Raw genomic sequence first — 270370 nt, 5'->3', positions numbered from 1 at the left:
ATGGTGGTTTGCCACCGGTCCTATACACATGCCGAGAACCCAGAGTCTGAACCCAGGCGGGTTCGAACCCATGCCGTACCGCAGTCGGAGCCCAAAGAACAGCGCCTTAAACCGCACTGCCAAGGAGGACGACTGAGAATAAAAATAGCCGCCCAAAAATAAAATAAACTTTTTATGAAACTACAACAACTAATTATGCGCTATTCTTGAAATTCTGAACAATATTTATACTCACTCCATTACCCACTGGAACTGTCCCTTTAATCCCAGACTATAGACAAAACAAGACACCTTGGCAGTGTCGAATCTACAATTATGAACAACTACATCGATTGCTTGATTGATTTCCTTACACTCATAAGCATCCATGCCCAGACCTGGATTCGAACCCGGGATCCCTGGTGTCGTAGAGTGACGTGCTAACCACTCCCCCACGAGGGGCAGGTTTTAAAAAAACTACAGTTCGCGGCACATGCTACTTGGCTCCTCACCAACGGATAGAGATGTTATGTTTGAAAAAAGAAACGCGTCCCTTAATCCACTCGGTTTTCGATTAAGAAGTCGCCCCCCTTTCATTGGCTCGAAAGATGTTTCTCTTCAAAAGTAGACGTTCGCTTTTCGTCAAACGAATCAAAAATTATGTGGGCTGTCTATGCATTGTCGGCCGCTAGCCATAAAGCTATACCCATTCTACCGGCGCCGAGAGAACCTTCAAGGTCTCCTCTCTTGCCCAAGAAACGAGAGAATGCCGACACCCGCTATTATAAACCTATCCTAGCAAGTCCCATCTCTAGGAAGGTATCAATTGAGGGCAAGCCCCGGCACCTACCGACCTGTTGGGTGAGAATGAGTCAAAGCAAGGACTTTTTAAAGCCCGCTTTATATGGAAACACATTCTTCAACATTCTTGCTAGCATAAATGCTACTACGTAAATGCTTCCAAAAATCTTCTAGCAGATAGCACTTTACACGGAAGCATTTCATGTAACATTTCGGTAAGTTTTTGCGATTACAATGTATAATCAGTGGCGGCGATTGGATTCCAATACTGGGAGGGCAAGGTGCAAAAAGTGGGAGGGGGGGACGACAGTTTACTTTCTCTTGGAAGATAAAGTTAGCATAGTGCGACAGCAAAAGTGGCAAAAATTGGGGTGCAACTTCCCCCTTTCATCTCCCTAACCGTCGCCACTGTGTATAACATATATACAGCACAAAAGGCACCTCTAATTACACCATGGTGTATGCAATTGAAAGATCTAAAATATTCTTCCGTATGTGTAGAGTAAACGTATTAAAGTATGTATATTAGCAGGGCCACTTTTAATCTTTTAATAGGGCCGGCCCCGGGCGGAATGGTTAGCACATCGCGCTACTACGCAACATGAATATAATATTTTCATATTAAATAATACAAAAAAAATTTGTGATTAGAATATAAAAATTAAAACTGATTCATCTCTGGCGAAGATGACGAAGGCGCCAAACACAACTGCATATATATATCTTCCTCTGGCGAAGATGAAGAAGGCTCCCAACACAACTGGATATATATCTTTCTCTGGCGAAGATGAAGAAGGCGCCCAACACAACTGGGTATATATATTTTCTGGCGAAGATGAAGAATGCGCCAAACACAACTGGGTATATATCTTTCTCTGGCGATGATGAAGGTGTCCAACACAACCGGGTATATATCTTTCTCTGGCGATGATGAAGGTGTCCAACACAACCGGGTATATATCTTTCTCTGGCGAAGATGAGGAAGACGCCAAACACAACTGGGTATATATCTTTCTCTGGCGATGATGAAGAAGGTGTCCAACACAACTGGGTATATATCTTTCTCTGGCGATGATGAAGGTGTCCATCACAACCGGGTATATATCTTTCTCTGGCGAAGATGAGGAAGACGCCAAACACAACTGGGTATATATCTTTCTCTGGCGATGATGAAGAAGGTGTCCAACACAACTGGGAATATATCTTTCTCTGGCGATGATGATGAAGGTGTCAAACACAATCGGGCATATATCTTTCTCTGGCAAAGTAGAGGAAGGCGCCCAACACAACCGGGTATATATATATCTTTCTCTGGCGAAGATGAAGAAGGCGCCAAACACAACTGGGTATATATCTTTTCTGGCGAAGATGAAGAAGACCCCAGACACAACTAAATATATATCTTTCTCTGGCGAAGATGAAGAAGGCGCCAGACACAGCTGGGTGGGTATATATATTTCTCTGTCGAAGATGAAGAACGCGTCAAACACAACTGGGTATATATATTTCTTTGGCGAATATGAAGAAAGCGCCCAAAACAACTGAGCATGGTAGGTCCCTATAAGAGTACGCGGTCTTGAAAGACTACGCTGTCTTGAAAGAGTACACGGTGCCAATTTCCAAAGTTGGCAGCATTGTGGGATGGTAGCTTCTACACGTTAGCAAGCAGCACTACGGAAGGTTGTGTATGAGCATGAAGGAAGTAACAAGCTGCTGGCAGGGACTGAGTAAGTAGCAGGTAAGTACTTCACTGCCATATCAGTGTAATATTACGCTTGTAGAATATAACGTCTGCCCAATAACGCTAAAACGGGAAGACAATGACCTGTATATAGTAAATATTTGTGCACGCCTTGAGAATACATTGGTGTGTATTTCACATGTCTAGTCTGATTGATTCTGCCATCTGGTGACCAAACATGAAATGTGGCATTGTCCTCAAAAATGAAGGCATTGAACAGGACCGAAAGATTTCGCATGCGTACTCCTGAGGGACAGGGCAGTTTCTACGTAGTAAAATTCTTTCAATCTGTGATATTTTTTAAAAGATGTCTGAGGTTACAATTTTTCAATAATTTTCTGTAAAATTAGAAGAATTTTCATAGATTGAATCACAAGTAAAATGAAAGTTCAGTATCCTATGTGCATAAATTCATACATAAAAGACAAACTTTGTGACAATAGTTATTATTTCATCTACAAGAAAGATGTAAGGCTACAAAAGGAAAATATACAGTAAATTGGTGTTCACGGAGGAAGTATTGAATGACTGCTACAGGCGATTACCACTGGGAGAAAGCAAAAGGAAAATTGCGCATCGCTGGGAGTAAATGAGTACACACTCCGGAAAAGAATGAAGCTGTAAGTCCGTTTTCCTACAAGAATCTCATCTTTTTAAAAAAATCTTTGGCATGATACAAAAAATTAACTAGCCTATTCTTTCCAATCATGGAGGCATAATGACATCATCACCATATCGAACAACATTGGAGTGTGCATCATCCAAAAGTACGGAGCCAAGTAAAGCAGGCAAGCGTTGCAAAGGGAAAAAGGGCTTGAAATTTGATACTGCTGTACCTTCCACATCTACAGACCTTCAAGAAGTTGTCAACTGCCCAGAATGTCACGAAATCTACGGGGAACCAATTACAGAAGACTGGATTCAATGTGGAGGTTGCAAGCAATAGTGGCATGAATCATGCTCTTCATATGAAGGATAGGGTGGATTTCAGTGTGACGTGTGTTACAGGTTTTATTTCCATCATCTCCACGACACTTGCAAGTGCGTACTTTTAGAGGACGGGTTGCGTACTCTTTAAGGACTAGTCCCATAAGAGAACTATTATTTTGCATCCATTTAAAAAGATAATTGTATATCCTATATTTCGTTTCCATTTATTTCATCTTTAGATCCATACGAAAGTCAAGATATAACTTAAGAAGTAGGTGCAGTTCTTTGTGTTTCTGTTTGTTTACGTTCCGGTAATTTTACTTTAAACACTAAGTGCGTACTCTTATAGGAACCTACCCTACATATCACTCTCTGGCGAAAATGAAGAAGGCTCCCAACACAACTGGGTAAAAATATATTTCCCTGGCGAAGAGAAAGAAGGCACCGAACACAACTGGGTATATATATATATATATATATATATATATATATATCTTTCTCTGGCGAATATGAAGAAGATGCTAAACACAATTGGGTATATATATATATATATATATATATATATATATATATATATATATATATATATATATATATATTCTCTGGCGAAGATGAAGAAGATGCTAAACACAACTGGGTATATATATTTCTCTGGCGAAGATGAAGAATGTGCCCAACACAACTGGGTATATATTATTCTCTGGCGAAGATGAAGAAGGCGTCAACACAACTGGGTTTATATTTTTCTCTGGCAAAGATGAAAAAGGCACCCAGCACAGCTTGCTATATATCTTTCTATGGGAAAGATGTATACGGCGCCAAACACAACTGGGTATATATATTTTCTGGCGAAGATGAAGAAGGCGCCCAACACAAATGGGTATATATCCTTCGCTGGTGAAGATAAAGAAGGCGCCCAACAACAACTGGGTATACATATTTCTCTGGCAAAGATGAAGATGGCGCCCAACACAACCGGGTATATATCACTTCTGGAGAAAATGAAGTAGGCGCCAAACACAACTGGGTGTATATATATTTCTCTCGCGAAGATGAAAAAGGGCGCCCAACACAACAGGTTTATATCTTTTCGGGCGAAGAGGAAGAAGGCGCCAAACACAACATGGTACATATCGTTCTTGGCAAAGAGAATTAGGCTCAAAACACAACAGGGTATGTATCTTTTTGCTCCCGTCACATTATACAGGGACCAGCCCCTTACCATTACAAATAACAACTCTAACGTTGCATAACTAAAAAATTTAAAATGTTCTGACTTCTGTTAAAAGCCGAGGCTGTAAACGGGCACCCAGCACACACAAGGACAAAAGAACAGGACAGTACAAACAAAATTATACTGGCCATAGGCCAGTCGCCAGAGCCTCGTTAGTCTTCAGTCCAGGGTGTACTAACGTGGAAGTGAGGTTGACATTTGGGTGTACTACGTGGAAGTTCACCCCTTACACCCCTGGCGAAGATAAAGAAGGTGCCAAACGCAAATGGGTATATATCTTTCTATGGAGAAGGTGCCAAACACCACTGTGTATAAATCTCTCTCTGGCGAAGATGAAGAAGGCACCTAACACAACTGGGTATATATCATTTCTGGCGAAGGTTGATTGATTGAGTTAAAATTTATGGGTGCGTCGGCACTTAAGGCCATTTCGCACCCTTCTGTGTATACGGGGAAATGTCCCCTTATCTAAAATTCTGACTGAGATTTAAAAAAGGGGTGTAGATAGCCCCTTGGGAAAAACTAAAAGTGCAAGGTTGTAAAGAGACCTGCACGAGACAAACACGACACATTAAAAAGTCAGAACAAACTAAAAACCTCCTTACAGACGGTGGAAGAGTCCAGCTCTTCGCAAGAAACTAAAAACACGTGATAAAATACTGCTGTCATCACCCAAGAGGGATGACAAACAGCCGGAAAGGTTAAAAGTCTGCCGGAGGTAAGCAAGATCGACACATTCAACGAGAATGTGTCGGATGCTTAAAATAACATTATAAGTACGACACAACGGAGGGTCCAGCCCTTGCAGTAGGTGACCATGCGTGAGACGGCTGTGTCCTATACGCAGGCGGGTAAGAATAACGTCTTCTCGCCGAGAGGGACGAGACGAGGAACGCCAAACACCTATGGTGGGCTTAACAGCGTGAAGCTTGTTCCCCGTTTCCACATCCCACTCGGTCTGCCAAGTGTCAAGAAGGCGGGAACGGAACACATTCTGCAGGTCGCTAGCTGGCAAAAGGTGGACGAGAACGTCGCCATCTGCATCAGCAGACTTGGCGGCAGCATCAGCTGCTTCGTTCCCCTGGATGCCGACGTGGCTAGGGACCCAACAGAAGTGTACATCTGTGCTGGCAGATAAGGACACAAGCCGTCTGAATATGCGTTGCGCTACTGGATGCCGGGAATACGGCGAATCCAGAGACTGCAACACGCTGGTGGAATCACAGCACACAAGGACTTTCTTCAGACCATTGACGTCTGCAAAGTCCAGTGCCTTTAGAATGGCGTACAACTCTGCCGTATAGTTGGAACAGGCAGGATGTAGCAAGTAACTGGAACTTTGAGAGTCTAGGACGAAGGCGCAACCAACTGATTCGAATGTCTTGGACCCATCCGTGTAAAACACATTAAAATTGGGGTGCTTCGCACGAAGTTCTAAAAACCGTTGCTGGTATACAACCATTGGTGTCTCTGACTTTGGAAGAGCAGTCAGAGAAAAATCGATAGAAGGTGCAGGAAACTCCCAGGTAGGGAGAGGCGAAATGAGTGGAGAGACGCCAGGAAGATCACTGTCAACACCAAGTGCTGACAGGATCTCGTCTGCACGAACACCAAATGGTCTAGTGACACTAGGGTGGAGCCGATACTTTGCCATCCTACCCTCGTCTGAGATGGTGTGGAATGAAGGATGTGAAGGCATCGAGCGAAGATGGAGGAAGTAGTTAACTACCAGCCGCTGTCTTCGCAGAGACAACGACGGCTCAGATGCCTCTACATACAAACTGGCGACTGGACTGGTCCGAAAAGCACCAGTGCACACACGTATACCAGCATGGTGGACAGTGTCTAGGATGCGAAGTCTAGATGGGCGAGCAGAAGAATACACAACACATCCATAATCTAGCTTCGACCTGATGAGTGCACGGTATAGGCGAAGCAATACCGTCCTATCAGCACCCCAAGAAGTATGAGATAAAACGCGTAAAAGGTTGAGAACTCGAAGACAAGAGAACTTTAACTGGCGAAGGTGAGGTAGCCATGTTAATTTCTTATCGAAAATGAGGCCCAGGAAGCGGACCTCATTCACGAAGCACAGGGGAGATTTCCCCATGTACAGGTCAGGATCGAAATAACATGTACGTTGACGACAAAAGTGAACACACACGGATTTCTCGGATGAGAAGGTGAAACCTGTTTGGGAGGACCACTCAACCAAACGGTTTATCGTCAGTTGGAGTTGACGAGAAGCTGACGCGAGATTCCGTGAGCGACAAAAGATCGTGAGGTCGTCTACATACAGAAGACCATGTACAGGGGCAACAATGCTCGCCATAACACTGTTCACTGCTATGGCAAACAGAGTCACACTTAATACGCTGCCCTGCGGGACACCGTTCTCTTGTTCGTGAAGATCAGAAAAGGAGTTCCCAACACGTACGCGGAAAAAACGATCAGATAAAAAGTTTTTAATAAAGTACGCCATATGGCCACGGACGCCCCAAGAATGGAGCTGCTTTAGGATGCCAAAACGCCACGTTGTGTCATATGCTTTTTGGAGGTCAAAGAAAACTGCAACTAAATGTTCCTTGTTGAGGAATGCATCCTGAATGTGTGTTTCCAGCTGAACCAGATGGTCCAGTGTGGAACGGTTGGAGCGAAAACCACATTGAAAATTACTTATCAAGCAGTTTTCCTCCAAAAACCAGGTGAGACGCTTGTTGATCATGCGTTCCATCAACTTGCACACACAGCTAGTTAAGGCAATAGGCCTGTAACTCGAGGCTGCGGTGCGTTGTTTACCTGGTTTCAGGATGGGAACAATAATAGCTTCTTTCCAGGAAGTGGGGAAAGAGTCCTCCAACCAAAGCCTGTTGAATACCGCCAAAAGGAAATTTCTTGCTCCAATGGGCAGATGACGAAGCATCTCATAGTGGATCTTGTCCACTCCAGGAGCTGTGTTCTTAGAATCTCGAAGTGCCTGATCGAACTCCCGTTCAGTGAATGGAGAGTTGTATGGCTCGGTGTTATGACTTCGAAAAACGAGAGGGCGTCGTTCCTGACGGTCCTTCTCACGGCGGAAACGTGGTTCATAATTTACAGAGCTAGATGCATCAGAAAACTGCGTGGCCAAGATATTAGCTATGTCTCCGGAATCAGTGTACAACGTCCCATCGTGCTCCAGAGCGCTCAGAGGAGTAGATGCACCCCCCTGGATGCGACGTACTTTGGTCCAAACGGCTTTCGACGAAGCCTGCTTCGTCAGAGAAGACACGTATTGGACCCAGCACGCCTGCTTACTGGCTCGAATGAGCTGACGGGCACGGGCACGTTTAATGCGGAACTGCTCGAGGTTTGCGGCAGTGTGGTTCCTATTAAATCGATCGAGAGCATGATTGCGGTCCTTGATGGCTGCACCGATCTCCGCAGCCCACCAGGGGACTGGGCGTCGCCTCGCAGGTCCACTGGGATGTGGAATGGAGGTACGTGCAGCATCATGCACTCCTGACACAAAGACATCTAAGGCGTCGATTGGTGGTAAAGTCCACGCAAGATCGACTTCAAGGTCCACTGCACGCTCGAAGGCTTCCCAGTCGGCCCGACTGAGATTCCAGTGAGGGTGTTGTTGACGTGATTGCTGAAGATGACCGAAGGTAAGAATGAGAGGGAAGTGATCACTCCCACAGAGATCAGGATGAACGCTCCAAGATGTGGTAGGAGCAAGGCTGGGACTGCAAAAGGACAAGTCCAACGCAGAATATGTGCCAGAGGAAGGACTGAAATATGTGGGAGTCACATCATTCAGCAACGTTAAATCTGATGCCTCACGGAATTGATTTACAATTTGACCCCGGGGCTCTGTACGAACGGAGCCCCACAAACGATGGTAGGAATTAAAATCGCCCAAAAGAACTACAGGAGACGGAAGTTCTTCGAATATAGAAAGGAGGTCCTCAAGAGAGAATCGCTCCTCCCTTGTGATGTAGACACAGCACACAGATATTGGCTGTGGTAGATGGATCCGCACGGCGACAGCTTGGAGGGGGGTGGTGAGAAAGATTGGCATTGAGTGGATGTTATCTCGAACACCGATTGCAACACCACCGTGTGCACGACGACCCTCAGGAAGCTTGTCGGTGCGGTAAAGCGTGTATCCGTTTAGAATCACTGATTCATTTGGACGAAAATGTGTCTCTTGGAGACATATAATGGCAGGGTCAAATTCAGATATTAGAATTTGCAGTTCCTCGAGATGTGTACGGAAACCGTTAAGTTTCCATTGGAGACAATAAGCCATAGCTGGAGGTAGTATAGTTACCTTTTAAGGCGTACTCTATTTCTAGGCCCTGTCACCTTGATAAATTCTTCATCCGCGGCTTCGTCCTGTATCATGTCCTCGGGTAAGGACACAGAGGGCGAAGGGGATGAAGGAGGAGGAGTGGGGGCGGGTGCTTTGAGCGCCCGCCGGGCAGCTTTCAGCTGCGCCTTAAGTTTCAGGGTGGTGGCTGCCACCCTGACTGGAGAGCTACTGGTCTTCAGGAAGTATTCTTTTGTGTGAACCTGCTTCAACTTCTTCTCTGTGGAGCGAGGAGTGGTTGCTGGTTTCCTCGAAGCAGGACGAGCTACTACGGGAAGCGTTGTTGTTTGCGTGGACACGTCGCTGGTTTGTACACCTACAGTGCGACGGCTAAGAGCAGCTGCAGCAACTGTAGCGAATGGCACAGGTAAACTGGTGCGTATGCTGTCACGGAGACGTTGTTTTGCTTCACCAGCAGAGATTTTCTCTGTGACGACCAACTCTCTGATTTTCTTCTCTTGTTGGAAAGAGGGGCAGTCACGATGCCAGACTGGGTGCTCGCCTTGGCAGTTAATGCATTTGGGACCTGAAGAACAAGGTTCGGTCCCATGATCAGGCTTACTACACTTACCACAAAGGGCGGTAGTGGCCTTGCAGGAAGGCTGAGTGTGCCCAAAGTGCTGGCATTTGAAACAACGCATCGGGTTAGGGATGTACGGACGGACTTTGAGTCTCAAATATCCAGCCCGTACAATAGCTGGGAGAGTGGTCGTTTGAAACGTCACTATGAGTGAAGCAGTTGGTACTAGTTCTCCGGACTTACGAGTCTTTATTCGCTGCACTGCGGTCACATGTTGGTCTGAGAGTGCTTCAAGAATCTCTTCCTCCTCAGCATTTAGCAGATCCCAGTGGCGAATCACACCTCTACTACTGTTAAGTTGACGGTGAGGTTCAACATTAACAGGGAAGTTGCCCAAAGATCTTAGCTTTAAAAGGTTGTTTGTCTGGCGATCTGTGCTGGTCTGGATGAGTAGACTCCCGTTTCGCAGCTTTTTTATTTCTGGTACATCTGAACCAGCGGCGTAGTCTAGCTGTTTCTTGATCAGAAATGGTAGAAGGTGTAGAAGGCGCCAAACACAACTCGGGATACATCTCTCTCTCTGGCGAAGATGAAGATGGCGACCAACACAATTTGGTATATATATTTCTCTAGAGAAGATGAAGAAGGAGCCCAACACACCTTGGTATATATCTTTCTCTGGTTGAAGATGAAATAGACGCCCTACACAAATGGGTATATATCTTTCTCTGGCGAAGAAGAAGAAGGCTCTAAACCCAACTGGGTATATATCCTTCTCTGGCAAAGATGAAGAAGGCGCCGAAGACAACTGGGTATATATCGTTCTGTGGCAAATATGATGAAGGTGTCCTATATAAATGGGTTTATATATATATCTTTATCTGGCGAAGATGATTAAAGTGCCCAACACAACAGGTTATATATGTTTTCGGGCGAAGAAGAAGAAGGCGCCAAACACAAATGGGTATATATCCTTCGCTGGTGAAGATAATGAAGGCGCCCAACACAACTGGGTATATATATTTCTCTGGCGAAGATGAAGATGGCGTCCAACACAACCGGGTATATATCACTTCTGGAGAAAATGAAGTAGGCGCCAAACACAACTGGGTATATATATTTCTCTTGCGAAGATGAAAAAGGCGCCCAACACAACTGCGTTTTATCTTTCTCTGACGAAGATGAAGAAGGCGCCTAGCACAACTTGGTACATATAGTTTTGTCAAAGATGAATGAGGCTCCAAACACAACAGGGTATGTATCTTTCACTGGCAAAGATGAAGAAGGTGCCAAACACAACTGGAGATACATATATATATTTCTCTGGCAAAGTTGAACATAGCCCCAAACAGAAATGGGCATATATCTTTTTTGTGGCAAAGATGAAGAAGTTGCCCAACACACCCTGGTATATATCTTTCTCTGGCGAAGATGAAGAAGGTGCCAAACGCAACTGGGTATATATCTTTCTATGGAGAAGGTACCAAACACCACTGTGTATATATCTCTCTCTGGCGAAGATGAAGAAGGCACCTAACACAACTGGGTATATATCATTTCTGGCGAAGGTGTAGAAGGCGCCAAACACAACTTGGTATATATATATCTTTCTCTTGCAAAGATGAAGATGGCGCCCAACACAATTTGGTATATATACTTCTCAGGCGAAGATGAAGAAGGCGCCCAACACACCTGGGTATATATCTCTCTCTGGTTGAAGATGAAGAAGGCACCAAACACTACTGGGTATATATCTTTCTCTGGCGAATATGATGAAGGTGCCCAACACAAGTGGGTATATATATATATATATATATATATATATTTCTCTGGTAAAGATGATGAAAGTGCCCAACAGAACTGGATATATATATTTTCTGGCGAAGATGAAGAAGACGCCAAACACCACTGGGTATATACATTTATCTGGCGAAGCTGAAGAGAGTGCCCAACACAACTGAGTATATTTTGAATTTTGTTTCTCCACAAAGTTGCCCCTGATTGAGATCACATAAGTTATCCGTCTGTACAATTTCTACCAAATTGAAGAATATTTAGGGGTCTCTAGGATTGATTACTTTTAGGAGTAAGGTGGAGAGTAAGAAAAGGTCTGTTTTTGGTGTTAATGTATGAAAGAGAGTAAAACAGATGAAAATGTATGAACTGAAATTGTCTATGTTCTGCATTGTTCAGTGGGTTTTAATCTCCCAAAGTCATTGTCATCACATTAGATTTCCAAGCAACAGGAATTTGTTTTCTATGTAGATCAATCAGCTGGTTGAGCTATTGTTTTTGTTTCTCATCCTTCGTAAGACTAGAGTTGAATTTTTGAGTGAGAGCAATTCAACGCTTTGCACAAAAGTTAACAACCTTCAGTTGACGAACCTGTTCTTGCATTTTATTATAAACTTCATCTGTAGGCCACTCTGTAGGATCCTTTAGAAAAGACGATGCTGCCTTTTCCCGTCCATCATTGAGTAACAAATCGAAAATAACAGGTCAGCTCACTGTAATAAAAGACTGGAATGGATGGTGATGATTGCAAGTTTTTCCGTCAAGTCTGTGCAAAGCTTTTACTTTCGATGGTCGCTGAAGATTTTTCACCATTTCCGGTTTACACTCCTCTCTAAGTCCCAAATAAAAAAAAAAAGGAAGTACAGCTAAATGTTCGGATAAATACTAGAGGTGGGGACGAAATGCTGGTGATGGAGCAGTTACAATCTTACGATTAGGGTAATCTTTAATCTTTTAAAGGAGATTGGCGTCGTTCAAGGGGGCTCTTTCAGCTATGGGAGCTTCGTTCCAGTAACGACCATAGACGAGACTTACAAATAGGCATACTTCTGTGACACCGTTTTTCTCTGCTGTGTTATGAATGAACTGTTCCTGGAACATGTAAATTTTAAGGCAATAGATTGCCTTTGCCATCCAAGGAGCTTGATGAAATGCACCTGGCACACGAAACTTAACTTCAGTTGTATCTGGCTTTCCGAAAAATACGTATCTGACACAGGCTTAGCAGTTCGAGACAGTCTCTAGGCTGTTGCATTTTCATAGCATCGGTGTAGTAGTTATGCATTTCATGACGGAGTTTAAGGAGGTTCTCAGTATTAAACAAGTTGTCACATCCTGTAGTAAAATTCTTCTTGTCAAAACCCGACCATTGTTTCTGGAAATGTTTGAAAAATTCTCATCTGGTCCCCCACTTGGTCCATGTGACAATTTCTTAGTTTATTTTACTTACAAATCCTAGCGTCCTCTAAATATGCTTCGAATGGGCTAATTTTTGGCATACACGCTTCCTTTTGATAAAGGAACAAAAACAAGCTTGTCGAAATTATGTGCTAAAACTTGTTTTTTTACCCATAAGAAATGGACCACCATAGTGCCCAACACAAATGCGTATATTTCTTTCTCTGACGAAGATGATGAAGGTGCCCAACACAAATGGGTATATATGTTTCTCTGGCGAAGATGAAGAAGGCGCCCAGCACAACTGGCCGTATATATCTGTCCCTGGCAAAGATGAAGAAGGAGTCAAGCGCAACTGGGTATATATTGTTGTAATCCCTCTTTTACCAGGGATCTGTGGTCACAGGGATTTTTCAATAACACATTTAGGTAGAGCGTACTTGTGAGTTGAACCTGCTCCGACTAAGATAAAGGAGATATGGATGATTGAATTTAGGTTATTCACGCTCGTTCATACCTGGTAGATGAATGATGTTCTTGTCCAAATGCTTCTTGCTGACCGAATTGTGACTGGTGCCAAGGTTCGATACTGCGATCTTTGGCTCACTATTCCGAGTAAACCCGCACGAATGGCTGCAGGCTTATGCAGCTGTAAACTTCGTACACCGTCGTTGTAGTTTAGTTCGTTGTAATGTGTATGAGTAAAATAAGAGAAATGAGAGCGAGCTCTGGGATGAGCTTGCTTTTATAATTTTTTGCCTCGAAAGGTTATTATTACACCTTTCGAACACGCTGGATCATGTTAGATCCACGTATTTACCTCTCAGTCAATAGCTCTGAGGAAATATCGAAGCTTGCACATTCTTGATATTGCTCGGTGGTCGGACAATTCCAGTGAATGAACAAGCATAAAATAATCTCTTGACAAGGTTTTCTCGTACTTTTAATCACCATATCTCTACAATATATTTCTCTGGCGATGATAAAGAAGGTGCCCAACACAATTAGGTATAATGGGTGCTCATAAGTTTATAGCGTATACTGACACAGGTGAAAGTAAACGATAATAGAAGCAAAAAAGTCTCAGTCAACATGGGTCTGCAAACTATGCATTTTCAAGATAATGGCAAATGTGTGATTACAAGCCGCCACTGACTTCGTTGTTTATAACCATCGTCCTAGTTGGTAAAATGCTAATAATGTGTGCGTATGTGTGGTTACAAGCCGTCATTGAGTGCATTTTGTAAACACAGAGTGCTTTACACCTTGCGCGGTCCCAGGATTACTCTTTGTTTACAAAACAGGACATTTCCGAGAGGTGGCGTTGTAATTAAACAGAACATTTCCGAGAGGTAACGTTGTATGGATACAATCAGTCACGTCAATTGTGCTGGACTGCGTAGTGAAAATGGAACCTTACAGCAACGAAGAGTAAGCGGATTTGCATTTTGTGTATGGTTTGGCTAACGGCAATGCACGGGAGGCTGCACGCTTGTACGTACCAAGAAAAATACTCGGCTCGAAGGCACCCCGAGAGTCGCACATTTACTAAGGTACATCAGCGACTCAAAGAACATGGGAGCTTCGAACATGGTAGGAGAGCAGGTAGAAATGCACGCATTACGAATGAAGTTGAGGATATGGTGTTGGAAGCAGTAGAACACTCTCCAGGAACCTCGACGAGGAGAATTGCCGCACAAAAGTCAATAAGCCGCAGCAGTGTATGGAGAATTTTACATCGCAATTCACTCTACCCTTACCACCTCCAACGAGTTCAGTGTCTCAGTGATACGGACTCTGTTCCTAGAGTGATGTTTTGTCAGTGAAAATTGAGGATTTTATAGGTATGCACTTATTTTCGGTGCTATCTTTATCAGAATTATGGTACATGAAGCTGTCTGCATTATATTATGGCCAATACATTTTAACTCTTGTAATGTATTAATGCATAATACAGTATGTACATCTCTCTACGAGCCTCATGCTGACATACGGTGAATATAACATTATTAGGCTCTCATACAGGGGTCGAGTAAATAAAACATGTGGTGTGGGGTAAGAGGGTCCACCTAGAATCTTAGACGGTCGTACTTGCCCCATGTTGATTGACTTACTAGGATGCTACTTCACGTTGCCTTACTACCGTCAGGTTAATTTCGACGACAATGCCTCTATGTGCACTGAGCAGGATGCGTGTTAAACTTTTTGTTCTGATTTCTTTTGCCATGGTTAGTTTTGTTGTTGGAAGGACTCCCCGGCATACCCTCCCTTAAATTCACATCCTGTTTTAGGGTTTCATTATATTGTAATGAAAATCCAATATCATAGTATTCATAGTTGCCGTGAGGTTAAAATCTTATATCCCTGTGCCTTCATTCAGCACCATCACTTAAGAATTTCTTTCATGTTTTCATAAGTTTCCTTAATGTCAACTACATGGACCACAGAAATTGAAGTTACAACATTACCTTAATTACTCTAAATTGAGTCAATGACTGTGTACCACTAAAACGCATCAAGGTACTTAAATAGCCTGTGTGGTTCAATGGTGACATTATTAGGAAAATGAAGTCAATATTATATTATTACAAAAAGTGGAAAAAGGTAATTGCAACGCAGAGTATCATGAAGAGAAATACAAGAATCTAAAAAAAAAATAAAAAAAAGGCCTGTAGTATTATATGGATGCGAAACTTGGTCCCTTACATTGAAAGAGGAACATAAATTGAAAGTGTTTGAGAAATAAGATCCTTAGGAAAATATTTGGACCTAAAAGGAATGAGGAGACAGGTGAGTAGAGAAGGTTAAATAATTTAGAACTACATAATTTGTATTCATGTCCAGATAATATTAGAATGATTAAATCAAGAAGACTTAGGTGGGCATGTCATGTGGCACGAATGGGAGAGGAAAGAAGAGTTTACAGGATTCTTGTTGGGAAACCTTATGGCAAGAGACCTGTAGGAAGACCAAGACAAAGATGGAGGGGTAATGTTGAGATGGACCTAAAGGAAATTGGTAGGGATGGAAAAGAGTATATAGATCTTGCTCAGGATAGGGACAGATGGAAGGCCTATGTTGCTGCAGCCATGAACCTTCGGGTTTAAGAAGGCTTGAGAGTTAGTTAGTTAGTTAGTTAGAGATAAAGTGGGGCCATACCGCCCCCTCGAGCCATGAAATAATTTAAGGCGATCCTATAAAAACCTACAGAAATAACATTGACGACTTTTAAGATATTGCAAGAATTTCGATTTTCTTCTTTCATGATGAATGCGTTGTTTCTGGAGAGAGAAGTTTAGTAATTTAGTAATCATGGCTGTTCAGTGGTGCTAGTGTAAGAAAATTGAAAGCATCGTTAATTTTGGAATGCTCTATTATTCGAATACTTTTGAGAACGGAATGTAAATAATAAGCACCAAGTTGTACGCTATGACAGTCTTTCTCTGTAAGCGACTGTATTGTTGATTGCCGGGTCAGGGAGAGAGAGAGGGGGGGCGCTATTGCTGAGTGGAATTGTTTCCCGTTACTTTGGTCCATAATATTTCAACACTACAACTGTACGTCCAGCTTCAATATTACCATAGCGTTGGTGGTCACATCCAGGGTACGAATTCCAATGGCGGAAGGGGGCCACCAACGATCTTGTTCTATTAAAATAGAACAATAGATGGCTTCAACAAAGGCTAGATGATCAGGAAGATAGAAGTCGTCGGGATAACCTAGTTGTTTTACGGTGTCGATGAAGACTCCCCGGGAGAAGACTGGGCAGAATCCGAGTCCAAAGTGCGTCGAATTATGCAAGACAAGCTGAGCATAAATCTGCAAGAGGATGACATTCAGCGAGCTCATAGGATAAACACCAACAGCATGCGAGGCACACGCCCAATCGTTTGCCGCTTTTTACGGAACAAAAAAAAGGAAGAAATTCTCAGGTGCCGCAACAAACTAAAAGGTACAAAAATATATGTTGAACATGACTTCTGATACTCCACTCGGAAAGAGCGCCAGGGACTCCTGGAACATATGCACAGTGCCCGGAATGCTGGTCATAGAGCCTATATTAGTTACCGCTACATCGTTGTTGACAATGTCAAGTGTTTCCTTGAGTGATCTCCAACTTGACCCAGCCACCTAATCTGAGCCCCAAACTGCTGGCGCCAACCCGTCTCCAAGTGAAAGTGCAGTTCAACTTCCCCCAGCCTCTATCCACCCTGGAAGTTCAGGAATGCAGTACGATCGGCGAAGCAAGTGGTCCCGCGGAAATGGCCACGCCCATCGCAACCTGACAGGTAAGAAGGACATCCCCTCAGGACCCACTGGTCTATTAGTGGAAACAGCTGACAATATCGAACCTGGCGGAATGAGTATTGAAAAGCTAATCGGGACTGGACCTACGGTTTAAAGTGGGATCCGAACCACTATGTGCCTCCACCGGGTATCGAACCCGGGACCCCTTAATTACAAGGCGACTACCACTGCGCCATCAGGGAAGCCTAGCGGAATGAGTACAAATGTAACTAGTGCACACTCCGTTTCTGACAACTCGCCAGAGAGTGTTCTTTCAGCAGTAGCGTGCGGTGACCATTTAGATAGCCAAAGCACTGAATGTATATTTTTTAAATACAGAATAGCACATCAAGGGGCAGGCTTGCCTTGATAAAAACACCACATGCCACTGCTTTGCGGCATTTTAGGCTCCGCAAAAATGCCTCTCGACACTTTCTGGGAGTCTAATTATCCTGGAGTTAAGCAAAATTCGAATTGCATACAGAAGCAGTGCTTCGGTAGCTTACCTTGTATGCACGCCACTGTCATTCAGTCAAAACCGTTCATGAGAATCAAACAAATCGAGTCCCCATGAGCATTACTTATCAAAATTTAAGAGGTATACGCACGAAAACGAATCAGTTTTTTCTCAGCATTTTGGCGAATAACTATGATGTGGTCTTGTGCGCTGAAACTTGGCTCAACACCTCAATATCCAGCTCGGAAATATTTTCAGAACAATACAGTGTTTTTAGATCGGACCGCAACCCACGAGAAAAAGGGAAAACCCTAGGCGGTGGTGTTCTTATTGGTGTAAAGAAAGAACATTGCCCTGAACTGGTGCATTTACCGTTAACTGAACAAACATAGACTGTGTAATTATAAAATTAAAACCGGAACATGCACATACCATCTATATTTCTGTAATATACATCCAGCCGTCATCACCCCTACCGGTATATGAAACTTTGTTCTCCCACATAACCGCACATTGTCCTCTAGGGACCCCATTGCTCATTGTTGGTGACTTTAATATCCCTGACATAACTCATCCTACAAACGACATCCTCACCTTAGGTTCCCACTATCGTGAATTGAAGTACTTTATTATTTTAATGATCTAAAAAACTTGAATACTATACAAAATGCCAACGGTAAAACCCTAGATTTAGTCATAAAAAATATAGAGAATGTAACGATACTCCGGCAGGATGCACTGGTGCCGGAAGATACTCACCACCCACCACTAGGAATAAATATATTACGCCCCCAGCCTAAGCGTAAAACTTCAAGGTCGAGTATTAAGCGATACAATTTTAAGAAAGCTGATTTCGTCAGTATGTTTCACAAATTTAAATCAGGTAACTGGGAACAATTACATAAATACAGTGACATCGATCTTGCAGTGGACAAATTTTACGAAATAATTAAGTGTATATTTGATGAATGCGTCCCATACTCCCGCTCAACTTATACTAATCAGTACACACTTTGGTTCACGCGAGACATTATCCAAGGTATAACGGTCAAGTCACACCACCATAAAAAAATGGACACAAAAACAAGGGAATGTAGGATATCACGAATCTAACTTTAAAGCCCTAAGATTTTGATTTGATTTGATTTGAATTTAAAATTTTGGGTGCGTCAGCACTAAGGCTACTTTGCACCCGTCACATGATACGGAGTCCAGCCCCTTATCGTTACACATAACAACTCTAACGTTGCATAACTAAAATCATAAAATATTCTGACTTTCGTGAAAATCTGAGGCTGTAAAGGAGCACTCAGCACAAATAAGGACAAAACACTGGACAACACAAACAAAATTATATTGGCCATGGGGCTAGTCGCCAGAGCCTTGTTAGTCTGCAGTCCAGGGTGTACTACGTGGAAGTGAGGTTGACTATTGGGTGCACTACGTGGAAGGAGCACCCCTTACACCCCTAAAGCCCTAAGAACGAAATTAAAAGCGGAAATAAACAAAGTTTACCAAAACTACCTTAACAGCTGCGATGCTAATCTGACTCGCGACCCAAATCTATTTTTGTCTTTAGTTTAGAATCAAAGGAAGAATCCACCAGCCCAACCAAACAAACTCAATGGTGAACCTATTAGTAACAATAATATCCAGAATCTTTATGCTACATATTTCGAATCTGTGTTTTCCGCGGAACCATCCTCTTACGAAACCACACATACGAACGCGCTCCCGAAATCCCAACTTAGTCTCTTAAGCATCCCAGAAATCTCCCTAAAAGAAATCGAACAAGCCATCAAAAAACTCAAACCGAAAAGAGTAGCTGGACCGGACCTCATCCCCCCTCCCCTACGTTATTAAAGGTTGCTCAGAGACGCTCAAGTTCCCTCTCCACACCCTCTTTAATTCAATCTTGGAAACAGAAAAATTCGCCACAAGTTGGAAAACGACGGAGATTTGTCCAATCCCCAAAGCAGCAGATAAGACAGACACAAGTAACTATAGACCAATCGCGAAACTGTTAGCTCCAGCTAAACTCTCTGAGCAAGTAATTTATAATCACATTTACTCGCATGTCAAACCTACCCTTTCTCCACACCACCATGGATTTGTACAAAACCGTTCAACTGTGACTAATCTCGTCCAATTAACAAATCACATTGCGCCAACTATTGACGATAAAGGACAAGTCGATGTAATATACACGAACTTCTCAAAGGGCTTCGATACGGTACACCACGATAATTTAATTCAGAAACTAGCCTACACTTGCCTCTCCCCGCAACTTATAAAAGTACTTGCTTCATATTTACAGAATAGACGACAATATGTCATGAACCAAGGACTAAAGTCCTCCTATTACAAAGCCAGCTCCGGTGTCCCACAAGGTTCGAACCTAGGCTCCCTGCTGTACTTGATTTTCATTAATGATTTACCCGACGCACTAAAAAAAAATTCCGAAAAGTTAATCTTTGCTGACGATGTCAAAATTTTCAAACACATTAAAAGCGATCACGACTGCACGAAATTACAAGACGAACTTAACGAAGTACTCGATTGATGCAAGAACAACAAGGTTAATCTCAATCTCAAGAAATGCAAAGTAGTATCATTCACACGTAACAAACATCCCATCCAATACTCGCATAACATTTCCGACGTAGAAATCCTAAGAGAGAATACTGTAACCTACCTTGGAGTCACATTTGATAAAGCTTTAAATTTCCAGACACACACTGCGCGAATCTTCAGTGAAGCACACAGGAACCTAGGATTTGTGATGAGAATGGGTAGCCAGTTTAAGAAAAAAGAAACATTTTTGCTACTTTACTATACGTTTGAATATGCCTCAGTCGTTTGGGACCCGTTATTTAAAAAGGAAATCGAGAAAATAGAGAAACTTCAAAATAAATTCTTAAGGTATTTAGTATATAAATAGCATTTATCCAAATTTCACTTCGGGTGACATCTTACGCAACATGCTGAGTCCCTTGAAAACAGAAGACAGATGCACCAGTTAACCTTCCTTTCCAAACTTGGCAATGGAAAAACAGACTCCTCCGCACTTCTCGCAAAAATAAACTTTTATGTTCCAAACTCAAAATTAAGACCCAGAAATGTCCTCTTCCAAATTTCACTCGGTAGAACCAGGATGGCCGAAACGGATCCCATGAGGAGGATGTGCGTGTTGTACAATATAGTCTCCAATAATACCCCTGACATTGATCTATTTAGACCTAAAAGCAAACATATTAATTATGTGAATCCCGTAAAATAGCATTGTAACCAAATATGTTGTATACTTTATGATATATCACCCTTGTATTATATACTGTTGTTATGTAACGATCATTCTGTTCCATCTTATAGTTTTTTTTCTCTCATTGTTTTTGTCTTCTATTTCCAATTCTTAATTACTTTTGTTTTGTCAAAATGTATGTGAACTTAACTCAGAATTTAACCTCAAAGCACAGTAACTGGGGATTTGCCAGTAGTGTTTAATAAATAAATAAATTTCTCCTCCATTTCTCACCTCCTTTCATCGGAAATAAAACATAGCACTTACATGTAAATTTAATATGAAACTAATGTCTTCTTAAAGTCTCTTATTTTTTGTCCCTCCACCTAGTCATATTTTAGTTTATTGCAATGGAATTTGCAGATTTGAACAGATTCACACTGCTTGAATGAAGATGATATGGGATACACAACCGAACTGACTGCCCTTCTATTAGCCACATTTCTTGAATGTTAAGTTTCCTTTTCATCGAATTCAATGGAAAAGAGTAGCTGTATAATATTTCTTCAATGTCTAAATATTCCAGCTTTTTCTAGGCAGGGGGTGGGGGTGCGAAAATCTATTCTCCTTCTGGACGCTGAAACCTCTTGGTGCAGCTCTGGTAAGAAAATATTTCCTTTTGAGAGACGATTAACAGATCTATAACATTATAGAAACATAACACAATAAATGTTTGAAATTTTATTGATCATTATTAATAGAAAGCAATAATTAAATAAAATCTAACACTTATTAAAAACATTTCACCTATCTTCTAATTTCTTGACATTTTGAACCAGTTGTTAAAGGAATTTGCAAATTAATTTGTTTCTATAAGTTTAATCATATTAATTAATTATTTAATAATTTACAAACATATATTTCACCACGGTTTCGGACTTGGCCCTCTACTCAAAAAAAATCCTGGAGACGGGCCTGGAAAGAGGTAACTGCAGCGTACAAAGTGTACATCCGTGAGACGGAGAAAAACATAAGGATAGATGTAAATAATGTATGGACTTAGGCCTATAGAGTAATACTCTTGAATACAACAATGAAATCTTACACAATGGGCACGATAGTAGATGGTATCCCAGCCAGTGGCAATTAGTGCACGTGTTTTAATTAATTTGTATGTACTTATAACTAATTTGCACGTACTTATAACTAATTTGCACGTACTTAGAATTTATTTGCAAGTACTTAGAATACTTTACATTTATGTATTTGCATGTTTATAACTTTTTCATGAATATATAATTATTTATTTTATGAAAAATATGGATATAGAAAGTAATTAGAGGTACTAAACGCTATGCATATGGTTTTATATTCATTACTGCAAAGTACGTAATGTATAAATCGATAATATTAATGTTTATAGTATTGAAAATAAGTTTTCTATGGTTTATGAACCGCTATGAAAGGTGGTAATGGGTGTAGGTACAGGTCCAATTACGATTTAGGACGGTCCCGGTACTCGAACCCGCGATATGTAACGGTAATAAATATAGTGCACTATGTAATAATGTTATATGGCATGTAATATATTGAGCGGAGACGAACTATGTATAACGTGTGAGCTGAGTCTGATGCCAGACAGACAAGGGTGAACTCCGCGCAGGTAGAGGAGAAAGGAATTTGGGGGAAGTGCGGTCAAGGTCAAATGACGTCTCAACGTCAGAACAAAGAGAGAACCCGATTGACCAATCAGAGAACGCGTCGGTAGGTTATCAGAACCGGTTTTTCCAAGGTTAACCAGTACGCAATAACAGGGGAAAGCTATGCAATACTGTAGGGCAGGGGAGGGATTCAACCAGACAACAAAGGATGTCTGGAATGCGCAGCAAGGGTCAAATCTCTGAAGCTATGCGTCGCTTGTACAACTGGTTTCCGCCGCCAATTAATATTCCGCTCAGGGTTGCCCCAAGGCACAGGACGCTTTAGCGCAGGGTTTTTTTTTATCTGTACTATGAAGAAGGGAGAGCTATCAAGGACGGGGCCTACAGTTTTCACCATTTGCTTTTATCACGGGGTAACGAACCTAGGACCCTTTGATTATTGATTTAGGTAGTAAATGTATGTTACTGTGTGCTATTTAACTTAATTTTGAATTTATTTTTTACCAAACTTTGACTTTGTCAAACATTTTCACAGCTTATCCTTATTTTTACAAAAATAACACTATTTGTACTATTCAGGCAACATTTTTTATTAAATTTTGGACTCGCAAAGACATTTTCTCAACTTTTAATTTATTATTTTACAATTTTATGTTAATTTTTTACCAAAATAACACTATTTGTACTATTCATGAAAGACTTTTAGTTACATTTTCGACACACTAAGTGTGTGTTCTCAACTTCTATCTGTTTATTAGGCTTATTATTACTCAAATAACACAATTTCAGCTGTTCAGGCAACATTTTTTATTAAATTTTGGACTCACAAAGATATTTTTACAACTTTTTAACTTATTATTTTACAATTTTATACCTATTTTTAACCTAAATAACACTATTTGTACTATTCAGGCAACATTTTTTATTAAATTTTGGACTCACAAAGACATTTTTTCAACTATTAACTTATTACTTTACAACTTGATATTAATTTTTTACAAAAATAACACTATTTGTACTATTCATGAAAGACTTTTAGTTACATTTTCGACACACTAAGTGTGTGTTCTCAACTTCTATCTGTTTATTAGGCTTATTATTACTCAAATAACACAATTTCAGCTGTTCAGGCAACATTTTTTATTAAATTTGGACTCACAAAAAGACATTTTCTAAACTTTTAACTTATTATTTTACAACTTTATGTTAATTTTTTACCAAAATAACACTATTTATACTATTCAGGCAACATTTTTTATTAAATTTTGGACTCACAAAGATATTTTTACAACTTTTTAACTTATTATTTTACAATTTTATACCTATTTTTACCAAAATAACACAATTCAATCTGTTCAGGAAAGACTTTTAGTTACATTTTCGACACACTAAGTGTGTGTTCTCAACTTCTATCTGTTTATTAGGCTTATTATTACTCAAATAACACAATTTCAGCTGTTCAGGCAACATTTTTTATTAAATTTTGGACTCACAAAAAGACATTTTCTAAACTTTTAACTTATTATTTTACAACTTGATATTAATTTTTTACAAAAATAACACTATTTGTACTATTCATGAAAGACTTTTAGTTACATTTTCGACACACTAAGTGTGTGTTCTCAACTTCTATCTGTTTATTAGGCTTATTATTACTCAAATAACACAATTTCAGCTGTTCAGGCAACATTTTTTATTAAATTTTGGACTCACAAAAAGACATTTTCTAAACTTTTAACTTATTATTTTACAACTTTATGTTAATTTTTTACCAAAATAACACTATTTGTACTATTCAGGCAACATTTTTTATTACATTTTGGACTCACAAAGATATTTTTACAACTTTTTAACTTATTATTTTACAATTTTATACCAATTTTTACCAAAATAACACAATTCAATCTGTTCAGGAAAGACTTTTAGTTACATTTTCGACACACTAAGTGTGTGTTCTCAACTTCTATCTGTTTATTAGGCTTATTATTACTCAAATAACACAATTTCAGCTGTTCAGGCAACATTTTTTATTAAATTTTGGACTCACAAAAAGACATTTCTAAACTTTTAACTTATTATTTTACAACTTTATGTTAATTTTTTACCAAAATAACACTATTTATACTATTCAGGAAAGATTTTTTATTAAATTTTGGACTCACAAAGTGTGTGTTCTCAACTTTTATCTGTTTATTTCACAAGTTTATTCTAATATTTACTCAAATACCACGATTTGAACGTGTTTTTATTACATTTTGGACACACACACACACTTACACACACACACACACCCACACACACACACATACACATACACATACACACACACACACACAGATATATTTTCCAAGTTTACAGGATTATTCTCTAAGTTTACTCAAATAACACAATTCAAATGTGTTTTGAATTAAATTTTGTACACACGAAGTGTGTTTCGTCAAGTTTTACCCTTTATTTTTCAATTTTATGCTTATTTTACCAAAGTAAGACGTCTTAGTCTATTCAAGAAAGAGTTTTCAATTATATTTTGGATGCAAAAGTATGTTTTGGCAAGTTCTACCCTTTTATTTTACAAGTTTAGGCTTATTATTACTCAAATAACAACGAAAGTTTGTTTATTTTAGAGTTTGCTGAGTATTTTGTTACTGTTGTTCTAGGTAAAGTTTTCTAAATATATCAGGTAGGGCTCCATCCATATACTTTTGTTTTTGCTGTTTGGAGATGATGCGATCAGCATCACTCTTCATCTGCTTTTTATTTTATGTACCCAATATTATTTTGAGGCTTAGTGAATTCTAGAGCCTATTTATGCAGGAGAGAGGGCTTGAAAATTTTGATCTCAGATAACCCACAACTATTTGTCAGAGTATTTTAAAGGATATTTTATATTTATTATGTGACACTAGAATATCAAAGCTTGCTTAATTTTTATGTCTGTAACGCTGTTATTGTATTTCTAGCTAAGGTTTACTGGATAAAGTACACGAAATGTTTATTATTGCGACTATTTGCCAAATTTTTAGTGTAACGAAAATTATTGTGTGTCTATAAAGACTGAAATCCCTTTACCGATGGGTCCATAACTGGACGCTTACCAACATTGTTTCTTTTTTTAAAAAATATATATATAACCATTTATCAATATATTCTCAATTCACAGGACAAGACGAAGTTCACAGACGACTGACTATATGGACCATAGGTCCACTTGCTAAACTTTTTTCTATGCTAGAAGAATAATTTAGCCTTATAGCCTTTTTCAAGGTATTTTTGAAGTATTTCTGGTTTTTGGGCGAATCAACACTTGGGTTATTTCCACTTGGTTTATTATACGAGGGTACAATCACTATCTGAACACTGAAATTCTCTGATTGAAACTAAAATCTTAGGCTGTAACTAGGGACTTAATATGTATATCGACAATTTATAGGACAACACGAACCTTACAAAGGATTGTAGGTGATGTAAGCCCACACGACAGAGCTTTGTTAATCTGCAAGAAGCATTTACAGCTAATATTACGAGGAAATGAGGTTGATTTTTTACTGTTTCACAAGAATGCTATTTTTTATACACCCAATATTTGCTTTTTCAAGTAACTACATGTACCAGAAGAACTTACAGGCCAACTCTAACTAGACTTCGACTTATTCTATATCAGGTGCTAAATTTATAAAGAACTATGATTGTGTATATTTCTGAGGAAGTACGCAAAAGCAGATTACCCGATTAAAGTATCTGAAAAACAGATTTTTCTATGCAAGTATATTTTTATTGACTGGATTATTTAACAGATCAAACAGGAAGACTGCAAAATTCATTAAATGTAGTTCTATAGTATAGGTGGTTTCAGAGATATAAAAAGAACAAATATAAGATTTCGCTTTCTTATTTGCTTCTGAGGCTAATCGCGACGCTAAGGGTAAATGGCCAGGAAATGTAACGGAGGAGAAACAATCCCAAAAGTTATGGGCTGCATGTAAGTTAATACCACAGAGATATTACAGTAGGTGTAGGTTCTACCACCAGAACATTTCTATTATAATGATACTGGTTATGCTGTACTGTTAGCTAAAGATGCTGATGTTTGAGAAACTTAAAAGCTTATTTGCAAAATTTTAGATAAATAATAATCTGTTAGACTGTAAACATATTTTATATCCATTCTGCAAACGATCCGATGACAAAATTTAAAAATTGTTATCGCCCAGACAGGGACTCGAACCCTGGACAGATAGGTTAAAAGCCTAACGCTATACCAACTAAGCTATCTGGGCACAAGGTATTCTTTTTTTGAAAAGTTAGTTATGTTAAGAATTTTTACAGACTGGGTGTATTTTTCCACTATAGAGGCCTTCACTATATGTAATTCGAAACGCTAAAGTTCAGCTAGCTTCCAAAATTGAGGTAAAGATTGTGTTTGGCGAGATTAACAAGTTACAATTATATCCAGTTACGGACAAATAAAGCCAAAACTCTTAGATTTACTGTACTAGCCAAGTTTTAGTAACATTTTCTTCACTTTAGTACAAATACCAAAGAAATAGGTATATTTTATTTATAATTTGACAAAATGTACTAGTATTTAATTCACAAAGTTAGGAAAAAAGCAGTATTTTTTAAAAATATTGTTACTGCCTTCAAATTTTATGTTATTTAGCCACTAACAACTGGTTTACACTGTTTGGCATCCTTTAAATAGGAAAAGAAGGAATTATTTGTTTAGTATTTTTACTATATATTTATTTAAGAAAACAATTCTACAGTTTAACTTAATTTTTAACAAATTGTTACTAATTTATATATCAAAGTTATGTTATTTAGAGTGTATGAAGGCGTATAAAGTTAATATTTGTACTTATCAGTTCAACTAACAATTATATTTTACACACAAAAGATAATGTTTACAGTTAAATTACTTGAATCAGAGAATAATATTTTACAGTAATTGATTCATTCAGCACTAGTCAGTACTTTTATGCATCAGAAAGTTTTCTTAATTTTCTATTACGCATGCTATTTTGGGCTATTCTTAAAATGTATTTCTAGGGCAAACTGGATTAATTTTCTGCTTATAATGCACAATGCTTTGTACATTTGTTATATTCTCTACTTACAATCCAAATATTTTGCTTATTTAATGTATAACTAACTAACTCTCTAGCCTTCTTAAACCAGAATGTTCATGGCTGCAGCAACACATGCCTTTCATCTGTCCCTGTCCTGAGCAAGATCTATATACTCCTTTCCTTCCCTACCAATTTCCTTTAGGTCCATCTCTATATTATCCCTCCATCTTTGTTTTGATCTTCCTATTGGTCTTTTACCGTCAGGTTTCCCAACAAGAATCCTGTATACTCTTCTTTCCTCTCCCATTCGTACCACATGATCTACACACCTAAGTCTTCTTGATTTAATCATTCTAATAATATCTGGGTATGAATACAAATTATGTACTTCCAAATTATGTAACCTTCTCCACTCATCTGTCTCCTCATCTGTTTTAGGCCCAAATATTTTCCTAAGGATTTTATTTTCAAATACTCTCAATTTATGTTCTTTTTTCAATGTAAGGGACCAAGTTCATTTACTGTATTTAACTTTTATTTTTTGTAATTAACAAAAATTAAAAGCGTATACTGTAGTTATTATATTTTTTTCTATCAGCTTATTTTGAAATTAATATTATTAGGTATAGTCTTTGATTTATAACTATATTGCTTTTTTTATCAATTTATCTAAGAGTACGCGTAGACAAACACATGTGTACACATTTTTATGTACATAGATATGCCCTTTTTTTTCAATATTTTAGTATGAAGATTGCACTTTAGCTATTCAAGCAAGGGTAGGAAAGGTAGGATTTCTGAGAATTTGTTGCAGGATTTTGTTGTCCATGTATAGATGAGAACCGAGCTGGGAGAGTGTTTTGAACTTTTTCATGAGAGTTTGCATGTGAATTGTATGCAAATTGAGCACTATTGACTGTGCATGCTTCTAAGTTTTGCTGTTATTTCACATCAACTTTGTGAGACTGTAGACAGTTTTCCCATTTCAAGTAGTTTTTATTGATTGTATTTGTATATGTTTTGGGGATTTAACAGTTTTATGTTATGAGGCAGTTTGTTGTAGAATATTTTTACCTGATTGTTTTGAGATATTGAGTGTCTGCTGTTTTACTTGTAATTATTTTCCTTCGTGTGTTGTGTATTTGACTATATTTTGTCCAAGTTCGTAGTATTTAGAATAATTGTTATTGACTTGTAGATGTAGGGAGTAATAATCCCTTGCAAGATGCCCTATACTTTAGTCTGAACATTATTCTTAGTGTTCACTTTTGAAGCCTTAGTATTCTGGTAGTATTATTAATGTAGAGATAAATTATACTCACTTAGTTGTTTCAGCAGGTAGAAGTTGCATGATGGTTTACTGCTGATGATGTTAATTTGCTCTTTTTATGTACTACGTATAATGTAGCTTACTTGAGTAATTGGAATTTTCTACTGAAAAAAGGATTGCTTGTCTATTTTATTCCTACGTTGTGGTCGAGGGTCCTTGCCAAACCCACATTGATATTTTCCTATAACCTCCTCAAAATTCATATAATTTTGCCATCGTTTTCATTGATTTGTGACACGGTGCATTGTCTTGATGAAACAGCACTTTTTTCTTCTTCAAATGGGGCCGTTTTTTCGTGATTTCATCCTTTAAACGCTCCAACAACGCTATGTAATAATCGCTGTTGATGGTCTGGCCCTTTTTGAGGTAATCGATGAATATAATACCATGCGCATCCCAGAATACTGATGCATAACCTTGCCAGCCGACTGTTGCGTCTTTCCACGCTTTGGATTCGGTTCATCACGTGCAGTCCACTCGGCTGACTGTCGATTGGACTCTGGAGTGTAGTTATGGAGCCATGTTTCATCCATTGTAATATATCGACGGAAAAATTCGTGTTTATCACGGTTGAATATCGCTAAACATTGCTCCGAATCATCAAAACGTTGTTGCTTTTGATCGATTGTGAGCACGCGCGGCACCCATTTTGCACACAGCTTTCGCATGTTCAAATATTCATGCACAACATGTCCAACACGTTCCTTTGATATTTTTAAAGTCTCAGCTATCTCGATCAACTTCACTTTACGATCATTTAAAATTATTTTGTGAACTTTTTTGATGTTTTCGTCGGTAACAGCCTCTTTGGGGCGTCCACTGCGTGCATCGTCTTCGATGCTCATTTCGCCTCGTTTAAATTTAGCAAACCACTTCTCAACGGTTGATTTTCCTGGTGCAGAGTCCGAATAATGTTTATCAAGCCAAGCCTTGGCTTCAACAGTATTTTTTTTCGCCAAAAAGCAAATGCTTTATTAACACACGAAATTCTTTTTTATCCATTTTTTCACAATAACAAAGCTGCTTCACTCACAATGCTATATCTCACGAACTAATTATCCGGCAGCTGTGAAATTTATACACGTATCTTTTGAAGGTTAGTACTAAGTAAAAATCACATGGATTTAATTCTAGTAACGCCATCTATGAGTCAGCCTACGAACTTTTCAGCCCACCCTGTATGAATTAAACGAAAGGAGACAGGTAGATGTATTCTATGCTGACCTGACCAAGGTGTTCGATTCGGTAAATCATGACATTTTACTTCAGAAGCTATCGTATTTTAATATTTCTAAAAACATAATTATGCTGCTAAAATCTTACCTAATGGACCGAAAGCAATTTGTCAATTACAGGGGATACATATCTCGGGAATACCCTATGCCTTCTGGAGTGCCACAGGGACCGAATTTGGGCCCACTCCTTTGGGGATCCAATTTGGGCAGACGTAAATAGATTACGCATGGAACGCAAATATTAGACTTTCATTTAATGATAAGTGTCAAGTAATGTCTATAACAAACGCTCAAACAATAAGAAACTTCCAGTATCAGATGGGAGGAAAAGAAATAACTAGGGTCACTAAATCACGGATCTTGGTGTCACATATGACGCAAATCTATGTTTTAAAGAGCATATGCATCATATCGTTAACCAAGCGTATAAGAAATTAGGATTCATAAAAGGATGTGTGGAAGATATGAAAAGTACATCAATATTAATAACTTTGTATGTCTCCCTAGTATGCTCACTCGTAGAGTATGCATCGGTAATATGGCAGCCTTTGGACAAAAACATATTATGGAAATAGAGATGATTCAGTCTAAATTCTTGAGGTACGTACATAAAGGACAAGGAAGACAAAGTGTACCCTAAATTCACTACGTACTCTGAGCTTGTATCGCTGTTTAACATCGAAAAAATTGAAGAAATGTTTGATCTAAATTTGATGAGCACGCTATATAAAATTGCAAATAACAAAATAGACTCTACGGGGTTAGTATCTGCATTACAATATCGTGAACCTCAAATGAGAACCAGACCGAAACCCGGGTTGTTTCATGTACCAAAATCTAAAACGAATTATGTAATGATATCTCCGATGTGGAAAATGGGTAAAACTTATAATGAAGTGGTAGCAAATGATCCGAGCGTTGATATAAATAGTCTGTCACTTCAATCATTCAAAGGAGCTCTACTGGCTCAGTGGAGAAAAGAGTGAGGGGTTCGTCTGTATAGTAATTAGTGAAACAATTTGTTATGCACAAATATATGTAATGCACAAATATAATGCACAAATATATATATATAACAATTATTTAAAAATGCAATTTTGTTACTAATCTTGAAGTTATGAAGTTGTCTTTATCCCAGAAAAGATAATGTTTCCAAATTTTCCTAAAAACCCGCCCCGACCATTTTTAGGCCCCCAATAAGAGGTTTTGTCTGGGTAAAAGAGGACGTCAGTAGTATAAAAGTATATAGGATAAACCCAACTTACAAGTGTAGAAAAGGCGAGGCTATTTGATTGAACAATCAGATTTGCTTACACTTAAAACAATGCCAAGATGGGGCCTGTACCCCAATTCTTCAGGTGTGATATGCTCTGATTTTTAAGAAATTCTGAATTTCTAGTGTAGAAAAGGCGAGGGCTCAACAGATAGATTTACCCATACTTAAGACAATGGCAAGAGGGGCTTATACCCTAATTTTTCAGGTGTGGAGGTTCGGGTTTAAGTCCTCATAAAATATGAAGCCTCCCCTGATGGCAAAATGATAATATTGTTGCCTTGTAAACAAAAGGCTCGGGGTTCGAGTCCTGATAAAATATTTAAGATTGAAATACATGTGGCAAAATAATATGTCCACAAGTGAGATTTTGAGAATAATTACTGCTAGTTGATAGCCCCCAAATCTGAAACCCTGGTAAAACAATGTTTTACAACAATATATTGTACAAAAACTGAATTTCTCAATTTTCTTATTTTCTCATGTTTTATAACCACTTGCTCAATACAATAGAAGAATAGTGGGTAGGCATAATTAATTGCCTCCATGTCCTGCCGGCACGCAAGAGATAAAATCTACATGCTAGAAGGGAGCATTAATGATTTTTCTGTACGATTCACTGAAGGGGGCATTAATCTTTCTGTGCGACAGGGGGAAAAAGTGTAACATGCTGCAGACATGTAAAAGTGTAACAAAGATTATTGAGATAAAAATACATATTTTCACACAGTGGCAATGAACTGCACCCCCATCATGCTGAAAGCAATTCTATTCTGATAATATGAGCCTAGGCAAAGACTTAGAAAATATTATGGCAGTTCAAAATCCAATTTTGTCTGTATAAGGGTCTCAGAACCCAGTAAAATGTGGGCATATTCCATATTGAGAAGTGTTAATATTGTTGCATTGTAATCAGGGGCTTTGGGTTCGAGTCCTGATAAAAGATTGAAATATATACAACTGCCCACACATAAGATATTCACTGCTAGCTGATAATACAGTTGAGGTTTCAAAGCTGGTAGAGTGTCTGGGGCCTCTCTGACAGCAAAGTGTTGGTATTATTGCTTTGTAATCAAGGGGCTTCTGTGTTTGAATCGGACCTCTAGAATTGCTCCGTGACTCTCTCATTTCTTACATCATAAACATATGATTTTTCCCCTATGAGAATGACGCTACATATGGTGTCATCTGGTAAAGCCTCGTGGAATTCACAGATAATTTTAATGTTTGTCCTGTCATTCACCACAACTTGTTTCCTTTTTGAAGTGTTGATTACAAACATGGGTCTCTGTGTTTTGAATTCATCTGGTGAGTAATACATATCAGTACTGCCAGTAGTGACACGCTTGAAAGCCGAAAAAGCCTCATATAATTTAAGAAAATCATCCTTGGACATGTCTAAATTATAATTTTCTCTAGGGAATACCTCATTTCTGCCATTTTTAAGATATATATTCTTGATGTTGCAGCTATCAAATTTACTTGAATTTTTTTCCTGATTATTGTGTCTTCCAGTCTGAAACAATACCACCACAAAATCAGGCATGTCAAATTGAATGCTGGAGAATGAGTTTGTAGCATCAAACTCATAATATGTGCCAGATGCGGGCTTCTGTACGCATTGATATGTGTAAAATTGCAGAGGAATCTGTGGATTTTTTACTATATCAGCTTTGTATTTAAGAGCATAACTGGCCTCATATTCAACAACTGGGATTCTTAGCTCCATAGTCTGAATAATGCATTTGCCTTCATCAGGTAGGGTATTGGGCAGAGCTTCCCCTGTAGAGTTTATTGCACTGTACCTCATCAAAGCATTATTATCATTGGCAGCTCTTCTAAATGTAATTCTTAACCCGCCTTTCCACATAATTTCTTTGTAATCCGAGAAGAATCCTGGCAATAGGCGCATGGGGAACAGCACTGTGTGATTTTTAGATAATATCTTATCACCAGCCTCAAATCCACCGATTCTGTAGTAAGAAGCCTCGGTTTTGGATAATTTTAGTGTGGCCAAAGCTGTGGAGGTAATGCCGGGATAATCCACTCTGTTTATAACAACGCCATGCTTTCTGATCTCAATTTCAGAGAACAGATGCGGCACAAAATTGTCTACCAATCTTATATTTGAATTTGCCGGATAATCTGTTCCATCGAGCTTTACAACATCAAATTTGATGTATAGATCTGCTCTGTGGGGGTGTATAAATCCATCCCCTACATCAAGATCAACCTCAATCTCTGTGTTGGGTTGATTTAAATTTGCAAATGTCCTCCTGTTTGGGGGGAATGATTGTAGCTCATAACTCTCAATATTTTCCATTGTATGTATTTTTATTTAAATGTTAATCTCTATGATTGCAGTTGTTGTGGCTCCAGCAAAATCAACTAATTCTTCTTTTTCATTAGTGACCATCAATTCAATGTTATCTATTCTATTATGGCACACAGGAAAATATAATGTTGGGGATGGATTGTAGATGATGGGCTCCATGAATTCGGACTTAGGTTTGAATGTTGCAATGATGCCGGTTTGTTTGTGAGTGCCTATGCCATTTGATTTGGTGATCATACCCTCCGCCACATTACAGTGAATATTCAGAGTCTCTATGGCTAAGAATTTAGGTATATTCATAGCAGTGTGTTTGATGGCCGCTTCAAGTTTTGTGTTGTTCTCAAATCCTAACAGCTCTCCTATAGTACCCAGATCCACTGTTTCTGTAGCAGATACAATCTCTACTCTGTGAGTGACAGAATTTTGACTTAACACTACACCTCTGGGTAATTGAGCATTTAGAGTGGACAGATTATATTGCCCTGGAGTGATGACAATTTTTTGATCCCCTACTGCAATTTTGTTGTTGTGGTGTGTAATATTAGGGATCAAGTACATGCCGTAAAATGCTCTGAGAGCTATTGTTTTGGGATACACAATGTCATCATGCAATTTGAGTTTCAATATTGAATTTTGGCTGGTGAGATGGAATACCCCCATGATGTTTTAAATACCACAAGGCCTTTTGAAAATCTTCAATTGATGGTTTATTTATTTGAGACATATATCTGAGAACAGATAAACACAAATGTCCGCAATTAACATCTTTAAAGTTTTGAACACGGGCATTATTGTAATAAAGATTAGCTGATTTTAGATATTTTATTAAATTTTCAGGTGGAACACCTCCAAATGAATCAAACACAAATGCCTCATCGTTTAAATATTTATAACAGATCCAGTGAGTGCCCTGATTTTTGTACTCATCCAAATTAACAATGCCACACTCTTTGTTGAGTGGTTGTTCCGGTAAAGAATCAGACATGTACACACCTCTAAAATTTTTGATGCCCAGTGGCTTGATTAAAGCTTCAATATCTTGGTTTGTAAGCGGCTCTTGTTTTTTTTAAACTTATTCATGGCTCTCTTAACACCTTTGCCTTTTTTCTCCATGGCCAGGTTATGGCGCTTCTGCTCATCTAATTCTGCCCTATTTTTCTTGGCATCTATTACTGTTTTTGCTATGGCAGCTGATCCCCCAGCCAAGCTCCCAACAGCCCCGAGTGCTGCTAAGATGGCAGGGATGGTAAATATAAACCCCCCCACATGTGATTTTTTTCTTGATTGCTGTAATTTTTTTAATTGGGGGGTACTAAGTAACAATTTCATACCATGTCCCTTTGCAATACAAGAGCTTTTTTTCTTGCGCTGCTTTTTGGTCAAAAGACTGTCAATAGTTTTAAGAGATTTAAGACCTGCATAAGGTATTTGATACATAACACCCTTGGCCTTCATTGTAGGTTTATTATATATATATTCACAGCCCCCACCCCAGTTTTTGTTTGGTGCTCATAGCTATGGTGGTCCCCAATGCTGCTATTTTTTCACTCAAAGAAGCATCTTTGCTTACAAATCTACCAAATGCAGCCTCTTCTAATTTCTTGTCTGCAACATGTCTCTTGTCAAGATCAGAATGTGTGTTGTATGCTATGTCATGGTCTCTACAAGCAGCATCTAAAGGATTAACACCAGGATCCCCTCTGTTTAATATATGATCCAATTTTGTACCGGGACCACAATACTGATAGCCTGGAATATGTAGTTCAAATGGCAGCTTGTTTATAATGTCATTAACTAGGCCCCGACCCTCAGAAATATTCCAAAATTTGGGGGGTAGAGTATTAATAATTTTTATGAGATATCCAATCCCCTTAGGGTCATTCACTATAAAATTAGACAATTTTGTGCTTATCATGTCCATAATTCCAACCTTTTCATTGTAAAAATTGTGGTTGCCAGCATTTTCCTCCCCAGCTATCACCAACAACCTATCTACAAGTTTCCTGACATCATCAACCCACACAAATTCTTTGGGCAGGGTGTTGTATTGTTTGATTCCACTGCCAGTCTTGATCTGTGACCATATGGGCTTGATTAAATTATTGTATTTTGCTCCACTGCTCGACTTGACTCTTTTTTGTGTGGGATCATTGTTCTGGTATAGAGCATCTGATTTTATTAATATTTCTTTGTAATGTTCATAATCTTGATCTGTATAGCTGCCAGGCCTTTTCCTAGTCATCAGTTCCCACAATCCAGGTGTGCCGGGATATTTAACAAAACCACCTCTTTGTCCAAGATGAGATTCTGAATATACAATTATATCATCTCCCATAAATGTTACTCTGAAATTGCCAATTCTATGAATGATGCTGCCGTCAAGCTCTGTATCGGCATATAAGCCAAAAACCTCATCTTTGTTGTCTTTAGGTGTGGTTAAATATTTTTGAGCAAGAAGACCCAATTCAATAGGATCCTGAGTAGCTTCAATTCTTCGAGGAGCAACAGGACTAGGTGTATGAATACTGGAAAGTGGGGTGAATGGATAATCTAATATGTTCCTTGCAGCTACAGGTACAAGTTCCGTGATCAAATCTTGATTTTGCTCTGTAACAGTTTTGATATTCTTACCTAAATTATTAATAGCATCAATTACAGGCTGTTCTGTTTGTTTGTGTTTTTCATAAATTCCCCGGTTCTCTGATTTCCATCCCTTGAATCTTTTTACAAGATAATCTCTTAACTTAAGATCATCAATGATTGGTCGTTTCATGTTTATTTATATACGTCTCAACGTCTAGAAAATCGTTGATTTTACTTCTGTATTTGCCGCTACTGGGTGTTCTTGTCATATCAATTGTGACAAACCCATAACTGTCCTGATTCCAGCACCTGCTGCAAAATTTAGAAAAATCATTGTAGCTCAAGTCCCCACCTACATATTCATCATGTATGTGTTTGAGGTTGGTATGATCTTGATGAAACACACATATAAAATTGCTGTTGTCTCGGATCAGCTGCTTTGGAATTTTAGAAAAAGTCTGTGCCAGGTAGAAGCAATCAATGTTTTTGTGTCGGCCCTGTGTAAAGAAATTTCTAACCTTGTTTTGATTATCCAGTATAATGTCATCAAACACAACAACAGAATTATCGAGACATTCATGAAGTGGCTTAACATCTGGTTCAAAAGTGGCAATATCTAATCCATCATATAGCTTCATCAGCTGCTGATATTTTAATTGTTCCAAGCTCTTAGAGAAGACATACAAGTGCCTGTTTTTCCAGTCTAACCAGTTGGGTGCCAATAAAAAATTATCAACCATTAGTGTAGTTTTACCACAAGCAGATGGCCCAACAATAAGACACCTAATATTATCAGGCAGCAAGTTGCCATTTCTCTTATTCTGTTGTTCAGGTTCTGGCAGCCTTTTTATAACATCCCAGGTGTTCATATTATCACTTTGTCTGCATCGATCCAGCTGTTTTCCGGATGACCCAGCCATTTGACAAATAACTTGTTGCCTTTTCTGCGGATGATTTTTTCTATGAGATATGTGTCAGGCTGTTTAGTTTTGCTGAGCTCTTGTTCATAAAACCTGCCTTTGAGAATTTCTCCTCGGTGATCTTTTATTATATATGTATTAAGGGTCCCGGGTTTAACTTGAACCACTGTAAATAATTCGGTGCTCCAGTTTCTTGTAAAGCCTCTTTTGAATAAGTGCTTATATTTGCTGATTCTTACTTGATCACCCACCCTGTATTTGGCCCTTCTTGTTGTTGGCTGGTATCTAGGATAATAAACAGTCCTGATCAAATTTTGCTCATCAGATGAAGTTACTTCAGAGGGTTTCATGTTGATTGTGGAATGGACAGAGTTGTTATATTTATGTAGAAGTTCTGGAAGAATATTAATCCATTTATAATTACCTTGAAGTGTAAATTGTTTATACATAAGATTTTTTAGAGTTCTGTTGAATCTCTCTACAATTGAGGCCTTGAGATCACTGTAACTCGAGTAATGTTTTATTGCCTGGCTTTTAATAAATTGTTGAAACACTGAATTATAAAATTCTTTGCCATTATCTGTTTGCAAATAGCGTGGTGATCTTCCTGAATGATTGATGATTGTCCTGAGGGCTTCTGTAACACATTTTCCAGTCTTGGATTTGAGTGGCACAGCCCAGGCAAATTTTGAAAATGTATCTATTACAGTGAGTAGATACTTGTAGCCCTTGTTGATTTTGTCTAAGTTTTTCAACTGTCCACTTGACAACTCAATCAAGTCGCTTTGCCATAAATCATCTATGCCCTTTGTGACTACTGGGAGTCTCTTAAAATTATGCCTGGCTTGTCTGTGTAATTCATCAACTATAATTTCTCTAGACATAATATGTAAACAAGAATATTGCAACTATGGGGTATTCAGCAGCTGATACTGCAGGATTTTCTAAATATAATTTGTCTCCTATTTGTATATTAAATTCCAGAGAGCCATCATCTTCAGCATAGGCTGTTTCTAATGTATTGGGGTCTGTAAAATCCTCTAACTCTACACTGGTGACCTTTGCTTTGTTCTCAGCATTTGTTATTGATAAGGTAGGGTAGTGGTGTGCCTGTGGCTGATGCCAATATTTGATCTTGATTGGTCTCAATGTGCCCCCAACAAAGAATATGATTCACCATTTACACCAGGTGGCAAAATATATATGCTGTCCCCTGTACAATTTTATTACCAGTTTTTTGTTGGGGGCACATTGAGACCAATCAAGATCAAATATTGGCATCAGCCACAGGCACACCACTACCCTACCTTATCAATAACAAATGCTGAGAACAAAGCAAAGGTCACCAGTGTAGAGTTAGAGGATTTTACAGACCCCAATACATTAGAAACAGCCTATGCTGAAGATGATGGCTCTCTGGAATTTAATATACAAATAGGAGACAAATTATATTTAGAAAATCCTGCAGTATCAGCTGCTGAATACCCCATAGTTGCAATATTCTTGTTTACATATTATGTCTAGAGAAATTATAGTTGATGAATTACACAGACAAGCCAGGCATAATTTTAAGAGACTCCCAGTAGTCACAAAGGGCATAGATGATTTATGGCAAAGCGACTTGATTGAGTTGTCAAGTGGACAGTTGAAAAACTTAGACAAAATCAACAAGGGCTACAAGTATCTACTCACTGTAATAGATACATTTTCAAAATTTGCCTGGGCTGTGCCACTCAAATCCAAGACTGGAAAATGTGTTACAGAAGCCCTCAGGACAATCATCAATCATTCAGGAAGATCACCACGCTATTTGCAAACAGATAATGGCAAAGAATTTTATAATTCAGTGTTTCAACAATTTATTAAAAGCCAGGCAATAAAACATTACTCGAGTTACAGTGATCTCAAGGCCTCAATTGTAGAGAGATTCAACAGAACTCTAAAAAATCTTATGTATAAACAATTTACACTGCAGGGTAATTATAAATGGATTAATATTCTTCCAGAACTTCTACATAAATATAACAACTCGGTCCATTCCACAATCAACATGAAACCCTCTGAAGTAACTTCATCTGATGAGCAAAAATTGATCAGCACTGTTTATTATCCTAAATACCAGCCAACAACAAGAAAGGCCAAATACAGGGTGGGTGATCAAGTAAGAATCAGCAAATATAAGCACTTATTCAAAAGAGGCTTTACAAGAAACTGGAGCACCGAATTATTTACAGTGGTTCAAGTTAAACCTGGGACCCTTAACACATATATAATAAAAGATCACCGAGGAGAAATTCTCAAAGGCAGGTTTTATGAACAAGAGCTCAGCAAAACTAAACAGCCTGACACATATCTCATAGAAAAAATCATCCGCAGAAAAGGCAACAAGTTATTTGTCAAATGGCTGGGTCATCCGGAAAACAGCTGGATCGATGCAGACAAAGTGATAATATGAACACCTGGGATGTTATAAAAAGGCTGCCAGAACCTGAACAACAGAATAAGAGAAATGGCAACTTGCTGCCTGATAATATTAGGAGTCTTATTGTTGGGCCATCTGCTTGTGGCAAAACTACACTAATGGTTGATAATTTTTTATTGGCACCCAACTGGTTAGACTGGAAAAACAGGCACTTGTATGTCTTCTCTAAGAGCTTGGAACAATTAAAATATCAGCAGCTGATGAAGCTATATGATGGATTAGATATTGCTACTTTTGAACCAGATGTTAAGCCACTTCATGAATGTCTCGATAATTCTGTTGTTGTGTTTGATGACATTATACTGGATAATCAAAACAAGGTTAGAAATTTCTTTACACAGGGCCGGCACAAAAACATTGATTGCTTCTACCTGGCACAGACTTTTTCTAAAATTCCAAAGCAGCTGATCCGAGACAACAGCAATTTTATATGTGTGTTTCATCAAGATCATACCAACCTCAAACACATACATGATGAATATGTAGGTGGGGACTTGAGCTACAATGATTTTTCCAAGTTTTGCAGTAGGTGCTGGAACCAGGACAGTTATGGGTTTGTCACAATTGATATGACAAGAACACCCAGTAGCGGCAAATACAGAAGTAAAATCAACGATTTTCTAGACGTTGAGACGTATATAAATAACCATGAAAAGGCCAATCATTGATGATCTTAAGTTAAGAGATTATCTTGTAAAAAGATTCAAGGGATGGAAATCAGAGAACCGAGGAATTTATGAAAAACACAAACAAACAGAACAGCCTGTAATTGATGCTATTAATAATTTAGGTAAGAATATCAAAACTGTTACAGAGCAAAATCAAGATTTGATCACAGAGCTTGTACCTGTAGCTGCAAGGAACATATTAGATTATCCATTCACCCCACTTTCCAGTATTCATACACCTAGTCCTATTGCTCCTCGAAGAATTGAAGCTACACAGGATCCTATTGAATTGGGTCTTCTTGCTCAAAAATATTTAACCACACCTAAAGACAACAAAGATGAGGTTTTTGGCTTATATGCCGATACAGAGCTTGACGGCAGCATCATTCATAGAATTGGCAATTTCAGAGTAACATTTATGGGAGATGATATAATTGTATATTCAGAATCTCATCTTGGACAAAGAGGTGGTTTTGTTAAATATCCCGGCACACCTGGATTGTGGGAACTGATGACTAGGAAAAGGCCTGGCAGCTATACAGATCAAGATTATGAACATTACAAAGAAATATTAATAAAATCAGATGCTCTATACCAGAACAATGATCCCACACAAAAAAGAGTCAAGTCGAGCAGTGGAGCAAAATACAATAATTTAATCAAGCCCATATGGTCACAGATCAAGACTGGCAGTGGAATCAAACAATACAACACCCTGCCCAAAGAATTTGTGTGGGTTGATGATGTCAGGAAACTTGTAGATAGGTTGTTGGTGATAGCTGGGGAGGAAAATGCTGGCAACCACAATTTTTACAATGAAAAGGTTGGAATTATGGACATGATAAGCACAAAATTGTCTAATTTTATAGTGAATGACCCTAAGGGGATTGGATATCTCATAAAAATTATTAATACTCTACCCCCCAAATTTTGGAATATTTCTGAGGGTCGGGGCCTAGTTAATGACATTATAAACAAGCTGCCATTTGAACTACATATTCCAGGCTATCAGTATTGTGGTCCCGGTACAAAATTGGATCATATATTAAACAGAGGGGATCCTGGTGTTAATCCTTTAGATGCTGCTTGTAGAGACCATGACATAGCATACAACACACATTCTGATCTTGACAAGAGACATGTTGCAGACAAGAAATTAGAAGAGGCTGCATTTGGTAGATTTGTAAGCAAAGATGCTTCTTTGAGTGAAAAAATAGCAGCATTGGGGACCACCATAGCTATGAGCACCAAACAAAAACTGGGGTGGGGGCTGTGAATATATATATAATAAACCTACAATGAAGGCCAAGGGTGTTATGTATCAAATACCTTATGCAGGTCTTAAATCTCTTAAAACTATTGACAGTCTTTTGACCAAAAAGCAGCGCAAGAAAAAAAGCTCTTGTATTGCAAAGGGACATGGTATGAAATTGTTACTTAGTACCCCCCAATTAAAAAAATTACAGCAATCAAGAAAAAAATCACATGTGGGGGGGTTTATATTTACCATCCCTGCCATCTTAGCAGCACTCGGGGCTGTTGGGAGCTTGGCTGGGGGATCAGCTGCCATAGCAAAAACAGTAATAGATGCCAAGAAAAATAGGGCAGAATTAGATGAGCAGAAGCGCCATAACCTGGCCATGGAGAAAAAAGGCAAAGGTGTTAAGAGAGCCATGAATAAGTTTAAAAAAAACAAGAGCCGCTTACAAACCAAGATATTGAAGCTTTAATCAAGCCACTGGGCATCAAAAATTTTAGAGGTGTGTACATGTCTGATACTTTACCGGAACAACCACTCAACAAAGAGTGTGGCATTGTTAATTTGGATGAGTACAAAAATCAGGGCACTCACTGGATCTGTTATAAATATTTAAACGATGAGGCATTTGTGTTTGATTCATTTGGAAGTGTTCCACCTGAAAATTTAATAAAATATCTAAAATCAGCTAATCTTTATTACAATAATGCCCGTGTTCAAAATTTCAAAGATGTTAATTGCGGACATTTGTGTTTATCTGTTCTTAGATATATGTCTCAAATAAATAAACCATCAATTGAAAATTTTCAAAAGGCCTTGTGGTATCTGAAACATCATGGGGGTATTCCATCTCACCAGCCAAAATTCAATATTGAAACTCAAATTGCATGATGACATTGTGTATCCCAAAACAATAGCTCTCAGAGCATTTTACGGCATGTACCTGATCCCTAATATTACACACCACAACAACACAATTGCAGTAGGGGATCAAAAAATTGTCATCACTCCAGGGCAATATAATCTGTCCACTCTAAATGCTCAATTACCCAGAGGTGTAGTGTTAAGTCAAAATTCTGTCACTCACAGAGTAGAGATTGTATCTGCTACAGAAACAGTGGATCTGGGTACTATAGGAGAGCTGTTAGGATTTGAGAACAACACAGAACTTGAACCGGCCATCAAACACACTGCTATGAATATACCCAAATTCTTAGCCTAAGAGACTCTGAATATTCATTGTAATGTGGCCGAGGGTATGATCACCAAATCAAATGGCATAGGCACTCACAAACAAACTGGCATCATTGCAACATTCAAACCTAATTCTGAATTCATGGAGCCCATCATCTACAATCCATCCCCAACATTATATTTTCCTGTGTGCCATAATAGAATAGATAACATTGAATTGATGGTCACTAATGAAAAAGAAGAATTAGTTGATTTTGCTGGAGCCACAACAACTGCTATCATAGAGATTAACATTTAAATAAAAATACATACAATGGAAAATATTGAGAGTTATGAGCTACAATCATTCCCCCCAAACAGGAGGACATTTGCAAATTTAAATCAACCCAACACAGAGATTGAGGTTGATCTTGATGTAGGGGATGGATTTATACACCCCCACAGAGCAGATCTATACATCAAATTTGATGTTGTAAAGCTCGATGGAACAGATTATCCGGCAAATTCAAATATAAGATTGGTGGACAATTTTGTGCCGCATCTGTTCTCTGAAATTGAGATCAGAAAACATGGCGTTGTTATAAACAGAGTGGATTATCCCGGCATTACCTCCACAGCTTTGGCCACACTAAAATTATCCAAAACCGAGGCTTCTTACTACAAAATAGGTGGATTTGAGGCTGGTGATAAAATTATATCTAAGAGCCACACAGTGCTGTTCCCTATGCGCCTGTTGCCAGGATTCTTCTCAGATTACAAAGATATTATGTGGAAGGGTGGTTTAAGAATCACATTTAGAAGAGCTGCCAATGATAATAATGCTTTGATGAGGTACAGCACATTAAACCCTACAGGAGAAGCTCTGCCCAATACCCTACCTGATGAAGGCAAATGCATTATTCAGACTATGGAGCTAAGAATCCCAGTTGTTGAATATGAGGCCAGTTACGCTCTTAAACACAAAGCAGATATAGTAAAAAATCCACAGATTCCTCTGCAATTTTACACATATCAATGCGTACAGAAGCCCGCATCTGGCACATATTATGAGTTTGATGCTACAAACTCATTCTCCAGCATTCAATTTGACATGCCTGATTTTGTGGTGGTATTGTTTCAGACTGGAAGACACAATAATCAGGAAAAAAATTCAAGTAAATTTGATAGCTGCAACATCAAGAATATATATCTTAAAAATGGCAGAAATGAGGTATTCCCTAGAGAAAATTATAATTTAGACATGTCCAAGGATGATTTTCTTAAATTATATGAGGCTTTTTCGGCTTTCAAGCGTGTCACTACTGGCAGTACTGATATGTATTACTCACCAGATGAATTCAAAACACAGAGACCCATGTTTGTAATCAACACTTCAAAAAGGAAACAAGTTGTGGTGAATGACAGGACAAACATTAAAATTATCTGTGAATTCCACGAGGCTTTACCAGATGACACCATATGTAGCGTCATTCTCATAGGGGAAAAATCATATGTTTATGATGTAAGAAATGAGAGAGTCACGGAGCAATTCTAGAGGTCCGATTCAAACACAGAAGCCCCTTGATTACAAAGCAATAATACCAACACTTTGCTGTCAGAGAGGCCCCAGACACTCTACCAGCTTTGAAACCTCAACTGTATTATCAGCTAGCAGTGAATATCTTATGTGTGGGCAGTTGTATATATTTCAATCTTTTATCAGGACTCGAACCCAAAGCCCCTGATTACAATGCAACAATATTAACACTTCTCAATATGGAATATGCCCACATTTTACTGGGTTCTGAGACCCTTATACAGACAAAATTGGATTTTGAACTGCCATAATATTTTCTAAGTCTTTGCCTAGGCTCATATTATCAGAATAGAATTGCTTTCAGCATGAAGGGGGTGCAGTTCATTGCCACTGTGTGAAAATATGTATTTTTATCTCAATAATCTTTGTTACACTTTTACATGTCTGCAACATGTTACACTTTTTCCCCCTGTCGCACAGAAAGATTAATGCCCCCTTCAGTGAATCGTACAGAAAAATCATTAATGCTCCCTTCTAGCATGTAGATTTTATCTCTTGCGTGCCGGCAGGACATGGAGGCAATTAATTATGCCTACCCACTATTCTTCTATTGTATTGAGCAAGTGGTTATAAAACATGAGAAAATAAGAAAATTGAGAAATTCAGTTTTTGTACAATATATTGTTGTAAAACATTGTTTTACCAGGGTTTCAGATTTGGGGGCTATCAACTAGCAGTAATTATTCTCAAAATCTCACTTGTGGACATATTATTTTGCCACATGTATTTCAATCTTAAATATTTTATCAGGACTCGAACCCCGAGCCTTTTGTTTACAAGGCAACAATATTATCATTTTGCCATCAGGGGAGGCTTCATATTTTATGAGGACTTAAACCCGAACCTCCACACCTGAAAAATTAGGGTATAAGCCCCTCTTGCCATTGTCTTAAGTATGGGTAAATCTATCTGTTGAGCCCTCGCCTTTTCTACACTAGAAATTCAGAATTTCTTAAAAATCAGAGCATATCACACCTGAAGAATTGGGGTACAGGCCCCATCTTGGCATTGTTTTAAGTGTAAGCAAATCTGATTGTTCAATCAAATAGCCTCGCCTTTTCTACACTTGTAAGTTGGGTTTATCCTATATACTTTTATACTACTGACGTCGGTAACCCTAAATGACTTGCGTCGCTGCACCGGTTAAAAGGAGCCCACGTGTGTTTCTCGCTCAGAAAATGAAAAGCCCCGCCCCCAAAGGGGCGTTAGTGGTGCCCGACCTGTGTCAACTGGCAACAACCTCTTTCCAGCTTCTAACCTCGCCTAGTGCCTCAACTTTGCCTCGTATCGTAAGGCTGATTGAGGCGGCCGGGTTTGGTTGCAGCCAGAGGGTACCCCTCCTCTGAGAGTCAAATCCAGGTTTAACTGGATGTGGCCCCTTTGAGGAGACCTCCATTCATGCAGGCATGCACTAGTAGCTAACTACCTACAGATGTCGGATATCATGCTTCCTGGTTTGTAGTCTTGTTAAAGAAGACTTTTACCAAGTGTCAAAATTAGAATAGAAGTTTAAAAAAACTAGAAGAGAAAGAGAAGGGAAGCTCCGAGGATAAAAGCCGGCGAGCCGGCAAAAACCTCGGCTGCGTCTGAATTGCATTAGCTTCATCTAGATTCTGATGTATGAAAAACTGTTGAAGGCAAGGGAAAAAACACACATCCTAACGGTTCCTAGCCTTATGAGGCCGCAAGCGGCAGAGGGGATAATGAGAGGAAGGTTTTTGGGTCTTTTGGCCTTGCGGCCCATCAATTCTATTGTTAGTAGGACCTACTCATGCGTACCTATTTCCTTCTTGTGGATCTGAAAAAGAGGCAAAACGGCCCTACTTCACTTCCGTTGGGGATAATCTCCTGACCGGTGAGCTGTACAAGTGTATTAAATGTTTGATATATTTAGTGGAACAAAATATTTTTTTAAATTAATGAATCAAGGGAATAACAAGTATTGTCTGAGGCGAAAACTAGCAAATTGGTACCCAGATCAGCGCGAACTAGGACATTCGTACTGGAAATACAGGTCCATGTGATTCGGCCATAACTGAACGCACACAATGGATGTATCTGACATTGGAATTAGCACACCCAACAGCAAAAGATTGATTGATTGATTTTGTGTTTTAAGTCCACTTTATGCACAGTAAGGTTAATCGAGACTGGACCTACAGTTTAAAGTGGGATCCGTTCATCACCGTTCTTATTCAGTCTGTTTTCTACAATATGATGATCACGTAAAAATGTAAAAAAGTGGAGGACAATATATGCTTCACATCAACAGAATTCCATTCCTTAAAACAACACATGATGCGGAATTTTAAAAAATTGAAAATAGGACGGACGATTTGCCAAACACTTATTTTACTCTAGGCTTTCCAACAACACTTTTCTTCTTCTTCTGTCTAACCTAACCTCACATTGTTTGTGCTGACTCGCCGCATCCATCCTTGGGAAGTCAGAGCTGACAGACGTCCATGTCCACTCCGGCAACCCAGGGATAGCAGCAGAATGCCGAAAACGATCTATGACAAAAGCCAGTTCCTGAAGCAGCAGCAGCAGCGGACTACTGCGTGCCAAAGCAGAAATAACACAAAACTTCCAGATAAGGTAGTTCCCAGCCAGGAACGACCTACCTACAACGATCCTAAAAGACAAGCCAACTTCGAAGAACTTCGCGACTTCGTACAGAAGTTCCTCGCCCCAGCCAAAGAAGAACGAAATTAATGTTGCACGAGCAGCAGCAGACCAAGCGTAATGGCACTACCATCCCGCCAATGCAGAAACATGAAGGAGCGCAGAGGAATGTCCCTCCAGGCCATCAAGAAGTCCAATTGTCCAAAAAAGAAGAGGAATGCAAGCTAGTGATAGAGAACATCACACGGCCAGTTCAGCAGATAAAAGCCGTCCCAGAGGATACTGCCTATCGGAAAAGAGACCATCCTGATCAGTCATCAGAAGTAGAAATGGAAGAAGATGGCCAATTCATCTTGGCTAAGAAAACAGCACCCCAAAAGTACACAGATGGATTACCAACACCGTCCATCGAAACAAAAAACAGATATCAGAGCCTCAGTGAAGAGGAAGAAGAGATAGAAGCCACACCCGCACCAACCAAGCAGCCCAAACCACCGGCAGTTTTCGTCTACGGCGTGAAACACCAATACAACGTCACCTCTACAATAGCCAGAGCAGGAAAGGAGACGCCCATAGTCAAAAAAATTAAAGACGGACTAAAAATACAGTTCCAAACCAACCATGGGTTTCAACAACTCGTCAACTACGTATTACCAACAACAACAGTACGACTACGCAGTTGAAACTTCGCGTCGAGAAAGACCACTAAGAGTCTTTATAAGGAAGCTATCCATAGACACACCTACAGAAGAAATCCAAGAAGAATTGGCAGAAAACTTCAACCTAAACATCACCGACGTCAAGCAGATGTCTAGAAGGTCCAGAAATTCCAACGAGAGAGTACCAATGCCACTCTATCTGGTGGCCGAGACATATATGATGTAAAATACCTACTTCATTATCGCGTCCAAGTTGAACCCTACAGGTCACCAGGGGTTATTACAATGCCACAGATTCCAGCGCCTAGCCAACTCGCATCTTCAATGCCAAGCACGACCCAGATGTGTTATATGTGCAGGAGACCACTTGACAACAGACTGCGGTAAGAGAGACCAGTTACAGAAGCTGCAAAGCCTTTGAAGCCAGCAAAACCCCAACCAACCAAGAAAATAAGCAACCACTACCACCGGCAACTTCAACAGCAGACAAGCTCAAGCGGCAGATCCAGAACGACCAGCAGTACGTCGTACTCCAAAGCCACGCCAAGATGATGAAAGAGAAGATGACGGACAAACGTTCTTCGCCTTTATGAAGAAACTCCGCACCAACCACATTATAGATCATGTGAAATCTGCAAGCCGCAGACTGACACAAGCCACCGACCACAATACCAAAACAATAATTGTTTTAGATACAGTTATCCACATCATCGCTGATGGCGACTTCTAGAAGACCAAGATAGTACCTTCAAAATCATATAGATTGTCGGTCCTTCTTAGGACCACAATCTGGTAAGCTCTACCACAATCAACACAAAGCAGATCGAACTTCTAGCGACAGTTGCAGGAGTTATAGAAGATACATTAAGCAATTGAAGTCCAATAGTTAACTCCGCACAACACCAATAGAAGCCAGGCTATATTGCGACACTTCACGAACCACCAGCCAAATAAACATGATGATGACAAGTGAAGCCACACAGGAGGTCTCCGTGTACGGCAAGAACCCTTTGGCTGTAGGCGCTGTAGCCGCAATTATGGTTATTCCTTGCACTGCATATAACTGCATAACCCTGGGATAGCCACGGTCGGATGTTTCCTTTCATAGATAGGTATTTATTAATTGTGTACCTACATTTCTACTATGAAATACGTAACTATTTTATGTATATGTTACTAGAAATGTGAGAATGCGTGAAAGGGCACCAGTTCGTGTTTCGCTCACAATATTTTTGTACTTTTATATTATTTGTGGGACAAATATAGGCACTGACTTAGGAGGGTGAGGCACTTTCTACCCCTCAATTCCTCAAGAAGTATATACATTATGCGTAAAAAAATATTGCCAATGTTGCCCTCTTTCACAAATATTTATATGAAGTTGAGTCTTCTGGGGACAAACCACGTATCAGTGTTTGGAAGTAACTAGTTACAAGTAACAGTTACTTTTTTGAAGAAATGTAACTGTAAGTAGTAACTTTTAAAATCAAGTAACTGTAACAGTAACAGAGTTACTTTTTACCAATAGAAGTAACGTTTCAACAGTTACTTTTACAGTTACTTCATGACACTTAAGTTGCTATATAAGTGTCATAAAGTATTTGTAATTTAGGACATTAAGTGAACCGGAACCATCGATAAACTATGAAGAGGAAAATAGAAAGTTGTTGAACTAAATTTGTCCCCTGTCGGTGGCCAGTCAGTAGGCTCTGGGTGACATCTTTATCTCATGTTTCATCTTTCATTTGGTAGTCTTCAGTTCTAAAGCGATATGCATACCTCGGATTGGGGGGGGGGGGGAGATTTCCTAGAAGCAGGAAAGTGAGATTTGGAGGAGAATTCTTTCCTATTGTTGACAATTTGCCATTGTCAGTTGTGTGCTGTGAAGTGTCTCTTTTTTCTGTAGTTTATTCATCTGTGGCCTTATAATTTCCCCCCTTGTGTAAGCAGCATTCGTTAGTTTGTTTCTTTGCTAGAATACTGGATTAAACTGAAAAGGGACATATTGCAATATTTCAGCGTTTTTACAAAAAAAAAAAGAAAAAAAATCGACGGTACTGGTACTATGAACGAACTGATGAAGTCGAGAGCTATCAAGTGCGCATAAATAAATAATGTAATTGCTTCTACGTCATTTAATTAATCTCAATTCCTGGTAATTTAAAAATGGAAGTAAAAATATTTCCGGTTAGAATTCGCTAATTTACGATTATTCAGCATTTCTGTAATTTTTTTAAAAAATAATATATTTTTGTAAGTGCTATTCGTATAAGATGTAAATGAGCAGTAAATTTGATTAAATGACAGACGTGACAGATTTTTACTTTGGATTCAATAATAATAAACGGCATTGTGATTGATACAACAGTGAATCCACAAATCAGGACGACCCCTAGCCATCATTCTCATTTGTTTATGTAATCGTTTTGTATGAAGCTTCGTTTGAAGATAAGTGACTCGTAAAACGGAAATGTGGTTCGACCTCCGAAAATTGTTGAGATACCTGCACCCCCCCCCCCGCATCCCTCTAGCGGACACTAAAACACACACACAAATACATAAGCGAGTGAGAGAAATTGGTATGTTAGATGGTATAAAATCATGTTATTTGTATACAGTTTCTAAAATTCCTCCCCAATGGAATTTCCTTAAATACAACAACGACAATAAATATAAATATGTTTAGACTTATATTATTTACCAGTAACATAAGTAATACATGTGTAAGTCTTCACAAATTATTTTATTACAATTGAAGAGCTCGGGTGTAAAACGTGGTAAGTGACATTTTATTAATTTTTGAGTTACAAAGTAAAATGTGCCATCCTTCAATTTTCGAGTCATATTGCCATGCTATACAATTTGCATTGGACTCAGTGAAGCCTTGTAAAATTGGTAAACACAACACGAAAACAATGTATCTGCAGTATAGCTTCTAATAACTTTTTTCCTTAATAAACTCAGAAATGACCAAAATGTCACTTATCATGATTGATTGATAGATTTGATGTTTTAAGTCCACTTTTTGCACAGTAAGGCTAATCGGGACATGGACCTACAGTTTAAAGTGGGATCCGAACCACTATGTGCCTCCACCGGGAATCGAATGTCACTTATCATGTTTTACACCCGATCCCTTCAATTCATGATCGATTTTTGTAATTTGATTGAAAGAAAATTTCCAGTAGAAAGTAGTAAATGTAACTGTAACTGAGTTACTTTTAAAAATGAGTAACTGTAACCGTAACTCTGTTACTTTTTAAAGCAACTAATTGTAACTGTAACTAGTTACCTTTTAAAAAGTAACTTTGCAAACACTGCCACGTATATGTTATGCAGGTATTAATATTTCCCAACACACTACACTTGAGATCGAGGGTTTTCTCAACACAGTTTGAAAACTTCTTATAAAAAAAGGCAAGGAACACAAATATTTCTTTTTAATTCATGGCATGGCATTTTTTCATGGCTAGATATTTCATTTGTAAATACTACGCGGTTTCACAGCCCCTTGATTAGTCGGTTAACTTGTCAAATAAAATGCAACTTAGGTAATTATTTATTTTTTAAGATGAATAAATGTGGCAACATTTTTCATAGCTGCTGGGCAGTTTGAAAAACTCCTGGAATTGTCCGTTAAAACTTCTTTAAAAAAGGCAAGGGAAGTTATTTTCTTTGGAAAATGTCCAATTAACATGTTTTTTTTTTTTGCAGTTTCCAAGAATTTTAGATGTACAAATATACATATATACATCATTGGCCTAACCTAACCACCACAGATTATTTACTACCCCAAAAAGCTACCAGCCAATGGGAATGCTTGAAACAGTTGTAGCAGCAATCACTTCCAATCTAAGAAACTCTCTAGATAAGTCTCCGCGGCGTATCTCGCAGGAGTGAAGAAGTAGAATCCTAATCCTATCCTAATTAGTAGGGGTGTGTGTGATCCCGAAAAGTCAGGACCAGGATCGGGAAAAAAAAATTCCCGTCCCGATCCCGACTTCGGGAAATGACTTCCCGACTTTTCGGAATCCCGAGCAGTCGGGAAAAACCGAATGGTCATTTTAAAAAGTCGTTAATTCTCAACATTTTTTGCATTACAAGTGTCTGGAACTTATCGAAAATTGTTGGTTTTTATTCCACAAATGCAAAAACAATCACTTAAGATGAAAATGACGTGTATAATTGGAGATTTACAGAGCTTTGGGAAATTTCGCACAATTCCCGTCCCGACCCAAAAAATTCTGTCCCGCACACCCCTACTAAATAGCTCAAAACTGAAACAAAATACTACAAGGATTAAGGTGATCGGAATAATAAACTGGCCAGAAGTTCGCCAGAACAAGGCGAAAGGCCAAACACGCATGCAAACAGAATAAGAAGAAGAAAAAGAAAGAGGATGTAATCTGTGCATTAGGCTTTAGGAAAGAGCACAGAATACTACCTGCAAAGAGCAAGAGCAAAATAAAAGTCGAAAATGGGTCTGGAAAGTACTATGATATGGTAAGTTCTAATGAGTTTCTTTACGGTGAAGGAGAATATAGTGGTTTTACTAATTAAATGTGCACTGTATATTGTATGTTAAAGATACAACTCAATACTCTAAATGAAAGTTTCATAATTTGTCGCGTACTACTTGCTTTGTCATCATTGGCCCCTGTCATTTATGGCGTCGATCGCAGCAGTTTTTGGAAAATAAAATCGGTAAAAGTGTGATAGATGACAAAAAAAATATTCATACAATCCCTTGAAACACTGGATTTTTCACCTGCATCTAGGGAGGACGGTTTTTAGATAGCCTATATTAGACCTAATTATTTACATTTGTAGTTACCTGTTATGTATAGCGGAACATTTTTGAACGTGGAATTTTGCTTTTTTCGCTGAAAAAAGCGTAATTTTTCACATTACCAGTATTTATTGTTCGTTGCTAATTCGCTTTCGTTACACACAATATGGCGGGCAAATCATGACTCACGTTGTCTATCGTCAGCTGATATGCAGTTTTTCCAAGCTTATTAACCGAAAAATGCCGCACAAACTATTCACGGAAGGTTAGCGAAAATTGATCCACAAACCATTCACGGAAGGTTAGGGTAAGAACACAGTGAAGCACATCGCTAATTGCCTGAAACTCGCAGGGACAAGTTTCCGGTAATTCAAAACCATGGAGTTAAATGGGGAAAAACATAGTGGAGTCTCGCTCATCGCAAGATGTTCCCAGGATCAAACACGGTTTGATTTTGGGTCCCTTTTTTCAAGTGGAAGGTTCTGTGATTGGTCTACTCAATGTCACTTCTCCCCTTCGTGGAAGACACCCTCCACTTTTCCCAGTTTCTTTTGACAGAGTTCCTCTCAACGGAAAGAATGGGGACCAGATTGAGTGGGAGAGGCTTGTTCGAGGTGCTTGTCCAACATCTGGTTCATTCATTATATCCTGACATTTTTATGGCTTGACCGGGCTCCTTTCGATTAGCAAGGGTTCTTGTGCCGCACTGTGTTTTTGGCTCGGGTACCCTTTTCTACACCCTCGATTTTTCGCACATTTCAAATGTTCTCGTTACGAAAATTAGTTCTTCATAATAAACGATGTTTTTAAATAGCGCGGAATGTAATTTTTTTTAGATCTACGTGCTAGGAAACTTACGTTTTTCAATATTTAGATTCCTTACGTAACGTCGAAACGGTTTTGCAGGGATTTGATCATGGCGCATGTTGGATTCATGTCACAGGCGCACGTCTGAACATTTTCTTTTTCTTCTTATCTTTGACTTGTGTAATGGGATAATTTGCAATTTTTTCTTGTTATGAATGACTTGTGCAATGGGATAATTTGCGATTTCAATATATTATTTATGTAATTTATTGGCGGATTGGATATTTAAGACATTGCAATTGTTTTGTGCGACTTTATACATTGGAATTGATTTGTGTGACATTGAATTAAGACAAAAGGACAAAATATGAGATTGACACACGTTCAACGGATGAAGGACATAGAGGACCTTGTTCGACGAGACATACGGGACATTGTACTTGACTTACAGGGAGATGGTCTGCTGCCCCACGAACCATTGGCGCTAGGCCCACGAACCATTGGCGCTAGGCCCACGAACCATTGGCGCTAGGCCCACGAACCATTGGCGCTAGGCCCACGAACCATTGGCGCTAGCCCCACGAACCATTGGCGCTAGCCCCACGAACCATTGGTGCTAACCCCACGAACCATTGGCGTTAGCCCCACGAACCATTGGTGCTAGCCCCACGAACCATTGGCGCTAGCACCACGAACCATTGGCGCTAGCACCACGAACCATTGGCGCTAGCACCACGAACCATTGGCGCTAGCCCCACGAACCATTGACGCTAGCCCCACGAACCATTGGCGCTAGCCCCACGAACCATTGGCACGTGGATAGGTTAGTTCAGTTAGGTTGAGATCGATAGTTAAAATTTGGTGTCGTGTTAGTATCACGATCTAGAAATTGGAAATAATTGCGAACCATTTCAAACGACAAAATTTCAACTTTAAACGGCTGTACAGTCGTAAATACTTCTTTCCGCGCTCCATTTTTTTTTTATTCACAAATAGGATCAAATAATGTTCATAATGAAAAAAAAATAATTTCAAAATTCGAGGGTGTAGAATAGGGTACCCGACCCGTGTTTTTACCCTTAGGTTAGGCAAACAGAAAATTAAATTAAAAAAAAAAAGCCACTCTCTCACACGTCATCTTGTAACCACTACCGCGTGGTTGCTACATTAACAGGGGGTTACATAATCGAACGCAAGGAACATTTGATTCACGTAGTCGACGGTAATGGTGGCAAGAGCTATCGTGCATCGGAGATACATTAATGTCGTAAAATACATGATTTACCGGCCGAATAAGTTGAACGAAGGGAGAAATCACTTCCACGAGCTTCCAAAGTCTACAGAAACTCAGTTCCGTAAGTAGTTTCTCTTGTAAATTTGAAGAAATGTGTTTTCACTATACCATACTGTTACCATAATTTGTCCCTTACAGTGTCATTTTCATGTTTCACACATTAAGTGTACCATAATACACTTACAGTGACGTACTTGCTTTGAATGATTCTAATCCAATTTAGAATCCATGGTCCCATGTTGCATGCACACGCTTTGTATATAAATCTGATTCATACATGGCTATTAGCACACACAGAAGAGCAATACTAATTATAATGTATGTGTGATGCAGAAGGAATTTTCATCCCATATAGCCAACTTTAAATGTTGTTTCTCAGGAAGCGGCAATTATTATGGACTCCCAACTTCCATTTAAAATACATTCATATTTGATGCAAAGTGATTTGCCAGATGTTTTTATGCATAAATAAAGCGTGCTCACTTTTTCATTTTATGTGTACAATGTTACTTCAATCGCAATCTTTTCCAATATGTCCACATGGGTAGGTTAGGTGATCACATACGGCACTGTTGGCTTATTAGGCCACTTGGAATTTGCAGTTTTAGTGTCTTCTGAGCAGGGGAGAATGGTTAGATTTGAATGCTTTAGTATTCCCACACTTCTCTTCATTTCCTACATGTACATACAATGTTTTATATGAAAAAAATTGGGGGGGGGGACTATCGAGGAGCTGGTAACTAAATTTACTTATTTCAAGATGCAGAAACTGTAAATAACTAAGAAGAACACTGGTCACACTTTGGTGCTAAATATCTCGGTGGTTTCTGTATTTTGAAACAAACTTTGTATTAAATAAACTCTGAAATATGTCTATTAAGTTTGAAAAGTCAAAATTTGCTAGCGTGTATCAAGCAGTCACCAATTCCTGAAGCTATGCAATAAGCTCAAGAGATGTATGGCTTTTTTAAATTTTTTGTAGTGCCAGCAATGTATTCCTCCCAACATAAACTTTCATTTGAATATTACGCCTGATACTTTATTTCATTAGCAGATATGGATTAAGCTGCCTTTAACAAGATCTTTTTAAAGGCAATATAGGGTTGCTATATTTCTTAAGTGAAAATCTGGGATGCTGGTTACTGAGAGGCTGGTACACCATATTTTTTATATACAGTCCCATTATAATATTCTTGAAACTTCTTAATAAAAAAAAACAGAAATTCACTTCGGTGACTATCATTAAACTTGCAATTCCTCTTTGTTGCCATAATTATCTAATCTGCTATAGCACAATGTCAAAACTTTTTTTGAAAACTGTGGAGTGAATAGATAAAACAACCAAGCACTAACTGTTTGCAGTAAGCAGCTAACTGAACAATTAACTGACATTTAGCGCTTCAGGCAGACTGAAATAATGGTAACATTATTACTAACTGTTGTCTGCAAGTGCATTGAGATGCGTAAAGATCTCTGCAGCCCTTCAATGTACAGTTAGATTCTTTGGTAAAAATTTACTATCCACAAACACGTGTAACTTCTTTCTTTCGTCATTTTTAACATTCGTACTTACGTATCTGCTTCGCGGAACATTCTTTAAGGTGTATTCAAGTTTTTTTCAAAGTAATATCAATTTTTCACATTACGAGTGCTTCTTTCTTTTCGTTTTTTCGCTTCGGTAAGACACAATATGGCGCGTACACCTTAGAAGATTATTGCGCGTCGTGCTTGTGTTTTGTCCATTTTCATTGGGTATGCAGTGTTTCCAACCTTCTTAACCAAAAAAATACAAACATAGTTAAAATGCGTTGAACCATTGACAATAGCCCCCAAGACACATTATGTAAAGTTAGGTTAGGCATACATAGTTAAAATTTGTTTAACTATGTTTGTATTTTTGATTGGAAACACTGCATACCCAATGAACATCGACAAAACACAAGCACGACATGCCATGATGTACGAAGGTGTACCTGCCGAAGGCTATTGTGCATCGGAGAATTAATTTTCAACAAAAATAATGAATTTCCGCTATGACACATTCCCACATGGCAGAAAACACCTTCCAGATGTTCAACAATGCTAGAGGAACTAATTTCTGTAAGTAGTTTCTTCTGTAGAAATCTGTTTGTGTATAGTAAACATTTACCGATTCTTTAAATTAGGCACACACAGGAGATGTACTTCGTAGAAATTTCAGCAAAAAATGGGGGCTCGGTCAGGATTCAAACCTTAGTCTCTGACATACCGTGCTGTTCCTCTAACCACTGAGTTACCAAGCCAGCCTAGCTTTGCCTGTTTTTTCACTGCCACTGTTTTACCTGTGCGGAATCGTCTCTGCTAGCAGATCTGTCGCCTTTGAAACACTGCAGACATTGACGTTGGCTGGTTCAAGTCCTGGTCGAGTGCATTTTTCGCTGAAAATTCTACAAAGTGTATCTGCTATGGATGCCTAATTTAAAGAATTAACATCTCTACGCTGGGAGGAACCGAGCAACATTGACGTCTGCAAAGTCTCAAAGGCAACACATCCCATTGCGGTAGCACTAGCGGAGACGATTCCACAACAGGCAAAGCCAGGGTGGCTCGGTAGCTCAGTGGTAAGAGCAACGGCACCGTATGCCAGAGACCCGGGTTCAAGTCCAGGCCAAGCCTTCATTTTCGCTGAGAATTCTATGAAGAACAGTTCGTGAAAGTTCGGCCCCCTATCCCTCGTTTCTATCTGACCCTCTGGATTACTTCCTGCCTTAATCCTTTAAATCTCTCCTTTCACCTCACCCTGGGTGCCAAGCGAGCAGATTATATTAGCGCTGGAATTACGAAAGGGGGGGTTTCACATTAAATTTTATATTTGTAGTCCCTGGTTCGTTTACACATGTACAGCAAGTAAATATACAGCTGGTTTTAAATGGACAGTACCGTAGTTCTCGGAATCATAACGTTCTAGTAGGATATATTGGTTTATTATACGTAGTTATATACAGGTTATTGGTAATTCGACCTATTCCTGGAAAGGGGTAATGCTAGAGCACATTTGCAACAAATTTGACCCTATGCACCTGGGGTCGGAAATCAATGGGTTTCGAGTTATTGTAGTTTGTAGATTTTCGTGACATATTCCGACTTGCGACCAAAAAACTACTACACTCTGGGCACTTAATCGACATGTTGCTAACAGCTGACGAATGAGTGACTTCTGGGAAAAAAATTAATTCCCATACCCACAGAAAGAAACAGTTATTGGAGCACACGTCATGAAGAAATTTGGAAATTATCGTCTAAATCGAAGAGGATTACTCAAGAAATGGTAACACAGCTTAAAAATTACGGAAAAAACTTCCTAGTTTCATAAGCTCTCCAAAACGATACAAATGTTGTCAACTGGCACATGGGTTGGGGGGAAAATCTGAATAAAAAGCAGAGAATGCACGTTGTAGACCTCTTTGTAAAGTGAAAAGAAGTTGTTGGTTGTGAGAAATAAAGGAACGAAAATGAGTGAAATAATAATGTTATTTACCATTCTCATGATTCCAGGTTGTCAGAATAAACTGTTATGAAAACTACAAATCCTGTTCAAATTGCCTCCCCGGTTACATATGCAAGCACGCAGCCTGCGGCCTAATTCAGACACAGTCACTCGCGTTGACACTCAGTCTCTTATGTATTGGGCGGCTGTCACAATTCTCTCTCTCAACTCTTCTTGGGAATCCACTGGTGTACTGTAGACTAACTCTTTCATGTGACCCCAAATGTAAAAGTCGCATGGCATCAAATCCGGACTCCTTGCCGGCCAGGGGGTCGGGCAGCCTCGACCAATCCATCGCATGGGATAATTTTCGTCCAGCTACTGTCGCACACCCCAAAAATAGTGGGCTGGGCAGCCATCATGTTGGTAAATCATACCCCCTTTTTTTGGAGAGCGGCACATGCTCCAGCAGCGTCGTCAAATCTTCCCTTAGTTTTTGTAGGTAATGTCGTTTAGGTTTTGTGGCAGATAGAATGGCCCGATCACATGATTGTGGATGATTCTCATTTAGCGAGAATTTTCTCTAGTGAGCCTTTGCTTTAGATTTTCTTGGGTTATGACCCTTAGGGGACCAAAAATGCGCACTATGAAAATTCGTAATACCATCGCGGTCGAATTTGGATTCGTCCGTCCACAGAATTCTCGTCAGATGATGCGGGTATACAACGTGCCTTCTCTGTTAACATTTCTTTGGGTAATCCTCTTCGATATAAACGATAATTTCCAAATTTCTTCATGACGTGTGCTCCAATGACTGTTTCTTTCTATGGGTATGGGAATTTTGGGCTTTAATTTTTTTCCCAGTAGTCACTCATTCGTCAGCTGTTAGCAACATGTCAATTAAGTGCCCAGAGTGTAGTAGTTTTTTCACTATTAGTAGTTTTTTGGTCGCAAGTCGGAATATGTCACGAAAATCTACAAACTGCAATAACTCGAAACCCATTGATTTCCGACCCCCGGTGCATAGGGTCAAATTTGTTGCAAATGTGCTCTAGTATTACCCCTTTCCAGGAATAGGTTGAATTACCAATCACCCTGTATATACATATTTTACATAGCGTGTCCATGTGTGTCTTGCATAGACCAAATTAACAAATCTCTAAATCAACATAATTGAGCACCTATGGCTTTACCATCGGCACTTCCTTTACCGCAGAGTTAGCATAACTATCTCTGCGGGCCTACCCTCAGCTTAAATGATATTCCGTTCATTACAAATGCATTTCCTTACATTTCCACTCCTTCTTTTGGGCATCAATTATTCAATACGGAAATATCCACATATTCAAAGCTTTTTCTAAGAGGGGACTTGGGACAGCAACAGGGGTTGGCTTAACCAAATGCTACATTATTATAACCAGTCTAGCCACCATAAGTGGACTAAACTTGAGGAGACATTCCTCTTTCGTCGATCAATGGGGAAACACTGTTTTTTTGCTAAAGCCCACTGGCCTTTTTTATAGCCGGGGTAAACGTCCGTGGACGTGTACCCTGTAGCGTTGGAAAATAAAAATTCCACTGCAACGGTCTTTTGAAAGACAGCTAGCTCCCCCAACCGGGGAGGTAAAAAACAGGGGAATCTAATATCCAGCAAACACAATCCAATAAGCATATACACTTACATGCAATAATAACATAAAAGTACACTCATGGAAACATATTACTTAACCCTACACCTTGTAGCTGGCCAGCAATTAATTAATACAATATACCAAAACCAGTAATGGTCAATCCGACCATTACAAGTTGGATTGTTTTGCAAAATCAGCATTTTAAAATAACATCCATGCATTTAAATATAAATAATGTTCATGAAAGTATAGTCATAATAATTTCTTTTCCCACCCGATTCCGGGATATTTGGGCATTCCAAAGAAACAACTATTCAGTACACCGGGACAAATTATACCATTCCGGGACTGTCCTAGAAAATTCAGGATGTATAGCAATCCTAAGGAAACAATATATTTTTCTGCATTTTATTTCTGCTTCCAAGTTAAACAACGGGTAGAAAGTACCAACCACGCTTAGTGAAGATTTCGTTGAAGATTTTACCACAGATTAATAAGATCGCTTACTTCCTATCTCTCCTTTGTAATCTGTGCGTATACTAAACCGGGCATGTGGAGCCACCCTAAGACTGTTTCGAAACGTAAAGCGTTGTCATAGCAACCTCTCCGCCAATCATATCTTACTCTTGGCAGTGACAGTTGAATGCGTCTCAGCGCAATGATCCGCTCACCCCACCCTTCCATTCCTGCTTTTATTTTCTGCTAATAATTCGGGACATATCTTGTAAAGTCGAATTAATTATTTTATTTAAGTGCATAAAAATGTTCTACAAGAATAAATACCATTGTTCAGTTAATGTATGTTACATTTGAATGATTTCTACATCTAAGTTACGAGATATACAGAATTAGTAGCCCAGAAGCACAACATACGAAAATAATTTCAAGTTCCTGAAATTCCAGCACGTAAATCATTCCGTTGTGCATGAAAAATGGTCCCTGTATTATCTGTGGTAATAAGTATTTTTATTTCGTATTCTCCCTATTATGCGTTGCTTTTCTGACATTTTGGCAAATCGCTATTTTATCTTGTGTAAACTCTATGGCGATTACTTTGTTCATAAATTAATGTATTTTACCCCTCCCTCGTCGGTTTATTTAGCGTCGCATTTTTCCAATTTTAGGCTAATCGTGACGATGCTATGAAAAATTGATGACACAAAGAAAGCTCTAACAGGGATTCGAACCCAGGTCCCCTGCATTAACTGGTATTAATGGTATTTACCCTTGTAGAACATTTTTATGCACTTAAATAAAATAAATACTACGACCTTACGAGATATGTCCAAATTATTAGCAGAAAATAAAAGCAGGAATGGAAGGGGGGGGGGGGGTGAGCGGATCATTGCGCTACCCAAAGTGTTCTAAAGGGCACTCGAGCCATGTTGCAACATTTCCCAAATTGTCTCTTTCTCTTCATAACAATTGCTGCACAGTTTAACGTGTGTGGCAATTTGCAGGATACAGCACACTTAATATCAGCAACTGTTTCTAGTGCCGTCACTGTAATTTTCTCCCTTGTGTAGGCCTACCGTATTCAATAGCAAGATGTAGACACTTCTGATTTACCAACGTAGAAAATTCCATTCATCTGTCTATGGCCTCATAAAACGAAAGACAAATGCATCCACTTTCTCTGCAATTGATACCAGTGGAGTACCCTGAGAGGGGAGAGATTTGATGCTGAAAATGCCAGGGAAACAAAAGACAGGATTCGAAGGTTTTGTCCCAGGAAATAAGAATAAATCATAAAACTTATATTAAAAACGACTGATGAAACATTAGCGCCATTCATCTAACGAAACCATTACAAATCGGCTGGCGGCTTGTAGGTATGAAATATACTGGAATAAAAGATATATACATATAGTCAATACTTGTTTTCCAAACTTAACCACCATCCTAAGAAAATTGGGGGACCTACAAGTGAGTAGCGTAACCCAGTCTGGGAAATCTCCTATAACAGCTGAGGGTTCGATGTGCTGACCCTACGTCACCCCATTACTGGTTGAAGATCTCCACACCTCTAGGTAGGGTTGTGGGAGGCAGACTGGCAGTCAGTTGATAGGCCAAGGCCCTTCCAGGGCTGTAGAGCAGTGGATCTCAACCTTTTTCAGTCGGGGACCCACCTTGAAGGATATTACACTTCATGGGACCCATAAGATGGGAACCAGCAGAATTACTTTGTACGGGTGTGCACCTAGTCTATAATCATATATTTTCTCTTTTACAACAATACGGCCTGAATTTAAATTGTTAAAACAATATAAGTAATTTAAGGTAATAGGTTTTTAAGACCCAGTTAACGAAGTTTCGAGCCCAACTTCCCGACCCACCAAATGTCCCCTCAGGACCCAGGAGTTGGTCGCACCCTATAGGTTGAGAAACTATTCTGTAGAACCATGGGTTATGTTATGCTGTACATGAAAGTAAATATTTTACACTACAGTTAATTTCTATCACAACTTACATTCAGTGTTCTGTGGATGAAATAATATTTTGAAAAATACAATACTGTCTCTGAGGAAGTTCGTAGTTTTGTGTATATCCTTTGCAAGTCTTTATAACATTTCACTTTCAACCTTTCTCAAGGGGCTCTTCACACCCATTTTTTGACTCAGGTATGGCCCAATATGGTCATATATGCCTACAAGTCCCAAAATTTATTTCAAGCATCTTACTTCCAATTACATATATAAATTATATTGTTAGCATTAAACATATGGAATATAGAGTAAAAGACTATAAGAAATCCTTAAAACCCTACATCAAATTCCATTAGACAAACCATTGATAGTCATACTGATAGGTTTGTTGGTCGAACACTCACTATGGTGACATGTTATACTTCACCAAGAATGAATTTACATGTTGAAATACTCCAGAAGAAGAGAACAGTTTCAGAGTAAGTACATTACTCTTAATGATTTAGTACTCATACTGTGGAAATGTAAAACATTATATTCTATTGCTAATAACAAATGTAAGGGAAAATAAACAAACACATTGTTATTCAGGTATATATATATTTATTGAATCACTAGTAATTAATATATTTTGCATAAGGTATGATAATCTCTTTGAGGTCCTACAGACTTTCACTGGAATAAAAGTTACTGAAATTATTAAAGCATCATTAACACACTCAACACACATTTCCATAGTAGGTTCACATATGTACAGTCTCAAACAGAAAAATATGTGCATTTTATTTCCTTTAATCAAACTCTTCAAATATTTTACAGGACTGTTTAGCTGAAAATCATATCTTTTTTATCCACCCTGCTTGGAATATTTAGTGAAACATTAAATACATTTGTTTCTAACATCCTCAAGCAATGTATTGTGTTGTTAGGTGTTATGTACTTTAAGCAAAATTTATCTCTAAAGCATATATTTTTTTAATGCAGAAAAGGGAAAATACAATTTCTTATGCATGAGCCACATAATTGATGACAATGTTATTCCATAAGAAATGCAATATACTTACTTGGTTCTACATCTGGGTATGCATCATGCACTAACTTATTTCTATTAGAATTCATAAACATTTTCTCTGAAAAATTGTCTCCACAAACTCTGTAACTTTTGTATGTTTTGTGCCTCAAGACCTTTCGCCATATTTTCTCCAACCATATCTCAGTTCTACGAGAAAAATAAAAGATGAAAAATTATTTTAGAAATATATAACTATGCAAGACAAAGCATTCTGCATTTTATGTCACTCAAAAAAGATAAATTCCATGATGCAAGAATTGTTTGTGAGCTAAGGTCAAAGCGTGTCAACACAAAGAAAAGTTACTGAAAATGAATATGCATTAGATCACTATCTGTATCTGTTGAATAAAGTAGTGTCAAATGTATAAGGATCCATTCTATGAGAGCTCCTTCAACTATTGCGGAAAATCTTATGAGCTTGTCACCATTCAATTGATTTATTTTTACTCAATTTTCACATTATTTCTCATCGTAACTAATTCTTATGGCACCATACAGTGTGTGGCAATGCAAATAAAAAAATATTATAGATATTGCACTAAACTTCCTAACATATGAAGCAAAGTTTTACCACATTATCTTTTTGAAAGAGTCCCTGAAGCTTACTGCCTAACCTACAACTGGCTAACAATGCAATTTTTGTCATTGAATGGATCATGAAATCTACTCCCGGGAGTGCTTTCAAGAAAAATGTTATGACACAACATATTTCTGAAGAAGATACCAGGACCGGAAATATGTCAACAAATCAAAATCACCCATACCATCTAGTAGATCAAAGCCCATGACCAGCAACAAGAGCTATTACAGCAATAATATTAACTACAGGTATAATTAGATGATTCCATCAACAAAATATAATTCTGTAGGGTTGGATTAAAGCACATAGATTAAAATGCGATTTGAAACACAAAATCTTCCTCCCGTGGCACCAGTGAGAAAGGATTGTTCTTTACAGTAACACATGTGTAAATGTTCGTAAAATATTTTGCATATATTTCACATGTAGGTTAGTTACACTCATTTCGTTTCCAAAACTAGTGATTACTTATGATTTGGTTCAATGTATGCTTTCGTAGTTAGGTTAGGCAGGCCAGGTTTGGTTCTCTTAGCATTATAAGTAAATTCCCTAAATTCATTTTACTAAGGTTCCGATTTATTTCTACATTAATTCCCACTAGTCTACGATACTTACAGTCCCTTGTCAATGGAAAATACATTGTCCTTGGGAAGCGTGCAAGCTTGCGTAAGGTAATTTTAAGTTGTTTTTTCAACATAAATATCTTTTTTAAAAAAATCCAAAGAGTGCTAATTACTTTAAGAAAGGTTCAAATTTCGTCTGACAATGATTGCTAAAATTCTACGATAATTAGTCTTCCTGCTAAGATAATTTTTTAAAAAAATCATAGAATGATAGGAACCGTTACCTTAGGTTTCATCGCTTTAATATTTACACGCTTTTTTTATCTCCTGTACATGTTGACAAAGTTTTATATGCTAGAAGAAAGGTAACGGTAGTATAAGCCGGAGACGGATTTCTTAAAATTTACAGGTAAAAAGACGAGAAAGTACTTACGGAATTGCGTTCTTGAGGACTTTCTGAAGCCGGGGAAATTGTTTTATAGAATCGTACAACGTATTTTGCCTGTAAATAAGGTATTTTTCGTCAATCATGCATCTCCCTTGTACGATAGCTCGTGCCGCCATTACCGTCGACTACGTGAATCAAATGTTCCGTGCATTCGGTTATGTAACCCCCTCACAGTGTAGCAACCATGCGGAAGTTTGACAAGATGACGTGTGAGCGTTTTTTTTTTTTTTTTTTTCCAATGTAAGGTAAGACTCTAGTTTACGTCCCTTTCATAAGGAATACGTGTCATATATCGTTGGAAAGCTTATTTTATAAGGAATTCAACAACGTAAATCCCAAAGCGAGCAAAAATTTCCTGAAGGAGTAAATCGAGAAAAACCGATGTTGTCCGGATATGTGCAATTGAACGTACTGAGGATTTTTTTAGATGATGAAGCACATTTAGGGGTGAAATGAGTGCTAATGGAACCTAACCTAACAGGCCTAACCTAACCTCATAGGCATACCTCGACCCCGTGAATGGATAGTGGGGCTATCGTGAACAGAAAGTGTAAAAAGGAAAAGGTACTTACCTGAAGAGATGCCGGGTGCCGCACCACGATCGCGCACCTCGAACGCAAAGAAGCAATCACCATGCAGATAAGGACGTAAAGTAGAGTCTAGCCTCAATTTTCGCTTAAAAACCTTTTGTGAATAGTTTGTGCGGCATTTATCGGTTCATAAGTTTTGAAACACTGCACATCAGCTTATGATGCTGCATATCAGCTGACAATAGGCAACGTGAGTCAAAATTTGCCTGACGAATTAGCAACGACCAATAAATGATTATAATGTTAAAAATAACGCTTTTTACATGGAAAAAAAATTGATCGCCAGCTTGAAAAATTTTCCGCTATGCATATGAGGTAAGTAGCAATGATTTTTATTTGAAAACAAACGAGTTTAATGTGTCTCCGGCTTATACTACTGTTACCAGAAGAAATAAACTTCATGCAGAAGCGAATAGGAGCGCGATAACTTGCAACTTTCTGCATTATAACATTCACAAATAAGCTTTTCTGAACTTCAAACAAACTTCAAGTCATTCCTACCATTCTCGGCTTCCTATCCTCCTGTGTAACTTATAAATAGCATTAAGTTACAAAATCGAACCTTTACCCTTTCAGACGTTTTTTTAAAACATGGCCTTTTACTTAAATGAAGCAAAATACAGAATACGAAGACATGCTAGGAATTTTTCTCCGTGGAAACTAACTTTATGGAAATTATTTTTACATAAAGAGCGAACAGAATTCATAAATAACTAACCTTTCAGGATATGACAGAAAACGAAAAAAGACAGCTCTGGATTCCTCTTCTGACAGTTTTTACAATAAAAATCTGCACAATAAGCCATTGTTTTTATTTTTTGTTCTTCTACATCCTTATTAAAATAGTTAGTGTATGTCCATGACAGATCATATGGAACAATGATTACGCCATGTAGAAATAGTGACTTTAAAAATACGATTTTTCTTATACATGTTTAAGAAGGAAAAGGCATTTAATAAAATACAAAATCACGTACAAGTGATCATCATTGATTAATAGATACATAAACTAAATTTGTAATGAGAAAATTAGGATTTAGCATCGATGGTGGTGCCAACTGGTAGCTGGTTAGTTCATGCACGGACAAATGAATTCTGAAATTTACGTTGTTCGGCTTTTTGCACCCGGTGCAGGGGGCCTGATTTTACAGTCATGTGCAAAGAGGAAAGGAGAAGCTGGTAGATGTATGTGGTTGACAAGGTGGTCAATAAATGCAAACAAATAAGACTAGTCCTAGAACATTAACTTGTGGAACCCCAAAGGAAACAGATGAAAAAGTAGATACAGTTTACCAATACATCATCAGAACCATGTCAGGGGTATTGTGTTATCAACATCCATGTGACTTGATGATATGATTACGCTACTGTGTGTTGCAAAATAATTAAAATTTGTAAATAATGGTTACATCTTTAAAACATATATAATGCTAAATATAGGAGTTATAGTTCCTGATATTTCTAATTTGTGCCTGAACCATTACCTTGGATGTTGTTTTAAGTCCATTTTATGCACAGAAAGGCTAATAGGCTGATATATTGGACCTACAGTTTAAATTGGGATCCGAACCACTGCCATGCACCTCCACCAGGTCTAACCTTGGATGCATACTTGATTGTTGAAGGATGAGGAAACAGGTCATTACGCATTGTAATGGCCATATTGGAGGTGATGTGATCAGCATCATGCTCGGACCATCTTTTCCCAGAGGTTAGGTGAGTCTCTTATGCGGGACATTGTCAGAAAAATTCCCACCTCACATCACTTACTGTGGGAATCAACCTGGGTCTCACGTTAAGGCCAGATACCCTACTGGCTGGACCACTAAGGCTCTTGGAGGGTAGAGGTAGCGTGACCATATGTCCCATTTTGACCAGGACAGTCCTGTTTCAGAGGTGTCCCATCCGTATTATTAAAAAGCCACTATTTGTCCCGTTTTATAAAAGTCTAGGAGTTAATATGAACACCCAAGTCTATTTTGAGACACATTCATCGTAAAAGAGATGTATAGTTTTGTGTCTTCCGTTATTTGTATAGTAGTGAATAAACATAGCCTACAGTTTCTTTACGGAATTGCAACAAAATTGTAAGTTCCTACACCTTGACACAAACTCAAAAGAAGAATTGTCCCAGGTTCGATACCCGGTGGAGGCACATAGTGGTTCGGATCCCACTTTAAACTGTAGGTCCAGTCCCAATTAGCCTTACTATGCATAAAGTGGACTTAAAATGCCAAATCAATCAATCAATCAAAAGAAGAATCTAGAGTTCTGTGTCTGATATATAAGGTAAGGTTTTCGGAGAGATTTATAAATGGTTGATGAAGAATAAAGCTGCTATCAAGAAGATTGGTAAATACTTCTGACATTACTTAACTTCAGTGTAGAACTAACATGAAAGGTTGATCAGAAAGGTCGAGAAAGTCATATGTCATTTATGTGACCATCCTTTAATAAATAATAATAATTTTAAAATTAGACCTAACCAATTTTTCAGGAGGTAGGGGGGGGGGGTCGTTAACTGGTGTCCTTGGGATGTCCCATTTTTGGGTCAAAATATCATGGTTATCCTAGGTAGAGGGCATTTAAATTTGTAGACGATACAAATCCCAGTTTTATAGGCCCTTGGTTTAATGCTGGTAGTGACAATTTTTTCTTCAACACTTAACCACATTAGAATATTTGGTTTCCTGTTTTGTTTCAAGCACTTACATTTAATCCTGACCTACATGCAATATGACATCACCATCCTTCCTGCTCAGAAAATATTTTTAATGCACTTACATTTCTTTCTTACAGTGTCGACAACAGTGATTTTATGAGGAATGGTGACTTTGTGCCAACAAGGTTACAAGCTCAGCAGGATGCGGTAAATCTTGTTTGCCACTCGAAGACACGAGCCAACCCAGAAAATAATGTCGGCCTTCTTACCTTGGCAAGGTAAGTTTCATGAAGATTCTATTCAAACTATGTTCATGTTTGAACGACATTCTAATTGCATCCATCACAGCATCATGTGTTCATTTCCTTAACCTCCAGCCAGGCCAACATTTATACAGGATTGTTAGAAAATGGCTGTTGATCCACTGTACCTCCTCGAGAATTATGTTGAATTTCTGTTTAATCTACAGATTTCAATGTTTTACTTAATATAAAATTGGTTTCAGCATTAGAAAAACACAAATAACGGAGATATTTGATCCCAAAGTATGGCCCGCGTGAGTAAAAACCTGCAATTTTAGAGTATGTTTGCCACTTTTTGTTAATAAAAAAATGTGTATGGAGACTAAAATAGCGAAAGAACATGTCGAAAATAACTATCATTATCAAACCTAACAATCCTAACCTAACCATGTAAAATTTTAGCTGCTGTTGTGGAAATTCGTTTTGGGTGCTATATTCACTTGTAAGCCTTCGAGCTGTTCTGCTTCACAGTAAAGTAGCATGCCAAGGTAACAGATGTACTTTACTTCACACTAACACATTCCCGAGAGCTAACTTTTGTAAATACCACCACTTTTGCATGAAACAAAATGTATTGTGATGCTTAGAGTGCAATTACTAGCTGATGACTACTGGACTTCGAACAGATGTATCCAGCACCACGTTCAAATTTGTCTCCAATCTGAATATTGAGGGATGAACAAATCGCCTACAAATTTAAATGTCCTCTACCTAGGATAACCATGATATTTTGACCCAAAGATGGGACATCCCAAGGAGACCAGTTAACGACCCCCCCCCCCCACCTCCTGAAAAATCTGTTAGGTCTAATTATAAAATTATTCCTATGTGTTTATCTATCATGTATCCCATTGTCATGAGTTTTAAATTGCAGTTTCAACACCCTGCTCCTATCTGTGCAACTGTACCATGGACTGCCACACTTTGCAACGGGATGCCAGATGGACACATTCACACAAGTGTCAAACATCGGGTCATTATGGACTGCTTTGTAACTTTCAGGAGAAAGCACAATTTAGCAATTAAATTCTACCAATCCGGTGCTAATTATAAAAGTTATAAATATTTTTCCAATCATCATGTATTGTCATGGACACTTCTGGGTTGTGACGATCCCATTGAAATTAAATGGGTTTATTACAACCGAGAAGTGTCTGTGACTGTACATGTGTAAGTCCGTTACATATGTACTTATCACTTTATCTTACATAGAGCTGTAAGTACCAGAAGTACTTTTGGTACTTTAACCCTCTATACCCCCCCCCAAATGAAATAATATGCATTGGTTATGAAGATTTTGTTCATGAACGTTTTCAATTATTTTTAGCTTGCCGAATGTGTTATTGTGAAGTAAAGTGCATCTGTTACCTTACTGTGAAGCAGAACAGCTGGAAAGCTTCATGCAAGTAAATATAGAACCCAACGTGGCATTCCACAACAGCAGCTATAACTTTTATGTCGTTAGGTTAGGGATTGATAGTTATTTTTGACATGTTCTTTCACTATTAATAATAAAAAGCAGCAAAAGTACTCCGAAATGGCAGGTGTTTACTTATGAGGGCCATACTTTGGGATCTAATATCTCCGTTGTGTTTTCTGGGTAATGGAACCAATTTTATACTACATAAAACATCAAAATCTGTCGATTAAAAAATCAACATAATTCTCAAGAGTGGGTGAACAGCCCTGTACTTTTTGACGGTGGAACAATTTGAAAATTTTCATCAGTGATTGATATGCTTCACTTCCATGATGAAATCTTCTTCTTGCTTGTGTTTGAAGTGGTAACATAAACCTTTTTCATTATGTGGGAGTACTTCCAACTGTGACATTATCATGATTAACCTTTAGCAGATGGCCACTCTTGGTGCAGGAAGTTTTCAAGTGTCCTCTTTTCAAATGTGCACAGCTAGAAAAAAAAATCGCAGAAGGAGAACTAATTGTCCTGCAGATATGAAATCATTCTTTTTTCTTGTTTTCCCCTTGAATGACAGAACTTAACAAAAGAAGAACAGAAAAGTTTGAAATTTTACAAGAAAAGCTTATGTGGAAGTTTTCTATGGTTACGACAATAAACCAAAGTGAATGAAAAAATCTCATAGAAACTCATGAGACGGAGTAATTGAAACACCAAATGAATTATGTAGTTACACATCAAAACTACGTTCAGCAAAAGGTTTTGTAACTCCAATTTCAAATGAGGAAATCTATGAAATCATCGGCAACAGTAGGGAATCTGCTCCAGGGATGGATGGAATTACTTATTCAATGATTATTCACCTGCCAGATGTAGCATTAACAGCAATGTGCACAATTTTTAATGAGTTCTTAGAGAATGGAGAAGTACCAGAAGTTCCAATTTTAAAAACAGTCAAAGACCCTCAAGTAGGTAAATCATATAGACTTATAGTTCTGACGTCAGTTATAGGAAAGATATTTGAGAGACTGATTCAAAAAAGAATAGAGTGGTTTTTAGAAAGCCAAAACATATTTCAGTTCGAACAAATAGGATTTAGAAAGGGATTGGGATGCCAGTACGGATTATTCATTCTTTCCTCTTATATTTTTGACTCACTGAAAAGAAACAGAATGTATTAGCTACATTTTTAGATGTAAGCGCAGCTTATGATAATGTAGATATTAATATCCTAATTAAAACAATACAACAGCTAAAAATACTTCACAACTATGTTTTGATGTTATGGAAGTTTCTTAGTAAAAGATCTGTATATTTCCACTTTTTCAGTGAAAAAGGGTTACCTCAGGGAAGTCCTTTTAAGTCTTTTGTCATTCAACATATATATGATTGGGATGAAAAGGAAGTTAATGCCAACAGTTAATTATCTTCAATATGCATATGATATCTGTATCTATATGTCCACTACACAAATTCATACTGATTTTCCTGTTTTAGAGAAACAAATTATGGAAGTGCAAAAGTGGCTTGAAAGTAAAAAACTCTCAATTTCAATGGAAAAATCTAATATTACAATTTTTAATAAAAAGGGAACACCTCCAATAGTCCACTCAATGTCTTGAAAAACAAGAATTCCCATTACATCCAGAGTAAAATATTTAGGTGTCATCTTGGATGAAAAACTAATGTGGAAGGATCAAATTAAAGTCATAAAAGTCAAATCAGAAAAAGGGTTTAATTTGTTCAAAGCCATAGCAAATACTCAGTGGGGATGTCATCCTCTAGTTATGCTTTTATTTTACAAGGATTATTTTCGGCCTATGATAGATTATTCTTTATTGGCAATATAGAAAAGGAAAGTTAAAAATTGTACTTACGTATGCGAGTATAGTGCTCTTATTGTAGAACGACATTTCAGAGATTGACTATCTCTTTCCTCAGGTTCGTATAAAAACTAAGTACTTGGCATAGTACTGCGTCAAAAAATGTAATATGAGGATTGTGGTTAAGGGTTGGTTAGGGTACATTTAAAATATTAAGTTTTTGCTATTAGAAGTACGTAAAAACCAAGCCGTTCCCTAATAAAACTTGTACAGTAAACCTATTCACATGTAAAAAAGTTAAAATTCTAAAAAACCTGCGTAAAACACAATGCAACCTGCAGGTTTGGCCTTTCCTACCCAACTGTGCTTATCTATCCACATGAAGGTCAATTCTCAACGAATATTTCCCCTCCCCTTAATTTTCTCGTTTCCCCTTATTACGTCACAAATCCAACGTGAATTCACGTTCCTCTCTTGCAGCTTGCATAACTTCCGGAGTGACATGGAAACCGATATTGGGTTCAATCTTCCAGGCTTTATCCCATTTTTTGAGGAAATTGATCCACCCTTCTTCCAAATTTCCTTCGTCCCTATTAAGATTATTCTTCCCCCCCCTACAAATACTCGCTGTTTCATACACGTTTCTTCCTAATTTCCTCCCCTCTTTTCTGATTACCTCTTTTTTTGCGATTCTATGCCCACTTTCTTAAATATGTTCTGAGAGACCCATTTTGGGAACTTTTTCCCTTATGTCCTTTTCATGCTCGCTCCATCCTATTCGATAAACCCCCTTCTGTTTTTCCGGTATTTCCCTAATTGTCTTTCCTTTCTTATAATCGGTGAAGTATTTTTCTACCTTCTTTGGTGCTTTCATCCCGCAAACGATTCCAAAATCTCTCGTTATTTTTCCGATTTTTTCCGATACGGATTGATGGTAAGGGATGCCAACGTACTTTACCCTCCTATTTTCGATTTTTTCCCCTTCTTTTTGATCCCCTTCTTTCCTAATAATTTTCCGTGCTCTCTCCGCTATCTTATCCATTTCTCTATTTGTGTATCCGTTTTTTAATCCTGTTTTTCTTATCCACCGAATTTCGTTGTCTTTTTCTTTTTCATTATTGCATAGTCTACCGGCCCTAATAAAAAAGTTAAGGAATACGTTTTTCTTTGTTATTTCGGGGTGCGCCGATTCCTTGTTAATATATAAGTTCCCCGATAGGGGTTTATGATGTACTCCTGTATTCGTATTCCTTAACTTTTTTATTAGGGCCGGTAGACTATGCAATAATGAAAAAGAAAAAGACAACGAAATTCGGTGGATAAGAAAAACAGGATTAAAAAACGGATACACAAATAGAGAAATGGATAAGATAGTGGGGAGAGCACGGAAAATTATTAGGAAAGAAGGGGAAAAAATCGAAAATAGGAGGGTAAAGTACGTTGGCATCCCTTACCATCAATCCAAATCGGAAAAATAACGAGAGATTTTGGAATCGTTTGCGGGATGAAAGCACCAAAGAAGGTAGAAAAATACTTCACCGATTATAAGAAAGGAAAGACAATTAGGGAAATACCGGAAAAACAGAAGGGGGTTTATCGAATAGAATGCCAATGCGGGAAGGAGTACATAGGACAGACGGGCCGAAATATGGGTAAAAGATGGAGCGAGCATGAAAAGGACATAAGGGAAAAAGTTCCCAAAACGGGTCTCTCAGAACATATTTTGGAAAGTGGGCATAGAATCGCAAAAAAAGAGGTAATCAGAAAAGAGGGGAGGAAATTAGGAAGAAACGTGTATGAGACAGCGAGTATTTGTAGGGGGGGGAAGAATAATCTTAATAGGGACGAAGGAAATTTGGAAGAAGGGTGGATCAATTTCCTCAAAAAATGGGATAAAGCCTGGAAGATTGAACCCAATATCGGTTTCCACGTCACTCCGGAAGTTATGCAAGCTGCAAGAGAGGAACGTGAATTCACGTTGGATTTGTGACGTAATAAGGGGAAACGAGAAAATTAAGGGGAGGGGAAATATTCGTTGAGAATTGACCTTCATGTGGATAGATAAGCACAGTTGGGTAGGAAAGGCCAAACCTGCAGGTTGCATTGTGTTTTATGCAGGTTTTTTAGAATTTTAACTTTTTTACCTGTGAATAGGTCTACTGTACAAGTTTTATTAGGGAACGGCTTGGTTTTTACGTACTTCTAATAGCAAAAACTTAATATTTTAAATGTACCCTAACCAACCCTTAACCACAATCCTCATATTACATTTTTTGACGCAGTACTATGCCAAGTACTTAGTTTTTATACGAACCTGAGGAAAGAGATAGTCAATCTCTGAAACGTCGTTCTACAATAAGAGCACTATACTCGCATACGTAAGTACAATTTTTAACTTTCCTTTTCTATATTCTGGATTTGTGAGTAACACGCGACAAACCTATAAAATGCTATTTATTGGCAATGTGTAACTTGACAGAAGGAAAATTTAATTCCATCGATGTGATACAAAGAAAATTCTTGAGATGATGTTTAGGCATTATGAACAGCACTCCAAGTGTAGTAGTATACATGGAAGCATGTGAATGTTGCATTTCATATAGACATAGGATGTTAGCAGCAAATATGCTCTGCAAAGTAAAAACATATTGTGAACATCCTTTCAACAATGTACTAAAAAATATGTTACACTTATATGAAATAGGAAAAATAACGAAAAGAAACAATACTATTCAAATACAATTATGCAACACGTTTTCTCAAGAGTAACAGGATGTTTTGCAGATGCGTTCACAACTTGTTTTTTCATTAGATTATGCTCAACAGCCTCTGGATAATATTCATTTCCCTCGTTATTCGCACATATCGGAATATTTTACTCAATGGGAAGGTTATTATTTTATGTACGCAGATGGATCTAAAAGTGAGTCAGGAGTTGGATGTGGAGTGTACGATCCACAACATAAAACAGACATATTATTTTGGCTTCCACAAGAATGCTCAATATTTACAGCAGAATTAATCTTAACACATTTTACCAAGCTTTAATATGTGTCCAAAAGTTAAATTTCCAAAAGTTCTTAATACTTACTGACTCACAAAGTGTTTTACAGGCACTTAAATCCTCTTACAAGAGTCTTTACAAATTGTCCCCTTACATTATAAATTGTATACAATTAGTCCAAACCATACACAAATCTGGAAAAAACATTTTTACTTGGGTTAAAGCACATAGTAATATTTCAGGCAATTCTCATGTAGATGAATGTGCAAAGAAAGCGGTGTGTCTTCCAAATATTACGAACATATCATTATACTATACGGATCTTCTCCCTAGAGTATAGAAGAAAATTTTGAATGAATGGGTTGATTGGTATCAAAATGAACTTACTGCAGTTGGAGAATCATACAGAACATTTGCTGAATTCAAAACACACAAAGCATGGATTCATCATGTAAGTGCTTCAAGAAATTTAATTGTATTAATTAATTGACTGAGATCGGGTCATTTGTGTACTAGGCAACATTTATCCAGAATTGGAATAACGATCAATAAGAAATGTGAATGTGGCTGGGAAAGTGCAGATGCACAACATATAATACTGGAATGCTCAAAACATAATAGAGGGAGAAATATCTTATATATTATCTCGGCTCTTAAAACAATAGAATTTATTAATGATAGGATATCATATGCAGTTTTACAGGGTAGGTGGTGTAAAATTATTTTAATAAACATACATGCACCAACGGAAGATAAAGATGATAATACTAAAGATGATTTTTATACAGAGTTAGAACAGGTCTTTGATAAATTTTCTCAGTATGATATGAAAATTCTTTTAGGTGACTGTAATGCACAGATTGGGAAAGAAGAGACATTTAAACCCACGATTGGTAAAGAAAGTCTTCATGAATTAAGTAATGATAATGGTATAAGATTGATTACTTTTGCAACCTCAAAGAATTTAATTGTGAAAAGTACCACTTTTAAACATAAAGATATCCATAAATATACCTGGTCTTCTCCAGATGGTAAAACTCATAATCAGATAGATCATATTCTCATTGATAAGAGAAGGCATACTAGTATAATTGACGTTCGTACACATAGAGGTGCTGACTGTGCCAGTGACCATTATTTAGTAATTGCTAAATTAAGAGAAAGACTCTCAGTGATAAATCATAAGCAACAAAATCTAAAAGTTCTAAAATTTGATACAGGAAAGTTTACTGATGAAAGAATTAAGAAAGATTACCAAATTAAACTGTCAAATAGATTTGATGTTTTGCAGGATTTAAATGATGATGAAAATATAAATGAAACAGACGTAAATAAGAATTGGGAGCACATACGTAATGCAATAGAATCAGCAGCTAAAGAAAGTATAGGATACCATAAACCGAGAAAAAGTAAGCCATGGTTTGATAATGAATGTCATAATCTAATAGAAATAAGAAATCAGGCTAGACTTAGGTGGTTAAATAACTCTGATGATACAAATCTAAACAATTATAATAGAATAAAGCGAGAAGTTAACCGCACGTTTAGAAGTAAAAAAAGAGATTACTTGAAAAGCAAAATTAACGAAATTGAAACAAACAGCAAAAATAAAAATATCAGAGATTTATATAAAGGTGTAAATGAGTTTAGAAAGGGGTGGCAACCTAAAGTAAACTTGATAAAAGATCAAGACGGTGATTTTCTAGCTGACCCAAGCGATATTCTAAATAGATGGAAGAACTACTTTAATGACCTTTTAAATGTCCATGTAGGAGATAAATCAGAAGTGAATGAAGTACACACAGCAGAACCTTTAGTCCCAGAACCTAACTTGACTGAAGTTAAAGATGCTATTAAAAGGCTAAAGAATAACAAAGCACCTGGCATTGATTTAATACCAGCTGAGTTAATTAAATATGGTGGAAATTCATTAATTTGTCAAATTCATAAATTAATTTGTTTAATATGGAATAAAGAAGAAATCCCTCAACAGTGGAAAGAATCCATAATTGTTCCTGTGTTTAAAAAAGGTGATAAAATGAACTGCAATAATTACCGTGGAATTTCTCTACTCTCAACAACATATAAAATATTATCTAACATTCTTTTAACAAGACTAACCCCATATGCTAATGAAATTATAGGTGATTATCAATGTGGATTTAAACGCAACAGATCAACTACAGATCAAATTTTTCACATCAGACAGACACTTGAAAAAAAGTGGGAATATAATCAAAATGTCCATCAGCTATTCATTGATTTCAAAAAAGCATATGATTCGGTCAAAAGAGATAAATTATATAATATATTAGTAGAGTTTGGAATACCTAAGAAGCTTGTTAGTATGATAAAAATATGCACCAGTGAAACAGAAAGTAAAATTCGTGTGGGTATTAATATGTCTGACAAATTTACAATTCATGATGGGTTAAAACAAGGAGATGCATTATCTCCATTGCTCTTTAATTTTGCCTTAGAATATGCTGTTAGGAAGGTAAACGAAACTAAAGAAGGACTAAAATTAAATGGTGTGACTCAGTTGTTAGCATATGCAGATGATGTAGACTTACTGGGGGATGATGTGAATACAATTAAGAATAATGCTAAAATATTTTTCAAAACTGCTAAAGAGATAGGTTTGGAAGTTAACAAAGAGAAAACTAAATATATGCTTACAGGCCGAAACCAAGTGTTAGGTAATAATCAAAATCTAATTATTGATAACAACTCGTTTGAACCAGTTTCCAAATTCAAATACTTAGGAGTAATATTAACAAATGAAAATGATATTAAAGAGGAAATAAAAAGTAGGCTTAATTCAGGAAATGCATGTTACTTCTCTCTTCATAAACTTTTGTCTTCTCGTTTAATATCTAAGAATCTAAAAGTTAAAATATACAAAACCGTAATTTTGCCTGTAGTGTTATATGGGTGTGAAACTTGGTCCCTTACATTGAAAGAGGAACATAAATTTAGAGTATTTGAAAATAGGATCCTTAGGAAAATATTTGGAAATAAAAGGGATGAGGAGACAGGTGAGTGGAGAAGGTTACATAATTTAGAACTACATAATTTGTATTCATGTCCAGACATTATTAGAATAATTAAATCAAGAAGACTTAGGTGGGCAGGCCATGTGGCACGAATGGGAGAGGAAAGAGGAGTTTTCAGGATTCTTGTTGGGAAACTGATGGTAAGAGACCAGTAGGAAGGCCAAGACGAAGATGGAGGGACAACGTCGAGATGGACCTAAGGGAAATCGGTAGGGATGGAAAAGAGTATATAGATCTTGCTCAAGATAGGGACAGATGGAAGGCCTGTGTTGCTGCAGCCATGAACCTTCGGGTTTAAGAAGGCTAGAGAGTTAGTTAGTTAGTTAGTATATCTTATATAAAACTTTATATAATCTAAAGGTTCAGTTTCCAACAAATTTTTTAAGTTTGGTTGTTAATCCAGATGTGCGGATTGGTTATAGTTCGTTATCATTTTTAAGGAAGTGTAACATACAAATGTAAAAGGCAAAGTGTTTTTTTTTAATATTCATTCATTCATTCATTGTTTTCTGCCTAATTGGCAGGTTTTTCACTGCAATCTCCAGCTTTCCCTGTTCTCTGCCTTACGCTTCGTAATAGCATACGACCCAGTTAATATAATATCATCCATAAGCTGATATCTCTTTCTTCCACGGACTTTTCTTCCTTCAACCATTCCCTCCAAGGCATCTCTTAGCAGGCAGTTTCTTCTTAGACAGTGTCCTAACCAGTTTCTTTTCCTCTTCTTGATGGTCTCCAGTATGGATCTTTTTTCACCAACTCTTTTCAGTACGGCTTCGTTTCTTACCTTGTCCGTCCATTTTACATGCTCCATTTTTCGCCATGTCCACATTTCAAAAGCTTCGAGTCGTTTCTCTTCATTTCTTCTCAACGTCCAGGTTTCTGCACCATATAGTGCTACACTCCACACAAAACATTTCACTAATCTCTTCCTTAGACCTATGTCCATGGGTCCATAAAAACATTTTTTCTTCTATTGAAAGCTAACTAACTAACTAACTCTCTAGCCTTCTTAAACCCGAAGGTTCATGGCTGCAGCAACACAGGCCTTCCATCTGTCCCTATCTTGTGCAAGATCTATATACTCTTTTCCATCCCTACCGATTTCCCTTAGGTCCATCTCGACGTTGTCCCTCCATCTTCGTCTTGGCCTTCCTACTGGTCTCTTACCATCAGGTTTCCCAACAAGAATCCTGTAAACTCCTCTTTCCTCTCCCATTCGTGCCACATGGCCTGCCCACCTAAGTCTTCTTGATTTAATTATTCTAATAATGTCTGGACATGAATATAAATTATGTAGTTCTAAATTATGTAACCTTCTCCACTCACCTGTCTCCTCATCCCTTTTATTTCCAAATATTTTCCTAAGGATCCTATTTTCAAATACTCTAAATTTATGTTCCTCTTTCAATGTAAGGGACCAAGTTTCACACCCATATAATACTACAGGCAAAATTACTGTTTTGTATATTTTAACTTTTATTTTGTTAGATATTAAATGAGAAGACAAAGGTTTATGAAGAGAGAAGTAACATGCATTTCCTGAATTAAGCCTACTTTTTATTTCCTCTTTAATATAATTTTCATTTGTTAATATTACTCCTAAGTATTTGAATTTGGAAACTGGTTCAAACGAGTTGTTATCAATAATTAGATTTTGATTATTACCTAACACTTGGTTTCGGCCTGTAAGCATATATTTAGTTTTCTCTTTGTTAACTTCCAAACCTATCTCTTTAGCAGTTTTGAAAAATATTTTAGCATTATTCTTAATTGTATTCACATCATCCCCCAGTAAGTCTACATCATCTGCATATGCTAACAACTAAGTCACACCATTTAATTTTAGTCCTTCTTTAGTTTCGTTTACCTTCCTAACAGCATATTCTAAGGCAAAATTAAAGAGCAATGAAGATAATGCATCTCCTTGTTTTAACCCATCATGAATTGTAAATTTGTCAGACATATTAATACCCACACGAATTTTACTTTCTGTTTCACTGGTGCATATTTTTATCATACTAACAAGCTTCTTAGGTATTCCAAACTCTACTAATATATTATATAATTTATCTCTTTTGACCGAATCATATGCTTTTTTGAAATCAATGAATAGCTGATGGACATTTTGATTATATTCCCACTTTTTTTCAAGTGTCTGTCTGATGTGAAAAATTTGATCTGTAGTTGATCTGTTGCGTTTAAATCCACATTGATAATCACCTATAATTTCATTAGCATATGGGGTTAGTCTTGTTAAAAGAATGTTAGATAATATTTTATATGTTGTTGAGAGTAGAGAAATTCCACGGTAATTATTGCAGTTCATTTTATCACCTTTTTTAAACACAGGAACAATTATGGATTCTTTCCACTGTTGAGGGATTTCTTCTTTATTCCATATTAAACAAATTAATTTATGAATTTGACATATTAATGAATTTCCACCATATTTAATTAACTCAGCTGGTATTAAATCAATGCCAGGTGCTTTGTTATTCTTTAGCCTTTTAATAGCATCTTTAACTTCAGTCAAGTTAGGTTCTGGAACTAAAGGTTCTGCTGTGTGGACTTCATTTACTTCTGATTTATCTCCTACATGGACATTTAAAAGGTCATTAAAGTAGTTCTTCCATCTATTTAGAATATCGCTTGGATCAGCTAGAAAATCACCGTCTTTATCTTTTATCAAGTTTACTTTAGGTTGCCACCCCTTTCTAAACTCATTTACACCTTTATATAAATCTCTGATATTTTTATTTTTGCTGTTTGTTTCAATTTCGTTAATTTTGCTTTTCAAGTAATCTCTTTTTTTACTTCTAAATGTGCGGTTAACTTCTCGCTTTATTCTATTATAATTGTTTAGATTTGTATCATCAGAGTTATTTAACCACCTAAGTCTAGCCTGATTTCTTATTTCTATTAGATTATGACATTCATTATCAAACCATGGCTTACTTTTTCTCGGTTTATGGTATCCTATACTTTCTATAGCAGCTGATTCTATTGCATTACGTATGTGCTCCCAATTCTTATTTACGTCTGTTTCATTTATATTTTCACCATCATTTAAATCCTGCAAAACATCAAATCTATTTGACAGTTTAATTTGGTAATCTTTCTTAATTCTTTCATCAGTAAACTTTCCTGTATCAAATTTTAGAACTTTTAGATTTTGTTGCTTATGATTTATCACTGAGAGTCTTTCTCTTAATTTAGCAATTACTAAATTATGGTCACTGGCACAGTCAGCACCTCTATGTGTACGAAAGCTTCTTTTGCTATTGCGATTCTCATTTTCACTTCTTGGTTGCAGCTCATGTCACTGCTTATAGTGCATCCGAGGTACTTGAAGCTATCCACTTGCTGGATTCTTTCACTGTTTGCTCTCACATTAATATTCCTTGGTTTCCATCCTATAACCATTGCCTTTGTCTTCTTTACATTAATCTTCATCCCATACTGCTCACAGCTGCTGTTTAACTCTTCTAACATACTATTTATGGTTATTTCATCCTCAGCGAATAATGCCATGTCATCAGCAAATCTTATGCAGTTTATTCTTCTTCCTCCTAATTTGACACCTCCTGTGCCCTGGAAACAAGTTTTCACTATATCTTCTAAATAAATATTAAACAAAGTAGGCGATAGGCAGCATCCTTGTCGTACTCCTCTTCCAATTTCACAGCCTTTTGTCATTTCGTCTCCTGTTCTCACTTTAACTCTTTGATTCATGTATAAGTTGCTTAGAAGTCTTCTCTCTTTCCAATCTACACCAATTTTCTTCAGAATTTCTAAAAGTTTAACCCAATTCACTCTATCAAAGGCTTTCTCCAGGTCTACAAATACTACAAACACCTCCTTTCCTTTCTCTAAATATCTTTCCCCAATGGTCCTCAGTAAACCAATTGCATCCCTTGTACCTCTTCCTTTCCTGAAACCAAACTGTTCTTCCTCTAACTCGCCACTGACCTTCGAGTATAGGCGTCTGTTCAGAATTCTTAGAAGAATTTTTGCCGAGTGAGATATCAAACTGATTGTCCTGTACTCAGAACATTTTCTGACATTGCTTTTCTTCTGCAGAGGTACCAAAACTGTCTCCGTGAAATCTTGTGGCCAATCCCCTTTCTCATAGATTTCATTGCATAAGTGCAGTATTTCTCTTTTTCCATCTCCCAGGCATTTGATAAGTTCAACAGGAATTTCATTTCATCAGTGCCCGTTGCTTTCCCATTCCTCATCTCTTTGAGTGCTTGCTCAAATTCTTCATTCAGGATATAGTATCCTTTCTCATCGTCAGGCACGTCGTCTTCATTTTCTACATTCAGACTGTCTGGGCGATTCTCTTTCTGGTAGAGCTCTTCAACGTACTTTTCCCACACATTCGATATTCCTTTTTTGTCTGTGATTTCACATCCTTCCTCGTCTTCTATCATCCACATTGTTTTCCATTTCTTCTTTTGGAAGCCCAAGCAGTTTACTTCACGATACATCAAGTCATACCTTCCTCTTTTTTCCAGTTCTTCAATTTCTTCACATTTTTGTTTCATCCATTGTTCTTTTGCCCTGTCAGTTTCTCTTCTTAGCTGGTTATTCAGTATCTTGTAATTATGTCTTCCCTCTTCTGTATTTACATTCTTCCATTTTCTCCGTTCCTCCATTTTTCCAGCATACTTTCAGTAATCCATGGTTTCTTTGCACTTTTCCTTTCCCTGTAGCCTATTGTTTCATCCACTGCCTTCTGTAAGCAGCTTTTTATTCCATCCCACATCTCATCCTTATTGTTACAACTAGCTTTAAACTTATTATAGTTTCCTTGGAAATGTTCTGCAAATTTTTGTCTTTCGTCTTCTTCCCTTAGCTTCTCTAAGTGGGGTTTCTTGCTCACCTGGTTTTGGGTTATCTTCTTCAATGTAAGATTGATTTCTCCTATTAGCAAGATGTGGTCTGAATTAATGTCAGCTCCTGGCAATGTCTTCGCATTTTTCAAACAATTTCGAAATCTTTCTTGTACCAGTATGTAATCTATCTGGTATCTTTTACAATCTCTTGGACATATCCAGGTGTACCTCCTTCTCTTATGTTGTTGGAACAGTGTGTTTCCAACAATTAGGGAGTTTCTTTTACAGAAATTTACCAGGCTTTCCCCTCTCTCATTTCTCTCGCCTAATCCATATCTTCCTACTGTACTTCCATCCTGCATTTCTCCTACTACAGCATTCCAATCACCCATTACGATAATGCAAGAACCCTTTCTCTCTTTTTCCATCAATTCCTCTATCTTCTCATAGTTTTCCTCCACTTCTTCTTCTGACAACCCACTATGTGGCATATACACTTGAATTAACACTAAGTCTTTCTTCTTTCCTTGAAGTTTCACCATTATAATCCTGTCATCCACATAACGCACTGCTATAACTTTATGTTTCACACGTGGTCCTAGCACTATTCCCACACCACGGTTTCCTTGTTGATCACCTCCAGAATAAAACATCTTGAACTCATCACTCACTATTTCACCATTTTGTTCCCACCTCACTTCTGATATTCCCATAACATCTACTTTGTTTCTTCTCATTTCTGCCTTTAAGTTTTCTAGCTTTCCCGACTGTAACAGGGTTCTGACATTCCACGTTCCAATCCTTAATCTTACCTTCTGTTTGCTTCTCTTTTCCCCATCAGTGTCCTTTGTCATAACGTGTCCTTCCCAGACATCCCCCTCCCGGACATCCGAATGGGGGCTAGTTTACGTCCGGAATATTTTGCCTTGGAATGACTCATCATGATTGCAGTTTTTCTAGGGAAAAGATATATGCGGTAGCTTCCCGTTGCTTTCCGCACACCACTCTCTCTTTCGCATCTTGAAAGATCCCAGGGGGCCCCAACGAGGAGGTGAGGAGAGTGGATTTGACTAAATGAGCCCTCCGGACTTCACCGAAATTCACTGCACCAAACGTATGGTGTTTGGATATAGGTTGCATATCAGTTCCATCAGGGTTTTTGACTCAAGGTCGAGAAATCCCATTTAGCCTTTGCCCCCCTTTTTAATATAATATCTGTAAAATAGGGGGGGGGCGAAACTGATAATTTTAATGTAAAACAATTATGTACATTTTATATATGTATTGTAATGGACAAAAAATGTCATAAAAGCTGTTAGGTTCAAAATAAAGGAATGTATGTTTCTACAATTGTGCAAGTCATGTTGAAAATAGTTCAACACTTGGGGTGTATTAGAAATTAATGTACCTATGGAAAAGCATTGTATCAAATTTTGGGGGAAAATTTGCTTCTTCCATCGTCACATCTTCTACATCATGGTGGCCCCTGTCCCAATAGGTGTGCCTATTAGGGCCTTGGTGGGATGCCCAAATTCCAGTATTTCTCAAAAATTGTGATTTATTTTAAAAAAAATACTAGGATGCGGGCTTACGTGACATCGAGTGTTTTTTTTTCTTTGTGGTGATTCCCTGCATATTTCAAGTTATTTGAATCCATATATCAAATGCATCAACCCATTTTTTAAAGTAAATTACCCCTTTCCTTCTTCTTCTAATTGCTTCTTCAGTTCCCTACAACAAGTAGTTCTCATTCTATGACTTTTTTTTAAAAAAAAACATTCCGTGCATTTGAAGCACATTTGACAAACTTCCAACACAGGTATTGCATTGAAATTTGACTATGTTATCTCTGATTTTCAAGGTGTGTGTTAAATGCTACCATGTGGCTCTGGGACATGTGTAATAGCAGCTCTCCACAAGGCATTTATGCACTTGAAACAACAATTTTTAAGTTCAAGATGATTTTACACTCAGGAGGCATTTGTAAAGTAAATTGTCTTGTTCACAATTTCTTTATTTTTATTTATTTTGCTATGTTTAAATACAATAAGGCAAACATGCATGTACTAGAATTTGGTCAGGTTGCTAACCTAGTTTAGCAACAGGATCCCACTTTAAATTGTAGGTCATCCCAATTAGCATCAAGATCATCCCTATGTGTCCATAAAGTGGACTTTAAACATTCAATTTGTGTCATTGCTGGATGGTGCATATTGGAGCAAAAATCTAATTTCACACAGAATGATTAGTCCAAAGAAGCTGCAGAGAGGAAGAAACGAGTACAAATCAATAGTTAGCCATAATTACTCCAGTAGTAGTCAGTTTCATGAAGAAATATTTTCAAGCTCATTTTATTTATAATTTTCTGTAACTATTGAATCATAAGGATTCCTTTATAGCCTAATATATACTAAACAAGATGAAGTGTGATCTGTAAATCTGCCATAAATAGTTTTTGATATTTAAAATTTTAGTTACAACAGTACATAACTTCAAATTTTGCACTAAATAAGTTCATACTAATGTACCGTATTTACATGTGTATAATGCACACCCTAGTTTTTAATGGGGAAAAGCGACAAACAATTATATCTTGTATATAAAGCACAGTACAATTCAGGTTAAGGAAATGGCTATATTAGTTGTAGGTTGTAAAGCTGTTGTTATGTCGATCAAGAGGAGGATCTCATTTTGTGTAAACACACCACACAAATCCACACCACTTCCCCCCCCCCCCCCCTCTTAGGACTTTTTATTTTGTGTGTGTGTGAATGAATTTTTATCCATTTTTTGCCATGAACGTTAGTTATTTTTATTCATTTCAGTGTGGAAGTTCTTGCTACACTCACAAGCGATGCAGGCAGAATCCTCTCCAAGCTGCACCAGGTACAGCCCCAAGGGAATATAAACCTTCTAACTGGAATTCGTATAGCTCATGTAAGTAATCTCTCTTCCGGTTTATTTTCTTGAGTTAAATATGATATGATATGAAATTATTTCATGTTTGATCTGCTTTTAAAGACAAGTTTTGATGTAGCTGAAGACTAATTTCTGTCACAATAGCCACCACCATGACAGAAGTGACTAGAGGACAAACCGAAAGAGTTTAGAAAAATTTGGGCCAGGGATCATTACTCAATTACAATTAGTCACCATCCAGAAATCCCATTTTGGGATTCATATTCAACTGAACACATACAGATGTTGGACAAAAAATGTAAACACAACGTTGTGGAAACATGTTGAATAGATGCACCCTTCTCTCCTGAAATTGGATGTGGTGTGACATGTGGGAATTTTCCTATATGGTAGGAACCAGGCACGTATATTCTAGGCTATCTGTGAAGACCATATTAAAATACTGGAAATAATCGACTAGCAAATGTGACTTGCTTCACTCTCACATAACGATACCAGGGAAAAGCACTATATGGCGTACACTTTTAGAAGGAACATGAGTTCAGCCAATACGCAGCCAGTGCTGTCGCCTATCCAACTACTAGTGGAAGGGAAACGGAGAATTCGTTGTGTAAAATATTCAACTTTTTATATATAATGCATGCACGTGATGTTTGAGTACAATGAAATATGTAGTGAAGAATGCTACACAGGATTACATCATATCACTGCAGCATATAAGAGCAACTCGTACCTGAAAGAAGTTTGAAGGTATTTATTATAGAGGAACAGCGAGGTTATCATCCTCGCTGTCGTTTCTGTTTTCTAGCATCTTTCCCAGATTTGAATAGGGGTTCACCGATTTCTGTGGTAGATACTTTACCCTGTTTTATAATACGCAACTCAGTATGCACCCATACAAAAAAGGTAAATGGTATAACGCCCCACACTTTCTTGATCCGGTCGTGAGTAGGTGTGATGTGACCAGCATCACGCCCCTGGCCACCTTTACCCCCCAGGGTTTCCCCCAGGTACTCATGTTATTCGATGCTGGTTGGGTGCTGGGCCCGCTAACTACGTTAGAAAATTTCCTGGATTTGAACCAGCCGGGGGATCGAACCCGGGACCTTTAGCATGGTAGTCAGACGCGTTACCGACTGAGCACCGCGGCCGTAAATTCTCGACTGTGAAATAAATTGTTTCAACATGCACTTCATCCCACGCTAATTCCTTGAATTAAGAATACACTTTAAAAATAAGATTTCTGTCTTGTGAAAGTAATATTTTACCCTTGGTGCCTGTACTAGGTTCCGAAAACCACATTATTGATTTGATTTATTTTGCTTTATTTTACTTTGCTTTTCTGTCACTTTTGGCTAATTGTGAAGATGGGAAGGAGTGATGTAATGAAATTGATGAATGGACTTTCATAAACATCCATGTCCAGGCCGGGATTCGAATCTGGGACCCCTGGCGTCGTAGCATGAAATGCTAACCACTCCACCATGGGACGGGTGTGACATTATTGAATAACACTCACTGAACACACACTATTGCACAGCTATCAAACATAAGTGCTGTATTGCACAGTGCACTATGACTCCAGGCGTCCTGGGTTAGAATCCCGGCCCAGGCATAGGTGTTTGTAAGTGTCCCTTCATTAAGTTCATCATATGATCACCCATCCTCATCTTCGCAATTTTTCATAAGTGGCAGAAAAGCGAAGTAAAATAAATCAAAAAGAGCTGTATTGATTCCTCTCACAACTGTTCTTCGTGGCATAAGAGTAAAATTATCTTACATCACCCTTTTTACGTAAACGCTGAACTCAAACTGAGTCGCAATGTTCCTGAACGCCCAAGACAATGAAGGGTCATCGTGCATATTCAGCCGAATTTAACACCCATAGCTTTACCAAGACACAACAACTCAGCGGGGTCAAAAAAAAAAAAACTGAAGGAAAACGAAAGGGTCACTGTGTGTAGGTAGAGACGTGTTGTTTCCCGTGTTTCTTTAAGAAACTATAACTCTGGCTGTAGGGACGGAAATTCATGGGACTTGGACAGTCAGGTTCAAAACTTCTTGCGTGCAAGAAAAATACAGAACACGGCATTTAACTTGCATGACGCAATTTCCTAACTGTACAACGTTGCACTCCTGTCATTGGCTGGTCACCAAGGACACGCTCTCCGTAGCTCCGCCCGATATCGCTTCTAAAAACGGGCATCGTATAGTGTATGGATGTCTTTACTTTAACCTATCACCAGTCTGCTTCTTCTGAAGAGTCTTTCAACCCATGTTGTATTTGTTGTGGCTTCCAGCCCCCAAGCACTGGACAGTAAAGGCTTTACGTTATCCCAGAGGTAGGTCCTCAGTGTTGCCAACAATGGAAATTCGAAATTCGCTAAATTGCTGGAACAAATTGTGTAAAAATGTAAAATATATTTAATTGATGGCAAAGTATATTTTCCATTTTGACAAAGAATTAGGACAGCAGTATCGGTTGAATTTTCTTAGCCGATATGAAAGATTTTGAGTGGCTAGAGCGGCCAAGAGAAAGAACTCATTTGTCGAGATTTGTTCTTTTCAAAGATCCGTTCACCCTTCCTTGTGACAGGTTAGGGTCTTGCACAGGAATTCCATGTAGATTTCCTGCAAATGATTCACTCTCCTGGGAAGCAGATGACAAGATCAAAGCCAGGACTTGTGAATTTTCTTCATGTGTTCTACCCTTCTGTGTGACTGCTGGTCAATACCGACACTGCAGTGACTTTTTTTTTAAAATTGCAAAAGACAGAGAATAATGGACAGCAGGGCATATACAGAACTGCCAAATGAGCATTAAGTATATCTGTATTTGTATATATTTTTACGTAGTTTTCCTCCCTCTCCAGATTAATCCAAACAATAAGAATATTGTTTACATTTGTCTTGTGCAAGCTGTACGCTATATTCACTACACACTATAACTTTCTCTCCCCTTAAATACATGTATAATGAAATTGGGGATCATGAAATGAAGCAGGGACACTTATAATAATCCACCAATTTTTCAGTGTAGCTGCAACACTTTTTGAAGTGTTATAATGCTTCATGAGAATGATTTGGGAGTAATTTAATGTCATTAATAGAAGTGATGTGATGAGTTTTATGACTGTAATTATACGGGTATTGGTTGGAATCTGAATCTGTAATGGCAAATGGTAGTATCAGCTCAGCCCTACAAAAAATTCATGTAAACATTTGTATGAGGAAAAATTTGCTTCATGACTAAATTATTTGATAACAACAAGCTGTATCATTTGCTGTACCCACTTAAAAGATATATATATATATATCTCTGTGCGATATTACTTGAAATCGACAGATAAGTTGCTAATGTATGCCCAAAGTATCCAAAAATTTAGTTGGTCACCAGTGTTTGGAGTATAAATTCCTAGCTGGGGGAATACTTGGTCAAGTTTAGGGGTAGGCCAGGGAATGTTTGTGTGAATCAACAATGCAGTAGGCAGGGGTGCCAAATCAAATTATCCAAGTTAGGGGAGGGGGATGCTTCATGAAAATTACATCACACCCCTCTCCATCTCTTCGAGCACTGTTCTTCTCTCTTCCAGTTCCATGAATTTCGTCACATGCAAGCATTATAAATCTGCCAAATTTAGTGATTTCCCCCTGAAGTTGCCACTCAGCTTCTCTTTGGAATTCCACTTCCAGTTTTGCTATTTGGGACATTTAGATGATGTCAGCCATGTATGCTTACTTCAGTTTAAAGTTACATTCTCGTGCATTTTTCCGAAGCCACCTGGATTTTGATCCGAAATTGCTGTCTTACATCGTCAAACATGTTTTAGGACAGTGAACAAAATGGTGTTCATTTCAACTTTGAACATACACAACAGCACACTCTGCACCGACCACTTTTGATACTTCACACATTGACATGGGCCCCAACTGACAATGCTCACCGTTTTATAGCACGTACACAGTGTTATTAACTCTTCCTGACACTATAGCCATTTTTAAATTTACAACCCACGTATATCTGCTGAAACCTGTGTGTCTACAAAAGAAGTGAAGAAGGAACTCCATAAGAACAATATTCATGGGTGAACTGCAGTTGCCAAACTTCTGGTAAATCAGGTGAATGCCAGAAAGAGGAAAGAGTGGTGTACACACACACACACGTTGTGGACTTCCAAACAATTGAACACACTTATCTGGTCTGAGAAATTATCTTTCACTTTGTTCCCAACCACAGGATGAGTTTACACCAAACCAAGCACATGACTGAGATTGTCTAATGCAAACAGCAAAGTTTATGCAAACTCCATTGTCATCTTGAAAGTGTCTGGTGAGGAGTATGTTCACATTTAGAGTGACCAGGTCCTTACCCTTGGTTCAAACATGGTTTCCTTTTACCAAGATGACAATGGCCCAATTCATACTGCTAGGAGTTCTCCTCGATGGTGTAGTGGTAGCTTTGTCACCTTGTAATCAATGAGTCCCAGGTTCGATACCTGGTGGAGGCACGCAGTGGTTCAGATCCCAGGGTAAACTGTAGGTCCAGTCCCGATTGGCCTTTCTGTGCATAAAGTGGACTTAAAATGCCAATTCACAATTCATACTGCTGGAGTTGTTTTATTTACTCTTAAATTTTCTTCATTTTAAGGCACACTACTTGTCATTATGAATAAGTTGAAATATTTTAAACTATGCATTAAGTACTTGTTGTGCCCTTTGGGACATTTTCATCCCACCAAAAGCCATCTGGACAATACTCCATTACATGACCCTATGATATTCATTATATCACTGTATAGATAGGCACGTAAAGTTGTTTTAACGATAACACCGAAAAGTTGAAGAAAGCAAAATGAAGCGTTTAAAATGTATCTGGGTAGGTAAAGGAGGCAAGTTTTCTGTGTCTTGGAATTGCGAAATAACGCAAATTAAGCCACCTGAAGCGCTATTAGATGTGTCATTTGTAGTCTAGCTGGTGGTAGTTCGATCCAAGAGAAATTGTGATGCTTCATTTATTGCAGTTTGGTGCAGTCATGACTGACAGTGTTTAACCTCATCCTGAAATAGAATTTCGCTTGGGGAGATTTTCCCTTAAGGGAAATTTCATAGGAATGGGAATTTTTTTAGGGAGAAGCACCTGTTGTGTTTTGGCCGGGAGTGAGGGTGGGGTACATAAAACAGTATTTTAAAACGTCGCAGAGATATATTTTGGCATTATTAGAGAAATATGATGTGTATGATTGTGTTCAAAGATTTGGGTGTTATATATGTAGGCCAAACAGAATGCACCATTGAACAGTGACGTAATGAACATCATCGCAACATCAGATTATTCCAATCAGAAAACTCAGGACTAGCAGAACACAGCATCACCTAGAATACGCTGAAGAGAGAATAAGAAGAATGCATTCAAAAGTTGTGCAGAAAGCTATTAAGAAATAAAACAATTTGTTTACAACTGCTTTTTACCCAGAAAAATATTGTGCAATAAAGACTAGTTTTACCTTCCAGCAATTATATTTTGTTCTCATAATTACTATTTTCAAGTTAATATTTGTTACATTGCAAATTTTTGTACAAAAATTGAAACTTTATCTTCATATAACATTTGTTTGGGTTGAGTAAAAAAATGTGTGAGGTCTGGCTGTGTTTTAATAAAATTCCAGTTATTCTTTTAACCCTTCGGGACGCACACTATTGTAAATTTTACAACAGCGTTGTTGTTTTCTTAATAACAGAGGCATTTGTTATCATTGTCAATTCTTTGCTTTGACTCCTCTACCACTTCCATAAGTTCAAGTAACTCTCCTAAAGGTTTGTCAGTGGCAAATAACATTTCGAACATTGAATGTCAGTGAATGTTGTACTTTTTACAAAACGCCTTCTCGTGTAGTATTTTATTTTTGGTTGTCGTTCTTGTTGCGAGCAATTTTGTTTTATTCGACATGTTACATGGATTAGATACAAGTGAAATGTAACGATATAGGTGTAATTAGTGATTTAGGTGACAGTGACCTGAGTGAAGAAAATATTGATCGTAACAGTCTCAAGAAGCAGCATGTCCAGAAAGAAAACATAAAATTACAGTATATGGATGGTAAATTCTTTTTTGTTCTTTGAAAAAAACCTTGTCGCCGATATAATATAATAAAATATAATATTAGAATTGGTGACCACTTTATGCACATATAGGCTAATTGGGACTGGACCTATAGTTTAAAGTGGGATCAGAACCACTGTGTACTGTGCCTCTAATATTAATAAAATAATCTCACCCAGCAAAATAAATTAAAACAATTTATAATAATAAAAATATAATATAAATGTAAAAACATTAAAGAACATAGTCAAGAAATACAAGATAAATTTAACTTGTAAAAGCAGGTAATTTGCATATGTTGTAAAAAGTACAACACACGACTGCTCGCAGAAGTGAAATTAGCGCCTGTCGCGGAAGGTTGAAATAATTGATCCCTAGGCTGCAATTAATTTTTTCAGTAATTAATTAGTATTTGATCCATTTTTTTTAGTTAAATGAGTAATTTTAACCTTTTGCTAGTTTCTACCACTGAAAATGTGCAATATGTAAATTATTATGTTGGTTTATTTTCTTGTAAATTAATTTCTGTAATTTTACTTTGAAGCTTGCCTTGAAGCATCGTCAGGGGAAAAATCACAAAATGAGGATTGTGGTTTTTGTTGGTAGCCCTGTTACATCAGACGAGAAAGAACTTACAAAGTTGGCCAAGCGGTTGAAGAAGGAGAAAGTTAATGTGGATATTGTGAGTTTTGGAGAAGAGGTAAGCTAAATTTTAGATCTTGTATGTGCAAATAATGTTGTATTTCAGAATTTCACTTGTAGCATTGGCCCTGTGGATGTGGGATAGACCATGAAGCATGACAAAATACCACTCTTTGAGGACACGCGATGCCCATCCTCCAATTTTGGAAAAGAAAGTAAAAAGAACAAAGTATCAACATTTTCAGGAAATTTGGAAAATAGGACATTTTCTGCTAGACCTCAATTGTTACACGTTGTAAACAGATCCTTTTGTTCTCATTATTTCATGTAAAGGAGAAATCTATACAGGGTGTTTCCAGGCTGATGATACAAACTTTCAGGGATGATGGGGAAGGGCACATGTATCAATTTGAGATAAGGAATCCTGGTCCAGAAACGACTTAGTCGAAAGTTATAAGCGAAAATCGGTGTATGAAGATGTAATACTTTTATACCTTCACGAGTTTCACAAGCTGCTACATTCACAACAGTTGTTCAAAGTGGTGTCCCCCCCAGCTTTGCTGCAGGCATGACATCCTCGCACAAGGTTCTGGCGTACCCGTTGGAACAACCCAGTTGTTGTTCGAACAATGTCACAGGCAGCGAGAATTCTTGCCAGGAGATCCTCTTCAGTCTACGGGTACGTGAGAACTTCGTATGACGTTGTCATGCCTGCAGCGAAGCTGGTATTTATTTATCCCAATCTTCTATCAGACAGGAAAATAATGAATTCTAACTATAGTTTAAATGTCATCGTGAATGTCACCAATTATCTTAGCAACTCCGAAACCTATGGATTCAACACTAATGTAGGTCATTTCTGAAATTTTATTTTTCACCCCCATGCCGATAGGTGATGAACTGGAGTTGAATGGCATTTGGAGTGTCACTATTCATCTTAGCGACCCAGAAAACTATGGATTCCACACTAATATCAGTAGTTTTAGATTATATTTACATGACACCCCCTTCCCACCCCACTCCCACCCCTAGGGGTGTCAGGGTGTCTTACCCCCACAGTATTTCTTTCCAAATTGCAGGTGATATGTATAACAAGTTTGGTTGAAATTGCTCCAGGTGTTCAAGAGTTATGCCAGAACAAACATACACACATATATCAATTTTTATATAGTTCAATAGATATCATCAAGAAAATATCGTCACAGATGATACAATATTTTTTCTGTGTAGTGATATCTGCAATATATCGTCTACATTATATATATCGCCAAAATTCTTGTAAAAACAAGGCCTTTTATTTTTGAATTCTGAAGATGTTCATTCATTCGATCATATAACTTCATCAATATTGGCGATGTCTCTGATTTAGGATCAATTGCTTCATACAGAGTACCAACAAAGCAAGTAACAGTATTTTTACCTTAAAGCATGTATCTTAGCACACAAGATATATGCGACATTCACCATGGAATGTTGAAGCAGCTGTAAACAATGTACAGGATATAGGATTGATTGATTGAGTTGGTGCGTTAAGTCCATTTTATGCACAGTAAGGCTAATTGTGACTGGAACTACAGTTTTAAGTGGGATGCAAACCATGTACCTCCACCAGGTATCGAACCTGGAGCCCCTTTATTACAAGGCGACGATGCTACCATTGTCCCATTGGGAAGGCCCTTAGGATACAGGAGTTTAGTCCTACACTGTTATCTGCAAATCTGCAATACCATTATGCAGAATTAAATATCATATAGTTGAATATATTTATGAGGCTTAAAATACCAAATCTTTTGTCCTTGAGATACTTTAAAAATAGTGTTGCAACCTTTTGAGAGAGTTTATGGAGACAGACATCACCTGCAGTGGAGTGACAACATAAGGGAGAGAAATGTCCCGTGCATCACATATTAAATGTCCCGTGCGTCATACAAGGAAAGAAAAAAAAGAAAAAATTGTTTTTTAAATATAAAAATTTGTTCATTACATATCGTAGTACGTAGTATTTAGCAAACTGTGTCTAAATGTGGTACCTTGAAACTTCTTCAAATCACAGAAATAATCAATTGAAAACAACTATGTGCTTCTCACACATTTTTCTGAGTCCCGTGCATCACACAGCTTTTTTTATTTAATTTTGCATTGTTAATTTGAGAAAGGATTTTATTTCTTGGCATATGGTAAGCAACCACCCAGTATTAAAAACAATGAATATGAATGGTCAGTGCAATATTAATTAACCAGCATACTAGACTCATTTAACCATGTGCGAATGCCCTGTGCATCACATAGAGAATCACCCAGAAGCAAAATTATCAGGTTTATCAATGTCGGAAATAAAAATTCCTTGTTGAATGAATGAATGAAATCATGAGAGGCATACTACAAAGTAATGATGAACAATTTTTCGTGAAATGACTTTTGGTTTTATTAAAGAAACACATACTACATCATAATCTACAAACTTTACTTTTCAACAAAGTCTCCATTTCTTCACATTCATTTTCCCCACCTTTCAGGAAGCTTGAAAATACCCTTATGGTAGAACTCTGTTCCAGCTGCTCGCAAACACTGACACATTGCTTTTTATGTTTTCTCCATTCTCTGGTAGCGTTAGCTTCATAACTGTTCCTTCACAAAACCAGACAGATGAATGTTGGAGGGTGCAATGCCGGGACTGTGTGGAGGGTGAGGCAGAAGTTCCCACCCCATTTTTCTCCCTGGTGAGCTGAGCATTATTGTGTTGAATGATGATTTTCTTTCCAGGACATTTATCCCGCAATTTTTCAGAAATCAGAAAGCAGAACTTGTGAAGTGTTTGGATATAACAGTGAGCATTTATGGTTTCCCCAGGTTAAAGAAATTCAACCAGAATGCTCCCCTCTGCATCCCAGAAGATTGTGCCCATAACTTTGCCAGCAGAGAGCGCTCACTGTCTTTGCTTTCTTTTTTGCCGTGATTCCATGTTTAGAATATTTTACCCATCTTCTAACACTGCTAGCACCCATGCATACATCTCCATATGTACTCTGAAGTATATTGTGAATTCCAGCAGCAGGAATTCAATCACAGCATGTTGTCGAAACAAAACATCACTGTCAGCCATTTTGAAACAACTGCCTGCGCTCATGTCATCGAAGCTCATGACGTCAAACTACCTCAACTCATTCCGGAAAGTCTGTATTTTGTGGTGATTTACTTCGTTTGTGTGGTGTATTGATGAATTACGAAAAAATCAATTTTTTAAAAAATTGTTGCTCATTACTTTTAGTATGCCCCTCGTATTATTTATGTGCAATTGCAAATAAAATGTATTGGATGTGTTAAAGAAATACTTATACTATGTTCTTAAAAAATTGCTTTCTAGAAAGAGAATGCCGAACGTTTGACTTCATTCGTTAGCGCACTGAATGGAAAGGATGGATCTGGAAGTCACTTAGTTGCAGTTCCTCCAGGCCCTCATTTGTCTGATGCGCTTAGATCTTCTCCAATTATTCAGGTATTTGTTGTATTTTTGTAGTGCACTAAGCATGATGTGAGCCACTCTAACAAATATAAAAGCTCAGTTTCATAACTTTAAATAGAACAAACTATTTAACAGTAAATTGTGCTAATTCGTACATCCATAATTTGTGGTAACAGTAACATGTTAGCTGGCTTGGTGGCCCAGCATGTTAAGTGGCTGACTTTTGATCTCACATTCATGGTTCCAGGTTCAGAACCTGACCTGGGCAAGGGTGTTCTTTGTGAATGTCTTGTATCAGTTTTATGTGATCATCACTGATCCTTAGAGGCACATATTTTTGGTAAATAAAAAAGCAAAATTTCGGTACAAAAACTGAGTCAATTTCGGGTTCAAAAGCGGTAAATAAAATAAAATATCGGTGTTATAGCGGTGAAAAATTAGATGAAAGGTGGTATATAAAAAGACATTTCGGTTTCAAAATTATGAATATAATCCTAAATTTGATTTAAAAACTACACTTATTCCACAGAATTAACATTTCACTTCTAATAGCACATTTATGTAGTTATCAGAGTATTAAGCTTATTTCTGTGTAAAGGAGTCCTTTTTTGTTTCTCCAATATTAACAGCACAATTAATCAATTTTCCGGGAATTGCATAACTCTCAGGATAATTCAGACCTCCGAAGGTGTCGCGTCGGTATATAAACGGTAAATTTCGTGTTTAAGAGTTAATTTCGCTTTTTGCAGTTCATTTCGCATTATTTCGTGACAAAACATGGTCACAAAATGCATCACACACCTTTCAAAAACATGAAAAATTAACACTACAACATGTTATTTCAAATTTCGTTTTTTCATCAAAAACGAAATATGCATGCCCCTACTGATCCTCATTGTTGTGATTAGCCAAAAGTGCCAGGAAAGTGATGTGAAATAAGAAAAATACAGTAACGTGTTGAATGTTTGTTTGTATTTTTAAACTAAGGTACTCTCCTTGTCACATCATGAGGTTGTAATACTAAATTTTGCCAAGTTCTCATGGTTTCTTCAGGGGTATATCTTTTTGAAACAGGAACACATGCATGTTGGAGACTGCAGCATTAAACAAAGTTCATGTGTTTATTCACTCCTTGTCCTCCCCCAATGATGCAGTGGTAGCGTCGTTGCCTTGTAATCAAGGGGTCGTGGGTTCGATACCCGGTGGAAACACATAGTGGTTCGGATCCCACTTTAAACTGTGGGACCAGTCCCAATTAGCCTTACTGTGCATAAAGTGGACTTAAACACCAACTCAATCAATCAATCAATTTATTCACTCCTTGTAAGAAGCCAATAACTGTTTCTCTACTAGTGTTAGATCTGTAAGATTTTATATAACACCCAAAAATATATGTTTATGGCATATTTCTTTTGTCCTCCTGAAAATGTCACACATTCTAATAAATGATAACTAGGGCTTTGAACTGATACCGATTCCCACCAATATTGATACCAATACTTAATTTGTTCAAAATATTGATCAATATTGGTATTTCAATATTCTTCTCCAAATATATACGTCAATTTACCAAGAAATTTGCTTTACAATATTCAAGAATTGCATCAGAATATTAAAATAGATGTTATGCAATCACAAAATATTGTTTTTGGTCAAAATTGCTGCAAAATGAAAATAAAGTTTGAATTTTGCATAATTTCTAGGATAATTAGACTGCAAAATTGTTGTGCGTAGTTTTTGCGAACCCTGTGAAAGACCAAAATACCTCAAAAGTATCGGCTGGTATCGGTAGATGAACTTCAACTGATACTTTACAATACCAATACCTCTGGTATCACCCTACTAATAACACACATTGAAATCAATTACATGTTGTCGTCGTTACCAGTTCTAAAGTATTAATGAGTACATCGGAATTGATAAAATTTTCTGCTTCGTCACATTACTAATAACTAGCTAAAGGCTCGGAAAACAAAACTGTTAATTTAGTATATATTTAGTTTCCATATAACTGCAGTCTTTCTTAATGGTACATATTGCTTGTTCTACTTATACTCCAAAACAATAAAGTCATATTAGATAATTATGCGCTATGTCTTGAATTAGCAATGTTTTCCAACTCTTCCATTGTATTTTTGTCATGCCATATAATTGAGACAGTGGAACATTGATTTTACGTTTTTCAGAGGACCAAGCTGAAATAAACTTAAAATGCGGAGAAATGTAAGATCGAGAAAAGTTTTATAGCATTTTGCTATGTTGGGATCATGAAGATTGAATGTATAATACAGGAAAATGTAAAATCTGGGAACGTAAAATCAAGGTTTCGCTGTATTTATGAGCCACGATGGTGAAGTTGGTAGGGTGTCTGATTGCAACGCTTGAGCCCTGGTTCTATTCCCAGGGTGGGTTATCTAAGGTTGGAATTTTTGTGTCTTTGTCCCTGCTTAACTCTTTTGCTGCGCTCGTCGCATTTATGCACAGCACGCCAGGTGCCTTGCTCCGCGGAAGTCGCATTATTGCGAGTCCATACTTCCACTCGCTGCGGGTGTCGCATTTCCGCAGTACGTCACTTTTAGTAGCCTTCAGACGTCTGTTGATACTATTTGGAACTATTTGAACTTGTAGTTTTGTTTATATCGATATGATGTCGCTAATTACGCCTTCGTTTACGAGCTTTGAGTGCTCTGACATGTCAGTTTCAAATGCATGTTCGAATGTAAACAACATGGCTTTGTCAAGTCGTCAACACTTGTCTGATAATGATGTTACTCAACTGTTGAATCAGAAGGTAAATTAAGTTGTGGTGATAATAGCGACAGTTTTTATGAGACTTCAAGTGGTGACAGTGATTGTGTAGTGTCTGATGAAGAATTTGTACTGCCGTCCGTAACATCATGGAGCAGAGTGCAAAGCAGCATTGATCTAGGTGCGGGAAGTTCGACACAGGCAAGTGCTAAGTTACTTGGTGACAGTACAGTATTTAGCACACTATTTTCTTGTTTTATCAAATATTTCCCCCGCTCAGTATTTGAACACACAGCAGAACAAACTGAAGTTTTCGCCACCCAGTATCTTGATACTACTTACGAATTTCCACGCCGCTCCACCACTCTGCGTCATCCCGTGTTTTGAGAAATACCATACCATCAGGGACTACAGAATGGTTTGCCAGTGCAAGGAATGACTTTTGTAATTTCTCTATAACATATTTTGCAATGTAATTTTTTTAAATTATTCTTTCTATTTTTTTTTTTATTTTTTTTTTTTTTCCAAATTTTCAAAATTTTTCAAATTATTATACCACCAGGGACTACAGAATGGTTTTCCAGTGCAAGGAATGAATTTTGTAAGTTCTCTCTCATATATAACGCAATTTAATTGTGAAAATTATTTGTTTGTAAAAAAATATTTTTTCAAATTTAATTACGCAGCCAAGGGATATTGTGTGCCAGAGAATTCCGCAGCAAAAGAGTTAAAGTGGCTCCGGATCTCACTCAGATCAAATAAACTTGCTGGGTTATACTGATCACATTTCCTCCTAAATGCCGAGTTTGGAGATTGTGGGGAACCATATTCCCCTGTTTATGATGGATTCAGATCACAAGTTGCTTAACTCCAGTCAAGACAGTTTTGAGAAAAAGGTACATTTATATAACTTACTAAAGCGAAAGCCATTAAACTAATTCAGTTGAGGTCACGCCACCCATCCACAGTGTTGCCAATAAGGAACAATTTCAACTTTCAATAATAATTTTTAAAAAAAATGTTAGAAAATAGTACTTAATGTAAAGATATAACTCCATTAAGCCTTGTTTCCATGATTATGAAAAACTAAATATGCTGACCAAGGCAGTAATTTATTTTATTAAAAACATAAACTAACGTAACGTTTCAACCTTCTAGCAAGGTCTTCTTCAGACTCTGTATCAAGTACAAAAGTAACCAGATACAACAAGAAGGGTAATATATATACACAAACATTACTCCCTCCAGACTATTTAGAAAGTTGTTTGGAACTTTCTAGCAGATGACTTTCACTTTCCAACTCTACTTTCACCTAAAAGGCTAAACACAATTACTTCCATATAGAATGTGGTTGGACTTTTTAATCTCACGCTCTTTTCCCTTCATTTTTCTTCCTTCTCCTCTCCTCTTTTTCTCTTGTCCTTTCCACTCTTTCCAACATCTTCTTCCATTCTTTGTTTAACTTCAGTCCCCCAACTAGTGAGAAAATGGAAGGAAGCCAAGGAAATAGAGAAGAAAGGCGAAGAAGACACAATGAACTGGAATGGGGGACTGAAGTTAAACAAAGAATGGAAGAAGATGTTGGAAAGAGTGGAAAGGACAAGAGAAAAAGAGGAGAGGAGAAGGAAGAAAAATGAAGGGAAAAGAGCGTGAGATTAAAAAGTCCAACCACATTCTATATGGAAGTAATTGTGTTTAGCCTTTTAGGTGAAAGTAGAGTTGGAAAGTGAAAGTCATCTGCTAGAAAGTTCCAAACAACTTTCTAAATAGTCTGGAGGGAGTAATGTTTGTGTATATATATTACCCTTCTTGTTGTATCTGGTTACTTTTGTACTTGATACAGAGTCTGAAGAAGACCTTGCTAGAAGGTTGAAACGTTACGTTAGTTTATGTTTTTAATAAAATAAATTACTGCCTTGGTCAGCATATTTAGTTTTTCTTAATGTAAAGAACATTAATTTCAATTTTCAATAATAATTCCGAAAAAAAATATGTTAGACTTAATGTACTTAACGTAAATAACATTACAAGGTATTTTGTAAACCGAAATATTTTCTTGCCCATTCCATAAAATTCACAAGGAATTTTTTTTTTTTACTTAAAACTAAAAAATAATTGAAACAGTGACACAACAGAGTTGGGAAAAATAGTGAAACATTCTTAATGTTCATAGATGCCTACAGTATATACGTGGGTTGTAAATAAAGTAGTAGCAACACTGTCAGGAAAAGGTAATGAGACCGTGCATGTGCTATCAGGCAGTGAGCAATGTCAGTTTAGGCCCATGTTGATGTGGAGTGCCAAAAGTGGTTGGTACAGCAAGTGCTGTGATGTATGTACGACGTTGAAATAAACACCATTTTCTGTACTGCTCTAAAACATGTCACAAAAAAAGAACAGTGATTGTGGATCAAAATCCAAGTTTGATCATGGCAAAACCAGACAAGAATGTGATCAAAACTTGCATGAAGCAACAATAACGAGCCTTACCTGATGGTTGCACATGATGCAATTTTCCTCATGTTGAGGTTGTTCTCATGAATGCATTGCAACCTCCTAAAGAAATTTACTTGCCCATTTTGTAACCATCAGATACAGCTAGGTATTGCTGCTACAGGCTTCATGCAAGTGTTGCTGATATTGTTGTGCACTTTTCCCACAGGCAACCTGGATTTTTATCCACAATCAATGTTCTACCTTTGTAAACATGTTTTAGAGCAGTACAGAAAATGGTGGTCATTTCAACCTCCTACATACACCACAGCATTTGCTGTACCGACCACTTTTGGCACTCCACACATCGACATGGGCCCAAACTGACATTGCTCATTGCCTGATAGCACGTGCACAGTGTTATCACCTTTTCCTGACAGTGTTGCCACTACTTACAACCCACATATTTTATACACAAAATGTATAAGCATGTGAAGTAAAAAAGTAAATTTTCCAAGATTTGCAAAACTTTTCAGGTTATGTTATGTAAGATATCATCACTGGCTAACTCCCTATAACAGTGGTGGCAGCAGGATTGATTAATCATATAAGGGTGCTGGCGAATGTAGAATCAAATTAAGGGGGTGCGATTTTGAAAATATAGAAAACATGAAGCAAACATTTTCTAATACCAATCAGCTTTTAGTAGGTTTCTATGAAAATAAGCCAATGAAAGTGAAGACTGCTATAGCAATTGACTTAATTTTTGTGTCTTTGTGTTATTTAGTACCACTTTTCTGTCACTTTTGATCAATCACGTTGATGAGAATGAATGATTGGATCACATTGATGAATGGACACTCACAAAGAACACAAGGCTTGGACTGCAACCAGTGAACTTCAGTGGCAAGAGCAAAATTCGTCACCGAGGAGGTGTTTCATTTTTGCAAGATCTTACCACAGCCAACAAACACATGTTTTGTAATTTGAAAGAAACCAAGCTTGTTCAAGGAAGGCCAATGGTATACAATATACAACATTATATATTGCATTCCAAGAAAATTGTTATAAAATGTAAAGCAAAAACTACAAACGGGCCAGCTGAATAAACAAGAGAGGAAAGAATTCTTAACAACAATGCTGGCAAAAGAGAGACAGCAGCTTCGTAGAGACCCCTGCTACTACATCAAAGCCTCTGCCAAAGTGAAAGATGCATTTCCTTGCTTCTTTGTAATAGGCAAGATTTCAGAAAAACTTGTAAACGTTTCCAATGATTATCTATTTATTTATTTTTTAATGTCCGTTCAGCAGGCACGAACACCACCATTACTTCCACCTACTAATGTACTGTATTACACGTAGGATGCTGTTCCTCAATGTCATTATAATGAATACAAAACCAAACTACCCTTACATAATACACCAGCGAAGCTGAAGTCAACCACAAATGTACAAAGTGCTGTGTGGATTGAGCAACTAAGAAGAAGTGCTGGCAACCCTGGAGGTGGAGGACAATGAGAAGCTCTGACCTTGACTTTAATATTTTCGTGGAGAGAGCAATACTTGTTTTAGTTTGGGATGCTAAATTTTACATTGCTTTATGTAACCATTATATTTGTTGTGATATCTGAGGCAAAAGAGGATAATTGATACTGTTGCTTTTCTATGTAAGTGTGGCAATACGTTGACTTAAACTATAAAATAATCCCATTTTTATGATAAATCATAATCAGAACTACATGGAAATGGTTGTTATTCTTGCGCAGTTTGGAAAAAACATACACTCTTTAAGTGTATTTATAATAATAATAATATCGTCTTTATTGAGAGGGCGTGTTTCGGCCTCGCGGGCCGTTCTTACAACAAACCCTTAAAAAAAAAAACACATATTACAATTGACACTTTAACACTTCTTGAAAATCATTGTTGCAGTAGAAAGAATAAAAGTAAAAAATAAAAATAAAACATTCATACCTATAATGTAAAACAATTAATGTACTGAAGGTACAGACTTAAATCTAAAACCACAATTAGAATAGAATTATTACAGCTAATACTAAAACCAATACCTAATTCCTATTCATTACAGAAAAGACAAATCCAGACACTATTGTTTGGACAGTAGATGCTTCTTTAGATTTAATTTGTGTGTTCTAGGGTGAAGCTCCCCTGAGGTCAGTGGTGGGGGGAGGTCATTCCATTCTTTTATTGTGGTGACTATGAAAGAGTTTCCATAGAATGTTGTTCTGTGTACAGGAATCGTGAATTGTGTTTTTTGACGAAGATTAATTTGTTTTCCTCTCTTCCTGTACGGAGCAATTTTATCATATAAATATCTTGGTTCCTTATTGTACAGGATCCTGTACAATAACGACAATGCCAAAAATGTTCTCCTATTCTTAACATTTAACCAATTAAGTTCCTGTAAGTACGGGGAAATATGTTCTCTTCTTTTGACATTCAGTATAAATCTTATGCAACTGTTTTGAAGTTTTTGTAGCTTGTAATTTAGGGCACTGTTGATATTCATAAATACGGGGGAAGCATAATCAATTTTTGGCATTACAAGTGTGTTGACTAGATGAGTTTTCGTTTCTTTGCTTAGCATATGTTTGAATGGAAAAAGTGATTTCAGTTTGGCTATCGAGTTTTTAATTGTGTGTGTGACATGAGGACCCCAATGTAGATTCTCGTCCAATGTTATGCCAAGGTTGCGTGCTGTTTCTACTTTCTGTATTTTGGAATTATTCAGTGTAGGGAGGGGGAGTTTTAATTGTTCCAACTTTTTGAGGTTACTCGTTGTGCCTAAAGTTAAAATGTAAGACTTGGATGCATTTAATTTGAGTACATTACGTTCCGACCATTTAGATATTGAATTGAGGTCCTGTTGCAATGCTTCTAGGGCCATTGCACTGTTTCTTAATGGTGTTTGTATATATATTTGTGTGTCATCCGCATACTGGTGGTATTTGCAGTGTTTTAGTGCATCATTAAAATCTTTGATGTATAGGGAAAATAGGATAGGTCCTAGAATACTTCCTTGTGGTACTCCTTGTTTGATATCAAGCCATTTAGACATGCACGATTTATTATCATGTACTAATTTTACACATTGTTGCCTGTTCGTTAGATAAGACCGAAACCATAACAATTCTTGATTTTTTATGCCAATAGATTTCAATTTCTCTGCCAAGAGGTTGTGATTTATGGAGTCAAATGCCTTGGTGTAATCAAGGAGTACCAGGAACGAAATTTTACCATTATCCATCCCCTTGGCTATGTCATCAACAACGCTAACTAAAGTCGTTACCGTACTGTGCTGTTTTCTGAAGCCTGATTGATGTGGAGAATAGTGGTCATGCAACATCAGATGGTCTACTAATTGTTCTTTTACTATGCGTTCTATTACTTTAGACATAATTGGCAGTACGCTTATTCGTCTTAGATCTTTAACATCAAGGGAAACAGTGGTTTTCGGTACGGGCGTCACTACGGCCTTTTTCCAATCTTCGGGAAATACCCCTTGCGATAGAGAGCAGTTTAAGATGTGAGTTAGGCTCTGTAGGCAATGTGGGATGCAGAGTCTCAACATTTTTAGACTGATGCCATCATGACCCTTGGCATTGGAATGTAGTTTTTTGACCTCTTTCAACACGGTAGCCTCATTAACCTTCTTCAGTTTGAAGGTTCCGCTTGTCTGCCGTGTTTTATATGACTCGATTAATTTCTCAATCTCGGTCGTGTTTGTTTGCTGACAAGCAGAATTTACAAAAAAGTAGTTTTTTGCATCCGCATTGAGTACACTTGAAGGTAATTTTTGGTTAAACTTATTAGTAACAACTCCCTCTCGTTTTAATGTCTGCCAAAATGCTCTAGCGTTTTTAACTTTTTCATTAAGAACTCTGTCATAATGGTAGAATTTTGCGTTTCTCACGGCTTTTTTCGCACGATTTTTAAAATATTTATAAGAGAGAAGCACGTCTTGATCTCCGGTATTAACATACTTCAGGTGAAAGTAATCGCGTATTTTCCAGAATTCTTTTACTTTTTCAGATATCCAAGGGGCAGGTGGTCTTGTTACTCGAAAAGTTTTTACTGGAAAGTGTTTGTCAGCCAACGCAATAATGTTGCTGTTCAAGAGAAAAACGGCTTCGTTTACGTCGTGTTTGCTGCATATTAAGTCCCAATTAATATTTCTCGCGTCTTTGTTAAACTCACTTTCGTTAAAGTTCTTAAAGCTTCTGACTTGAACCAATTTGTTATATTTTTTGGTGCAGTTGATTCCGAACACGGCGTATGTTAGGTGATGGTCTGATATACCGGACATTATATTCTGATCGACGTGGGTCACCTTCAGGTTATCAGAGCAGATGATAACGTCGATTAAAGTCCTTGACGTTGGCGTTACCCTCGTGGGCTTTGTGAGGATTTGCTTACCGTGAGCCTCGGCAATGATGTCGTTTAAGAATCGCGTGTTGGGTTCATTTTGTTTCAGCATATTTACGTTGAGATCACCAATCGCAATGTAATGAGCATAATTCAAATGAAAATATTGCACGATATCCCCAATATCGCTTAGATGTGTATACTTAACTTTAGGAGGTTTGTATGCGACTAATATCCCGACCTTCACCTTCTGTACGGTTACCTCGACAGCTAAGGCTTCGACGTCATTATATTTTTGAATAGGCAATTCGAGTGCTTTCCATTGTAATGATTTGTGTATATATAAACAAACGCCTCCTCGAGTCCTATCGCATCTGTCATTACGGATAATATCATAATTTTCTAATGCTACCGTGTTATTCGAAATATGTGGTTTAAGCCACGTTTCGGTAATTCCTATGATCTGAAAATTTAATTTGTTTATTATGTACTTAAATTCGTCAAAAGAATTTAGCAGACCTTCCGTGTTGAAGTGACACACTTTCAGTTCTTTGGGGAATGACTCGAGGCCGTTGCTTAGCTTCTGTTTGGGGAGCGGCGTTTGACAATAGCTGATTCGGGGATGAGGGGGTGAATGTGCCTGACGGAAATAACTGTCCCTGAAGCTAAAGGGAGGGGAGAGGACTCCACTGACCTCATCACGTGGGCTATTCACGGAGCCTGGTTTCTTTCCAGTTTAGCCGAACAATAAGCACCTGGAACGTCTTGTAATATACATTTAGTTTTCCTGGCAGAAACGAGGCATTGAGTCTTACAATATTGTAACAAGGTAAACAATATCTTGTCATCCAAAATGTAATTGTATGTGGCTTATTCATCATGCTTGGAACATATAAGTAATTATGAATATACGATTTTAAAAAGAAAATATTCTACTAATAAAAATGAGTAAGATAAAAAATATGAGTAGGATACAAGAATGCAGGAAATGATTACATAGATACCTATAAATAATGATACAAATAAGCAAAACGAGAAAATACACAAAAAACAAAGGGGTATATATACTATATATATGTTAATACGCTAGGGTTGCAAAATTTGGGCAACAATGTAGATTTCAACAATGTGTGTATATAAATGAAAGAAATAATTCAAAATACAAATATGCAAGATGCAATTTAAAAATATAGAAATAGGCAATTTGACAAAATGGAAAAAGTATATGTACGTTTAAAAATCTGTGAGGAAAAATGAGGTTTCAACGCTATTTTGTGGAAATAAACGGATGTGTATATAATGTCTTGAGAAGTGAATATGATGAAAGGTTAATGATCATGAACCAGAAAACTGTAAAGGATTGTCATTGTCCGTGTAGTTTCCAAGGCACAACAGGCACATTTTACTTCATGTTCCGCAGCTCTTCCTTTGTACAGATGAAGAATCTTTGATTGTCCCTTATGACGAGGATCTTCCCGTCTCTCGTAGTGGCAGCACCAAACTTTTCTCTTGCTTCATGCAAGAGCTGCAGCTGAGCTTTGCACAAATCTTCGTGAATGGAGATCCGGGTTCCCTTCAGTTTGCTTTTGTTCCTCATAACCAGCGATTTTGTCCTGTAACTGACAAACTTCACGATTACAGGACGTGGTCTGTTGGATTTTTGACCAGTCCTATGCGAACGACAAATATCACCGTTTTGAATTGTCAATCCAAGCTGATCCTCGAAAAGTTTTATCGCTATTTTGTCGGTATCTTCATTGTCCGTTTCAGGGAGACCAAATATTCTGATCGATTGGCGCCGTTGGTATTGCTCCAGTTCAGCAGTTTTTTCTTCCAATTGAGTGCTAAGATTGGCAATGTTTTTTTCGCACGACGCAATTTGCATTTGAAACTCGTGCACTTTTTCACTGTTGAAGTTGAGGCTATGCTGAAGCGCTTCAACTACAGCAGCTGTGACCCTCTCTACTATTAAGTCTGCTAAACTCTTTTGCACTACTTCGGAATTTATTTGCGTTTTCACGCAATGTTCTATCGTCTCAATGAGAGACTCCTTGCTTACCTCCTGGGATCCCTGCGCCTGGGTGGGCGACGGGTGGCCGCTGTTGTCCCCTCGGCCACCGCTCTTCCTGTTGCCCGATCCACTCGGCGTGGTGGACTCCTTTCGCTGTTTCCGAGTGTGCATCTTCTTTTGTCCACAAAATTCGACACAATATCACAAACGACAATAAAAGTCACGTAGAACTTGGACACCAGCTTATTATTGCCCCGAACAATAGTTTTAACTTTCCGACTTTACGCACCTGCGAGCACTTGGAACTAAAACACGGAGCTAAGCTAAGCCTAAGCTAGTCCATCCGCCATCTTAGCGTGGTTGTCAATAGAACATGTCAGAAAATCACTCTTGACACTTAATGACATATTAGTACTCCCATTTCCACCTGCCCATAGAAGATGAATTACCTGCTTGGGTTGTGGTATCTCAGCTTCTATTGAAACTGTTATTTTTATGTACTTGTTACAAAAGTAGTTTCAGTAGTGTAGTTTGTTTTGTGTGTATATGTAAATGTATTTCCACCACATGTGCCCATAAATAGTGCATATATTCTACTTTTGCATCTGATATTAGCCAGTGTCAGACAGCATGAAATTTTGTAAAATTTGTGAATTTCGCAGTATGGAAATCCTTGGTATCATATTGTGCACAAAGTTCATTTATTAATAGTTTCGCATGTACATTAAAAGCAGGACAAAGTCAATTTTCATAAATGTTTTTTTTCTTCAAAATTTGCACAAAAAAAGGGGTGCTATGACTTTTTTTCACTAAGTTATCCAAGAAGTAGATCTGAAAAATGAAACATATTATTTTCATGATTTTTGTTAATGAAATACTTTGTGTTATTCAAGGGTGAAGATGGATCTGGAGGTATAGGTCTTGGAGGATCAGGATTTGAATTTGGCGTAGATCCTAATGAAGATCCGGAATTAGCTTTGGTAAGTACAAATATTGTACATTGAAACATTTACATTAAAATGCTCATTTTTTCCTCACCATAGTTAAATGTTTCTCATTTCCCATTTTCTACCAGATTAAAGTATATAATCTTGGAGTATGTTCTGTAATGGTTTGATAAAGTTTTTACATATTTCCATTCACAAATAAACATGTAAAGTCATGATGCACAGTGATGTAAATTGTAATTAATAGGGCCAGGATTTTAATGGACAAGAAAATTCAATAATATCCTAAAGAAGTAAAAAAACTTTTACTGACAAACATAGGTGTTCATTTTACCAGTTCTGCATTGAAATGCTCTGCTAAAAACATATGTAGATTGTCAGTGACTGCCGATTATCACTTAAAGACCTGAACATTAAGAAACTATTAAGTTGTTGCACATGAAATGTCAGATTTGATAGTGAAACTTCAAACAATAGTAACTCGGTGGAAAGGAACTTTTATTAATTAAAATATGCACCATTTGATGGATGCTATATGTTTCAACCAACAAGAAACTGGTGCATTAATGCCACTTTCATAGAAGTTCAACATTCTGTTGCTGTTTTTGACAGCTGCTTCATTGGTGAACCTTTTCTACACCAAATAATGATCCAAATGCTTATAAAAGTGGTAGTCAGTTGGCGAGAGATATGGTGAGTATGGTGGATGCAAAAGAGTCTCAGTGCAAGCTTTGTAGTTTTTGCAGTTTTGTTCTTGCCACATGGGACCTCACTTTGTTTTGAAGCACTGAAATTTCATTTTTGTTGATCAATCTAGGCTCCAGCTGTTTGCAGTACTTCTCAGTATTCATTGTTTGATCAGTTTTCAAGAATAAATAGTGAAAAACTCAATATGCTGACCAAGGCAGAAATTTATTTTATTTTAAAACATAAACTAAAAGCAACCTTCTAGCAAGGTTTTCTTCAGACTGTAAAAGGTAAAGTGCTCCCCTGTGCTAAGCACCATGCCATGAAGGCATATGGGGGTAACGCCCCACACTTTCTTGATCCGGTCGAGAGGGGGGGGGTGATGTGATCAGCTTCACACCCCTGACCGCCTTTACCCCCCAGGTACCCATGTCATTCGATGCTGGGTGGGTGCCGGGGTCTTCAGACTCTGTACCAAGTACAAATTAAACAAAGTACGAAACAGGAAGATACAGATGGGGGACAAAATAATACGAACACCTGTGAAAACGTATGCCACATTTCACACCGGCAGTACAGCAGCACCACCTGGCACTGAAGTCTGCCACCTAGTGGCCGTGAAGGGGAAGGTATTAGTTCGCCAACAGCAGTCATTGGTGGTGCATTCGTCTATCATACGCTCTCAAGAGACACTGCAATGTCAGACCTGACAGAGTTCCAAAGAGGCATGATTGTTGGAGCACGTTCAGCTGGAGCCACGGTGACTGAAACCTCAAAGCTTGTTGGGTGTGCAAGGAGCACAGTATCAGCCGTTATGACAGCGTACACAACACAAGGTAATATGGCATCTTCAAAGCACAACAGTGGACGAAAGACAAAGCTTGCTGCTCGGGATAGGAGGGTGTTGAAGCGCATAGTGGCCCGAAAGCACAACCAATCGTTATCCGAGATAACATCTGGAATGAACAGGCATCTCCAGGACCCCATTTCAACCAAAACTGTCAAAAGGGAACTCCATGCTGCAAACATTCATGGCCGAGTGGCAATTCGTAAGCCATTGGTGACATCACGTAATGCTGTCAAGCGATGCCAATGGTGCAGACCTCACAGAAGTTGATCCCCACAGCAGTGGCAACAAGTCATCTGGTCTGATGAATCAACATTCACGTTATTTCAGACCACGGGGCACGTTTATGTGTGGAGAACGCCTCGAGATGCATTTCATCCTGACTGCTTCTTGCCGACTGTGAAGCATGGAGGTGGGTCCATTATGGTATGGGGCGCGATATCTTGGCATGGTGTGGGACCACTTGTTTTTCTGCATGGGAAGATCAATGCCAGTCACTATCGCAGCATTCTGGGGGATCATCTCCATCCTTTTGTCCAGACTTTATTTCCTGGGGACCGACCGCTTTTTCAAGACGACAACGCTCCTATCCACACTGCTGGGTCTGTCCAAACATGGTTTGAAGAACATGCCGATGAAGTAGGACATCTTGAATGGCCCTGACCTGACCTGAACATTATAGAACCTTTGTGGGGATATTTGGAGTCCAAACTTCGTGCTCGAAGTATGCCTCCAGCCACACTTTCGGAATTGGAGACTGCTCTGGAGGAAGAATGGCTCCATATTCCCTTAAACATTGTGCATGACCTCTATGCGTCCATCCAACGTCGCATACAAAGTGTACTTCAGTCACAGGGTGGTCCAACCCCCTATTAATAAAGATTTTCTCTACATTCACAGGTGTTCGTATTATTTTGTCCCCCATCTGTATATATATACACAAAAATCACCCCCCTACCCAGACAAAAGATTATTAAAAAGTTTTTTTTTTTTCTGGAACATTCCAGCAGGTGGCCTTCCCTTGTCAAGTGTACTTTCACCTGACAGGCGATTTAGCTTAACATTTCCTATCATCTGGAAAGTGGTTGGACTCTTTATCTCGCTCTCTTTTTCTTTTCTTTCTTCATTCCTCTTTCGCTCTCGTTCTTTCCACTCTAACACCTTCTTCCATTCTTTGTTTATCTTCAGTCCCCCATTCCAGTTCATTGTGTCTTCTTCTCCTTTCTTCTCTATTTCCTTGGCCTCCTCCTGGATTTTTGTGTATATATCTTCCTGTTTTGTATTTTGTTTAATTTGTATTTGGCACAGAGTCTGAAGAAGACCTTGCTAGAAGGTTGAAACATTACGTTTAGTTTATGTTTTAAAATAAAATAAAATTTCTGCCTTGGTCAGCATATTGAGTTTTTCATATGATGGAAACAAGGCTTAGCCTATCACCAAACACTCACCATTATCTTCCTCGGACGAAGGGTTGATTTTAGCATGTGTTTTGGGGATTCATCAGCTTCTAGCCATTGCATTGTACAGAGCATCAATGATTATCGTATACTATCAATTTCACTACTCTGTGCAAAAACTGAAAGTTTTAGTTCTTGGAGAGCAGAGAAAGGTGATGCGTCAGTGGGCTCATTGGCAACCCACTTATCCAGCTTCTTGACTCTTTCAAGTTCTTGCAAGTGGTGGGAAGCTGTGGAATAATGCACACCCAATGTCACTGCCATGTCCTTTACAGTTTGCGAGGGTCAGACTCCACTAGTGCTTGCAGTTTGCCCTTGTCGATGGCTGCTAATGCATGTCCACGTGGTTCACTTCTAGCATCATATCGCTGGGTCAGAATTTGTTGAACCATCGTTATTAGGTTCGTTCATTTATTGTGTCGGGTCCAACTGCTATCTTGATATTCCTGGCTGCCTCTGATGCGTCGTGGTCAAGTTTATACTCTTAAAGAAAAAGTAGGCATATTTGTCTTATGTCTCTGTTGTGTGTATATGATCACATGGTACACTAGCACCCAACTGATCCCTTGCTCAAGTGTAGGATAAGTAGCCATCATTTTTTGATACACTGGCAGCGTTTCGGAATATCCAACTTTTGTCATTCCAAAATCCGACATTTCATGTGCAACGACCTAATTGTTTCCACCTTTGCTGATGCTAGAGATGCATGCCTGAAGCAAGCTATGTCACTACGTGTAACTTCCCTTGTGTTTCTCCAGTGGAATTTTTTTTCATTTGGTAAAATATCAGCATTATAACATAGTATATCAAATCCTTCATTTTTGTTAAAAAACCAACAATAGTTTTTGGCTACTTTCTTTCTCACTGAAGTTGTTATTTGTAAACTTTCATACTGGCAAAATATAGTAAAGTAAACTGCTCTTCAGAAAAGAAAGAAAGAACCAAGAAATGCACCTTCTCTTGTAAAACCAAAAATGAAAAGCAAGATAATGTTTAAATATAAAATAAAATTAAAACTAACATGCTGCAAGAGATTTGTTTAGTTTCTTTTGGCGTGAAATACATTTATAACTATTATTGGACTTCTCAAAGAAATAGATGCAAATTCCTCAAAGTCCCTGCCCTATTAATACTCACCTCATAGAAATATATTTTTTTATTGTATAGTATGAAAGAGATGATCAACTTTCATAAATAATTATTTTAGTTATTACATAACTATAAATCTATTTTATTGTTGAATTTATTTTGAGAGTGATAATATTTAAAAACAAGAGAGAACTTGTTAATTCATACAGCATTGTGATAATTGCCTTTCTGTGTCAAGTATCTGAAAGAGTGGTTGTACGTACTTCCTTTCTTGAAGATTTTTGTTCATAAACTGACTACAAAATTCATTCAAATTATAACTGAATAGCACAGTTTGCCGAAAAGTGTGCTTAACTTCATCATAAGATTTTTCTTTGAATGGAAACTTCCAATCGTCAGAAGTATAAATATGCGAAGTAATAACTGATTTACTTTTTGGAGCAAGTGCAAATGAAAAAGAAAATTTCTATCATGTTTTCATCTGCAGTCGGACAAATAAACATCAAGATGATACTGAAATAACACTCTTTCAGACGTACTGGAACCCTCCATCACCATTGGTTATCTGTAAACATGGACCTCCAGTTGAGGCTATTACCAGAAACAAAAATAGCTGTTAACTTTTTTACATGCACAGAATTTGAAAAACTATGCGACCAGTTTGTAGTTTTGACAGGTGACCAGTTTATCTGTGCAGAACAGACTTAGAATGCAGAAGGGATCAAAAATGGCAACTTACCACTATTTTCTACTAGCTCTTCAATTAGCTATTCCATATCCTATGCATGCCAGTACCTATATCTAAGAAGTATCTCAAGTATAAATCTGTTAAAATTGCGTAGCAAGTTGCTTATTGAGATCTTAAATGTAAAGTGTAAAATCTTAGGGAAATTTTTTTATGCTCTTTGTAAGCAATCAAATTTTCCTGTAGGCTCTGAGAGTGTCCATGGAAGAGCAGAGACAGAGACAGGAAGAGGAGGCAAGAAGAGCTCAAGCAGAATCAGCAGCCCAGGCAGGAACCACCACTCCTGCACCAACTAAAGAAAGTAAGTACTTTGTAAAGCAGTAAATAAGCTCAGTAGATATACCTTCAGTCCTAACTTTTCATCCTTAAAAACTTGATTTCTGTTGTAAATTGTAGCTGGCATATTTTATTTTTATCCCATTTGCAAATCTACTTCTTTTGGTGTATTGTTTTTCACATGGTTGAATTTTTTTCTTAATTTACCCTTCTAAATGCACTATTTTGTTTACTGTCATATCTTTTTTGTAGGGTTGTGTTTACGAAGTCTGTACTCGCTTCTTTTCCTTTGCAATGGAGGAACCATGTTGCGATATGAAAGACTTAAATAATTTCAGTAGTAACGACAATGCTAGGGAATTCTGCATTGCAAGGAAATCAGTTTTATAGTTTACAGTACGATAGTATATATTTGTCATGGGTGTGTGCAAAAGTTTCATTTTTTTTTTACTTTACTTATAAAGGAAAGAATTATAAATATGTTTTTACAATAGCTTTCTTTTGTTGCATATTTGCCGTCATTATCTCCATGACCTCTGGCGATATATCTGATAGTACGGGGTCCTGCAGGGAAATCTTACGGTTTTAGTTTGGCAACAATGCCGGTAGGTGGAGTCAGACTTCACGTGGGAGCTGGGATTTTGCTAGACACGTGATGTAATTTTAGTCAGAATGGAGCAGTAGAATGCTGTACATCGTGCTTTTGTTGTGGAAACATTTTTTAAAAATTGTGAATCTGTATTTGGAACAAAACTAGCGTTTAGGTTGCAGTTCAGTGTCAGGCATCACAGAAGAGTTCCTTCTCGGAACACAATGTTGTTGTGGATACATAACTTTAGGACTACTGTCTCTGCATTCAATTTGTATTAAAGACATCGATGGCTGTTCTCAGACAAATGTTTCCCAGGCACATCATCTCTCAATGAGGCAACATGCCATGGCAACTTGGCTCACTGAACCTATCGCCATGCAATTCTTTTTTATGGGGTTACCTCAAAGGGAAACTTTTCATGAACAAACTCGCACTACAGAAGAACTGAAAGCCACAATTCATAGGGAAATAGAGGCAATTCCACAAGATATGATCCAACATGCTGTGCGGAATGTCCGTGACAGGTTGCGAGAGTGTGTTCGCAAGAATGGTTCTCATTTGCATGATGTCATTTTTAAAACGTAGACATTTCTTTATCCAGTTTTTTTTTTTTGTTATGATTCATATGTAAATAAAAAAAATGTTTTGTATCAAATTGCAACCTTGTACAAGGCACTTGCTGAAAGTCATGAGCCTTGTTCGATTACTCTCAGGCCTTGTCCATTTCCGTTGAAACCACATGTATGATAGGTACAGTTATCTGTTGTCTACTGCATGAACCACGTGCTGGCGCATGCACGTGCACTTTCACTGTCGGTGATATCGTTAGAAGAAAAATGTCGTCCACAGACAGTTCATTTCGTCAACGTGCTCTCATCTAATTTGTTGTTAGTGAAAACGTTGGATCTGCAGAAATTCATCAGCTTTACAGAACTTCTATAGAGGTGACTGCATGGGTTACAGTACAGTGAAATGGTGGGTGACATATTTTAGTGATGTTAACACAGACTTTAACACAACCTTGTAATGGCAGACTGAACACAGCTTCCACGTGCAACAACAGGGACCGGATTAACGAGCTTATCCAAAGTGATGGGATAATTGTACGAGAAATTGCACATTATCTGAACATTGGACACCATAAAGACTTCAGTTTATCACAAGCACAATGCCATTTTGCAACATGACAATGCTCGTCCCCATACAGCTGGGTGCACAAGACAATAAATTGAAAATATAAGCTGGGAACTACCCCACCCTCCTTACAACCCAGACCTAGCCCCATCCAACTTTCACTTGTTTGCTCCGTTAAAGAACAGCATTCGGGGTGCCACGTTTGACAACAATGACAAGGTGAAGGATGAAGTTCACTGGTGATTTCATCGTGCCGAAATTGACTTCTTCAAGAGTGGCATTTTCCAGGTGTCGTTAGGGTGGCACAAATGTGTTGACCAATCTGGATGTGGAAAAGTTACATCAAAGTCCAAATGATATATATTACTGTAGGTAGAAAAAAAAATAGTGGTCTCTTAACTTTGAGTAATAATACTTGGTTCAGTACTTTCAGTACATACCTTGTACTATGATTTCAAAAACCGTCAGATTTCCCTACCAGACACTGTAATTGTGTTTGGTGTTAAAATACAAACACAACTACTCCTCCTGTAATGCAGTTTTGGTACATTTTTCCTTCAAAGGTGTTTCAAAGAGATGAGGTATACATTGTTACTCCAAAGGTGGAAAGTGTGGAGAATACAGAAGGTGAGGTAACATATTATCCAATGCCCATTAATTTTCTCTGATTGAATCAAGCTGTGTGGGGCCTTGTGTTGTCATGTAGAAAGATAATCCCTTCAGATTAACTTTTAGCATAAAAAAAAATATTTGAAGGGCATCTAGTTACAGGGTGGCTATTCACCGGAATTCCTTGAATTCATGGGAATTATGTGTGAATTATTGGCTCCGTGAATTGGGCATGAATTCTGCTTGAATTTTTCTCCATAGACGTAAAAAATTGCAACTTTTATTAATCCAAATTCCACTGAATGTATGCATATTTATTAATGCCCCGAGTGAAGTTTTTCACAGTCTAGCTTTTACTTTTATTGGGGAAGGAAAAGAAAGCTGCCTGGAAAATGAAACAGAATTCTCTTAATCAGTGTGCTTTGTTAGTGTTCTTTTCAGAACAATCTGACAGATGGAAGATTGTTGGCTAGCAGTCTAAGGCATCATGCTTTGGGCTCCCGACTACAGGACGTGCACAGGTTCAAGTCTCCAGGGGGAAGTGTAACTGTGATTTCGGCTGTGTAAGGGACCTGTGACTACCCACAATTGTGAGAAAATTTGGGAGCTATGAATGAGTAGTGTAACCAGGTCATGAAAATCTACAAGAACAATGGGGGAGGGGGGTGGTGCGTATTGCTGACTACAGGACACCTTGTTACTAGTTACATACTCTCCCACCTTGGCAGTTCACAGTGAGACTGGCAGTTGGTTATGTAGGTCCTGGTCTTCACAGTTTGTTGCGCCATGCCACGTGTTAAGATATCTTGAAGTTGATTAGGTAAATTTGAAATTCTTAAAAAAGTAACAATTGTTTCTAGATTTCTATATCCCGTAACATTTGTGACTTGCGTTTGTAGATGTATTTCTAGTCTGAGTATGGGGAATTCCACACCTTAAATACCGGGTTGTTCAAAAAAATGTATATACACACTTTAATGTCATACATGTGATACGCTTCAGTTTGCGTTTGCTACGAGTTCAACGTGTAGTACTATTGTTCAGAAACAGCAACAGATAGCGTTCATTTTCAGCGATGCGATGCGCTGCGCAAGGTATATTCAACAAGATGGTGCCCTGCCGCACTTTCATTCATATGTGCGAGCCTACCTGCATAACACTGTACCAAAATGTTGTAGGCCCGATTGAGTACCTGCCCCGTTCCTCTGATTACCCCCTAGATTAAACTTGTGGGGGATCGTCAAGGGCGTAGTGTACAGTAAGAAGCTACAGTCACTAGTAGACCTACGCCATGAAATTGAAATGGCTTGTACAGCAATCACCGTGGCTACACTGGAACATGTCATCAGGAATGTACAACATTGTGTGCAAAGGTGTTTGCAGTTTCAGCACTTATTGTAATTGCACGCAGAAACTGTGTATGTATGTTGTAACTTTTTCCTTTGTATTGTTGCAATACTCACAATAATATAGCAGCTATTCCATTTTAAAGTGTGTATACATTTTTTTAAAACACCCTGGTGTGTATATATACCATTCAATTGAGTTGAATTAGAATTTTTGGATACTTGGAATCGCATAGACCCTTTATACTGTTAATATATTTGTGTGTGGGTGGTGAGAGGCAGTGATACGTAAGGTTGAAAAAGATAAAACAGCTGCTTGTACCCTTGAATTTTGAGAAATTTCGCCTTGAAAACCTGGAGTTATACTTGAATGTTATCATGGTCCTAGAGTGGCCAGCCTGTGTTAGGAAATCCTGGAAAAGTCTGGAAATTTACTTTTTGTGGCAATGTCAGGGAAATTTACTGTCATTCTGGAAAAATCAACATTTTTATATTTATTTGAATGTTAACATGTCATTTACTTTAGTTGGTGTAATGATGTTATCATATTTTCAGCACCAAGTGAAGAAGCTCTGCTGGAGAGGGCACTTGCAATGTCACTTGAAGGTGCAGACACTCAGCAAGTGGCACCAGTAATTCCAGACTTTGCTAACATGACTGAAGAGGAGCAGATTGCATTTGCGATGCAAATGTCTATGCAGGATGCCCGTATGTATGAGTGTCCTATTGTAATTAATAGAATTGAATAATCCATTTATTTACTAGGGAGGTTCAGCATTTGCCTGCTCTCCACCTATTAAGTATAATGTAAGCATTCTGAATTAAGATTAGATATTTTGGAATTAATTGTGTAGGATTCAACTTGTTCAAGCGGCTCCTGCCCCCACCCAGCATTGTATAAAGTGGGTACCTGGAGGAAACTCTGGGGCATGGTGCTGATCACATCACCCCCAACTCGGCCAAGATCAAGAAAGTGTGGGGCCCTAACTGCACACCCCCTATATGCCTACATGGCATGGTGCAATGCACATGGGAGCACTTTACTTACTTTTTTTATTGTGTAGATAGTTTATGTGTAGTGGAACACGATATCCTCTTCCCTATCAAATATATATATGATTGCATTGTTCATAAGCAGAACCATATATTTATGGTGAATAAGATGTGAAGATTTCTGTACAAAAACCGGGGCACATTTTGTGATCAAAAGTGTTACATAAAATTACATTTTGGTGTTAAAGTGGTGAATAAAACCCTAAATTTGATTTAAAACTATGCTTATTACTAACTAACTAACTAACTAACTAACTCTCTCTCTAGCCTTCTTAAACCCGAAGGTTCATGGCTGCAGCAACACAGGCCTTCCATCTGTCCCTATCTTGAGCAAGATCTATATACTCTTTCCCATCCCTACCGATTTCCCTTAGGTCCATCTCAACGTTGTCCCTCCATCTTCGTCTTGGCCTTCCTACAGGTCTCTTACCATCTGGTTTCCCAACAAGAATCCTGTAAACTCCTCTTTCCTCTCCCATTCGTGCCACATGGCCTGCCCACCTAAGTCTTCTTGATTTAATTATTCTAATAATATCTGGACACGAGTACAAATTATGTAGTTCTAAATTATGTAACCTTCTCCACTCACCTGTCTCCTCATCCCTTTTAGGTCCAAATATTTTCCTAAGGATCTTATTTTCAAATACTCTCAATTTATGTTCCTCTTTCAATGTAAGGGACCAAGTTTCACACCCATATAATACTACAGGCAAAATTACTGTTTTGTATATTTTAACTTTTAGTTTCTTAGATATTAAACAAGAAGACAAAAGTTTATGAAGAGAGAAGTAACATGCATTTCCTGAATTAAGTCTACTTTTTATTTCCTCTTTAATATAATTTTCATTTGTTAATATTACTCCTAAGTATTTGAATTTGGAAACTGGTTCAAACAAGTTGTTATCAATAATTAGATTTTGATTATTACCTAACACTTGGTTTCGGCCTGTAAGCATATATTTAGTTTTCTCTTTGTTAACTTCCAAACCTATCTCTTTAGCAGTTTTGAAAAATATTTTAGCATTATTCTTAATTGTATTCACATCATCCCCCAGTAAGTCTACATCATCTGCATATGCTAACAACTGAGTCACACCATTTAATTTTAGTCCTTCTTTAGTTTCTCTTACCTTCCTTACAGCATATTCTAAGGCAAAATTAAAGAGCAATGAAGATAATGCATCTCCTTGTTTTAACCCATCATGAATTGTAAATTTGTCAGACACATTATTACCCACACGAATTTTACTTTCTGTTTCACTGGTGCATATTTTTATCATACTAACAAGCTTCTTAGGTATTCCAAACTCTACTAATATATTATATAATTTATCTCTTTTGACCGAATCATATGCTTTTTTGAAATCAATGAATAGCTGATGGACATTTTGATTATATTCCCACTTTTTTTCAAGTGTCTGTCTGATGTGAAAAATTTGATCTGTAGTTGATCGGTTACGTTTAAATCCACATTGATAATCACCTATAATTTCATTAGCATATGGGGTTAGTCTTGTTAAAAGAATGTTAGACAATATTTTGTATGTTGTTGAGAGTAGAGAAATTCCACGGTAATTACTGCAGTTCATTTTATCACCTTTTTTAAACACAGGAACAATTATGGATTCTTTCCACTGTTGAGGGATTCTTCTTTATTCCATATTAAACAAATTAATTTATGAATTTGACATATTAATGAATTTCCACCATATTTAATTAACTCAGCTGGTATTAAATCAATGCCAGGTGCTTTGTTATTCTTTAGCCTTTTAATAGCATCTTTAACTTCAGTCAGGTTAGGTTCTGGAACTAAAGGTTCTGCTGTGTAGACTTCATTTACTTCTGATTTATCTCCTACAAGGACATTTAAAAGGTCATTAAAGTAGTTCTTCCATCTATTTAGAATATCGCTTGGGTCAGCTAGAAAATCACCGTCTTTATCTTTTATCAAGTTTACTTTAGGTTGCCACCCCTTTCTAAATTCATTTACACCTTTATATAAATCTCTGATATTTTTATTTTTGCTGTTTGTTTCAATTTCGTTAATTTTGCTTTTCAAGTAATCTCTTTTTTTTACTTCTAAACGTGCGGTTAACTTCTCGCTTTATTCTATTATAATTGCTTAGATTTGTATCATCAGAGTTATTTAACCACCTAAGTCTAGCCTGATTTCTTATTTCTATTAGATTATGACATTCATTATCAAACCATGGCTTACTTTTTCTTTTTCTTGGTTTATGGTATCCTATACTTTCTTTAGCTGCTGATTCTATTGCATTACGTATGTGCTCCCAATTCTTATTTACATCTGTTTCATTTATATTTTCATCATCATTTAAATCCTGCAAAACATCAAATCTATTTGACAGTTTAATTTGTACACAATCGACTTTTTAGGGGGTACATTGTGTCAAAAATTATATAACAACGGGCAAGAAGTATGATAATGAATATTACACAAAAACTTTTCCCTTCTAATAGCACATTTGTACAGTTGTAAAAGCATTATGTTTATTCCAGAGTACAGGAGTTCTCTTTTTTTTTGCTTCTGAGTCATTCCATGTAAAAATGGACATCATCATCCTTTGCAGTTTCCTGCACCTGGCTGGGTCGACATAGAAGTCAAGCCTCTCCATTTTTTCCTGGCCTTCCACCACTCCTTTCTTTCCACTGTGTTCTCCTAACACACTCCACTATCTGCCCTTTCCACCGACATCTTGGTCTCCCCTTTGGCCTTATTCCCACTCCTTGTGCATTGTAAGCTCTTACTGTTAGTCTTTCTGCATTCATCCTCTTCATGTGTCGGAACCATCTCATGTGTGCCTGATCTATCCTGTCCTGAAGCTTCACCACACACACTGTCTGTTGCAGCTCCTCATTCCTTATTCTATCCCTTCTAGTCTTCCCCAATATACTCCTTAAAAATTTCATCTCTGCCATCTATATAATTATTGGCACATAGTATGTGTTGTATATTACCTTCTTGCATTTCATAGGTTCCATTATAATCTTCGAACTCTTTGAAAGTGGACAAACAAGGTTAATTTTATTTTTATTCAAAGTATCACTTATTACACGTGAAATTCAAGTGAAAACTATGCAGAATTTCAATTATTAATACAAACATTAGTTTCATGCTTTTATATAACATATTGTTTCAAACCTTTTAAATTTTACAGTAGAAGTGGGATTTAATGTGTTGTCTCCACTTAATTTAGTTTCATTACCATAAGAAAACTAAATTAATTCTAATTTCTTTCTAATTGTCTTCATTGATTGTTCCTATATACAGTCAAACCCCGATTTTACTTTTTTCTGGGGCCTATAAATAAAAAACGTAAAATGCAGGAAACTTAAAAAGCGGGAAAGCATAAGACAGGGGTGAAACTCAAGTGTCAGTAAGAAAGGACTACACAATCGACTTTTTAGGGGGTACATTGTGTCAAAAATTATATAACAACGGGCAAGAAGTATGATAATGAATATCTAAGGAAAAAAAGCAAGACATGCTGTGAAAGTCAATGACGGATTAATGGGACCCACTTTTGAGGGTAGGGACGGTGGATGACTGCTTCTAACTTCCGCCTATTAGGTTCAGTTTATGCATCTGATTGTGTGAGATCTCCATTTACTCTGTAAACTGGTAATTAGTTGTTATTTTAGAAGTCCCGGGTAATTGGAGGGGGTTGGTCATTTATAGCTGGATGCCAAGCATCTTCATATAATGTAATCAAAGTGTCCTGAAGACATTCAGAATGCTTCAGATTCCACTTTGAGCTGCATACGTATCCAGTCCTGATCACCCCAACAGCATGAAGTGCCAAAACAAGCTTTGTCAAACTTACGCATGTTTAGACTAAATTATTGATGCGCGCAGGATTTTCATATACTTTTTATAGTAGTAAGTCCTCACTTTGCCATCTTTTTCTGCCTTTGCCTTTTTTTACCTTTTTTGGGGAGGAAATACTGGCCAGAGGGAGGGGCCTTATGACCCGCATCAACCCCCTTTGGGCACGCCACTGATTGTTATTTACATCCATGTTAATCGGCGATTTCTTATTGGATTTAGAAGTCTTGCGGAGGGCAATAGTTTCCCGTAAATAATAGGTTGTCCTTTCTTTTTAACTCCTCGCTTTGTATCTGGTGCTAGTGTTTCCTAATCCTCAATGCAAAACAACCTTCGGAGGCAAGATTCAAAACAATGCCACTTTTTTTCCTTCTGAGTCGATGAGTAGAGGCACGTATTTTTGGTAAATAAAAACGCAAAATTTCGGTATGAAAACTGAGTCAATTTCGGGTTCAAAAGCGGTAAATAAAATAAAATATTGGTGTTATAGCGGTGAAAAATTGGATCAAAAGTGGTATATAAAAAGACATTTTGGTTTTAAAATTGTGAATATAATCCTAAATTTCATTTTAAAACTACACTTATTCCACAGAATTAACATTTCACTTCTAATAGTCCATTTATATAGTTATCCGAGTATTAAGTTTAATTCTGTGTAAAGGAGTCAATTTTAGTTTCTCCAATATTAACGGCAGAGTTGATCAATTTTCCGGGAATTGCATAACTCTCAGGATAATTCAGACCTCAGAAGGTTCCGCGTCTGTGAATAAACCCTAAATTTCGTGTTTAAGAGTTAATTTCGCTTTTTGCAGTTCATTTCGCATTATTTCGTGACAAAACATGGTCACAAAATGCATCTCACACCTTTCAAAAACATGAAAAAATAACACTACAATGTGTTTTTCCAAATTTCGTTTTTTCGTCAAAAACGAAATATGCATGCCCCTATCGATGAGTCATAGCTCTGGAGCCTCGAGACAAAACATTGGCGCCCGTTGCCAGACGAAATTCCTACCTGGGTGTGAACTGGAGTATCAGTTTGTTGTCTATCCTTAAAATTCGTTACATACATGCAGGGGTAGAAAAATACATGATGCCTGCTTGCCAAGGTGCCTGAAAATTTTCACCAACTACCTGAATTTTCAAATTCAGTTTTTTTTATTAATGTTCTAAGTTCACTTAACGGAAATTTTCATTTCATTTTTTCTTTGAGTAGCTTGTACGGTATGCGTTTTTAATGTTTGTGAGTTTTCCGTGTTATGCATATCATTAAATCAGAATAATAAATTTGACGTTATACATTTTTGCAGTGTAGCTTGCCAAATTTTAAAATTGCACCGATATGGTAAGAGTCTGCCATATATTAGAATGTATTGCATAGTTTTTGATTCTACTACCGGTTGCAAGAAATAATTACTTTTAATCCAATATGTATTTATTAATAAATTGTTTAAGATCACATTTCATAGCTTATCTTAGTTGGATTCATGGTTCATTCCATGTCGAATCATCCAGAATTTTATGAAAATGTCACCCACTATCCCTGATTTTGATGAAATTCGGTATACTTATACAACTTTTAATGCTGATTACAAAAACGACATTTTTTTTAGATAGGTCAAGGGGTTCAGAAGTTAAGCGTTTTTTAAAATCTCTGTGTACGTGACTTGCAGCTTCACTTTGAATGACACGCATTGGGTTATAAATGATAGTATCTTTCCTCAGGTTTGCCGTAGAAACTTCAAGTTTGTTTTCTTTTGTTGAGAATAGTGTAAGCTTTCATTTAAATAAGGTTTCAGATGAGTGTATCATTAACCATGTATTTTTTAGACAAATAAATGGCTAACTTCAAGAGTGAATTTTGTGCACTGCCCCCCCCCTTTCAATTTCCCCTTAATTTTATGTGTAGGTAGCTCAGAGAGTGTACTAATGACTGATGGAAAAATTGGGATGGGCGGTTCAGAGACAGAGTGATAAAAAAATAATTTGCATCAAATAACATTAATAGTAAAATGCTTATGCATTTTGCACAAAGTCCTGAAGTACAATAGGTTTTAAGGTATAATATTAAAAATTCCTGTTCACTATGTATGAAGGTAAGTATAGACGTAACCTGGTGGGGGCAAAGTGAAGCATTTGCCCCCTCTCAAATTTATACATTAATTAAAATTTACAATAACAATTGCAGTGGAACCCTGATTTCGAGTTTCTCGATTTTACATTTTCCTGCATTTTAGATTCAATCTTGGTAGTCCCAACAAAGCAAATTGCTAAGAAATTTCTTCGGTTTTACATTTTCTTGCATTTTACGTTTTTCCAGCATGGTCCCCTGAATAACGTAAAATCAAGGATCCATTGTATCTAAGTTAGTTTCAACTGTCTTTAATTTTAAAAAAAAATGATAATCATCATTATTAGCATTCCTAAGTTTTTTTCAACCCATAGAAATAAGTGTCCAAGATTATTTGCTATATACATTTGAAATATTACAATTATTACTCTTTATTAGTTTTTTGTTGCTCAAGTACCAGGAGGTACACAAAATATATTTAACTTGTAAATTTTAATTAATGTATAAATGGGGGGGGGGATGTTTCACTTTGCCCCCACCAGGTTACGCATAAGCTTACCTTCGCACATAGGGAACAGAAATTTTGAATATTATACCTTAACCTTTTGGTGCCCAAGTATCTCGATCGAGATACCTTGTTATGCCCATAGTTTTTACGTTATAATGTCGCTATTTTCGGCTGGAATTGCGATTTTGTTCTTTCATATTATTGTTAATACATATATTAAACAATAATGACTATTGCACGTCTTGTTCTTCCGTAAAAAAGGGGGGGATGGCGGCTTCCTTTGACACTGATTCGGTGGCTCATAGGCATGTATTTTGGCGGTTACAAGTCATGTTCTATTGTTCATATCATAATAGTGCAATTATTTTCTTGTTCCAGACATGCCAGCGATCATTTCCATGTGGAAAGGGGAAGGGGAATTTTTCTTCAGAAATTTTGGAATTTTCCGGTTCCTTCCCTCCGCTAGCATTCATATATACACTCAATGTGCATAAATTGTATGTAGTCCGAATCTATGGTTCCTTCTGCGTATAACGGTACTTTATTCATCCGTCTAGGGCAATTAGCCTCCAATATACAGGCGTTTCAAGGTAACTCTGCAATTCGAGGCTTGAGTCAGTGGCACGCAGACATGTCGTTTGGGGAGGGGGGGGGCTACAAGTAGTGTTCTATTGCTCATGTGATAATAGTGCATTTTTTTCTTGTTCCAACAAGCCTGCGATCATTTTCATGTGTATCTTGACAGTGTCCTGTAATTTGTTGTCCAGGGGCTGATTGGGGGAAGTGGCATTTTTCTTCAGAAATTTTGGAATTTTTCGGTTCCTTCCCTCCCCCTGCATACATATATACACTCAATGTGTGGTTTATTCGTCATTTTAGGCCAATTAGCTTCGGACCTACAGTCGTTTCAAGGTAACTGCATTTTGCTGAATGGCTCAGTGGCATACAGACATATCGTTTTTCGGGGTACAAGTTGTGTTGTATTGTCATATCATAATAGTGCAATTATTTTCTTGTTCCTAACACTCCAGCGATCATTTCCATGTGTATTTTGACAATGTCCTGTAATTTTTGTCTGGTTGGGGGGGGGGGGCAAAACCCCAATTTAAAAAAAAAATTCTTGCTTTTTGCGGTTCCTCCCCTCTCCTCCCTCCATATATACGCCGAATGTGCATAAATTTTATATAGTCCGAATCTATGGTTCATTACGCGTATAACGATATATTATTCATCTGTCTGCAGCAATTAGGCTCCGATCTACAGTCATTTATATAAAACTGCATTTTGCTCAAAATTGGCCAGCGGTACCCAGGGCTTATCTGGCGAAAGAGGGTCGGGTACCAAAAGGTTAAAACCTATTGTACTTTAGGCTTTGTGCTAAATACATAAGCATTTTTAATAAGATTAACTTTTAATGTCAATTTGATGCAAATTATTTTTTTATCACTCTGTCCTTGAACCGCCCATCCCAATTTTTCCATCAGGCATTAGTTCACACACTGAGCTACCTACACATAAAAGTGGGGGCAAATTGAAGGGGACATTGCACAAAATTTTCTAAAAAAATACATGAAACTATAGATAAAAATACATGGTTATTGAAAGACTCTCCTGAAACCTTATTTAAATGAAAGCTTACACTGTTCTGAACAAAAGAAAACAAACTTGAAGTTTCTACGGCAAGCCTGAGGGAAGATACGTGGGTCGTTCAGTATATAAGTTTCCGTATGCTGTAAAGATATTTATTTTTAAGATACATTAGAAAACCATACATACATGTGTAGGAGGATCCTTCCTCACTTCTCCACTAATCCCCATAGAGATTCAGGCATTTCTCCCACCGTTGCACCAATTTGTCCATTCCCTTTGCAAGAAAATCAGGGCTCTGGCTATTGAGCACTATTCTCACATTACGCTTCACATCTTCATCTGTTTCGAAACGGTAACCTTGCAATTCAGACTTTAACACCGGAAAAAGATGGAAATTACTTGGCGCTAAATCGAGGCTGTATGGAGGGTGGGGCAGCCGTTCCCACCCCAATTCTTCAATTTTGTGTTGTGTTTGCACTGCTGAGTGGGGGTGAGCGTTATCGCCAAGAAGAATGACACCCTCTGACAGGAGACCTGGTCGCTTATGTTGAATTGCATTTTTCAGTTTATCCAATGTTTGACAATAACAGTCGGCATTAATTGTTCTTCCTCGTTCCAAAAAGTCCATAAGCAGAATGCCCTTAGCATCCCAGAAAACGGTCACAAGCACCTTCCCAGCTGATCGATCCGTCTTGAACTTCTTCACAGGAGACTGTTTGTGCTTCCACTCCATGGATGTTCTCTTGAATTCGGGAGTGTAATGATGGACAAATGTCTCATCCCCTGTCACAACACACGTGCACCATCCATGCTTCTGAACTCCTTATGACGCGAGCCCGCGTTTTCCGAACAAGCATTTACTTTTCGCCCTTGAGCGCATGCACCTTCACATCTGATAAAGAACCGATTGTTGTTCCTTGTAGACGAAGGATGGCGCTTGTCAACCATGTGCTTCTTTTTAATGGCATTGCTTTATACAATATTTTATAGCACAGGGAAACTTATATATTGAACGTCCCTAGTACTATCATTTCTAACCCAATGTGTGTCATTCAAAGTGGAGCCGCAAGTGGCGTACACGGAGATTTTAAAAAGCACGTAACTTCTGAACACCTTGACCAATCGAAAAAAAAATGTCATTTTTGTAATCAGCATTAAAAGTTCTATAAGCATACCTAATTTCATCAAAATCAGGGATGGTGGGTGACATGACCTGGATGAATTAACATGGAATGACCCTCATGGCTTCCTTAGCCCATTTTTTTAAAAAAATAGCTGTCTCCTGAGAATAATAGGCTGGTGCCTGAATTATTTTTAGTTTTGTCTAGCTCTGCACACACATATCATTCAAAATGCTATAAAATAACGTGTTATTTTTCAAACACCCTGTACGTTCTGATTTCTTTCTAATTGTATCTCGTAGCTAATTCAGCAAATTGTGTACTTATGACACAATTAATTCTATTACAGAGGATCAACCTGCTAAGGGTGCTGCGGCTGGCCAGGATGATGAGACTCCTATGGAGGTGGAAGGTGACGATCAACAAGATGATGATTATGAAGTGATGAGCGATCCAGCCTTTCTTCAGAGTGTCCTAGAAAATCTCCCTGGTGTTGATCCTCAGAGCGAAGCCATCAGAAGTGCAGTAGGTAGTATCAAGAAAGATATAAAGGATAAAGATAAGAAGGACTCGGGAAAGGATCAGGATAAGTCAAAGAAATAAGTGAGCAGAGTCCATTTCAAGTTGAAGCTTTCATTTGTTGCAATCATTTTGCAATATTGGTCTTGTGTATTCTCAGTTTTATACAATTACAGCTTCCTTGCATTAACATGTATTTGAAAGTAGGAAATAATGTCTTCTGGAGAGAACAAACCATTAGAATAATTTATTATTGCATCTTTTGAATTTGGTGTGAGGGGCAGACAATAAAAATTGGTTTCAGTTACAATGTTCAGTAAACTATCATTAAGTTATGAAAGTATGTATTTGTATTGAATCTTGACACTTTAAAAATAAACATTAAGAATAACATCATTTTTTATTTTGTATCTAACATGGGAGTCGGACATTTTGGTGCCAGGTAATATTACGTAGTACCACACACTAAGGCCCAGGACATTTGGTGCAAGCAACATGTAACTTTGTGTACAGAAAACATGAATGTTCTTTTCAATTGTTTGCTCTTTATTACGTTCCTTACATACAAGCAATGTTGCAACATCTTGTAAGTAGCGAACGATGTTTGTCCGATGTTTGTCCTATCATATGCAGTCACAAGTGTTTCAAGTTGAAAACTACAGTGTTTGTACTTCTTTCTCTGCCACTTGGCTTTTTCCGCTGATTAACTGTCCATAACGAGTTTCGCTGAGTGCTACTTCTCAATGCAGGACTTCTAGGAACCATGAAATCGTGAAATGGTCAGCGGAAACATTTTGTTCCAAAAGTTGTTGGCTGCTTTCTTGCGTTTTGCTGGCAATCGTTTTCATTTGACTGTATGGTAATCCTGCATTTAGTCCACAAATGTCTGGGGCATATGTATATTTGTTTACAAAATTCACAATTTTACCATTAACAGTGTGGACACGAACCTTGCACTGCTATTTCAGAGAGCTCTGCCAGCACACTTTATAATTTCTGGCCCTTTTTTTTTTTTTTTGTACGAAAATCCATTATGAATTAGTTTCTTCCCACCATGAGAGCTATTCACTAACGAAGCCATTTTCTAAGTGATGAGGAAGTAGCTCACATTCAGTATTTATGCTCACTGAAAACTGAAAGTGAATGCCAGAGGTTAGAAATGAAAGGATGTGTAAAGAGAAAGACACCAAAGTGTGTAGTACCAAAATTACCTAGCTCCAAACAACTGTCCTAGACCCATCTAACGGGTCAATAAAATATATCATATGCATTCCCACTTCCTAGATGGCAGGGTACATTTTGTGTAACTGCAAATAAACACATTCTGAAAGGAGAAGTTTTGGCTACCATCGTTGACTATTATGTTTGGTGCATATATGTACATGCATTGACATTCATCTAAATAGGTAAAAGTTGAATTTTGGCTGATATTACATCTGAAATTCAGATGCATGAGGTTCTTAAAAAAAGGTTGAAACCATTTTCACCTTCTATACCTCTATGAGAGTAACATTAGAGATTACATAGCCCAGGGGTTCCCAAATTCTTTCGTTTCACGGCACCCTTAATGCTTCAAGATTTTTCCACGGTGCCAAAGTCAGAATGTAGGCCCATCTAACACTTGCAATGCTCAGTTAGTGTGGTTAGGTTGCTTGCCTTAAGTTAAAAAATAAACACACATTTCAAATTTGGAAACATTTGATATGTAAATAATACAAGATAAGGACATATTCAGAATAAGTGTCATTTCAGTGAAAATATTAGAATATTCTGCAGCATCCCTATAAGCCAGCCACGACACCATAGGGTACTGCAGTGCACACTTTGGAAACCATGGACATAGCCAGCAAGTATATATTTACCTAGATTGTTTTTTCCAAACTTGATGAAATATTAGTTTTTCTTGTATGTACGCATTGCTTGCATTATAGAAATATTTTCCTGTAGTTTACAGTTATTACAAGCATAAGAAAATGCCACAGATGCATTACACAGATGGCTTATTGAGATGAAGGTTAACCCAGTAGAATCATGGGAAATGGTTCGATGGTTTACTGTATGTGCAAATTACAATTACTTTATATTTGATGGCAAAATGTATCAGCAAAGTAATGGTCTATCAATGGGAAACCCAGTATCCGGAATCATCTCCAGCATTTTCCTTCATTACATAGAATCTCCAATTGTTAATACGATAGGTGTGGATATCAAACTCTACATCAGATATGTAGATGATATGCTAATTATTGCTAAAAATGAGAACACCATCATGGATGTATTTAAATTGTTAAATGAATCACATCGTCGCATAAAATTCACTTGCGAACCCAACAATAACAATGTAATTTCTTTCCTTGATCTGCAAATTAAGACAACTGACTCAACAATTCAAACATCAGTCCATAGGAAAAAATTAGCGGGGGAAAAATACATCCATGCCAAATCAGAACATTCACGTATAACAATGGATAACATATTTTTAAATTTTTTCCTGAGAGCACAAAGACTATGTTCTAATAATGAGGATATCAAAAATGAAGAAGAAAGGCTCTTTAATATAGCAAAAGCAAATGGCTTTCACACTAACAGAATAAACCAAATCAAAAAACAAGTTGCAAGAAAACTAAAGGAAAAGAGAAATACAGACAAAGATGAAAAATCTGTTGAAAAGAAATTTGTGTGCATTCCATTCCACAAGGGATTCTCACATAAAATTGCAAAAATTTTTAGAAGTTTTAATTTCAAAATTGTTTTTAAATCACCAAGAAGTTTGGAATGTACATTTAATGAATTCAAAATGAGAAACTCTCTCCCAGATGTGGAAACCACAGGAATATATAATATAAGTTGTTCATGTTCAAAGGATTATGTGGGACAAACAGCAAGGAAAGTGGCAATAAGATGGCACGAACACGATTTGGACATTATAAATCTAAACCCAAGAACAGGTTTGTCAACTCATATCGTCGAAGAGAAGCATTTGATTAAAAAGAGAAGGGTTTTAAAAAGATTAACGGGAAACACAGAGTTGAATGTCTGGGAAGCTTCGTTCATTGCAGAAGAACACTGGAATAAATTAAATAATGAAAATGGTAACATAGATCCAGTATGGAGTTTTCTTTTTCACGAATGGAGTAAGCCACCATCTTTAAAATTTAATGTAACAGAAAACATCAAGAGACTTTGTGTGAAAACAATGATGAATTTGAATTACCTGATGATATTTGGGATTCATAATTTAAAAAATAATAATAATAATAATAATCTGAAATAAAAATAAAACAGACTGCTTTTTTCACAGTTAAGTTGCTATATTACAACAATGTAACATTGACAACATCCATTATATAACAGATTCTTTTTGTTTAAAAAAATACTAACCATTGTTATAACTGTATCTTTAGTCAAAATGAAAATAAATGTCTGATGAAAGGAGTGTGTGTTCTCCTGAAACGCCACAAAGAAAAACTGTTTTCTTATTCTTGTAATAACCGTAAACTACAGGAAAATAACTTGATGAAATAGTTTATATTACATGAACTGTTCATTAGGATAGGCATTTTTTTTAAAAAAAAAAACATTTATATCTAGCCTTGTATTGGGGTTGGAGTATGGACACACACACCCAGGGTATCATAAAACATTGACAAACTTTTCACAGCATATTGAAGAGAGACACACAAACAATTTTTCTAGTGATGCTATGTTTGTTGAAGTCTTTGTTTTGCAGTCGTGAAGCACAGATTCATGTTTGCCACTGGCTTCTTTTCTACTTTTTACTCATTCCACATGTCTGACTCACTCTCACTCACTCACTCATTCATTCATTCTGTATGTTTGAGTGTAAGTCCACCATGTTGTTACTTTTTCTCTTATTTGGAGAAAGTTTGAGGTCGTAAACTTTCCAGATGAAATAAGGGACTTGCTGCAAAAGGGGCATATCCCACTCCACAGTCAAAAGTGGTATAATGGTGACATCCAATTAGAAACACAATCTGTGATTGCAGGAAAGAACAAACAGAAACTGCCATCCTGCCATGCATGTTATTCTCCCCAGCTACCTTACCTAACCCCCAAGCTGGCCTCCCTAGAGAATGCTTGCATGGACTTAAAATGCATGCACTTGGAAGTGCAGGATCCCACCAGATTTCTTTCACTGTAAATGCCAAGTTTTGTATTCCCTCACATTGGCCTGCAAGCTTCACAGTTGCCATGGGAGAAAAATACAAAACCAACTTCCCAATGATCTGCAAGGAATGAAATATTTGCAATGAGGATAAATTGAAAACTTATATATAAATGTTAATGTCATGTCTGTTCACTTCTTGTTACACACGGCAGTGCAGCGTCTGTATCATTCTTATGAGTGGCTGCCACAGCTGGAAACAGCTCATGTCTGTTCTCTCATACCCAAATTTGCTACCATTTTTCCTCTTGTAGGACAATATATCCCCACTTTTATTGCTATTTTCCTCTTATGAGTCACTACGTATTTCTCTCACTTTTACTGCCAATTTCCATCTTCTAGGCAGGGACTGCAAACCGAATTTGAACTCAAACTGAAACATGCTCCAGTTCGACTTATAGTTCGCACCCAAACCTGAACTGAAATGTTTCGCTACATTCTGGTGCACCATAACTCTCCGTGTACTTTCAGTTTAAGTTTTGTTTCGGAATAAAACTTCGTAGTGAACAATGTTGGTATTTTGGGGGCTGCCAGATCCGAGAATTTGGAAATAGATAAGATCCGAAATGCCATTAAGGCAGTGTTTCTCAAACTTTTTGCCTGAGAGTCCCCCTTGACATAACTGAATATTTCTGTGTACACCCTGAATTCTCATTATTTTATATACCTAAAAATTGTATGAAATAAGTGTGAAAAATCACACCAAACACGAACTCATTGCTTCCAATACGCTACATAATAATATGGATACGTAGTTATTACTTCTGAGTGGCAATATGTTTGTAATTCGTATATTTTTGTCAGGTCTGGTGTAATTTTTCATATTTTATATCCCAGATTTCAATTATAACAAAATAAATGTAATATTGTTACAACATAAAAGAATAACATTGTTGATTCAAACAGTCAGTAGATGACTCACTAGTCACTACGTCCGTCCGGTCCAGTTGTAGGAAGGGAACAGGAAGTATGTAAGATTTTCCAACAGTGCCTTACATCGCATAGCATTCCCATTCCCAACCAATCACCTGGCCTCCTACCCGACTACCATGCCATCAAACTGTTTAAATCCAGGTACTATAAATAACCATGTTCATACAAGATATTAATCAAATCCACATTGGAATCGTGTTTTCCACCACATCTGCAGCGCAATTCAAGAAAGAATTCTCATATCGACATTGTCCAAGAGTGGTGGTCATTGGTTGTGCGGTCACGAAAGAAGTTTGATCGACACACTGTCGGCTTAAACCACAATACATTTTTTTCAATGGGGAACTGGGGAAGGCAAGTGTTCTCAATGGTGTAGAATTGACGGTAGACTCTCTTCTGACGTCACTGATCAAACTGGTAGCTGAAAATGGTCGTCCATTTTCCATAATCGATGATGCTGGGATGCAGGAAATAATTCAGCCCATTCTTAATGCAGTGCCACGAGACGAACGACGACCCATTACTTCACGTACTGTGAAGAATGAAGTTGTGAGGTGAGCACAAATAACAATAAATAACTTGTCATCAGAGTTCATGGGGAAGATACTCTCTTCAAAGGTCGATGCAGTATCACGGCTAGGAAGAGGATTTCTTGGAATTAACGTGCAATTTATTACAGATATGACAGTACAGCTAAGGACGCTCACCGTTAAAGAAATACTTGTATCTCACACAAATGAGAATATTAGAAGACTCATAAATTTTGTGTTACATGATTATCACATTGATGTGTCACAGATATACTCCCTCGCCTGTGATAATGGCAGTAATATGGTGAAAGCAGCCACCCTGCTCCATGATGATCAGTTGCAAGGAGGGGAAATAGTAAGGGAATTTGAAGAAGAAAATAACTCAAAGGGCCAAGACATAGATGAGGAAAACATCAACAATTGGTCAGTCCTTGACGAACATGAAACTCAGGAGGAAATCATTATGTCGGAATTGGAGGAATGTGCCACAACTGGCTTCGCCCTGAGTTGCATTCGTTGTGCTGCACATACGTTACATCTTGCTGTGGCTGACACCTTGAAATCAACCGACGTGTCAGTCCTAATACAAAAAATGAGGGTCCTCTGCAAACTACTGCAAACATAAAAAAATATCAAATTGGTTCACGCATACAAACTCAATATTCCTGCACTTGACTGCCCCACAAGATGGAACTGATGCATCTCAATGCTCGAGTATTTGCTGCCAGTGCAGAATTTTTGTCTGGACAACTGGAATCCACATGAGATAAACATATCCAAGGATGATTTCTGTGCCACCAAAACACTCGTTGACTCTTTACAGCCAGTCAAGGTGGCCATGGCTTCCTTACAGCGTGAACAGCTCCTCATAGGAGACCTTTTGGGAACTTGGGTACAATGCAAACTCCGTACAAAGCACGTTGGTTCCCAAATCGCCAAACAGCTTGTGCTGCACCTGGAAGAAAGGGAAGTCTGTTCCAGAATCCTGCTTTTGTGGCGTCTGTTTGTATGGACCCAAGATATCTCTGTCTTCGTTCCGAATCAGCCTGTCTTACTGCAGAAAAACAAATAATGAAATTGTGGCTGCAATTAGAGAAATGCAATACTAAAGGCAATACTCTAGAAGCTGATACTAGAGACACCAAAGATGTGACTGCAGATCTGGACGAGGAGGATGAACTGGAGTTTCTTTTAAAGAAAAAGATTTGAGTCGAATTATTGCAGACGGAGGTCAGTCGAAGAAGAATATTCTTCCCTTGTTGAAGGTTTTTCGAGCTACGACGCCATGATTGCCAAGAAACAACAACGTATTAGAATTCTGGGATAGAAGAAAGCATTCCATGCCAGAACTTTTTTCTGTTGCCATGGTGGTTTTGGCTGCACTAGCCACCCAGGTAAGCGTGGAGCGGTTGTTCTCAAGTGTGAAGTAGTGTCAGATTTGAGGTACAACCTTTCCTCTCCAACACTTGATGATCTCATGGTCTTGCGGACGAATGCTTTATTCCAAAAGCGTTCTGATCAGCACTTGCCAGCCTTAAACCAAGATGAAAATTCTTTCAGTTCCCCTATCAGCTCCAGTAGTGTTTACGAGTTCGTCGAGGAGGAAGGTAAATAGTCGTTGTCTTTCATGCTCACATGTTTGCTGTCGTTTTTCATAATTATCGTTTTGAAAGACATTTAAAAGATTAACATTGTAAGATTTATGTATTACCTAATTTCCTTTTTTTTTCCAAATTTAAATAATAGCTGTTAAAGTGCAAATACTATGTTACATACGAGGAGGAGGAACTCGTACTACAAAATTATGACATGTACCATTTTACAATCAACCAAAGTTTGTGAAGCATATTTTTAAGTGCTTTTTCTTTAATCCATGGTTCTTTGTAGGTGCGAAAATATCCATCGAGGATAGATGCTTATTGCGTCTTTCATAAATTAACAGTTCATACACTATTTTATTTTAATTTTCTATTTTTCAGGAATTTAGAAAACCAAACAAAATTATGTAATTACATACAAAAGAGAATGCCATTTTCCATGAATTGAATAATTTGCTGCCATAGGAAAATCTAATGTGTATTAATCTTATTGATGTTGTAGTTTTGCGGGAAAATGGACACACTAATGAAGCTAGCCACAGCTCACATAGAATTGTATCTGTTTTATTAACTACAATTTGGTTGCTTCACTGTGATGACATACGCTACTTTATAAAAAAGGAAAGTTAAAAATTTTTGTACTTACGTATGTGAGTATAGTGCTCTTATTGTAGAACGACGTTTCAGAGATTGACTATCTCTTTCCTCAGGTTCGTATAAAAACTAAGTACTTGGCATAGTACTGTGTCAAAAATGTAAAATGAGGATTGTGGTTAAGGGTTGGTTAGGGTACATTTAAAATATTAAGTTGTGGATGGATAAGCACAGTTGGGTAGGAAAGGCCAAACCTGCAGGTTGCATTGTGAATTATGCAGGTTTTTTAGATTTTTAACTTTTTTAACTTTTTTACCTGTGAATTGGTCTACTGTACAAGTTTTATTAGGGAACGGCTTGGTTTTTACGTACTTCTAATAGCAAAAACTTAATATTTTAAATGTACCCTAACCAACCCTTAACCACAATCCTCATTTTACATTTTTGACGCAGTACTATGCCAAGTACTTAGTTTTTATACGAACCTGAGGAAAGAGATAGTCAATCTCTGAAACGTCGTTCTACAATAAGAGCACTATACTCACATACGTAAGTACAAAAATTTTTAACTTTCCTTTTTTATATTCTGGATTTGTGAGTAACACGCGACAAACCTATAAAATGCTATACGCTACTTTCATAAATGTATTTGTTTAACTACAATTTGGTTACTGTACTGTGATGTCATACGCTACTTTCAGAAATATATGTTTGATTAACTACAATTTGGTTACTGTAATGAAGATACATAACTTTTTCACAGTTAATTTTCATTGTATTCTTTGATGGCATTTTGAACTGAATCAACTGCGGTAAAAGTGACATAGCGGATTCATATAAACTTTAAGTTTTCATTTCACAGATAATTACAAAAAAGTACAATTGTCAGTACAAAGTGAGATACAGTTCTTAAATGAAGAAAATGTACAAGTTACTCAGTATTTTTCTCGATCTCAAACATAGCAAAACACGCCCAGACCCTTAACATTTGGGTCTGGAAACGGTTTAAGTTAGAGAACTGAAAACTTTCATTCCGGGCCAAACTGGAAGTGAAAGTTCAGACCATCCAATTACAGTTCGGATAGATATACTCCGCTTTCGTTCCAATTTTAGTTCGAGAACTGAAAATGAACAGAAGGGTTTCATTCCGGGCCGAACTAGAAGTCCAACCTCAGATCATTCTAGTTACGGTTCGGAGAGATATGCTCCGGTTTCATTCCAGTTTCAGTTCGAGAACTGAAAATGAACCGAATGGTTTCATTCCGGGCCGAACTGGACGTAAAACATCAGATCATTCCAGTTCTGGTTGGGACATATATACTCCAGTTTCATTTCAGTTTCAGTTCGAAAACTGAAAGTGAACCGCAATGTTTCATTCCGGACCGAACTGAAACTGAAAGTAGGTTTCAACTGCAGTCCCTGCTTCTAGGGCACTATTTCTCCATTTTTACTGCCTCCCCCCCTTACAATGTCATTTACACCTTCTAGAACACAATTTCTCAATTTCCTCTTCTTTTTTAGTACTTAATTCCTTCCTATCCTCACCTGAAATATGTTTAGTGTCTGAATACATTGTATAGTCCCATGCAAATAAATTGGAACATGACAATAACAGCACATTTTATATATTTTTTGTATTTATGCACTTGTCCATCAGATCGATCATTCAAAAACAATCTATTCCATACCTATAATCTTTTTAAATAGCTAATTATGTTCTTTTTTAAATTGAAGAAAAATATTATGAATATCTCAAGAAAATCTGAATAGTAAAATACATGCAAATAAATGCATGTTTAAATTTAAGCAGTCATCACACGGAGTAGTTGGGTACTATTGAATCAATGAATAAATAATTCACAAAGAGCAAGGTATCTAAGAATAAGTAATGTGCAGTACACTGTTGCCAACCATTAGGAAAAGCACGAGAAACTGATCATCTTCCAATTAATTTGCACAGGACTGTGGTTATAATATAGAGCCTCCTTGCAATAATCTAATCAAGTCATATATTTCAATTTTAATATGAGTTGTGTTTCTTACACAAGAATGAAATTACGTAACTTCTCCAAGGAGCAGACCAATAAGAAAAGAAGATGCAAATGTTAATTTTTATCAAACAATGTACAGATGGGGAACAAAATAATACAAACACCTGGGAAATTAGAGAAAATCTTTATTAATATGGGGTTGGACCACCCTGTGACTGAAGTACACTTTGTATGTGACGTAGGATGGACACATAGAGGTCATGCACAATGTTTAAGGGAATATGGAGCCATTCTTCCTCCAGAGCAGTCTCCAATTCTGAAAGTGTGGCTGGAGGCAGACGTCGAGCATGCAGTTTGGACTCCAAATATCCCCACAAAATGTTCTATAATGTTCAAGTCAGGAGACTGTGGGGACCATCCAAGATGTCCTCCTATTTCATCATCATGTTCTTCGAACCATCTTTGGACAGACCCAGCAGTGTGGATAGGAGCGTTGTCATCTTGAAAAAGTGGCCCAGGAAATAAAGTCTGGGCAAAGGATGGAGATGATCTCCCAGAATGCTCTGATAGTGATTGACGTTGATCTTCCCATGCAGAAAAACAAGTGGTCCCACACCATGCCAAGATATTGCACCCCATACTATAATGGACCCACCACCATGCTTCAAAATCAGCAAGAGGCAGTCAGGATGAAACGCATCTCGGGGCGTTCTCCACACATAAACGTGCCCGGTGGTCTGCAATAACGTGAATGTTGATTCATCAGACCAGATGACTTGTTGCCACTGCTGTGGGGATCAACTTCTGCGAGCTCTGCACCATTGGCGTCACTTGACAGCATTACGTGATGTCACCAACGGCTTACGAATTGCCACTCTGCCATGAATGTTTTCAGCATGGAGTTCCCTTTTGACAGTTTTGGTTGGGGTTCTGGAGATGCCTTTCATTTCAGATGTTATCTCAGATAACGATTGCTTGTGCTTTCGGGCCACTATGCTCTTCAACACCCTCTTATCCCTAGCAGCAAGCTTTGTCTTTCATCCACTGTTGTCCTTTGAAGATGCCATCTTACCTTGTGTTGTGTACGCTGTCATAACGGCTGATACTGTACTCCTTGCACACCCCACCAGGTTTGTGGTTTCTGTCACCGTGGCTTCAACAATCATGCCTCTTTGGAACTCTCTCAGGTCTGACATTGCAGCGTCTCTTGAGAGCGTACGATAGACGAATGCACCACCAATGACTGCTGTTGACAGACTAATACCTTCCCTTCACGGCCACTAAGTGGCACACTTCAGTGCCAGGTGGTGCTGCTGTACTGCCAGTGTGATATGTGGCATACTTTTTCATGGGTGTTGTTTGTATTATTGTCCCCCATCTGTGAGACATTATCATTATCAAATTACATATTCTTAGAATTTCTTTTGGAGCATTCACACGAATCTTTGGGTGGTTTGCTTTCGTTGTTACGTAGATATTCTCAATAGAAAGGCTATTTGAACTATTGATAATATCTAAACAACAGGAAAGCAGCGCACCCGAATATTCACGTGAATGCTCTAGAAGGAATTCTAAGCATGTGTAATTTTTCAGATGTTGGAATAATATGGCAGTTTTTTGAAAAGAGAGGAACATTCAAAAACAGCTGCCCTGGTGTTGGCCAAAGGCCCTCGAACCTTAAGATTCTCCTGAGGGCGTGAAGAGGAATTACTTGCAATTTTTTTATTTATTTATTTATTTATTGTTATTTTTTTGTTCAGAATTTAGAATGCAAGGGTCCTGTTTTCACACAAAATGTGTTTGTACATTAATAAGGAGAAGAAATATTCTATTCCATTTATTTCTGGATTTCAATACAACATTTACATACTCTAAATTCCTGAAATAAATGAGCATGTAAAAATATTACATCTAAACTGTTGGTTCACTTTCATGTATAAAACATACATAACAACATTTATTACACATTTGGGTAACAGAATACTCTGAAACACTATACATTTGCATATTTTCTTGATTTTACACCAATAAATGTAAGTTTGCATTTTTAAGTATGCAGAATTGTGAACAATCTGATATTATATTATCGCATAGTTCACTTCCTTCAATGCACTTTCTTAAAATTAAAACCTACCCAAGTGTGTTTGGGTTATTGCTATGTCTTCACATAAAGTGTCATTATCATTTTGCCAATTTTCAGCAGCGAATAATTTTATTTAGTTATTATTCAAAATTAATAAAAAAAAATCTTTTTTTAAATTTAAAAGTATAGTTCTTTGTAATATGGAATATGTTGGCAATGTTCACTGTCCCTTTTAGGAAAAGAGAATTAAAAATATGTTGGTAAAAGAAGCATTCGTTTGTCGTCACAAGCTAATTCCTCTGTAGACTAACACACACGCCTCCATCACCACACTGTGAACACACAATAAAATATAAGGTACTGATAATTCTCTGAATGTAAGTGGCAATGGTTCTTTATTAGCATACAATGTTCAATTAACACCTTGATTTCTATACCTACTTTTAATTTATCTGCTTCCGGTTTCCATGGCGGAGTGGTCAGTGTAACACCCTACGAAGCCAAAAATTTCAGGTTTGAATCCTGGTTAACGCATGGATAAACCATTGTGGTTGTCCCATCACCCAGTCATCAGTTCATAATTCATCCTCGTGATTAACCCAAGAGGTAGAAAAGTGATGTAAAATTACCGAAATTGAAGGAAATTTTGTGTATTGGTTTTTATGTACAAGCCTCCACTTAAACAACAACATTACATTAAATACGGAGAAACTAGTATTCACTTTATCCACGAAACTGGTTTTTCTTCTATTAATTTCAGTGGCCACTACCACCATCCTCGGAACTTGCTGTACTGTTGCTTGGTGCAAGTCTTTTGTTTTTAGTTCTCCGGCTGCCAATAGGTGCGCACGTCAAATTCCATAGCCATAAAATTAAAAAAGTACAAGTCAAATACACTGCCCATACACTCGTAGACACCAAAATCAAGGGAACACATGCCATAATGCAGTTCCCGCACGAACTAAACATCGATAGCGGACAGGCACACCACACTTGGATTCCCATACTACAACAGTTAACACTGGGAAATAGCAGACGACACGGATGCAGACGTACAGTTAACAACAGCGCACCTAGCGTCAGCCGGAGAACTACAAACAAAAGATGCATGCCAAGCAACAGTACAGCAAGTTCCCAACAAGGATGGTGGCAGTAGCCACTGAAATGAATGGAACAAAGAAGAAAAACAGTTTTGCAGATAAAGTGAGTACTAGTTTCTCCGTATTTATATACTACCGCGTCTCTTTTCCCAATTATGCACATTACATTGTTTAAAATAAGAGTGTACAATGTTTAATCCCAAAAATAAAAGAAGAGGGGTACAGTCACTGGCAGTAACAATGGGATCTATATCCTGCACTGCAATGTGTTGTGTGTGTTGCCTAACTCTACAGTGGTGACAGAATTTGCCATTAAAAATTTTCTAGTTAAATCTTATCGCTGTAGATTTAAACAATACACATAATGCATTGCAGGGAAGCGAGTATTACAGGATCTAGGCATCTTATTTTTATTGCTGGTGACTGTACATTAGTATGTCCTTTTTTTTAGTTTCTGTGATGAAATAGCAATAACATCGAACAGAAGTGAAACTTTTTATTGCTGTTTCAGTTTAATGTTCTTTATATTAGGTTAGTTTTGTTCTTAGCTACTTACATCTGTTTAATGTTAACACACATGACTTGATGTTCATTCACACATCTACATGAACAAATACACACATCACACACACAATATTTAAGTGAACATACAACATGTTTACAACAATAATTTCACAAAAGCACCACCAATATTTGATAGCTCGTAACCATAACAGCTTACTTGTATAAAGAAAGACTGGATCTATCATTACAGAAATTATTACGGTACATAAATAGGATACAAAGTATTTCTGATATTATTTTATTAACAACAACATACTTCCATTTGTTCTAAAGTTTTCAATAAAAAAAACATTATTGTCTTTCTTGTGCCAATGTTCAAATTGGTTGTGCAAGTGTGGGTGTGTCATCCCTTGCAAAGCTTGTGGTTGCAATGAGGGTAGGGCTGAGATAATATCACATTGACCTTACTCCGATACCGATGCTGATGTTCTTACACATTGAACAGTTGGGAATTGAAACGATTTAATTATTTTATCACACAATCTATTTCTCCGCACAATGCTCTTGCCAAAGTAATGAAAATTGTGCATTATGCATAATTTCCAGGATATTCAAACTCTGTGAAAGTGTCGTACGGCATTTGAATGGGCCTTACAAAATTCCCCAAAAAACTATCGACTGGTATCAGTGATTAAATTTCATCCCATACTTTCTGATACCGATACCTCCGGTGGTATCGGCATATGTCGATACACTGGCATCAGTATCGGTTCAAACCTACTTAAGAGTTAAACTAGTGTCAAGACGATCTGAGGGTAGAAGTGAACTAAAAGCAAAGTAGTTCCAACTTCATTTTAATACCAACAACATCCTTTCATTTATAAAGGATGTTAAAAATTAACGTTAAAAACTGTACTTACGTATGCGAGTATGTTGTTCCTATTTTTCTTTAGAACTACAGAAAAGGCAGAACCTGCAAGTTGTATATAGTGATACACACAGGTTTTTTAGTTTTTTAACGTTTTTAACATGAGAACAGGTTAAGTGTGCAAGTTTTTAGTGAACTATGAGCTTTTTATATACATCTGAGGTGGGGGTATAATATCTTAAATGTATCCACACCAACCCTTGTTCACAATCCATTTTATTACATTTTGACGTGGTACTATGCTAAGTACCTAGTTTTTTCATACGAACCTGAAGAAGGGGATAGTTAATCTCCGAAACGTAGTTCTAAAGAAAAATAGGAACAACATACTCGCATACTTAAGTACAGTTTTTAACGTTAATTTTTAACGTCCTTTTATATTCTGAAATTGTTAGTAATATGCACCAAACATACAAAATGCTATCCTTTCATTTGTTCTAAAGTTTTTCGAAAAAAAATGTTTGAAGGTTTATTTTGTAGTGTAAGAGGAGTTTTTGTTTTCTATTTTTACGCATAAATTACATTTTTAGAACAGGCAGAAACATCGGGATGAGTGCATTACAATGAAAGATGACTTTTATTGACCAAAACAAAGAGTTTGATGACAAAAATATTATTCTTCATTGAATATGCATAATCATATTTTTATGGGATATTTACTAAGTGTTATCACAAACCAAAATTTTTGCTGGAATGAGAATTCTTTATAAAAAAAAGAAAAAACCTTTTACTAACAGAGCAAAATGTCTAGAAAATGGTATACAAAAGAGTGAATATAGTATGCGCTGCACAGACGTGAAATTTCTACTACCTGAAATTTACTTATTTGCTTGTATCAACACTTATGATTGTCAATCACACAAAAATAAATAATAACACTTTTGTCCAGCACCGAAGTGATGCATATTCCTTTTGTTGTGTCAGGAATTCCACCTCCGAGGTAATAGTATTGTACACATTCATGGTCATGTTTGTCACTATATATTAAAATGAAGTTTCATCACAAAAACGTTGCTGCAGGTACTGTAACGTGATATGTGACACGATGCTCACTTGGGTTCACGTCCTGTCATCTGTGAATATCTGCCGGAGGATTGAAATCTGACGAAATCGACGACAACCTGTAAGAGTCTATTTCTACGTAGCTCGCGTATCCCCACGGATCAATCTTTTCATAGTAGGAACCTGACGTGTAATTTGGTGGCGGACTATCCAGGGCTACCACGGATTCATAACTGGGAGGTAAGTCGTCTGTGAAAGTGTTCGGGATAGATGTGTCGGGTGGGTGGTAGATGTCGAGTGTCTGCAACTGTGGCCTCCTTGTGACTGCCTGAAACTGCAGATAGGAATTACCGGATGTAAATATTGCTGGTGGCTGCTGCCTGTGGTTTCCATAATTGTGAAGAACTCCCGAACTTGTGGCATTCTGATTGTAGTAGTTTCTTGATAATGCAGTCGGTTCATACACGGAGCCAATTGGAACCTGAAAAGAAATACTGAATTACTACTTGTTGTAAATTACAATTCTTTGTAATACACAATCATTTAGAAAATTTTGATTTGATATGCAAATTATTATTTTTACGTACATTTTAAATTCTAAAAAATGTGTTGCTCATGTCATACGCTAACATAACATCTTAAACATAATTCATGAAATTGTTAATTGACATGGACGTCCACAGGATTTTTTCCAGGGCAGGTCAAAGAAGACATACTTCCCCCCAAAGTAGTGTTGCCCCCTCAAAAAATACTTCTTCAGATTAACGTTAGTATGTAGCAACAACACCCTTCCAAAAAATTTCATAAATTACTGACAAGTGTAATGTATGTGTGTAATGTATAAATTTATAGTAACATCCATTTTCCATGGGGCACATAGTCCCCCCTTGCCCCACCCCCTTCCCGACGCCCATTATGTTGACAAAGTAGGACAGTTTTATCAAGTGAGTAAGAATAGCCCAGGCCAATAGTGGGCAGGTTAAACTTTTATAGTTTTTTCTTTTCTGGGGGTACCACATACATTGCTAATTCCAGATGTCTGTTACCAGTAAACATTTTTACATATGCATACATCAGCATGTTTTTAGAGGTAAATTAGAGATAAATGCATGTTGTTATTATGATTAAAAATAACTTGAAGAGAACATAAAAAAATATTATCGAAAATACACATTTATATCCAGGTTTAGATTTAAGGGGCTACAGTTTCATATGTCGATCTGAAAAGAGATTGTGGAGAAATGCTTTGAAAGGGACTGTGGAAAATACGAGATATTTTAAATGTAAAATATTAAGGAAGTATACTAACAATTTCGCATAACTTGGCGTAAAAGTTAAACTTAAAATTGTATGTAGGGGGCCTCACAATGTTGTTAGACCCAAGGCTTTGCATAGGGTGGGTAGCAGTGTGCCTTTCAGCAAAAATTGATATTTATAGAAGGTAAAGTATTTAATGTAACTTATTGCACTCAGTTGATCTTCCTCGGAAGAAATTTATTCCATATATGGCTACAGAACAAACATAGAGTAAAAAAGTACATGTAAAACTAATACGTAAAAAGAAGTGAACTTTAGTTTGTGATCCAATATAAGGAGGGTAGTGATCCAATATAAGGAGGATACTTATCACTGTCAAGGTCACAAGTAAACAAACGTCATCTGGTGCTACTCCAGCACATTCTAAGGGAGATTTCACACCGAAGTGACACATGTCACTTGGAAATGAACCAATTAACAGCAACGTTTCAAACCACAGTGGCATAATAGGCAGCACAAGTCCGTTTGATTGGTGAAATCCTCAAGCAATACATGTCTCGTGTCGCTTGTCACTTCGGTCTGAAAGCTCCCTACTTGTACCCAACCATTACTTTTACAACACTATAAGTCGAATTATCTCCAAAACTGTTGGGGCACTGGGATATGCTCAAAAGTACTAAATTGGTAATTTATTATCGTCTGGTAGAGCTGAAAGATTTGCTGCCACCGTTATTTATTATAGTAGGACGAACATGTGAGGGAGAGCACAATTATTACACGAGTCAAACGGAAACCTTAAGAGTCCATTAAAAATTGTAAGGCAGACAGTATACAGCTCAAATTTACATGAGGTACCAACTGTTATTTACCAAACGACCTCAAGGCTGCAACACTAATCAAGTGAACTTCAAAACGCCATTTTTGTAATTTTAAAGATGGCGCCTCCTCTACACACACACACTAGTAAATGAGTGGTGGTTTCTTGCCCTGTGTCAGACTAAAATTTAAAGAAATTTCTCGACAAATGAAAATGCAATATCTCTGTGCATGCTTACAACACCAGCAAGTTTACTAATGGAGGAGAAAGTTCGACAATGGCCTCAGTTCGCAAGCAGATTGGTGGAAATCCTTCTTAGTGGCACATAAGTGACTGCATGTGGACCCCAAAGACTTATTGTTCTTGAGATATACAGGCACTAACTCCCCAAATAACCACCACCGTTGGACCAACGTCAGTTTTTACATGGGAAAGGTTGGCTTTACGTTGGTCTCACGTTGGACCAATGGTGGTTGCCAACGTTTGCCCAACATGGAAACGTGAGTCAAAATCAGTTTTATAAACAACTTTTTAATGCTAAGACAACTTTCAGGAGAATGCTGAAAATTCTAGAGTGTAAAATAAATGACATTTGGTTTGAGTTGGTGTTTTAAGTCCACTTTATGCACAGTAAGGCTAATCGGGTCTGGACCTACGGTTTAAAGTGGTATCCGAACTACTGTGCCATGTGCCTCCACCGAAAATAAGTGACATGTAACAGTGTTTCTTTTCGAATATTTCAGTCACAACACATACTGGAAATATAATATATTTTTAATGAAAGTAGAAGCTATTTTTAACTTGCAGTCACTCACCAGTCCTTTGTCAGCCACCATGGATGAAAGCTGTGTTGAGAATTGCTTATTGTTTGTCTCTTTTGCTGTAGTAGAACAAGAACATTCTTACAGGTATTATTGTGAAGGTGGTTAAGCAATGTTATGTGCAGACTAAATTCCATGAAAGGTGTAAATCTAATTAACTCTAGAAAGTTTTTATGCTACCAGTTGAAGGTGGTACCGTGACTGAGAAAGTGCTGTGTATTTTTTTTATTTTCATATATAACTTGAACTATTGTTTAAATTTGGCCTCACAATAAATTATGCATATACCAGAAAACAAACCTATTCATTCTTTAGTTTTCGCTACATTGGCCCAACGTAGTAAAACCATACATTGGGCCAATGTAAAAAACACACGTTGGCGCAACGTTGGAACAATGGCCAAAATTACCGTTGGCCAACGGTATGCTTTTGCTGGGCCACCATTGGCCAACCATTTTCAGTACGGTTGGCCAACTAATTTTGGTTACCTACTTGGGTCAGACTTGAAAATATATGTGGATTAGAAATGGGTCTGTGATAAAGTGCAGCAAACCTACACACACAAATCTACTACATAAGAAGCCAAAACAAATGGAGGTTTTCAGTTGACTCTCTCTCCCTTGTAAAATATAGAAGACAAACACAGGGAGAAACCTCGTACATCACAACATGTATAGGGACAAGGCTGGTGCATTACCTGCCCAACCTTACCATATTCGCTTCGTCTTTCCTCTAGCTCATTCATCGTTCCTCGCCCCCCACAACCGTTTATCCCCTGAAATATTACACCTCCGTCAGCAGAATCGTTACAGCCTTAAGCAGAGGTCCGGGCGACGTTCGCAGGAGTGGGATCGGTTGCTTACGTCTACATTTTGGCTTAAATCTGCTTGAAACGACCTCTGTGCCAGGTTGGAAAAAGATATTCCTAAAGCATTTCTTCCAGGGTTCCTTACTACACTACAGACATTTTTTTTACCACCTGAACAACTGGTACAGTGGAGCTTCATTTTCCTGTCTTCTCCATTTATTGAACTTAATCTAGTTGCACAGAGAATTTTGCTTTTCGCCTAAATCGTTTTCACCAAGGATGGTTGATGAGTGTGTTGCTGAAATCTGGCACAGGCGACATCGACATATTCCACCGATAATAAAATCACTATGGCTTTCAAAGTACAATATGATATTCAACTGTATACACTTGTACAAGGTTTTCATGTAATGGAGCATTGCACGAAGAGTGGTCCTACTCAATTCTAAATAACAAGCTGAATTAATCTGAAAATTATTAATGTTTTTAGCAGTGCCGTGCGTGCCATTTAGACTAGGGTACGCAACATGGGCCAACCGAAATGGATTATGGGGGCCAGACCCCCCCCCCCCTCCCGGGCCATCATCATATTCAGAAAATAACTTCTTTCTACAATTTTATAATGGGAAATTTCTCATCCTTGTATCAATATCCAAATGTAACGAGGTAAAATATATTCTGATAGTAGCTATGTAGAGTCCAACAATTCAACTTCGATTATTTTCTTCATGCAGTGCGATGAACATTGAACGGGAAGGAAATGACATAATCATTTTCCGTCATTTCAAATTTCATGTAATAAATTTGATAAATTTCAGCATCCTGTACCAGTGGCGAAGGAACGTTTTTCATTTGGGGGGTACAAAATTCAGCCTCCTATATATATGTATATATATATATATATATATATATATATACATACACACACACACGTGCATATATATACTACGCATATACTACTTCAAAGGTATACTACTGTAGGTATAATGTGAAGGCATCGGAAATATTCCATTTTAGAACAGCACACGAATTTCCTGTTTTTTAAATTTAAAATTGGCATAAATAATTTTTATTTCTTTATTTTCCTTAGAATTTATGGTCATTTTAAAAACAGATTTTAACCAGATAACAATTCCGAAAAATATAAAGCTCTGGACCTTGTTCATGGGCTCATTTTGAATTAAACGAAACGGAAAATGTGAAAATTGCGAACAAAGATACATCTATTGGTTTTTAATGCAGGGTGATATTAAAGGGGGTGAGGAGGATTCCCCCCTCTCCAACCATCCCAACCAGGAATAATCGTCTCTCACTAACTGGATATAGAAACCATATTATTGAATATATCATACTTATAGAGTCCACATCAGTTCAGTTCATTTTAATTTTAAAGTCCCATAGCTAAGCATAAAAATACCTTTAAACAATTTATGGCAGATGTGTACCACATCCAATGCCTTTTAGAAGCCATGTATTCGGTATTTCCTCAGACATCTGTAGGGTGTTGTATTTTTTAAAAAAATATTGAGTTGAGATGGTTCCCGATCAACTCGTAAGAGGTGTAATTAAGTTTGGAATATTTGTAAAACATTTGACAAAACATTTATTTGTAACATAATTATTTGTACCTAACGACGTTCTTCAAGCACTGAAAGTACTATCATTACATATACAAAACCGAAATCCTTCAGATCTCAGAGCAAGCAAGGAAAGCCAAACGCTTGGAAATTGTTTTATTTCTCTTTTCAATCTTCGGTGGATAATGTGAAGAGCCCGCCAAGGTTTCTTTTCGTATTTAGTAGTATTAAATGCATGTACATGCATGTTTTAAGGTGACTTGTGAATTCCTCGTTTACGTGAAAAGGTGAACTTTAATGTAAGCAAAAGCATGTGCGCATGACAGTTATAGATTTTCGCATCTACAAAGAAAAACCAAAACCCACCTCGCCAGCTTCCGTGACGGAGGGGTTAGCATAGCGTTCTATGACGCCAGAGGTCCCCCGGTTCGAATCCTGGCCTGGGCATGGGTGTTATTTGTGAGTGTCCCTTCATCAATTTCATCATACCATCACTCATCCTCATCTTCGCGATTAGCCAGAAGTGGCAGAAATGCGAAGTAAAATTAACCAAATCACTCAATCAAACATTCCCATCTTGCTCAAAGACCTTGTGAATTCAATCCAAAATCTACCAATATCTACGATACCAGCCGAATGTGAAATGTCATAAACCTAATCTTAACTGATTACAAAAATAATTTATAAGTTATAAACATACTTTTACTTTCCTTATCAGTGCATTGCTTTCATGCAGAAACATTTGCAAAAAATTGAATGAAGTCTAGTTTAGATTAGATGTATATTCACTTCATGGGCTAATAGGGAAAGTAATATGTAAGTCTACTTCCAAAAAATAACTTACCTAATCTAACTAGAAAAGAATACATTTTAATCTTGTTCGTCACACACAGCAAGGAATCAAGAAAGAGATATTGTCACCCTGATTTTGCATATGTAGTAGCAATTTTCTCATTGTACAGAAAATGTAACCGAGTTTAAAATGTACTAATACCGAAATAAATTAAAGGATGTAGAATTTTACACACATGTGCATATGTCCATGTAAACTTTTAGAAACTGTGCATTAGCTCTATCTTTTAGTGCAAGGATTTAATGTGAGAATGTCAAAGTTACAAGACCGAAGCGTGCTTGTAACAATCGAGAAGAGAACGAGAGCACACCCTGAGAGACTTGCGAAGACGAGACCGGGAACGAGACAGACCACAGGGGGGGATAGGGGCATTGCCCATCCCCCAACCTTGGACGGAAACCAATTCTAGGGGGTGCAAACAGTGAAGTAAAGAAAAGCAAGGCTATAGCAGCGTCTAAGAGTAGTAGGACAAAATGATACTCAAGATGGAATTAGTTTTCATATATTTCTTGCATTTTTCTTCCAGACGGCCAAGAGCACCTGCGTTAGGGGGGGAGGCACAGAGGGGCAATTGCCCCCTTTCGATTTCCAATCCTGTGTAAATAATAATACGTTTCGCTTCGCTCGCAACGCCTGCTTTCTTTACAATCTTATCAAATTCAGAGCTGTGGGTAGGAGGCGGCAGGAGTCGTATTTGGACACCAAACGATGTAAATGAAAAAGGTTGTAAAAGAGAGAATGCCATGGCGCCCTGTGAAATTATTTGCACCCTATTAAATCAATATTGTTTTCAGTTTGCAAAAATTGGATCTAAAAGTGTTCTTGGTCGCGTCGCGTCTCGTCGCTCGCAATATCTTTGTTAACTGAAATGCATTGTATATTGCTAACGAGAAAAGTAAGACCAAATATGTACTTCAGACTGTTGCTGATAAATGTATGAACAATTGTTTTGAGGAAAAGGAGCATGCATATTTCAGAGACAATTTTCATCATTTTTGCTGTTGGTTTGTTATGATATGGATGGATTGATTATGTAATGTATTTAAATAATATATATACGTATTAAAGAAACATTGAATACGTGCAGAATTTAGTGTTAACATGTTGCACAAGTATTTTCTTATTTAACGTCGCTCCATGTTGCATATGTTCTACATGAAAGTTACACATGTCATATGTACAAAAAGAATCATATTTGTAATTTTTGTCGTTAAAAAATACAGTTTGTGTGCTTGTTGTTCATTATTAGCTAATGTGAAAATGAACGTGTTGAAAAAAATACCACGATAAAATGCCAATAATGATAATTATGACACTATTATTATTATTGGCACGTTTATCCTCCTGGTATCTGCCCCCCCCCCCAAACAAAAATTCGTGGTTGCGCCTCTGAGACAGTCTCCTAGACTCTCGGTCTCGTTGGAGACCTTGGTAGTAGTATGGTCTTGAAATATTTACGTAAACGAAACTAACTTCACAATGCGAACACTTCGGGTATACAAAGTGTATATCTACTGGATTATTTGTAGATAAATCATGTCTTTTGCCAACAATAATTGCAAAGTAAGTGGGTATTCCGAGCCTGTGCTACGTGGTTGCATACATATTCAGGATAAAATGCCGTTTTTCGAGCATTCCTTAGCGTCGAAACGAAACGTCAAACATAAAGAAGTTACTGAGAAATATTATTTACCTTAATTCCTCCATACGCTGCGGTGACCCGTTGTATATGTTCCTTATTCCATATATCTCGATACGAGAACGAGATGATGGCGTAGTGGTAACGTCGTCGCTTTGTAACCACTGGGTCCCGGGTTCAATACCTGGTGGAGGCACTTTAAACTGTAAGTCCAGTCCCGATTAGCGTATCTGGGCAAAATGTAAACTTCGGAAAAAAAAAATAGAATGAAACTGAATGTTTGGAAATCGAGACGAAACAGAGGAGTCACGCATTTACAAAATCGGAAATAGACCGAGACGGTGCCATGTTTCGTTTCGTCCAGATACCATCCCTGCTCTACGAATTTTTAAAGTAACTGTAATTGCTTTAGTATTTCATCAAAGTAACTGTAACTGAGTTAGTGTTTCATCAATGTAACTGAGTTACTTTTTCATCAAAGTAACCATACCAGAGTTACTTTTTCATCAAAGTAACGATGACGGAGTTACTTTTAATGAAAGTAACTGTAATTGAGTTACTTTTTCATCAAAGTAACCATGACGGAATTCAGAGGCGTCTCCTGAATGCATGCGGTGCATGCTGCGCATGCGTCAATTGTGGGGAAAACGACAGCTTGCTCTGTGACGACATTAATGAGCATATCTACATTCTAATTTCTTCATATAGGAGAAGTATTTATTTTACACGAGAGCGCTCAACTAAGCTTATATTACATTTCTTGGATCTGAAGTGACGCATGCGTCAATTGTGGGAAAATAATTATTACTTTCTTTCACTTCAGATCCAAGAAATGTAATATAATCTTAGTTGAGCGCTCTAGTGTAAAATAAATACTTCTCATATATGAAGAAATTAGAATGTAGAAATGATCATTAATGTCGTCGCAGAGCAAGCTGTCGTTTTTCCCACAATTGACGCATGCGCAGCATTCACCGCATGCGTTCAGGAGACGCCTCTGCCGGAGTTACTTTTCATCAAAGTAACTGTAATTGAGTTACTTTTTCATCAAAGCAACTGTATTGCAGTTACTTCTAAAAATACCTTGAAGACTGTTCAGAATTCACCCAATCCATGTAAAAATCTCTTCATCATTTGGCGTCACCACAGCTTCAAGGTGTAATGAAAAAAGAACGTCGTACAAAACGGGGATAATATTTAAAATTGAAGAGACGTTAGTCTGAAGTAAATGAAAATTGGTCAAACTCAAAACTTTCCAGATTGGATAAAAACTCTCAACCGAATATCGGCTTCCTTTCATCTCTGCAAGGCATTTAGCACACGCGTTGTACAACCCTCGTGTGCGTCCATGTAGAAAACCCAGGGGAGTTGCAATGCACCCCTGCAAGGGTTGACGCTCACTATTCACGCTCAATAGCTCCGAGTTTTCTCCCTCCCCACGGTACGCTCTCGTGCAACGGGGTAATTTGCATAATGGATGGAATGGCTGGGCCTCTGACGATTCTCGCTCCTCCGTTTCCCTCCCCTGTTAAAGTACCGCAACTCGGAGTGCATCTCTCCCCTAATTGGAGCGGAAGTTACGTCATAATTCTGCAGCGGGAAATATATATCCCTACACGTTTTGTCGCCATCAACAGCACCATTACATAAAGAATACTTACCACCATAGAAATATAATGCAATTAATTTGCGTGAGTGCGCAGGGAAAAATTAAAACAGGACCGTTAATTTTCAGGCAACTTGCCAGTCTATAACATACAGGATGCCTCCAAAGCCATAATGCAGAAACCTTCTGTATATTGCATGAAGAATCGCTTAAATTTTCTCTCGATATTAGTCTTTGGACAAAAGTGTAGGGTTGTTAAGGTTCCTGGACCGTCTTTAAATTGATCCGAAAAACAAGGTTCCTGGACCGTATTTATATTGATCCGGAAAATTGTTCCTGGACCGAATTAAAATACTTTTAACATACAAAGTTTCTTTACGGTCTAGGGTCTTTACGCTTGCTGATTTTCTTTCCTTCCTGGACCGGAAAATTGAATTTATTTAAAATTCTTGGACCTTTAACAACCCTGCAAAATTGTCATTGTGGAATTTTGTTTCCACAGCTTCGATTAAAGAACAAGTTCTTTCAATTTTGGTGTGAATGTACGTCATATGAATATTTGTGTCACTTGTTCCAACTTCTTCACTGTTTTCAACACAGAGATAACCACTTTCCACATTCTTAAGGAATGTCCATTGGAGTGGGGGGATTGTAGAAAGAGAAAGAGATATCACTCACGTAGAATATATTCTAAGAAGGAAGGTCTGTTTCACATAAAGGGCGTGTCAGAGAGAAATAAATTTTGTTGTATAATTTCAAGTGTTTATGAACCGGAAAATTATAAAAATTATAATGTGGTAGCCTATAATTGTGCGTTATCAATGAAGGTGAAAATGGCATTTTAAACTTACCCCTTCAGTTTTGTCTGAGAGGATTACATAAACATGCAAGAATGATGGCTAGGGGTTTCCTGATTCGTTAGTTTGCCACTTGAGTGTTGTAATTCACTGTTGTATCAATAATAATGGTGAGATCTGTCGTATCTGTTATTTCAAGAAAATGGGTTCTCATTTAAATCTTAAACGAATAGCACTTACCAAAATATATTACTTTTTCAAAATGTCCAGAAATGCTGAATAATCGTAAATAAGCGAATTCTAAGCGGAAATATTTTTACTTTCATTTTTAAATTATCAAGAACTGAGATAAATGAAATCACGTGGAAACAATTGGATTGTTTTCCATTCATATGCGCAATTGCTATCTCTCGCCTTCTTCAATTTCGTTCATACTATCAGCATCGTTGAATTCTTCCATGAAAACACTGAGATATTGCAGTACGTCCCTTTTCAGCTTAATCCGATATCATAGCAAAGGAAGAAACTATCGGATGCTGCTTACAGAAGGGGAAGTTATAAGGTCACTGAGGAACAAACTACAGAAACAAGAGACACTGAAAATGGCAAACTGTCAGCAATAGGAAGGAATTCTCCTCCTAGAAGCTTATTTTCCCGCTTCTGGGAAATCCACCCCTCTTCCAAGGTGTGTACATCGCTTTGGAATTCAGGTCTACCAAACGAAAGATGAAACATACGATAAACCTTGAAAATTCCTGGCACCTGGCTGGAGCCTACCGACTGACCACCGACAGGAGACACATTTACTACAACTACTTTCTCTTTTCCTCTTCATCTATTGTTTGCAAGAATTAATGTATCAAAGATGGGCTTTTATGTCACACCAGAAACTAAATTCCAGCTCACTTTGAGTCCTAAATCGCCAATAATTTATAACACTTACATAGCAATTTAAGTGTAACAAAGTAACTGTAGAAGTAACTGTTAAAACGTTACTTCTATCGTAAAAAAGTAACTCAGTTACAGTTACTCACTTTTAAAAGTAACTAGTTACACTTACATTTTCTCAAAAAAGTAACTGTTACTTGTAACTTAGTTACTTGTAACTAGTTACTTCCAAACACTGGGAAGTGTTGTGTATTCTTCCTTCTGTTTGCTACCTGAATGATTGAACGTTGACAATAATCAAGGATAGAGAATAAGAAAGAGGACGTTAATGTAGGTTTTGAGAAAGTAACTATTAACAATGTTAAAATTTTGTTCGAGAATGTCCTTACGCTATAGGTGTGTTTCATGTCACGTCAGGATGCGCACAGCCGCCATGTTTGCGGCCAATTTTATTTGTCGTTTGAAAGGAAATATTCACCACGTAGCGTTCGTTAAATCTGCACCAACTGCACGTATGTTTTAAATCACGAATGTCTGTTGTTAGTATCTTCCGCCCGCCCGCTTGAATTCCGTATACTTACAAAAACCGGCCTCAATCATGGCTGCTCAAAGCCACAATGCAACAGTTTGTGACGTAGGGGAAACACACCTATAGGCTGGACAATGCAGGATCTGTAATTATCTACACATTACAAAAGAAGCAGAAGTGAGGAAGTGAATGTTTCGTGAGGGAACACTTCCTCTTGTATCAAACAGCAACGGAGATTACTTGTTGCAACGCACAACAGTTGCCAAATAAGGATTGGTTCCACAACTGCATAGTATATACGTGGATGCACGAGAACAATGGATCATTCATTACCCCTTCCCAACATTAATATTAACGCCTTCACTTTCTATCTGTATTTGGATCTACAATAATGCAGTTCCTGATAAGTCAGCAGTAAATATGGCATGGGTTGCTGACCAAACCAGAAGCAAAGGTGGAGCCATCTTGTAGTTCTCAGAGATTGTCCTTTCTAACCTCAACGAAAGTTTTCCAACTTCTACACCCCTTGAAGTTTCTACTGAGCTACTGGTTCTGCTGACAGCCTGATGATTTCTAATCAATTTATTTTTGTCGGTGGTTGGGATCAAACCTATTGATCAACGGAAGACAATAGAAGATGTGCTCTCTTGAAACAGTGTTAACATATATATAATTAGAAGAAACGCTAGATAATGGATGATGTCAAATTAACATTGTATAATAAAGAACCTCTGTCACCAATATTCAGAGATATAGGCAATACCCGGGTTACAGCGCCTTGAATAACGTAGTGTGGAAAAGACCCAAGAAACTGGTTCCCCGAGACGATGACAAGTAGATGGCAGTGCGATCGACATAGGTGCTAATTTTGTTATGAAAGTAATGCGGCTTAGTTAGTTTTTGGAATATATTGTGTAGATTTGTTTCTCTAGAAAGGCGGTAAGTGAATTGATGGAAACAGTTATATTTGTGGAGTGATTTGCAGTCACGAAATGGCATTAATTTGGAAAGAAAAGTAAAATAAAATTAATAAATAAATAGCATGTGTAACACAATAAGAAACATCGCAATGTGATTCCGGACGTCAGGTCTTGGACTGTGTATTAGAGTTTATTTTTCTATGTTATTAGAATATAAATAGTATAATGAGAGATATTTCATACCGAGGCGACAAACCACAAATGTCGCTTGAAAGCGAGCAGTCTGTAATCAATGCAGTCTTTCGAACCGTAGGGACAACAGCTCTGACTGCACCGTTTCCTCAAGGAGATTTTACACCAAAGCGACACGCGACAAACGATACGAGGTTTTCACACCAAAGCGACACGGGTCATTCGGTCCAAGGCAACGTTCATACCGAAGTGACACATGTTGCTTGGAAAGGAGCCAATCAAGAGCAACATTTCACATCGTAGCGGCATGACGGGAAGCACAGGCCAGCGTTCGGTTGGTGAAATCCTCAAGCGATAAGTGTCGCGTGCCGCTTGTCGCTTTGGTGCGCAATCTCACTAAAGCAAGACACTGATTGCATCACGTATGCGCGAACAACAAACCACGGCAACATGTTGCGAGCTATTGAGGGAATGGCCCAGTTTGAGCGTCGCAGAAGCGACAAAGCGACACGTGTGGCTTATCGTGTCGCCTAGATCTGTTGTTGTAATGTGCCGTTTATCGTGTCGCCTATCTGTTGTTCGCAAGCAACGCTTGCTAATAGACTGAAGGCACCATGTCGCTTGTCACTTAGTTGGGAACTCCCCCTGTAGCGCGTCGCTTCGGTCTCAGCACCCTTCCTTTAAGGAGCTTTCCGACCGAAGTAACAAGTAGCACGCGAATACGCCATATGAACGTGTCTTTTGCTGTTTGGACCTTCATGTGCAATGAATGCTATTTTACAGTATGGAAGTGTGTGTCACTAGTGTGACAGTGTGAACATCCCGTGTCGCTTGTCCCATTGGTTTGAAAGTTTCCTTACACTCATTTCGATGGCACTAAGAAAGTTTTGTGGGGTTCCCCTTGTCGTTTCATGCAATCATCATTATCATCATCGCCGCGATTATTTTAAAGCGGAAGAAAAGAGACAGTAAATATCAAAAATACAAATGCTTCAGTGTGTATATCTTTAAAAGAAATGATGATGATGATAATAATAATGAACCTAATTCATACACAAAAATTTAGTTGCCAAGAACCTTCAACGTGTATTTTTTCTCCCGTATTATTAACGAAAGTATGACGATAACAGGACGTCGTCGACTGTCTAGAATGTTCGTTAATATCTTCGCGACCACTGTACCAAATATCATAGCAATTATCACATTCATAGAAATGCTTCATGTAAAAGAATCAGACGTTGCAGCGAAAACTCCATTTACTTCCATTATAAGCAGTCGAACACCAAACACCGGGGTAAACACCAGCGCCTCTAGCGGATCATTTTCGAGTGGAACCAGCCAGTGAGCGCAGAAGCATGCCGTTTTCCACACTACGTTATTCTAGGCGCTGTACCCGGGTTGAGGTATTAGGATGTACTTACTTTACCCCTCTACAGTTTTGACTTAAAATGAAACGTTAGTATGTACAAGCAAGATGATGCTAACGAAATGCTCACAAGAAGCCAAATCTCATTCACAAGGCGGATCTAGATTTTTTATGGGAGGAGCCCCGAATATGCCGTAAGTATATGATACGATGTAACACAAATATAATAAATATAATATAATAATGTTCCTAGATATCAAAACAACCTCATGCGTGTGTAAAATATTCACATCAAGACAATTGCAAGGTTTCGTTTTAGGTCCAATTCGTGGTCAGATAAACTAATTGGGAATGGACGTCAAAGTAAAATTATCCGAACCATTTTAGAATTATATACCTCCACTATGAAACGAATCCAGGACCATTTGATAATAATGTGATAAAAGTAGTAATTTATTTGTGTGTCTAATAGGAGAGGTTCTTGTTATCTGAATTTACATTGATTACAGAAGGCATCTCCTCAGACGAAACTGCCACAAACATGGAAAATATTTACCTAGAAGGTTTTGTCATCAAGTCCAGGATTCTATTTGCGATGTCGTTAATGTCCAGTAAATGTAATGCAGATTAGCGTATTTGTGCTCAACTTTGTTTTATTCCTTCATTGTCTGAAAACAGTTCTCTCGAACATTTCTTGTTTGTTGTAATATAATGCTATGCTATCAATACTTTTTACAATACTTAGCCACCGGTGCTCCTCCCGCCAAATCCACCGTCTCATTCTATGATATTGCTGCTTATGTTACTGTGAATCTCATGATATTAATAGTATTTCATACCAGACCTTTTTTCTACATGGGTTGAAGTATTGACCAAGAAGTCATAATAAAGGGAATATACAACAAGAACATGACTGAATACTTAATTAGGTAAATATTTTACCAGACACTTCGTACAAAAGATATTTTCATCGTTTATGTTTGTGTATATATACACACAGTGGTGAGGTGATAGATCTAATTTTAATGTGTGTTTGGCATAGATATCAGTATTGGAAATTTCACTACAAGTGAAGGAATGTTCCAAAGCGTTCCTGATGGGAGCATCCATTTCTTGATTCCGACTCACTGTAGAGCCAGTCTCGACTAACCTCTGTGTGAACTAAATTGTAACAAGATACTTCTACATGTTTGGTGTGAGATTCGTAACATCTTGATCCAAAAACAGCATCTGAAGTAACTCAAGAGCAGCTTATGATTCGTTGGCAAACATAAGATCCTGCATCTTTTTTTAATTTAGGAAAACGTTGCTCGCATTCTTTTTAGTCTGGAAAGCCTCGAAAAGCGGAGGCCTAGGGATAGAGCATCAACAGTTCTTAGCTTGTGGGCGGAGGAATTCCACTGCTCTTTGGAATGCAGAGAGCTTGCAACCACCAGCCTCGCCTCCTGCATTAATAACCAAAACTTCCTCTTTATCGGCGACGCAGAGAAGTTATTTCGCCATCCCTCTTTTGCCTGTAGCCAGTGCAAGCTATCTCTCTCGGGAGAAGGGCCACGGGTTGACCCCGACGAGATGCACTGTTGGAGCCTAATTCCTCGTTAGATCATCCATTTGTTGTATCAAAGAGAAACTACAGGAATGTTTTATTTTCATTTATTTAGTCTGACTCTTTTGATAAGGTTTACAACCCTCAACTCTCGCTATAGCTCAGAAAAATAAATACAAATGGTGCAAAATGCCTGCATCAGATACATTTTTCAAATAAAAACGTCTGAATCATATTCTTCCGATTTTAAATAACAATCAGGTTCTCACTATGGCAAACACTATCTCTGTTTTATCCGCGGTATATTAGCAGAAGGTAAACCACAGTATCTGTTCCAAAAAATGCATTCTCGTAGGGATATTGAATAGTTTCCTAGTTCCTGGGTGTGTGGTTTCGCGTATGTCAGTTTCACTCTGGTACAAATTAAACATATATATAGATTAACTTATACTTTAATAACATGAAGCACGTAAATAACACTAAATATAATGAAGGGTTCCACACAAATGTACAGGAATATGACGAGGCGTACAACACACGTACGTCGTCTCACGACTCGACTCGGACTCACACTGCGCATGCGCACACTGCATGGCAACAAGCTTAATAAGAATGACAATTCGTCTGAACATCACGGCCCCTCTTGGAAGATCAGCTTCCAAAATTAGTATACACAATAATTATTACCTTTTACAATATAACATATTACACTTGAATACATAGATTACAATAAACACAAATTTCCTTTCTGGTTACATATTTACACTTTCTCAATTGGTAGAGGTGCAAGCTTCATAATAGGCCTCTTTAGTTCACCGTCTTTAGTTTTAGCAGTTGCAACTCTTACCAAACCATCTTGTCCTTTGTGAGTTTCGATAACTCTACCTAATTTCCACTTCAATGTGGGTACGTTATCTTCCTTTATTAACACTAAATCATTGACTTGAAGGTTAGGCAATCTCTTCTGCCATTTCGGTCTACTTTGAAGTCCAGATATGTACTCCAAATGCCATCTTCTCCAAAAATGCTGCACGATTTGTTGACACCTTTGCCAACGCGTCAGACGGTTAATTTTGCTCTTGGTGAAATCATCTTCCGGAATGTTAGGTAGGTTGTCGCCAATCAGGAAATGCCCTGGCGTAAGTGCTGTCAGGTCATTGGGGTCACTTGACATGGCTGTGACTGGACGAGAGTTCAAACAACCTTCTATCTACACTAATACTGTGTTAAGCTCTTCAAAATTCAACACAGCATTGCCCACAACACGTTTCAAATGATATTTTATGCATTTTATGTTACTTTCCCAAATTCCGCCAAACCAAGGTGAGGAAGGGGGATTAAAATGCCACTTGATTCCTTCATTTGTCAGAAAGTTATGCACAGTTTCTCTATGGTTCGGTTTTCTCAAAAAATACAACATTTTATGCAATAGTTTGTCAGCTCCTACATACTGAGTACCACAATCAGATACAGGTTAGCAGGATTTCCTCTACGAAATATGAAACGTCTCAAACATGCAATAAACGTATTAGTAGTTGCTGAAGATACAACTTCAATGTGAACACACTTAGTAGAAAGACATATAAACAAAACAATGTAACCCTTGATTATTTTATGAGATTTCAAAAATCCAGACTTGATGGAAATGGGACCTGCAAAGTCAGTGCCTGTGTTTACAAAAGGTCTTGCTTCGTTTACTCTAGGAGGCGGTAAACTTCCCATCAATTGTTTAGCTGTAATAGCCTTGACACGTCTACAAATAACACATTTGTTCACTATGCTACGAACCATATCTCGAAGCCCAACTATCCAATATGTTTGTGTCACAATAGCTTGTAACAGTTGCGGATTTGTATGGAGATTTTTCACATGTTCATGTCTCAATAATAGTTCAGTAAACGGATGATTTTTGGGTAACACTATAGGATGTTTCTTATCTGAAGACACATCAGCATTATGTAAACGCCCACCTACTCATAACACACAATTATTGTCAATGAATGGACTCAACGAAAGAAGTTTACTGGATGAGGGGAGCTCCTGTTCTGTTTGTAAACAGTTAACCTCGCTCTCATATGCTTCACGTTGGGTGACCTTGACCCAAAACTCAGTCGCAGCTGATAACTCTTCAGGTTGTCAACGTCTGCTCGTTTCGCTGCATGGAAGGCGCTCTACAGTTGCTTATGAATCTAAACATCCAAGCAGTAACACATATCAATCTCAAGAATGATGAGAATCTCTGCAATAACTCCTTAGTGTCAAAGGTTGTAGTCAACAGCACACGAATCCTTGTTTTTCTTTCCTCCTTTTTTATTTCTTCACTTTCCACTGTATATGATTCATGCATAGGCAACTCAGGCAAATAAAGAAATGATGGACCATTCCACCATAAATGAGCTTCCCACAACTGTGTAGGGAAAGCACCACGAGAACCAATGTCTGCAGGGTTTTCTTTCGAACGCACATGAAACCACTGTTGACGATTCGTCAGTTCATGAATGAGTGAAACTCGGTTCGAAACAAATGTACTCCATCTTGATGGATCTGATTTAATCCAACATAAGGTGATCTGTGAATCAGACCAAAGGAAAATATCGTCTATATGCAATGACAATGATGACTGCACAACACTAATCAATTTCGCTAACAACACAGCAGCACATAACTCTAAACGTGGCAAAGTTACAGGTTTTAAGGGTGCAAGCTTTGTTTTCGAAACTAACAATCTGACTGTAACAGCGTTGTCATCATATACTGTTCGTAGATACACAATAGCACATGTACCTTTCTCACTGGCATCACAAAAACCAATCAGTTGACACAAAGTTGGTTCTCTACATTTTAAGCATCGCGGTAACTGTATGCTCTGTAATACATGTAATTCAGCACAATGTCTTTCCCATATTTCTCTTTTGTCACTAGGAATAGGTTCATCCCAATTTAACTGTCCCTTCCACAGTGATTGAATCAATATTTTAGCTAACATAGTGACTGGGGCTAGTAATCCGAGTGGATCAAATATGCGAGCTACCTCAGACAACAACAACCTTTTGGTTAATACAGGGTGTTCACTAGGTGGGTTAATGATGAAACTCAAATGATCAGTATCCGGGTGCCACACAAGGCCAAGAGTTCTTATGAATTCGCTGTTATGGATGGAAGATATTGTAGGTTTCTCTCGCAAATGCTCAGGAATACTGTTCAACACGTCAGTATGATTTGACGTCCACTTATGCAACTCAAATCCACCCTTTCTCAACAATTGTGTCAATTGTTGCTGCATCTCTATTGCTTCTGGAACACTGTCAGCTCCACTGCTCAAATCGTCCATATAAAACTGTTTCTTTAAGACTTCTGCTGCAATCGGGTAATTTTCACCTTCATCGTCTGCTAACTGACGTAACACTCTCATAGCAAGAAAAGCAGCTGGTGCCGTGCCATACGTGAGCGTATTTAAACGATAAACAATCACAGGTTGATTGGGGGATTCTCTCCACAAAATTAATTGGTAGTCTCTGTCCTGAAAATTCACCTTTATCTGGCGATATATCATCACATCACTCGTCAATGCAATAAGATGGCCACGAAAACGTAACAAAATGGATAGTAACTCTGGCTGTTGTTTACCTCCATTCATTAACACGTCATTCAAGGACACGCCTGTGCTAGTTTTACTCGATCCATTAAAAACTACTCTCAGTTTCGTACTTGTGCTTGTCTCCTTTGTTATAGAATGATGCGGAATGAAATAAGAACTAGCGGGGGTTCTGGGTGGTTCACAGTCCGCCACTGGTGTCATATGATTCAACGCAATGTACTCTTGCATGAATAACTTGTATTGTTCTAGTCTCTGGCTATCAACTCGAAGCCTACGTTCTTGACTAAGCAAACATTTCATCGCCTTATCCTTTGAATAACCTAACTCGTCGCGGTTGACCTTAAATGGTAAGCGTACGACGTACCGACCATCATCCTCGTGATAATGTGTTCGTACGAAATGTTCCTCGCACAATTGCTCTTCTTGACTCGGCACTCGTAAGTTAGGAATCTCCTCCGATTCAAAAAACTTATTCAGAGTTTCGTTCAGATCATTTTCTTGTACAACAATGTGATAAGAAGACAGAGATTGTTGAGGTCTTTGTTGAGGAGTTTTGCCACAAACAACCCATCCCAAGCGGGTTTGAATAGCCACGGGTTCCTTCATTCTCCCCTCTCTTCTTCCACTCATTAGTAACAATGGGAAAAGATCAGCCCTGATAAGCAACTGAATAGTGTCAGGTTTGTGATATGAAGGATCGGCAAGTTCAAGGTTTCGTAAATGTTTAAAACTCAGAGTGTTTGGTACACACGCTTGTGGCACTGTGTTGGATATTTTCTTCACAATTAAGGGCGAACAATGATAGGATCTGTCCCCGTTTTTAGAGAGTATGTTCAAATCAACAGTAGAGTGTGAATTGCCGGCATTTACACCCGAAATTCCAGTAACCGACACGAACACTTTTTTACGTTTCAAGCCTAATAATTGGGCTGCGTTCTCGCTCAAAAATGACTTTTCACTAGCACTATCCAAAAGTGCTCGCAGGGAGTGAAGCTGATTTTGTTTATCCTTTACTCTCACAACAGCAGTCGGTAACAAGACACGCGTTGCGTCACACTGCGTATCAGCTGTTATGTGCGACACCACTTGCGGCGTTGCCAAGTTTCCACTTACCTTAGCTCTTTGCGAAGTTTCACGATGGATAGACGTGTGGTGAGACTTACCACAAGACCTACACGAGCCTGCTTTACACCTATCCACAAAATGGGAATTATCAAGGCAGTTGAAACACAAGCCTTTCGATTTCACAAACACTTCCCTCTCTGGCACAGATAGACTCATATATTCTTCACATTTACTCAAAAAATGCGATTCTCGACACATAGGGCAAGAGGACGACACGTGAAATGAATTAGCACTTCTTCTAGCACTGGGTTCACTGTGGGGGGTGGGGGGTTTCCTTTGGGATCCTGGTTTCGGGTCCTTGGAAGATGCAGATGCTGCGAGCGCTCTCGCTCTGTTGTCCAGGAAGCCGCTCAGCTGTTCGAAAGTAGGAAGTTGCTCTGACGACACGCTCAGCTCCCATTGTTGCCTCGAAGTACTGTCCAATTTCTCCACTGTATGAAACACCAGGATAGCGTCCCAATGCTGCACTGGAATGTCCAACACACGTAAAACTCGAACACATTCTGTCGTCACGTCAACAAGCTTGCGTAAGCCGACAGCAGACTCAGTTTGTAATGAGGGTTGGGACACAAGCCGCTTAATTGTGTCGTTCACTAGCGCGTGTTTCTGTTCATATCTGTTAGTCAGAATGTCCCATGCTTCTTTGTAATTCGAATCGGTTATCGCTATAGACTGTAACAATAACGCGGGTTCACCACGGACGCTCGATTTCAAAAACTGCAGTTTTTGCGCGGGCGAAAGTGACGCGTTGTTGTGTACGGACGCCACGAACAAGTCTCTAAAAGAAAGCCACTGCTGCAGATTTCCTGTAAAAGTAGGCAAATCCAATCTTGGTAGACGCACATCACTCACTGTCTTTGTCTCGGTCACGGTCACGGTAGTTTGCTGTTTTTTCGCGATGTATAACTTGGCCAATGCTTCGTCGAGCCTGTCTTGCACTGAACCAATTTCCTCATCATATTGCTCAAACTGTTCGTCGGTGCACTTTTCAGAGATTTCACGGATCAGTTTTTGAGTGTCTTCTGTCAGTTGTAATGCTTTGTCTATGTACACTAAAACATTACCTTCGGTGAGATCATCTGCCGCCAATTTCTTCTCCAAACGTGTGACGTCACGTTTGAGAAGACGTTTGTTTGAAAATATTTGCTCCATATTTAAGTCTCAAAACACGTAAAGTACATACACGAAGATCACAGTCACACCCGGCAAGGATACGATGCACAGAATTGCTGGTAAGCACAAAACCACTGTCTCTCGAAGCTCAAACACAAAGCCGTTAATAAGGCGCACTTTCTCAGCGGGAACACAATGGATGACCGGGCCGTAACGAATCGAATCAACCATTTATCCGGGCACAGGAGGACCATGAATAGCTTCCTAGTTCCTGGGAGTGTGGTTTCGCGTATGTCAGTTTCACTCTGGTACAAATTAAACATATATATAGATTAACTTATACTTTAATAACATGAAGCACGTAAATAACACTAAATATAATGAAGGGTTCCACACAAATGTACAGGAATATGACGAGGCGTACAACACACGTACGTCGTCTCACGACTCGACTCGGACTCTCACTGCGCATGCGCACACTGCATGGCAACAAGCTTAATAAGAATGACAATTCGTCTGAACAGATATACATGAATATGCTACCCGCAAGCGGAACAATTTCGATATACCCCATCATTCTAGCACGGCCTAAAAATCATCTTTCTCCATTTCGGCTCCCAAAGCATGGAATGCATTGCCTGTGAACATTTCATGCATAAACAACCCCGTAAGTTTCAGAAGTAAAGTAAAAGATTTACTGTTAAAGGTACAATGGCAGCGTAGCTGTATATTCTGGAGGTATCAAGTCACTCTATGAATTGTATTATTATTATTATTATGTATTATTTTGTATTTTAAATGAACACTTATTGTGTTCATTTAATTTTGTATAGTGTTTTCTTGTAGCTTACTGCTCCACATGCAGTTCAATATATATGTAACATTACCTACATTGAGGTTAGGTGGCAGAGCAGCCTATAGGTTGAACCTCGCCAGCTTAATCAAGAAATGTATTATTATTATTTATGGAAATTATGTTGGAATCTGAGAAACACAATGGAACATTCGCTTATAACAATCATTATCGTGAACGGTGGAAACACAGTTTGCTGTAGAACATAGGTGTAGCCATGCGTGTGCACTCCGGTACAGCAAGGCCAGCAGTGCTGGCACACAGCGTAACTGTTACAAAATTACTTCTTGAACTTTTGGCTTTTCATTATTTCTTCAGTGTTGCCTCAACAGAATCAACCTGCAAGCCTCCAAGGTTCGTCCTTTTCCGATATGGGGCATCAACACCCTCTCGTGGCGTGTTGACAAAACATCTGCAACACATCACCCTGGCCAGCCTGTAGGCAGCCGACGCCAGCAAGGCCCCAAAATTCAACAGGCAACCTTGAAGGATCCAATGGAAGGATACGCTATGTGGAGGGAAATTTTGTTTTCCAACCGGTAAGGCTGAAAGAAAGCCAGAGTGCCATCGGTTCTGTCTGTTGATGTCCTCAGTGTTGCGAACTGCACGATTAAGTGTCCAAGTGTATTGTATACTGTCAGTGATGTAGCACGTCCACCAAGCTAGTTAAAATTTATATTCATAAATAAACAATAAAGTTTCAAAACACAGGAGAAACACAAAAATATGATGACATATTCTATGTGAAGATAACGTTTCAGAGCAGTCTGTCGATTAAGACAGCTAACATGTCCATTGTCCATGGGTACATCCGCCAAATAGAGTTGGTAAAACTCGCTGGCCGCAGTCGCACTTTTCATAAGAGCTTTGCGAGGTGAAAAGTATGTTTTTCTGGCAGGCGACTATCTATTTGTTTGCTTCAAAAACTTTAGTGTTGGCATTGTTTACTATTTACTACGGAAAGAACTACGTTGTGCCAAAGTGGAATTGTGAATATTGCAATGTGTGAAAGTCTTGAAAATTGTTTCAATCATCTGCGATCGTCTGTTGCATTAAATACGTTTGACAATAGATCAACTGAAATAAAAAAAAACGAACAACTGCACCAGAACATTCATATTTCCCCTTAGAGACGATATGGAAACAGTAATGAATTCTTGGTTTTCTTCATTTTTCGGGATCTGCTACCACAACGGAAAATGCCACCGCACGCCACTGGGTGTAGCTATGTGTCAAAAGATTTAGCTAGTGTAATGCCGGGGTGGCCATCCCCTCCAAGGCTACTGGCACCTTCCTCAAAACCCATACCATAATACACATGAAGTAATTAATGACGACAGCATGTCAACCAACTTCTACCCTATTATTGAACACTACTTGATCTACCGTCCTAAATTTTTCCTTTTCTTCACTAACGGATTAAATGTGGTGCATGTACTAGCAAAAGTGACTTGGAATCAGCTAAATTAAATGAATTAGTAAGTAAATATATTCTGACCCACCGGGCCTCATCGTGCATATTTACGGTTTCAAGTTGTAAACTTTTTGTTACATATATTTTTGAAAAATATATACATGTTGGATTTTATATTATTTTTATATATGTATATTTTAAGTATATTTTTAAATAGACAGTTTTGTGTAATATCGTATGGCAGGATTTTTTAAGTGGGGGAAGTGGGTGGCAGATCCGAAATTGTGGAACAAAATGAAGATACAGTTTCAATATTATGGTCCATAGGAACGGCAAAATTCCAACTCAATAATAGAACTCCCCCCCCCACTACCCTTCATGACCAGAGAAACAATGAGTAACACAGTCGTTTATAGACAAGGGCTGTCACACGGCGTACAGCTTGGAGCTTATTATTTACAATCAATTCACGGTAGTATTCCAATAGTACTTTATTCAGCAAATTAACACAGTTTTCAAATATTCTCTAATTTCATACGAGTTCCACTCATTTCATGAAAATGTTTAGATAATATTTCGTTTAGAACCATGCTTAGAAAAAAAAATATTTATAAATTACATGTTACGTATTAGCAATGATTCTTATGATGAACATGTCTGAATGCGAGTTAAAAGAACTGGGAGAATTTCATATCACGACTGCAGTTCGAAAAAGGTTGAGACAGGGGATAAAAAGAACGGACTGTCCTTACTAAATGGTAGCTTTGTTTCATTTTACTTCGCTTGTTGTGCCACTTTTGGCTAATTTTCGAAGATGGGGATGAGTGATGATATGATGAAATTGATGAATGGACGCTCACAAACATCCATGCCCGGGCCGGGATTCGAACCCGGGACCCCTGACGTCGAAGCGCGATATGCTAACCACTTCTTTTTTTTTTTTTAAAGGAAATACCCCCTACACGGAGGTATCCCCCACCATTCACTCTTTTTCTCACTTTTACACTTTTCAATTCTTACATTTTCTTTGTTTCTTATCAACTGGACGAACACAAATACCCATGCCTTACCCGGGACTCGAACCCAGAACCCCTGGCGTTGTAGCGCGCTCTGATAACCACTTCGCCACGGAGGTCGACACCACTCCGCCACGGGGACTGGCACTAAATGATAGTAACCTTCTATCAATTGTTATAAAACTAATTTGCCAAATATTTTAGACTGCAGGTTCTGGAACCTGCCTCTCTCCACAAACTAAGAGCATTCATTTATGCAAGACCAAAAATAGAAATTCTTGCAAAATCTGAAAAAATCGTCAATTTTTTTTCGTGAGTTTTAAAGGGTCATATCAAAATATCTGAGGGAGAGTCCCCTGCCCCAGGCGCGGGTCTGATATATGGAAATGAATTATGTCGATTGTAGAGAGATTTTCACTTATGTAGTCTTCTCTATAATAGAAGTAAAAGAAAAGAAAGAAAAAAAAAGGATAAATGTTCATTAGTAATAAAAAATTTCTGAAATTTTAAAATCAATAATTTGAATAGGAATTATACATTTTAAAATGTTAAAAAGTTATTAGTATTGTAGTGTGTGCCTAAAAAGCAGTGAGGCATGTTGCACCCTTTCTCCACATGAAAGGATCTACTTTGAGTGTTCAACATAAATCAGTATTTGAATTCGATTTCAAGATATATATATATATTATTTTTTAATTTTAAAAATACACATTGCTGCATTTTAATGATTTGAAAATATATTTTAAATACTTTTACTCAAATTTGTCAATAATTCATGAATAGGCATACGATACAATTGTACCACAATAAGGCACTCATCCGATGTATTGTTGCACTCTACGTTAAAAATGTCTGGGTTGAAAAATTCAAATATTTTTATTGTGACACATGAAGGGTTTAAAGCATATGGGAAATTCTAGTTCACATTTTAAAGTTTTCAAATGCGTATTTGGCTATTTTTCTGCGTACAATTCTTCGGCACTCTATTGATAAGAGATGTCGCTGGCAGAGTGCGCACGAGAAGTATCGCCTATTGAAAACTTACTCTGACGACCTACCGAAGCGATTGTGCATATTTCCGTCATATCCGAAGAAGACGCTCTGCGTTTTTCTTCCCGTAGATTCGCGAAGACGCTTCCATTTGTAGCACTTAACGTCATCAGCGTGCGAGGAGCACAATCAAGTTGAAAGCTTCGTTTCAGACGATGCTCGCTCCCCCTGGAAATCGATAGCCGAATCCCCTGTCGCCCCGCGGAGGGATCCCGTTGCCCCGCTTCACCTTCAAAAGCGGGAATTTCCACTGCAAATTGTGAAAGCGCCCGCCTGAGATTTTATGTATTTTTCCTGAGCAGGGAGAAATTGAACATAATTCGATAAAAAAAATCACTAAAATCGAAGCATCTGTAAATGACCTTACAATTTAGACGTGTTACATTCGGCATATTTAGTGAACCGTATTGCAATTACAGGGTGAGTCAAAAGTCAGGTTACATAGAAAGTTTCTGGCTGTGAGTAAAGGAAGATACTGACAAGAGGGTGGAGGTGATTTTCCTGAGTGGCCACCGCAGTCTCCAGACCTGACATCAATGGATTCTTTCCATTGGGACCACTTAAAGACGCTCTTCTATGCAGTTAAGATTCAGAACATCCAGCATCTGAAGGAACGCATTGTGTAATGTGCAGACATGATTATGCAGGACGTTTCTGCAAAAGGTTCTGGGGAACGTTAGGAAACGTCGTGCACAAATGCATTGAGGTTCAAGGTACACGCATTGAAGATATACTATACAACCCTATGCAACATGACTTTTGACTCACCCTGTATTTTGTTATAGTTAATAACATAACTCATCTTTTCAAAACTGTTCTTATTTTCCTCACTATCTGTCTAAATCTGGTAACTGAGACTGCTAGCATGCGAATTACGAAGGATTATTTTTCGGAGGGGCTGGAATTGTAAAGGTGGATATTACAGTTACAGTCTAGCGGTGGCGGGATACACTTATCATTTTTAACCTTTGTTTTAAAAGCCGTCCAAAGACAAAAAATGGTAATCTGAGATCATTTTAAGGCGAGTTTGCATTTAGCACTTTGGCATTTTCCGAGTACTTTATTCCATTCATTTTAAAATTTTGATTTTCTCAAAATTTCGGGAGGGGCTGTCACCTCATCAGCTCTCCCTCTTGCGTACGCCAGTAGTTTACCGTTTGCATATGACTGGCGCGCAGCTAGGGTTAACCTGAAGCCGGGGTGGGGATGGAAGGGACACTTATTTTTCAACAACTATGCGAGAATGCAATTATATGTATATATATATTACGTATGTACACGCATATACGTAATTCATAATATATATTTAAATATATTTATTTTTAACACTATATATAAACTCGTCTCCATTTACTTCAAGAACGAAGTTAATGTCAACAAACTAAGCGACTTCTGAGAAATAGTCCATATCCGATATCTTGGTTCTGGTGTTATTATTATAATAATTACTTGTAAAGAAAACAAAAACAAGATATTTATAATGCAACATACAGTATAAGAGTAGCATTTCTATAACTTAAAAACGTAATAGAAATACAACTGAACGTGTCAGAATTTTTTTATACTGTATTCAAACATCAGGATGTGGAACACAATAAGATTAAGCCATTTCCCAAACTTCTACCAAAAGTGTGTTGGCTAGTGTATTCGGCGTAGTATATCCTATGTGATATCTAGATGCCTACTAAAATATTATCCCTCTCCGCCTGCCCAATGGTTCTCTTCTGGTGCCTTTAAAACTTTCAAGGAAAGGAAGTCCATATGCAGAAATTTCAAGTCCTCCATGTCTAGATTGTGAAGGCAGGCAAACTGCAAGAATTTGCATGGGAATATAATTTAAAATGTTAATTTCGCTCGAGATAATAAAACTATAAGATGAATGATGAAACTGATGAAATAGATCTAAGAACAAACATACAATCCCTAAGATTTGAACCTAGCACGTCTCTTTAGGCACTCCACTGTCCCAGGGACTAGAAAATCGTTACAGCATACTGTGTGTCCCATTTCTAGGAAATTAATATGAAATAAACTGTTCCTGTGTAAAAAGATGTGCAGTATATCGAAATTTTTCATGGCAATATTTAAGACTATGAATTTAACAGTTGTTAATACAATAATTTTAACAGTTTTTCTATCTCGAGCGAAATTGACATTTTAAAATTATAGTTACATTTACTTGTTTGTGTGTAGAAAGAAGAACAGTTATCATATTTAAAATAAATTGAGCGTAAAATTTGAGCTCGTGAAATTTCCTGTTTTCCTCTTCACTTAATTTTGTACTTAAATTTCTCTGCACCGAAGGAAATACCCCTTCATGTGGTACAGTGCAGGAGCCATAAGTTGCGATATGAAATTTTGAATGTTACCACATGGGGCATTCCATGTAAAAATGCGCCTCAATCTCAATTTTCAAAATTAAATGCAATGCTGTAACTTTATTCTATCTTATGAGTGAACAACCTAAAATTGTCATTTGGATAAAATTTCAAGTATTTTAAATAATTACGTTAGAAGGTTGAAGGCATTTCACATATTTGTGCTTTATTTTAACTGTTTGATTTAGTTTGTTTTGTATTGTGTTCCACCGGTGGCACGAAGTAGCAATTCATTTCTCCTTTAACTGTTACATTTCTCCTTCAACCCCCATAATTTTAAAATTCAAAGAAAAGAAAATAAATTTCTTATTAAGTAAAGAGGCAGGGTTTCATCTGTCCTAACCGTGAGACAAAATTGTTCACTTATACCCTTAAATCTAGGAAAGTATTATAAGGGTAGTTATGTTTCATTAACAGTGTTAAGTTTCATATTTCATTGCACAGAAACTGTAAGAAAAATGTTGCTTAACTATCAGAAGAATAGTTACTTTTATGTAAAAAAAAAATGCAGTCTGTGTGTTCCACCCGTTACAATGGAATGCATCATTCAAAGTGTAACATTACGACATGGTCTTTCGTAATTTGTGTGACGAAAATTGATGAATATATTTTATATCTCACGAATAAAAGTGACGTAAGTGCTTCAATTCTTCCGTTACCTACGCGTATTTTTTATTATTTTGTGTACTCAGAAATCAGAACCAGCGATTTTCGACATGGCCTAGTGAAATTGATGCAAAATGACGGGGATATGTCACCCCCTTTTTTAGATCGAACCCAGAGACCATCCTCGAGACAACGTAACAAAAATTGTTGTTTTCAGAGACACAATAAACGAACCCCTCGATGTTTGCTGGAAGGCTGACGAGTATTTTTAAATCAGGTTGATTTAAATCGTGATTTAAATCAGGTGATTTAAAAAAAAAAACACTGATTTAAATCACTGGGAAAAATTATTTATAGAATAATATACATGAGGATATTGTAGATATCAGAATCACTTTTGGTGAAAGTATATTAATCTCTTAAGGCCGTACTAAAGGCAATTTTGTGGTAATTTTTCGCTAACAGATGGCAGCACAGTTTGCCATGGCAACCGAGGGACATGTTGCCAGATCTTCGCGTAATCAAGGTAGATACATACAGGTTGGTCGATTAGGGTACTCCTTGACGGGATATGACGTGACGTTGGTTAGCAGATTTTATTGAAAAATCTAAGTAGATGTGGAGCAACGTAATTGTTTTTCATGAGAATTGTATTGTATTATGTATTTCTTTTAATATTTCGAAAGCAGAAGAGAACATACAAAGATAGCTAGTTAATTCAAACACGAAATGCATAAAATAAGAAGAGTAATTGAAATAATGAAAACATTTTCCAATTACGTTTGAAGCGAATGCTGCATTGACTGTAAAATTCACTTTATATGACAGTACTTGAACATATTTATATCTTTTATCGGTGACGTTAGCAGATTTTCTTCATAAATTTGCAGAATTTCAGTGAACATCTTGTAAATATTTATAAATATTAGCGCTCTCTAACGATCTTCAATCTTTTATCCTTCAAGTGAATAAACATGTAATTCTGCACCCTTATTTTTACTGAGTTTTAATATCGCGATTTTGAAAGAAAAATGTCAGAAGAATCCTGGATACACAATAGAAGACATATTTGTTATTTTTATAATAGTTCAATATTAAATACAGTTTTGTAGCGCATCTAATTTATTTGCATGACATGTCACCACACAATGTCCTGTTTCATAGTTCTTTACGGATTTGGTCTATTCTGGTTTTCAGTTCTGCAGCTGATGTAGAATCTTTGGAAGTAAAGGTAAAAAAAAGGTAAAGTGCTCCCCTGTGCATAGCACCACGCCATGAAGGCGTATAGGGGGTGTGGGGGTAACGCCCCACACTTTCTTGATCCGGTCGTGAGTGGGGGTGATGTGATCAGCATCACGCCCCTGACCGCCTTTACCCCCCAGGGTTTCCCCCAGGTACCCATGTTATTCGACGCTGGGTAGGCGCCGGGGCCGCTTCCACCGTTAGAAAAGTTCCCGGATTTGGAAGTATCAGTAACATTTTCAAGTAACAGTAACTGTAAACTACTTACGTTATGAAATTAGTAATTGTAACTCAGTTATTTTTCCACCTAACTAGTAAGTAATTACTTTACTGCATGGAAAGAAATATTAAATTGAACCAAATGTTCTCCTCAAAGAATGGGTAAATTGACGATTATTAAAGCCGGCCCCCGTGGCGGAGTGGTTCACGACACTCCGCGACGAGGCGAGGTAGAGAGCAGACGTGTCTAGCGAGCGCTCCCGAACATTCGTCAAGTAGAGTATAATCAACACGCGGAATTTGTTTCCACAGACAGGTGAATATTATATTAACAGCAGAGCGAGCAGCTCAATACCAGTGACGTTAAGTGGACGTATGTAATTTCTCAGTCATGCCGGTCAAGAGGTTAAATACTTTGCAATTTTCCTTCGCCCGTATGCAGCAAAGACCGACCACGCTCGCCATACATGAATGGATGAGAGGTGTAGTGAAATTGCGCGTAGCGGACGTTTTGAGTATCGAAGTAGACTTTGTAAAACATCAAGTGTTTGTTAAAGTAAGCACCGAACAATTTTGCACGGAAATAATAGCACGTAGTAAAGGAACCTTCGTATTTACAGACGACACGGGAGAATATGATATACCAGTACATAGAGCAGACAAACCTGTCACAATCGTTCGTATTCATCTAGTGCCCATGGAATTACCAGACAGTGCCATAACAACTGAAATGTCCAAATACGGAATTGTACAAACAGTACGAGATGAAGTTTATTCCACCTCTCGACCCTACCCAGTCAGAACGGGCAGGAAAATAGTACGTATCATCTTACAAAAACCGGTGCCATCTTACATTACGTTAAATGAAGAGCGTTACTGGACCACTTATGAAGGGCAACCTAAACTCTGTTTTAGATGCAATGCGCAGGATCACCTACATCATCAGTGCCAGAATAGGTTGGCAAGGTCGACACGCACTGCTGGATACGCTGCAGCGGTGGTAAATACACTCCCCAGTTCTTCACACCCTCCTAGGGATTCAACTGCTCATGACCAGGACATCCGAACTATTTTACCAGTACCGGCATACCGACAGGCTACACCAGAGGACCACAAGGAACAACACGAGCAGATGGACGTCACTGAAGACAACGAGACAAGGTCAGTACTAAGATCTCCAAACCCCCACAGTTAAATCCGCAAGAAAATAATGCAAGTGATGGGAACAAGGAAAGTGTGCACGAAAGTGCAAGTGAAAGTGTAAGTGGGAACGAATCTATAGTTCCAATCAACCTATTCGACTTCCCGAATCAAGACCCCCAAATTCCAACAAGTTCGATGTTCACAGCAGCAGAATTTCCAGCACCTACCCCCAAAAAACCCCGCTCACGATCCGCCAGGGATGCGAGGAAAAATGCTACAGACCACATGACCTTACGTCCGAAGAAACAAAAGAAGGATGACGTGGTAAGTACAGCAGTAGAAGTACAGCTCAAGCCCAAGAGAGATAACCCTATTCAACCAAACCCTTTTTTAGGAAAAGAGGAAAAAAGCTTAGAACTAATAGGGGCAGGGACACATAAACCAAGTGATACAGAAATGCCTCCAGTTCATATCTCAGGTAGTGAAGAAGAGATATGAGTGAGTATGCCCAGCGTCAAAAGTGGAACAATTGCAGAGCATAAAGTACAAAAAATAATTAATGCTTTGCTTAAATAAGATCCTGTCAACCCTAATGTACACATTTACATTAGCAACGATTAACCTTAACAAATTACAAAGTCAGAATAAACTAATGGCGTTAAATGATTTTCTGTCACAGTCGGATATTGATATCGCCTTCCTACAAGAAGTAGGCATTGACAATTTTTCACCCCTGGCAAGGTACAAGGTTCATAATAATTTTACTGCCACATATCAAGGCACAGCAATAGCGGTGCATCAAAGACTTGATTTACATAATGTCACCTTCCACCCATCAGGAAGATTAATAAGTGCGGAATTAGGTCCCTTGTTTTTATGCAATGTATACGCGCCTTCAGGAAGTCATAATAAGCAAGAACGAGAACACTTCTTTTCGACAATCTTAAGTCCAGAATTGACATCCCATACACTGAAAGTGTTAGTGGCTGGCGATTTCAATTCCGTCCTAGACAGGCAAGATCAACAACCAGGTTATAATTTCTCCCGCGCACTCTATGAATTGACAAAAGGTTTACAGTTAACAGATACATGGAGTAGTAAAAATAGAGACCAACCAGGATTTACACATTTTACAACTCGAAGTTCCTCACGCATTGACCGATTTTATATAGCGAAGGGTTATAAAGGAAATGTACAAAGTGTAAGTGTGTTCCCTGTGTGCTTCAGTGATCATAGTGCCTTAATTTTAAAAATAAAATTGGAACAAAACAAATCACATATGAGAAGAGGATACTGGATGCTAAATTGTTCCGTATTGGCAGATAAAAATTATGAACTGTTAATAAAAGACACTTGGCAAGAGTTAGTTAGGCGTAGATCACCCAGTAAGACTTTGACAGATTGGTGGGAATTCATTGTAAAACCAAAATTTCGTTATATTAGTAAAATGTATAGTATAGACAAAAGTAGAGATTTTAACAACATGTATAATTTCTATTATGCCGTGTTACACGACTTACAAAGTCAAGCTTTACAAGGTCATGTAAATAAGCCTTAAATTAACGAGATGAAATCAAAATTACTTTCTTTACACCGAAAAAAGAGAAGTATCGTAAAAATCAAAAGCAAAAAGTTACCCTTGGATAATGACGAAGAGGCAAATTTATATCATATTTTACAAGAGCATAGACACGTTAAAAGTCACCTAATAACAGAGATAACAGACGCTACGGGACAGGACACAACTAATCCTAGAGTAATTCAGAACATATTTTTACAGTATTATTTAAACTTAATGGGTCAAGCTTACAATCCCTTAGAAACAGAGTGGGACTTCACAAACCAAGTGACAGAAAGACTAACAGAAGAAGAGCGAACGGAAATTAGTAAACCCTTTACGAATACCGAAGTAAGAAATGCAGTTTTCAAAGCGGCCAGAAATAAATCAACGGCAGAGGATGGCCTGCCCTCAGACTTTTACCAAACCTTTTAGAATCTCTTTGGAGATGTTTTCACGCAATGGGTTAATGAGGTATTACAGAGTGGGAAATTAGGGTCCTCAAGTCGAACAGGAATAATGGTTTTTATTCCAAAAAAACTGAAACCCAAAGTGGTTTCTGACTACCGCCCGATTACAATTCTAAGTAGTGACATTAAGATCATTAGCAGATGCTTAAATACCCGCCTATTTCCTTACATGCATAAACTAATAGGGGACACCCAATATGCATGTAATCCTCAAAGAACGATTCATCATTTATTACAAGCCATACGTGACGTAATCATTACAACACAAAACCAGCAAGCTAGCATCGCAATTTTATCAGTGGATTTCTCACAGGCTTATGATAGAGTTAGTCATAACTATATGTACAGTGTTTTAAAGGCTTTTGGTTTTGGAGACACCTTTATAAAATGGATACAAATTTTGTACGGAGACATTCAGTTAAAATTAAAAATTAATGGGTGTTTCACGAAAACTTTCCAAATGAAAAGAGGGGTTTTACAAGGAAGTCCACTTAGTAGTGCATTATATGTATTAACACTGGTTCCCTTACTTAAAAGAATAAAAGAAATAAATGAAGGCATTTCTGTCATGTCAACAACGATACAAGTTAGTAGTTTTATGGACGACATTACATTATTTTTAAATAGCGAAAGGGATTTGGAGAATGCCCAACAATACTTGAAATATTTCGAAAATGTCTCTGGCGCAAAGCTAAATGTAAACAAAACGTTTTTGTTACCTTTGGGAGTCAACAATTTGTTTAGTAATAACACTAGTGTACGTGTAGTACAGAAAGTAAAAATTCTAGGTATACAATTTTATGCAAATATTAGTGACACCATTGAGCATAATAGTCGGTTAGTAACCGAAAAAGTGATATATACTTTACGTGCAAATCAACTCAGGTTTCTTTGTTTGAAATCGAGAGTGAGATACGTAAATATTTACGCTCTATCGAAGCTTTGGTACCTATCCAAGACATTGACCTTGTCCGTGAAGCAAACAGCCAGGGTAAATCAACAGGTTGGTAAATTTCTCTGGCATGACTCAGTGTTCCGTGTGGCTATGAGTGAACTATACCTCCCGGAAAAGAGGGGAGGTATGAACCTAAAGAGTGTGGCGATACAATCAAAAGCTTTATTTATCCAAAGCGGTCTTTCAGCGATATTTTCTCCAACTGAATCCACCACGCAGCGCATAATAATTACAATGTTAAAAGAAGTACCATTAACAGCACCAATGGATATAAAAGTTATACCCAGAGAATTAGCGTTTTATACTGAGTACGTTATACATACATTTTACAAAACTGTGAAACAAACTTATGATTGTCCTTCTGTTAAACAGATTTACCGAGAGCAACTTAGCGCAAATATAACAACCGTTAGAATTGAAAGAGAAAATCCACAATGTAATTGGAAACAAATATGGAACAATGTAACGGCGAAACACCTAACGAACAAGGCATCATCTATTTGGTACAAAGTGATCCAACAAGTTATTGTAACGGCGGATAGATGTCACAAATATGGTTTTAGTAATTCTCCAAATTGCTATGATTGCCAAGCACCAGATTCGATTACCCATAAGATAACAGAATGTAAGAAAGCAGCCACAGCTTGGTCAAAATTAAGAACAATGCTAAGTAGAATTTGTCGTATTTCACCAAACCAGGTATCAGTTAAAGACATTATTTTACCAGAGTTCCACTTGTTTCCAAGCACAAAGCAACAATCAGTTCAGTGGCTTATAGCACAATACTTAATGTTTGTATTTCCTGTGGGGGAAAAATTATAATTACTTGGACTTTGGAGTAACTATAAGACAAGAATATCAACAAATGTCGTTAGGTTATAAGAAATTACACTATGCCAACTTTCTAAATGTAATACTTGAATAACATATCTGTAAGAATTGTAAAGAGTTACTGTAACTGTTGACTAAAATGGAATAAAAAAAAAAGAGTGGTTAGCACATCGCGCAACGACGCCAGGGGCCCCGGTTTCGAATCCTGGCCTGGGCATGCATGTTCGTGAGTGTCCATTCATCGATTTCATCATATCCACTCATCTCTATCATCGTAAACTAGCTAAAAGTGACTGACACAAAAAGCGAAGTAAAATAAAGCAAATCAATCAATCCATCAATTGATGATTATTAAAATCTCGAGACCATGAGGACAATTTTGTATTTTTTTTCGTCAAGAGCCAGGATGTATCCCAAGTTTATTTTTATTAGAACACATACCATATAAGACTACATACATAATCTCCAACAATCCTCATGGACAGTAATTTTATACGTAGTTCAACAAAAATTCTAAAAAATATTTGGTTTGCTCAACAAAATGAAATGAAATGTTAATCGTCATTGCTTTGTAACAGAAGTTTACTGTGAATTTTATTGCCTCAATGTTTGTACATGAAATGTAAGAAATAAGTTATAATTTCATGAAACTTAATGCTTAGCATTTAGTGGTCATCGGTGGTGATAAGGACATCGCGCTTGCAACTCATGATCCGAACAACGTCTTACGAGATGAAAGAAATCTAGAATAAAGTAACTGTAATAATAACTATGTCAAGTACTTTCTAAAGAACAGTAATAACAGTAATTATATGCGAATTACTTTCTCAAGTGATTAACTCGGAGTTACTTTTAAAGAGTAACTATTCAAACACTGCTGATATATCATCGAGTTCAGCAACATATTAGTATGAATTGCGAGGGAAGTTGAGCCTCCCCCTTGGCAAAGTGGTAACGTAATCGCCTTGTAATACAGGAGTCCCAGGTTCGATAGACGGTGAGTGTACAGTGATCGTCAAATAAAAATGGGACAACTAGATCCTGAAAGTCTCCCTTCTCTGCAATGCGTCTTGTGTGTTGTCTAAATCTACGGCGATGAGTGATGTAATGGCAAGTTCTGTCACTGCCGTTGAGTTAGGCAACACACATAACGCATTGCAGGGATGCAGGTATTCCAGAATATAGGTGTCCCATTTTTATTGCCGGTGACTGTATATAGTGGTTTGGATTCCACTTTAAACTGTAGGTCCAGTCCCAATTAGCCTTTCTGTGTATAAAGAAGATTTAAAAAACGTATTTCGAGGGAAGATACAATACAGTAATAAATACCATTAGAATAGAAGTTCAATAGCTTACAAAATAATTGTTTACAGGGAATACTAAAACTAGACTTTCGGGATATATAAAATCATATTTACGTTGTTGTTTCAATGCATATTTATTATTTTTCTTTATCGTACCTCTGCGTTCTCTGAGAGCAGTGTTGGCTATTGGGTTCCAAAACTTTAATTTCCACTGGTGGATGAGGTTTTGTATAGTATTGGGGTAAAAGTGGGGGCCATCTGCCCCTCCCCCTAATTGCCGCCACTGTTTGGGAGATATGCTTTTTGCAAATCATCATCGTATTCAGGAAGAAATTTATTTCCTTAGGATTTTTGAAAATACCTCTAAAAATTTAAACTTGCAAGAATATCAATGAATGCGTACCAATGCTTGACAGACAAGAGAAGACAAGTAAGTCACACCCCTGGCACTGTTTTTTTTTCCTCCTGTTTCCCCTAATATACAATTTACAATTGATGACCACTTGCTATCAGATATTATTAAGGCTTGAAACATAAATTCTTGAGCATATTTTGGACTCTTGATTTCTAGTAAATCATCACCATTCAATCAAGTGTCTACGCTAGCAAGCAAAAATGTATATACTCTTCCATGTAAAGTTCAAACAGTCCACTTTGTTGATTTACAGTACATTCCGTAGAAGCTTATACACCAACTGCCATGGTACGCAACTGCCATTGTCGGTCAAACCTATTGTCCTTTTGTACAAATTTCAATAGTGCTCTTTACTATTGGTAGAAGACACTTCGATTAGTTTCTCAAATGCTCATCTGCAAAAGGAACAAATAAAAATAGTTTTAACATCGTATATGAGACTATGAACTTACAAAACATGTTTAAAAAGTATTGATATTACATTGTTACAACCTTAGACAAGTTGAGTTAATAATGGAACTTACGGATGTTGAGTAAATGGATTTGAAAATAATGGATCCAATTTGCACTATAATGCTTAACGATATCGTCATATCGTCACGATATGAGCTCACTTCAATGATCTAACTTTATAATGAATGTTAAATATGATGAGCCTAAAACAGAAATTAGCAAAATAATTGTTAGAAATATTTTCATAGTAGAGTGATGATTGCAACGCTATATGGAGTGAGGTTCCTCCAGGTTCGAATCATGGTTTCATGTATGTATTTAATCATTATCTTTGTTCCAATCATCCATTTTATCAAATCATTATTCATCATCATTGTTCCAAGGAGCAGAAGTTGGAGGTAAATTAACAGAAATACATTATGAAATGCAAATTCAGTTCCTACTATATTTTTATTGAATTATTATAGTAGACCAGCCAAGAAGCAAAAAAGCTTAAAAAAACTTTTATCTGCATGGAATGTTAATAATAGGCATCCATGCAAAATCAATCAGTCATAGGTCTGAGAGAAAAACTAGTCAAGCTTCAAACTTACTGGTATTTGAAGTAAACTATTTAGTACAAACGGCTATTGAAATCCAATCTGATATTGAACCAAATATACGTAGCAAAATCAGGACAAATTATGATTTCTATGAAGCTCTGTGTCATTCACAATTAAATTATTGCCCTTGTACTTGCAAGTATGGGAACATTTATCTATACCGGTACTCATTTTGAAATTCTCAGTAAACATACAGACTTGTACTCGATAGACGGTAAGATTTTAGTCTCATAACTGTTCGGGTGTACTTTTACACTTTAAATATATACAGCATCAAGTTATTGGACGAAATGCACTCTCATTATGAGCCGTCCTAAATTATAAAAGGACAAGAAAACAGAAGAGCTTCATACAGTTTACAAAACCGGTTTTCTGACGTGTTTCTGTAAAGGAAGATAACAGAACTGTGTCCGAAACTTGCAACATTCAGGGATCTCACATTACATCTATTCGAATCAAACCTAACTTAGCCTGACCTACTTAATACATATGAATATTTGCGAGCTGCTTCAAAAATAAAAAGAGACAAACTCTTGTAGAATATAGGCCAGCAAGTACTCGTTTCAACCATGTACAAGGGAAAAGTACAAAACATTTAAACAAACTACTGATTTGTAATAAACATTCCGATGTTGTACATGTGAATAGCACGAGTTTCGTAGGTTTGGAAATTAACTTACAGGAATGAAAATAGAGCATTTTATGCAATATTGATTTAATGATATCAGATATAATCCATATTAAGCTACGTATATTTTATGCTATAGTAATGATCTGAAAACGGTAGTTATTAGGATTATGCCTAACGTAAAATATAACATCCTATTCTGATTTTACATTTACAAAGAATTATCAAATTCGTTTGGAAGTTAAAAAAGTCATGCAATGTCAAGCGATGTTCTCACCGATATTACATCAGAAGATATTTCTTCAACATGTAAATAAATTATTCATTTTGCCTATATTTCAAACATTTTGCCTTTGATGGATAATATTAAGCAACAAGCAATTAAATATTAAGACTTACCTTCGAGCTTGTTCAGATTTTTAACATCCTCCGTGGAATATTTGCTCCCTTGTTCTCGTATATGTACGGAATTCGATATCCTCTGGTAGCTTGGTTTCATTTTTACTCTTTCAATAACTTGCATTGATCATATCGTTAGACAACACGGAATGAAATATTGGCAACAGTGTATGCTAAATCTGCACCACGGAGTATATTGCGACGAAACGCCACTTCAAAAGTTTTAATGATAGGCACTACTCTCTGAAGGTACGAAATGTTTCCATTTTTTCACATAGTATTTCAGATGCTTGCGGGAAGAACATGTGATCTTTGTTTCACCACGAAATTTTCCATACTAGTTGTAAAAGAAAGAAAATGCACCGGTATTAACAAAACTCCCACTTCAGCGCCATCTGTACGGAGCAGTTTGAACATGACGGAGACCTTATATTTTCTGTTATTTACTTAAATCCCTTCAATCGTAACAGAATTATAAGGTTCACATGTTCTAGTGAATAAAACAATCTTTTATATCGGAAAATTTCTTCCTTACCGAATCTATATTAGTTGTACGGTTACCCTTAGAAATTTGGGTCTATGCTTTAGCATGGCTTTAGAACCCCCTTAATCATTTAATGGTGTTTATTAGGCTCTACGAAAGGAAAAGCAAGGAAGAAAAATATATGTATGAAAGGAAATGTAACATGTAATCCGTTAAACACCCTTAAATTTCTCTAATCACTCTAATCATGTTAAAGAGTAAATAGTGTCATTATCATTAAACTGTAAATAAACATGGCAACTGATATTTTGCAAATTATCATTTAAAAAATGCCAAAATTCAGCTACAAGACTACAAAAATACGTGTTTTAAGTTACAATTATATAGTACATCCAGAATGTTACCTTTTTCCTTTGTAATGCGCGGGTGTAACGAACAGCCTAAAATCTGCACGCCTCTGCGTTTTTCTCGGTAACTTTTTTCAACTTCACCTCGAATATTGAATTTCGCCTAGCATTCCGTCCCCTTTTACTCCTGCATGAGCGCATTTTAGAAACATAATCTCAAAACTTCTCTGTACTAACGCACTTCTTTTGTTTCCGTCTTTGCAGCTGCCACCATTCTTCCTACACTTCTTGACTAGGTTAGCCGGTTAGCGAGAACTTCGATCAGTCTTTTGTTTCCCCGCCAGACTGCGGGAAATGCTTGAGAAAGTCAAGGGAATGACATGGAAGTTCGCATTAGTGAACAGAAGATGAAAAGCACGCTGCTCGGCAATCTGGCATGGTGGACAAGCCTTGCTACAACACTTTTACATCCTCCAACGTGAAATTCGCAAGCCACGTTAACTTCTGGAACTTCTATAACAAGTAAGAACTTTGCAAGACCTTGATGATGGCTCCTGAATAATTCATTTTTAAGTTCTTGCTTAATTAACTTCGTCCCTACTATTATATAAATTTAACCATGGAATAATAATGACGTGCATGGCTAATTCTAAGAATAGTCTATAAGTTTTCACAAAACTGTATGGCGACAAAGCAAGTTTTTTTCTAATCTGTAGGCTTTACGAAAGTGACGAAGCATTTATTACAGTTAGTTTAGCTACAAAATTCTTACCAATGGTTACAGCTGTACCAAAATTCTAAATTTGTAGAAGTAGCTTAGGCACAAACATTTTGAATCTTGTAACTAAACATTCGCTGCATTTTGTTATTTCATTGTAAACCTGCTAGTATGTAAATTGATTGATTGACTGATTTGGTGTTTTAAGTCCACTTTATGCACAGTAAGGCTCATCGGAACTTGACCTACAGTTTAAAGTAGAATACGAACCACTAAGTGCCTCCACCGAGTATCGAACCCGGGACAAGGCGGCGACGGTTAGTATGTAAATATAATATATTTATAATATAATATAATGGGACATTATGAGTTTCTATATATTTTAAATCTTATTAGCAGTGGGGGCTTTTATGGGTGTGGTACAGTTATCCGGTAGTAGATCCACGCGACTGTTTTTAAGTGTGTAGAATATGCCAAAAGAGCTCTTGTTGACTTTGACGAAACTCTCCTTTGTATTTTGTTGTCTAAAGAAAAATTCTAGCATGAAACGTGGTCAGTGGTGTCTACTGGGATCAAAACCTGGATTATCTCACCATACCGTAGTGTTCGAGTAGACAAAAAAATTGGGGAGAGGAGCTTTATCGTTCACCTTTTTAGGATTTTGAAGTGATATGACATTGTGATTAAAAATACATATACCTCATAAATAAATATGCAACAGCAGCTAAGTAAGGAAGGAAAATACTTCGTGCTTATTTATAAAAAAAACTATCAAATATTTATGTGGCCTGCATGTGAAAATAAAATGGAACATTTTATAAAGTTTATTTGATCAGGTACTCCTTTCTTCTCTCATTTTAGGCAAATCTCAAGATTGCCAACTCCTAAGAAATCAGGATACCAACTCCTAAAATCAGGTTGCCAACTCCTGAAGTACTATCGCCTTCTTATTGAAAAGCACAGTTTCTATTCGATTTATCTTTTGTAGTTTGGTATCTGAGCCTAGGGCTTCGTAGATAGCCTAGGTCATGGACGTCCGCAGGATTTTTTCCAGGGAGGGGCAAGGAAGGTATTTTTTTCCAGGGGGGGCCAAACGAAGGCAAATATTCCCCAAGAATAGTGTTGTTCCCTAAAAAACATTGTTTAAATTTGAATTTATGGTGTTCATGCAATAATTAACACACATTATTGTGGCTAAAATGAAATTATATGTGTTAAATACATATCTTTTGGTTGACTTTCATGGCCCCCCCTTGCCCCCCCTTTCCGGACGCCCATGGCCTAGGTAGCCCTGAATATACGCCCCTTGTGGTCATACATGTATACGATTTAAGTAAGTGTGCAAGAAGATTAAGGGGAAAGTGGAGAACGCACAGTTAAATTAGTAATTCAATGGGCACTCGATGCAACATATTGTTTTCTTCGTGAAGCACCTACCTGTACAGGCTGTTGCATTGGCGGCTGGTAGGAGAATCCCCTGGCCTTCCTGTTGAAGCAGGTGCTGACCCTGTAGGTGCAGTAGAAGAAGGCGAGGAGGAAGGCGAACAGGAGTCCCATGACGAGGCAGATCATCTTCCAGTACTGCGCCTCCTGCCACGACGTCCGAAGTAGTAGCATGGCCAGCACCACGAGGCAGCCCACGGAGGCCATGATCACCAGATAGTCGAGGGTGTTCAGAGAGCATTGTCCTGTGCGCTGGGGCATCTGCAAGCAAAGAAACCGACTCGCTCAATTACAACTGTCAATTCAATTTCAGAAATGTGTGAAATATTTACAAAAAAAAAATGTTACGTCTGATATACGAAGGGCGTACAATAAGTTCCTGCCTTGACCCACTTCCAGAGGTGGTATCGAGAAATTTCTTCCATCGCTTTTCGACATGGTCCCCTGCAAGTGCCAAACACTTACGCCATCGTTTTTCTAACGCTGCAATTGCAGTTGAATAAAATGTTCTGTCTTGCTCCTGTAAACACCCTTAACAGCGTTCATGACATCAAAATCATTGTTAAATTGCTTACCAAGGAGCTCTTCCTTTAGTTTAGGAAACAGGTAGTAGTCCTTTGGGGCCAGATATGGGTAATAAGGTGGATATTGTAAGCTTTTGAAACCACAAGGTTGGATAGCCGCTGTGGTTACACCTGCCGTGTTTTTGAGCATCTGTCAACATTGGAGGCACCCAACGGAAACTTATATTTTCTAATCCGAAGTGGTCAGTTAAAATGGTATGAATGCTACGAAAGGATACATGAGTAATACTACAGAATTTGTTTCATCAGACATAACCAGAAGCGAGTCATGACACAAACCCATTGTACGCCCCTCGTACTACGAAAAACATAGTGATAATTCTTACACCGAGAGAACGCCAAACTTTTCACGTTTCTGTGAAGATATCCGCTCGCGTGTAGTAAATGTGGTTTGCAGGTCTGTCAATGAATAACTTGCCACAACTCGTAAAGTATGCAGAAGCTGCAATAATGGGGCGACGGCCACCACGTTCACCGGATTTAACCCAATGGGACATTTTGTTACCAGGGATTCGTGAAAGATACTGTCTTTGTGCGCCCATTCCCCTATAAACTCCCCAACTATATTAATACGGTTGTGGCACTGATTGAAAGTGATAGAGACCAGGGGCTAGCTGGGACAACGGATAGGGTGGTGGAATTTCATTAGTAAGGCGCATTGGTTAAAAAACACTGTCCCCTTACACCTTTACAAAAAAGGTTAGACCGATCGAGAGACTACACCAGAGTAAACAAAGTAAGTTTAAATTCCATCATTGAAGATACAAATATATTGCATATTTCCCTCTTCTATTGCCATGAACTCTGGTCAAGTGCAGGTAAGTGGTAATTTCTTTGAGAAATAATGAAGGAGTGTGTTATTAATACCTCTCATTCCACAATAACAGCAATTTTCATTATGAATATATGTGAAAGTTGTCCATTTGGAAGAGTTGAATTCAAATTGAAAATGATTATTACTATCAAATCAATCGTACATTGTATTTTTCTCATGTGGTTTAAAATGTAATTACTGTACTACAAAATGTAGAAAACAATGATCAACTATGTAGCTTTGTTTGTATTTTTTTCAATCAATAAACATCACGCAAACTGTGCTGTCATCTAGGAACAAAAAATAAAGCTTGATATTTTCGGAGTAATTTTATTGTCAATCAAGAAAAACTTGCATGTGATGAGTTTGAAATAATAATATGAACAATAGACTGTTTTACGGCAAGGGTGAACGGCGAAGATATCTTTATGCTCTTCTAAGGGAGAAAGAGCACAGTTTGATTTTACTCGATATCCCGTTGTGTTAATCCAGCCCTGATATAGGGAGCTACTGTATATGCAAAGGTGGGCCACATTGAGCATTTGTAACGTAGATAAAAAATGGAGAGTATACGTTCCATTCAGTATAATGAAGAATGGTGTCCCATAAATTATAGATGGTAATTTTTTTAAATATTCTAGCATTATGAGTAGGCCTGCAAGTCCATATTTACCACCATTACATTTAGAAGTGGTTTCGAGGTGGAGTTTCTGTGTTCTGAAGTAGGACCCTGCATAGATTAAAAATTAAGTGATGCCATATTTATGAGAGAGAGAGGGAAAGAGAGAGAGAGAGAGAGAGAGAGAGAAGAGCAGAAATCAACGAGTAAGTGAGAGAAAAATAATGAAAGAAACGAAACTTGGGAGAGAGAGAAAGAGATACAAGTAAAAACATAAATAGAGAGAAAAGACGCCCGAGAAAGAGATAAATAAAAGAAATAAGGGAGGGATAGAGAAACAAATTGAAATGAAATGAGAGAAAAACGAAATATTGGAAAATAGGAGATAGAGAGGGAAAAGCAGAGTTAGAGAGAGGGAAAAAGATTAAAGACGGCAACAAGATAGAGAAAGAGAAAGATCATTCAATGAGAGAGAGTAACCGATAGGAAATATATTCTAAGACATTCGAAACAAGTTAAAAATCTAGAAAAGGCAGAGCATCAAGCTATTAATTCCATTATTGTGGCCTCCCCGATGGCGCAGTGGTATCCTCGTCGCCCTGTAATCACAGGTCCCGGGTTCGATACTCGGTGGAGGCACATAGTGGTTCGGATCCCACTTTAAACTGTAGATCCAGTCCCGATTAACCTCACTGTGCATAAAGTGGACTTGAACACCAACTAAATCAATAAAGAAAAAACATTATTATTGTTTGAAGGCAGTGGCACAACCACAGGGGGACATTGCCCCCCCCCCCAAACCTTCGACGGGAGTCAATTCTAGGAAGGCAAACGTTGACGGCCAAGGGCACCTGCAGGGAGGCACAGAGGAGCAATTGCCTCCCTCAATTTCAAATTTTATGCAAATAATAATAGGCTACATTTCGTAAAACTTTCTTGCTCGCTTCGCTTGCAGTGCCTGCTTTTCTCAATATTGTCAAGTTCAGAGCCGTAGCTGGGGGCCATGGACGCCGAGCGATCTAAATTATAGAAGTGAAATTATTTGCGCCCTATTAAATCAATATTGTTTTCAGTTGCAAAAATTGGATCTAATAATTTTTGTTATATAAGTATTTGTTTTCTGTAATGTATTTAAATAATATGTGTTGTATATATGTATTGGATAAACTTTGAATATTATTATTATTATTAATCTAATTCAGCACAATGTATCGTATGACCCTTCACTGCCTTTTAATGTTTTAGATCTTCTACTTACTAACATTTCCACTTGTAACATTAGTTTTAATGAACATCCTTTATCTAAAATTGATAAGTTTCATCCACCGTTTTCATTTTATTTTGAATTGGATAGGTCTAAAAAAGACAATATAGATACAAGGGAAAATAATATTTATAGATGTCTTAATTTCCCCAGAGGTGATTATGTGAATGTTTATAATGAATTGTTGCATTTACCATATATGGTTGAAATATCTAATGATGTACAACAATCTGTTATGGAACTGACTAGAAATGTGTATGCAATATTAAAAAACAATATTCCTTCAAAAGTTAAAAGAACAAACAATCAACTGCCTTGGATGTCAAGGAAACTAAAGAGAATGATCAATAAAAAGAGAAGGTATCATGATAAATTTAAACTTACAAATAAGTGTGTATATTACACTACTTATTCCCAATTAAGGAAAGATGTTAAAAAGGAATATTCTAATGTAAAGGAGCAATACTACTCCTCCTTAGAAAACAATGTTAATGGTGACAAGAATGCTTTTTGGTTTCACTTTAATAGAAAGAAGAGAGAAAATACTATCACTGAAATTATTTATGATAATGATGTACTGTTCAATGAATATGATATTGCTAATGCTTTTAGTGAGCTTTTTCACAAATCTTTCTCAAAAAGAAGTCATGTAAATTTTAAAAATATTATTCTTCATTCATACACCAACTTAATTGATGTACCTGTTATATTGGAAAAGGATGTAAGTGATACAATTAACAAACTAAAAGGCAGGTCTTCAATAGGTCCTGATGGCATACCTAATTTTATTTTGAAAGCAAACAAAGATGTTTTTGTACCATTGTTAACTAAAATTTACAACATGTCACTTACTTCTGGAATATTTCCAGATATCTGGAAAAATGTGTTTATTGTACCTGTAACTAAAAACAAAGATGGGAAAGCCAATGATCTTAATAATTATAGACCAATTACTATATTAAATTCCATGGCAAAGGTTTTTGAACACATAATTGCTGACTATTTGTCTTTTTCTTTTAAACAATATATTGATGGAAATCAGCATGGATTTTTTAGAAAAAGGTCTACTATCACAAATTTATTGGTTTTAATAGACTCTCTTAAATCTAACATTAGGAAGCAATCCCAGACCGATATTTTATTTATTGACTTGGCTAAAGCCTTTGATAGTGTCAGCCATCAGTTATTAATTTACAAACTCGACCAAATGGGATTATCACCACGATTTCTGAAATGGTTTTCCAACTTTTTAGTAAATAGAAGTTTCTCTGTTAAGATTGGTGAAACAAATTCTTCTAAACAAGAAATACTTTGTGGAGTACCTCAAGGGTCGCCACTCGGCCCAATTCTGTTCGCTGTTTTTATCAATGATGTTACATTATGTTTTAAATCTAGCACATGTTTACTATATGCAGATGATATAAAAATTTTTAAGAGTATTTTAACAAATAATGATGTCGCTCAACTTCAGGCTGATCTCGATAGAATGACATATTGGTGCAAGATTAATGAAATGGAAATTAACTTGAAAAAGTGTAAAGTTTTAAGATGTACTAAGAAAGTTCATTATATAGTCTCCAACTATTTTATTTATGAAAATAAAATCCAAGTGTGTGACAGTCATAAAGACTTAGGAATAGTAATAGACTCCTCTCTCATATTTGATGAGCACATTTCAGAAATTTGCAAAAGAGCAAAGAGAATGCTTGGTTATATATTTTTCTCATGGAAAGTTTTTAAAAAGGAAGATACCTTAATATTCCTGTATAAAACGATAGTTCGTCCTATTCTTGAATATGCAAATGAATTATGGTTTCTGACTGCAACCAGTCACCTTCAAAAAGTTGAATCAGTTCAAAAACTTTTTATCAGGTTATTATGCACAAAGTTTAAAAAAAAATACTATGACCAACATTACTCTGAATGGTTATCACAGTTGAATATGTTTTCCTTAGAAGAAAGAAGAAAAATGAAAAGGTTAAATTTTGTAGAGAAGATATTAAATTTCCAAGTTGACAGTGAATACTTTTTGAAAAATATAGCTTATAAAATTCCCAGATATTCACATAGGTATATCTAAATTCTCACATGCCTAAACAAGGCAAGAGGTTTAGTAGCTGATCTTGTTGAAACCTACAATTTGAATTTATGTTGATCTATAAGATTGTAGGATCCACTGTTTTATTTCATAATAATGTATTCAATTTTTTAATTTTGTATAACATAATGGTTGTTTAATCGTTATCATGACTTCAATAAATATGATTATTATTATTATTAGAACAATACACAGTTAATTGCACAATATTATATAACAATAAACAATTATTAGTATCAGAGATATAATAGATCTCATTGAAAACTGTAACTTGAAGTGTAAATGTGCTAACTTGTTATGTTATTCTGCAGCTTATGTATTTTATTCGTGTAACTTTGTACTTTTGTATTTGACTTAGTGCTGTATTAGGTTTCATACTGTGCTCAACACTTAAAATAAACTATTATTATTATTATTGGTATTTTTTTTTTTTTTTTACTTGCCCCCAGTCAAAAATTTGTGGTTGCGCCTCTGTTTTGAAGGAAATACTGTATGGCTTAATTGTAATAATAATACAAAGAGAAAGATGAAAAAGGAATACAAATACAAGAAATGCAATTTTTCCGCCACCGACAAAGGTAAGTGTACCCAATTGTCTCTCACCATTTCCTTCAGTTTGTCTTTGGGATCATAAACAAGAACAGAATCGAAAATAGCAACAAAGCTGGGAAGAGCTTCTTAACAATCATCAGAAGAACCGACTTCGTACCTTAAAAGCAAACGACAGGAGAAAAGGGCAGTCAAGATAGAGGTGAACGGTTTGTCTCCACGTATCCTTCTGACCGTTTGTGCATTTTTTAACCATCATCAATAGGGCCCGGGACTTTATGTTATAACGTATTTTTCATTTGGCTTCGGATCTAATATTGGGGTGAGATCTTTACATATCTGATGAAAATCAGCTGAAATAGACAAACTTGACAAAGCATATTTTGACAAATTTCACCAATTTCGCGTTATTACAATATATTTCTTCAATTTTGTTGTAATAAGACATATTTCTGTATAATTTCGTACTTCTCTCGCACATATCGGTTTTCCATATTTTTTTCTTCGTAGCTTTAGCACAACGGATAGTTCATATTGTCGGAGGCAGGATATGGAAATTACGGAGAAAGAAAGGTGCCGTGTTTTCTTAGTACAGAAAAAATAATACCCCACTTTTTTATCCCGCCGACAATTGATAGCCATGCAAACATTATCGAGGAAAATGTTCTTTCTCATTGTTGCACGGGAAGTAAAGAAGTTTCGTTCTCATTTGTTTGCCTTTTTCGCTTTTCACAAAAATCAGTCAAAAGTAAAAATAGCATTCGGTACATTACAGCCCCAACTCTACTCTATCGGGTATGGGAGAAATTCGAGAGTACTGTTGGGAATATTTTTGACTTTACTGGGAATATTTCTGCATTTTTCTGACATATATGTAATTTTTCATGACATATTTTCCAATTTATATGACATAATTACATACATATTTTACAGTTTTATAGGACATAAAGTCCAGGGCCCTAATCATCAAAATTGAAGACGAACAAGAAAAAAAGCGGTATTAAATCCATGCTAAACGAGATGGATATCAAAGTTAATTTTTTTTAACCTCAAGTGTAATCAAGTGAAAGTTTTATCCACTGCATCCGGTTTAATATTCATTATTTGTGTTTACAATATATTGCCAGCGACTTCAGCTAAAAATGAGTGCAACAACCTCAAACAACGTGAATATCAAATTAACCTTGTAGACAAATATACGAGGCATTGGATTTATAATAATAATAATAATAATTACTTGTAAGAATTTTTAAAAAAACAATGTTTTTGAAATAATATTTACCATAATAGTAGACCAGCCAAGAAGCAAAAAGGCTTTAAAATAAACTTTTACCTGCATGGAATGACAGGCACCCATGCTAAATCAATAAGTCATATGTCAGACAGAAATACTAGGATGGATTTAGCTTGGGTGCCTGTCATTCCATGCAGGTAAAAGTTTATTGTGACCCAAAAAGGTCAAATCACAAGTTTTCCTAATATAGTCATGTAATATATCAAATGAAAGGTACGGACGAGTCAAACAGTTTCTGGTCTAACAAGAAGATATGCACATTTCCCAAAACCCACCCGATTTCTTGTTACATCATCCTGAACGTCTGCAAATAAAGCATATTTGTGTTGATTTTAGGAATAAACATACAACCTTCACTGCTTCAGTTAAAATATCCACACGCGAATACAAATCGAGATTGCTGACACTACATTGAAATTTCCTATCAGAGACATTTTCATGAACGTTTTCGTGACTGTAGCTTTCGCAGAGAAAGTCATAGAGTATAAGGAGAAATACACGAATCCATATAAAATATTCTCAAAGGCAATTGATTCTTAATGTGCAATAGAGTAGCAAAGCTGAACTTTCAAAAATGGTATTTCATAATTTGAATTTTGTTAAGTTTATAAACGAGATTATATCAATGCGGCTATTTATCCTCAACAGAATCTGCGGCATATAACGAAGAAAAGGTCGTTTTTTCGTCTGTAACTTTGAAACTCATGAATGATATTACGCTCAAGGGGTAAGTCCAGTCCTGGAAAGTGTCTATAGGCTGTAAAACGTTCAGCTGAAAATCTCTAAATTTAATACAGCGTATTCAACCACTCATTAAAGAGTAAAGTTTTGTAAACAGATTGTAGCCCCAGTTATTCCCTAGAAACTTTGCAAGTTTCGTTTTCTAAGCTAGACAGAGTTTCAAAAAGTAAGCCCCCCCCTCTCTCTCTCTCTTTCTCTCTCTCTCCCTCCCCCTCTCCCTATTCATCTCTATTTCTTTGTCCTGCTATATAGGCTTATACATCCAGTTACTGAGAGGTATAAGGGGTAACCCATCCACGTAGTACACTCAAATGTCAACCTCCCTCCCACGTAGTACATCCTGGACTGAATTTTGCAGACTAACGAGCTCTGGCGTCTGGACCTGCAGCCAGTAATTCTCTGTAGGACATGTATTGTGTGCTCAGTATATGTTTGTGATTGTCTTTTCTTCTATCTCATCACATCATCATTCATCGCCATGATCGCGATTAGCCAGAAATGTAAGAAAAGCGACGTGAAATAACTCAATTCAAACCCAGTTACTGAAAACAATTGACATGGACAATATTCTACCACAAGGATCTCCCCTTGATCTCGGGTGAATGGATCAATTACAAGTACTGTGCGATGAAGAAAGATTAACTTTAACAATTCTCTTTTAGATCATATATTGATATAATACTTTTAAATGTATCTATAGCGAACAAGACTACTTGCTGATTTGCCCAAGTGGCTCAAGAACTCACACTACACATGCGCTTTCATTTGCATAACATCCGCCAGGTTTAGCGAATTCTCGTTAAAGTTTGCAACTATGTAGCACAGACCTTTTCGAGTCCCCCTAGACATGCCTTGTATTTGTTGCACGCTGGTGTCGAATGTAAGAAGTATTGTCGCTTGCATCAGTGTTCGCACAGCGAAGTGAACATGGCCGCGTCCGAATCGGCAGCAGATGTCACCTAGACCACCGTTCCATCCGGGGACTCAGCCAACGTCCGTTGTCCGAATTCGCGGCAGACGTGGAGTCGGAGGGGAGAGCAGAGAGGCGCGACAGATGCACGCTTGAACTCACTGTGACCCTGCGCTTGGCAGCCATATTCCAACTTTCACTTTGTCCAGACAACATTTTCTGATTAGACGATGTAAAACTCAGTGATACTTTAACATTTTATCGATAATACTGAATGTAGAAAAATTGTAAATGATGAAATAGCATGTTACATTTTTAATATGAGTAGTAAATGGGTGGAAATCATTGTGATTTTTGTTTGGCGTCTCCCTTCTGCTTCCGTGCGGTGCGCCTGCGCCCCAGAGCGCGGTGGGTGAAGTTCGGGCTGACACCTGGCGGGAAAAGTGACAACCGTACTACAAGGGGACATGTAGATTCGGACGACTTGGACGTGACTTCGACGGCACGCTAGAGCAACGGGAGACAACGGGACGGAGCGCTTGCCAATCCGGACACGGCCCATCTTCGGGGTGTAGTGGCCAACAGCCTCTTAGCTGTCAGCTCTATGCAACACGCACAGCAATTGTGTTCAACGACCTCCGTGGAACACCGTAGGAGTCAGTGTTACCAACTATTTAGAAAAGTGATCAGACGTGAAAGAAGTCGTGTTAGAGTAAATTGTGTGTATATACTCGTACATCAAACATAGTATTTTTTTAAAATAAATATGTGTGTGTGTGTGTGTGTGCATTTAATATGCACGTAATTTAAGACATATATGAGAGTGTTCACGTGCTCATGCGAACATTATCTGGCGACGCGCCTGACAGAAACGACTTACATCAAAATTTAGCTTATTTAGTTCTGCGTTAAGCTATGATAATCTTTGTTAGACTATGCCTTTTTGTCATTTCGTGTTTTCCAAACGGCCGCTCTCTTTGAAGTTCTATAAATAAAAAACTTGTCATTCGATCGTCATGAAATTTAAATATAGTGTAGGTAAAGAGGTTTTAAATTCAATTCTTAATTAATCTTCAGATATTTAAAATTGGCCAAAAAAGTTCTTATCAATTTTTTCAAACAACATTAAGCTTCCTCGCTCGTGTAATGCCTGTACGTATAATGAAAAACAATTGCAAATGAACAAAAAGAAAAGTTACAAAATAATAATAAAAATCAGTTGCTCTAATATTACTTACGTAATGAATGGCCTAATTCAAATGTATTCTCCCTACTTCTTTAGTTAACCTCTCAGCACGGGCAAATTAAGATGCTTTTATTAAGGGGTTCCCAATTTCTGTGTAAAATTTCTCCAAAACTTTTGAATACCGCCTACGCTCCATTTTTATATCTGTTCTCCTTAGCGGTACAGCTTCAAAGAATATTGTTTGTCTGTAAGAAAAGCGACGAGAAATAACACAATTCAAACCCAGTTACTGAGAACAATTGACATGGACAGTGGCGCCGACTTGTCAAAATTATTGGGGGGGGGCTCTGATCACTGAAATAAATTAATGAATGACTCACTCCCTCCCTTTTTAAAAAATAAAAATTACGTCTTCGTATAGCAGTTTGTAAGCAGCTATTATATTCCTCATGCAAATGAAATGTAATATGAAAAACGTTTAGAAAATGTATCAAAGTCTTTTTATGTCTTTTGTGTTTGCTCATTTGTTTTTTAGATAACAATTAATTTTTTTATTGAAAAGTAGGCTATGTATTTAGGCCAACCTAACAGTTTTATGCCGGCCTCGGTAGCCGAGCGTGTTGGGTGGTCGACTCAACTCTCTTTGATCCGGAGGTGTCGGGTTCGAGTCCCGGCGAGGGCATGGGTCTGTTTTAACCCTCCGTCATCCGCGCCCTCATAGTAGCACAAATGTCCCGCGCGCGGAGCCGCCCTATCAAAACCAACTTTATTTAGATGAACTATTGATGCAAATTGATGTTGAATTACCCTAGCACTTACTGGAAATCAGACGATATATATATGAACGCAAACAGTCCATTTCGGACATTTTTATTATCTAAACTAAAACTATACATATAAGCTAAAAACATTAGAGGAAATGACACAGAAGTACACGCTTAGAGTCTTGAAGCAAATGCACCGAAATATTATTCCCAAAATACACGTAATTAAAATTTTGCCTTATAATAAAGGAACCAAAAAATGAACTCATCATTCACAAAATTTTCAACGTAGTTTTCAAAAACGTTCAACATACTTTTTCAAAACGAACTGAAATCATACAACTTATATGGGATTAGAAAGGAACAATTTGTTCCAAAATTCTCAGTCAAAATCTTGCTGATTCGCTGAAAAAGCAATCAAATTAGTAAAATACATGATATTAAAATTTTTAAATCTCAATATGTTTCTTCTTGTTTTACAAGATATACGTGCAAAGATATTGTCACTTTTCAATACATTTTGACAACTCCGACATTTCGTATGGGTACTGCACTGGTTTCTGCATGGAATTAATTTGTATTCCGAACAACGTACCGTCGTTTTATTTTTCCTATATCCGCCAAATTAATGGCTGGCATGCTATGATTTAAGATAGGAAACGTTCCAGCCCGCGGTACTGAGTGCCGCCTAAGGGGGACCGGTCACTTTTGAGGCATGTAAACAACTGAAAAACGCCAGAAAAAATGTTGGAACGCCTTTGTGTTTTCGTGGGAATAGTGTAGATAAGTTTCCTAGTACTTTCCAGACATTCTTGCACTGATAAGAAGAATAATTCAAAATTTTAGAAAAGGCAGCAGAGTGCCGACGCGTGGGTTACGGAGGGTTAATGTCCGCAACAGACTTGTAAAGAAAGGACATGGTGACAGTTGCAAATAACCTTAGTGTTGACGTACCCATAAAAATAACGAATATTTACAATATTTAACAGTTTTATTTAATTATTTACATACATGTTAACACAAATCGCAGGAAAATAGTTTTACTTTTTTGTTCTTGCTACAATATTTTACTTTTTTAATTTAATATTGCAATAATTCAAAAACGCATAGCACGCCGTGCTTTAGCAATAATGCATTTGATCATAGCCGTTCCCAGACTTTTCATAAGCTTTCCTTGCGTACTTTACTGCAAGCCAGTGTTAAATAAACTCAAAGACTTTAGAATTATTGTCCCCTTATTCTTTGGACTAGAGGAAGAGATTTCGAGGATAACTAAATATCGTACATATCAATATTGCCTGAAAGTCGTGTTTACGACCTCAAATTGTTCAGAACTCAATAAACAATATACTGGTATAATTGTCATATCACCTCGTTATTTTTAAACTCGTTTTAGTAAAAATGTTAACAATATTCATAATTATATACTTAGTATAGTAGTAAGTCATGTGTTTTGCTGTCTCCGGTCATAGCCCCCCCCCCAATGTTGATGGTTTAGCGGTCTCAGCCCTCCAAAGTTGATGGTCTAGAACATTTCAAATGTGTATTTAAAGTTAAGTTCATGTAGCACAATACAGAGTAAACTTTACAAGAGAAGCAAAATAATACATTAGATCCTCTTAAGCAAAATTATTTGTGGGTCTCTTCCCCAACATCATTACCATTGGGGGGGGGGCTCGAATCCTCCCCCCAAGCCCCATGGAGTCGGCGCCTATGGACATGGACAAGGGGTATTTATTGTCTTTCCACTTTAGCACAGGTTTCCTGTCATTGTGACAATATTTATAGTATTTAGAGAATGAAAGTTAACAATGGAAAATCGATATTGGTACAGAATAGCCAACTGTAACAACAGGTAACATCAGCTCAGTCCTCTCGATACAAATTAACTTCACATAATTACTATTTGCCGTTATTAAACCACTATTATTATCACTTTATAAATTTCACAGAGTTTCTCCATAAATCGATTTGCATTTGTTTGTTTTTTTGTGTGTTTCGGTATCGATTGCTACTGTAATCTTCTTGTTATGTAAATAAACAAATAAGCCTTGCTTATGCACACCAATGCTGTTGGAACCTATCAAATGCTGGTTTTCAAACGACCACCATCTTAATGAGAAATTTGTCACGTTCATGTTGGCCTTACAGACATCGACAACTCTGAAATGAGACACAACTTGAGGCGCCGCCCTATCTCCCGCGAGTAGAGGCGAGAGCAGGAACCGAATGGAATTTGCAACTTGTACCGTCGAAGCAAGCCTCTTCCCACGATCAACACACCACATGGTATTAGTTAGTTTACTACAAAATCATATTAGTTGGAAACTTGATAAATTCATTACCTTGCCACGTTACTGTGATTAATTACATCTAGCTCCTTCACTCAGAAGGATATACTCGCATCTACAAAGTTCGAAAACTTTCACTGGAGCGGGCCTTGGGAAGAGGCAACTCGGACACTAGACCGAGAACACACGCCAGATATTAATTAATTGTTTATCAAGACTTTATAGAACATAAGTAGCCTACTTGAGGTTTATCTTAAAAATTAATGAAAAAATATTGTTGGGTACAGTCTTCGCTATCACATAAGAATTACTGTTTAGTAGTTTTAACCTCCCTCCACTACGAATTGAAGTTACATTGTAGATCAATCTAATATTAAGTTGCCTTAGCATTATTTGAAATATAAAGATGACACGCAGAGGGATTCGAATCCTGGGCAAGGCATCATATATTTTCCTTACTGGTGTCGTTGCATCTATTTCATCAATTTATCATTGATCTTCATCGTCACAATTAACTAAAATATCGAATAAAGTAAAAGTAAAGTGCTCCCCTGTGCTTTGCCATGAAGGCATATAGGGAGTGCGGAGTTAGGGCCCCACACTTTCTTGATCACGGCCGAAGGTGGGGGTGATGTGATCAGCAGCACGCCCCTGACCGTCTTTACCCTCCAGAGTCTCCTCCAGGTACCCGACGCTGGGTGGGCACCGAAGCCGCTTGAACGGCTGGAAAAATTCTAGGTTCTCCCCTGCCGGGATCGAACCTGGGTCTCTCGCATGGTAGTCAAGACAACCTAACGACTGACACCCCGGCTCAAACATAGAATAAACGACGCAAAATAACTATATATATATGGGGGTGGAGTGGGGTGCGCCCGCGCGTATGTATGTTTTGTAAAAAGGAGAAGAAAGAAAGGTTTATGTACACCCCGTAAACTTGTATTCTTAACCATTTTGGTTAAAAAGGAAAGTTAGATACCGGAATCCACGTAGATATGGTAGTCTACACATAACTTTGTAGTTTTTCACCAAGAATCTTTCTTTGTTGTCTGTAGTAGCGAAATCAGGTAGCCTATGTTTGAAATGCACCGAAACATGGAATGTCCTGCTAGTACTTTGTAGTGTTGCCCACGGGACGAGACGGGACAGGCTTTTAAAAATTCGAGACGAGACGAGATTGACCATGTGCCATAAGACAAACGAATATTTTCGAGACGAGACAGCATTTCCACGGGACTCCACGAGACGAGACAGGCCAAAATCTCGTCTCGTGGGCAACACTAGTACTTTGCTGAAATGACACTTTGATGTTCTTGCCCACAGCGACTATAGGTAAATGCTGAGACACACGTCAATGGCATCTTTCCCACAACTACAGGAGAGGGAACAAAGCCCCCTCATACTGCGCTACTTCCATTCCAAAGTTGATGTTTGTTTGTTTAGCTTCCCCGGAGAAAATCTAGTCTTTGGACTGAATTGACCCTACGTACATCAACAACCATTACTTCACCCCACTGTTTTCGCTTGGTTTTATGTTAATGAGATTTGGTTACTAAACACTGACGTCATAGCATTTGGTGTTCAATTCTCACAATGGTCGTTGGGAGACAGGGTTAACGGGTGCAAATCCCTTTCTATGTGTGATACGCCTTGTTTATTTTGGCCATATGTAATGTTTTATTTGTTTTCTGTTAATTTTACAGAAATCTGTTTGATTTATTTATTTTCTGTAATATTGTGGTTTGTGTTATCAAATTTATAGTTTCTAGACTTATGTGTAATTAAAAGTGGCGGCGGAAGTCATTTCCGGTTTATAAACATTTGTAGAACTGTCCAATCTTTCATTGATTCCGTTGGTAGGACAACAGTGCGTAAAAAGGCGAAAAGTAAGTTGAGTTGCGTGAGATGTTAATTTTGTGGAAAACACTGTTATAAAGAAAAATCCGCAGCTTAATTGAAATGTGTTTGTATTTGTGAATATCGTTGTGTTATTATGCAGTGATTGTTTAAAGGTAAAATGTGTTATTAAACTTGTAAAATGGCAAGAAGCTATTTCTTTTCCTAATCGTACGTTCTGAGAATGCTCAGTGTAGCATAACATTAAGGAGAGTCTCATAACTCATCCGCACAAGGAGATTGGGTAGCTATCGAGACGTAGTGATCCAGTGGCGAACACCAAAGGAACGTCACATGTGATGTGTATTTATTCACTTGTATCGAAAGTTTAAAGTGAAATTCAAAAGGCTGAACGTATGCTTCCACCGGCAATTGAACCCGGGGTTCTATTACGCTACCTGGGAGGCTCTCAAATTATTTAGGAAACTATTATCTGGTAAATAATGAAATTTAGAAGAAAGTACCTAAATATGGAATACCAATCATCTATTTTGCAAAATGCAACTAACTATAGCGCATTTAAGTACTAACAAGAAGATATGTTACACTTGTATGTTTCTTAGAGTATCCATCATTCAGTTACCTCAGAACTAAAAAACGCAACAGAAAAGAACAATTGAAATCGATTTTTTTAAATCTATTCCTTAGAAAAAGTTCTTCAAATATGGAATAACACAAAAAATGTGCAAAAAAACTACTTATAATATAGAATACTAGTAAAAATCCACAACTCTGACATAAATCCAAGTAGGCTAACTAGGAGGTATCCCGTTTCTAAAAATTGGTGTTGAACCCCGAAAATTTTCGGAAGCACTTAAATTGTACTCCTTCACTGAAGAAATTTGGATGGAGTTATTTTCTTTGCCAGATGTAGTGGGTGTAGATAACATTGAAGCGATATCATGGTGGGCAGAGGTTGAAGTACAAACATCAGAGGTACGTAAATGAGAAAGGAGCGAGAGGTGTTTCAGAGGTACAATGCGAAAACTTTTTCTGCCCACAACAAGATACTGCACGAATTGTTCTTCCAACTCGAGTGGAAAAAAAAATGTTCCCATCCCAGCTTCCGCAATACTGTTTTTCTGTGATGTCTCGTTTGATGCAAACCAGTTTTGAGAAAGTTATGAAATTTTTACCGCTGTATACTTCCATTTTATTTTCTTACGTCTTGCAGCCATCTTATCTTCCCAACCGTTCGTTTCTTACTCATCTGTAAAGAGATAACAAAAATGTATGGAATATTAATCCATATTGCAACCCCCTATGGCAGTGGTATTCAAACATCATCTCTGGGGATGCGCCGAAGTTTCGCAGGGAAGGCCCGAGAACTTCCGAAAAATATTTATTTTTCTGAAAGTTTAAAATGTGTTAATAATAAAAAAATCTACATTATTGCAGTCACGTTGGTTGTCCATCGGTAATGTTTTTCAACTGGGACAGGAACTGTACTCATACATTGTAGAAGAAAACCGTATCAATGCTAAAACCTTCATTGATAGTGCCTCTGTGCAGAAATTGGCATACCTTTCTAACGTTTTCCACAAATTGATTGTTCTGAATGTATCTCTACAAGCTACAAGGGAATCGTGCAACTATTTGTGACTGTTCTATCTTACAGCACAAATTCATTTTACTTACTATGTTTGTTTGTAAATGTACAATTATAATTATCATCTATTTTTAACTTCAAATGTTAATGGTCAAGTTGCTGTTTAATAACGTTTGTTTTCTATTTATGTTAAATTGTACAACGTTAATGTATTTGGCAACATTGTCGTTGCTATAGTAACAGTGGTAAGAGTCAATAATTTGATGTAACAGTTGTGAAGTTTTGAGATAAAAAGTTTATATGAAAGAGTGATTCGCTGCGTTTCCATTTATGCTAATATTCAGGTAATTTAGATAGGTAATCAGCCCACAGAAGGTTTACTTCGCCTTCGCGAATTGTGAAAGATATTTTGCATTCAATAACAGTACACGAATCATCGACGACAACAGCACATATTAGACAAGATGTCAGCCTTCAAATGGAAGTTTCTGCTTTGTAAGAGGAAGTTTGAAGATGGAAGCATTGGTGATTGTTTTCGTACATTGAGCATGTTACAACAAGAAATAGGTCTACAATTAAATGTAGAAATCCAGACATTGCTGTATGACTGTTTTTAACATCTCTAATGGTCACATCACATGTATTTATATATTATATTATTGAGGGGAGGCGCTTGCTGATTTTGGCAGCGGGGAGGAGCCACGACAGCTAAAAGTTTGAAAACCTCTGCCCTATTTTACTCCATATTATGAACCCAGCCATCTTTGTTTTCATATCCACGACAACCGGACCGAACCAACGACAGAGTCATTGAAACCTCTCAATACCTACACTACAAAACTCCACCTTTATATCCAAATAGCCCTTTCATTACGTTTATATTACGTTATCAAAAACGACTCACCGCCGATAACCCACCAACTGCAAATTACACCAAGGAATATATTCCGCCTGTTCCGTAAGTTTCACAGCAGGCTGAATAGCTGTGCACATAATTTCACGCTCCTACCACTTATTAGTTACAGCGCTGCTATTCCGTATTACAAACTTATTCCATATTTAGGTATTTTCCTCTATTAATAATTGTTGCCAAAATTGGAACATTGCTTAGTCCAGGTCCAGAGCTAACAAAAGTCGACCAAATGTTGACGGAAACCACATGAAAAACTTCTTTTCTGGTAAGGATTAATTTAACAAAAAAAGTGCAAAATTCGTTTTCTTTACTGACAGTGCAACTTATAGGGATCGGGCCTACTGTTTAAAGTGCTTTCACGGCTAACTAAACACGGATACGCTTGATCACACGATAACAGCGTTAACTGACTATCATAAAAATATTTAATATCTTATATCTTTATTTCTCCCCTACAGGTATACATGTGTGGGCCGGTAAAATGCGTCCAGAGGCTTGAAGGAGAAATGCTTGTTTCAATTTGAGATAGAAGTTATATAATATTTCCTTATTTTTTATTTGGAAGATTTCCCCTTGATTTGAAAACGATACACAACAATCGTACACACAGTCAATAAACTTAATTGTTTTCCAGGTGGCTAACAATTAACAATATTTATTGTTTTAGCATACCTTCTTGCTCTTCTTAATTACAGTGTATTCCAACACAGTATAACAATTCTAAACGATATCATGAACAAAATAATGAATGTTTAAATGCCTCTTGGAGGTTGAACCTTGTAATATGTCGTTTCCTGAGACTCAAGCGAATAATTAGAGTGAAACACGCACTTTTCCTTTTTAATGTAGCATGTACACGTCGGCTCTTGTTATGATCACGTCAAATCCTTTCTCCGCCGAAAGTAAGCGTCGTTCTCGTTTGTTAACTCCAGATGCCACCTCGTTCAAGAGATTCTCAACTAATGTTCTCGTGGTCTGGTGGTCCCGCCTGCATGTTAATTATGCTCCTCAGGGTAGACAACTGGAGCATAGAAGAGGGCGAAGTTTTGGAACTACGTGTGCTCAGAGCATTTTCTCTTAAGGGAAACTTGTAATGAGAAGATACTGTAATAAATACGGTGCGTTCATTTCCGCTCGGGGCCGACATAGCGCGGGACTGCAGAACGGCGAGGCATGGCGCAGATGCCGGCATTTTCGTCCCGTAACGTCCCGCATATAATTATGTTTAGAATGCAGACAATTATATTTATGATGCACAACGAGTACTAACCTGTGTTATAAGAGTTGTTTAATGCGTTGGCCAAGTGCATATCTCTCTCTCTCTCCCACCTCTCCCTATTTTGTGTTAACTAATTAATACCGATATTCTACAGTATTTTCCTTTTGTATGCCCAAAAAATACAATTTGTTGCTTTGAAAGATTTATTTCGTCCATGCAACTTATTTTGCAAGTAGGGGAGACCGAGGCTAGTTGTTAGAATTTCAACTTCGGATTTTTTATGAGTTTCCTACTGCTCAATGGAATAGCTTTACATTATGAACTTGTAAACGTTACATTTTCGGAAGTCGGAAAATTGTAACAACTTGCCCCAAACATTTTAGCCACTTGTTACTTTTCCCTTACAACTTTTTGCGAATTGAAGAAACAAAAATAAAAAAAAACAATGAGATTTCAAATTCTGAACTGTACACTGTAGCCAGTCTTCTCCCTTTTTACTTTCGGAAAACGGATGAAAGCAAATAATACACAAACAGTCTTCATCTTCACTGAATTCATTTCATGCTGTACTTTTCCTATCCTCTGGTTTAGTTTACAATGTAACAACATGCCCCGTACACTATGTAACACCTTTCCCAGCGCGACGCCATTAATTTCAATGTAGTCCTGTCCTTGGACGAAGAAAAGAAAGTGATCGGTAACTGCGGGAAATCAATGTTAATAATTAGGAATTCAAACATAAAAAATAACGGGAACTTACCCTCACTTCTTCATGTAAAAATCACAACTGGAACGCAACCCTCAATAATCACTTTCAAACCAAAAAAAGTGAAAAAAACACTCGTAACGTCCACTCACTTACCACCACTGGCGCCAAACTACAACCGAGACGTCTTTGTCGAATAAGTCACGTGCTCTATGAGTAAGGAAGTGCTACCTCTAGCGGAAGTCACCGAAAACTCTATGTAACAACTTGCCCCTTGTACACAACTACCCCGGTCTCCCCAACGTACGTATATATTCTCAGTAACTCCAATTTATAAAATACACAACTAGTATGAACATCCGAGTGAGATCAATTACAACACGAGCGTGTTAACCACTAAATTATCAGGGAGGTGAATCTGTCGGAACGATTATGAGATAATAATCAAATAATTTCCGGGCTCCTGCTTTGTTGTAATAGTTCATAAGTGCCAGTTTTCCTTCATTGTGTCAATGAAGTAGTATAGTAAGCATATATCGTTGGTATTGATAGATGATGAGATGAAGACAGGATGATTGAGAAGTAATGATCTTTTGAATTCACTACATTTTCTATTAAAGCCCCGCACGCATTGCTTGCCTATACTGATATCGGACTCAACTGTCGGCTGAACTAATTTTTGTACATAGTTCTATCTGCCGACCAATCGTCTTTGAGGGCGTGTGAGTGTCAACAACCCCAGTTGCGAAGAAAAAGCTGCAGGGGTAACTTCGCTCTCCCGTTACAACGTTGCCAATCGTGCGTCTGTTTTTGTCAGTTGCTTTTATTAGTCTGTTTGTACAGTGTGTGTACAGGATGTGTTGAGTACTAATATTTCGTGCTTTGTGTACTATTGTAGTACAATGCGTTCGTTTTGGCTATGGGCCGAAATCGCGCGTGAGTAACTTTGAACAACTCTTATAACACAGGTTAGTACTCGTTATGCAATGCAAATACAATTGTTTACATGCTAAATATATGTGCGTAAATAAGCGAGACGTTACGGGACGAAAATGCCGGCATCTGCGCCATGTCACGCTCTATCTCGGCCCAGAGCCAGAACGAACAAACTGTGCAACTTTTATCCAGTAATGGCTCTAATCAACTCTCTCTCTACCCATTTTACAGTACATTTGGCAACATACTGTTTATCCGACGCTCATTTGTTTGGTCCCGCCAGGAACTTTCGGTGCCTTGTGACTCGAAAATGACCAATGTCAATCCAACAGAATTCAACTGATCGCTGATTCGTTGTTTGCCAGCTGGAAGTGCGATCAGTGTAGTGCCGATCCCGAGTTACCTATTTTAATATGGTGGCTATACCACAAGAGCTGCTCATCCTAACTTTTTGCCTAAGATTTTCTTTGCAACAAACTGCATGTACAATAATGGTGTGATCAATATGAGCAAAGTAAATCCATGACCTGATACCATAACAAAATTTGGTTACAGTAGAAGTGCGAAAGATACATTTCTATCTTTGGAAGAAAACAGAAGACTAGAGTAACGCTCGAAACTGGTCAGATATTCTATATCTCGTGCACATTGACACACTAGAACGCCACAACGTTTCTTATTTCGGAGTTGTGTCGCAGAACACATTAGACTAATGCGATCTCTGATCCATTAAAATGGAGACCTTGACGGTTGAATATACACGTGACTGATAGCTACAACCGCAGCACATCTATCATCCGTCGTATCTACGTCATTCACAAAATAGCAAGGCTGACATTTCAGAACCCTGAAAGATGGAAGTTGATGAAATGTCATATTTTTTCAGGGCTTTGAAGATGATCCCTAAACAGAATAGTTCTTTGTTTCTCTTTCAGTTAGGAGTTCAAAACAGTGATTTGCATTTTACCTTTTTTCTTTATTCTTTTTGGGCTATTCGTCATTTTAGAGTACTAATCAATAATGCTAAAAAAAAAAGTACCCTTTTATATCCGTCCTTCCGTCCATGTCAACTATCAGTATCTCAGAAGCTACCAGAGCTATGAATTTACCGGGCGATCCGTTTGAGATGTCAGAAAAGTAAACCTTTATACACAAAAGGTTAATGTACGTATCTGTGGGCAGTTTGTTGTAATATAAGCGGAAAGGATGTAAGTTTCGAGTGAGTGGAGGTTTACAGTCTTCAGCTGTGTGGCGGCAGTAGCATGCAGGTAATACCCGAAAATTTCTGATACCATACGACATACTGTGTGCACTGTTGCGACGTGATCACCATCTTTGTTACCATGCACATTGGCGCCGCCATGTGGCTGAAGTCGGTAAACCTCCACTCATTCGAAACTTACAATAAACTGCTCACAGATACGTACATTAACCTCTTGTGTATAAAGGTTTACTTTTCTGACATCTCAAACGGATCATCCGGTAAATTTTGGTTGACTGATTGACCTACCAAATTGTATCTTTACACAACACAAATTATTCGACCTGACTGTCCCTATTTCTGAAACTAACAAATGTGAATATTTTAAACTTTCTAGTACAGAATACTTAACAACATGAAAAATCTATCTGGTAACATCTTAATATCTTATGTAACATATTTCACTCAGCACGTCCGCCTGTCTGCGAGAGTCAAACAATTGAAAGTGATCAATAAACACACGTTCAAACTTCGATATCTCAGAATCAGCCAAAGATACCAACATGCAACTTATTGAGACACATATCGAACAACAACTTTATTCTGCCAAATATTCTCGACCAAACCGTTCACTGCCCTCTTAGTAAACAATCGAACCATTCAATATCTTTTGATAACTCATAAAATAGAACAGCTACATATACGAGGTATCTAGGTATTAAATTTCGTGGACTGAAGGAAGTGAGGGCACCCTCAGGGTAGGGGTCAGGGGGGCACTTGCCTTCTCTGAGATTTCCGGAAAGAGTTAACGTATTTCGAATGATGAAATTTTAGCGATATCATACTACACAACAAAAAATGTTGTTTTCTGTGACTTACAGGCAATGATGTGCCATAGACTATAAGTTTACGTCTACATGCGTTGTCTACACGTAATCTACGCGTAGATTACATTGGGTTGTAGTTTACATAGACTACGCAGACAATCTAAAGTGCATTAAAATTAATTTTTAACGCTTTCATGACAGGAAAGTGACATTTTCAACTATATTGGTTCCTAACGAAATGAAAATAATCCTATTTACAACAAAATTTCTCTTTTCTTCTATTATCAACTATGGAAGAAGATAAATAGTATGCAAAAAAACAACGACAGATGGCAGTCGTGAGGCTAGGGTGGTCTATTTACCATAAAACACTAGAATATTTCCTATATTAGGTTTCTTCCTAGGTGAGAAATTGTTCGAATTTGGAAGAAAGAGTATGAAAAGTTCTCTATACACATCAGCAACTGTAATTTTCTTTTAATTCCACGGCGCCCTTTGGTAAATTATCACCTTTCGCCATGTTGTTTACATAGATTACGTCATCTACATGTATAAAATAGTCTACGTGTAGAATGTATACTATCGTTGTTTACGCGTAGACGCACATCACTGCTTACAGGTCGTAAGTTGTAGCAACTATTATTATTATTTTTTACAGTAGTACCCTTAGGCACGTAAAAACATGTAGCAGAGGTACCATGAAGGACAGTAGAATAAATGGTCTCTAACTCTGATTGATATCCGTTCGCTGTGAAAAAGTACAAAAGACAAACTACTGTTTATCAACAAAGCGATAGCTGTTTATTAAAGGAAGAAAGGCGAATCCTTTTTCTATCTAAATACTAGACTCGAGTCTGAACTTGTATACAACGCCAAAGTATTTTCAATCCATTTTGAATTTTATGATTTGCAAAGTAGTAGTAGTAATTATAATAAAATTAATAAAAATAATAGCAATAATAATACCAGCAATAATCAATAAAAATAATGATAATAATAAGTTTCTATGTCCCTCCAGAGAAAAAATCCTGTGAACGCCCTTTGAAGGAAGAACCAAGTTTCTACAATGGATGCAATTTCTTGATCGATCTGTCTGCCTGTTTGCCAAAGGGGAAAACAAAATTGACAGCTAGAATCGATATAACATATTAATATAGAAATATGGTATTTGTGGCGTGAAATGCTGATAAACAGACGTTAGTTATCTGGATTTGTCTTTTTAGGACACTTCGAGAAATACACAAATATAAAAGTTTCTGCAAAAGAAATGTGATTCAAAATGCTAACGTATTAATCTTCAAGCTCTTTTCCAGCTTGGATAACAATTATATATTTATAATAATAACGTATTTATATATTAAAGTAGCTATATAAACTTTTATTATTTCGCTTACAATCTTAAAGAACGTTCTATGTCTAATATTTATCGTAAATCTAAACTAAATTCACAAGTTGTTAAAAATAACTGTTTGTTATTAACCAGATGGAAATAGCTACTTGGCGAGTCGAACTTGTATCATTGCTAGTTTTCTCCGCATGGGAATTTTCAAGTCATGTGGGTTTGAAGTCCTCAGAAAATAGCACAATATGACAATACCTTTTTTTCAATAAAGGTTCTACACATCAAAATAGGAGATGATTTGAAAACAAGGTTTGGTTACTTTCAACCAGAGTGTTTCTTTTTCTTTTTTTTTTAAAAAAAATCAATGTAACATAGCACTTGTCTTGAAAATAAGAATGTTCAGATTTAATGAGCGAAAAAAATGTGGAGTCAGGGTCTTACAAATATATTTGTTTCGCTCGAATAAAACTGAAATGGGTACTGATTTCGTGTATTTATACAATATATACTGTGGTTATAGTCAAAATGAACACCACGCACACACACACTTTGTAACCCCAAAACAGGCATGTTCCTGCACCACTGCTTAAAACAGACTGTAGAAGTGGACAGGAGGAAAGGAAACCTATAAAGTCACCTCCAGCTGATGATTTACAGCAGAGCATAGATCATACAGGAGATACATTTGAAACAAAAATTACTGTCTAAAACACACTAAACATTTTGAGTTGTAATAAAGCACGAAACCTATTGTGAACGACCGACACGCCAAGAAACCAAAACCGTCGCAAACGAAAACACAGACATTGGCCGGATGTATAGAATATAGGATGTTCAACATGGCTCAGGGGTGTCATTGAGCAATGGATATTTATATAATAGAAGCTCATCTACATCTTCGCACAAGAGTGTATACAGTAAGTAAAAAATCTGCAGGGGCGTGGTCCAGGTGGCTCGAGACTAATGCTCAGGACCGGTTTTAATTCTCGGGTAGGCATTCCGGCCGTTTCACTCAAGTGGCGAGTTAAAGGGAAGTGAACAGATCTCAATCGGGAGCTCATGGTTTCACTCCCAGTTTGATTTTCTTTAAGTCAACTTGCTGTGCCGAGCCGTGTCTTGCTGACCGTTCACACTGTGTTTCCTCCCAGATACATGCCACCGCTTTCCTGCGTGGCGGAGTGGTCAGAGTAACGAGCTACGAAGCCAGATGTCACAAAACCCGAAAGTTAGAAAAGCGTCTTAAAACAACCGAAATCGAAATAAAACAACAATTACGTGCTACTTTCTAAGAGTGACAGTTATTGATAGTGGAAATCATACATGCGGGAAATAGTAATGAGGATAACAATAACAGTAATTACAATTTTAAAAAACACGAACTGGCAATGAACTTGTTGATAAAGATATAGCATACCGGGACTCATGAAATTTACACGTGCACACTTATATAATAAAGGAATTTTCGAACATTCCCAGACCGATTGAGAAGATAGCGGCTTCCTTATATTCTTCCCACATAAATTCTGAAGGGAGCCGCTTCCTTTCTCAGGCATGCGATTGGAAGACATTCCACTCACATCACTACGTTATATCATTTGGCACTTAATATAATTTTATACATAATTGTTCATTGCATTCTATTTCTGTTCAATTTGTGATTTTAAGGTGCTTTTGACACAATGAGGAAGAGAAAGTGCATGAAAGAGAAAGCAAAGATTCGTAATTTCCACACACATTTCACATTTGAATTTTTTAGGATCATTTTACCACTACATAAGATGTCATAATTACACATCTGTACTGATATTAAGTTTTCAATATAACGCTACTCCTGAATTTAATGTCCTTCTCAAAAATTCATAATTCAAGTATTGGTCAAGAGAGATCACAAAAGTTTGAAAAAGCAGAACGGTTAGAGATTAAATATGTGTGTGATTTTAATAGGCTGTGTATAATTTCAGACGATACGTACGGTACAGCTCAGAAACTAATAAAAATCGTGGCATATGTCGTTCCAAAGGTTATAAGTAGGGCTAAGATTTTTATGACCTAAAGATCACAAAATATGCAAAATAAAACATGCTCTTATGACCTACAATTTTATAAAATATGCACTATAATTTGAAAAATATGCCCTTATAACTGCACTGTTTCAAACATCAATATCTAACTTATGCTGAAATATTTTCATATACATACTACGTATTTTTAGTTCACTTTATGAGCCCTGATGAGTTGAAATGCACAATGAATACTTTCTGTAAATTTTCAATTAAAAATGAAAAAAGATTTTGCTGCAGTCAAAAAAAGCCCTCCAGTGAACATGGGAGTAAGAACGAATCCATTTGGAGAATGACTGTATATTTCTTGAAAAGCGAAAATATGCTGAATATGACCGAAAATCCATCAAAATATGCTTTATCACGTAGAAATGGCCAAATATGCCAAAATATGCCCTTAAAAAGCACCTTAATTCAGTTAGTGTCTTCACAATATGAATTTCTATATGTTTAGGGAACACATCACCCTTATAAAAAAAAATATGCTAAGTCATGAAAATCCTAGCCCTAGTTATAAGAATTATGTCGCAATCAGAGACGTGCATTGACTATGAGTACCGTGAGGAGGGATAATTTGTAACAACTTTTCCTTGAATTCATTTTATAAAATTGCTTTCTCTTTATAATTTCATTCTTGAATTTTTTGAGCAATTATTTTTTTTTCATCTATTCCACAATTATATACACGTGGAGGAAATGTCAAGATAATATCCTATACACGACGAAATATTAAGGATTAAACAGGTCCATAAAATACAAAATGGTGGCCGTTTTTTAAATGGCGTAAAACCTGATACTGAATTTTAGATGACTTCTTTTTATACCAGGGTGAGTCAAAAGTTCGTTCGTTCTTGCACATGGTGTTTGAGACTGGAGGCACAAGGTGTAACATCGGACTTTTTCGGCAAAGTCTAGGCCATTCTGTTGTATGGTCTTCTGCCAGCCTTCCGTGAGAGCCACGATTCCAAGACGATAATATTCGGCTGGTTTTTGAGCCAAGAACTCAAGCACCCCTGTCTCCACAGCATCCTGAGCCAAGAACTCAAGCACCCCTATCTCCACAGCATCCAATGTTTTGAACTGTCGTCTTTGCAGGAAATGCGCGCGAGAGTGAAACAAATGGTCATCTGATTGCACGAGATCAGGTCTGTATGGGGGGTGAGGCAACACTTTAATTCCCTTCAAGTCCTGCAGTTTCTGTCCAACAAGGCTCTTTTGCGACGCATCAATGATGGGTACTTCTGGAACATAGCATTATGGACCCGCTGCAGTTGTACAACGTAAAGGTTCCCATCGACATCACGACCATCTGGTACACTTCGCAACATCTTATTTGACCGCCCCAAAAGAATTCTAAGTCCCGAAATCGTAAACTTAGCAACATAGCACTTCAGCTCCAGGTGAGAGTAGCCAACTTTGAGTAGGTCCTTCCACTAGACGATAAACGCTGCGGTGATAGGTTTTCAATTTAACACTTTCCATGAACTTAGAAACTATAAACCGCTATTATAATACACAGTCAAACAGATATAATAAATTGGAAAAATAACCTTGAGAGATATTTACGATTCTGCTTGCTCGACTTGAAAGTTGGGGGGTTTGAAACACTGAATAGAGTTTTTCTCCACCTGGAGGAAATTGCCATCAAGTTTGTGCAGAAAGAAGCAAATTTGTGAGGAGTTTATGCGACATTTTATTTACAATACCTTGCATAATATCGAACAGTTCTCAAAAACATATATTTTACACGACTTGTCGAGAAAATGTGCTTGAAACACAGGAAGGTGGGAGTTTTCATAAACGTCAACATGTTTTTAAGAGTATAACGTCATTAAGTTAACGTAGAGCAGTTGGTTAGGCGCTGCTATTTTTAATTTTCATCAAGCGTGAAAGGTCGCGGGTTCAAATCCCACCCTCTCCTCTCTCTTTCTTTTTTTTTGTTTGCTGAACAGATACCGTTGATATTAGAATATTTAAAAAATGAATCCGATGCACACTTGAGGGACTTCCCTTCTACGCATATTTCCTCTTAGAAGTTGGAGATTTCCAGGATTTAAAGTTAAAACGTTTCATTTTAGTTATTGTTCATATGCTGTGTTAACACACACATCATGATTAATTCACAAATCACATATATGTATTCAGGATGCAAAATGTAATGTTATTTAAGTTATGTATTTTTGTTCTTCACTGACACCTAAAATATTGATTATTTGATTTCGATATACTAAAAAAAGATATACAGTTATGTTAAGTAGTGATGTAGTGCAGTACTGTAACGAAGGAGAGCGTTTAATGAGTTCAAATTGCTAAGATTTGTAATTTTATGTCCGTTCCTTCGTAATGACTGTTGTCAATCCTCGGACCAGCTTCTTACCATGCGTCTAAAACTAATAGTAAATCGCTTATTAACATAAATAAATTATTGTTGCGACGAAGGCCGATTCGATAAGAAACTACTAATAAGTATTTATATAGTGAGTGACAAACAAAAAATTCAAAACCTCATAATGATCGTTAATTCCTCACTGCTTTGTATCTAAAATGTTTGTCTTCTTTGAACAGAAAGTACGAGTGTCAGATATAACAAACTTTCCCACTAACTTTGCAATATTCGATACCACCATCGGCATGTGACTTCCTCCTATCATCGAAATAACTTTCTCTTACTATTTCCTTTCCTCTCGTGAAATACAGAGACCAATGTTAACTTCTTAGCACGGTGGATAAACTTTACACCCAACGATATACTCCTGAAAAAAACTCTGCCTAGGTGGAGAATCGAACCTACAACCTCCCTCGTAAGAATCAAGCACGCTACCACTTCTCCAAGTAGCTCATGTTAAAATTTGCTACCAGTTTGAAGAAACCAATGCACACATAATGTCATATCTATAATTTCCTCATGGCAATTTTCATGAGGAAACTAATTCAGATAAAATCGAGAAACACTGAAAGGGAGAAATGATGAACATATCTATTGGCGTTTTGTCATATTTTGTAAATTGTGTAAAAATTACGTGTTTTGAACAAGCAATCGTTTAGTTACGAAGTGTGTTGTTTGTTTAAAGTAGGAACAGGAGAGCGAAAAGGAGTCGTTTAAACCAGACTCCGTTTGACAAGAAACTTCAGCTTTTTTCCAAAGACTGTATGAAATATAAAATATGTGTAAAATTAAAACAATGGAAATCTTGAAAGATAATACTAACGAACTTCAAACTATGAAAAACATATTTCCGTGATAGAAAACTCCAAGTCATTTTCGAAATATGAACTTGATGTTTTTCTGTATTATGAAGTGGAGATATGGGACGATACGATCCCTCAGCAAGAGAATTTTAAGTAAGCTACCTCCAAGTTTTTCAATGGTCATAATTAGGGTCCGGAAGTTGATGAAAAATCAAATTTTTTTCTGACCCTTAAAAACAATGCTAAACCTGATATCATGTCCGTTTCCCTTCAGTTAGAGCCGGAAAACACTTTCTATTTTACATTTTTTTTTCATTTTTCGGCCTTTTTTGGCTTTTTTTTTATTATTATTATTTTAACCGTTTTTGTTGCATTTTTACTTATTTTTGAGGTTTATTTTTCTCCTTCCCTGTTGTTTCGTGCATTTTAAATGCATTTACTAGTAAAACTTACATATTTAGATGTCTTGACATGGTTCTTTTAGCAAATTCACCATGAATCGAAAATACGGTCAATGGAAAATCATAATATTATTCTTAACTGAAATGTTTGGCAATGGATTAAAATACTTTGTGTGAAGATGTACTTTGAGGTTCTTTTTCTGAACCCTATTATCGCTTTAATCTGTAGTTTTAAAGTAAAATTTGTCTCAATATTAAATGCAATTACACTCTGGCATACGCGAAGCAGAACTGTATTTTCGGATGCTGGGTGACTACAGTATCATAGAAGGCCCACTCTGAAAGGAGAAGAAATGGTTGATTTGGTGTTTTAAGTCAACTTTATGCATAGTAAGGCTAATCGGGATTGGACCTACAGTTTAAAGTGGAATCCGAACCGAGTGCATAAATATGTGTTAACTTATAACAGCTGAATGAAAGAAAAAGTATTTCCTAAAATCCTGCCAATCACTGAAAGATTAAAAACATTAGTAGAAGCATTACTTGAGGCATGCACAGAGGCGACGATTATGGAGTGTGGAGGGGCAGATGACCCAGCCCTATGCTAAACATTATCTACCAAGGGAAAGAAACTGTCCTTGCCCTCCCCCCTCCTTGCCCCATCAGTTTTGAAACCCAATCGCCGCCACTGAGCATGCATCGCATAAATATTTACAGTAATATCATATAATATTATATTACGTTATTAGAACACTTCGTACTCGGCAAATAAAAAGGAAAAAAAAATAAGGAAAGGGTGGGATTTGAACCTACGATGTTTCGATCTTGACGAAAACAGTAAAAGAACGAAAGTGCTGTCATCTAACCAACTACTCCAGGAGATTGCTAAAAGAAAGCTCAGTAAAGCACGTTAATCTCAGTTGAAGCAACATTGTGCCGGAGTTTCGAACCATTTTTCGCCAAGAACCAAGGAAAATACACACTTTGCAGAATCGTTTGGTGTTGTGCAAGGTATCTTTACTAAACATTTCGCATTAAATCATCATAAATTTGCCTTCTTCCATTCAAATGTGACCGCAATTCTTTCCAGGTGGATGAGAACCTGTTCAGTGTTTCACAATGCACATACATTTTCCTATTTTCAAATTCAGAACGAAGAATCTTGAAATATTTTCAACATTCGTATTTCTACTTAACATTTCTCTTGTCTATTCATATATTTTGTTACTGCTTTAGGGTATCTTTACTTTATGGAATGTGAAAGAATGAAAAAAAATCACGAGCGTTTTCATTCATGAAGAAGAAATGTTGCAAAGTTGGCTACTCTTAGTTGGCTCTGAAGCGCTATGCTGTCAAATTTACGAATTCCGGACTTTGAAATTTTTCAGGGCGGTCAAATAAGATGTTGCGAAGTGTACGAGTTCCAGAACACTGGACCAACGATATTCCACCTTATGCACAACATGACCTTCTTTTCAAACTGTCCTCTTTGAACAAGTGCCATTGCTTCTTGCCGTGGCCGCAACCACTGCTTACCACTTGCAGAATATCGTGGAAAGATCTATACTTTTCGTCACCTGTGGCAATTCGATGAAAAAGCCTGTCGTCCCGTGGATTTTGAAGCAATTGTTCACAGATGGAGACTCGTCGTTCAGCCTGTTGTGATGTCTACTCGTGGAGAACAAGTCGAGGCCATCGAGAGACAAAACCCATTTGGTGAAGAGAGCGGACCACGGTGCTTTGGGACGATCCAACCTGTCGTGCCAGTTGCTGCGTACTGACGCTTGCATCGGCTGTCACGTGCTATAACAGGGCATCTGCCTCCGTTGCACCCGGTCTCCCACATCGGGACTTGTCTTTCACACTCATGTCCCCAGACGAGAACCGCTTGGACCATTTCTGTGCTGTTCTAAACTTCACTGTGCCTTCCTCTTTCCACCACACAAATTTCCCTGGCAGTACTCGCAGCTTTCACCCCTTTTTTCCAATAATGTCGTAACAAGATACGCACAGCCAAATTGTCGACCTCCATGATGGACCGCCGCTATTGCACTGTGCCTTGCTGTAATGCATTGTGCCTGTGTGAATGTATGTACCGGGCGAGGTGTTAGCTTGGCTTTCCAGGCATTTTTTCCACTTCTACTGTTTCCAATGTTAAAAAAACGAACGAACTTTTGACTCAATCTGGTAGTTAACGGGGAAACAATCGATATCTCATTCCACAAATCTGAGCTTTTCATTTCAATTACTCATTTCAAAGTCTGTTTTGACTATAAATCCTGTAAACAATTTGGGGTATATTTACCTGTGTAATTCTTATTTCCTGAATAGATAATTTGACTTACTGTCTTTAAGAATCTCTCGCATGAATGTGGCATATTGCAGATGTTCAATCTTAACCACCATTGAAATGCCTAGCCATCGGATGACTGCTAGTCACGTATTTTTATAGTTACAAACGTACAGCATATAACTAAACGATGCACAAAAATAAGCTTGTATAACGTATAAAGTATAACTTATTTCAGGGCTTCCATCTATCGTTAACATTTAAAGTGGAATCCTTCCCCGATCAGACATGATATCAATCTACTTATAAAATTGCAATAAACATCTATGAATGCATCGTCGCGATTAACCTACAAGTTAGGGAAGCGAAGTATAATTATAGTCATGCATGAAACTTGTGACAGAAGAAATCGTATTTTCTCCTCTCTGAATATACATCAACGATTTCCTCGGAAAGGGTAAGCACATGGCATCCGTGAGGGATTGTGTTCTCCATTTAATGGGGGAGGGGCAATCATCACCAGTGACGGCGCAGAGGGGGTGAGGATCAACCAGTCAGCCCCCACCCCAGCCCCCTAGATAATTAAATGCTCTTTTAGCTCAAAATAGGCTTCTTTTAAGGGTTTCTGATGTAGTTTGTTTTACTTAGCATTTCCGCCACTTTCGGCTAATCGCAAAACTGAGGATGATTGTTTTTATGATAAAATAGATGTTGGTACACTCACAAAGAACATCCATGCCCAGGCCTTGATTCGAACCCAGGACCCCTGGCATCGTAGCACGATACACTGACCACTACGCCACCGAGGCTGGCACATTTTTGTATCGTAATACAACAAATGCATGCTAATGCTCTTTAAACTCCTAATGTGCATTTTTATATTGTATTTAGGTATCCTAAACGTGACTGTACCCTCCTGAAAACATCCCCTGCCCCTTTCTTCAGCCGCGACATCCATTTCTTTTTTTATCTGGCGTTGTCACTGGGCATTACCAATGAATTTCGAATACTTCCATCATGTCAATGAAGACAAACTATTATAGAATTCTTCTAATTCTAAAATTATGGCAAACATGTCGAAATACTTTCAATTTTTTGTTTCAGAAATTTTCGAAATGGAGTTACGAAGTCTCTTCATTCGGAATACAAGCCTCTTATAAATCTCTGGGGGAAATGAGCGACACATTCCAAAGGGGCGGAAGAAATAATGGTTTCTCAAGAAGGCAGTGGCGGCGATTGGATTCCAAAACTGAGGGGGGGGGGGCGGGGCAAGGACAATTTACTTTCCCTTGGTAGATAAGGTTTAGCATAGTATGGGAGCAAAAGTTTCAAAAGTGGAGGCAACTGCCGCCCTCGCCCCCCCCCCCCCTAATCGTCGTCACTGCAAGAAGGTATACACAAACAGCGCTGTAGAGTAATGGAATTTCTGCCATAGATACCAAAATGTTATTGACAGAGAGCTGATTTCATATCCTGGGATCATAATTCGCTAATCTAGGGATATCCTATAATCTAGCACTTATTAGTGTTTTATTATTTGCAGTAGTTTAAAGTTCACAACATGCGTTTTAACTTATTTTCTAACTGTACAAGACACACTTTTCTTTTCACCACAAACATCAAAATATTTTGCCATATAATTATACTAATAATCAAAGGCGGAAACTGCATTTAAATATTGGGGGGGGGGGAAAGATTGACAACAATATTTTTTATGCGTGTAATGAATATAGTTCTTGATGAATTTTGGGTCAAAAAGTGCCTTGCCCCCCCCCTCCCTAGTCAGCGCCAATGCTAATAATTTATGTACATGTATACAAAATACAGGAAATTGTCCAATAGAGATAATTACAAATACATTCGCACCAAGAAGAGGCAAACCGCAGCCAACTCGCGAACTAGAGTAGAGAGTCATTTGTTTACTCCTCGCGCAGACCAAAATGTTTCCCTTATTTTGTGCCTAGTGCCCCAGTGTTGCCATATGCATAGCTTCTTCACCTTGCTCTGCAGTCAAAATATTCAACAGCGTTAATTATTGCGTCCGCGATCTTGCTGTGTGCAATTTTCACCTTGATGGTGATTCAAGCACTTACCACTGAACAAAGGTAAGGACGAGGTGTTGAAGAACATGGCAAATTTTGGCAACGTAGGGGCAGGATTACTTGGCAAGCAGCTGATTGCATCACCCGCGATCTCTTCGCTCTCTTTTGGTTGAAAATTCGACGACAGCGTCAGAGGGATTTCTATTCTTGGTGGAGCAGTACTTACAATTTTTAAAAACACAAGAGATGAAAAAGACATAGGCTAATATAAATACTTTCGCAATTAGCATACAGGAGGGAAGTAATGAGGGAAATGAACAGACCCGTAGCAAGGGTTGGTCTATAGGGAGGCTGAAGCCTTGCTCACCATGCATGCTTCCTTTTTTCCTTTTTAAGACAACATAGTCAGAATATGTGATGAAATAAATTACACTTGGCAAAGGTAAAACACTGCTGGAATTTTACGTTTCCCACAGTAGTGGTACTACTACGTTTTAAAAGATGTTCTTTAGACATTAAGACATAAAAAAAAAAAAAGCACTAAACTTTTTTTTTTCCAGAAATGCAAACTACGAATTTTTAAATATAACCTATACCTAGGTATTATTTTTAATGAGATGTTCTTGATTCCTCATTTCAAAATTTGTTGGATGTAAATATCACAAACCATGGCACGAAAAGAAAATATTGAAGGATACACATAAAATGTTGTTCTTTGGTAAAGTGTGGGGAGCGCCAAACCATAATTCTGCTCAGGGCTAGGGTGACCAGACGTCCTCTTTTATCCGGACATGTCCTTCTTTTTAGGTGTCTGTCCGGCGTCCAGGCGGATTTTTTAAGAATCGGTAAATGTCCTCCTTTTTTGGAAAAATGCTTCCACCCATAACGATCAACCAGGTGTTATTTTACATGTAAAGCATATCACTTGACGCGCGATAAGTATTCTAGCAATGCTCATTGAGCACCTGGGAGCTCAAACACTATAATTTTGTCCAAATGAGCCTTCAACGCGTCTCAGACTGCAGTTCCTTTTCGAGTCATACATACGTGACACAGAAATGAGAAATTTGATTATTAAGTAATATATACATTTATGAAATACCAAAGTGCCAGCCTCCGTAGCGGAGTGGTTAACACACAGCGCTACGATGCAAAAGACCCCTGGTTCGAATCCCGGAACTGAAAAACAGTGGCGGATCCAGAAGTTACAGTTGGGAGAGGCGAATTTCAGTTAGGTATCTCACCCCACAGAAAATCAATTCCAACTTGCAGTTGCACTAGTCTAAACAAAGGAGAAGAAGTACTATAAACAGGAACAATATTGGGCATGAGTTTACAATACCGGACCACTCTCCAATTTCTATAAACTTTCGCCTACTTACTAATTTCGGTGTCCTGATGACGTATCTGTAGTTCATATTTGGCGGTCACTTGTTAAAATTGTACATTTACGTGTAGAACTTGTAAAATAACCTTGCGATTTACCATGTTGATTGTCCATACACAGCAATTCGGAACCATCTTTCTTTCGCAATTCGTTAATGCTCTTCCTTTACGCACAACAATCTTGCAACCTTGAATATTGACGTCAGACGAGGAATGCCTACGAGGTTAGGTTAGGCCTGTTAGGTTAGGTTCCATTAGCATAAATACAAAGAAAAATTAATATTTTCGCTAAGAGACACGTTACCTTGTCTTGCCTAACATAAAAAAGCTCTCTCCCGTGACGTCAGAACACAATGTTGCTACAATGTTGTGCGATAAGTGACACCCATTCTGGGAAAATGGCATGTTCCGTGGAGCTGCTGTTCTTATGGTAGGGTTACGTTACGTTAAGAAAACATAGTTTATTTCGTTTTTTTCTCTATTTCCATACTTGACCGCCAATTATTACATGCAGATTCGTGATTAGGAGGTCTCAATTAGTGAGTAGGCGAAATTTCATAGCAATTGGAGAGTGGTCCGGTATTGTAAACTCGTTCCAAATATTGTTTTGCAAAAATAGGGATCCAGGGTTGGAATAGCTTGTTCTTATATGTTGGAAGAAGCACATTTTATATATTTATGAAATTAATGGTAATGGCAAATGTGGTGCAATTTTTTGGGGTGTCCTCTTTTTTATGTTTGTGTCCTCCTTTTTCGCCATGCTCTGTCCTCCTTTTTGAATGTATGTGTTTGGTCACCCTACTCAGGGCGCCAAATTGTCTAGCTACGGTGCTGGAAATGAAGTAAGGTACCTGAACCCAATATGGCCTAGTATCCAACATGGCCTATTTGCTGTTCCCAAGTAGTTACACGGTTAATTCAACAAATGACGTTAGTATGTCATTTAGACTGTCCGAATGACATGATTGAACCTGCTGGTTGTACCCATAGTGTTGCAACTTGAAGACAAAGAAGCGAAATATCTGGACCTCGTGACTGTGTTCTACATGATCTAATATTGCATATGGAAGTTATTACTTACTGCATCTTCCAAGTGATAAGTGTTTATATCTCTAATACATATTATAAAAGCCCATAATTTGTACTTTACAACAATGTACTTAGTTTACACATTAATCTTAAGTAATGTTTATAACAAAGGAAAAGAGATCACCATGTAAGGTGGCCTCAATATGGCATACACAGGAATATATCGTGAAAGACATGGGCAAAAGTGATATTTGTTACTCTTATGTTCTCGTAGAGTGTGTGGAACTCACTAAGAATGATAGAGGACCTTTCATTTGCCCATACTGTGATGTGTAATCCATGGTCTTCTGGTAAAAAATTGTGACATGTCTCTCCCTTGTTTATTGGTTTGTAAACAATGTTATTTCTTTGTGCAAATCTCATATGTCATCATGTAAATAAAATGTAAGTGTATCAATATACTTATCTACCAATAAAAACAACATAGTTGTACTTTCTTACAATTTCTGTTGCATATTTTGATGTGAAAGAACAAAATATATGACTAGGCCACATAGGGTACATATGTAACCAATATGGGCTGAAAGTAACCTTTTAAGAAAATGTCTCCTCCAATTTTCAGTAAACGTCCAGAAATGTTCCCTCTTTTGAATCTTGTCACTAGTTTTACCTTTTTGACTTTGTACACCACTAGGAACAATCTCTAACCTTAGGTAGGCCATATTGGGTTCAGGTACCTTACGATGTCAGTATTCATAGTTTAATATCCGGATTTGTTAACATTTGGCCAAATTTCTCTCCTTTCTGCTGTTTAGGCAGCCAATTGCACACTTTATTTGCAGAGAGAGGATATATTGACCCTATCTCGATTTGTTTTGTATTTCTGTACTATTTTCCTTTGCGTTGGAGCTAATTTTGAGCTCCATGAGTGTAAGATACAGTTCAGCAACTGTTTCATATGGTCCGTGCAATGCCCACACGAGTTAAGCTTTCTTCTTCTTCTTCATTCGTAGCCGATTACCGAGAGAAACGTGCATGACCGAATTACGTGACAGCTTTACAAGTGCACTTTAATATAAGGTACGAACGAGCAAAGTTCTTGCATTTGAATCACGTAGGAAACATTACTGCGCGCTTTGACTGCGAACAGTAACCTGTGACCATTTGACTTTGACGTGCAGCTGCCTGCAGGGTTTCCAAATGCCAAGAGACAAATGCGCTAGATTCCAGCTTAAAATCACCATGAAAGCGTCAGGCAAAGTGAAAAATCACCAGAAATAGAGCTACATCACACCAAGTGAATTGTAGCATAAAATAGTGTATCTACCTTTATAAAGCATCATTATCATCATCATCTGACAAAGGAAACGTCTTTTTTATAAGAATCTTGGTCCGTGGATAGTTCGTTCGTCAATTTCGAAACGTGTCCATTGTTCCGATAGTATTCACAACTTCCCGTGGTACAGAGGAATTGTGATGAAAGCCGTAGCTACGGGTAGGGAAGGGGGTGGGGCAGGTGCAAACAACCTGGCGGCCTAATTCTATGAGAGTAATATTAAGTGTATATCGTGGTCATTATGAAATAGTAATAATATCCGTTCCAATGTATTTGACATACCTAGTTACAAATGAATTACATTGCATTATTGTAGTTCTTTAATTCACCAGTGAAGCTATTACAACTCATTACAAATTGAATATGACGATGAGATTCTTCGCACCAGAATTTACACCAAAAAATCTAAAAAGAAACATCAGTACGTATTGCATCTTGGCGCAAGAAAATAAAAAGTTGGCACCAGATCTGGTGTAAATAGCACCAAATTGGCAACCCTTCTGCCGTGTAAAAGGAAGCCATCTGAAACGATAAAGAGTTTCCACCTCATGACTTGGTTAATAACAAATTTCTTATTTCTCGTTGGTTGCTTCCATTACCATACAGTGCCTCCGGCAAATTATCACCAAGCAATTTGCTAAATTACATTGCTAGCTTTGTATAAGGGGGAAAGTGAAGAAATTAGGTAACAAAAAAATTGAGTTACGTCAATATAATCGCGTCTTGAAGGATGCCCGAAAACAAAGGACAGTCTGTGCTTACCGAAATAATAATAAGTTAGGACAATTCAGAGTGCACCGTATGTGTTACTCCCTTGTACGTACTAATAATTACGGCCATATTTTTTATACTTTCCAAATAATAACTCCAGTTTACACTTTCGCCTGTTTGGAGTTACACTAAGCAACTTGGTGTATCTTTGTGTACACAAATACAGCCAGAAACGTAAACACACCCACACAATCTCTGCGGTGGTAGGCTCCATTACGTTATTCTACGACAGTTCGAATTCTTTTCATTTTTCCAACAGACCTGTCGGGATTTCATTTCTCTCACTATTCTCAAAGCATCTAGTTAACTATTTGTTGTCCGTGTACATGTTTCTTCACTCAACTCATTTGATTGAAATATTTTTCGCAAAATGTTTCTTTCAAGCATTCAGTTTCGTTCTTATATTTTCATCTATAACATCCATATTTCACAAGTACAGGTAACACTTAGAGTGTTAGAGAGTTTAATTGCTAGTTGGTAATTCTAGTATATGAGTAATCAGTATTTTTACATGTTGATTTTGTAAAATATGCCCAATCAATCAGTTCTCGTAGATATGAGACAATTTATTTACAGGATGTTATTGTGACTTACAGAAAACATGAAATATATGTCAGTAGTTGTACTATGACCCGACGAAATCATAATATTCACGGAGGGTATGTAATGTATGAAACAATTATGTATATATATAATCATATAACCCCCACTCTCTCTCTCTCTCTCTCCCTCCCCCTCTTTCCCTCTCTCCCCCTCTCTCTCCCTGTGTAATAACATCTAAATATTGATATATTATTTTTTCACATAAGGAGATGGAATATATAAACTGGCACATCATGTTAGGTACGACACTTGGCCAAGTACAGGGTGTACCAAAAGAATTTAACCCATTTGTCGTATGTATTACGAAACAACCTTATAAGGTACGTACAACAAAATAGAGATATGTATGGGAAGCCTACAGTTTGCAGATTATGTGTGAAAAATAACATTGTACACATGACCACCATTCACATCCCAACACTGACGGATTCGAGGTACCACACTTTCCATAACCTTCGCCAACGTTTCTTGGGAGAGACCACGATTGGTTTTACGAATGTTGATTTTGAGAGCAGCAATCGTTGCTAGTTTATTCCGGTAGACATTATTCTTGAGAAACCCCCAGACGAAAAAAAAATCAGAAGCTGTGAAATCTGATGATCTCGGAGGCCAGCTAATGTTTTCATTTGGTTGTTCTGCCAGCACAAGGAACTCATATGCAAAAAACTGTAATCTTTGTTGCATGTCTCTAGGCGTTATTTTCTTAACAATTTGAAGTTTATAGGGATGTGTGTATAAGTCCGCACGTAAGATTCTGTGCAAGGACGTTTTGGGCATACTCAGCTCCTGCGAACTACGGCGAAGTGATTTCTGGGGACACAATGCTTCGTCCATTGGGAAAGTAAAGTTCAACGATGAAAGCACGTTCTGCGTTAGACCACCTGTTCACGGTCAAAACTCCGCACGCACAGCTCTAACATGCAACAGAAAGAAGTAACACTCTAGTAATAATTCGTATTTCAAAAGGGTGAACTTCTTTTGATACACCTTGTACAAAGCCACGAAACTCATGCGAAGTAATTTTTCTTGCTAATTCCAGAATCTCGGAACCCACAGCAATTATACATGAACATATAAATTAACAAATCCAATTTCTAATATTTACATTATTTGCTTTTCGAAGTAGACTGTCCAAACTTGTTTTAGAATTCACTGTAGTCGGACATTCCGCGAAACATTTCAGGGTGTTTGAATGGACTTGAATACCTCGATAAAACGGGATTCACAGATAAACAAGAGAGAGAGAGGACGTGAGCACTCAAACAGTAACATAACTGAAAATGGAATCAGAGGCACAAGCACACGCTGTGATTTAATCGAAATAACAAAGGAATCAGATTTGCAAACATGCATGAAAATGTTGCATCTGTTGTGAATATTTTGCAACGGAAGAGAGCCGAGTATATTTTTCGAGCCATCCCGCAATCAATACTCTCACAAAGGCGAAAACGCTCCTAGGAACTTACCGACTTCATCGAAAAACAACCGTCCCTGACCCCTCCCCCTTTCCCCCGCACGGGGAACAAGCAAAAAAGCCTCGTCGTCCGCTCCACAAAGGCAGCAACACGACTCGCCACGCAGATTGTTTCGCTAACGTTGTTTGCTTTGCATTTCATGCACTGCGAATCGTCACACCTCGAATATGGGCAAATGGGAAGAAAAACAAGACAACCTAAAAAGGGAGGAAAAAAACAGCAGGATTTGTGACACTCTGGCATGCATTTTTTCCCCCAGCAGAGCTTCAGAGTACGTACTTGCATGTGACCACAGGAATGCCGGAGATGAAGCATTTGCAATGCAAAGCGGTAGAAGAGCTGCGGTGAGCGGATGGATTCGTTCTTTTCTCTTCCCTTCCAAGTCGAAGTAGCTCCACCATATTCGCCAGGCTATGTAACAGTATACTGCGTGGACCCTGACGGGGGAATAGACCGCCTGCATTTCGACACCGAACAAGAAAATGCAATTAACCACCGTCTGTGGTCAATTGGAAATTCGGGAGAGGAACTGACATGTCCCCATTGGCTTCTAAATTTTCCGGTGTCGAATTACGAATGTCTGAATTTCATCCTTCTCCTCCTCAGAGGAGAATTTGTTTCAGTGTTCTCACGTTGGAACAATTGCTGTTTTCGTTTCATCAGCAAACTTATTAATATCCAATCAATATTATGATTACCGGATATGAAATCACGAATGAGATCAAAATGCCTATCAGATTGAATAGGGTGACTGGGAGATGAAGTTCATACCCCCATCAAATTGATCTTGTTTTTCTAAAACAAAACAAACTCGGTTGTGAAAACAAAGGTAAAATGTGAAACTAGCCGGTGTGAATTTGGCCCCCTGAGAGGAGGGAACATGTGGAGTTTATGTTGGAAGCAAAGGGTGTACCTGCGACCAAGGGCCAGGTTTCGGGTGCAGATGACTGATTATGTGAAGAGCAGAGAGGATTACATCTGCTAACAGCGAAAGTTCAAGGTATCCTTAAAATTAACACAATGAAAGAATTGACATATTATATGAAGGGCTCGAATGTAAAACATGGTAAGTAAAATTTTGGTTATTTCTGAGCTCATTAAGAAAAAAAGTTATTACAAGCTACACTGTAGAAAAATTGCTTTTGTGTTGTGTTTACCAATTTCAGAAAGCTTTACTGAGTCCAATGCAAATTGTATGATATGGCAATTTTACTCCAAAATTGAAGGATGGCACATTTTACTTTGTAACTCAAAAGTTACCAAAATGTCACTTACCATGTTTTACACCCGAGCCCTTCATATATTATCTCACAAAAATAAATGTACAAGCTGAAGATCAAATTTATGGACCCTAAAAAAACAGACTTGCTTCCAGAGAAATTTCAGAGAAAAATTCAGGCTCGACCAGGACTCGAACCCGGGTTTCTGGCATATCATTACTCTCCCAACTTGTAGTACGATCAATCCACCTTTGCAGATATAACGTATTATGTACTACTTGCAAAAACTTCGCGTGCCATATAAAGCTGGTCGACATATTTCTCACCTTGCTGCTGCTTGAGTCTGAACAAGAACTTCTGTTCACATATTGAATCCTGGAGAACAGGGAAAGTTGGCGGACTCGATTCATAAGCAACACCGCTTGTATTCTGGGGACGGTTTCCTTGATCGTCTCGTGTACTGACGCAGCAAAATGCACCAAGATTTTAACTATGTTCACTGTGGGTATTGAAGCCAGTTTCCCCCAGTTTGGGTGTTACATCCCAATGGCATTATTGACGATTTCCTCCTATTCAGGTTGAGTCCTACGAAACTATTTTAACACTCACTCTAGGCAAGCGTAGTCATTACCATCAACTACGATTACTGTGACGTCGTCGGTATGTGCATAAACGCTATGGTCTGTATAAACGGGAGGACGGGAGCGTAGAATGCCCGCTATGCGGTGAAGACGAGACGAAATTTCACATTCTCCTCCAGTGCAAAGAAACAGGGGAGGCAAGGCAATAATATATCAGGGAAATAAATTATGCTAACATTGAGGATATAATGACAACCGTTAGTGGGAGGGGGGAGGCACAAATAAGGAATCTGGGAACTTTCCTACACTATGTCTGGGCAAAGAGAGCAAAGAAGCTCAGCGGTGATACCGAACATGTGTGAAAGGTGGCTACTAAATAAATAAATAAATAAATCGGAGAAATTTTAGGAATCACTCAGGTAACAGTGCAAGTGTAGTAAGAGAATGGAAATGATAGACGGTGTTTATGAACTCCCAAACAGTGTGAATGTGGAAGTAGACTGAGAGGAGGAAGGGGTAGGAAAATTGCAATAAAATGTTTTCATCCTTGTATGGTACGCACAGCTGTAAAGGCTCATACGTGAAATAAATTCTATTCTATTCTATTCTATCCATAATGATGTAGTATCTGTAGGGGCGCCTGTATTAGTCGTAAAAAAGGAACCAGCGCCATACAAAAGGCAAATAAGGAAAACAGACAATCTCATCGTACAGATCTCTGAAGGGTAAAGGCTGGTAGGAGGACGCCATACTGTACACGTGCGTTTGTGTATAAGCTTTGTACGGTTTGAACAGAAAGGGTTTCTCACAACCCCTCTTGAGGAAAGCACTGAAAGAGGTATGGATGCCTCAAGGTGTCAAATGCTCTTTTAAAATCAAGCCATACAATGGCAGCTTGGGCACCGGTCATATCATGCACTGTCACGAACACTATTTAGTAATTTAAATATTGTTTAGTTTATTCTAGCTACATACTGAAAGGGATCTACGTTGTAATTATTCTTTCGAAATCTGTTATAAGTCGTGAAAAAAAAAACCGTAGTCTGCACATAGGAGTGTAATAGATCTAAAAATGTTCGGGTGACGAGGGCTTTGGTGATTTCAGAATGAGCACCATTACACCCATGCTACTACATTTACCCAGACGTTTTTGTTCCAATGAGTGTAGAATCCGTTTAACCATCGTGTGAGCAAGGCTGCTACAGTATTCCAGCATGACTGTGTCCAGTCCGTGGGTCTTACACATTTTTGCACTGCTAACTGTTGCATACTGTATATAAGACTGTGTTTGTCTACAACAAGACATAAATAGATTTAGTACGTGGTGCCTATGCAACGGCCTTTCTTTGAATGCAGCAAAATGCTATTTTGTTACTTATTCTAAACAAAGAACGGTCTTAAATTTTGAATATAAAATTAATAATATCAATCTTAAAAAATCGGAAACTGTTAAGGACCTAAGCTAACTTTCACTCACCATATTAACAAAGTAATAAGATTTACAAACTTATAAGATTCATTATTAGAATGGGCAGAGGCTTTCGAGACACCAAAACCCTTAAGGTATTATATTACTCATTAGTTGGGTCCCGGGTTCGATACCCGGTGGAGGCACAAGTGGTTCGGATCCCATTTTAAACTGTAGGTCCAGTCCCGATTAGCCTTACTGTGCACAAAGTGGACTTAAAACAACAAATCAATCAATCAATCAATTACTCATTAGTACGCTCAAAACTTGAATTCGGGTCTATTGTATGGAACACTGACAGTATAATACAGACTACAAAAATAGAGCGAGTAAAATCGAAAGTGTTACGTTACATGAAGTACAAACTTGAAGGTACTTATCCCAGATTTGATTACAATAGTCTAATTGACGAGCTCCGAATGCACAGGCTTGACGATCGAAGGACAGTCCGCGACCTGCTGCCGCTCTGGAAAATACACATAATGGAAAACTTCGCTTTCCTCTTTGGATCTCCCAATTTAAATTACGCGTTCCTAACAACAAGACGCGACCCAAGCATCAAACGTTTTTTGTGAATAGAGCGCGAACAAACATTGTCAAAAAATTCCCTACGTGGAAAATGAGTGTTCTCTACAATGCCTTAGAAAAGCGTAGCAAAAATATTGATTTATTCTGTATGCCATATATGCAATTTAAAAACAATGTAATGCAAACACTCTCAAATAACGCTGACTGAAGCATGTATGATAACCTGTAACACGAACTCTCTAATTGGGCATCAGCCTGTTGGGTTCATTTATGTAAATAAATAAGCACTTCTTGACACTATGTGTAGTGCAAGTGTATTACGGTGTGAGGCTGTTGCAAGGTAATGACATTCAACCAAGTAGACGAATAGCGATGTTCAAGTTGAGAAGATCTATCAAATGCCTATCTGCTGCTTTAAACGTTCATTTGATTAGTTAGAACGCACCACGTGACCATACACCACACACTACACCGCTCCAGAACGTGGTGCAAACGGTGCAAACACTAAATACGCTACTTGATACCAAATCAACGAAGTAGACGAGTCGGTGTTGCACCGTGGAGGCGCGAAAGCAGGGAGAGCCAAAAGATGGGTCCATAATTTGTCTGTCGTGAATCGTTTCTCAAGGTATTTCCTGTCTTCGTGCGTCTTTGGTGAGGTCGCATCTTCTGGCTCTTGAAATTGTTCTGCACCATAGTTCAATAACTATTGACAAATTAGGTGCGGTTGCGTCATCCTTCCTTTCCTAGGATCCGTGTATGTAATCAACTTCCGACGGTCGCTGCATATTTCATCTATCACCTATGCCAGGGGTGCCGGTTGCTTCGGTCAAACGATGGGAGGCGGCTGCGCACATTGTATGCAAGGAGTCTCTTTGTGTAAGCATTCTTAACAACGCCGCTTGTATCTTGTTTAGTTCCGTCAATACTGGATATCCATGCAGTAATTCGGATGTCAACTCGTGCATTACTCGGTAATAAAAATCGGTATATTTTTCTCGATTCTATTCGATGCAAAAAAGATTGATTGAGGGTTTCAGGAAAGTGTCCAACCAGGCAGAGCTTGAAAGTGGAAAATGTTTGCGGGATGTGTGGTCGAGCCTTGGGGTTAGCTGGGGAGATGTCCGGCAGTGACGCAGCTGGGGTGATGCATTGCAACAGTTTTTCTAGCTGTGGATAGACCATCCCCCCTCACTTTCTTTGAGAACTGCCACCAAGTTCTGATATCGTCCTGGAGCACACTCAAGTTTTTCCACGTTCTCCACTTTTGTTTGAATACGTTTCGGAATTATTCATCTTGCAGCAAATCTGCGTCAAACTACCATCCTCGTCCACGTTCTATTTGCGTAGCATTGATACTAATATTTAGTTGTACACTACAGTTCTGTATAATGATGGGAAAGCGCGGGGGAGAACACTAGCACAGAATATATTTTACTCATTAAATGTGTAGACATAATTTCCCGTCTTTTAGGGGGAAAACTGGAAGCTTGATACAGTGCATGACAAATAAGCATATTTACAAATTTCGTGAAAATAGCTTAGGAGAACATGAAACTTAGAAATTATTATTTTGGCTCCATTGTCAAGAGCTCGTCGTGGAGATATAGCCGCTACAGAACTCCATCCCACCCAGCTGCTTTAATTATGGGTACATTCTTGTTCATAATATGTAATGGTTTATGTACGTATTTGTTCAGAAGAATCAACTCAAATCCGGCAACACCTGGACAAGAACAGAAACACATAACAGCAGTGGCGGCGATTAGGTTCCAAAACTGGGGGGCAAGGATAGTTTACTTTCCCTTGGTAGATAAGGTTAACATATTGCGGTGGCAAAAGGGGCAAAAAGTAGGGGGCAGTTGCCCCCCACGACTCCCTAACAGAGGCGCAACCACGAATTTTTCTCTGGTGGGGGCAAGTACCAGGATAAACGTACCAACAATAATAATAATGGTATTACTATTACTATTATTATTACTATTATTATTATTATTATTATTATTATTATTATTACTAGTGGTAGTAGTAGTATCAAAACGTTATTATCCTCATAAATTACGCAAAGAGGGGTAGATGTCGTACTAAAGCATTTGTTTGGAACAAACTATTTGAAATATTTCTTCAGTAGTATAGAAACGCGATAACGTCAATCGCTATTTAATATTCGCAATTCATTTGCACGGGTGTTAATTAATTTGCACGTACTTAGAACTAATTTGCACGTACTTAGAATTCATTTGCATGTATTTAGAATACTTTATATTTATGTATTTGCATGTTTATAACTTTTTATGAATATATAATTATTTATTTTATGAAAAATATGTATATAGAAGGTAATTAGAGGTACTAAACGCTATGCATATGGTTTTATATTTATTACTGCAAAGTATGTAATGTATGAAATGTTAATATTAATGTTTATAGTATTGAAAATAAGTTTTCTGTGGTTTATGAACCGCTATGAACGGTGGTAATGGGTGTAGGTACAGGTCCAATTACGATTGGGGACGGTCCCGGTACTCGAACCCGCGATATGTAATATTATTAATTAGTACTATGTAATAATGTATGTTATTATGGTATGAAAGACGATGGTCTCAGACGCTAGACAGAATACTGTCTCAGAATCTCGACTCGGCTGTGAAGGTAGACAGAGAGAAAGAATTAATATTCCGCGCAGGTAGACGAGAAAGGAATTTAGGGAGTGTGCGTTCAAGGTCAAATGACGTCAGAACGTCAGAACAAAGGAAGAACCTGATTGACCAATCAGAGAACGCGTCGGTAGATTTTCAGAACCAGTTTTCCCAAGGTTAACTAGTACGCAAGAACAGGGGAAAGCTATGCAATACTGTAGGGCAGGGGAGGGATTCAACCAGACAACAAAGGATGTCTGGAAATGCACAGCAAGGGTCAAATCTCTGAAGCTATGCGTCGCTTGTAGAACCGGTTTCCGCCGCCAATTAATATTCCGCTCAGGTTTGCCTCCAAGGCACAGGACGCTTTAGCGCAGGGTTTTTTTATCTGTACTATGAAGAAGGGAGAGCTATTAGGGACGGGGCCTACAGTTTTCACTATTTGCTTTTATCACGGGGTAACGAACCTAGGACCCTTTGATTATTGATTTAGGTAGTAAATGTATGTTACTGTGTGCTATTTAATTTAATTTTGAGTTTATGTTTACCAAACTTTGACTTTATGTCAAACATTTTCACAGCTTATCCTTATTTTTACAAAAATAACACTATTTGTACTATTCAGGCAACATTTTTTATTAAATTTTGGACTCGCAAAGATATTTTTACAACTTCTTAACTTATTATTTTACAATTTTATGTTAATTTTTTACCAAAATAACACTATTTGTACTATTCAGGCAACACTTTTATTAAATTTTGGACTCAAAGACATTTTTTCAACTTTTAACTTATTATTTTACAACTTTAAGTTAATTTTTTACCAAAATAACACTATTTGTACTATTCAAGCAACATTTTTTATTAAATTTTGGACTCACAAAGACATTTTTTTCTACGTTTAACTTATTATTTTACAACTTTATATTAATTTTTTACCAAAATAACACTATTTGTACTAATCAGGCAACATTTTTTATTAAATTTTGGACTCACAAAGACATTTTTTCAACTTTTAACTTATTATTTTACAACTTTATGTTAATTTTTACCAAAATAACACTATTTGTACTATTCAGGCAACATTTTTTATTAAATTTTGTATTTACAAAGAGATTTTTTCAACTTTTAATTTATTATTTACAAGTTTATGCCTATTTTTTACTCAAATAACACAATTCTATCTGTTCAGGAAAGACTTTTAGTTACATTTTCGACACACAAAGTGTGTGTTCTCAACTTTTATTTGTTTATTTTACAAGTTTAGCCTAATATTTACTCAAATGACACTATTTATATTATTCAGTCACCATTTTTATTACATTTTGGACTCTCAAAGACACACACACACACACACAGAGAGAGAGAGAGAGAGAGAGAGAGAGATATTTTTTCCAAGTTTACAGGATTATTCTCTAGTTTACTCAAATAACACAATTTAGATGTGTTTTGAATTATATTTTGGATGCAAAAGTATGTTTTGACAAGTTCTAGCCTTTTATTTTACAAGTTTAGGCTTATTATTACTCAAATAACACAATTTAATCCAGTCAGGAAGGATTTGTTATTATATTTTGTATGCACAAAGAGAGGTTTTCAACTTTTTTATTGATTTTTTGCAGGGTATGTATTAATTTTTATTTATTTTGTTTTGTATCATATATACATTTACAAATTTTTAACTTAGAGTTTAGTATTTATTTAATTTTTTTCAAAAACACTAAAAAAAAAGTACTTTTAGCTAAAATGTAAGCCACAGAATATATTATTATTATTATTATTATTATTATTATTAGGTTTTACTGATTTCCACTATGCTATTTTTGGTTCTGTATTTCTATATGTATTTATTTAGGGCAGGTTACGCCTGCCACGTAGGAAAGTTTGTTTATTTTAGAGTTTGCTGAGTATTTTGTTACTGCTATACTAGGTAAAAGTTTTCTAAATATACCAGATAGAGCTCTATATACTTTTGTTCTTGCTATTTTGGAGATGATGCGATCAGCACCACTCTCCATCTGCTTTTTATTTTATGTACCCAATATTATTTTGAGGCTTAGTGAATTCTAGAGCCTATTTATGCAGGAGAGAGGAGAGAGGACTTGAGAAAATTTTGATCTCAGACAACCCACAACTATTTGTCAGAGTATTTTAAAGGATATTTTATACTTATTATGTGCCACTAGAATATCAAAGTTTGCTTAATTTTTATGTCTGTAACGCATTTATTGTATTTCTAGCTAAGGCTTACTGGATAAAGTACACGAAATGTTTAACATTTCAACTATTTGCTTTTATACGAGGGCAATTTTTTAGTGTAACGAAAATTATGATGTGTCTATGAGGTCTGAAACCCCTTTACCGAGGGTCCATATTTGGACGCTTACTAATATTGTTTTTTCCCCTTACATATAACAATTTAACAATATAATTACAATACGAAGTTAACAGACGGCTTAGGGGCCTAGGTCCACTTTCCAAACTTTTCTACTATTCTAGAAGAATTATTTAGCTTTATAGCCTTTTTCAAGGTATTTTTGAAGTATTACTGGCTTCTTTGGGTGCATCAACACTTGGGTTATTTCCATTTGGTTCATTATACGAGGTTTATTTTTTACTCTAAGATCAATATATGTCTCCGAGGACTAAAATACATTTATTGAAGCTAAAAGCTTAGGCTGTAACTAGGGACTTAGCATGTATATCGACAATTTATAGGACAACACGAACCTTACAAAGGATTATAGGTGACGTACGACCACACGCCAGAGCTTTGTTAATCTGCAAGAAGCAGTTGCAACTAATGCTATAAGGGTATAATGTTAATTTTTCATTTTTTCACAAGGAGGCTATTTTTTACACAACCAATATTTGCTTTTCAAGTAACTACATGTACCAGAAGCACACATGCCAACACTAACTAGATTTTGATTTATACTATCTCAGGTGCTAAATGTATCAAGAACACTGATTGTATATATTTTTGAGAATCCAACTATATCAGGATTTTTCTATGTAAGTATATTTTTATTGACTGGCTTATTTAACAGATCAAACAGAAAGACGGCAAAATTCACTAAATGTAGGTGATTGCATGAAAATAACTAGATCAAGGGGTGACCAACAGTGAGCTGAATGTATATATAGAGGGTTGCGCTCTATTATTCTCACCTTCGCTGGATTGGCGAAGGAACGCACTTGTGGGCGGTAGAACCTGAACGGGCTCCACCATGGCATCGGAGACTCGAAGCAGATGTTTTGGAGGATGAACCCAAGTAGGGTCATAGGCTCTACGACCAATTTGGTCATTGCTTTTTATATGAGGAACCAATTTGGCCCACTCCCAAAATTAACTTTGATTGCTTATAACTTATGAAATTTGAAGTCTGCACAAGATCCGATGACAAAATCTAAAATTGTAACAACCCTGCCAGGGACTTGAACCCTGGACAGATAGGTTAAAAGCCTAGCGCTATACAAACTAAGCTACCTGCATTTTTAAAAAGTTAGTTATGTTAAGAAATATATTGAAACACCTGAGAACACTCTTAGTCTGGTTCGACAGAGAAGGAGACAACATTTCCAAATTTTTACAGACTGGGTGTATTTTTCCACTATAGAGGCCTTCACTATATGTAATTCGAAACGCTAAAGTTCAGCTAGCTTCCAAAATTGAGGTAAAAATTGTGTTTGGCGAGATTAACAAGTTACAATTATATCCAGTTACGGACAAATAAAGCTAAAAGTCTAAGATTTGCTGTACTAGCCAAGTTTTAGTAACATTTTCTTCAATTTAGTACAAATATCAAAGAAATAGGTATATTTTATTTATAATTTGACAAAATGTACTAGTATTTAATTCACAAAGTTAGGTAAAAAACAGTATTTTTTTAAAATATTGTTACTGCCTTCAAATTTTATGTTATTTAGCAACTAACAACTGGTTTACACTGCTTGGCATTCTTTAAATAGGAAAAGAAGAAATTATGCTCAGTCGGTAACGCGTCTGACTACCATGCTCAAGGTCCCGGGTTCGATCCCCGGCCGGTTCAAATCCGGGAACTTTTCTAACGGTGGAAGCGGCCCCGGCGCCTACCCAGCGTCGAATAACATGGGTACCTGGGGGAAACCCTGGGGGGTAAAGGCGGTCAGGGGCGTGATGCTGATCACATCACCCCCACTCACGACCGGATCAAGAAAGTGTGGGGCGTTACCCCCACACCCCCTATACGCCTTCATGGCGTGGTGCTATGCACAGGGGAACACTTTACCTTTACCTTTTTAGTATTTTTACTACTTTATATTTATTTAAGAAAACAATTCTACACTTTAACTTAATTTTAACAAATTGTTACTAATTTATATATCAAAGTTATGTTATTTAGAGTGCATAAAGGCGTATAAAGTTAATATTTGTACTTATCAGTTCAACTAACAATTATATTTTACACACAAAAGATAATGTTTACAGTTAAATTACTTGAATCAGAGAATAATATTTTACAGCAATTGATTCATTCAGCACTAGTCAGTACTTTTATGCATCAGAAAGTTTTCTTAATTTTCTATTACGCATGCTATTTTGGGCTATTCTTAAAATGTATTTCGAAGGCAAACTGGTTTAATTTTCTGCTTATAATGCAAAGTTGACATAGTTTTCGCACAATGCATTGTACATTTGCTATATTCACTACTTACAATCCAAATATTATGCTTATTTAATGTATAACTAACTAACTCTCTAGCCTTCTTAAACCCGAAGGTTTGTGGCTGCAGCAACACATGCCTTTCATCTCTCCCTGCCCTGAGCAAGATCTATATACCCCTTTCCATCCCTACCAATTTCCTTTAGGTCCATCTCTACATTATTCCTCCATCTTTGTTCTGGTTTTTCTATTGGTCTTTTACCGTCAGGTTTCCCAACAAGAATCCTGTATACTCTTCTTTCCTTTCCCATTTGTACCACATGATCTACACACCTAAGTCTTCTTGATTTAATCATTCTAATAATATCTGGACATTAATATAAATTATGTACTTCTAAATGATGTAACCTTCTCCACTCATCTGTCTCCTCATCTGTTTTAGGCCCAAATATTTTCCTAAGGATTTTATTTTCAAATACTCTCAATTTATGTTCCTTTTTCAATCTAAGGGACCAAGTTTATTTACTGTATTTAACTTTCATTTTTTGTAATTAACAGAAATTAAAAGCTTATACTGTAGTTATTATATCTTTTTCTATCAGCTTATTTTGAAATTAATATTATTAGGTATAGTTTTTGATTTATAACTATATTGCTTTTTTTATCAATTTATCTAAGAGTACACACAGACAAACACATGTGTACAAACTTTTATGTACATAGATATGCCTTTTTTCAATATTTTAGTATGAAGATTGCACTTTAACTATTCAAGCAAGGGTAGGAAAGGTAGGATTTTTGAGAATTTGTTGCAGGATTTTGTTGTCCAAGTATAGATGAGAACTGAGCTGGGAGACTGTTTTGAACATTTTCATGAGAGTTTGCATGTGTACTGTATGCAAATTGAGCACTATTGACTGTGCATGCTTCTAAGTTTGCTGTTATTTCACATCAACTTTGTGAGACTGTAGACAGTTTTCCTATTTCAAGTAGTTTTTATTGATTGTATTTGTATATGTTTTGGGGACTTAGCAGTTTTATGTTATGAGGCAGTTTGTTGTAGAATATTTTTACCGGATTGTTTTGAGATATTGAGTGTCTGCTGTTTTACTTGTAATTATTTTCCTTCTTGTGTTGTGTATTTGACTATATTTTGTCCAAGTTCGTAGTATTTAGAATAATTGTTATTGACTTGTAGATGTAGGGAGTAATAATCCTTTGCAAGATGCTCTATACTTTAGTCTGAACATTATTCTTAGTTTTCACTTTTGAAGCCTTAGTATTCTGGTAGTATTATTAATGTAGAGGTAAATTAGGCTGAAATGTAGGCATTTTTCTGATACATTATACTCACTTAGTTGTTTCAGCAGGTAGAAGTTGCATGATGGTTTACTGCTGATGATGTTAATTTGCTCTTCTTATGTACTACGTATGATGTAGCTTACTTGAGTAATTGGAATTTTCTACTGAAAAAAGGATTGCTTGTCTATGTTGTTGAGTTTGTCCATAAGCAAGCCATGTTTTTACTCTATCCTATGCCTTGGAAGAATCTAGATATATTGTGTTGGCAGTTTTATGTTTCTCTAAGGTTTCAGCTATGTAGTTTTTTAAACTGTGCTATGGGTGTGACTATTAATTTCTCTTTCTGGATGCCATGTTGGTTTCTGTGTATTCCTCTTGCTGCTTGAATTTGACTTAGGTTGTTTGCTTTTTTTCTTAGATTTTTATATGTTTATTTGTTCAGTATTTTTTATTTTTTTAATATTCTTTTACATAAAAAAATCAAAGTACATTGTTAAAGTCAAAGTGTGTTAAAATTCAATTTTTCAAAGTTAAAATTTTAAAAATACAATTTTCTAAAATCAAAAGTTATAATAGTATATTTTTGTTAGAAGTTTTTATACTAGGGCAAATTATTTTGTTGTTAATGTAAAATTTGTTAGTTAATGTCAAATTAAAGTAATTAAACATCAATTTTTCAAAGTCAAAGTTTTAAAAATACAATTTTCTAAAATTAAAAGGTATAATAGTACATTTTTGTTAGTAGAAGTTTTTTTTTACTAGAGTAAATTATTTTGTTGTTAAAGTAAAATATGTTAGTTAATGTAAAATTAAAATAATTAAAATTCAAAAAAATAAAGATCTAAGAAAAAAAGCAAACAACCTAAGTCAAATTCAAGCAGCAAGAGGAATACACAGAAACCAACATGGCTTCCAGAAAGAGAAATTAATAGTCACACCCATAGCACAGTTTAAAAAACTACATAGCTGAAACCTTAGAGAAACATAAAACTGCCAACACAATATATCTAGATTCTTCCAAGGCATAGGATAGAGTAAAAACATGGCTTGCTTATGGACAAACTCCCTAGTTACAGCCTAAGCTTTTAGCTTCAATAAATGTATTTTAGTCCTCGGAGACATATATTGATCTTAGAGTAAAAAATAAACCTCGTATAATGAACCAAATGGAAATAACCCAAGTGTTGATGCACCCAAAGAAGCCAGTAATACTTCAAAAATACCTTGAAAAAGGCTATAAAGCTAAATAATTCTTCTAGAATAGTAGAAAAGTTTGGAAAGTGGACCTAGGCCCCTAAGCCGTCTGTTAACTTCGTATTGTAATTATATTGTTAAATTGTTATATGTAAGGGGAAAAAACAATATTAGTAAGCGTCCAAATATGGACCCTCGGTAAAGGGGTTTCAGACCTCATAGACACATCATAATTTTCGTTACACTAAAAAATTGCCCTCGTATAAAAGCAAATAGTTGAAATGTTAAACATTTCGTGTACTTTATCCAGTAAGCCTTAGCTAGAAATACAATAAATGCGTTACAGACATAAAAATTAAGCAAACTTTGATATTCTAGTGGCACATAATAAGTATAAAATATCCTTTAAAATACTCTGACAAATAGTTGTGGGTTGTCTGAGATCAAAATTTTCAAGTCCTCTCTCCTCTCTCCTGCATAAATAGGCTCTAGAATTCACTAAGCCTCAAAATAATATTGGGTACATAAAATAAAAAGCAGATGGAGAGTGGTGCTGATCGCATCATCTCCAAAATAGCAAGAACAAAAGTATATAGAGCTCTATCTGGTATATTTAGAAAACTTTTACCTAGTATAGCAGTAACAAAATACTCAGCAAACTCTAAAATAAACAAACTTTCCTACGTGGCAGGCGTAACCTGCCCTAAATAAATACATATAGAAATACAGAACCAAAAATAGCATAGTGGAAATCAGTAAAACCTAATAATAATAATAATAATAATAATAATAATATATTCTGTGGCTTACATTTTAGCTAAAAGTACTTTTTTTTTAGTGTTTTTGAAAAAAATTAAATAAATACTAAACTCTAAGTTAAAAATTTGTAAATGTATATATGATACAAAACAAAATAAATAAAAATTAATACATACCCTGCAAAAAATCAATAAAAAAGTTGAAAACCTCTCTTTGTGCATACAAAATATAATAACAAATCCTTCCTGACTGGATTAAATTGTGTTATTTGAGTAATAATAAGCCTAAACTTGTAAAATAAAAGGCTAGAACTTGTCAAAACATACTTTTGCATCCAAAATATAATTCAAAACACATCTAAATTGTGTTATTTGAGTAAACTAGAGAATAATCCTGTAAACTTGGAAAAAATATCTCTCTCTCTCTCTCTCTCTCTCTCTCTGTGTGTGTGTGTGTGTGTCTTTGAGAGTCCAAAATGTAATAAAAATGGTGACTGAATAATATAAATAGTGTCATTTGAGTAAATATTAGGCTAAACTTGTAAAATAAACAAATAAAAGTTGAGAACACACACTTTGTGTGTCGAAAATGTAACTAAAAGTCTTTCCTGAACAGATAGAATTGTGTTATTTGAGTAAAAAATAGGCATAAACTTGTAAATAATAAATTAAAAGTTGAAAAAATCTCTTTGTAAATACAAAATTTAATAAAAAATGTTGCCTGAATAGTACAAATAGTGTTATTTTGGTAAAAATTAACATAAAGTTGTAAAATAATAAGTTAAAAGTTGAAAAAATGTCTTTGTGAGTCCAAAATTTAATAAAAAATGTTGCCTGATTAGTACAAATAGTGTTATTTTGGTAAAAAATTAATATAAAGTTGTAAAATAATAAGTTAAACGTAGAAAAAAATGTCTTTGTGAGTCCAAAATTTAATAAAAAATGTTGCTTGAATAGTACAAATAGTGTTATTTTGGTAAAAAATTAACTTAAAGTTGTAAAATAATAAGTTAAAAGTTGAAAAAATGTCTTTGAGTCCAAAATTTAATAAAAGTGTTGCCTGAATAGTACAAATAGTGTTATTTTGGTAAAAAATTAACATAAAATTGTAAAATAATAAGTTAAGAAGTTGTAAAAATATCTTTGCGAGTCCAAAATTTAATAAAAAATGTTGCCTGAATAGTACAAATAGTGTTATTTTTGTAAAAATAAGGATAAGCTGTGAAAATGTTTGACATAAAGTCAAAGTTTGGTAAACATAAACTCAAAATTAAATTAAATAGCACACAGTAACATACATTTACTACCTAAATCAATAATCAAAGGGTCCTAGGTTCGTTACCCCGTGATAAAAGCAAATAGTGAAAACTGTAGGCCCCGTCCCTAATAGCTCTCCCTTCTTCATAGTACAGATAAAAAAACCCTGCGCTAAAGCGTCCTGTGCCTTGGAGGCAAACCTGAGCGGAATATTAATTGGCGGCGGAAACCGGTTCTACAAGCGACGCATAGCTTCAGAGATTTGACCCTTGCTGTGCATTTCCAGACATCCTTTGTTGTCTGGTTGAATCCCTCCCCTGCCCTACAGTATTGCATAGCTTTCCCCTGTTCTTGCGTACTAGTTAACCTTGGGAAAACTGGTTCTGAAAATCTACCGACGCGTTCTCTGATTGGTCAATCAGGTTCTTCCTTTGTTCTGACGTTCTGACGTCATTTGACCTTGAACGCACACTCCCTAAATTCCTTTCTCGTCTACCTGCGCGGAATATTAATTCTTTCTCTCTGTCTACCTTCACAGCCGAGTCGAGATTCTGAGACAGTATTCTGTCTAGCGTCTGAGACCATCGTCTTTCATACCATAATAACATACATTATTACATAGTACTAATTAATAATATTACATATCGCGGGTTCGAGTACCGGGACCGTCCCCAATCGTAATTGGACCTGTACCTACACCCATTACCACCGTTCATAGCGGTTCATAAACCACAGAAAACTTATTTTCAATACTATAAACATTAATATTAACATTTCATACATTACATACTTTGCAGTAATAAATATAAAACCATATGCATAGCGTTTAGTACCTCTAATTACCTTCTATATACATATTTTTCATAAAATAAATAATTATATATTCATAAAAAGTTATAAACATGCAAATACATAAATATAAAGTATTCTAAATACATGCAAATGAATTCTAAGTACGTGCAAATTAGTTCTAAGTACGTGCAAATTAATTAACACCCGTGCAAATGAATTGCGAATATTAAATAGCGATTGACGTTATCGCGTTTCTATACTACTTTCTTCAACACAGTCAATTTCACTTTAGCTAACAAACTGTATTTCTGAATGGCAGAAAATGAATGATAAATGCATTCCGAAGATAAATCTTTTTGTACATATAACATGTATAACTTTTATTTACAACATATGTTTTACACATATGCAACATGGAGCGACATAAAAGAAGATAATATACATGCAACATGCTAACATTAATAATTGTGTACGTATTCAAAGTTTATTCAATACATATATACAACACATATTATTTAAACACACCACATTACAGAAAATAATCATATTGCGAGCGAAGTGAGCAAGGAAATTTTTAGATCCAATTTTTGCAATTGAAAACAATATTGATTTAATAGGGCACAAATAATTTCACTGGACGCCATGGCATTCCCCTTTTTACAACTTTTTAAATTTAGATCGCTCGGCATCCATGGCCGACTCCCGCCGCCCCCTGGCTACGGCTCTGAACCTTACGATACCGAGATAAGGGTTTGCGAGCGAAGCAAGCAAAAAAAATTTGCGAAATGTATTTTAATATGCATAAGATTTTAAACCGAAGGGGGCAACAGCTCCTCTGTGCACCCCCTGCAGGTGCCCTTGGGCGCAAATAATATCACGGGGCGCCAAGGCATTCTGTCTTTCACAAGTTTTTTTCATTTAGATCATTCGGCCCCATGGCCGACTCGCGCCGCCATCTAGCTCTGAACTTGACGAAACTGAGAGCGAGAAAATTTTACGAAATGTACTTTTATTTGCATAAAATTTGAAATCGAAGGGGGCAATTCTCCTCTGTGCCCCCTGAAGGTGCCCCTTGACCGTCAATGTTTGTCCATCCTTGCCCCCTCATAGAATTGACTTTCGTCGAAGGTTGGGGGGGGGGGGGGGCAGTGTCCTTTGCCTTCTCTGTGGTGGCGCCACTGCTCCCTAATCGCCGCCACTGCATAAGAGATACAATGAAACTCTTTGGGTATCCTTCAACCAAAACAACTAAATCCACAGCCAAGCAGACAAGCAACGAGACAAAAAGACCGAATCAAAAGATATTGCATTTATAACATGTCTCCCTGGGCTAAAGGTAAGCAGAATCAGTTCAAAATCTCAACTTAGGTTATCATTCGTTCATTCAAAGGCAAGGAGACACTAAGAAGAATACTGTGAAATACCAAACCAGAAAACCCCATACTAGCTAGCTAGCAAGAACTGAATACACACCATATCATGTGAATATGGCCGAGCTTACGTAGGAAAATCTAAACGCGCATCTGTGGCGAGGATAAATGAACACAAACATAGCAAACATAAATGTGAAATAGATACGTCGAAAGTTGTGCATGACGTGGATCTAAAACAAAACTCGAACTGAATAACCGTAGCTAGATATTTCAAAGGCCAGGACGGGAATATAATTTTATCTCCGCCCCCCACTAAGCCTGGGGCAAATATTATTTTACCACTTTCCACTTCAATTTAATACTGATACGAAAACACCAATGTTCGACCCCGTAAGGAATCCGTAGCAAGAAATGATACCAATGTTATCTCAAGCTTGCGAACTCTTCTGCAACAAAAATCTTTATTTCGTGACAGCAGGAAATTTCGCTTGCTAAGGTAATATTTTAATTCAACAAAAATGTTCGAAATGCATATTACTTATTAAATATTACTGTGTTCTAGTGTAATTTATAGGCGAATGTGTTTCAATGTACTCGGTAAACATTGAGTATAATCATTACGGCATTGCCTACAGATAATTGTTAATACAATAGTGTTTGTGTTTGACATCATCCGAGTGAAACTGGCGTCTTCTGAGATGCATCTTCAAAGGAGCGAGGAGATGGTAATCGCTCGTAGCAAGCTCCGGGAAGTATGATGGATGACAGAGCACATGCCACACAAAACCCGCCAGGCCAGGACGCAAGGGCTTGGCTCCGACAACAGGACCTGACTTCTATGAGACAGGCATCATGAAGCTGGGATAAATACCTCAACCAGGGAGTGACTATGTTGAGAAGTAGTGTATGGCGTATTCACGTGAGTCCGTTTGCATTCGTGTAATAAATACTACTAGAATTTGTAGTCTTTGTATTCTTTTTTTCGATCATCCTTAGTAATAGAGCAATATCGCAAACAAAATGCATGTGCTTTAAATACAGAAAACTACACCAATATGAAGTATAATTTGATAATTAACTAATGATGAACAGTTAAAACTAACAAAACTCATATTTCCCGATTTGGCCAGTTGCCGTTATTCCAAATGACTTGCCCATGCTATTAGTACCTTGCACATAACATTAATATGTACAAATCTCATACAATTACTATTTTGAAGCTATTTATATAAAGTTGATGTGGCAGATCAAAAGATGCAGTGCGAGTGAAGCTGGCAAGCAAATATTTAGATTTAATTCATTGCAGAGTTGTTTTTTTGCTCTGAATTTCGCTGTCCGCAACAAACATAAGACTACTCACAAACAAAAAACTACCCCATTCCTTCCGACATCTGTGAGCCTATCTCAAGGCATCCAAATGTCAAACTCACCTCAACCTGGACTGCATTTTGCAGACTACCGAGGCTCTGACGATTGGAACCGCGGCCAGTGTAATCATCTATTTCATGTTATCAACATTCATCTTCATCTTCGCAATAGCCAAAAGTGGCAGAAACACTAAGTAAAATAAATAAATTTAATCAGTTCAACCTTCCGACATCTTGCAACATCAGTACAGCGTGAGGACTTTTCCCATAGGAAACTACACTGTTCCACAAAACTTAAGAAACACCAAGGGAACACCTGGGTTTATGAACACCAATTAGGTACAGATGCAACATGCAACGAAAATTACCAGCAACATTGCAGAATGGTATACAGTGTGTCATCACCCGTATTGAGTGGCCTGCATGCTCACCGAACCTCAATCCTATCGAGCATGTTTGGGATGCTCTTGGGCGACCCACCGCCACGGACCCTTCCTGAACTAACACCACTCTTACAGGAGTGGCCCCGTATCCCTCCAGCGTTTATTACCAATCTGATCCAGAACATGGAGGTCAGATGTCGTGCCTGTTTGTCTGTTAGAGTTGATCACACACCGTATTGACGGTCTGAGCGCTCTCATACTCCAGTTCCATCTGCTGGGGTCTTGTGCTTTTTCGATTTATGGACAACCTGTATAACATTCTGCAATGTTGCTAATCATTTTCGTTGCATGTTGGTGTTCATAAACCCTGGTGAAACCTGATTTTGTGTTTGTTTCCTTCTGTTCCCTTGGCGGTTTGTGGAGCTACTTTTTCTTTAAATGTGGGAACATTAGTTAAACCAATTAACGTCATGTGGACAATGCATTAATTACAATCTAAAAGGGAACCAAGAATTCAACAACCTGACTAACGATTAGTAGCTAATTGAGGTAAAACAAACCGTTCAAAGTAGTAATAAATGAAAAGTGTAAGTGTGAAGAAACTCGTCAGGCCAATTAACAATTATAATACGAAACAGAGCTACAAAGTCAACTGCCCGTATCTTTAAGCATTCACTAAATGACAACTATCTTTCGTGGTCATGAAGCTTTCTTCCCCTTTTTTCAACACGAGTGCTCATTGTGCAAGGCGCTAGCTCCCACAGGGCAAACAAATTAACATGGGAGCACATTAACTTCACGTAGCAACGGAACTGTGCGTCACTGCTTAGAAAGATGATTAGGTTGTCATACGTCCAAGGGCATTGTTTCGGCTTGGATGCTCGAATGAGTATCAACTTTTAAATTTAACAGTTTGCTGCTTCCTATTTACCTCTGCTACATATTACGAGTGTTTTGGCCAGATTTGTGATCCCAGACTGATTTCTGAGAAGCTACAATTTCTTGACGGCTTGGTAAAATTCAAATAGATGTTGAAATGATGTAAGCAATGTGCACGTTACAAGTTCGAGCTCGATTTGGTGTGAAACCGCTACAGGTTTGATTGAGTTTTATTTTTAAGTTTACTTTGTGCACAGTAAGGCTAATCGGGATTGGACCTACAGTTTAAAGTGGGATCCGAACCACTTTTTGCCTCCACCGGGTACCGAACCCGGCACATCTTGAGTACAAGGCGACGACGTAAATACTACACCATCTGGGAGGCCATAACTGCCATAGGCTTCAAAGAAAATAGTCAGTAGGCTACATTGGCATATCCTTCGGATTAATTATTAAGAAACCTTAAATGCCGTTTTTGTTTTTTTAACGTCGGTGAGAATAAGTAATGAAATTGATAAATGGACTGCCACAGAAACACCCATGCTCCTGGCCTCGTATCGCGCTGTGCTAACCATGCCACCGTGGAGGTCTGCAAGAAACTATATAATATTTTTAACAAAATGCTAATGAGGATAATTAGATTGTAAGTAATTAGTCATTGAATCCGAATTTGCTGTAGCATTCCTGAATAGCCAAATCAATAAATCTAATGCTTTGTTAAAAAATACAATTTTATCAGCATTTTAGCCAACAAGTATTTAGGGGGGAGGGGCTGTCACGGATAGGTCGCTACTTGATTGCATGCAATTTTTGACTCCTATTGACATGCAGACGGCCAGGTCGATCGAGACAAGAAATATTAATTCCACTGTATCAGCGCTTGTAATTCTTTCAGTTCACGAAATTATATATTTGTATGTGTAGTAGTTTCCGAGCAATCAACAGATATGGAATGGTTGTCATGAGCAAATACACAGATCGGGAAAGTTGTCTTTATTTAAGCAGGGACGACAGATTCTTCTAGACTAGAAACTCACTTGAATATGTATTCGATGTGTGTATCAAAGAATGACGCGTAATTCAGTCATATCGATGTGTACAATATGGCGGCAAGCGCACGTGATAAAACTCTATTTTTGAGACCGCTTGTAACTTACAGGAAAATGGATATACCTTCTGAGAACGGATTTGAGGAATCTTTTGAAATAGCAAACACTTCTTGTGAAAGAGAAAGTATACTAAGTGATATATCTGTGAGTTCGATAAACATAAGCGATATACCACTATTAACATCTACTCCAAATCAAAATTTGCGTGACTGCTTTTACAGGAAAATCATGTATGTGAGAGATGCAATATTTACGCTCACTTTTTCGACATATTCGATGAAAGGACACCCTTCTTGCTATTAAAACATTGGTAACACTTTACTATACCGGAGACGGATTTCTTCAAATTTACAGGAGAAAGTACTTACGCAAATCATTTTCTGTAGCGTTGTTGATGTTCGGGAATGTAGTTTTGATCCATTTTAATGCATGTGGTTTTTTACGAAAATCTATTTCCGACGCGTTATTGCTGCTGCCGCCATTTGCTTTCTGCTCAAGAGCACGATACGCTCTCGTATTGTCCGTATATGCTAAATTGAACGAAAGGAGTGCTAATGGAACCTAACCTAACCTAGTAGGCATACCTCGTCCCCGTGATGGTTCGCGGGGCTATCGTGAATTTTGGGCTAACATCAATGGTTTTTGGGGCTACCCGTGGATGGTTTGTTGGAAATAAGGAACAAGAGTAAGTACTCGTTAATGTAAGAAATAGACATTATTTTCGTTAGAAATTCATTATTTCACCTAAAGAAATGTTCTGCAATGCAGAATAGCACGTTAGCAACGTAAAAAATTGCGAAATAAATCATTGATAGGTGTCTCCGGTATAGTAAAGTAGTACCAAAACATTTAAAGGGGCTTAGTTCTTCGTAATTAAAGTGGCCGCGGTGGCTCAGTCGGTAACGCGTCTGACTACCATGCTAAAGGTCCCGGGTTCGATCCCCTGCCGGTTCAAATCCTGGAACTTTTCTAACGGTGGAACCGGCCCCGGCGCTCACCCAGCGTCGAATAACATGGGTACCTGGGGGAAAACCCTGGGGGGGTAAACGCGGTCAGGGGCGTGATGCTGATCACATCACCCCCACTCCCGACCGGATCAAGAAAGTGTGGTGCGTTACCCCCACACCCCCTATACGCCTTCATGGCGTGGTGCTATGCACAGGGGAGCACTTTACTTTTTTTTTTTTAGTTCTTCGTAATTTTGTCTCTTACGAGGAAAGTATCATTTCAGCATTTCACATTAAACCGTAAGTTTTCAGCTTCAGAGTTGTTAGCGAATTTCTTATTAAAATACGGGAGTGTAGATGCTTATTGATATTTCTCTACACTCTGACACTCCGTTACTCACTCGTAGCTCCGAAATTTCCTCACGATCGTCCACCGGTCCTATACACAAGCCGAGAACCAGGGACTGAACCCAAGTAAACTTGAACCCATGCCTTCGCGCAGTCGGAGTCAAAAGCACAGCGCCTTAGAGGAGGACCTAGCAATATAAAACATGCAAAAATGCGTATGGTTTATATTTTAATGCAGAAGACTATGTGCAGAGTCCACTAGCATACGCAGGATTTTTTCGGAAGGGCTGGAATTGTAAAAATATAATTCTAGGAAGCAGGATACAACACTAAAATAGTTCATTTTAAAAGTTGTTCCAAGACAAGAATGGTTGGTTACCTTGTGTCATTTTAAGGGGACTTTGCATTTATCACTTTGTTTTTCTTGAATTTTCTCGAACTTTCGGAGCCGGAACCCTTGAAGGAGTGATTAGCACATCGCACTACGACGCCAGAGTTCCTGGGCATGGTTGTTTGTGAGTGTCCATTCATCAATTTCATCATATCATGACTCATCATCTCCATCTTCGCATTTAGCCAAAAGTGGCAGAAAAGCGAAGTAAAATAAACTATATCAATCAATCAATCAAAATTTCGGAGGGGACTGTAGCCCCATCAGTTCCCCTCTCGTACACCAGTGGTGGAATTTAAACGTCCTAGCGCCGAAGATGATTTTAAAATAGAATGCAGGGTCAAGAAACGCCTTCTGTAAATGAGACTTGTGCACCTTCCATTATGTCCGTAAATTTGTGTTCACAGGAAATGCGAACAGCATTGACTCCACGTAGCTACGAATTACAGATATTAATTATTTGAATTATCAGTCCTCTGATTTTCTTGGAGAGAGAGATATCCCGATATCGTCTCAAAAACTCTCGAAAGGTTCGTTCTCATTTTCGTCTCAAGTTCTAAAAGATCACCGCAACTAGTTTCAAAATTCGAGACGGGACTGAGATAAAACAGAGATTTCTCTCATCTTCTCACCATCTCTAATTTCAACAAACTCTCCATCGGCCAATAAGGAAAATTTTCCGGACACTTTTTGATAAAGTTAATAACGTTAAGTTATGGGGAGAGGGGGAAACGGCTGATAATTTAATTTAGAGAAGCTCTTAAGGCTAAGCTGAACCATTGGCTAACGCCAACAAAGTCCTTTTATTAGTGTTTTCTTGGCGTTTTGTATGATGAGTCTATTCGCAAATTATTAACAAGATCATTGTGCATTAAATAAATTTTAAATAAAGCATATAAATGAACCTAGTTACTTCCCAGTTGATTCCGTAATTCTTGAATAACAACTTCTTCCCCTTTTAAGATCGCCTTTTTCTTCGATAGCTTAATCGGTATTCGACTTACAGCTTAATATAGGATGTAAACCTTTGAATCGAATTCAGGACACCTTGATCCAAAGGCAATAAATAACACATGTAAGCCATCGAAACTTTACATTCGAATACAAGACATCCATTTGGATTAACGTCTTAAAAGCAACTTCCGAGCAAGTCATGGACAAGAATAAAATAAGTAAACAAAACAATGCAATCATTGTGAATTATCATTTTTGAATACCTCTTGAATGCACAACTGCTTAAATGTAACAGATTAACAAATAATATTACACCAAAAGAACTTTCGTTTCGTATAAGCCTTAAATTATTTAATTTAGTAACATTTCAATATATTACACGTACAGTAATCTTCTTCAAGAGCTAAGAATACATTGATATCTAAAATGTTACAAGTACATCTGCAAAGATTTGAGTAACAGATCGGACAGGGGAAGAACACAATATTGTTTTTTAATGTGTGCGTATTCTCACCCGACCCAAAATAGGAACAGTTTTTTCAAACGATTTTGAACGTCTGACATTCTTCTTAAATCCATTTGTAACGTTAATTCCATGCTGAATCTGTAAAAATGTATCAGGTCTGGTGAAAATATTAGTTCTTTCTATTAACATTAAGTACGTGAATGAACTCTGCTACTTGTCTGTTTCTCACGTTGTTTCGAGTATCTGTGTTCGTTGTTCTTTATACTTGTATATTGCAACACTGATCTTCCCCATCTTGTAGGTAAGTTCACAGACATGTAGAAATGCATGCTTCAATGCAAAGGCGTGGTCCTACATGTCATATCAGTTATTGTCCTGTCTGATGTTAGAAACAAGAAAAGTGTGATTTTTTTATGAAGTAGAGTGCATGGCGGATCAGGCATTGTGCATTTCTCTTCCGTCTGTGGCTGATTAATCCATACATGCTGTGAAATACGAAACGTTCCCACAAAATGCATCACTACAAATATTCACAATTTTCAGTATCAAATACCAAGCAAATTAATAATACGAAGGAAAATTTATCATTTGTCATATTTCAACTTCGATTTCAATGTTCGTTACGAACAATTAACACAGAATGAACATTTTCATTCATGAATCTTCGTTTAAGCAGAGCATTACACACTTCTCGGATGTGAGATTTGAAGATTTTTTCCCATGATACGTCACGAGCAAGGAAAAAAACAATTGAAGTACTCCCTAGCTACCGACCGGTGTTGATTCTCCAGTTACATACCTCGAACACATAGCTGCAATCACAGACTGTAAACGTGGGTCAACTTGAAGCCAAACATTTCAAAATCGGGGCATACTATCATCGCTGAGAGCAATACCTTCATATTTCCAACAACTATTTTGAAGATTGTGAGTCATTGCACCACACAAGATTGCAATATTTAAGTTTACTAAGAAGGACATTACTCTACATATTCCACTCCACAAGTGAGAACAAAGAATTTCTTCATAAATATGAAAACAATAACACGCTATAATGCGCATCTCCGCCATATTTCTATCCCTCTGGCTATGCTCGAGCAAAGATGTGCGGCTTCAAACAGAAGCGCATTGTTTCCAGTCTGTATCTATAGAGGTCTGTGGCTGCAATGCTCTCAGAACGAAGTTGCGGGTGTCCCGTAAGAATCGGTCGTTGATATTACACAGGGTTAGTAAAAAAGGAGGAGCAGATTTCAAAATATTATTTCAAACAAACAATACACGACACAAACATAATCTGCACATCATTGAACAGATTAAGGTTCAAAGTTTTGTTGTACGACAATTGGTTTCATTCGTGCACTAACAATGACGTTGTTTTTTCTCGTTGAGTAAATGATGATGCCACAGGAAAAGTCGTTTTGTGTGCTAAAATTTGTGAAGTGTGAATCCATTATGCAAGTGCAACGTGAAATCCGCCTTAGATTCCAGAAACAACCGCCTCGTCGTAAGCAAATTTCAAACTTGGAACTTTCCTGTGTCTAATGATGTACGGATTATGTTCCAGTCACGTATGATTGGTTGGAAATAACATTTTGATATCTGCTCCTTCTTTTTGACTAACATGGTTTGTAATTAATCTGTTTCTATAAACTTAGGACAATAAAAAAAGGGAATAAAATGCGATGCAAACCTCGCAAATTTCGCTGAAAGTACACACTGTAAATCTAAAATGAAAATGAAAAAAAATCTTGCGTGCAAAAATTTCATTTCCATATGAACACGCCACTACGTCACCGCATGAGACGATGATAAGGTTCACGGAATAATTACATATTTATACGCTCTGGGACGAACGCATTTTTCATTACGTAACACTACAGTTGCACAGTGAAAATGCGTTGTGACTCTACCAGAGCAACTACTTGCTATGCTACTTGAAGATGACGTAATGTGTTTATGCTGCGAGAATCTGATCTTTACACGATTCATTATATTACCCTTCGAATACAGGAAAGAAATGTGTGGGAATATCTTTAACATCCTCATTAATAGCCCAATCACCAGATACATTTTTTTTCATTTTTCAAAATACAGAATTGTAATGAAATTGAGGTATAGAGTGATTCCAAAGTTGTCCAAATCAAAATTTGCTCGAAAACATGAAAACCGTAATCCATGTTCACATTTTTTTCCATTACAAAGTTTCGCCTCTGAGATATTTATTTCATTCTATGTTTCACCGCGTTCCGCTGCACGAGTAAGTTCCTTTTGATTACCGAGCCCATTTTGCCATGTAAGCCCCACGGGACCGGGTCAATTTTTAGCAAAATGCAGAGTTTGGTTTAGATAACTGTAGATCGGAGGCTAACTACCCTAGACAGACGAATCAAGTACGGTTATACGTGGAATGGACCATAGATTCGGACTACATACAATTTATACACATTGAGTGTATATGTGGATGCGGGGGAGGGGAAGAACCGGAAAATTCCAAAATTTCTGGAAAATAAGCTACTCCCACCCACCTCCCTGGACAACAAAGTACAGGACATTGGCAAAATACACATGGAAATAATCGCAGGAATGTTTGGAACAAGAAAATAATTGCACTATTATCATATGAGCAATAGAACACGACTTGTACCCCCCAAACGACATGTCTGTGCCCCACTGACTCCGTTTCAAAGGAAGTCGCAATTTTCCATCTTTTTATGGAAGAACAAGAGTCTTTACGGTTCAATATATGTCTTAACAATAATATAAAAGAAGAAAATCGAAATTCCAGCGAATAATAGCTACATTATGACGTAAAAACTACGAATATGTCAACATATCTCGATCCAGATATTTGGTCCCCGAGGGTTTACAGACAAATATCTCGATCGAGATACTTATTTGGTAAACAAGAGGTTAAAATTTTAGCAGCATTCAATGTAAATTGGACATTATCCATTGTCTATATTAACACCACGTTTCTGGAGAGTATATCTTCTCTTGTCTTCAGGTGATCATATTTTTCTGACGGGGATGGAGATAGATACAACGACAGACATGTGATTGATTGCATTACAATTCCGGTGCGCTAACTACGCAATGATTTTGTATTAAAATAATTAATTTTTTAAACAAAATATGTACCTATAATATTTAAATTGTTAACATTTATAATTGTACATGTTGATGCCACATGCTGTACAGTCACCCGAAATAAAAATTAGACACGTGGATTCTGAAACACTTGCTTCCCTGCAACAACGAAAAAACACAGCTAGGAAAACACATAGAACCTGTGTCAAGGCCAATCGTCACGGCGCGCGGCCGCAGTCACCTGCGTCGGGCGACAGTTCTAGAAAAAGTATCTTTAGACATAACTGAAATATTCCTAAATATGCTAAACCTTTTCCATCAAAAATGCAAACAACGAATCTTTAAATACAGTATAACCTATCCTTAACTAACTCTCTAGCCTTCTTAAACCCGAAGATTCATGGCTGCAACAACATAGGCCTTCCATCTGTCCTTATCCATCTGTCCTTATCTATCCATTCTTTACCATCCCTACCGATTTCCTTTAGACGCATCTCAACGTTCCTCCATCTTCGTCTTGGCCTTATTACTGGTCTCTTATCATCAGGTTTCCCCAACAAGAATCCTGTAAACCTTTCTTTCTTCTCCCATTCCTGGCCTGCCCGCCTAAGTCTTCTTCATTTAATCATTCTAATAATATCTAGCTAAAAGTTAAGATATACAAGACAGTAATTTTGCCTGTAATATTATATGGATGTGAAACTTGGTCCCTTACAGTGAAAGAGGAACATAAATTGAGAGTATTTGAAAATAAGATCCTTAGGAAAATATTTGGGGCTAAAAGGGATGAGTAGACAGGTGAGTGGAGAAGGGTACATAATTTAGAACTACATAATTTGTATTCATGTCCACATATTATTAGAATGATTAAATCAGGAAGACTTAGGTGTGCAGGCCATTTGGCACGAATGGGAGAGGAAAGAAGAGTTTACAGGACTCTTGTTGGGAAACCTGATGGTAAGAGACCAGTAGGAAGACCAAGACGAAGATGGAGGGATAATATTGAGATGGACCTAAAGGAAATTGGTAGGGATGGAAAAGAGTATATAGATGTTGCTCAGGATAGGGACAGATGGAAGGCCTGGTTGCTGCAGCCATGAATCTTCGGGTTTAAGAAGTTAGTTAGTTAGTTAATAATATCTGGACATGAATACAAATTATGTAGTTCTAAATTATGTAACCTTCTCCACTCACCTAGAGTTATCCTAGCTTTATTATTTTTTATTGAGTTTTTCCTTGTTTCCTCATTTCAAAACTTGCAGGATGTAAATAACACAAACCCTGATATAAGAAGAAACCACCGAAGGATGCACATAAAATGTAAGTGTTTGGTAGTGGGGGGAGGGGGGCAAATAATCCCTCTCAGTGAGCCAAAATATCTAACTACGGGGCTGTGAATTGAATATTTGTCGCTACTTCCCTGTGGGGAATCACTACATGTCAAATATTCTGCACTACCGTCCTCTTTGTTGTGTTTGCAAAAATATGTATTTGTTTACCTACGAGGTGAAACAAAAGTAATTCTCAAGTATTCCAAACAAAATGAAATGTATTTATTTTCTTACTGTATTTGAATTCCAATTTAGAATCAACATTAAACTTAGTGCAAAATGTATGTGTGAACAAATATAGCGACATTTATGTGTAAGCCAATTCACACAATCCAATCCATTTTTTGTTTTGAAAAGCTCAGTTGGGACGACAATAAAAAAATAACGTTCTTTTACAGTAAGGTGTTATTTACCTTAATATATCAAACGCTCATACCAGGAAACCAGAATTCTATTTAGTAAACAGAAGAGAATTTATTTTTGCGTACGTGTCCAAGGTATTTCCTAACAGACAAGTCAAAATGCAGCAAACTTTGTATTTATTCTATTTTCACTTTCTTCACATTTGTTACAGAACTGGGGAATAGCAGATCCTATCTTCTTCCTGCGCAATGTTATCTTAGTTCTGTGAATATGAGCAGAGCAGGTCCTAGCCCCTACCCCACACCCCCGCCCCGCTAGATAAAAATAATTGTCTATGTCTGGTTGATCACGAGTTTAAAGGACGTTGATGCTTGCAATTAAGTGACTAATCTGATCATTCTTGGATTATTTTGACATACTTAAACATATCCAAAATTATGGAAATTTTATAAACAAAGTAGGCTACTATATGAGAACTGTGTTCAAATAATTGTGTAAAAAATAGTAAATATGTATTGTTGGTTTACTTATAGAATGAAATAATTATGTTAAAATATTATTTTATATGAAACGATGTAACTTCAATACAGCTTCAAAGTCCAATGACAAGTAAAAAAGCCTAACCTAACCTAACCTGAATGCACTTCAGACTAAGGAATAAAAGTCTGATTTCTTCAGATTTTTTTTATTATATGGATATGCTTATGTCTTACACAATAATGTGTGCATTCACATATGTACACTTATATACAATAACATTAATATCACTGAGAGGTTCTCATATTCCACCCACTATGAACTTCTAAATAACATATACTACTAAACTTCACTGGACAATAATTCATGTTTATGTTAGGTCAACAAAGCATAAAGAAACATAATAACCACTCAATTGCCACTACTCATCCTGTTTTGAAACCATGAAGGTAATTAGGTTTGAATTATTGGAGAATGTATAGTGCATATACAAAGGTTCACGTACACTAAACATCTAAAAAAATTATGTACGTGCAGTGGAAAAAAACTCAGTATCTTACAGAATATTTCTTATAAAGTTTGCTGCCAAGAGAATTTCTTGTAGATATCCAGAGTATTTTCTTGTTGAGCAGCTTCTTTAAACAGAAAACGTTTTATTGTAACTAAATAAAACGAACTCTCTAGCCTTCTTAAACCCGAAGGGTCATGGGTGCAGCAACACAGGCCTTCCATCTGTCCCTATCTTGAGCAAGATCTATATACTCTTTTCCATCCCTACCGATTTCATTTAGGTCCATCTCAACGTTGTCCCTCCATCTTCGTCTTGGCCTTCCTACAGGTCTCTTACCATCAGGTTTCCCAACAAGAATCCTGTAAACTCCTCTATCCTCTCCCATTGGTGCCACATGGCCTGCCCACCTAAGTCTTCTTGATTTAATTATTCTAATAATATCTGGACATGAATACAAATTATGTAGTTGTAAATTATGTAACTTTCTCCACTCACCTGTCTCGTCATCCCTTTTAGGTCCAAATATTTTCCTAAGGATCTTATTTTCAAATACTCTCAATTTATGTTCCTCTTTCAATGTGACGGACCAAGTTTCACACCCATATAATACTACAGGCAAAATTACTGTTTTGTATATTTTAACTTTTAGTTTCTGAGATATTAAACGAGAAGACAAAAGTTTATGAAGAGAGTAGTAACATGCATTTCCTGAATTAAGTCTACTTTTTATTTCCTATTTAATATAATTTTCATTTGTTAATATTACTCCTAAGTATTTGAATTTGGAAACTGGTTCAAACGAGTTGTTATCAATAATTAGATTTTGATTATTACCTAACACTTGGTTTCGGCCTGTAAGCATATATTTAGTTATCTATTTGTTAACTTCCAAACCTATCTGTTTAGCAGTTTTGAAAAATATTTTAGCATTATTCTTAATTGTATTTATATCATCCCCTAATAAGTCTACATCATCTGCATATGCTAACAACTGAGTCACAGCATTTAATTTTAGTCCTTCGTTAGTTTCTTTTACCTTCCTAACAGCATATTCTAAGGCAAAATTAAAGAGCAATGGAGATAATGCATCTCCTTGTTTTAACCTATCATGAATTGTAAATTTGTCAGCCACATTAATATCCACACGAATTTTACTTTCTGTTTCACTGGTGCATAGTTTTATCATACTAACAAGCTTCTTAGGTATTCCAAACTCGACTCATTTATTATATAAGTTATCTCTTTTGACCGTATCATATGCTTTTATGAAATCAATGAATAGCTGATGGACATTTTGATTATATTCCCACTTTTTTTCAAGTCTCTGTCTGATGTGAAAAATTTGATCTGTAATTGATCTGTTACGTTTAAATCCACATTGATAATCACCTATAATTTCATTAGCTTATGGGGTTAGTCTTGTTAATTGTTAGTTAGATAATATTTTATATGTTGTTGAGAGTAGAGAAATTCCACGGTATTTATTGCAGTTCATTTTATCACCTTTTTTAAACACAGGAACAATTATGTATTCTTTCCACTGTTGAGGGATTTCTTCTTTATTCCATATTAAACAAATTAATTTATGAATTTGACATATTAACAAATTTCCACCATATTTAATTAACTCAGCTGGTATTAAATCAATGCCAGGTGCTTTGTTATTATTTAGCCTTTTAATAGCATCTTTAACTTCAGTCAAGTTAGGTTCTGGAACTAAAGGTTCTGCTGTGTGGACTTCATTTACTTCTGATTTATCTCCTACATGAACATTTAAAAGGTCATTAAAGTAGTTCTTCCATCTATTTAGAATATCGCTTGGGTCAGCTAGAAAATCACCCTCTTTATTTTTTATTTAACGTTTTATTGTGCTATAAACAATTATAGGCAATAGAGTTTCCAAAAAATATTTTGGAAATTACTCCGTTATTCAAAGCAATCTCCATTTATTTTTATCACTGCAGTCAAACGTTTTGTGCAAGTCTTGTGTTCCCGTCATGGCATTCGATTCATTTCTTCAGTCAGAACACCATAAATGGAACTATTTCGTTTCCCACAGGCCTCTGCGCGAGACACAAATTCTCACGATCATTTTACCAGAATCTCTTTATCTGCATGGGTAACATACGCAGGTCGGGGTTCAGGGGGACTTGGGGTTTGTGACTGCAGCCCCGAGCATCAATCCGCAAAGAGGAACTGGGGCCGGGGAACACAGCTTTGAAAAGGCTCAGAAAATGTTAAAAATGGGACATTTAAAATATGGCAAAATATAAAAAATATATAACTCTTTGACATAAGTTCTAAAAGTTTTAACTGAAATTATATATTATTAACCATGGGCCTTCAGATATATAATTCCGGGCCTGAATATGTGGCTTTGCTTTATCATCGAAAATTCGTACACTAGATGCGATCATGTCAAACCTTCTCTATTAAAAGAACTCTTTCAGAAACCTTCTTTAATAAGCCTCTGTTACAATTACAAGCCTCTCGATCACTAGGTTGCTTATTGTTCCAATGTTCACATATAAGTCGTAATGATCACAGGATTAATAACTTCCAAAAATGCTGTTGACAAACGTACTCGTCCGTTGCATTTCATGGCAGTACACGTTTTCGGTCGTCGTCGATGTTTACTATGCTTTAGTCACAAGTAATCCACCTTAACCTGTCACAGTGCCAGCAAACGTCAAGCAATAAATTATAAATTTCTACATTTTCTCACCAAGCTTCAATTTTTATGTAGAATGGCGAGATCTGACTTTTGTGGCAAATATGGCAATACATTTATCATGTTGGACTGATATCTGGCTCACAACTGACGACAATCAGGGTTATTCCACCATCATCCTACGGGTCACGCAAAACTTTTGAACTGACCCCAAAACAACACATGTTTGTAAATGATGAAGAGGAGGAAAGGTTCCTCCGATTCGATTCTTGGATGGAACAGAATATTTCTGTTCCTAAACAAACCTTTAACTCCAAATTATTTGCATTCCATAATTTTAACGCATGCCTTGAATTAAATTGCTAATGAGTATTTGTCAGTAACTTTCGCTTAATTGCAATTTTCCGTATTGCCTAACAAACCCATCGCATGCGTCAATTGCTGTCGCCAACCTTTAAACTTTACAAATGATTAAAATTCACATATCGAATTGCTTCCAATTATGCATAATAAATGTCCGTCACTAATAGATATTTCACCTTGAGAGTTCATGAAGCGAGTTAAGTTACCTCGGTATAACTCCCCTTGCTCTACGTCACAAGACATTGCTTCCGTGGCCTTCGTCTTTCTATCCCACTTCATTCACCCATGTTTTCCATCACACAAGTCATACATACTTACAATGCATCCAATCACAGAAGTCATATTTACCATGTTTCCCAGCACAGAAGTCACATTTACCATTCTTCAGAAAGATTCAGTTGAGAATGGGTTTATGTTGTTTTATGAATTTTGAATGGCTATTTTGAGTCCTCTTTATGAACAGATTGGCTAATCGGGACTGGACCTAAAGTGTAAAGTGGGATCCGAACCACTGTGCAATGACCTCCACCGGGTATTGAATCCAGGACCCTTTGATTACAAGGCAACGATGTCATTGATTGATTTTTATGATTCACGCCAATAATAATCTGTTTATAACTGCTAATGATCTAATTTAATTAACTGTTTGTTATTTGTTTTCATTCGAAGTATTCTGGGCAATACTAACAAGTGACGTGCACCGTTTGATACGACTCTCACGATTCCGGTTCTGCGCATGAAAATGCATTGACACATGGGACATGTTGTTTCTTTCACATCTTAATTTGTCGGTAGTGACGAGAGCCTTGATTAATATAATTATTCACTCTCGACTCATTGTACTTCATCACATGTAATTCTTCACTATTTGCTGATGACGCCGAGAGCATTGTTTACATGCAATTATTCACTACCAGTTATTTGTTGATACTGGCATGTAATTCACTATCAACTAGGCTGGTGGTGGTCAGATTCTTGATTACACGAGACGTAGTAGCTCAACAGATCATTAACACCCAATGAATCACGCTCTTGCAAATGAGTTCAGAGCAGGGGCGCGACCAGAAAGAAGGGGAAGGTTGATAGGGACATATTAGAAGTGCACAAAGGAAGTTAATTTTACGTGCTTTATTTTTAGTTCTATTAGGTGTTAACAATTAATTATCGGCCTTTTTTAAAGAAAGAAAAATGTTTATTGATGAAAAATAGTCTTTTAATCCACAAATCCGTATTTCGGGCAGGTAGCAAATCCATTCCATGGCGAAAGATGTCTGTAAACTCAACAATGTTATTTTCCACCTAATGTAGAGCAGGGCCGCGCATAGCGGCAGAGGAGGAGAGAAATCGAGTGGAGAAAGCGCAACGTTGCCAACTGTACGGTCCTGACTGTACATGTACGGACGTGCGGTCCAGACCTTAGTCTGTACGCTAAATGCACGGCTTATCAAAATGTGTACTTGCGGTTTTATCCCTAATATTTCACTATGAAATTCTTAAACCAAGCGTACGGACCTGGAGACAAAAATTCGGTCCGTTTGCCACGTGCCTACTGTATTGTCAATAGGTCTGCTTAGAATACCTGCTGATGCATTCGCGGATGTCGACAAATTTGTAAAAGAAAATGAGCTTCTAACGCCAGGATGTTATTGCAAATATCAAGATAACGGGGAATTGAACACACAAAGATTTCTTAAGAATTATGTAGCAGGAATTCGAAGCATATATATACTGCTGGACAAAATAAACCGGACACTTGCATTTTTTGTGATAACGCATAAATTCTGATTCGAAGGCTAAGTAAATGTTGCAGAAACTGAATTAAGTACGAATGCATAAACAAAGTACGGGCCTATAAATGGTGCATATGGTACTACATGATCTGCCATACATTCTGTAATATATCATTGCAATTCGGATGTCAAATATTAAGGTGTCCGGTTTTCATTGTCCAGCAGTATATTATTTTAGACCTTAGACTAACAACATTCTTGGTCGAGACTAAAGGCATTTTCCAACGGAGTATTAACATATTAAATATGGCTCATATCATCGAAAAGCTTCAGACATATGCAAGCGTTCAGGTTCCAACAATATCGGGACGGGATTAGGAATGAAATATTAATAATTTTGCCATTTAGGACTGAAAAAATTCTCCACGTCCGGAAATTTTAAAAAATTTCCGATGCGGTGAAAATCTTCAATTCTACTAAGTATTTCCCCTTCAAGCCATTGTTTTTGCCCATCTGGAATAGGCCTAAAAAAAATTAGTTTCAAGAAATTTCGGGCACTTATATTGCATTAAATTAACCTCTTTTAAATAAGGTTCTTTGGAATTTCTTGGCTGTTCGGAATTACGAAAATCTCGTGAAATCATTTCCCGATGTCGGGATCTGACGTTGATAATTCACACAACGTCATTTTGAATTATTACTTTTTTTACAGTTCCCTTCGGCATTCAAAAAACATGGATCAGAGGTACCATGAAGCACAGTGGGTTAAATGGTCCCTGTTTGATATCTGTAATTTGTGAGAAAGTACAAAAATACAAAGAACTGTTCATCAACAAAATGATACATTTTTATGGAAAGGAAGCAAGGCGAATCCAGTTTCTATCTCACTAGTAGACTGGAGTCTGAACTTGCATACAGCGCCAAAGTATTCTCAATACAATTTGAATTTTATGATTTGTGAATAATAATAATAATACGTTTCTGCGAAATCCCCCACAAACATACGTGAAAATTATACTATATACATTTGTAATGTTATTAAAAGTAAAAATAAATTACTCAATTTAACATATTATTATTATTAATTACATAAAGGAAATTAATTTGTTACTTTTATAGATATTAGATATTGCAAAGCAGCTAACTAATTCCTATATTAACCGGGTAAAGATGTTAATAAATTATGATATAGTTGAAGTGGTTTTATTATGTGTAAGTTTTTGTTTAGTTTGTGCTTTATGTTAATATAAATCAATTAGATTTCAAAGTTATTATTGTCTTGCATTCTTGTTTTGCCGTATTGATGCAGATTTGTTAATGATTTCTTGAGAGAGGGAAATAATTCAATACTCACAACTACACTAATTTGTGTGTGTTTTCGATATTAATCTTAGTAAAGTACACTGTATTTCAAATTAAAATTAATTGATTATCTATTGTGTGTTATAACTAGAAATGGATTTTAGGTTTTTAACCTATTTCTTCCTTTGCAGGTAAATGGAAATAACAAGTTATATCGGCGTTTCATAAAAAAACGAAACAACTGACTAAGTTTTATAGTGCCTAAAATAAACTATTTTGCTTGTTAGAACCTATTTTAAGTTTATGTGCCTAAATTAAACCTTTTTGTAGGTTTTTATATGTTTTCTAGGTTTTACAGGATTTTTATATCTCACAGAGGTATTTACTAGTTTTAGTGGCGAATTAATTCAATGACTGGCGTGTTTGAAACATGTTTTCTGTCAATTTCCCTCCCTCCAAATATATGATGTTTATCAAAGCTTTAAACAAAACAAAAATGTCTGACGTCACTGTTACCTGCAGACAGTGGCGGCGAAAGGGAACAGTTCCCCTCCTACTTTTTACCCCTGCACTATAGACTCTTAATGCTAAGCCTTGCCTGCTAAGATAAAGTAAATTGTCCTTGCCCCCCCCCCCCTCCCTCCTCCCAATTCTCAGTTTTGGCACCCAATCGTCTCTACTGCCTGCACAGTCCCAAGTGCAAACTTCTGATCTGTGTGGCCTTGCTCACTTTCGCGTCAGTTTGGTCCTTTTTTGGCATTCACGCCTTGGGAAGTAATATTTCAGCATTCAAATTAGCACTACTGACTATGTTTCTGTTGAAAGATAATTTTCATCATATGAAATGATCCTCACAGAAAAAATGTGTAGTCTGAGTGTGTATAACGATAAAATATTCATGGTGGTCACTAGGACCATGATAAAATTCAAGTAAAATTCCTGGTTTTCAAGGGGTGAACTTTCCAAAAATTCAAGGATACAAACAGATGTTTTCTCTATTCCAATCTTACGTAATACCGACTCTCACCCTCCCTTCCACACACAGAAAAATATTGAAAATATAAAGGGTTTGTATGATTCCAATGAAACAAAAAATTTACCTAATCGACTTCAAGATATATTATTTTGTAATAATCTTCCGTTTGTCAGATAGATTGTTCTGTAAAAGACACTAACAAAGTAAACGGATTGAGAAAATTTTGTTTTATTTTATGTGTAGCTTTCTTTTTCATCCTCAAAAAATGAATAAAATAAAAGCTAAACTGAGAGAAACGTGCCCCAGGGCATTTATAAACGTTTAAATTTAATGGGATATGGATTAATAAAAGTTGCAATGGAATAGAGAAAACATCCGCTTGTACCTTATTTCATCTCTTGCCAAACTTCATGAATAATCTCCAGATCCAATAATTCACGCATAATTTCCGGTGCCAATAATTCACGTGTAATTCCCGGAATTGAAGGAATTCCAAGTGAGTAGCCACCCTGATATTGTGCAGCAACTTATACATACGTAATTCATTTTTCATATCAACAAGTAACTTTTTCTAACAGCACAAGTGCAGTATTATAATAATTTGTAGATAATTTTAAAAATTATATAAAGAAATGAAAATTTGTTTAGAAAATTAATATTTGGTTATTATGGTTCTTGTGAAATTTTGTTTTTAACGATTGTACCTAATCAGTATTTTCCAGGAATTTTGTACCAAATTAACTCTTTTTGCAACCTATTACAAGATTTTTCGAGCCTAATTTAAGGTTTTTAGAACCTATTTTAGGATTTTTAGAGCCTATTTTAGGAACTTTAAAGCACACTTTTTAGAACCTAAAAATCTGAGGTGAAGTTATAACAAAGACTCTCCCCCGAAAACGTTTGGTGGGGGGATTTTTTATGCAAAGATTGTTGGTGGGGGAAATTCCCCCGTCCGCCCAGGATTTTGCGCCCTGTCTATGGCTGAAGGCCAAAATACGAAATCTTACTCTGCTCCCTGAGAAATAATCCTGTCGGTGCCTTTGGACCGGACGTACAGTTTCAAGTGGAATCATAGCAGCTGTGTAATATGCCTGGGACCCTTTCAATAAAAGGCAACAGCGTTAACCAGCCAGTGTGCTATCAGGGAGGATCCCCCTATGTTGTCAAACGAGGCTGTCTTTGCATACACACGCTGTGAAGCTACGAGCCCTGGGTTCGAATCGCGAAAAAAATGGATGTATTTTTGCCTTTCTCCGCCTATTTTATCGGCTTGCTCATCCTCATCGTCGCGAATATCCTCGAGGAACATGAGGGACGTTAGCAAGAATGCATTAGCAGTGGACCATTAAAGTAGCTGACATTTTGCAATACATTGTTCGTTCGCACTTACCTCGTTCGATATGTAGCCGTTGAAGCAACTGGGAGAAATTATCGATCTGCTGGTCGTGAGTTCGAAGCTCTTGTAACATGAGACGCAACAGGCGCTCCTGATGAACAGAATGTAAACAAAACACTACACTTCGACCTTCGCTTCTCGCATCGCCCACAGCACGACACGAACGTCCTTTTCCCGGCTAGGAACCCAGCTGACTGTCACGCCGCCTAGCGTGGAAGCAGCCATCACTGCACGCAGCGCGGACTGGGTTGCGTCAGCACTTGCAGACGCAACTGTTGCCAACTAAGAGTTGGAAAAAGTTCCATGGAATGTCGTGGTTATTGATTCGTTGAGTTCATTTAATTATATTTGCATTGCACTACATTTTTTGTTATTCAGCGTCATTTTTCTGAGGAGGTGATGAGAAGATTGGGACGAGGGACAGAACGTCAGTAACCTTAGTTAAATAAAGCACTACAGCACTTTCAATGTGCATTTCAGAATATTCAAGAAAACAGTCGGCGGGAAGAATTTAGAAATACGAGCTCGTTACCATAATCACTCACCTACACTCAGTGTGCGATACCAGGGACACCACATACACACACACACAGACAATTTTGCCCCCGGCAAAAGGTAATTATTTTTATCCCTGCTAGGGATGTACCTAAAAGGAATGAGGAGACAGGTGAGTGGAGAAGGTTAAATAATTTAGAACTCCACAATTTGCATTCATCTCCAGATATTATTAGAATAATTAAATCTAGAAGACTTAGATGTGCAAGCCATGTGGTACGTACGAATGGGAGAGGAAAGAAGGGTTTACAGGATTCTTGTTGGGAAGCTTGATGGTAAGAGACCTGTAGGAAGGCCAAGACGAAGATGGAGAGATAACGTTGAGATGGACGTAAAGGATGGAAAAAGGGATTTATATTGCCCAGGAGAGGGACAGATGGAAGACCTTTGTTGCTGCAGCCATAATCCTTCGGGTTTAAGAAGGCTAGAAAGTTAGTTAGTTAGTTAGCAACATGTTTTGAATGTAGAATAGAATAGTATGGTCCGAAATGAAGAAATGGCAAGACAAATCGAATCTCCTAATAAATAAGCTGCTATTATGTTTTTTATCGACATGACTACTTTCCAAGTTCCTTCAACTCCATAAGCAGGATCACTCGACAAAAATACAAATGACATCACTGATAGCACACACATATTTAAATACTCACAAATCATTATATGAGGACCAAACGATTTGTTGTATTAACATTTAAGTGGATGCGCATATTAATGCTGACAGGTGCACTTTACCCCTTCTTCAGTTTCGAATGTACAGTTCGCTTTGATATTGTAATAAATAAGGTTTAATAATTTATTTTTCCTTTGGGGAGAATACATGTCACAGAGGAATAACGATTTTTCGAACATCCATCGAAAATTGGATTGAAAATGCAAAATGCCAACCTTTATCCACATGTTTCACTTGTTTTTCCACTGACATTAAAGTATTTCGGTACAGTAAAGCTTTTATTCCCTGTTCGGTTTAGCATCTACAACGGCGCGATTCAACGCTACCGCACTACTTTCAGGTCTACAATAAGGGGGGAACCCCCGAATACAACCAAACCTCCACCCGTATGCATTCGAGGGCATACGCTTGTCCCAGTGCCTCTGCAATAAACTGGGACGTCTTTTGCTCGAATTACGGTTCCCCCGTTATCGTTGTGCACTACTATTTTATTGATAATTGCAGATACATAAGACTGAAAATAAAAAGAAAACAATACAAGATTAAATAACATAGTTAATAAATTGAGTTACATTACATTCCATTTGTAGACAGTACAATGCTATACATTTTTCCACGTGAATAAGTATCTTCCGTTACATATTGTTTGTATTACAATTTTAGGTGATATGCTGTAATGTGTGGTGATCTAGCATGTACCGGATCCCGGGCTCCAGGATCTATGAGTGAGAAGTTTTTGGAGCTCGCACGCCCTATTCAGGTCTACAGCCTAAGTTCACAAAGTAGTGTTCAGTATTTACAAGATATTTCCAAAGGTAAGTGCGACCAAATTACAGCACGTGTATTTGTGGGCCCCTAAACGTATAAGATCCAGATGTTGTCACGGTTTTGACTTTTCGTTAAATGAAGTGCTGGGCTTATTTGAAAAACCAGCGTTCAAGTGTTTTGCGGGAACATAAGAAAAGACAATTAAGATATCTTGGTGCACTCCTGCTTGCAACATGTCAGTGAAAATGTACTTACTTCATGGAAGCCTACTGCTGAGCAGTTATTCCAGACACTTCAGAGACCTACAGCAAGAGAATCAAATGTTGCACAATGAATAAGATACTTATATTAGGGTGCGGTACATAATGGCCATATTTTAACTAAGATTATTTCAAACTCTGAGGGTGCTAAACATAATCTAGTGTCCGATTCGAACTTTACAGCTCAAACTGTATTTTGTGCAAGAAAACAAAATTTAAACACGATTTTGATGTTTGTTGTTATAGAAAGTTATGGTGATAGCAGTCAGGCTATCTTAAAATGGAAGTGAAGTTTAGTCCAACTTTGAATACTTCCAATAGATGCATTCTTCTTTTCCTTCACAATCTTCCCTCGCTTAGTATTTATTTAATCTCCTGCTTATTGAAGCTACTTTCCCCGTAGTTTCCACGTGCATCGTTTAGGCAATGATATCTGAGAGCTGCAACTCCGTTTGTATGTATTTATGCTTATGTATAGCAGTAATGTCTAAGAAAACTAACGAGCCTTAGCTTCGTTATTACAACAGCCTCACTTCAAGTATGATGCACTGTGGCTCCAAATGTGCAGTTCGTGGGAGATTTACTGAGCAGGAGAGAGCCGACGTTGCTTGGTGTCAAAGAACAATGGATTGGTTGCTTGTTTCAATTAATTAACATCATTAAGTTTTACCTTTCGTTTACTCTTGACGGTAAGGTGAAATAGATAGAAGGAAAGTGGCAAGCAATTGGAGGTAATCATCCGTGGTCTTCATTGAAGTTACTTTCCCAGCCTTCGCATGCAGAAATTGTGGCAAGTCTCGGATATTTCCGTGGTTGACCTAGCTGATGGGCTACAGCATCGAAAGTTATTATATTGAGAAATATAGAACTGGATGTATTGATTCATGAGAAAAATTTTCAAGTGAGGAGGGTTGAAATTCAAAAGTTCTGTTCTGACGAGTGGACTACTATGATATTATGTTTACGTGCCATGAGAAGTAAGCACATTTCAGAGGAGAGAATAAAGATTAGATGAGGAGAGGAGTAGTAATAATTGGTAGGGTTACCAGATAACAAACTTTAAAAAAGAGAACATTTTTAGATTTTATAAAAGATTTTACAGAAGTGTTTTGGTGAGCTTGTCCTGTAAAATAATGTTGCAACGTTTCAGTATAATTATTAATAGACCTTACTATACACTATACTGAAACACCTCTATTAGACATTCAACCTCGGAGTTCTTTCAGCCAGGCCTAAAGTCGGGAAACCATTTTGTAAGTCGTCACTAAAAACAATTTGCGTTTCGGCATGGTTCATCAGATAGCACACAACTTAACTTCTACACTACAGCAGTTAAAAATTACTGTTTATTTCTGAATTTTGATGTCATGAAACTAAATTTAAAACAAATGCGGCGTCTCGCATATTATTAACTATTGTTAGAATTTAGAAACTATTAAAAGAGGGAGAGAGAAAGTCTAAAAGTAGGGCAGATAAATAAAGAGGAAGAAAGAAGAGAAATCACAAAGATCGGTGGAGAGACAGGCAGGGAGAAGTGAAGGAAGAAGTAAGACAAAATCACAAAGAAAAAGAACAGAAAATATGATATGGCACGAATGTATTGAATATTTTTTGTCTACTTGGACATTCTACGAAAAAATCACTAGATTTAGTAACATTGCTACGAGTTTGTAGTGCGTGAGTCGACCTGACGTCACGCAAGCTCTGCCAAGAGCGTGTGTCATCACTAACCTAAAGGAAACTCCGTGGCGAGAGTCTGTGACGTAAATGTGCCACCCGGCCATGCAGTGACCTTTGGCGGCGGTGCGTGGAATGCGAACCGGCACACGTGACTCTCTGTTTACGGCGGCGCGTCAAAAAGAGAAATAATATTCTATTACCTTCCTTTCTGGTATGACGCACGTGATGAAAGTTCCTCAAAAATGGCTTTCCTTTCCTGGAGCTTTGGAACTCGCAAAATCTCCCTCCCCCCTCTCTCTTTCCCTCTCCCCCTTTCTCTCTCTCTCCCCTCTTTCTGACCCATAGTTGATCCAAGTCAGTTGGTTCCATGCATCGACGTCCATCCCTCCTACTCCATGGCTAATGTCACATACTTCCCTCAAATCATGCCATAATCCCCATAAAGTATATAATTACGACAGCAGTCTATTACTGAAAATCGTTTTTTTTTGTTTTTTGTTTTTTTTGTAATGAACATTTTTCATTATATGAATTAAATATGTTGCAGCTAGTAGCAAAATGCCGTGGAAAACCATTGATTCATCGATTTGTTGTTTTAAATCCACTTTATGCGCAGGAAGGGCAATCGGGACTGGGCCTACAGTTTAAAGTGGGATCCGAACCACTGCCATGAGCCTCCACCGTATATCGAACCCGGTATCCCTTCAGTTGAGTTGAGTTGGTTACTTTATGCACAGTAATGCTAATCTAATCGGGACTGGATCCATGTATAAAGTGGGATCCGAACCACTATGTGCCTCCAGCGGGTATCGAACCCGGGACCCCTTGATTACAAGGCGACGACGCTGCGCCATCGGGGAGGCCCCGGCACCCCATCAGCTAAAATAAATGAATTGCTATACTCTGTCCCGGTAGTGTTGCCCACGGGACGAGACGGGACAGGCTTTTAAAAATTCGAGACGAGACGAGATTGATCATGTGTCCCGAGAGAAACGAATATTTTCGAGACGAGACAGCATTTCACAGCATTTCCACGAGGCGAGACAGGCCAAAGTCTCGTCTCGTGGGCAACACTACTCTGGAGCAGACGAACAAAAACAAGTCTCTGCGCAAGTAGTGACGCGAGACGGCTCCACCAATGAACATGTGAGAGGGAACGGGTTTGCGCGGAGGGGGAAAGCGACTGTAGTTAAATGCCTTCGAGCGCTCTGCCCACTAGATCCATCCCCTCTTCTCTGCCGCTATGCGCGGCTTTGCTCCAGAGATAGTTTGGACAGAGTATACGAAATATATTTTCATTCCTTCTTCTCGCGGCCCTTCGCACATACAGCATCATGGTGCCAACGTGTAAAATCTTAAAATTATATTTTAGAAAAATATAGATCATGTTGAATTTTATATTAATTTTAAAAAAAGTTTCCCGAAAAAATTAATGGCGCGGTTTGCGCCATTATCCCTCCCCCTTTTGCCTTGGACACTTCTGGATTCATGGAGTTATATTTATTTCCACCGTCCGAAATCTAATTCCATAATATTTCTTAATTTTCTTGGGAGAAGAATTATAAAGTGTACGTACAATACTCCATTCACTGACATACGGCAATGAACCAGTCACGTGTGATTTAATGGAAATATCTATAAAGGGGAGGAGGGTTGCCCGCCACCGAAGCGTACTTTTGTGCTTTGCTTTTTTTAAAATACATTTTTTCTTGTATTAACATTTTAAAAGCTCGTAGCTGAGAAACGACTTCAAAAGTCCGAAAACAGATGGATTCGACACCCTGACTAGGTGTCACCCAATGAATAGCGGCACGACGTAACCCCCAAAGAGCCGTCGGTAGGGAAAAACTTATATATTAATCTGAAGCAATTTTTGTCAACATCATGGAGTTGGGCCGGCTCCTGTGGCGGAGTGGTTAGCACATCGCGCTATGACGCCAGGGGTTCCGTATTCGAATCCCGGCCTGGGCATGGATTTTTGTGAGTGTGCATTCATCAATTTAATCATATCATCACTCATCCCCATCTTCGAAAATTAGCCAAAAGTGGCACAAAAGCGAAATAAAATAAAGCAATCAATAAGAAAAAATGATAAAATATGGAGTTGGATACACTGTCTGCACAAGAGTGGAAACACTGCTTGCAGAAGTAGTTTTGAAGAACACCACGCAAAGTAATTTGATAAATTTTAATAACATCTAGCTTAGAACGGCTTTTGCTTTCCTCTTGTCTCGAAACTTTTGTATTTGGTGTAAAGCTCGTTTAATTACGAATGTTTTTAGTCTGTTGAGGATGTTGAAGGGTGTGAACTGGTTTGTCTGAGCAAAGGTCACAGTTCAAGTTTGGAATTCGTAGAGTGAGGATGGTGAAATATTACATCCGGATATAAATAATGTTAAGTT

The 270370-nt window shown here is 37.5% G+C and overlaps 2 protein-coding genes across 3 annotated transcripts; one reads left to right on the top strand and one right to left on the bottom strand.

The window, feature by feature from the left end:
• The first annotated feature begins 52029 nt into the window (after positions 1-52029).
• On the top strand, positions 52030-127908 carry Rpn10 (regulatory particle non-ATPase 10). The gene is made up of 9 exons (XM_083142646.1): positions 52030-52107; positions 68070-68210; positions 85201-85312; positions 91939-92094; positions 95401-95532; positions 107971-108057; positions 113036-113150; positions 117362-117514; positions 127346-127908. The coding sequence occupies exons 1-9, from the start codon at positions 52082-52084 to the stop codon at positions 127597-127599; spliced, it is 1176 nt and encodes a 391-aa protein (XP_082998772.1). The 5' UTR covers positions 52030-52081; the 3' UTR covers positions 127600-127908.
• An 11730-nt stretch (positions 127909-139638) lies between these two features.
• Positions 139639-264231, bottom strand: LOC146004350 (uncharacterized). Of its 2 annotated transcripts, none has more exons than XM_083143138.1 (3): positions 264030-264231; positions 184939-185205; positions 139639-143445 (listed from the first exon to the last, which is right to left on the bottom strand). In XM_083143138.1, the coding sequence occupies exons 2-3, from the start codon at positions 185203-185205 to the stop codon at positions 143032-143034; spliced, it is 681 nt and encodes a 226-aa protein (XP_082999264.1). In that variant the 5' UTR covers positions 264030-264231; the 3' UTR covers positions 139639-143031. The 2 variants fall into 2 exon arrangements, with proteins under 2 accessions (XP_082999264.1, XP_082999265.1); XM_083143139.1 differs by lacking the exon at positions 264030-264231 and adding an exon at positions 204393-204469.
• Positions 264232-270370: the final 6139 nt, after the last annotated feature.

The sequence above is a fragment of the Lepisma saccharinum genome, chromosome 21 (assembly GCF_977018435.1).
Source record: "Lepisma saccharinum chromosome 21, izLepSacc3.1, whole genome shotgun sequence".
NCBI classification, from domain to species: Eukaryota; Metazoa; Arthropoda; class Insecta; order Zygentoma; family Lepismatidae; genus Lepisma; species Lepisma saccharinum.
This window is presented reverse-complemented; position numbering and strand designations above follow the sequence as displayed.

Coding starts and splice junctions, on each gene's coding strand:
- Rpn10 (XM_083142646.1), top strand. CDS start 52,082: ATGGGTCTGGAAAGTACTATGATATG. Junction 68,211..85,200: donor GGCCTTCTTACCTTGGCAAG/GTAAGTTTCATG, acceptor TATTCATTTCAG/TGTGGAAGTTCTTGCTACAC. Junction 108,058..113,035: donor AAGATCCGGAATTAGCTTTG/GTAAGTACAAAT, acceptor ATTTTCCTGTAG/GCTCTGAGAGTGTCCATGGA.
- LOC146004350 (XM_083143138.1), bottom strand. CDS start 185,205: ATGCCCCAGCGCACAGGACAATGCTCTCTGAACACCCTCGACTATCTG. Junction 143,446..184,938: donor CAATGCAACAGCCTGTACAG/GTAGGTGCTTCA, acceptor ATTTCTTTTCAG/GTTCCAATTGGCTCCGTGTA.